General features: G+C 42.0%; 3 protein-coding genes, 1 long non-coding RNA gene and 1 other non-coding gene across 8 annotated transcripts; 2 read left to right on the top strand and 3 right to left on the bottom strand.

Moving 5' to 3' along the window:
• Window positions 1-39602: 39602 nt before the first annotated feature.
• On the bottom strand, window positions 39603-87190 carry VXN (vexin). Of its 4 annotated transcripts, XM_063726375.1 has the most exons (9): window positions 87023-87190; window positions 86823-86887; window positions 84669-84835; window positions 68548-68650; window positions 61744-61799; window positions 52567-52720; window positions 47978-48039; window positions 44483-44580; window positions 39603-42234 (listed from the first exon to the last, which is right to left on the bottom strand). In XM_063726375.1, the coding sequence occupies exons 3-9, from the start codon at window positions 84690-84692 to the stop codon at window positions 42051-42053; spliced, it is 681 nt and encodes a 226-aa protein (XP_063582445.1). In that variant the 5' UTR covers window positions 84693-84835; window positions 86823-86887; window positions 87023-87190; the 3' UTR covers window positions 39603-42050.
• LOC112134734 (U6 spliceosomal RNA) lies at window positions 56786-56892 on the top strand. The gene has a single exon (XR_002916097.1). It is a non-coding gene; the product is annotated as a U6 spliceosomal RNA (small nuclear RNA).
• A 2602-nt stretch (window positions 87191-89792) lies between the features above and the next one.
• Window positions 89793-126376, bottom strand: ADHFE1 (alcohol dehydrogenase iron containing 1; the record flags this gene model as incomplete). Its single annotated transcript, NM_001135416.1, is given in 14 exon segments — window positions 89793-90333; window positions 98168-98325; window positions 101480-101576; window positions 101751-101829; window positions 104750-104848; window positions 106803-106955; window positions 109868-109973; window positions 111489-111566; window positions 113417-113613; window positions 114075-114229; window positions 114404-114457; window positions 115960-116006; window positions 118695-118732; window positions 126311-126376. Coding segments are annotated over 14 exon segments (1404 nt in total). The 3' UTR covers window positions 89793-90249.
• A 112-nt stretch (window positions 126377-126488) lies between these two features.
• LOC134761942 (uncharacterized) lies at window positions 126489-163129 on the top strand. The gene is made up of 2 exons (XR_010141170.1): window positions 126489-126602; window positions 161839-163129. It is a non-coding gene; the product is annotated as an uncharacterized LOC134761942 (long non-coding RNA).
• Window positions 128167-130063, bottom strand: RRS1 (ribosome biogenesis regulator 1 homolog). The gene has a single exon (XM_009243841.4). It carries the CDS (start codon window positions 129769-129771, stop codon window positions 128674-128676), a length of 1098 nt encoding a protein of 365 aa, XP_009242116.2. The 5' UTR covers window positions 129772-130063; the 3' UTR covers window positions 128167-128673.
• Window positions 163130-242733: the final 79604 nt, after the last annotated feature.

Genomic DNA, 242733 nt, shown 5'->3' with positions numbered 1-242733 from the left:
CCAAAGTGTTGGGATTACAGGCATGAGCCACCACACCTGGCCAATGAATCATTTTCTGTATTCTTCCATTTATATGCTTACTTGTAAGAGTCTACAAAGCTAGCACTCAGAACTTTTCATTATTCTCCAGCATGTGTTAGGCCCATTTCTCCTGGTAAAATAAATTTATACTTAATTTTTACATGAATTTTTCCTTGAGCTACATATACTAAATTTTTATGTGTATGACCAAACTCTTTTTATTTCCTTGGTTTTTTGTTTGTTTGTTTTTTGGAGATGGGCTCTCACTCTGTCGCCCAGGCTGAAGTGCAGTGGTGAGATTTCAACTCACTGCAACCTCTGCTTCCTGGGCTCAAGTGATCCTCCTACCTCAGCCTCCTGGGTAGCTGGGACTACAGGCCCGAGTCATCATGCCTGGCTAACTTTTGTATTTTTGGTAGAGGCGGAGTTTCAGCATGTTGCCCAGGCTGGTCTTGAACTCCTAAGCTCAAGTGATCCACCTGAGCCTCCCAAAGTGCTGGGATTACAGGCATGAGCCACCTTGCCTGGCCTGTAAGTGCTAACTCTACCCCATTGCATGAATCCTTTACTCAAGCCAAGCTACACACTTGCAGTTCTCCATAAATATTCACAATTACCTATCTCTGATTCTCCACCTCAAAGTTCATACTTTCACTCCCGCCCCCACCAAAATATCCATATTCACCAAATCACTTGTCACGAGATAGGCATCTGTCTAATGTGGTCCACTAGTTACTTTGTACCTTATCAACTGCACTTCTTTATAACAGATATAAAGAAGAAACCTGGGTTGAATCTTTGGGAAGAACAATTATAAGTATTAGTGTAAATTTCTCATGCCTTTGGACTGTGGAATAAATAGATGGGCCATATTATATTGAGAGGTGGGATCATGAGGTTTGCCATAGAACCAAAATAATTGTGAATTAATTCACTTCCTCTATGCACATCTACAATCTGTTTCTATAACTATATTGAATCTAGAAAAATCAAATACTATTTCAATAAACTCTAGAGTCCTTTAAGTAAACGTTAAAATCAAACCCAGTATACAGTCAGGGCCATTATTATAATTGTCAACATATTTACCTCCTGGGCTCAAGCAATCCTTCTACCTCAGCCCCTACAAGTAGCTGAGACTACAGGTGCTCGCCACCATGCCTGGCTAATTTTTTTCTATTTTAATAAATTTAATTGAAAATTTGAGGTCAATTCTATCTCTTACAGAATGCGTAATTGCTAGACATAATATTTAAGGAAATTTGCTTATATGTATTGAACTATCTCCATGTATTTTAAACATACACTCTTTTATATGTGAAAGAGAAAATTAAAATTTAGAGAAATCTTGGGAAGTAACAGCTGCTTTTTACCAACAACAACAACAGCTTCTTCTTACTCTTTAAAATTAGCTAATTGGTAGCTGGGCGTTGTGGTGCGTGCCTGTAGTCCCAGCTACTGGGGAGGCTGAGGCACGAGAATCACTTGAACCTGGGAGGCAGAAGTTGCAGTGAGCGCCACTGCACTCCAGCCTGGGCAACAGAGTGAGACCCTGTCTCAAAAAAATAATAATAATTAAAATAAAAGTAAAAATATAAATAAATAAATAAAATTAGCTAATTGGTAACTTATTTCCTCTTTCCAGTACTCCCAGGTTAATATATGGCCCATTTTCCTGTCCCCTAGGCCCAGATCTGCTTATGAGATGGTGCCAAGCCTCCATTTCTGCCCATGTTGCAGTTCTCTCCACCCTTTCCTTCTTCCAGTATTATATAAAGTGAGGTAGCTCTCAGCTGAGGTGGGAGTAGTTGTAATTGCAGAAGCATTTCTTTCACAGTTGTTTAAAATGGAATGAGACAAGTTGGCATCTCTCGCCTGTTGGGGTATTATCACCTTTTCCAAGGTTGTGTATTATTTTTCAGAGCTGGGAGAATATCAGGTAAAATTCAGCCACCTGCAAATCGTCCTTTGAGGGAATTATGTTGTAAACCATGGAATAATGACTTAGGAACAACTTTCAATGATCACTCTCAGGGTTTCCACAGCATTTTGAAAAAGTCACTGCAGGAAAGGGTGCCTTTCCTTGGTGAGGAAGCCGTAACAGGAAATAGTCAATAGAAACCTTTGTCGGTTACTTAAACAATAAAAGGACTGTGGCAGCTTCCCAGTGGTATGAAGGAAAGCGTTTATGTGTTGCCTAGGCTGGATTTCCTGTAGTGATTTGTAAAAGCCAAATAATTGAGGGTGGCAAGTCCCTCTGATGACTGCAGGCCACCAGAGAGGCCAGCCCTGAGTAGTGAGGCGTGAAACACACACGTCGCCAGCCTTTTGTTCCATAAGCAGACCAGCTTGGGCAGGAGGTTCATCGGAGGCTGCTCTGAATGAGAAACTACAAAGTTATGAATGGCCCGTCTGCTCACAGGCCAGAGCCGTTGGATCTCTTGAGTCCTCTAACCTCTTTCCTAGTTTCTTTAATCCATTTCCTCCAAAATCAGATGTTATTAGGCATTGTTTTCTGAAGAAATAACCAAAGGATAGCACTCAGATAGAGTTGCTTTACTTAATTCCCATTTTAGCCATAAATTGCTACAGAAGGATTTGTAAAAACGAACAGCATTTACTAGTCTAAAAATCCCTTAAAAGTGGCATAAGAAAGGAAGGCATAGATTGTTTGTTGAAAAATGACAATAATATAATGGAAAGAAGCTGGTCTCCATAAGGAGCCAGAGCACTGCAGGGCTGGCATTAGGGGAATGATAAACGGCCTGGGTGATGCTCCGTGCTTTCCAGCACTAGTTTCTGCATAGTTTCATTTGGTCTTCACTGTAACTTCTGCAGGTAGCTATTAATATAATGATTCCATTTTACAGAGGAACAAACTGAAGACCAGAGAAGTTATTTGACCTGCCCAAGATCATACTGGCAGAGGTGGATTTATTGTAAAGCAAATGAAGCTTAAACATCAAGGCTTGTATGGACTCCTGTGAGCGCAGGGAGTCACACAGTGTGAGATATAGTAGGGGAAACCAGATTGCAATTGGAAAGCATTTCTATATAAGCATTTCTGGTAAATTGCCTAAAGAGCTCTTAGAATTAAAGATCGAAATCTCCACATCTCCAGAAATGTGTTGTGATTTCCTTTTTAATTACAAAGAAACAGTCAATTCTTCTAATTTTGTATTCTTAAAGAAAGGATCCCCAAATTGTAAAAGCTTTGAGCCCTGTAAAACCTGCATGTGCTTTTGCACACAGGTGGTAAGTCATAGAGCTGGGTTTTGAATTTCAGTCTTCTGATTCCAAGACCTATTCTATTTTCAGACTATGTCGAAACACAGAAAAGTATAAATAGGACATCAGAAAAGGCAGGGCATGAGAATTATAATTGTAATAATGTAAAACCTTATATCTGATAAAAGACTGAAAGGAAACACTTTCAGGCTAAGAACTATGTGTTAAAATGTGTAGATTAGTGATTTATCTTCTTTTTTTCCCTAAATTTTCTGAAATGCTATTTCAATAGTGTAAGACAAAACTGGACATAGAGAAGAATTTAAAATTTTTACTGATTTAACAGATTATAATACTAGTTGTTCAAATTTTAAATGTTTATAAAGCAAGGCCAAGTTACCAACAATCAAACTTATAAATTCAGATAAATTCTGGCAAATAGTTTATTTTCTCTGAAGGCATTGATATCTCATTTATATTTTCTTGATGGAAGAAGTAAGATGGAATTTTATTTCCAAATACCACTAGCTTGCATTTATTTTGCAGTAGATCCTTGACGTCCACTGTGCTTATATATTGTTTTTGTTTGTTTGTTTGTTTGGAGACACAGTCTCACTCTGTTCCCCGGGCTGTAGCGCAGTGGTATGATCTCGGCTCACTGCAACCTCCGCCTCCCAGGGTTCAAGCAATTCCACTGCCTCAGCCTCTCGACTAGCTGGGATTACGGGTGGGCACCACCATGCCTGGCTAATTTTTGTATTTTTAGTAGAGACAGGGTTTCACCATGTTGGCTAGTGTGGTCTTGAACTCCTGACTTCAAGTGATCTGCCCGCCTGGGCCTCTTAGAGTGCTGGGATTACAGGCGTGAACCACTGTGCCCAGCCAGTTTTTACATATAAAGTAGAACTAATGTTGCTTATCCCTTCTCTAACACCTAGTTTCATTTGTATATAAAGGAGGTGTTGATATTGCACAAAGGGTCAGAAAGAAGGCCAGGATTCTCATCCTAGAGAGAGATCTCTAGAGGAATGATAGATCTGACTGTAGCCTATGTTGGCTACCTTAACCTCTCCGAATTTCAGTCTTCTCTTCTATAGAATGGGAACAGGTATATCTTTGTTACTAACCTCTGAGTTAGGATGAAATGAGCTAATGAGTGTGTATGTGCCTATCAACTACAGAATTGTCTGCAAAGATGAGGCATTTGTATTGGCCAAATGACCAACTACTGTATTATTATATCAGGAAAACAAGTCATTGTAAATAGAAACCCTGCCTCAAATTTGCAGAAGAGACTGCCCAATTAGCAAAGGTATGGATGATCAAGAGGGCAGCAAATCATTTCTATCTCATTCAATACTGTAATTCAAGCACATAGTACAGTGCCTGGCATATAGTAGATGCTCAATAATTATTTGTGGAATAAATGTATACATGCATATATGCAAGAATGATTGAAATTTTGCCCTACTCCAATATTGGGCTCCAATATTAGAGGGTAATTTTAATCAATGGAGATGGAAGAATTGAATTTTAGGCAGAGAGAACAAAAATGAGTAAAAGGCTGGAGAATGGAAAATTAAGGACGTACTTAAGGAATGCCAAGTGGCTCCACTTTGGTTGAAGAAATCATGTGGTAAAAATGCACACTGAGGCCAGACCCTAAGGAGTCTTTAAAATCCTGGTAAGAGGTTGAACTTTTATACTGAAGGAGTTTGGGAGCCTATGAGTATGTGTTACAAACAGGAAAGTTTGTGCTGGCAATAGGCAAGACGGGCTACCAAGAAATGGCTCACATAGTGATCATTGGCCCCAAGCTTTAATACAGCTAGTGATTATAACTTATTCCCATCCAATCAATCAACAAGTATTTTACTGAGTGCCTCTGTGTGCAAGAGCCTGTGTGGACCATGTGTGGCAATCACAGAAGTACAAGACAAAAGTGAAGATTAGCATTGTTCACAGCTCCCCCAGAAAGATGGACATGTGCATGTGAAAAGTTTACCAAAAACACATGGCAGTTCCTGCTGTGGACCAAAGGAAGGGATAGAGACGGAGCACTTTAAGAGTTTGGGGGAAGATCAGATGCTAGGCCAGAGCAAAAAGTTGCCATAAAGGACATTATTGGGACCATGCTTGGGCTGCCATAATAAAATATTATGAACTGCGTAGCTTAAACAACAGACATTTATTTCTCACAGATCTGGAGGCTGGGAGTCCAAGATCAGGGTGCTGGCAAACTTGGTTTCTGGAGAGAATTCTCTTCCTGCCTTGCAAACAGCCATCTTCTTGATGTGTCCTCACATGGCCTTTCTTCTATGCATGTGTGGACAGGCAGGAGAGAGCTCTGGTGTCTCTTCTTATAAGGATACCAGTCCTGTCAGATCAGGACCCCATGCTCAGGACCTCATTTAACCTTAATTACTTCTTTAGAGGCCCCATCTCCAAATACAGCCATGCTAGGGGTTAGGGTTTCAACATGTGAATTGTAGAAAGACAGATTCAGTCCATGCAATTAGCAACACTTAAATAAAATTAATATATTAGATAATGGTATTGTATCAGAATTAACTTTCATGATTTTGATCTTTGTAGTATGATTATTTAAATGAATATTTTTGTTTCTAGTAAAGGAGCAGTATTTAGGGATAAAGGAGTAACTCTCAGTTCAAGGGAAATGTGTGTGCCTGTGCATATGCATGTACGTGTGCACACGCGTATGCATGTAAACATACAGAGAGAGAGGGAAAGAGGATAATAAAGCAAACATGGCTAAAACGTCAACAACTGGTGGACCTGGTTTGAAGAATGATTCAGAAATTTCTTGTATTGGTCAGGCACGGTGGCTCACACCTATAAACTCAGCATTTTGGGAGGCCAAGGTGGGTGTATCACCTGAGGTCAGTTCAAGACCAGCCTGGCCGACATGGTGAAACCCCAACTCTACTAAAAATACAAAATTAGCCAGGTGTGGTGGCATGTGCCTGTAATCCCAGCTACTCAGGAGGCTGAGGCAGGAGAATCGCTTGAACCCGGGAAGTGGAGGTTGCAGTGAGCCGAGATCACACCACTGCACTCCAGCCTGGGCAACAAGAGTGAAACTCCGTCTCAAAAAAAAAAAAAAAAAAAATGAAATTTCTTGTACTATTCTTGTTACATGTAGTGTTGAATCATTTCAAAATGAAAAGTTAAACAGGACATGTTTGAAGAAGCAAAAGAAGTCTGGAGTTCTGGAGGAGGTGGGAATAAGACTTTCCTCCGTTCTTCCTGGACATTGTGCCTCTAGCCTGGCCCCGCTACCCATGTCTTTGAAGGCTGCTCTTTGCGTCTGACCTCCCTTCTTTGAGACTAGCCAGTGGGTGATAAACCTCTGAAGTATTTAACCAATTTGAAGTAGTAAATGTAATTTATATATTTATTATTTTGTTTGCTGTTCACTTTCCAAAGAAGAAACTATATGAATGGCACCAGGGAGTCATAGTGAGTCTGGGGAATAGATGTGATGGTAACATCAAAATTTACCACAATTTCTGAGCACTTTAGATTTAGTGGTAGCTTCTTTGTGTAGTTTGGGTCCTTTATTTATTGCAATTACCTTTGCACCAACCTAATAGTTTTTCTCACTGTAACTTTTAATGATACGGTTTTTATTTTTTAAGACAGGGTCTTGCTATGTCACCCAGACTGGAGTGTGTGGTGAAATCATGGCTCACTGCAGCCTTGACCTCCCAGGCTCATGAGATTCTCCCACCTCAGCCTCCTGAGTAGCTAGAACCACAATGCACACCACCAAGCCTGGCTAATTTTTCTCTCTCTCTTTTTTTTTTTTTTTTTTCAGAGACAGGGTCTTGCTATGATGTGGTTTTAAAGGTAAATCTTTTCTCAAGCTTGCTGGTGGAGAAAGAATAGCATTGTTTCTCTAGAAAGAATAGTGTGTTTCCCTAGACCATAATACAAATTAAGGGTTGGGAGGCGGGTGGGATAGAAACATAGAGTGAGTGGAATTCATTAGATCTTTGCAATACCAAATATTGCCTGAATTTTAGAATTCAGTTTGAGATTTTTAAAAATCAATCTTTCAATCTGGGCAAATAATTAGAAATAAATGTTTTTCTTTGTTAAACAATAAATTGTATTGTATATATTTGAGGCTTAAAACATGATATTGGCTCGGCATGGTGGCTCATGCCTGTAATCCCAGCACTTTGGGAGGCCGAGGTGGCCGGATTGCTTGAGTCCAGGAGTTTGAGACTAGCCTGGGCAACATGGCGAAATCCTGTCTCTACTAAAAATACAAAAAAATTAGCTGGGTGCCTGTAGTCCCAGCTACTCAGGAGACTGAGGTAGGAGGATCACCTGAGCCTAGGTGGTTGAGACTACAGAGAGCTGAGATTGCGCCACACCACTGCTCTCCAGCGGGGGCTACAGGAGTGAGATCCTGTCTCAAAACAAAACAAAACAAAACAAAACAAAAAACAAAACAAAGCAAAACAAAACAAACTGTGATATTAAGGGATATGTATAGATAGTAAAATTGATACTATAGTAAAGCAAATTAACATGTACATTATCTCACATAGTTCCTTTTTTTGTGCGTGACAAGAGCAGCTAAAAATCTTATTTAACAAAAATTCCCAATACAGTACAATTTGATTAACTTTGGTCCTCACATTGTACTTGCTACATCTCCCTATTTTCTCTCTCTTCCCCTCCTCACTTGTCCCTGTTCTCTATCTTTGTATATTTGGGTTTTTTTTTTTTTAAGATTCCACATGTAAGTAAGATCATGCAGTATTTTTTCTTTCTGTGTCTGACTTATTTCACTTAGCATGATGTCCTCCAGGTCCTTTATATCCATGTTGTGGGAAATGGCAGGATCTCTCTCTCTCTCTCTTTTTTAAAGATGGAGTTTTGCTGGAGTGCAGTGGTGTGATCATAGCTCACTGCAGCCTCAAACTCCTGGGCTCAAGTGATTTTTGAACTTTAGCCTCCTGAGTAGCTGGGACTACAGTCATGCACCACCACACTCAGCTAATTTTTGTATTTTATTTTATTTTTTGTAAATATGAGGATCTCGCTATGTTGCCCAGGCTGGTCTCAAACTCCTGGCTTAAAGTGTCTTCTTACCTTGGCCTCCCAAAGCGCTGGAATTATAGGCATGTGTCACCATGCCCATCCAGGATCTCCTTTCTGTAGCTGAGTACAAACAAGTATTTCAAAAATTTCGTTGTCTATATGAAAGGCAATTATATTTTGGGTGAAGCTATACTTTTATTTGAGAAAAGTTGGTGGGCATAAGTTTTTTAAGTAAAACAAAAGTTAATTAACTTATAGAATGGTCATTCATTCTGAGAACACATTCTTTCTATTTTTGGGGTGTCTGCATAATAATCTTTCTTTCTGAAACAATGAGGATAGTCCTAATTTGGCAATATATGCCAAACCCCAAACCTACTACTTCTCCAAACCCCTAATATTTTTGAAATCTTACAGGCACATGAAATCCAGAATTTGGGGAACCACTCCTGGGGTTCTTGAATAAGAAACCCCCATCCCTAGAAAGATCTCTTTCACTCTCTTCCAGCATTTCCTTGTACTGTTCATGTTCTTGAATATGTTCGGGGGCCAGTGAACTATGACACGAAGCTTGGTGGGAAGTAAGATTTAGCTCTCATTCCATCGTTTTGTTGGCATGTTGATATCAGAAACTCTAGTCACAGTAGTTGACTGGAGTAGTTGATTTTATATTAAATGGATAAGAGCACGGTTAATGGTACGTTTCAGTTAAACTGGGCATTGCACCCATGATGGGGTCTCTTTGGGTTCTGTGATGAAAGACAGTGAATTAGCAGTTTCAAGCCTGGAATCCTCACACAGAATGTCAAGCCGTGGTAAAGAACAAAGGGGCCCACGGGAAAACAAGCCACTGCATTCTTAGCAGCTGCCTGGATTTTCTTCTCTTATTATAACCCAGTGGCAATGGTTTTAAATGACAACACAGGATGTCTATTTAGTAATAACCACAAAAAGAAAGTAGCTGAGGAGGTAGAATGCTTGGCTGGGTGATAGTGATGAGAGGAACCCTGGAGGCGGAATGTCTGCGGGCCATGTAATTAAATCATCAGATGTCAGCTATCGACTTTCTCCTACATTGTAAGGAGAGAGCTATCTTCTCACTTATGGTGATTTCTCCTCATTTTCATGAAAACATAAAATGCAGTGTGTTCTGGAAAAAAAAATACTAAAGTACTATTACAGTGGATAGCTAGTCAGACACGAGCAGGGCAGGAAAGGCCCCCCGCCAACCCCGTGTTCATCAGAAATGTTAGGCAACCATCAGGTGATGGTCAGGTGGTTATTAAACTGGCTCTCTAAAATAATAATTGTGGCCAGGGGCAGTGGCTCACTCCTGTAATCCCAGCATTTTGAGAGGCCGAGGTGGGAGGATCACTGAGACCAGCCTGGGCAATATAGTGAGACCTCGTCTCTATAAAAAAAAATTACGTAAAAAAAAATTTGGTCACAACCAGCACCAGGCAAAGGCAGTCTCCCAATAGATAGAAACACCTGAAACTGGTGATTAGCAGCTTCCCAATAAGATCTTAGGAGTTGGGTGAGCAGGCTCCAGCATGAGCACTAAGAGGCAAAATGACAGAGTGTAAGTGCTATATGACCTTCCTCCAGGAACACTTGACTGGTAAGGCAAAAATGCTTCAAGTGAGCATGTACAACACCAGTAAACACTGCTCCTGGGGCTCCTCCCAAGTGATGGGAGTCCACTGAGCATGCGGACAGCCCACCCCAGGGGAAGAATCAGGGGAGAAGAGAGCAAAACCCCAGAAACATGCCAAGGTATAAGACCCCAAGTCAAACTTCAAACAGGGCACTTGAATCTGTTAAGTCACCACTTGGCCCTCTTCCAAGTGTACTTTACTTTCTTTCCTTCCTACTCCAACATTTCTTAAAAAATCTTTCACTCCTGCTCTAAAACTTGCCTGGGTCTCTCACTCTGCCTTATGCCACTTGGTTGAATTCTTCTGAGGAGGCAAGAATTGAGGTTGCTGCAGACCCTTATGGATTTGAGGCTGCTAACAGTACTATTATGCTCAAGAATATGGTCATTATTTATTTTATAATCCCCACTTATTTTCCTAAGGCTTGAGAGGAAGTCATTTCCTGAGACAGATATAAGTTATTACAAAATTGAATTGTTGAGAAAAAGAAAGAGAGTTAGAGAATATATGTTTGGGGTTTTGTACATTAAATAACTCATATAATAGCTCAAGATATGCATGATATCCATTATATAAGTAAAAATAATCCAATTACTGTGGTATTGGTTACACAACTCTGTGAGTTTATAAAAAATTTTTTTTTTTTTTTGAGGCAGGGTCTCACTCTGTCTCCCAGGCTGGAGTGCAGTGGCACAATCACAGCTCATTGCAGCCTCGACCTCCTGAGCTCAAGTGTTCCTCCTGCCTCAGCCTCCCGAGCAGCTGGGACTATAGGCATACCACCATGCCTAGCTAATTTTTGTATTTTTTTTTATAGCAATGAGGTTTTGCCATGTCATCCAGGCTGGTCTTGAACTCCTGGGCTCAAGCAATTCACCGGCCTCCTAAAATGCTGGGATTATAGGCATGAGCCAGCATGTCCAGCCTATCAAAAATTATTGAATTGAATACTTGAAATGAGTGAATTTAATGGTATGTAAATTATGCCTCAATGAAGCTGTTAAAAATTAACTGGTTTGTTTGGCCTGTATAACCAATAAAATGTAACAAAAGAAGATAGGAGCAAAACATTTTTAAAAAGCCATAACTTAGTTCACATCCATGTGTAATATTGTAGGCTATAGAGGGATGATCAAAAGTGAGAATCTGATATTGAATCACATGAGAAATATGAAAAAATTTGCATTTTTAGTTTGAAGAGTGCTCTGAAAGCTTTGACCCGTGTAACCACCCCAGTTCTGTATTCAGTGTTCAGCAATGACTCCAACAGGTTCTGAGGTGCTAACAGGAACCATGGACAAGAAAGAGTTTATAGGGGAGGGTGACTCAGAGGGTTTTTGTTGACTTAAGAGTAGCTGTGGCCAGTAATCTCAGCACTTCAGGAGGCTTAGGCAGGAGGATTGCTTGAACACAGGAGTTTGAGACCAGCATGGGCAAAAATGTGAGACACTTTCTCTACAGAAATGTTTAAAAATCAGCCAGGTGTGGTGGTGCACACCTGTAGTCCCAGCTACTTGGGAGGCTGAGGTGGGAGGATTGCTTGAACCCAGGAGGTAGATGCTGCTGTGAGCCACGATTGCACCACTGCACTCCAGCCTGGGTGACGGAGTAAGAACCTATCTCAAAACAAAAACAAACAAACAAACAAAAAACAAAGAGAAAGAGTAGCTGTAACTGGAATGGTCATATAATTTATTATGTAAACTAAGGACAGTTTGGAAGTTGAAATGTGATGCTATTCATAATCATACAGGAAAAATAAACATTAGCAAGTCATATGCAAAGTCACTCTACCTCTAATCTTGTGTCTGATAATATAACAAATATTTGGCCCCAGAGAGTGGCTCATGCCTGTAGTCTCAGCACTTTGAGAGACTGAGGAAGGAAGGTCACTTGAGTCCAGGAGTTCAAGGCCAGACTGGGCAACAAGTGAGACTCTGTCTCTACAAAAAATAGAATAAATTACTAGGTGTGGTGGTGTGCACCTGTAGTCCCAGCTACTTAGCTGAGGTGGGAGGATCACTTGAGCCCAAGAGGTTGAGGCTGCAGTAAGCCACAACTACAAGAGGTTGAGGTATGCAGTAAGCACACCACTGCACTCCAGCCTAGGCTACAAAGCAAGACTTTGCCTCAAAAAAAAAAAAAAAAAAATTCTATGTAACTCTTGATCGGTTTTACAGGTAGGATTTGGAATTGGGAGGCTTATACAGAAGACTTTCGGGGCTTTGATTTCCTCAATTCTAAAATAGAGAATCTTATTCCTTTTCCCTTCCTTCCTTCTTTCCTTCTCTCCCTCCCTCCCTCCCTCCCTCCCTCTTTCCTTCCTTCCCTCCTTCCTTCCTTCCATCCTTTCCTCCCTTCTTCCCTCTCTCCCTCCCTCCTTCCTTCCCTCCCTCCCACCCTCCCTCCTTCCTTCCTTCCTTCCTTCCTTCCTTCCTTCCTTCCCTCCTTCCTTCCTTCCTTCCCTCCCTCCCTCCCTCCCTCCCTCCTTCCCTCTATCCCTCTTCTCCTTCCTTCCCTCCCTCACCTCCTTCCTCCAACATGTATTTATTGAGCTCCTACTATATATTTTTAAAGTTCTGTGCTAGGGATTCAGGAGATAGAAATAATCATTTCTAGCCCCAGTAACTCCTAGTCTACTTTCAGAAACAGAGTCACTGGCTGAGTGCAGTGGCTCACACCTGTAATCCTAGCACTTTGAGAGGCTGAGGCAGGCGGCTCACATGAGGCCAGGAGTTTGAGACCAGCCTGGCCAACATGGGGAAACCCTGTCTCTACTAAAAATACAAAAATCAGCCAGGTGTGATGGCGTGCACCTGTAGTCCCAGCTACTTGAGTGGCTAAGGCAAGAGAATTGTTTGAACCAGGGAGGTGGAGGTTGCAGTGAGCTGAGATCTCACCGTTGCATTTCAGTCCAGGTGACAGAGCAAGACCTTGTTAAAAAAAAAAAAAAAAAAAAAGGAAGAAGAATAAACAGAGTCAAAGATATAATTATAATTCATGTGCTCAGTGACAGCCCCATCTTTAGCTTTTACAGGGTGTAACCCCTAAGTTAAGTCTTAAACTCAGAATAAGGCTAGGCGTGGTGGCTCACACCTGTAATCCCAGCACTTTGAGAGGCTGAGGCTGGTGGATTTCTTGAGGCCAGGAGTTCGAAACCAGCCTGGCCAACATGGTGTTACTCTGTCTCCACTAAAAATATGAAAATCAGCCTGGCTTGGTGGCATACACCAGTAATCCCAGCTACTCGGGAGGCTGAGGCACAAGAGTAGCTTGAATCGGGGAGGTGGAGGTTGCAGTCAACCGAGATCACACCACTGCACTCCAGCCTGGATGACAGAGCAAGATTCTATCTCAAAAATAAAATAAATAAAAATAAAGAGTCAGAATAGGCTTAGGCTTTAAGCTGGGGTTGGACAAGCTCTCTCCGGCAAGAGGCTGAAGAACATCACAATCCAATGTTCCAAGGTGACAAACTCTCTGCAGGGCAGCCATCCCCAGTGCCCCTTGTCATCTCTGACATCACCCTGGGCAGGTTTCCTCCATAGGGCTCACCATTCTCTCAGGAGCACCTGCAGGTCGCAAAAGCAAAATGCACAATGGTGCTGACTGGACTTCTATGAAATGAATTTCATGCCCACAGACCTAAAGCAGTCCCTCAGCATGGCTGCACGATCCTGCCCTGTGCCCGTGGGCGGTCAGTTCCTTCCCTCTTAGGAGGGACCTTTCCATCTTCTCCTCTCTCTTCAGATTTGCATTCCCTCTTGGTCTCTGCTTTGTGTTTTAGACAAAATAGTGACAACCAGCCAGAAATACCTCGTCACCCCTGCCTGCCAGCACAACCCCCCACTTCCCGCTGGGTCTACACCCATCAAATTCCCTGCAGAGGTGCCCACCTATACTCTCTACTCTGCTTCCTGAGGGTGCACCATCCTTTGCTCTGCGGCCCACCCACCCTGTGAGCTGGACCCTGTCACCCACCCTGACTTGTTGCCCCTGCATGCCTTCCTTCTCTCTCCAGCATCCCACACTAGCAGACTATTTCCCCCTCTTTACCTGATTGCGGTTATCATCTAAAATAGTGTGGAAATATCTCTCACTTTGAATAAATAACCCTCCCGTGACCCAAGCCCACTCTGTATCTCCCATTTATTACCCTGCTGCTCTTCACAGCAAAACTCCACTTTTTCACCTTCCCTCTTACTCTGATAAAATCACCTCTTGCCAAACCAGTGCCCAGTTTGCAGTCCTTCTCTTATCTGATCTCTTAGGGGCTCATGGCAGAGCCCACTTGACCCTTTCCTTCATTTGGCCTCTGGGATCTTTCTAGCTCTTCTCCTGTTCTCTGGCTACCCTCTTGGTTTCCTTTCCTATCTCCTCCTCGTTGGGTGCCTAACTTCTAAATACTGGAGTCTCCAGGGCTGAGCCAGGGCCCCCTTTTCTTCTCTGTGTGTTTGTCCCCTCACGTGACTTCATCCAGTCCATGGCTTTCAATAACATCTACATGTAAAAAGAGAGCTGTCTCCAGTGTTCATTTTTTTAATTTCTTTTTTATTATACAAGTGACACATTTAGTTATAGAAAATATGTAAAAGTCAGAAAACGCAGATGATCAAAAATAGGAAGATATAATCAGCCATAAACACACAACCCAGAAATAATCACTATTATCATCTAGGTGTACATACATTTTCTTCATCCATTCACACATATGTAAGTATATATGTATATATATATATACACACACACATAGTAACAAAATAGAACCATACTGTACATATTATTTTGTAACTTGCTTTTTCAATTTAAGAATGTTTGTGTGGATGTCCTTTGATAGTAATATAAACCTGTCTTCAGCACCTTTAATCTTTTTTAAAACATTTATTTTTTATTTTTTTTAAATAAAAAAACTCTGTGGGTACATAGTAGGTGTATATATTTATGGGGTACATGAGGTGTTTTGATACAGGCATGCAATGTGTAATAATCACATCATGGAGATGGGTTATTCATCCCCTCAAGGGTCTATCCTTTTGTTACAAACAATCCAATTACACTCTTAGTTATTTTAAAATGTACAATGAAGTTATTTTGACTATAGTCACCCCTGCTGTGCTATCAAATAGTAGGTCTTATTCTTAGCATCTTTAAATTGCTACATAATATTTTTATAGTATGTATGTTTCCACAATTTATGTAACCTAACTCTTTCTTATCAGAGTTGTTTCTAAATGTTTGCTATTACACAAAAAATAGTGGTGCTGGCACTTGGCTTGTCTTTGGATCATTCTGAGTGACACCCCAGGATGTACTTCTAGGAGAGGCGACTTGCTGAGTCGGGGGCGCACACTTTAATGTGCACTGTCAAGGCTTGCTGGGGTCCCAGTGCTCACGCATCCCTTTCTCTCGCTGAGGGCCAGTCCACCCACATCAGCCGTCAGTCCTGGTGCCAGCCCGGAGCGAGAGGGGGCCCAAGCCCGCAGCACCCGGCGCCCTTTGTGTGGCCCGAGCCCCGGAGAGGCTGAGGGTGCGGCGGGCATGTAGCCTGCGGATGGCCCTGGCCCGCACCTGCCAGAAGTGTGTCGCGTCGGCCTGGTGCGGGGCGGCCGCTGCGCTGCATAAATGCACAACCCGCCGGAGCGGGCGGCCTTTGTGCATGCCAGACACCAGATGGGACGCGATTAGGGATGTGACAAGCAGGGCCGAGGGCAGGCTCCCCGTGGACCTGCTGCTGCTGCTACTACTATCGACATTTTGGCGGGAAGAGAAAATTATTTAAAAACAAAATAAATAAAATAACGTCTTCTCTGTGACGGGCCCTTCGGACAAACGTCTTTTTGACTTTGTGTGTGCTCGGGGGCGGGGTTGCCGCTCAGAACCGGCTCTTTCCTCTGGGATAAAAGGCTTTTGCTCTGTCAGATCTGAGCCAACAAATGAAGGGGAGTTTCCATCTGGCCTTTGTGGGCAGAGACTAGAGCGATGTTTGCACTTGGGTGAGCGCGGCTGGTCCCGGGCCATTGTTAGGACTCTTCAATGTAGAGTGTCAGCCAGGATGGATCTACGCTGCATCCCTCTGTCCAGGGCCCGCCCCAGGAGTGCCCAGGGTGTGTGCATCTGCAGACAGACAGGACACCGGGACCCCCAGAGAGAGTCTCCCAAGGTATCTCTTGGCCTAGTGTTCCTGGCCAGAGAAAGACCTGGCAACTGGGGGACGTGGGCCGACCCCTGACCAGGTGTGGATGTGTGGTGTGTGTAGGGGAGGCGGGTAGGACACAGGCAAGCAGAGCCATGCTCCCGCTGTAGCCGCATGTCCCCTGACCTCTGCCACCCCTGGTGGCCATTTCTTCAGATCTGGCAGCAGAACTGATGATAGTAAGCATGATTTATCTAGGGCTGCAGCTTGACCACCGTTTACACAGATTGGGAAATGCCCCGTTTGGATGTGAATGGGGTGTTCTGTTCTAGAACACCACTGTCCTGGGCCAATAGACGTGAGGGAAGCTGTATGAAGGCCCCTTCTATGTTCTAAGCATCTGCTCCACTGACTTGTCCTCTTCAGGTCTAGGTGCTCTCTCCAGAAGGCCCTGGTTACATCTGTGGTGGTGACCTGAGTCTATTAGCTCACCTCATCCCTTTAGCAGGGACCAGTCATTACATGCAGGCAATGACTCTTGGCCCAAAAGTACACTGAGGCATGAGAACTGGGAGACGTCTGCAGTAAGGATGAGAGAGAGAGAGGACAGGCAGACCTGGGTGAAAGCTCAGCAGAGGGTCCCTGCTGTGGGGGGTGGGGCAAAGAGAGAAGACTCCACAGGGAAACGCCAAAAGCCACTTCTGACATATTTGCCCACAGCCAGCCTGTTTGGATCTCACCTTCCCAACCAATTCTGCATTTCTAACACATCATCCTGGGTAGTATGCACAGATGTCCATCTGTGTTTGCATGGTGTGTTGTTGCTGTTCTAAAAAGAGAGTGATGGCTAGGTGCAGTGTTGAGCGTCTGTGGTCCCAGCTATTCAGGAGGCTGAGGCTGGTGGATTGCTTGAGCCCAGGAGTTCCAGGCTGCAGTGAGCTATGATCATACCACTGCACTCCAGCCAGGGTGACAAAGTGAGATTCTGTCTCAAAAAAAAAAGGAAACAAAGTAAATCTGCCAATGACCTTTATGCCTTATTTAACTGGCATTTCCTTTTTTCCTTTATATCAAAGCATAAAATAGTTGAGGCCTTAGGAGATATTTTGACATTGTGAGACCTGTGGCCACACCTTGGAGAAAGAGACATCCTTCTTTCCCTCTTGAGCAAAGGTAAGCCCCAAATATTTCATTAGGAAGGATTTTACTGCCCTATACAGTGATTCTCCACCAGCATTCTGCAAAGAGAAGAATAACTCCTTCTCATGTCCCTGGGAAGCAACTGAGCATGTCTCACTTAGCTCTATTCCTCCCAAGAGAAGGCCATTTCACACCAATCTCTTTGTACTTTGGTGTAGGCCAAGCAGAAGAAGTTGCATTTTCTTAACACAAAGTTCTCTTCTGAACAGTTTAAAGTCCTGTTGCATTTCGGTTTTTATGAGTGAAAACAGGCATCTCAGAACACAGGATGGGAATCAGGATGGGGTGGGGACATTCAGGCTGGGTTGTGCAGGCAGGCAGCCTACTTGTGGTCAGAGGCACTCTCCCCCACCCCCGGTACCCTGTGTGGAGGCCCTTTACCCCTGGCCTGCAGCCCAGAATGAGGCTGGAAATGGCCTTCCCCAGCTTGCAGCAGTCTAGAGGGCATGTGTGACAGAGAAGCCCCCACTTTCAAGAATGGGAGGATGCCAGAGACGCTCCTCCAGCTTCACGTTTGATATTTTTTTTATTTTTATTTTTCACAAAGGCCCTACTCTAGGCTTGGCCAACTGCAGAGCTAGACAAGTCATTTGGCCTCTCCATTAAATAGGGAAGATGTGAGCAAAATGGATCCTATAGTTCCATCTAATTCCCAAATCTGTGTCTACTATGAGAAAGAAGAAGCAGCAGTGTCAGAGGAATCAGATTCCCAGAAAAGGGAACTGAATATTTCTTCCTAGAACAACACATACCCAGAAACAAACACAGGTACAAGGACACATTTGACTGTCAAATGAGGTTTCTTATCTGATCATCCTCTCCTTTTTGACGACTATGCCCAATGATAACCATTAAAACCCTGGACTTGAGTAAATCAGTGGCTTTCATACTTACCATCTTTCATACTTACCATCCCAGCTTCCCCGGTCTCCTTTGACTGTCTTCCTGGGAACCAAGCTCGGGTCACTTCCCAAGCCTCAGACAAAGCCTTAGTAGGGGCTGGACTCAACTCCAGCCCCTGGTAACTGGGATGCTGCGTACTTGCTGATTGCATGGCTGGCAGGAAGGTGGAGGTTAGTGGGCTAGAAGAGAATAATAACTATGTCTTCAACTGGGAGTGGTTGGGGAGGATAGGAGAATTTTTTTTTTTTTTTTTTTGAGATGGAATCTCACTCTGTCACCCAGGCTGGAGTGCAGTGGCATGATCTCGGCTCACTGCAACCTTCACCTCCAGGGTTCAAGTGATTCTCCTGCCTTAGCTTCCTGAGTAGCTGGGATTACAGACATGTGCCACCATGCCTAGCTAATTTTTGTATTTTTAGTAGATACGGGGTTTCACCCTGTTGACCAGGCTGGTCTCGAATACCTGATCTCCGGTGATCACCCGCCTTGGCCTCCCAAAGTGCTGGAATTACAGGTGTGAGCCACTGTGCCCAGCCAGAGGAGAATTCTTAACCATCCCACTTAATCCCTTACCTGCCAAGAACTCCTGGCATACAAGAGCTCCAAAGTCCAGAGAAGATCATGTCACTCCACTCAAACCCTTCGGTGACTCCTGCTACTCACATTTGGGCACTTGGGGCCACTGTGAACTAATCCCAAGCCTTCCTTTTTGGCTTGCTTCCTCACATTCCCCAATCAGATCCTTTCATCTCCTCAGAAAAACCCTTTATCTTCTCACCTCCATTCTTTTTCTGAGCTAGATGCCCTTATAAAAATGCCCTAACCCCATAGCTCCCTCTTCAAATCCTAATCATCATGCAAGGCTCAAGGTTCAACTGGTTTTGCTGCCTCCTTCATGAAGTCTTCTTGGATCTCCTGAGCCAGAATTTTCTCTCCCTTATCTCAACATTCACAGTCCTTGGTTTGTACCTCTCTTTTGATACTACTTACTTCCTACCTATTCTTATCATTATTTCTACTCATCTTTGATTATGCCTTTATGTACCTTGGAACATTTAGCTCATGCAATGTATTTAGTAAGTAACTGAACAAGTGTCCCTTGACTGACATATGAAATGAAGCTGGCACAAACATGCCTGCCCTGATGTTGATGAAGCATGCAGCAGGACAGCTGTGAGGCAGGTGAAATGGAGATCTAAGAGCAAATGACTCCCCAACCACCTCAAAGCACATGGGCTTTATTTTCCAGAACTGAATCTGCTGCTAACTTGCCAATCCTGTCTGCTTTCCAGAAAGGACCTATTTTCTTTCCTCTTCTCTTTCTTTTTCCTTCTTATTTGAGGCCCACACACCTGCATACCTCTCAGGTGGAATAACAGAAGAGTTGGAAATACTAGATGTATTTAAGGAAAAGAGGTATTAATTTTGAAAGATTATATTGTGGTTAGGTTAATCTCACAATACAAAGAGTGTAGTTTTGATCACTTTCTGCTTATCATTTATTTTTTTTCTTAGACTATTTAAAGCAAACTTGGAGGCCTCATGGGCTGCAAACCAGTGCTTCTCAAACTTGAATGTGCATACACACCACCAGGGGATCTTATTAAAATGCAGATCCACATTCAACGTCTGTAATTTTGCATTTCTAATGAGCTTCGGGGTGGTGACTTTGCTTTGGTTCCATGGGCCATACCTCAAAAAGCAAGGATCTAGAGATAATTTTCCAATTATGTATAGTAGCTAAGGTTCTCAAATCACCTTTCTCACTTTGAATTCTCTTAATATCTTGTTTGTGTTGTTCTAAAGGCCCATGTAGCAGATTTCATTTTATTATAGCCATGCCATACATTAGAAGTAACCTCCTTGAAGACAGGAGCCATCCCTTTCTTATGTCTCCATATTTCTCCTTATAGCCTTCATACTGCTGGCACAGAGCAGGTCTTCACAAATGTTTGTTAAATGAATGAACAAATGGGTGAATTAATGGGCAAAACAAAACTATAAGACTATATTCCAAGCTGGGCGCAGTGACTCATGCCTGTAATCTCAGCACTTTGGGAGGCTGAGGCAGGAGGATTGCTTGGGCCCAGGAATTTGAGACCAGCCTAGGCAACATACTGAGATCCTGTCTCTATAAAAATTTAAGAAGTTAGGCTGGACACAGTGGCTCACGTCTGTAATCCCAGCACTTTGGGAGGCTGAGGCGAGCGGATCACCTGAGGTCAGGAGTTTGAGACCAGCCTGGCCAACATGGTGAAACCCTGTCTCTACTAAAAATACAAAAAAATTAGCTGGGCATGATGGCATGTGCCTGCAGTTCCAGCTACTCAGGAGGCTGAGGCAGGAGAATTGCTTGAACCTGGGAAGCCGAGGTTGCAGTGAGCCGAGATGGTGCCACCGAACTCCAGCCTGGGTGACAGAGTGAGACTCTATCTCAGAAAAAAAAAAAAAAAAATTAAGAAATTAGCTGGGTGCGATGGTGTGCATCAGTAATCCCAGCTACTTAGGAGGCTGAGGCAGGAGGATTGCTTGAGTCCAGGAGGTTGAGGCTGCAATGAATTGTGACTATGCCACTGCACTCCAGCCTGGGTGACAGAGTAAGACCCTATCTCTAAAAAAAAAAAAAAAAAAAAAAAAGAAAGAAAAGACTGTATTCTTTATTCCAGGGCATGATTGTGCCCTTCAGAGAAAGCTAAGTCCAGGAAAAGAAAACAAGATGTTCTATGGAAGCCTCTCTCCCTCAGGAGCTGACTTCACTGCCTAGGAAGAGAGTCCATTCTGGATGGACTGCACTGAATGCCCGTTTGGATGCTTTAGGTTCCTGGTCACACTTTGGAATGTGCCACCGGGGAGGACACATGAATTAGCATATGGCAGTCACCATATATAAGGGGCTCTGGAGGCTTCTCCCTGTAATCCCTGTACATGGATTCATGTAATTATTCAAGTGCTAATTATAGAACCTATGGAGCATCCAGGCTCTTAGCATTTCTTTTGTTTTTCTCCCTCCTTGTTTTTTTCGGTCACTCTCAACATGTTGGCACTATCCATTATGTCATTCTCAGAGCTGCCAGTGAGAGCTTTTCTGAGAGATCTCCTCAGAGCACCTCACTTTTCTTGTGAGCTTCCTATGACACCCCACTGCCAGCCAGAGTCAAAATCATGGGCTTCGCATGGCATTCCAAGCCCCTCCCCTTCTCAGGCTCGTCATCCACCCATCCCCATCATGCACTTTTCTCCTGTCAAATGGACCATTTTCCAATCCCCGAACACATTCTCTGTCCTCTGTGGTTTTGTTCATGCTCTTTGCTTCACCTAAAACACCTTTTCTTTGTCCACCTAGTGACCTCTTACTCCTGGCCCCGCCCAAGCCCAGCTCCCCCGGGTCCTTCTGATGCCCCAGGCAGAACTCATTAGTTCTCCTCCCAGCCCTGCCTCTTTGCTCCTCTTGGGTTTCTGCACTGATCACATTGCATCATCTCGGGAGCTCAATCCGTCTGCCCACCTGCCTTCTCCTTTGTGTCTTCGGCATCCAGTGAGCGCTCAACTTATGTTTGTTGAAGAAATGAAGTCAAGAGGAGAGCACTTTAACTGACTGCTGTTTATTATGCTTCTTCCTTTCTCCTGGCAATCAGGAGTTCCCGTCGTTCCAGTACCTACTGTGTGCCAATGCCATTACCTCCCTATCTTATTTTGTGCCTCACAATTTCTCTGTGCAGTAGGTGTTATCTTCATTTTACACAAAGACACCAAGAGTTAGGGAAGTTAAAGCACTTGCCCCAGAGGTTTCTGAAATGTTTGACTGCAGACTTGGGGCCCAGAAATCAACCGTCGTCTAGAAGCTGGTGCTCTGGAAGCCCAAGTTCCATTAAGCGTGCCCTGATTGCCTGTGGCTTCTTCATAAGGGCCGGGAGCTGTCAGTGGCCTCTGAGTCACTCATTCCTGAAACAAGACTTCAGATGTTTAATGGAATTTCCCCTTCCTTTCCTGTCGCTGTCATATTCATGACTCAAGTGGAGGGCACAGTTAGTAGGGAGCTTGCTGACTTGATAGGTACAGCATTGAGGGTGGGGCAATGTTTCTAAACCACAAGCAGCCAAATTATTTCCCCTTTCAAGAGAGGTTTTTGCTGGCCATGCTCATGTAGTCATCTGGTGCAAACATTTTCAAAAGGTTTTTTTTTTTTTTTGCTTTTTCTATTAATTTTAAATACAAGTGATTTCAAGCTTTCTTGTTTAGAGTTTCAGATAGGTTGCAGCTGTATGGTATTGGACCGATACGGGATCAAAGCAGACAGAAACACACTTAGTGTCTGTGTGACCTTGAGCAAATTATTGAACCTCTCTAAGCCTCCAATTTCTCATTTAGAAAATGAGGTTGCTGGAAGGACTACATGAGAATGCGTATTTGTGAAAACAGGGGATGAGCCGATACCAGCCACTCACAAATGTAAGGTTCCCGATCTTCTAGTTTTCCCTAATACGTATCTCTCATTGCAATCCTGCTCAAGCATTGACTACTTCAACAATTCCAGAAACAGGCAAGATATAAATTACAGGTAAATATTCAATGATGTGTCTCACTATTTAAATAAGGCTGCCCTTTAGGATTCAGCTTCTTCTCCAGAAAAACATGGGCCATTGTGAGATGAAATGAAAGTGTGAGATGAAATGAAAGTGTGAAAAAGGAAGGCAAGTGAAACTCACTCACTCACTGACAATTTAGGGCCAATTGGACCGATAGCATCTGGATTCCCTGTGTTTTTTTTTTCTCTCCACCCTAACCTATGATAATCTGAGATAGGGACCCAGGAATTTGTATTTCTATAAACTCATCAGGTGATTCTTGTAAAGATTAAGGCTTTAGGGTGACTCAATTGCTTTTCCTAATCCTGAAAAACTCACTAACAAAAGGTGCTATATAGGCTGGGCATGATGGCTCACATCTGTAATCCCAACACTTTGGGGGGCTGAGGTGGGAGGATTGCTTGAGCCCAGGAGTTTGAGACCAGCTTAGGCAACGTGGTGAGACCTGGCCTCAACAACAACAACATTAACACAAAATTAGCCGATTGTGATGGTTTGTGACTGTATTTCAAGTTACTTGGGAGGCTGAGTTGAAAGTATTCCTTGAGCCCGAGAGTTCAGGGCTGCAGTGAGCTATGATTGCATCACTGCACTCCAGCCTGGGCAACAGAGCAAAACCGAGTCACACACACACACACACACACAGGAACTATTCCAGAGAGCCAATCTCCTTGCTCTGGTCATGTCACAGCCCTTTCTTTAGGAGACCCCAGACCCACATTTGGCACTTGTCATACCCCTTGCAGGTTTCTGGAGACAAATCTTTCAGTCCTGAAGGGAGTTAACTGACATGTGTTTTGATGGGAAGATCATGGAGCTGTAGAACTGATCTGTAATCACCACGGCTGCCTACAGCACCAGGGTTTTAAAGCACAACATATAAGTAAAAGCAAGAAAAAGATTGAGTTTGATAATTCTGGTATTGATATCTGGCATTGATTTTGATAATTCAGAAATTCTGATAGTCTCTAGAGGGAATGCATAATGAGTGAATCTGCTCTGTTGAGGTGAGCATTTAATCCTGTGTGTGTGTAAAATACGACACATATTATGGGGCCACAGTATACCTGAATGTTTGATCCCCTCTGCTGCACGGTGGCTTCCCCCTGCGAAAGGTCCTTCCCCCTGTGCATGCCTCTGTTCCTTCTCCTTGGAGTGACAGGTGGGCTAGCATCTCATTAAGTCTGGGAGGGCACCTGGCATTTTGACATTATCATTTTGGCAAAAGCATATTTGATACAGCCTTTTAAAAGAAGCCTAAAAAAGTCATTAAAAAACCTCACACAACACTGATTTTTTCTACTGACTTTATTATCAATAAAGGAAGAGCTTCATCCATCCCAAGCTCCATTTGGTCGCTGAACCTCCCTTCCATGCCAGTGCCCTGGATGCCTCTGAGACAGGGATCGGGGAAGGCGGGGACCAGGGCTGTGTCAGGTCCCCGGAGCAGGCAGTAGCTGATGGAAAACCACGAGTAACAACACCATGATTGTGTTTACCACATGTGTGCCCTCAGGAAGTGCATCATTATGCTTGGTGAGGGTTGCTTCTTTTCTGAGAATCTGCTTGAGTCCTGAGAATTCTACATCTCACGTCCTCTGATTTTGCTCTTTGAGTTGCAACACCCATATTTTATGACAGATTTGCAAATCTGTCTGTTTTTTCTAAGTTTCTTGAATATGTCAGTGGAATTATTTTTCAGACGCTAGAGGGGGCAGGGGGTAGGAGGCGAGGATACTGAAGACAATGTGATCCTTTTTCCTTAGCAACAGGCTGCCCAGAGAATGCTCAATTACATTTCTAACAGTTTTCTCAACATATTTTATATTGGCATTAGTTAATAGGTTATATTCCTTTATGATGACGGTTTGGAGAAGGGGCACCCTCTGAAAAGCTAACCTAGTTTGAATGGACTTTTAAAAAATATTCTTAAGATTAAAACAATTTTTTTAAATAAGTAAAGATGCACATGGTTAAAACAAAAATCAAAGGCAAAACTATGGTGACGATAAAAAGACCAGTTGTTACCAGGGGTCCAGTAGAGAGAGAGAGGAAGGGAGAGATGAACAGGCAGAGAGAGCACAGAGGGTATTTATGGCAGTGAAACTAGTCTGTCTGATCCTGAAATGGCAGATACATGTCATTACACATTTGTCGAAACCCATAGAATGTACAGTATCAAAGGTGACATAATGTAAATTATGGACTTTGTTTGTTTGTTTGTTTTTTGAGACAGGACCTTGCTCTGTTCTCCAGGATGGAGTGTAGTGGTGCTATCATGGCTCACTGCAGCCTCGACCTCTTGGGCTCAAGTGATCCCCCTACCTCAGCCTCCCCAGTAGCTGGGGCTACGGGATTGCGCCACCACACCTGGCTAATTTTTTGGGTATTTTTTGGTAAATGTACATGTTGCCCAGGCTGTCCTCAAATCCCTCTGCCTGTCTTGGCCTTCCAAAGTGTTGGGATTACAGGGGTGAGCCACCTGGCCTAGAGGACTTTAGTTATTAATGTATCAATATTGGCTCATCAATTGTAACACATGTACTACACGAATATGCAAGATATTAATAATAGGGTGTGGAGGGGTGAGGGAGTATGTGAGAGCTCTGTGTTCTGCCCATTTTTTCTGTAAATCTAAAACTGCTCACAAATAAATTTTAAAACAAGATTAAAAATCAGATGCATTTGATACAAAAAATATTCAGAGTTCAAAAGGGTGTATCTTGAGCAATACTGTTCTCACTATTCCTGTTCCCAAGTCCGTAAGATCCCACCCTAGAGGCAATGAATACTGCCAGTTTAGAAAACACCCGTCTGGGCCGGCCTGTAATCCCAGCATTTGGGAGGCCAAGGGGGGTGGATCACCTGAGGTCAGCCTGGCCAACATGTTGAAACCCTGTCTCTACTAAAAGTACAAAAATTAGCCAGGCATGGTGGCACATGCCTGTAATCCCAGGCAGGCTGAGGCAGGAGAATTGCTTAAACCTGGGATGCAGAGGTTGCAGTGAGCCGAGATTGCGCCATTGCAGTCTGGGTGACAAGAGTAAAACTCTGTCAAAAAAAAAAAAAAAAAAAAAAAGAAAGAAAGAAAATATCCATCTAGGGAGTTTCTCTAAGTACACATCAACGTGATAGCCTACCTTTTTTTCACACGAATGTTGCATGTTATTTATACATTTCATTAAGAATAAATAAATTAGATGACTAATTCGGAACCAAAAGCAATAGAAGGAGCAAAAATCCCCTATAAACCATGGTGGCCAGAGGCAGAGCAAGCATCAGGGATGCTTACAGGGTTCTGTGATACCAGACAGAAGGAGGCTAAATTTCATGGAGCGGTTTCCATGAGGCTCTGCCAAAATAGCTGTCCTGTCAAAATAACTGCACCACAAACACTGTAAACAGCCTGCTCCGTCTCTGATTAGAGAGTCGTATGGGGACTGTATGAAACCTGTGGGGTCTAATGAGGGCTGTTCTCTTTAAAATCGTGGCAAGCAGTCCATTCATTCTGGTGACGTCATCTCCCAAATGTCTTTGGAACCTCTCCTTTGTAATCGCCCTTCAGAGTCTGCAGAACAATTTGTTTTCTTGCAGTTTTTTAAATAGCAAAGCCCTTTTAGACCCTAAGAACGCAAGCCCTGAGACACCTGGTAGATCTGCTTGTGCACCTGAATTTGCCAATGTGGTCATTCTGTTATTTGCTTTTCTTGTTACATAAAAAGCAAACAAATCAACCATCCTAGCCTACTCCCACCACCTGCAATGTGGTATGAAAAATGTAGATTCAGAGGGTTGCTTTGCATTTGAGAAAATGAATACAAATATGTCAGCCTGATTTACTTGTGACATTTTTTCCAAATTACATTAAATGAAATCCAGGGAATGAAGACATTAGACCTGTGCTGTCCAATACTATCGCTACCAGTCATGTGAAGCTGCTGAATACACTTAGACAATAAACAATGTACTTATTTATTTGTTTATTATTCATTATCTGTCTCTCCTTACCCCTACCTCAGCCCCCTATCCCACCCACTAAAATATAAGCTCCAAGAAGTCAGAGATCTTTGTTTTGTTTACTTATGTACTTAGAATAGCATCGGCACATAGTAAATTCTCAATAAATACTAGTTGAATAAATGAATGAAAGGCCTCACCTCTGTGCATGAAGAGCTTTCATTTTGGTTGGGAAGGGAGCAAAAGTACATCCATGAAACGTGCAGGGAAAAACTTGGAACATAAATAAAATTAGGCCGGGTGCGGTGGCTCACGCCTATAATCCCAGCACTTTGGGAGGCCAAGGCGGGTGGATCACTTGAGGTCAGGAGTTGGAGACCAGCCTGGGCAACATGGTGAAACCCTGTCTCTACTAAAAATACAAAAATTAGTTGGGCATGGTGGCGGGTGTCTGTAATCCCAGCTACTCCGGAGGCTGAGGCAGGAGAATCGCTTGAACCCAGGAGGCGGAGGTTGCAGTGAGCCGAGATTGCACCATCGCACTCCAGCCTGGAAGACAGAGTGAGACCCCATCTCAAAAAACTAAACAAACAAATAAAATTAAATTTCAGATTGTGTGGTGTAGATTATAAATGTTATTAGAATTCATAGGAGGGAAATAGCGGTAAGGTCTGGAGACACACTTGAGCTGAAACTTGAAGAAAGTGTAAGACTTGAGTCTGAAGTTTGGGTGGGTGTCAAGAAAGGAGACGAAACTTGAGTTAGATAGAGGAAAGGTAGTGGTACAAGGGTTAATTCTCCAAGAGGGTGATTGTAATGCAGGAGAAACAGAGGGCTGAGGCCTCAGTTTTAGGGGGCACCTACAGTCACAGCCTGGAAGCAGGAAGAAACACCAGCCAAGGAGCCAGGAAAGAGGTCAAGGAGATGAGGGGGACCCAGGAGTGCCCCGCAGCAAGAAGCATGGGAAGAAGAGTTTGAAGAAAGGGAATGTGTGTTCTCAATGGTCCCATGCAGGAGCAGTGCTGGAGTACAGACACTGACTTGAGGGGCAATTTTGACCAGAAGGGAATTCCTATTTGTTATCACTTCATAGATTTTGGGTTGCCAGGCTGTTTCTTGGTGTAGCGATTACGATTTGGGTAGTGGCCAGTATAGGTGCTGCCTTGCTTAGGTTTGATTGATGTATGAATAAAAGAGATCACAGATCACCCTACAATTCAGACTCATAACGTTTTCTTCTAAAAATATATCTCTTTTATAAAATAGGCTATTTATGTTTGGGTGCGGTGGCTCACGTCTGTAATCCCAGCACTTTGGAAGGCCGAGGCAGGCAGATCATTTGAGGTCATGAGTTCAAAACCAGCCTGGCCAACATGGTGAAACCCCGTCTCTGCTAAAAATACAAAAATTAGCCAGGTATGATGGTGGGCGCCTGTAATCCCAGCTACTCAGGAGGCTTAGGCAGGAGTATTGCTTGAACCCGGGAGGTGAAGTTTGCAGTGAGGCGAGGTGGCGCCACTGCACTCCAGCCTGGGCGACAGAGCAAGACTCCATCTCAAAATAAATAAAATAAAATAAAATAAAATAAAATAGGCTATTTATGATTAATTTCTGCTTATAAACAAATACTACATAATTTAAAGTAACTCAACATTAGTTAAAATCCCATTGTTGTTAAACTCAATTATTAGTCACTGCTTAGCTAAATTTTGGCTTTCTTTCTAATTTAAAGGAAATGTTAAAATTTCTTTCACTTATTAAGGTAAGATTTTAGGTCCTGGTTTGCTTGGGACAGTCCCTGCTCTGCCTTTTATTCTAACATCCCGTCCAGATTAGCCTTTGTCCCAGATTTTCTTTTTAAAAGATGTGTTCTTATTACTGGCACAGAGATAAGCAGGGATGGGTTTGGTAGGTCCCTACTTCCAGCTGGTCTTGGCAAACAGTGTGTGAGATGGCATAGCAGCCAGAGCTCTCCCTTCAACGCATGGCTACATCTGAAAGGCAGCTGGGCTTACCTGTCCCTTTTCTTTTCTTTCTTTCTTTTTTCTTTTCCTTTTTACTCACCAAGCTTGCTCCATCTTTATTTATTTTTTAAAATTTGAGACAGGATCTTGCTCTGTTGCTAAGGCTGGAGTGCAGTGGTACGATCACGGCTTACTACAGCCTCCAATTCTGGAGCTCAAACAATCCTCCTGCCTCAGCCTCCTCAGTAGCCAGGACTATAGGCATGTATCACCATGGCTGGCTGACTTTTTTTTTTTTTTTAGTAGAGATGGGGTCTCACTTTGTTGTCCAGGCTTGTCTTGAACCCCTGGGCTCAAGCGATCCTTCCACCTCAGCCTCCTGAAGTGCTGGGATTACAGGTGTGATCCACCACGCCCAGCCTGCGTCCCCCACCTTTTGCTTTTTTTTAAGCTTTCCAGATGCAGCATAAGTAGCACCTCCTTTTCAAGGACAGCATGCAGGGTGTTTGTTGATGAAATAAAGTGCATTTGGACAGGAGCTGGTAGGGACAACTAATTCCCTCTGGTCACAGGCAGTGGTAGTGGATGCAGTGCTAGTGGATGCTGTGGTACTGGCTGTTGATTGCTGTTGGTGACTCAGTGTACCAGTCAGTTGTGCTGTGACCCATATTTTGGCCTGTGTGATGCCATATGCTCAAAGTGCCAGGCTGCTAGTCAATGGGGTCAATGTGAAATCTGGAAAAATACAGGCTACGTGTACTTTCAATACGTTTGGGAAATAGAGGCCAAGCAGTTCTAGCTCAGAGTGTATAAGCAGTAGTTGGAAATCTGCTACATTGGTTGTGTCACTTATTGTATCATGTAAAACTACATCTAGTTTTTATACTGCTTATTGTGGTCAGCTGACTAATGCCCCACCACCTCCAATACCCAAAGATGTCCATGTCCTAATCCCTGGAACTTGTGAATACATTACCACACATGGCAAAAAGAATTTGCAGATGTGACCAAATTAAGGATCTTGAGATGAGTAGATTATTGTGGATTATCCATGTGGGCTTGATGTAATCAAGGGTCTTTATAAGAGGGAGACTACTGGAGCTCAGAGTCAGTGGTAGATGTTACAATCAAAGCAAGGGGTTGGAATGATGTGAAGAAGAAGCCATGAATCTAGGAATGCACATGGACTCCAGAAACTAAAAGTGGCAAAGGAACAGATTCTTCGCTTAGAGTCTCCGAAAGGAACCAGGTTGGCCAGCACCTTGACTTTAGCCTAGTAAGACTGATTTGGGGCTTCTGACCTCCAGAACTGTAACTGTACGATAATAATTTTGCATTTTTTTTTTCCCACAGAGCTTCATTCTTGTTGCCCAGGCTAGAGTGCAATGACAGTCTGGGCTCACTGCAACCTCTGCCTCCTGGGTTCAGGTGATTCTCCTGCGTCAGCCTCCCAAGTAGCCAGGATTACAGGCACCACCATGCCTGGCTAATTTTTTTTTGTATTTTCAGTAGAGACGGGGTTTCACCATGGTGGCCAGGCTGGTCTCGAATGGCTGACCTCAGGTGATCCACCCACTTCGGCCTCCCAAGGTGCTGGGATTACAGGCATGAGCCACTGCACCCAGCCTGCATTGTTTTAAGCTACTAAATTGGTGGTAATTTGTTATAGCAGCAATGGGAAATGAATACACTCAATGCTTTTTAAATTTTGCACTAAGCCTTTCTGCCAACGACCAGCTAAAAAAATAGAAAGTTCTTGTTTAACGAAAAATTAGATACCAGTTTCCATGTCTCCAGATTGTTGGCAATGGACATGTAACTTGCACATTTTGTCAGCATTTATTGCCTGTCCACCACAGGGGAGGGTGGCATAGTGACATCACTGACCAGGAAAAGCAGACAACACCCATCAGCATCTACTTCAAAATTTGTCATAATTTTAAGAAGACTGAGCAGAAAGATGATGCAGCTGCAGGAGTTGCATTTCCATGTGACTTAGTAAAGCATGACTTTTCATTTAGATCAAGTATTATTTCTTCTAAATTAATCTCACTCATTTTTATTTCTAAGTTTTGTTGTTTATATACAAAAAGTAAAACAATTGGTGTTAATGTGATGGTTTCATTCTAAGCACAAGAGACTTTTTTTTAAAAACAAGTTTTCAGGCTGCATTTAGGTTAAAATTAGTTGTAAATGTTCTCAGCCTCAGCCTCCCAAAGTTCTGGGATTACAGTCATGAGTCACCATGCCTGGCCAAGTATTTTCATTTTGTTGTGCAAAAGACCTCTAGAACTTTTTCATCTGGTAAAACTTAAACTCTATACCCATTGAACAACAACTCTCCATTTCCCCACCTCCCCAGCCCCTGGCTACCACCATTCTATTTTCTGTTTCTGTGAGTTTGACTGCTTAAGATACCTCAACCATATGTATATTCTTACTCTAACTTTGCAGAAGGGCAATTATTATCCACATTTTATGGGTAAGTAATCTAAGATGAGAGCCTATATGCAAAGTACAGTCAAAACCATTCTCTTTCTCTTCCCTGGCCCACATGCCCTTGAGTTCTTGCTGCCCTGTATTGCCATTTCACAAGCCCCTTGACAAAGGGCCCAGGCATTTTGCCCAGGGATGCTCCCTGTTCTCACAGTAAGAGAAATCTTCCCAAACTGGGTTGTTGTCGCCTTTTCTTCTAGTGCTTTCTTTCTTTCTTTTTTTTTTTTTTTTGGTTGAGATGGAGTCTCGCTGTGTCACCCAGGCTGGAGGGCAGTGGTGCGATCTCGGCTCACTGCAAGCTCCGCTTCCCGGGTTCACGCCGTTCTCCTGCCTCAGCCTCCCGAGTAGCTGGGACTATAGGTGCCTGCCACTGCGCCTGGCTAACTTTTTGTATTCTTAGTAGAGATGGGGTTTCACCGTGTTAGCCAGGATGGTCTCGATCTCCTGACCTCGTGATCCTCCCACCTCAGCCTCCCAAAGTGCTGGGATTACAGGCGTGAGCCACTGTGCCCGGCCTCTTCTAGTGCTTTCTAAGTGACTTGTCTTTGGAATGCCCTTAGGCCCTTGCCCTTTCATTTCTTGGCAAAACTTTTACTTAACTTTCAATACCTAGCTCAAATGTCCCTGAATTTCCCAGTCAGATACTTACTGTATTTTCCCTTTGCAAGGTAAACATGTCTAACACAGATCACATGGTTTTCTTGTTTGTTTCTGTCAGTATCTTCCATTAGACTGTTACACTGGCCAGGAGCAGGAGCATTGCATGTTTACATTCCCAGTGTGCAGCATGGTTTACTGAATAATGAGTTAATTGTATCTGAAATCATCTAAGCTGCTTCAAGCTCTTCCCTTTTCTCTTCTTCTTTCTGATCGCCAACTCAAATTCCCACATCTAACTCCCAGCTCACTTCTTCTAGTATGTAACCTCCTCTTCCTTTTGCCTGCCCCATAAGTCCAACTTAGGCACTGCTGAATTCTGTGTTTCCTGAGGATGACGTTTGCTTTTTGTTGTAGGAAACACAGGGTTTGCATTTCAAAACACAATATTAAGTTGTGGAGGAGGGTGTGTTTCTTAAATCCTTGTCATAAATCTAGGTTTCATGGTGGGGGAGAGGACCTCTCATTCTGGAGGTTCCCAGCACTAAAATAATCACTTGAGTGGGAATTAGGCTCATGGTTTTATTGACTGCACTTTCAGGCAGAGGAAAGAGACTAGAAATGCCCCCAGGCTGAAGAAAGTTTCTCACATCAAGAAGCCTACCTGCTTTTTTGACCTGTGCCCTGCCCCTCCCACTGCACAGGCTTGGGAGATTTTATGTTGGGGAGGCCAGGGCGCTGACCTGTATGGCTGCGCACTGTTGTGCTGTTGCCCTGGACACTGGGATGACAAGTGAGCTACTGTCTTTCGCAAGCAGCTCACCTGCCGAGTAAGGGGCTGGCTGAGGGCCTGGCTGGTCCTCCTGCCTCCCTAAAGCCACAGGCAGCATTTCCTCCTTCTGAACATGAGCTGTGGTTCTGGTCAGGAACACTGAAGTCTCCACCCTTCTTTTGGTCCTTAGAATGAAAAATTGTGCAATAGTAACAGATCATTGAAAATGGGGAAAATATCTGTGGCCTTTGTCCTGAGTCAAGAGAGACCTAAAACAATTCAAGAGCAGGTAGGCACAATCTTCATGATGTGGAAGTTGTGCAGGGACCACACTCTGATAGCCTGGACATTCTTGGGCTGGGGATGCCGCTGTTGGACTTGGCACGTTCTCACCCCTCTATCCCTGCCACATTTCTCCATCACTATTAACCAGGGCCAGAAAAGCCCCTGCGTTAAGGACAGGGAAGCCAGAGTACAGAATCAGTTCTTTTTTAGAGTGGTTTTCTATTGCAATCAATAAAATGTGATGAGACCCTGGCAGGCATTATTGCCTGGGGGATGGTGTGTGGGTGCAGGGCAGTGAGTGTCTAGGAGGTAGAGAATCTGTAGTTGGAACTTCAAGGTGCAGGGCTGGGGGAGGAAGGAGACCTGGGTGTGGACCCCACCACTCCCGGGGAGCTCAGAGCATAAATAGGGATTGGAGCATTTCCAGGCAGCTTGGCTTGGGCACACTTCCCACACGTTTTTACTTTAGTGCCTCTAACAGCAGAGAAGATATACCCTGGGGGGGTCAACCTAGAAGCAACTTTTCTTTGAAGACTTTTTTTTTTTTCTGATTTGTTTTCTTGTTAACTCCAAAAAAAAAAGCTAACTTTGAAGCAATCCTAAGCTTACGGATAAATTGAAAGTATAGTTCAAATAACTTTTCCCCATCTGAACCATTTGAAAGTCAATCATATACGTGTTTGTATTCTATAAAAATACCAGTTTGATAGTAGCGGTGACCTTTGAGAAAGGGGCTGAAATTGAAGGCATTAACACAAAAACTTTGGACAAATTAAATTAGACAGAGTTTAATTGAGCAAAAAACTGTTTGTGAATCAGGCAGTCCTCTACACCAGAATAGGTTTGGAGAGACTCTATTGGTATTGCCGTGTGGTCGGAGGGCATTTATGGAGAGAAAAAAGGAAAATGATGTACAGAAAATGTACAGTATCCAGACACAGCTGGATTCTTGCCTGGTACAGCTGCACAGGGTACAGCCGGGCCTTTGCCTTACTTGAACACAGTACGAATGGTTGGCTGTCTGTAATTGGCTGAAACAAGAGTAGGTTACAGTCTGTTTATACGTCCAGTTTAGGATATAGTTCACTGTGTAGGGAGAAACCTTTAGGAAGATGTAAGGAGGCAGCTTTAGGCTAAACTCAATTTAACTCAATTTAACAGAATATTAAATTAGTACCAAAACACCAATAACTATATGTAATTATATGACTGCATAACAGTTACATATAGTTATAGAGTGTATGAATATAACTAGTTATATAGTATATGTATATAACTAGTTATATAGTATATGTATATAACTATATGTAACTATGTAACTACATAACAGTTACATATAGTTATATAGTTACATATAGCTATTAGTGTTTTGGTACTAACACTGCCAAAGAGAACTCAATCTTTAACTGAAATATTCAAGTAAATTTTGCCACTTTAGGAAGGTGACCCCTCGAAGCAAGTGGACAGTGCTGTCTTTGAGTGAAGGCAGTGCCCATGCACACAGCACTTGTTGCTAGTAGGGCACCTTCGGGCAGTGTACAAATTGGACATCTATCTGCAGTGGGCTCTGCAGTCCAACTGCCTGAGTCCATCTCTGGGCCACCACCCATAGCTATGTGACCTCAAGCAACCTCATGAACTCTCTAAGCCTCTGTAAACCAATAGGGTAAATGAAAGAGCCATCCCGTGGCGTTGTTTGGAGGATTGCATGAGCTAAGGCACTTGATGCACTTAGCACAGTGTCCGGCACATGTAAAGCATAAATGTTAGCTTCTGTTAATACAGTTGTATTTGTCTTAATGTGATAAAGTCCACTGCGGGCCAACTGGAGGGCCCAGGAAGATGTGTGGGTTTAACCTGTAGCTTCAAGTAGCCTCCAGCACACAGGTGGGTACCTGGGGGTGCATTTGCCCAGTTTCAGAGACAGGGTGGCTTTCTGCCCTCTCTCTTCTCAGGGTGGAGGATCAGGGAATAAACATCCAGGACTTCCAGGCCTCTCTTCTTCCTACTTCCTTAACCAGTCTCCACCTCTCACCACCTCTCACCACATCCTGAGGAAGAACAAAGCAGCAGATGGGGGAAATGAAACAGGACCAGGCTGAGTGGTTTCGCAACAGGGCCCAGCACTTAGCTCCCAGCTCCCAGCTCCCAGCTCCAGCTCCAGCTCCCAGGGGCTGCCGAGGCAGCATGCTGTCACAGAGCCTGGCCGGACCCGAAAGAGCCAAAATGACAAATAGTTTCGGCTTTGTTCTGCTTTCTTTCTGTGGTGGCAAGAGGGCAGGATCCACAGAGGGCAGAGACCCTCTGCACTGCCCGCTCCTTGCTCCTGGGATGGTGGTATCTCTAGGCAGCTGGAAAAAAGCTCCCTCCCTGCTCCCAGCCTGCTTCTCAACTGGCTACCTGCTCCCTTTACAGGGGAGTGCCTCTTGGGGATTTTTCATGACACACTGAGTCTGGGATATATAGGGATGTGGGATTTGTGTGTGAGACGGAGGAGCCTGCTTTCCTGGTGAGGTCACTGTTCCTTGAGTTATTACCTTGCTTTCCTTGGCCTGAGCTAGCAGCAGAAATGCCTTGAAGGAATGTTTGTTTATGAAACATCAAGTCTCTGCCTAGTTACACCCACACAGGCCAGCTTGCCCCGGACCTTTATGGCTCAGTAGTGCTTAGTCCTGTAGGTACCGGCCCTGTTACCTGCCTCAAAATAGGAGGGCTGGGGCTCAGCTAAGGCAGGATGGGCAGGGGACACTTCCCTCGTGGGGCTGCAGCATGCAGGCAGGGCCTGTGGTCTCCTGGGCCAATGTGCTTTGTAGGTTTCATCCGTGGGCTAATTTTGCTGGTAGGAATGCAGGCAAGAAGCCAAGAGCCGCATTTGGCAGCAGGCAGGCGGCTCCAGGAGAGAGAGTCATTTGAATTCAAAAAACTGGTCATCATCCTCCACTTCTTGCTTGTGAGCAGAGGTCGCTGGACTGCACTGACCAGGCGGGGCGTCTGGCCACCTCGGGCTGCAGCACTGGGGAGCAGGTAGCTGGGGCCTGGCCAGCCTGGAGCCCCTGCCTGCCAGCCGCTGGCGAGCCTGGTCCCGGGAACCTGGCACGGGAGCTCTGAAAACGGTTCTATTTTCAGTACCCGCCTAGCTTTTCAGCCCTCACTCCTGTCTTGAGCTGCCTGAGTCACTTCTCCCCACGCCCAGCTCTGCTTCTTTCTGAATGGAGTGGATTAGCATAACACCATATGTTAGAAGTGCAATTCACAATTTACAAAGTCCTTTTATATACCAGCTCTCTTCTGATCTTTCATCAGCCTGTGAGGTTGGCTGGGCAGGTAATTTAACCACATTTCACAGATGAGGGGAAATAGAGACTCAGAGAAACTCAGGCAGCTTGACCAACGACACACACACACACACACACACACTCTCTCTCTCTCTCTCTGTTTCTCTCTCTCTCTCCAGTAAGTGTGGGGCTGAGTCTTGGGGCCAGGCATTCTGCCTTGAATCTGGTGCTCCTTCACCATCCAGGGTCCAATGTCCCACCCGTCTACACTGTCCTGGGTGTCCATGGTGTCTGTGGCTGGCGAGTGGGACTCTGCAGCACCACCTGTGGGGCCCATTTCCCTTCTTCTTCATGGAGGACATCTGCTTCCAGGGAGTATTGCACCTTGAATCCAAGGAATTTAAAATGCTGGTGGGGAACAAGTAGGGCTTGGAGGATAAGTAGGGCTCTAGGCAATGAGGAGAAATAGCCTGAAGTTGTTTCCCCATTTGGGCTCCTAACCCTTCCTTCCCTTGGTATTACACCTCCTTCCTTTCACCTTACCTGCCAGTCCCTACAAAAACCTCCTCTCCATTCCTTCATTCACTTACTCTAAGGTATAAATGACTGATGACAGTTTAAGGGGTGATGCCTCTCTACCTTAGCCTGCCTGATACTTACGTGGTCTATAATTCAACTTACAAGACAGGTGCACCCAAATTCATTGCTTCCAGAGGACAGTCCAAATTTTTAACAGGAAGAGCATGGACAAATGACCAATGAGGACAAATGCCAGCCACCATGCTGGGCAGGTCCTGAAACCACCCTCACCCTGCTGCGGCCCACCCCCCCCAACATTGTGCCAGGTATTACCCACAGCTGCTGATCCCTGGGGAGGTCAGCGAGAGTCCTGGGGAGGGCCTGGGTAATCAGGCCAACAGGGCACAGGGGATGCTTCAGGGAGCTCTGGGATTGGCTGGTACCAGTCAGTGTTGAGGCATGCAGACATTTTCACACATGTGCAGTCATCCTGGTGCGTACCAGCTGCATGTCAGCATTGATTATTTTATTTAATCTTTCCTAGGACATTTGGAGAAAGATAAAACATTTTCTTTTCAACTCCTGAGGGCTGGGTGTGGTGGCTCACACCTGTAATCCCAGCATTTTGGGAGGCCAAGGCGGACGGATCACTTGAAGCCAGGAGTTCAAGACCAGCCTGGCCAACATGGCGAAACCCCGTCTCTACTAAAAATATAAAAATTAACTGGGCATGGTGGTGGGCACCTATAATTCCAGCTACTCGGGAGGCTGGAGCAGGAGAATCGCTTGAACCTGGGAGGTGGAGGTTGCAGCGAGCTGAGATAACGCCATTGCACTCCAGCATGGGTGACAGAGTGAGACACTGTCTCAAAAAAAAAAAAAAAAAAAAAAATCATTCTTTTCAACTACTGAGGAAACTGGGTTTCCGTGAGGTTCAACAGCATCTGAACCTCTCAGAGCCAGTGAGTGTTTCTGGCAGTTGGAAGAAAGGTCAGAGCCTGGGGCACCCAGGACGGAGGCCCCGAGTGGGAAGGAGGAGGTGGGAGCCCTGGCAGGCAGAGGACATGGTGAGGGCTCAGGCCCTGCCAGAGGTCAAGGAGCAGAATGTGGGGGAAACCAGGGAAAGGAACAGAAAGAAAAGGGGTGTGTGTGTGTGTTTTGAACAGGGAAGATGGGGGACTGTGGGGTGTGGGTGAAGACACTGAGAAACTGAGAGCAAGCCTACCCTCAGCAGGGTTTGTTGTGGCCAAACTAGTCCTGGCGAGGCAATAAAACCATTCCCACTGTTTGCTTTCCTGCTCGCCTTTATCTGAATGTTGTCAGCTGGGAAGTGTGGTCACACTTGGAGCAGTCACTGGGGCATTTGTGATTTTAGAAATAGCTGTGTCTTATCCACTGGGGGCTGCTGATTAACTCCTGATGTCCCCAGACCCTGTGCCAATCATTCAATTGCCTGGCTGAGGTGAATCCTGAGCTCGGAGGAGTCTGGTTGAAGACAAAGTGGGGCCTCTCTCTGAAGAATGCCCAGGGCTCAGGCATCTGAATAGAAAACTCAGTGTGCTTCTCTGTGGATCCAGTCCAAAGCATTGGTCAGCATTTGCTCAGAACTCTGGGTACTCCTGCCTAATTGGGGCCAGGCAGGGTCCAGATCCTGGTCCTTCCTGGAAAAGTGAGGCCCCTCCTATCCCCCTTTGGGCTCCTCTGGGCAACTTTTCTGGGGAAGGCAGATGAGCCTTATGGCAACTGTGCTCCAAGGGGCCAGCCCAGGCCTGGGGAGATGGCACTTGGCTCTCCAGAACTTCCCAGGTCCTGAGAAGTCTGAGGGGTGTGGGAAGGGCCCATAATGGGGGCAGTGGGATCCTCTTGGCTTGGCTCCCCTATGAGGACATAGGGACGTGGCTGGTGCAGCTCAGCCACCCAACTGATGACCTGCTGCATGTCAGGCTCCTTCTGCTGCCATTTCTCACCCTCCCTGCTCCCTCCCAACCAAGGGTATTAAAAGGTATGAATCTTGTCCCAGGTCCAAAGTAACAAAAAATTTAAATAAATTTCTAGGCATGTGGCTTGGTCTGCAGAACGAGAGCCTTCTTGCTGTGCATTTTGGTGATGGATTCAATCACAAAGCTCTCAGTGGTTTGCAAAACTCAATTCAAATTCTAATCCTTAGGAGAGTCATCTTTCTGCCTGTGTTTTTTCCTTGCTTGTCCTTCAGTCTCTGCCAATTTCAAGGAGACAACGTGTCACATGATTCCTTTTAAAGTCAGGCTCTGGCTGGTGCTGCTTTTCCTACCCACTGCCCATCTGCCAGCTCAAAAGACAACCTGAGTGCCGGGTGGGGTGGGGGAACCGCCACAGTGAGTGCTCAAGTAAGAACAGAAATATTTGACTGGACTGGGTCCTAACAGAGGCGATTTTATTACCCTAAATGTCCTGGAAACCCTGTTGCCTCTGGCTCGAGAAGACTCCAGCCTTGGTCATTCCCGGACGGCCTGCTGCAGCGAGCCTTGGCGTCCTTCTGCAAGTGGCTGTGACATGAGTCACGGGGGCAGTCTCTAGCGAGGCTGAACAAGAGGTGGGCACACAGCAGGAAGGTTGCATCTTCCTCCCATCAAGGGTAAGAGACTAGCAGGCTGGCAATAGCCACTGGACCCCCTGGGGCTTATGGTGGGGACCAAGGAGTCAGCATCAGCAGGAGGAGGTTGAGCCCAGGGAGGACAGGTCAGGCCAGTCCAGGCCCTGACAGAAGTGACCCTGCTGTTAACTGCTGAGCAGTGCCTGTAATATCAAAACCAGACATTGCCTTAGGATGGAAAGAACACGCTGGGTTCTTTCTTACAATCCCTCTCATTTAAAGGAGCAGTGAGGTACAGGCTCCTAATTATTTCTCTTGGTGAAAGTCGCCTCTTTTATTCAACGAGCCTCAGGCATGCTCTTACGGTGGTGCATTAATGTCACAAACAAAGCCGACTTTATTTTTATTTGAATTGACCAAGTAAAATGTTCTATACAAGGCAAACAGTTCAACATGAAATATTTAAATTAAAAATAAATTACTTCCATCCTATATAAATCTCTAGCTGCCACATACAAATGAAAGATACCAGTTATAAATGAAATAAGTTAAAATAAATGGTTGTAAGGAGCTAGTTGTGGTGGCATGTGCCTGTCACCCCAGCTTTCAGGAGACTGAGATGGGAGGATGGATCCCTTGAACCCAAGAGTTTGAGACCCATCTGGGCAACATAGGAAAATACTGTCTTAAAAACAAACATAATTGTAGGATCCTCTGTTACGACCAGCATAGGTTACTGGTTTGCTCCCTAACTTTGGTCTGGACTCCAACATCTCTATTGAATAAGACTTTTGAACAGTCCTCTGGGATAGCCCCTTCTTAAAAGAGCACTTGATGCCCAGGTCTCCAAATCACTTTCAGATATGAGGATCTGGTGTTCAGAGTCTAAAACAATGATTGAAGAGCAGAGATAACAAGGTGGAATCCCAGAAGCCCAGGCCTCTCAGCCACCCTCTGCCTTCTTATGGTTAACCTGGAGATGTTGAAACAGGGAACTCAGCAAAAAAGCAAGACATAGGCACAGAGCGGCAGTCACACATAGCAGTTGAGTCTGAGACCTGCAATGTGGCCAAACACTTCTTTGTACCAACGTATGGCAATTTCCAGCATTGTCTTAGGCTAAATTTCCCATAGGATCTCTGGTTTCATTAAGTGGGATAGATTAATTTAAACCTCTGAATTAGAAAACAAACCTTCAGGGGCAGAGTTTAGGCCACAGATGACAAATATACAAGGCATGTGTCACTAATCCCTCCATGGGCAAGCATTACTAATTGACCACCGCATTCTTCTATCTCAGATTCCATCTTTACACAGTACTTCGGGCAGCCTCTACCCATCAATCATGTTTAGTGTTTGGGATGAAAATCGTTTATTAACTTTGGTCCTTCTCTATGTTCTGAACTATTTTGTGTGAAGGAGTAGCTCTAACACAGGCACTGAAGCCTGACACTCACATAAGTTAGGTGCCTTAGTCTAATCATTTAACCTCTTTGAATTGGCATCTATTAAATGGATAAGGCCACCTAATAGAGTTGTTAGAAAGATTAGGATGATATATGTAAATTGCCTAGTATCATGCCTGAAACATAGGCATTTAATAGATGATAGCCATAACTATCATTATCATCATTATTATTATGTTATTGTTTTAAGGCTACTAATGCTGATGGTGGAATTGATGATGACATTTTCATTGATAGAAGAAAAGCATAGTATCATATATGAGGCTGAACCATATGAAATTGAAGCTCAATTGTTTTTGACCTACAAAAATGTCAACTTTTTCTGGTTCAAGCTAACATATAAGATATAATAGTGTATTTCATTCAAATCCCTTACTTGTTCCAACATTATCAGAGTCTTCTTTTCAACTGTTGCCCCCAGAGACACACTCTCACCATTTAAAAACTTCCCCAAATCAGTTGCTAGAGAGTAGGCAAAGCAGGGAGTCCACTGGAGAGAAGATAAGGACCTGCTGTCTGGTTCCACTACCTGGTATCTGGTCCTGTAACCTCCGAAGGCCTCCATTTCCCCCTCTGCAGATTGGGAATAATTGTGCTTTCTTCCATAGGGGTTTTGTGAAGATAAAAGATAATGGATGAGAAAGCACTTTCAAAAGTTCAAATTATTATACCAAAGCAAGGGATTATTGATTCCACTAGACTATGCCACTTCAGAAAACATTAGCAGTCAACATTTAACTTTTAATGTTTTTCTATAGAAAAACTGCACGTAAAAGAATAGAGAATTCATGCAATCATGCCAAATGGCCATGAAAATCAATCTTGAGTATACTCTCAAGTGGATATTAGAACTACTAACTTTATATATAGTGCTTTGTCCTTGAAAATTGTACCTTGTCAAGGTGAAGTAAATGCAATAATGGAAACAGTAAGAACCATTGTGTTTACAAGTGCCTCAAAGTCAATTTACACTAGAAAATCACACACTTTAGAGCAACTCACAAGGAAGACAGAGGAATTGCTTTTTTCCTTCCTTGGAGGTCTTTAAAATGAGCTGGGAAAGTTTAATTTTTTGCTTAAAGATAGAGATACAAACTTTATGACCTCCCAAAGTCACTTTCAGACCAATGGCTTTAGCAATTCTAAGAAGGGGCAGTTTTATATTGCCTTCGAGGGACATTTCTTTCCTGTGCCCTATCCCAGGGTGATCAATGAGTGAGGGAGGATGATGGGTTTGGACCAGCTACTAGCAGAGGTGCGTGTGGCTCAGTTTCAATCCTGAAGGTTTTTCCTCTTGTCCGGGGAACCTCGGCCAACACAGGGCACCTGAAGAGGGTCACCTTTAGTCGGCCTCAAAGGCGCTGTTGGTGGCTCCCACATATTCAGACTTCTTCTTGTGCCTTGTCCACATTTTCCGGAGGATGCCGGGGACGCCACAGGAAGCACTGCCCGTCAGTGGTAGAGAGGCTTCCGCTCCTTGGGGAAGGGCTGGATACTCTTCAGTCATCTTCTTGAGATGTCTGGATCTAAAGAAAAGCCAGGAGTGGGTGGGGAGGGTGGTCCACTCACAAGCCAAACTTCATTTTTGCCCTCGAGAAGAGTGGCCAGAGCTCTCTCTCCTCTGCTCCTCCTCCGTGACCAGGATCCACATAGCTGTAAGGTCACTGTCGGGACCCTCACAGGAACGGCTTCCCTTGGGGAAAGCTTCCCATGGCAGAATGGAGGAGGTGGCCCTGAACACACTGGTTCATGGGATTTCAAGTTCTGCTCCTGTCCTCCTGCTCTGGGTCCGGTCTTGCCAAAGGCTCTGCATCCCTACCCCTTCAGCCTCTATGTGAACAAACTTGCAAGAAAGGACAGGTCCCCAAGCAGTAGCTATTGAAAGAGCATGAGGTCTGGGATGGAATCCTGCTTCCCATCTGCTGTGTGACCTCAGGCAAGTGACTTAACCTTTACCAGCCTCAGTTTCTTCATGTGCGAAATGAGGATAATCTCATCTAACTCATGGGGCTTTTTGGAGGAGGAAAATGAGAGTGAAGCTTCTGGCACATTGTGGGCCTCAACATGTGTTCATTCCTTACCCCCTGCTCCCCTTAGGTGAAAGAAATGGTGGCCTTACTTTTCTTTTCTATAACTAGGGTCCAGGAACAAATTGAAATGACAATGACTGAGTTTAGAGAGAAGGGAGCCATTTAGAATCCTTTACAACGCAGCCACATGGACTGAAAGGTTGGCCTCTGTCACGGCACAGTGAAGTTTTTGCTGGTTTACACCGGCAGCCAGCAACAGCTATTGCCACTTAAAAATTGTACCTCATTAAGGTAAAATAAATATGATCCAATCTTTTTGGATATTTATTGGATATAATAGAATCAAAGAAAATTTTTTTTGTTTGTTTTCTTCAGTTAAGTCCCCATACATTGAGTAACACATGACTTGGTTTTTATAATTCTTTCTAGCCAATCTTCTGTCATTCAGAAGTGCTCCCCACTAGCCTGTTCTTGCTCTGACCTCCCAGTGCTTTCAAAGTGTGCAGCGCTCAGGCTGACAGTGTAGTCTGGAGCCCCGCCTGCTTGCATCCAGCATGTTCCCAAGTGCATAGCTTCCCAACTACTAGATAAGTTTCCTGAAACACATTGACAACAGCTTGTGCTAAGCTCTCCACATATTATCTCTTTCAATTCTCAGGCCAGGTGTGGAGGCTCATGCCTGTAATCCCAGCACTTTGGGAGGTCAAGGCGGGCAGATCACTTGAGGTCAGGAGTTTGAGACCAGCCTGTCCAACATGGCGAAAACCCATCTCTACTAAAAATACAAAAATTGGCTGGGCGTGGTGGCGGGCGCCTATAGCCCCAGCTACTTGGGAGGCTGAAGAATTGCTTGAACCCCGGAGGTAGAGGTTGCAGTGAGCCAAAATTGTGCCACTGCACTCCAGCCTGGCGACAGAGTGAGACTCCCTCTCAAAACAAAACAAAAACCAAAAAATTAATTCTCACCACAACCCCCTAAGATGGGTACCCCCTGTGACTCCTGTTTTATCTTTTTGTTTTTGAACAGATGGGGACAGGAAGGCTGAATAACTTGCTTGAAGTCATGGTGGGTTGGTGGCAGTTCCAGGCTAGAAAGTAGATCTGAGAAAATAACCCAACCCTTCGCCACCCTGAAACGCTTTTTCTGCTGCCTGCGGTGTGCAGGATGTAGTCCGGGGCATACAGGTATGTGCTGAATTGAGTTGAAGACTCACTGTCTTGGTGCAAGGCAGAAGGCAGTGTCACTGAGGGGTGTCGGGGGTTATCCGCTCCTGCCTCCCTAGCTGCCAGTTCTCGATGAAAGCGAGCAGTCACACTGCAGTTGCAAGTGTGGTTTGAAACCTTTGTACTTGACACACTTCTTAACCGGTGGGCAAGGGATCCTGAACTTACTCATGAGACATTTCTGACGCCTGCATGCCTATGGGAGGTTCTGAATATGGCTCATGATTACATTCATCTAATTAACCAAAAAACCTCCCAAATGACTTCTCCAAGCCTAAAGAGTGGCGTTAATGAAGTGGAAACCATGAAAAACCCACCCGCTTAATCCTAGGGAAACAGTTGATGAGGCGCTGCAGAGACCCAGGATTATTGGCCTCATTAAAAGGTAATTTGCAGCTGGCATGGGTTTGTGTCAGCCTCTCGAGGGTCTGTCAACCAGGCGGCCTGGTGCTCTTCTGGGCAAGGAAGGATCAGGACAGTCGGAGGCCACAGGTGGTGGGGCCAGAGACGCAGCACTTACCCTCTCATCAGAACAGCTCCCTTCTCTGTGCCCATGGCTGTCGCCTCCAACGAGGCAGAGGCCGAAGTTTTCACTGAGATCCGGGGCACTGGCGGAATCTGTCATGAGGAAGCGGGAGGGAGTGTGAGGATGCATCTGCCTTCCCACTCTGGCCCTGACTGAGGCTGTCTGCAAGTGGGGCTGACTGAATGGAACCACCACCGCCTGGGCATAGTCCTCATCATTCAGCAGGTGTGGGACTGCGTGGAGGGCTTGATAAACAATGTCGGGCCCCACCCCAGCTTCTGAGTCCACGGGTCTGCTGTGGGCCTGAGAATCTGCATTGCTAACAATTCCCCAGGTGCGCTGGTGCTGCTAGTCCTGGGACTCCACTTTGAGCCACTGACCTAGAGAAACTCAGGAGAGAGAAACGAGAAACTGGAGACCGCGCAGCTCAGTCTTATATGGCAACTGCCACCCTCACACCTCCATCATCACTGGTGTCCAGTTTGTTACTAAATCCTGCAGATTCTTGCTTTGATTAGGCTGCGTAGGGTAGGGCCAGCCCAGCCTCTCCGTTTCCTCCGCTGCAGCCTTCAAGGGACAGTGACCTCGGACCTCCTTGCTTCCGACCAGATCCACCACATTCCTCATGCCCCTCCTTGGACTCTAGAAGCATAAGGCACTCCAACCCCGCCCACCCACCTTGCAGGGCAGATCGACTCTGCAGCTGCTCCTCCAGGCTCCTCAGCACAGGACGCCCTCTATCTAAGCAGCGCGGCCTCCCATTGGTCCCCGTGTGTGTCGGTAGCTCCGCCCCCAGCAGCGGGTGCTCCCTTCTCTGATGCTGGCACAGCAACATCTCCTCCTTCACCCTCTGACTTGAGGCCTCATTTGTCTCCCCTTCAAGGCTGTTTCCTCTAGGAAGACTTCCCTGAGGCTGGTGGCCCAAGTTGACCCTTCTCTGTCCTCAGGTCCCCACAGCACTGAGTGTCTATGTGGGTAACAGGGTCTGGGACTGGACCCCTTGGCAGCCCTCCTCAGCCCTCCCAAAGGAGTGACAAGTACTCAGGAACATGGAGAGTTAACTGAAAATTAACCAATGGCCTAAACAGGGCTAAGTCCAGAGGCCGCTTAGACAATAGACACACTCTGTGCTGTGTTCTTCCCCCTAAGCCCTATCCAACGCTTCAAGTCACCACATTCCTAAAATTGCTGGAAATTCCTGGTCAAGGGCACTTTCTTCACCCCTCCTCCCACCCCGAGCTGGCCAACTGTGGGCAGATCTGCTGTGCCACCTTGTGGTCCGTCCAAACGCTTCCTTCCCATTATGCCATGGGCTGGTGAACTCCTGCACCCCTTTATCTCTGGGTGAGAGGACTTGTTCCCACTCTTTTCCCCTTTCCTTAGGCCAATCTCACCCAGCACACTTTGCACTGACTTGGATTTAGCTGTGTGGGCCCTGGATTGCTCTCCCATACTGGGGTCACAGATTTCTGATAAGCTGTGGGACCCTAGCCCCACTGTCTCCAGGCCTGAGGAAGGGTCTGTTGTGCTGCCTCCTCTTCCTCTTCATTCGTTTTTTTTTTTTTTTTTTGAAACTGAGTTTTGCTCTTGTTGCCCAGGCTGGAGTACAGTGGCAGATTTTGGCTCACTGCAAACTCTGCCTCCTGTGTTCAAGTGATTCTCTTGCCTCAGCCTCCTGAGTAGCTGGGATCACAGGCATGGCTCACCACGCCTGGCTAATTTTTGTATTTTTAGTAGAGACAGGGTTTCGCCATGTTGGCCAGGCTGGTCTCAAACTCTTGACCTCAGGTGACCACCTGCCTCCGCCTCCCAAAGTGCAGGGATTACAGCTGTGAGCCACTGTGCCTGGCCTCTTCCTCTTCATTCTTATTCCCTCCCTTTGTAACTACATCCCCATCACCACCCCATCCCCTCCCAGCTTCCTCTGGACTACTGCTGTCACTGCCTCTCTGCCAAGGGCACTGTCTGAGGTCAGCTTAAGGGCTGGGGCCAGGCAGTCCAAGATCATAAGCTACCTGCCTCCTCTTGACCTTGCTTTTTCTCTGGCTCAGGTGAGGGCAGCTGTTGGAGCTGTCATAGCCTGATAATCTTCCCTCGACATTAACTGCCCAGACCTCCTGGTTTCCCCTAAGTACCAGGTTGGGGAAGGGGAAACAGCCCTATGTGTGGTTTTCCTAGAATAGTGATGACCTAAATGAGATTCCCTGGATTAGGTCTCCTGCCCAGACCAGGAGTGAAGCACCCATATCTCTGTCCAATCTGTTTGTGACGATGAGGGCCTGGCACAATAACTTGGGTCTCTTCTGGTTCTCACATTGCACCACCTATGGATCTTGACAGCGGATACTCAAAGAGTCTAGGATGCCTGAGCTGACCTCACCTCCAGCCACTGCTGACTGTGCTAACCGAGAGGGAACCCGACATTCATGCCCAGAGATGAGGGAGAGGTACTGATAGGCCTGAAGATGTGCCACCCCATCCCCTTCAAGGAAGGACAGCTGCCCAGCTGTGGGAGGGAGGACAGCAGGATGGGTAGCAGAAAGCTCTTAGTTCCTTCAGGTGGGCTTGGCTGTAGAGGGCCACCTTGTCAAGGTCACACCTTTCCTGGGACAGCCCACATGCCTTGATGGAGTGAGAAGGGAACATAAAAGCTTGGTCATTTCGGCCTGACTCAGACCAGTCTGAGTGGGTAATGCTTGTCCCAGAGCCCCCTACAAAGTGTTGAAGCCCTAGTCCTGGATGTATGGTATTAGGAGCAGGGCCTTTGGGAGATGATTAGGTTTAGATGAGGTCATGATGGTAGAGACTTTATGATAGGATCAGTGCCCTTATAAGAAAAGGAGGAGATGCCAGGGATCTCCCTCTCCCCACATGCACAGAGGGAATGGCATGTGAACCCACAGTGAGAAGGTGGTCATCTGCAAGCCAGAAGGAGAGCCGTCGCCAGACACTGAGTCTGCTGGCACCTTCATCTTGGACTTCCCAGCCTCCAGAACTGTGAGAAATTGTTGTTTTAGCCACCCAGTCTATGGTATTTTCTTACAGCAGCCTGTGCTAACTAAGACACTGGTGTTTTGTGTTTCATAGTGCTTGAGAACCTCACATCTCTTTTCCCCTGTGGCTGTGCCTGGGAATTAGTCAGGCATTTCTACCTGGCAGGGTCCTGTGATAGAAACCAGTCCATCCTGTCCCCAGCGCCCCCCCCCCCCACCCCATGTATAAGATGTCTATTGGATAATAGCTTCTTTTGTTTGCCTAAGAGCGGAATTTCTCACAAGAAAAAGAGAAGCAGCCAGGGATATTCCACAAGGGTACAAATTAGGGCCAACTGAGAGCTTTTGGGAGCAAAGAACTGCCAGTTATGCTTTTCTAATAATCCCCAGGCCTGGAACAAAGAACACTGAGTCTCTCTTCGTGGCACAGGAGAATCAGACATGACCAGAAGTTTAATGCACAACAGATACAACTAAGCAGGCTTATTTTACTTACCAGAGATTTTCCATATGCTCGATTCCCACACAGATTTGATGTTTTGGGTTCAGAAATCCCCACTGCAATGTTGAACAGAGGAGATATTACTCAGTGGTACTCTGTGTTCTGCCTCCCGCTGGCCCTGCATCAATTACCTTGTTAGACAATCAACCATGGCAGGGAATTTCTAAAGGCCTTTGTACCAAGCAGCAAAACCAGGCAGGAGGGTAAGGCCACAAGGCAACTGTCACTCTTCTAGGGGAGCTGGAACTAAGGCCTAAATAAGATCAGTGTGTCTATGTAGGTTCATTGACTATAACAAACATATCCCTCTGGTGGGGGATGTTGATGGGGGGAAGCTGTGCCTGTGTGTGGGGGCAGGAGGTATACGAGAAACCTCTGTACCTTCAGCTCAGTTTTGCTGTATACCTAAAACTGCTCTAAAAATAAAGTCTATTTAAAAATAAGATCACACGTGTGGATCATTTAGCACTGTGTCTGCATGCAGTAGGTGCTCAGAACGTGCCTTCAGCTCTTCCTTCCTTCCCAAGGCCTCAGATCACAAGAGGTTAAACAGGTTCTTGGAATTAAGTCTTTATAGCTGGGATCAGTTATTTAACATGGTGCTCTGGACACCCCTCTAAAAATGAGCAGAGAAGTCATGCCTGTGCTGGGAAGGAAGTGCAGCCCCATAACATGGAAGGACTGGAGTGTATCAGATCAGAATCCTGGGACACTGGCTTTACGAGATGTATGGGTGGAGAACCTTAGAGAACCTTCTTTCTAGTGCCTTTATTCCTGATGCCCCAACCTAATTCTGAGTGGTTTTTACCCTGAAGCTTCTAAGGATTCAGGTGTTGAGCTGAGGTAGCTGACAAAACGTAGGGGAAAGCTGGCTTTCAGCACAGGTCTCTCTGGGGGCAGATGTCCCAGGACAAGCCCCATCTGATTGTACTACAGCATCTAGAAATAACTCCCCTTCCACAAGAAAACACCTCAATGCAAATAAAATCAAGTATTACAAGACTACCAAGATTAAACTATAATGAATGGAGCCCTGGCATAACTAATAATAATAGCAGCTCACATTTTTGTCTGTATATCAGGCACTGTGCTGAGCAAAAACCATAAAGGTATTATCTCATTTAATCCTCACCACAATCTTTCTTTTCTTTTCTTTTGAGACAGGGTCTCATTCTGTCATTCAGGCTGGAGTGCAGTGGCATGCGTAATCTCTGGCTCACTGCAGCCTTGACCTCCTGAGCTCAATCAATTCTCCTACCTCAGCTTCCAGAGTAGCTGGGACCACAGGTGCGCACCATCACGCCTGGCTAATTTTGTTTGTGGAGATAGGGTTTCGCCATGTTGCCCAGGCTGGTTTGGAATAGTCTGCACTTTCTAGTCAAGGAAATGAGGCTTTAAAGATACATAACAGTTATGATGAAGCCAGGTAAGGGTGATTTAGGGAGTAGTGAACTGACTTTGGGGGGTCTTGTAGGGTTGAGGAGGCTTGACTGAGTAACCCTCTACCCTGGCTAGGAGAAGGTGGAGTTTGCCAGGTGGAGAGACACAGGGAAGGCAATCTGCTGAGAGAACAGTGTCAGGGAAAGTCCTGGGAAGCAGGATATAATGGAGCTGTCACAGAACTACCCCCAGCTCAGAACGGTGGGGACAGGAGTGTCATAGGAGGTAGCCTTGGAGAGGTCAGTGTGGTCTGGAGGGCAGGGGCCAGGAGTGGACACAGCACTTAAAGCTGAGGGAGCACAGGGGCAGATTTCTGCTCCAAGTGGACCTCTCTGGTAGCCTGGTGGGAGGGGCTGGAGGCTGGGCTCTTCACTGACAATGTTCTCTACACAGCTGAGACGAAGGGAGTGGGAGCCAGGGTGGCTCGAGGTAGGTACCAAGAGGGCTAGGAGAGAAATACCTAGGAGTTGATGCTGTCAGTGTTTCACGTTGAAGGTGTGGGGAGGACAAGGAGGCATTAGGGGAAACATCCCGGGGACTTGCTGGGACAGTGGATAATGGCCCCCACTGAGAAAAGAGGAAAGGCTTGAACAAGTTGGTTCTGAGGTGCCTGAGGACATCTCTGAAGTCCTGGAGGCAGCCAATTCTCCCAGGCCCAGGACTGGGGACTGCGCCATTTCCAGGCATCTGAGAGTTTCTCAGTCAGGTCTCTGCATTTAGAGTTCCTACAATTCCCAAGATTCCCCAGAGCATCTTTCTCCCAGGTGAGACGGCTACTGCGTCCAGGTGCCATCTATGGCTCAGGAAAAAAGCAGTTCCAAAATCTGAGCTCCCTGGAGACAGGCACCTTTCTTGACAGGAGGATGGTCTGGCTTTGACTCAGAAACATTCCCTCCCTCCCACCCACTCTGGAATCTATCAGATTGGAGGAGGTGAAGGAATTGAACCAATCCCCAGCTCAGTCTCTCTCTCTCTCTTTTTTTGAAACCTTGCTGGCATATTTCCTGCATGAGCTGACTGTCACGTGCTGGGCAGATTCTCTCCATATCATAACTTATTGCTCTTGTCTTTCAGAATAAAACACTGACTCAGGCAGCCCAAGCTTCCACAAACTACTTAGAAAGGAATGAAAGTGATCCTTAAAACTAGACAGTTGGAAAGACATTCCCTGTGGGGAAGAGGCACTAGCTAGGGAATCAAAAGACCTGAGATTTAATCTTGGCTCTGTTGCTCACAAGCAGTGCGACCTTGGGTAGGTCAGTTTCTACGGTTTTGGTTTCTTCTGGAAATTGGCAGAGGGGCAGTTACAGTAAATCAGAGGCTCTCTACATTCAGGGTGCATTAGAATCACGTGGGGCGGAGGCAGTGAGGGGTGGTGGGGAGAGGGTTGTCAAAATACAGATTAATGTTCCCTAAACCTGGAATTTCTAATTCAATAAAATTTGCATTTCCAACAATTTTCCAGAGACTGCTGCTGCTCCTCCTGGGACTCCACTTTGAGAACCACCACATTAGATCCTCTCTAAATCCTTGCTGCTCAATATGTTGTGCCCAGAGCAGCAGCATCTGGAAACTTGTTAGAAACATAAAATCTTGGGGCCTACCCAGTCCTACTAAATTTGAATCTGCATAAAAACAAGATTCCTAGGTGATTCTTTTGCATATTAAAATTTGAGAAACATGGCTCTAAACTCACTTTATGATTTTATAGAAAAGATAAATATTCTGAAATATTCTGTCTCTTCTTCTTTCCACACACACATGCACCCACCCACCCACCCACCCACCCACCTATATATAGACACAGAGAAAAATCTATCTCATCTTAATTTGCAAGGCAGATTGTGGTTTTCCTAATGCTTTCAAACTCTGCATACATATACGTGTATGTAACCACTTAATAGAGAATATAGCTTGATGTATGAGTTCTTATGCAAAGGATCAGAGGAGCAGGATTAGGTTCTTAGCAATCAAAGAAATCTTGGTGGCCTGGTCTAGCATCTACAAACGGAAAACTCAAAGATGCATGGAGGAAGGGACTATACTCAGTAGAGTCTTATTTCAGTTCTTGTAATAAAAGCAAAATTGCCAACGCCCGAAGACTTTCAGAAGGACACCTTGGACTTTCTATTGTGTATTTTTGGAGTTAAAATATGAATAACTTTAGGTTGTGAGCATAACAGAAATAACCTAAACCAGCAATTAAAGGCAAAATACCACCATAGACTTGGGTGGGCTAGAGGGAGATTCCTGGTTAGCTGCTTGGGGTGGAAGCCATTAAAAAAAAATAGCATCCAAGGTAAAACTATAATGTTTCCAGTTTTCAAGACAAACTTACTCCTACATTCTTGTTATAGATTGTTGTTTAGGTTATTCAAATTTAGAACGGTAAGATTTTATGATGGCAGTTTATGAAGAACCTGTACAATTTTACACACACACACACACACACACACACTGACTCTCTCTCTGTTAAATAAATTATGTGAGCCTCCTTTGCTTCATGGGTCATGATTTTCTCTCCTCCAGAGCATTCTGATTTACATTCTCTCTAGAATACAGTAGGGCCTCCTGTGGAGCAAGATAGTAGATAAGGGCCCATCTCAGTGGGTCATGCCTGTAATCCCAGCACTTTGGGAGGCCTTAGCCAGTGGATCACTTGCACTCAGGAGTTCGAGACCAGCCTGGGCAACATAGCAAGACCCCGTCTTTTAAAGATAAAAAAAATTAGTTGGCCAGGGTGGCTGTGCACCTGTAGTTCCAGGGCGGCTGAGGTGGGAGGATGGCTTCAGCCCAGGGCAGTGAGCCCTGATTGCTGCCACTGCACTCCAGCCTGGGCAACACAATGAGACCCCGTCTCAACGAAAAAAAGAAAAGATTAGATAAGAGCATCTTTACTCATTACGCACACCTAGGAGTGACTGTTTTATAGGTAGATGTTGTGTGGGGCTAAGGTGAGGCCTGAGAGCAGGTGCTTTTGTGGTGGAAACAGCATTTACTTGGGAAAGCACAGGTGCTTGGTCACCTGGCGCGACTGAGGCCGCAGCCACCGCCAACGCTGCCCTGACCTGGGCGTGTGTGTGGCCCTGAGTGAGTCCCCGCGCCCAGGAAGGTGCGGGGAACTGGGGCCGGGACTCACGTACCGGGTCTGGCAGAGGCTTTGGCGGGGTGGGCTGTGGGCGGCCGCGCGGTCTGGAGCCGCCCGAACCTGCGGCCGTCGCCAGGGTCCCTGCGGTCTCCGCGGTGGGGCAGCAGCTCCAGGGGCTGGTGCGTGTACAGGTCCGATTCGATCACCACCTGCCGGGCGGGGGAAGCGCGGTTAGCCCACTCCTCTGCTCGGGCCTCGAGACCCACAGACCCCCAGGGCGGGAGCTTTGCAGACGGAGCTCGCGTCCAGGGAGTTTCTGGATCCTTCGTGATTCCAGTGAATTCTAGGAGCAGCGACAAAATCTGGGCAGGAAACAGGCCAGAAGTGACTATTTTATTTGACTTCAGACTGCTAAATGGTGCCATGGGGCAAGCAAATGAGGGTTCTGGAGGGGGCAGGGGTGTTCCTCAACAGCAGGCCCTTCACAGGGTCAGAAGCCTGGGCCATCAGGTCAGAGATACGGGCAGGCCAGCTGCCGGGTCGCCTGACGTGTTTTGACAACAGGACAGACTATGAAACAGGACAGTTCTGGAGATTGAGGTCTTACAGTCTTTGTAGCTGAGTGGACAACACCCTTGTTCATGCAGAGGACAACTTTTTGGATGCTCTAGGTGAGTGAAGACCTAGGGAGAGGGCTCAGGCCCAATTTAGTCTCAGATTTTTAAAAATAAAGAAGCTGCTGGCAAAATGGAGCAGGGGGCACGGGGTGCTCTCCTACCCGCGTCCCCACTTCCCAGTGCAGAGTGCCTGGGTCAGGGTGGAGCTGGAAGATGAATTTCCACTGTGTGTGGTTCTGTGCACGGAAATCTTGATAAGCCGGAACAAAGGGCCCAATGCCGAAATGTTTTCAGTCATCACCACCTGCTGAGCAGTTATATTGGGAAGTTACTCTGTTAGAGTCCACCAAAATGGGCCTTAAAAATGGTATGTTTTTTGGAAAAAATTATAATAAAAATACTTAAATCATTGAGATAAGTGTAAAAACTTGAGACAAATAGTAGCCATTTTATCTTACTATGGCGAGTCATGAAGGAGAATCTTGGTAGTTTGGGCTCTGATCCTGCATGTTTACACATAGGCAGGACACTGGGTCATTCATTTTGGGGGTGGGGGGGTGGGGCAGCCCTTTCATCACAGCTGTTCCTGATTTTATTTTCATTCTCTCAGCATCGCTCTCGGAGAGGAGGAGTGAGGGCTGCTGTGGAGTTTTCAGACCCACTTTGTAGAAGAAGGAAGTAAGGCAGGATGTGAAGCCTGGAGTCCACAGGAAGACTGCCGCTGCCTTCCAATATTTCCTCCTCTGAAAGGGAGACAAATGTTCCCTTTCAGGAACAAGAACCACCATCTCCCCATCTCTTCTCTGCACAGTGGGGAGGGAGAGTGGGGAGGGAGAATGGGGAGGGAGAGAGTGGAGTGGCATTAGCTGCTCAGCCCAGCAGCCAGATGGATGTAGGAGGTTTCCTGGGGGTGGCAAGGAGGCCAGTTATTTCCCAGGTCGTGACTGGGGACAGTGCCTCCTCTTCTCCAGCCCACCAAAGGATGCCAGTAGCAGGAAATGAAAGAGGAGAAGGGCCCAGCTCTGAGCCTTCCTGTTTCTTTGCTGGGCCTAATACTTGGTTCTCATTTTCCACAATAATGGAGGCTCTGAGATGGTTGCAGCTCAGTGTGTTAGGCCCATCCCAGGGAACAGATGGCTGAATGGATGGATATGGCCTCCTGAGAGGCTCCTGACAGCCTGGTTTATTTTCTGGTCTACAGGACACAGTCTGGGCTTGCTGCTGATGGTCTTAGAACACACTGGTCTGAGTGGAGGCTCTTTAGCATCCTGAGTATAGGAGCAAGATTAGAGAATTAGGATGGTGGTATGGGATGTTAATGAGCAGGGAGGAGGAGAGATAAGGGTTGAATGCTGGAATTTTCCTTTCCTAGGTCAGCAAACTGCCAACTGAAGTTGGGGAATGTACTAGAGTAACAAGCATCACCACAATAAAGTAATACTCCCTTGCTGGTCATAGACAGGACAAGATAGGAAAAGCAGAAGACACGGGCTAACACACAAGCCTCAGGATCCCATCCACTGACGTCTTTGATTCACACTTCTCCTTATTTGTCGCCTAGATCACTGATAGGCAGTTAGAAAGACAGTCAAGAAGACGGAGATAATAGAGAATCACAATGCTTTGGGGCTGAGGGGATCCACAGAAATGTTGTAGCCCAATTCTAGCCTAATTTTATACATAGGGAAACTGAGGCCAAGAGAGGCCATGTGTCTTACTCAAGACCACAGAACTGTAAGGGACAGAGCCAGGATGAGAACCATGGTTTCATGCCTCCTAAGTGGGTGCTCTTGGTAAACCCATAGAAGTGCCTATATTCAGGCTGGGCACAGTGGCTCATGCCTGTAATCCCAGCACTTTGGGAGGATGAGGTGGCGGATCGCTTGAATCCAGGAGTTCAAGACCAGCCTGGGCAACATGGCAAAACCCTGTCTCTACAAAAAAATACAAAAACTAGCTGGGTGTGGTGCCACATGCCTGTAGTCCCACCTACTTGGGAGGCTGAAATGGGAGGATTGCCTGAGCCCAGGAGGTGGGGCTGTAGTGAGCTTTGATCATGCCACTGCACTCCAGCCTAGGAGACAGAGTGAGACCCTGTCTTAAAAAAAAAAAAAAAAAAAAAAGAAGGGCCTACATCCAGACAGGAATTTTCAAGTGCAAGTGCAATTGGTTGCTCTGTGCATTTCTTTTCTTTTTCTTTTTTTCTTTTTTTTTATTTTGAGATGGAGTCTCACTCTGTTGCCCAGGCTAGAGTGCAGTGTGGCATGATCTTGGCTCACCACAACCTCTGCCTCCTGGGTTCAAGCAATTCTCCTGCCTCAGCCTCTCAAGTAGCTGGGACTACAGGCGCCCGCCACCATGCCTGGCTAATTTTTGTATTTTTAGTAGAGACGGGGTTTCACCATGTTGGTCAGGCTGATCTCGAACTCTGACCTCAGGTAATCCACCTGCCTCGGCCTCCCAAAGTACTAGGATTACAGGTGCGAGCCACCATGCCCGGCGCTCTGTGCATTTCAAAAAATCAGGAGAACCCCACATATATTCCTCCTCACAAGCTTGAAATCTGAGAAGAATATGACCTTTGCAATCTCATTTATCCATCTTTTTTGATGGCTGACCACCTGCTTATTCTGAAGGGGCCACGAATCTTCATTGTCGTGGCTCCATGCCAGAAGGCTTAACTGACCCACACCTTTGTGTAAGTTTATCCCCTTGAGTTACTCCTGTGATAGTGGGCATCAGGATGATCAAAATGTCAATAAAATTGTCTAAGAATTAAAAAAATTAAAGACTGGAGAGGCCGTCTAGAGAAGGAACAGTGTGAGGCTTTGCCTTGAATTTGGAAGAAATACAATTCAAGAGGAGTCAGAGAGGAAGGAAAGCTGACATTAAGGATTGCTCGGGGAGGAAAGACGTATTTGAGAAGAAGCAACCTGACATCCATTCACATGGTAGTCTAAGGGATAAGAAGAGATACAAATGCAAATTTGAGGACATAGGAAGTTGTAAATATGGGTACAGTTGCAAAATAAGAATTATTTTCCTCACCAAGATAATCAATCACAATTGCTTTTAGATCACCAAGTTGGAGAAGACAAAGACTCAAAGGGAAGCCAAGGGTCAGTTGGTTGGGGACACAAGAGACCAGAGACAATTCTTTCCTTTTTGGGACTCACTTTTCCCATCTGCAAAAGTAGGAGGTGGACTAAGAGACCTTGCCTCTCTTCTAATTTGAATGGTCTGTGTGGCTGGGGCTGAGTTTTACAAGCAGAGGCTGGGCTAAGCTAAACTGTTAGGGGAAATTAGAAATTCAGAGGAAAGTGCAAAAGGCCAGAGAGCACTCCTGTGCTGTCCACCTGGAGGAAGACTGAATATGGGAAGACAAGAGCCAAACTTCTTGACCAAAAGACTGAAAGATCTGTGGTGAAACTTTCTTAAACTCCAAATTACCCACAGACAACCCCTTCTCTTTCCATTTTTGAGAACACCTCACCCATTGCTCCTTGAAAGTTGGGAGCATTTTCCTTCTAGACTTTGAGATTGAGTTTTCAGGGACCATGAGAAGGATCAGAATCAGTTGCCCTACAATCAAATTTTCCATCCATTAAAAACCCTTCTCTTTCTTAACATACAAAAGGTTCTCGAAAAAGGCATACAGTGCTCGCTTCAGCAACACATACACTAAAATTGAAATGATACAGAGAAGATTAGCATGGCCACTGTGCAAGGGTAACACGCAAATTCATGAAGTATTCTGTATTTTTACTACACGGCCATAAAAAAGAACAAAATTGGCTGGGTGTGGTGGCTTACACCTGTAATACCAGCACTTTGGGAGGTCGAGGCGGGCAGATCATTTGAGGTCAGGAGTTTGGGACCAGCCAGACCAACATGGTGAAACCCCGTCTCTACTAAAAATACAAAAAAATTAGCCGGGTAAGATGGCGGGCACCTGTAGTCCTAGCTACTCAGAGGCTGAGGCAGGAGAATCTTTTGAACCTAGGAGGCGGAGGTTGCAGTGAGCTGAGATCACGCCATTGCACTCCAGCCTGGGCAATGAAGTGAGGCTCTGTCTCAAAAAAAAAAAAAAAAAAAAAAATCGTGTCCTTTGCATCAACATGGATGCAATGCAGCTGGAAGATATTATCCTAAGCAAAATAACACAGAACAGAAACTGAAAACTATATACTACATGCTCTCACTTATAAGTGGGAGCTAAATATTGGGTACAGGCAGACACAAAGATGGGACTAATAGACACTGGGAACTCCGAAAAGGAGGAGGAAGGGAAGAGGGAAAGGGTGGAAACACTAACTATTGGGTATTATGTTCACTACTTAGGTGATGCTATAATTAGAAGCCCAAACCTCAGCATCATGCAATATACTCATGTAAAAAACCTGCACACATACCCCCTAAATCTAAAATTAAAAAAAGGCATTTAACTGAGAGAAATATAGGCAAAAGACATGAGTAAGAAACCGTAGGAAAAAAAATGTTCAAATGATCAATACATCTATGAAAAGATGAAGAATCACATCAATAATTACAGAAGTAAAAATTAAACAGGATATATTTACCTGATTGTCAAAGACTAACAACACTGATGCCACACAGTATAGGCTCAGCTGTTCTGGAAAAGGTATTTTAAAATGTAATTGCTAGGAATTTGTCAGTGGCTATAAAATTGTTTCAATGTTTATCTCCTTTGGCCTAGGATTTTCACATCTATGAATTTATCCTCAGACTCATTTAAGAACATAAAAATATGTTCAAGAATTTGTTGTGGCATTGTTTAATAGAAAAAATGGGGAACCCTATTTATTGATAATTTGGTTAAATAATGAATCTAGAAAACTTCAGGTTTGGTTTGGGTAAAAAAAATATAGAGCATTCATACAATGTTGTATTATACAGCCGCTATAAAGAATGAAGTAGGCCAGGTACAGTGGCTCAGGCCTGTAATCTCAGCACTTTGGGAGGCTGAGACAGTAGGTTTGCTTGAGCCCAAGAGTTCAACACCAGCCTGGGCAACATGACAAAACCCTATCAAAAATAATAATAATAATAATATTAATAATAATAATAAATAAAGATTAAAAATGTTTGTGTATATAAAAGAAGAATAAGGTAGAGCTATACAGATGAATTGGCATAGAAAGGTATTCAAGATTTATTAAGAGAAAAAAGCAAATTGCAAAGCAGTACATTATCAGACAATAAAGCATAATATAGGTTAATATATGGAAATTTTTCACTTAAAAAAAAAAAACAAAAAAACCTGGGCCGGGAGCCGTGGCTCACGCCTGTAATCCCAGCACTTTGAGAGGCTGAGGTGGGCGGATCACCTGAAGTCAGGAGTTCGAGACCAGCCTGGCCAACATGGTGAAACTCCGTCTCTACTAAAAATATTTTAAAAAATAGCTGGGCATGGTGGTGGGTGCCTGTAATCCCAGCTACTCGAGAGGCTGAGGCAGAAGAATTGCTTGAACCCAGGAGATGGAGGTTGCAGTGAGCCGACATGGTGCCACTGCACTCCAGCCTGGGCGACAGAGTGAGACTCTGTCTCAAACAAACAAACAAACAAAAAACAAAACTGGCTGGGCACCGTGGCTCACACCTGTAAATTCCAGCACTTTGGGAGGAGGCAGGGGCAGGTGGATCACTTGAGTCCAAGAGTTTGAGACTAGCCTGGGTGACATAGTGAAACCCTGTCTCTACTAAAAGTACAAAAATTAGCTGGGTGTGGTGGCTCGTGCCTGTAGTCCCAGATACTTGGGAGGCTAAGAAGGGAGGATCACTTGAGCCCAGGGGATCGAGACTGTGGTGAGCCGAGACCACGCCACTGCACTCCAGTCTGGGTGACAGAGTGAGACCCTGTCCCCCCCCAGAAAAAAAAAACCCAATACTTATTGAATGCTTATATGTGTCAGGCTCTGGACTAAACGTTTTATATGCATTAAATCATTCGCCAAAAAAAAAGAGAAAAAAATTAAAAAACAATGTGCCTTTTGTTGCAGAAGAAAAAAAATCATTTGCTCCTTCCCATGGTTCTTGAGATATGTTCTCTTATTATCCTAATTTTAATGCTAAGGAAGTTGAGTTCCACAATAGCTAAGCAACTTGCTCAAGGTCACATAGCTAGAAATGGATAGAACTGGGATTTAAACCCAGGCCATTTGACTCTGAAGTCTACATACCTAACCCCTCTCTTCTGCAGCTTCTCAGGATTTGCTGATAGTATACAGTAGTCCCCTTTCATCTATGGTTTCAGTTACCCTTGGTCAAGTAGAGTCTGAAAATATTAACTGGAAAATTCCAGAAATATTTCATACGTTTTAAATTTTGCACCATTCTGAGCAGCGAGATGAAATCTCACACCAATCTGCATGGCCCCTCCTGGGGCATGAATCATCCCTTTGTCCAGGGTCTCCATTCTGTGGACAACCCCCACCTGTTAGTCACTTAGTAGCCATCCTGGTTATTAGATTTAAAGGACATAGTGATACAGGGTTCAGTACTATCCATGGTTTCAGGCATCCGCTTGAGGTTTTGGAACATATTTCCTGCAGATAAGAGGGGGGGACTACTGTATTGTATAAAATTTTATATAGCATATACTGCTTTTGGAAATAAAAAGGTAATACATTTATATACATGTATACATTTACATGTATAGTATTTGTACATGTTATATACAAACAACGACTAGTAAAACTCCATCTCATTCAAAGGACATTAATTTTTTTTTTATTTGAGGCAGGGTCTCACTGTTTGCCCAGGCTGGAGTACAGTAGCATGACCATGGCTCACTGTAGCCTCGAACTCCCTGGCTCACATGATCCTTCCACTTCAGCCTCCCAAGTAGCTAGGACAACAGGAGCATAGCACCATGCCTGGCTAATTTTTTTTTTTTTTTTTTTTTTTGAGACAGAGTCTTGCTCTGTTGCCCAGGCTGGAATGCAGTGGCGTGATCTTGGCTCACTGCAACCTCTGCCTCTCAGGTTCAAGCGATTCTCTTGCCTCAGCCTCCTGAGTAGCTGGGATTACAGGTATGCACCACCATGCCCAACTAATTTTTGTATTTTTAGTAGAGATGGGGTTTCTCCATGTTGGCCAGGCTGATCTTGAACTCCTGACCTCGGGTGATCTGCCCACCTCAGTTTCCCAAAGTGCTAGGATTACAGGTGTGAGCCACTGTGCCTGGCCGCCTGGCTAATTTTTTGACTTTTTTGTAGAGTCGGGGTCTCATGTTGCCCAGGCTGGCCTCGAATTCTCGGGCTCTAACTAACGTCCTGCTTCAACCTCCCAAAGTGCTGGGATTATAGGTGTAAGCCATAGTGCCCAGTCGAAAAAAATTTTTAATGGAGAATAGACTTTTGAAAATTGAGATACTTCAAAAATTAAAATGCTATCCTATGAAAAATTGTCATAGAAATAGAAACTCCAGTACAACCAAGAGGAGACAATTCAGTTTCAACTTTTTTGCAATTCAAAGTGCAAAGATGTATTGACAGTTTTATGTAAAGAAATTTGTATATAAAATGGGAATTGCACAGCATTATTAGGCTCTAAAGACATGTAAGCTAATTTTAGAGTAATGCATATGCATGTTAATGCAGCAAAACATAATACAAAAAGAGGAAAGCCAGTGCTGGTGATGTTGGTGGTAAATGGACAAGCATTACTGGAAGCCCCCAAATTGTTCAGAATTCCTGACAGTATGTGACAAAACTGTAAAAAGAACTAGTTTGAGCAAATCACAATTCTCTACATCTAGCACAATGTTTGTCACACACAGTAGGAATGCAAATATTTGATGAAGGAGTGGATGGATGGATGAAATTGTTCTTATCCTTTTACCTGTTTATTCTACTTTGAGGCCTATGCTCTGAGGAATTAATCCAAAAGAATAGTATTTTGGCCAGGTGCAGTGGCTCATGCCTGTAATCCCAGCATTTTAGGAGGCCAAGGCAGATGGATCATGAGGTCAGGAGATCGAGACCATCCTAGCCAACATGGTGAAACCCCGTCTCTACTAAAATACAAAAAATTAGCCAAGCGTGCTGGCATGCGCCTGTAGTCCCAGCTACTTGGGAGGCTGAGACAGGGGAATCCCTTGAACCCTGGAGGCGGAGGTTGCAGTGAGCAGAGATTGTGCCATTGCACTCCCGCCTGGCGACAGAGAGAGACTCCATCTCAAAAAAAAAAAAAAGTATTTTATATAAATACATTCATTGCTGTGCTATTAATAATAGTAAAAAAATGGAACATTACAAATGCCAACAATAGGAAAACACCTAGATCAGGAATGCTATATCCACATCATGGACTCTGTTTAAACAAGAAAAAAAAATGTGTGCATAAAACAAGGCTTACTCTCTGTGCCTGGAGAACATGGCAGAATAAGGGGTCCAGTTCAGGGTCACTTGGTGTCTGGTTGACATTTGTCAATTATTTTGGTTAATTGGAGAACAGAGAGTGCAGCACCCACCACACGGAACATTGAAACCCTCCTGGCCACTGAGAGCTGGGGAGGGAGAGTGAAGAAGAAGCCTGACATTGCTTTTTAAATGAAAGTCAACCAAAGAACATCAAAACTAAAGTTTCCTTACATTCTTGGTCAAGAGGTGTTGAGAGCTTTTGGCTCTTCTTCTGGCTGGACTGGATACTGCAAAGACAGAGAGAAAGAAATGGTTTTAGACAACACCAGTGAGGCTGACGTAGCTACAGTAACAACACTGAGAAGGTCTGAATCTGTGGCAAGGCAGGGGCATAGAGGAGGGGATGGGAAAAAGAGACAGGATCATTGCGATTGAAGATGTTACTTGGCTTGAGTACAAAGTTCATAGCTGCATTACTCATAAGAGCTGAAGTTTAGGAACAACCCAAATGTCCACCAACAGATGAATGAATAAACAAAATATGGTGTCTGTATGTGATGGAATATTACTCAGCCTTGAAAAGGAATGGAATTCTGATACATGCTACACATGGATGAACCTTGAAAACATGGTACTAAGTGAAATAAGCCAGACACAAAAGGTCACATAGTCTACAATTCCTCTTAATATGGGGTTCCTAGAGTAGTCAAATTTATAGAGACAGAAAAACAAACAAACAAAAGGACAAAAAAACAAATTTGTAGAGACAGAAAGTAGAATGGTGGTTACTGGTGGCTGGAAGAGTCGGGGAATGAGTTAGTGTTCAATGGATTCAGAGTTTTAGTTTGGGATAATGAAGAAGTGCTAGGATGGATGGGGGTGATGGTTGCACAACAATGTGAATAGACTTAATGCCACTGACGTGTACACTTAAAAATAGTTTTTAAAATGGTACATTTTGTTATGCATATTTTACCACAATTATAAAAAAGCTTAAAGAAATTAACCATTAAAAATGTTACTTGGTTGGGAAAAGATTTTACAGCAGCTTCACAAGGTAGCTACTCTTGTACCACAAGGAGGTGGCCATGAATGAAAATGGGAAGGAAAAAAAGATAAGATTAAATATTTATCTTTGACTGATCATGTTGATTATTCTAAATACAAAATAAAATTGGAAATCACTTTGTAAGTGATGTATTTAATGGTGCTTACTACATGCCAGCTACTGTTCTAGATGCTTTATATATTTACTTATTTATTCCCCATATGATCCTGGAAGATAAGTTGTTTCTCCCATTTACAGCAATGGAAACTCAGGCCCAGAGAGGTTAAGTAGCTTGCCCAAGGTCACACAGTGCAGAAGTGGCAGCAGTACTTTAACCACTTCGTTTTGACTTTTTCTTCCTTTAAAAATTTTGTGAATGGAAATAAATGACAGAAAATAAACACATGTAACATTTTCACGTTTCCTTCTACTTTGTTTTCTTCTCATATACAAGAAATACAAAATCAGAGGCAATGTTTTGGTTCTCTTTCTACCCTTCCCTAATTCTCCTTCCCTACCTTCCCAAGACTACTGAGATCACTAATTTTATCTGTATCTTTCTGGTCTATGTTTTTGTATTTTTCTCTAGATACATAGCCATAAACAATATATAGTATTGGTTTATATTTTCAAATTTACAGAAATGCTATCTTACATATATAATTTTTCAGCCTGCTTGTTTGGCACTCAGCATTATGCTTAGATCTACCTGTGTTCATACGGATACATCTAGTTTATTCCTGTTGACATTGTATAGTATTCCACAGCATGACAGCACCACATTTTAACCATTCCCCTCTCCATAGACACTCAGGTTATTTTCAGTTGTGCCCTCTTAGAATCAATGCCACCGTGAACATCCAGGGGTAACAGGAGTTCCACCCAAAAGCGAAACTGCTGATTCCGAGGGTCAACTTGGACTTTCAGAGTTTCCAGAGGGAATTCCAACTCCTGCACGTGGGCAGCAGACTCCCAGCTCTTTTCCCTCTCTCTGGATCTGGCAGTAAATGTCTAAAGCTTAATTTATGTCCTGCAGGCTGTCTCTTTGTGGCCAAACGGAATCTCTCCCTCCCCCGCTGTGCAATGGCCCTGTCAGCGGCTGACACAGGGGAAGAAAGGAATTGTTTGAATGTGGACTCACAACACCAGCAAACACCCAGCCTACTTCATTCAAGGCTGACAATGAGACCAGGGGCTAAGCCTGAGTCATGGAGGTGGATGGGAGGGGGCAAGACAGGAGCGCAGGCAGAGAGCAGAGGCAGCAGGAGAGGGGGCCATGCTTAGGAGGGGGTGAGGGGACTGACCAGGAACCAGACACTTGGAGTCATCAGAACCCTCACATAAAGCCCTTAACATCGTTCTCTGAGGACCACAAGAGCTTATAAAGTCAAGATTCTCGTGTCGCATTCTCTGGCAGCATTAGTTCCACGTTAAGTTTGCAAGGTGGCCCTGGGTTCTGTGGAGAAGCCAGCCCAGGGTCAGGGCGCTCTTTGACTGCTTCACTGGACTTCAACCAGCCACCGGGAGTATTTCTCCGCACTTTGCATGGCACAGTTAGAAATCATACTTTTAAGCCAGCTGTTCTCTTTTCAGAACCCACTTGCTCACTGGAAAAAATGAAAGTCTCTATCTAGCTACCCTGGGATTTTGTTTTCACCTGTGTCTGTAGCAATGGCTTGCTGTCACTTCCATTGGTGTACTGGACTGTTGGTACTGAATTAAATGAGACAGAGAGTATTTAGCTGCTCTAGCCTTCCCCTTGATGGATTGTTTCTTAGTGATAGATGTTTATCCTTGTGCCTCTTTCCCCCCTCCAAAAAATCAAATACCATCAAAACCGAGAGTCCATCAGACCCCAGAGACGTGAGGATAAACCGTAGTAAGGCAGCATGTGACTGTCCTTCCCCTCCTGCCTAAGATGCCACGTTAAGGAAACAGTCAAGGGCAATTTCACTCACCCTTGGAAGGAATCACGGTGGTGAAAACTTCTATGTTCTCGTCACTGCAGCTGTAAATCTGATGCATCATTTCAGCCTCTCTTCCCGAGGTGCCTGGGAACTGGAGGCCTCTGTCTCTGGACCCCTAGTCGAGAGGCATCCTAATCCAGTCTGGCTCAGGGATCATTGTGCGGGTCCACAAAAGACAGGCTGGTGCTATGAGCTCATCTCGTTCCAGTCTTCACTGCAACATTTTCTAAACCCATCTGTCCTTTTTTTTTTTTTTTTAAATGAATCCTATTATTGCAAACCTTTGATTGAGCCTGGAGGTTTCAATCCCCTCCCAGCTAGGATGCATTTAACATTTTTATTTTGCGGTGTCTGCCGCAGTGAATTTGGAAGCCTTTTGTGAGGTGACGATGAAGTGAAATCGCCTACTCCGTTAGCGCCAAGCTTGGCTGGAGAATTTCCACCAAAAAGGAAACGTGAATTTTGGTACCAGCAATTCCCTTTCTCATTTCAGAAATGTAGGGGCTTTTTTTTTTTTTTTTTTTCTCCCCTCCAGGAGAACGGGATATTCAGTAATTTGTCATGTGCTAACTTGGCTCTCTTAGAAGTTTCTATTTTAAACAAAAGGACTGTTTCTCCAGAGTGTTTTCCCCTCATTCCATTACATGACAAGGCTGACATTTCTCAAGGGTCCTGTGTTTGGTACCTCTGCGTATAACCCTTAGGTGCTCACAGAGACATGGCAACAGGCAGTGCCCCATGTTCAAGGAGCAAATTATAGAAAGTTATATTTGTATTACCCTGTATATCATAATATATTATATAAACCCTATTATGCTACATATACAGGTTACAGGTTATATACTGTCCCATATATCATATTTATTATATATGTGTGTATATCATATGTATATATGTATGTGTATATATATCTTATATATTTGTGTATGTGTATATATATCATATATATTTGTATATATGTATACATAGCATATGTATATGTTTGTATTACCCTATATATATTTGTATTACCCTATATATCCTAATATATTTATCCTATATATTTATTATCTTATAAATCCTATTATGCTACATATACAGGTTACAGGTTATATACTGTTCCATATATCATATATATATCATGTGTATATATGAGATATCATATATCTCATGTGTATATAATATCATATATATCATGAGTATATTATATCATATATATCATGTGTATATATATCATATATCTCATGTGTATATAATATATATATCATGAGTATATTATATCATATATATCATGTGTATATGTATCATATATATCATGTGTTTATATGATATCATATATATCATCTGTGTTTATATGATATCATATATATCATCTGTATATATATGATATCGTATATGTGATATATGTATAATGATCCCTGAGCCAGACTGGATTAGGATGCCTCTCAACTAGGGGTCCAGAGACAGAGGCCTCCAGTTCCCAGGCACTTCAGAAAGAGAGGCTGAAATGATGCATCAGATTTACAGCTGCAGTGACGAGAACATAGAAGTTTTCACCACCGTGACTCCTTCCAAGGGTGAGTGAAATTGCGCTTGACTGTTTCCTTAACGTGGCATCTTAGGCAGGAGGGGAAGGACAGTCACATGCTGCCTTACTACGGTTTATCCTCACGTCTCTGGGGTCTGATGGACTCTCGGTTTTGATGGTATTTGATTTTTTGGAGGGGGGAAAGAGGCACAAGAATAAACATCAATCACTGAGAAACAATCCATAGGGGGAAGGGGAGAGCAGCTAAATACTCCCTGTTTCATTTAATTCAGTACCAACAGTCCAGTACACCAATGGAAGTGACAGCAAGCCATTGCTACAGACACAGGTGAAAACAAAATCTCAGGGCAGCTAGATATACGATATCATATGCATATGATATCCTATGTATGCCCTGTATTTTATATATTCTCTATATATATACGCACAAATAAGGTTATGGTTGAAACATATGTATCATGCCAAACCCACTGCATTTTATTACACTGTTACAGCTTCATTTCTTCATACTAATACTGATGGTGATGAAATAATAATAATGAAAGTTGCCACTTATTAAATGCTTGCTATAAGTTAGGTAGCCTGATATATAATTTCATTTAATATCTACAACTACCCAATGAGACCAGCTATTATATTTGCCATCTTATAGGTGAGAAAACTGAGGCATAAAGCCACTGAGTAACTCTTGTGAGATGAAAATATCTAGTTTGTGGTAGAATTAGGATTTAATCCCTAGTTTGACTCCAAAGTCAAATGTATTTAACCGGGCCAGGCGCAGTGGCTCACGCCTGTAATCCCAATACTTTGGGAGGCCAGGGCAGGAGGATCACTTGAGCTCAGGAGTTTGAGAGCAGCCTGGGCCACATGGCGAAACCCCATCTCTACCAAAAATACAAAAAATTAGCCGGGCGTGGTGGTGTGTGCCTGTGGTCCCAGCTACTTGGGAGGCTGGGGTGGGAGGACTCCTTGAGCCCAGGAGGCAGAGGTTGCAAAGAGCCAAGATTGCACCACAGCACTCCAGCCTGGGCGGCAGAGCCAGACCCCATCTCAAAAAGAAAAAGTACTTAACCACTAAATTGTACTCTATTCTTTATCTCCTGTCAACCCAAATAACAGAGAGAAGCTCTCTAAAAATATGTAGTTTAATTGGGAATTGCAGGACACAGATGCTATGACGAATCATAGGCACATCCAGGGAGGCTGAGGTAAGGGGAAGTTTTAAAGGCAAAAGAGTACATATAGATTGTTTTGAAACAAACAGAACATTGGTTACAAGGGTTTATGACAGGAGTTGTTGTCAGTTCTTTAGTGGAGACAGTGTGTCAGGCAAGTGTTCTTGTGCAAGCCGCTAGCTGTCTTTGTGTGACTCATGTAGCAGACTATTGTTTGATAACATTTCCTGTGATAAGTTCCTTTTATCAGGCAAATCATGCCTGAGAGCCTCCCCCTACCTCCATGACCTCTTGGCTCTATTTTGTTAAGGCTGACATAAGTGACCCCATTTTGATTCTGACAACTTTCCCACTGCAAAGCCTTCCATTACTTTGAACTTGGGTGGACCTGATCCATATATCTTAGACTTGGAGTTGGCATCCATTGGTATCTCTATAGTAAACAAATTGAGGCATTTACTCATCAGGTAGGCGTCAACATTATATACCTCTTTCTTTGAGAATTGCACCCAGTCACAGAGGATGGCTCTGAGAAGCCATGTTTATTCTCCTTGAACTTGTCCTCTTGTCACCTTTGCCGGACCACGGTGGACATCTAACCCAAACTACTGCCTTGTGGAAACAGAAATTGGGCTTTGGTCTGGGGCCAGAGGAAAGGTGTAAACTCTGGATATCTGGGATGTTTCTCAGGGCCCAGGGGGTAAAATTGAAGGGAAGTCAGTATAAACAAGTGAAACTGGTGGTCTGGCAGAGGCCTGGGGCCTGAATGCACATCCAGTGTAAAGAGTTTTAGGTGGGAGCGGGCACAAGTGCTTTTACCATGGTCCACACTTGGTGGGTCTGTGGTCATGTACACATGCCAGTAAGGGTCAGTGGGACGGGAGGGTGGACTGGGGGTGAAGGGAGTGTTGGGAGAGTGAGAAGGGGTGTTGGGGATTGAGATAGAGAATAAAGAGGCCCAGCTCAGGAGGGAGGGAGGATTGCATGTCTCCCGCCTTGCCTCTCTCAGGCCAACGCCATGCCTATCTTGGAGTCAGTGAGATAGTGAGATAGCTCAGTCTCCATCTGATAAAGTTCCTGTTGGCTTAAGTGTACTTAGGTTTTGGTCATTTTCAACTAAAAAGGAGGGCTGGGTGTGGTGGCTCACATCTGTTACCCCAGCACTTTGGGAGGCTGAGGTGGGAGGATCGCTTGAGGCCAAGAGTTTGAGACCAGCCTGGGCAACACATCAAGACCTCTCTACAAAATAAAATAAAATAAAATGAAATGAAATAAAATAATATAAAATAAAGATTAGCTGGGTGTAGTGGCACATACCTGTAATCTCAACACTTTGGGAGGCTGAGGTGGGAGGATCCCTTGAGCTCATGAGTTCGAGGCTGCAGTGAGCTATTATATGATTGTGCCACTGGACTCCAGCCTGGGACACAGAGTGAAACACTGTCTCTAAGACAATAATAACAATAAATAAAAAGGATAGCATCTAAAAGTCTTCTTTGTGCCTGCTGTCTATAAATTTTATGATCTCTGCAGTGATACATTTTTAGATAATGTAAAGTTTAGACGAGTACCTACTGCAATAGAAGTGGAGATCTAAAATTTTTTAACAGACTGGACTGTTGTACCAACATCTACAAGATGAAATTGAACAAAACTAAATGTAGTCATCTATCTTTACATTAACACAAATAATTGATTTGGTACAGAATGGGGGTGACATGCTTTAGCAGCAAATTAATAAAAAGGTATCTAGGGTTTTGGTTAACCACATGCTTAATAGAACCAATATTAAAGAGCAGGGCCTAAAAGACAGAACGTTTCAAGGACATGATGCTAAACTGAAATTAAGAACACTCAGGGAAACCCAAAAGCCAATCGGGATTACTTGGACTTAATCCCAAGGGATCCAGACTGGATTAGGTGTTAGCTAAGAAAACCCAAATTTAATCAATCACAGTTATTGAGCCTGAAACACATAGGTAAATGGTTAATGTGAAGAAGCATGTCCAGAGCAAAACAGTTCTTGGCAGGTTGCAGTGGCTCACACCTGTAATCCCAACACTTTAGGAGGCTGAAGTGGGTGGATCACTTGAACCCAGGAGTTCGAGACCAGCTGGGCAACACTGCAAAACTTTGTTTGTACTAAAAATACAAAAATTAGCTGAGCATGGTGGCACATGCCTGTGGTCCCAGCTACTTGGGAGGCTGAGATGGGAGAATCGCTTGAGCCTGGGAGGTCAAGGCTGCAATGGGGATTGAGACAGAGCATAAAGTGATTGTGCCACTGCCCTCCAGCCTCAGCAACAACAACAACAAAAAAAAAAAAAAAAAGAAAAGAAAAGAAAAAAAAGAGAAACAGTTCTCAAGAGATCATTTTTACCTGTTTGAAATATTTTTTAAATAGTAAAAATAGTACACACTTATTATAACAAACTCAAAAATTATACAGGAGTATACAGAAAAAGTGAAACCCACTTCCCCCAACCTAGTATCACTTCCTAAAAGCAATCATTGTTTACAGATTGGAGGTTTTTTTGCAGGTATTTTTCATGCTTAGTCACACATGTATTTACATATACATGAATGAGATTTTTAAACAATAGAAATGGAGTCACACTATGCACACACACGTGTGTGGACATTTATAGTTCTTTTAGCAGATATGTAGGAGACCACTGTGTTATAGAAATTTATCCACTCTTCTTGATAGATCCATGGCTTACTTCCATTATTTAAAATTAGACACAATGCAGCAAAGTACATCCTTGTGATGTATCTTTATACATGTCTTCTAATATTTTTATAGGCTACATTACTAGCTGCAGAAATGCAGGTCATAGCATATGCATGTTTTAAATTTTGAGGGTTTTTGTTTTTTTCCAAATTGCCTTCCAAAATTTCTTCATCTGTTGACACTTTCAGTAATAGGCCACGAGGGGCTTATTCCTCACACCCTTGGCAATACTTGATATTATCAGTGTTAATTTTTTGCTGAAATGATCTTGTTTGGCTTTTGTGCTCAGAGCCCAGAATCTTGATCGTATTTGACAGTTAGGGTCCTCCTAGCCCAGGTGCTTTGCAGTTCGTGGAGAGGTGGATGGCTGAGGCCTCATTTTGGAATGCAAACAGTGTAACCCATATGCAGCAGTAAGTATATGCTACACCTGTGAGCGCTGGTGACAGCTCCTGTCCAGGATGAGGCTAAGCTTAAGGTCAACTCTGTTCTGATCTGGGTTCCTCTTTTCCCAGGTCCAGGGAACTCACTGCTGAGGGTTCCATGCTGACTGCACACCAGTTCTCACTTACTGCTGTTTTTACATTTACATTTGGCTTCTACATTTACGGAAAGGACAGTCAATTGATGTCAATGGAAGACTTTATTTTTTTTAAATTTTTAAAATTTTTATTTTTAGAGACAGGTCTTGTTCTGTTGCCTAGGCTGGAGTACAGTGGTTTGGTAACAGCTCACTGCAGCCTTGAACTCCTGTACACAAGTGATTCTCCTGCCTCAGCTGGAAGCTGGAGCCACAGGCACATGACGCCATACTTGGCTGATTAAAAAAAAAAAAAAAATTTTTTTTTTTTTTGGTAGAAACAGGGTCCTGCTATGTTACCCAGGCTAGGCTTGAACTCCTGGCCTCAAGTGATCCTCCCACCTTGGCCTCCCAAAGTGCTGGGATTACAGGTGTGAGCTACCATGCCTGGCCACAGTGGGAGACTCTTTCTTTCCAGGATTCTCTGTAAAATGTTTGCCACTTGCTTGACCAGTGAGTGGCTGTGTTTCCTTCTCCAGCCTGAGAGCTCTGAAGATCTAGCCCACCAAAAGCACTAGAAGAAGCCCTGTCTGGGCTGGGTGCAGTTGCTCATGCCTGTAATCCCAGCACTTTGGGAGGCTGAGGTGGGTGGATCACTTGAAGTCAGGAGTTCGAGACCAGCCTGGCCAACATGGCAAAACCCTGTCTCTACTAAAAATAGGAAAATTAGCTGGGTGCGTGCCTGTGATCCCAGCTACTCGGGAGGCTGAGGCATGAGAATCCCTTGGACTCAGGAGGTGGAGGTTGCAGTCAGCCAATATCATGCCACTGCACTCCAGCCTGGGCGACAGAGTGAGACAAAAAAAAAAAAAAGCCCTGTCTGAGGAAACTACCTTTAGGCTGAAACCTAAGCAGCGCTCAGACTCTAGCATGGGTGCGAATCACGGGGGGATCTTGTCAAAATGCAGATTCTGGTTCTGAAGGTCTGGGATGGAGTGTGGCTGGTCCTGGGCACACTGTTGAGTTAGAGCAGAATTGCCTTAAGGAGAGCAGAAGTTCCTGACCAGGATACATTAGAATTATAAGCAGCTCAGATCCTTCCCTAGACTATTTAAATCCAATTACTAAGGGCCCAGGCACAGGTATTTAAAAACACCTTTGGTGGTTAAAATATGCTAGGGTTGCGGGAGGTTGAGGCTGCAGTGAGCTGTGATCACACCATGGCACTCCAGCCTGGGCAACATAGCAAGACTCTGTCTCAAAAAAAAAAAAAAAAAAAGAATGCTAGGGTTGAGAGTCTTGGATGTGGCACAGTAATTCTCAAATTGTCCCCAGAGAGCAGCATCAGCATCACCTGGGAACTTGTTAGACATGTGAGTTCTTGGCCCCATCCTGTCTGCCAAATCAGGAACTGTGGGATAGGGCCCAGTGTCTGTTTGAACAAGCTCTTTAGGGGATGCTTACCCTTACCACTGGTGAATGGAGCATCTTGATAAACATTCACAAGCCTGGATCCCAGCCTCATTCTTTCTAATTCCAAAATCTTGGAGTGGCTCCCAGAAGTATGTGGCTTTAAAAGCACCCATAGGGTGCTGATTCAGTGGCTGAGCAGAGGGGTGGCAGCTCTCAACATGAGTGGTGGCCTATGTATGGCCTCCTGGCTCATGCTGTACAATGTTCATCATCACCTCACAGGGGTCAAACCCAGACAAGATGCTGATGATGTTACTGTCGAACACTTGCTATGTACCAGGCACTTTATACATGAGCCCTACAACAACCCTGCAAGGTGCTCCTATCATGGTTTTACGAAAGTGAGTCTCTAACCCAGGTCAGTCATGACTCCAAAACCTGGGCTCTCCACCATCTCAGAGTACCAGTTTTGGCAGATTAGGGGGGCACCAGGCTGTGGGCCTCTGAGAAGCCTCTGTTGTGTAATCTTCAGTGGCTTATTTTGTGAAACTGGAGATCTATTTGTAATTTTAGCAAGTATAACATTCTCCTTTCAGTTCCTCTGAGGGAAAGAGAGGTGGTTTCAATCTTTAATTTATGCAAAGTGATGTTCTTTGTCTGTGAAGAGAACTCCTTTAATCAGAAAGCAGGTGCTTGGTATGTCAGGTTGTTAGAAAAAATACAGGATATCCAGTTAAATTTGACTTTACAATAAATAGAAAATAGGTTTAAAAAATTATAAGTATGTCCCAAATACTGCATGAGGCATATTTATACTAAAAATTATTTTTTTACTAACAGAGATTCAAATCTAACTGAGCATCCTGTATTTTTATTTGCTAAATCAGGCAAGCCTATTGCAGTGAGTTTTCTGGCTCTGGTTATGAACCTGCCTCATTCTTCTACAACCAGGGATGCTCATGTGTTAGAAGATGCGTCCAAGGCTTGAGAAGGAGCAGAATTAAAACTTACTTGTTAGGCTCTGCAATGACTGAGACAATTAGACACAGCCTGAACTTAATAATCCTTTAAAAAAAATAGCATTTATGTGCCAAGCACTATGCTATGAGTCTTTCATTCACTATTTTTTTTTTTTTTTTGAGACGGAGTCTTGCTCTGTTGCCCAGGCTGGAGTGCAGTGGCACAATCTCCGCTCACTGCCAGCTCTGCCTCTCGGGTTCATGCCATTCTCCTGCCTCAGCCTCCTGGATAGCTGGGACTACAGGTGCCCACCACCACGCCCGGCTAATTTTTTGTATTTTTAGTAGAGACAGGGTTTCACCGTGTTAGCCAGGATGGTTTCGATCTCCTGACCTCGTGATTTGCCTGCCTCGGCCTCCCAAAGTGCTGGGATTACAGGTGTGAGCCACCGCGCCTGGCTTCTTTCACTATTTTATTTAATTCGCATAGTCCTATGACTAGGCCCAGTAGTAGTATCACTATTTTACAGATGGGAAAAGTGAGGCCAAGAAAAGCTTAGTGATTGGCCTAAGGCAGGATTTCTCAGTTGCAGCACTATCAGCATTTGGGGCCAAATAATTCCTTAAGCAACTTATTTTAATTTTATTTTTTTGAGACAGAGTCTCACTCTGTCACCCAGGCTGGAGTGCAGTGGCACGATCATGACTCACTGGTTAATTTTTGTGTTTTTTGTAGAGATGGAGTTTCACCATGCTGCCCAGGCTGGTCTCGAACTCATGGGCTCAAGTGTGATCTGCCCGCCTCGGCCTCCCAAAATGCCAGGAAAACAGAGTGAGCCACTGTGCCTGGCTAATTCTTTGCTGTGAGGTCTGTCCTGTGCATTTTAGGATGTGTAGCAGCATCCCTGGCCTTTATCTTGAGGGAGACAGGTGATAAACAAGATAAGTAAGTAGAATATAAAGCGTATTAGAGAGTGATAAGGGTAAAAAAAAAAAAAAAAAAAGGAGAAAAAATAAAGCAAGGAGGAGAGAATATGAGGGGTTGGCATGGATACTTGAAGTTTTAAATGGGGTGGCCTGGAAAATAAACCTAATTAAAAAGGTGATCTTGGGCGGGGCGTGGTGGCTCATGCCTGTAATCCCAGGACTTTGGGAGGCCGAGGCGGGCAGATCACGAGGTCAGGAGATCGAGACCATCCTGGCTGACACGGTGAAACCCTGTCTCTACTAAAAATACAAAAAAATTAGCCAGGCGTGGTGGTGGGCGCCTGCAGTCCCAGCTACTCGGGAGGCTGAGGCAGGAGAATGGCGTGAACCCCAGAGGCGGAGCTTGCAGTGAGTCGAGATCGCACCACTGCACTCCAGCCTGGGTGACAGAGAGAGATTTCGTCTCAAAAAAACAAACAAACAAAAAATAAACAAACAAACAAAAGGCTGAGGCAGGAGAATGGCATGAACCCGGGAGGCAGAGCTGGCAGTGAGCGCAGATCGCGCCACTGCACTCCAGCCTGGGCAACAGAGCAAGACTCGGTCTCAAAAAAAAAAAAAATAGTGAATGAAAGACTCATAGCATAGTGCTTGGCACATAAATGCTATTTTTTTTTAAAGGATTATTAAGTTCAGGCTGTGTCTGATTGTCTCAGTCATTGCAGAGCCTAACAAGTAAGTTTTAATTCTGCTCCTTCTTGGCGTGAGGGAGCTGCAGGTATCTTGGGGAAGCGCATCTCAGGCAAGGAAACAGCTGGCACAAAAGCCTGGAGGCAGGGATTTTTCTGTCTTTTTGAGGACTATTCTGGAGTCACTGGAATGGAGTGAGTGGGGATGGGGATGGTAGTAGGAGGTGATTTCCAAGAGGTAGCAGGAGGTAGGGTGACCACATAATTTGTAATCCAAATGGGGCTAAATGGTCACTGTTAAAATTATGCTGGGACAACAGATATAAACTAGGATTATCCCAGGCATGCTGGGTTAGTAAGGATTTAGTCATTACTCTGAGTGACTTGGCTTTGGGCAGAGCTGCAACATGACCTGACTCGAGACCTCTGTTTTGATTACTGTGTTGAAAGGGACTCAAGGGCAGCAAGGCTGAAGCAGGGAGAGTAGCTGGGGGGGCCACCACAACACCCAAAGTGAGAGAGGATGGAGGCACAGATCGGGGGCAATGGCAAAGGGGCCCTGAAAACTGGTCAAATTATGGATATAATTTGAAGGTAGAACCAACAGGATTTCTGACCCGTACTAGGCTATGGGTGTGAGAGAAAGACAGGGGTAAAGATGGCACCAGCGGAAAATGGAAAGAGGAAAAGATTTGGGAGGAAGATCACGTTGCAGGTTTAGTTCACAGGAAGCAAACCCAGATGAAATGAGCATGCAGGAGGATTGCTGACCAGTGCTCTTGTGATCAATACTTGAGAGAGAAGCGGAACAAGAAGGATGTGGTGGAGGAAGTTGCTGGGTAGCCACTTGGTCCAAACAAGGGACTTAACCAACCCCTTGGGGCAACTCTGAAGTTGGGCAGGCCCTTCAGAATTACTCCAGTGGGGCAAGTCAGCCAGGTCTCATACTTGACCTTCTAACTGACTGTCGCTGAGTGGAGGCAGTTCTGGGAAGGGTTAGACCTCAGGCAAGGTGGCTCTCCTCCATGGAAATCAAGCTATGGAGTGGGGTTGGGTTGTCAGTCACCAACACTCTCAGCAGCTGGGGAAAGGGTGCCTTGGTTCCAGAGAATCTGGGTAGTGACTACGGCATCCATTACAGATCAGGTGCTCAGTTTTGTACCCAGGAAGTTTGAGATGGCCCCTAGATAGTCAAGGGGGGATGCTAAGTGACTCTTGTCCCTTTTCTGCTGACTCCAGGGGCCAGCACAGCCTCTGAGTTCCTTCAAGGTGGCTTGCAACCCTTACTCTTTCCTAGCTCATGCTGAACTTCCAGAGCAGCATATTCCATAGAAATACAGTCCCAGACACATGGCTAACTTATTGTTATTATTATTATTATTATTATCATCATCATCATCACTGAGCAACTCTTGCTCTGTCATCCATGCTGAGTGCAGTGGGATGATCACAGCTCACTGCAACCTCAAACTCCTGGGCTCAAGGGATTCTCCCACCTCAGCCTCCCAAGTAGCTGAGACCACAGGCATGTGCCACCATGCCTGACTAATTTTTTTATCTTATTTTTTGTAGAAATGGGGGTCTTGCTATGTTGCCCAGGCTGGTTTTGAACTCTTGGTCTCAAGGGATCCTGCAGCCTTGGTTTCCCAAAGTGCTAGGATTGCAGGTATGAGCTACCATGCCCAGCCATACATATCTAACTTAAAGTGGTATTGTATTCACACTTTAAAAGTTCAAAGAAATGGGTGAAATTTAATAATGCATTTTTTTGAAACAAGCATTAAATGTTTGAACTGTTATATAAGCATTTTTTTCATTTTCTTTGAAAAAAAGATAAAATTAGGCAAAAATGCTTATGCTAAACAATAGGCTGGACACAATGGTTCACACCTGTAATCCCAGCACTTCGAGAGGCCAAGGCAGGTGGATTGCTTAGACCTAGGAGTTCAAGACCAGCCTGGGCAACATGGTGAAACTCTGTCTCTACAAAAAATACAAAAATTAGCCAGATGTGGTGGCAGGCACCTGTAGGTAGTCCCAGCTACTCAAGAGGCTGAGGTGGGAGGATTGCCTGAGCCCAGGAGATCAAGGCTGCAGTGAGCTGAGATCACGCCACTGCACTCCAGCCTGGGTGACAGAACAAGCCCCTGTCTCAAAAAAAAAAAAAAAAAAAAAAAGAAGCTACCATTTTCCAGTTATCTTTGAATGTTATCTTTTATGCTTTACTTTTCATTGTGAATCATTGTGAATATATACAAAGGTGAAAAGTGGAGCATATAGTACAATGAACCCTCAGTTACTTATCACTGAACTTTAACAATTATCAACTCACCGCCAAACTTAAAAAAAACTTTTGTCTTTAGATTTATTTATTTATTTATTTTTGAGATGGGGGTCTCACTTTGTCACCCAGGCTAGAGTGCAGTGGTGTGATCTTGGCTCCCTGCAGCCTCCACCTCCTGGGCACAAGAGATCCTCTCACCTCAGCCTCCTGAGTAGCTGGGACCACCTTTATACTATCTACTGGTTAGCCCTGCAACATGATTTTAATAAAGTGTTACTTATTCTTGAACAATTTCTATGATGTCAGCAAAGAGATATCAACAAGAGTGATTGTAAAGTGGCTAGTCTTATAAGTCAAGAGTTAGGATCTTTGGTCCATTGCTCAATCCATTTCAGTATCTGATCTATATTATTTTCTAGCTCTTATGGTTTATTGCTTGGCAGCTGATGCACAATTTCTTCCTTGCAGGATGCTGTGACTTATTAATAAAGAACTTGAAAAATCTTACAATGAGTATTGTCTATTAGTTTCTTCTCAGTATAACCCCTTGCTTCAAGTCTTTCATATAGTACATTGGTATTTGTTCTCAGCACAAAAACTATAATATATGAAGCCAGTGTTCAGGGAAGAAGTCACCAACATGGTAATAAACAATAACTCTACATTCTGTCATTTGGTTATCTAACTCATCAACTACTCTTTATCTAAAATGGGACAATCGTACTCTTCATCATAGCCATCATACAATTGCTCTTCTTGAGCTGAATCACCCACATTAATGTTGTATTTCAGTCCTGAATTTTTTTTTTTTTTTTTGAGATGGAGTCTCACTCCTTCACTCAGGCCGGAGTGCAGTGGCGCCATGTTGGCTCACTGCAACCTCTGCCTCCCAGGTTCAAGCAATTGTCCTGCCTCAGCTTCCTGAGTGGCTGAGACTACAGGCATGTGCCACCACACCTGGCAAATTTTTGTATTTTTAGTAGAGATGGGGTTTCTCCATATTGGCCAGGCTGGTCTTGAACTCCTGACCTCAAGTGATCTGCCTGCCTCAGCCTCCCAAAATGCTGGAATTATAGGTGTGAGCCACCATGCTTGGCCTCACTCCTGATTTTGATGGTTTTTTGCCTAGCGTGTTTTTCCAGTCTCTGGTTTACTGGTGAGCAGGATGTTTGGAAGCAACATGGTTCCTTGCTGTGATGGCTTTGAGTGCCTTACTCACGCACCCTACCCTACACACTACCCAAGCCTTTTCATCTATCTGTCCACCCACTCCCTCATCCTATTTTATTTTGTAACCAATTCCAGACATCGTATGATTACATCTGTAAGTATTTTAGTGTGGATCTGAACATATATATATATATTTTTTTTTACTTATGCTTTTTTGGCTTTCTTTACTACTTCTGGTTTTTTGGTGATATCAGGATTGCAAGTCAGGTCTCTAGGCTGAATGTTATGGCAAACTCTTATGTATTTAAACGGATGGCTTGTTAATGACAGGAGCAACCAGAGTTGCTATTAGCTCTTGATTTATGAAGCCACATGTTCAGCTTGTATGACGGATGTCATTAACATCAGGCGTGGCGGGCTCATTCATCTGTCTCTGCCCAGCGCTCTGCAGTCCTGAACACGCTCAACAGATGGGAAATTTCATGGCCACAAATGGAATTGTTTATCCTCTCATTGTTCCCGTGTCAGCAATCAGACTAAATCCATTACCCACCAATAAAAAGATCAGCCTGCTGCCAGTTCAGCTGTGGAAGGGGCCAAAGCTATGTTGAAGGGATTTAGAGTTTTAGAAGGGATAAAAAAGTAATAAGAAGCCACATAAAAATTAAGATCCCAGAGAAGAGTTTGAGTCTTTCATTCTAAAGCTGAAGGCTTTAAGGGATTTAAAAGGAAAGGCCTAGTAATTCAATATTTTCTTTAACATAAAATATACTCTGGAGACCCCTGATTATAGATAGCGCATAGCTTTTATTGTGTGTTGATGGCTTTATTATCTCATTTCAAAAAAATCACAAGCACTCAAACTAGGCTTTGAAGAAGGAGGAAATGTCAGATTCATAATGGAAAAGCTGCTGAGATGTTAATAGCGTTACTACTGGTAGGAAGATTTTCTTTTGTGTGGATAAATAGCTGTCTGTTCTTATAAAGTTGTTCCTCTTTGGTTTAGCTAGTGGGTTCTCTGTATACTGATTTGTAAAAGGAGGTTCCTCAGTTCTGTGGATCCCCCAGGCTGCCCTCCCAACATTCTCAATGAACTATGGACTGTAAATTTTTATTTATTTATTTATTTATTTATTTATTTATTTAAGACAGGGTCTCGCTCTGTTACGCAGGCCGAAGAGTAGTGGCACAATTATGGCTCACCGCAGCCTCAACCTCCCAGGCTTAAGCAATACTCCCGCCTGGGCTCCCTAAGTAACTGGGACTACAGGTATGTGCCACCATGTCTAGCTAATTTTTAAATTTTTTTGTAGAGACGGGGTCTCACTACATTTCCCAGGCTGATCTTGAACTCCTGGCCTCAAGGCATCCTCCTGCCTTGACCTCCCAAAGTACTGGGATTACAGGCTTGAGCCCCTGTACCTGGCCTGACCATGACTTTGAAAAGTGGACCTTGGACGCTTTTTTCTTTTTGCCAGATTGGTTTTATATCAGGATGTAACAGGCAAGAGACCTGGTGTCATCATTCATTGGTTATAGCTGAGTATCTGGGGCATGCAGGCTTCACATTTATTTCCTCAAAAAAGTTAGAGACTTTAGCCAATGAAAAATCAGGTTATCTGTAAGAAAAAAAAAAAAGACTGGTCGTGTTGCTCTCTTTTTCATTCTATTCTGCAAATACTTAATGTACTGCTGTATATGGCAGCTATTATGCTAGATGATAAGGATCTGAGATGATTAAGACAGTCTCCCCCTCTTAATAGATTAGATGGGGAGATAGACAAAAACACAAATGCTTGTAAGATGTGTTTACAGCACGGAGTGGTAAATGGAGGCCTGCAGAGGATGTTCTGAGAGCTCAGAGGAGACCTCAAATTAGGGTTCCTTGACTTCCCTGGAGAGAAGGGTGGTGAAGAGGTGACAGGGCTAAGGAGTGAAGAATGGGCAGGAGTTTGCCATGAGATTTAGAAGGTTATTTCAGGCACAGGTAAGAGCCTGAACAAAGCTGTGGAGGCCTGAGATGGTTCCTGAGGGCATATGTAGCTGGGGAGACAGGAGGCTGAAAATGGGGGAAGAGGCTAAACTATGCTGGCCCTGCCTGTCTGATGGGGCCATGTACCTTCTCTTGAAGTCAATGAGAAGCCACTGAAGGATTTTTCAGTAAGGAAAAGCTATGGTCAGACAATTTATCTTTTATCAAAACCCTCCTGGATGCAGGGTGGAGAACGGATTGCAAGGGGTTAAGAAGTGGAAGCAGCAGGCCGGGCACGGTGGCTCATGCCTGTAATCCTAACACTTTGGGAGGCCGAGGTGGGCGGATCACCTGAGGTTAGGAGTTCGAGACCAGCCTGGTCAACATGGAGAAACCCCGTCTCTACTAAAAAAAATACAAAATTAGCCAGGCGTGGTGGCACATGCCTGTAATCCCAGCTGCTTGGGAGGCTGAGGCAGGAGAATCACTTGAACCTGGGAGGCAGAGGTTGCGGTGAGCCGAGATCACGCCATTACACTCCAGCCTGAGCAACAAGAGAGAAACTCCGTCTCAAAAAAAAAAAAAGGAAGCAGTGAAAACGTTAGGAAGCCAATTGCAGTAATCCAGGTGAGAAGTGGAGGGCCTGAATCAAGGGGCATGCGAGTGTGTCTGTGTGTTTGGGGTGAAGAGGAAGGTGTGATAATAACTCATAAGGTTGTTGAAATGACAACATTGAAAAATATGTAAAGTGCTTAGAATAGAACTTGTGTAATCTACATTGAATCAATGTTAACTCATATTTCTCTTTTTCCTCTTTGGGACTGTCTTAGTTAGCTTGGACTGCTATAACCCATAACCTGGGTTGTTTACTATCCATTTCTTACAGTTTTGGAGGCTGGGAATTCCAAAACTAAGCTCCCAGATGATTCAGTTCCTGGTGAAGGCTCTCTTCCCTGTTGGCAGGCAGCCAACTTCTTACTGTGTGTTCATGTGGTAGAGACAGAGTGCTCTGGTCCCTTAACTCCATTGTAAGGGCACTAATCCCGCCATGGGGGCCCCACCTTCATAACCTCATCTAAAACTAATCACCCCCCAAAGGCCCCACTTCCTAATACCATCACATTAAGGGTTGGGGCTTCAACATATGATTTTTTGGATGACACAGACATGCAGTTCATAGCAGGGACTGAGTAAATCCCAGCGGTAATAGCATAGCAGAATGGAAAAACAGGAAGAGGGGTAAATGGAGGCCTATGAGGAGCCAGAAAAGAAGAAGGTCATAAGTGGGAGGGGAGAGCATCCCTCCACAACATCTCCTGGAGTCTCTGCCCTGTGGGAAGAAGGGGAGGTGAGCTTGGTGTTGGAGGTCTTGTGAGACGGTGGGAGTTTTAGGAACATTGAGATCACAGCTGCCCTGGGCAGCAGCTGTAGCTGAACTTGACTATTTCATGGAGCTGTGAGTGAACAGTTTGCTGTTCTTTCTGGATGACCAGTTCATGCCATCTTTTCTCTTTTGATATTCCATGATATGGCAGTCTCTTTCTTTATATTTAAGAGTTCTTAGTTATTATTGCCTGGCACAGTTGTGCAAACTGATCAGGATAACTGGAGGCAGGTGGATGATTGGGTTTAAGGAACTCTTTCTACTTTCTGCTAGAAATAATTATCTTTTACATAAGGTATGACAAACATTAGATCTGTCCAAGAAGCCAGCCATTCCACTTAGCCATTCAGTCAACAAATATTACTGAGTGCCTCTAATATTGGTAAGGTATCTTACAACCTGGGGTTGCTGCTGCTTCAGGAATCAAGCTATGAATATGATTGTTTCCCCTGATGGATTGTGTGCTCCTTAAGGGATGGGACTGAGTCTTATTCATTTTTGTAGCCACAGAACCTGGCACAGGAGTTGACACTAGGTGGTTGTCAAGAGCAAGATCTATGTCTAGGTCCAAATCACTTGCTACCACTTGCTAGTAGTGTGACCTTGGTCAAGTTACACAGCCTCTCTAAGGTTTGGTATAATCATTTGTAAAACAAAGATAATAGTAACATCTGCCCCATCATAATATTATACCATCGCATTAGGGGTTAGGGCTTCAACTTATGAATTTCGGGAGGACACAAACATGCAGTCCATAACAGGGACTGAGCAAATCTCTATGGCAACAGCATAGCTATGTTTTGATCATTAAATAACACAAACATGTAAAGCAGCTATAGTGCCTGCCTGGCATATAGGGGTGTTCAATCATATTATGAGTATTGGGTTTACAATAAATGTAATTGAACTGATGCCCTAGGACCTAGTCTGACAATGCTCCTCTGTATATAAATTTGGGCAAGACATTTTACCTCTTGGAGTCTCTGTTTTTAAAATGTTTATCTGTCAAACAGAAATACCTGCACGGGTACCTAACAGAATTATAATGAAAATGGAAAAGATTGCTCTGTTTCTTGATTACAAAAATAACCTAAATCCAGTAAATTATCTAAGCATAAATATCAGAGAGTAAGAAAAGCTACCATGCTACTATGACACCTTTAAAAGATGACACAAATTCCTTAACTTGATAAAGAGAATCTATGAAAGACCTATAGCTAACATCATACTCAGTGTGAAAGTCTGAATGTTTTCCCCCTAGGATAGGGGACAGGACAAGGATATCTGCTCTCACCACTCATATTCAACACAGTAGTGGAATAGTATGCCAGGGCAAAAATGCCAGGAAAGGAAATAAAAGGCATACTTATTGGATATGAAGAAATAAAACTGTCCCTATTCACAGGTGGATAATTATAGAAAATCACAAGAAATCCACAATGAAACTTCTAGGATTAAGAAGTGGTGCAACAAGTTGGCAGGATACAAGATCAACATATAAAAATCAATCACATTTCTGTATACTAACAATGAACGTGTGAAAACCAAAATTCAAAGCACAATACCGTTTACAATTGCTCCAAAGAAAATGAAATACTTAGGAAGAAATGTAACAGAATGTGTAGAGGATCTGTGTCCTGAAAATTTTTAAATGTTGATTAATTAAATCAAAGAAGACCTAAATAAATGCAGAGATATACTGGATTTGTGGATTGGAAGAATCAACATACTAAAAATGTCAGCTATCGCCAAATTATCAATAGGATTAATGCAGTTCCTATAAAATCTCAGCAAGAATATTTTGTCAACATAGATAAGGTTATCCTAAAATTTATATTGAAATGTGCAGGACTAGAATAGCTACAACAGTTTTGAAAAAGAAGGATAGGCCAGGCTGCCTCGGAGGCTGAGGCAGGAGAATCACTTGAACTCGGGAGGTGGAGGTTGCAATGAGCCAAGATCACGCCATTGCACTCCAGCCTGGGCAACAAGAGTGAAACTCCATCTCAAAAAAAAAAAAAAAAAAAAGAAAAGAAAAAGAAGGGTAAAGGAGAGGAATCACTCTACCCATGTCCCATGTTAAGGATTACTATTTAGCTGTAGTAATCAAAACAGGGTGATATTGGTGGAGACAGACACACGGAGCACTGGAACAAAACAGGGAACCTAGAAGCAGACCCAAACAAATATGCCCAACTGATTTTTGACAAAGGTATAAAAACAATTTAATGAAGGAAAGAGTATCTTTGCAACAAATGAACACATGATACTAGAGATAGCCTAGGTGTGCTCATGTGTGCATGCACACACACACACACCCCTAAGTCTCACACCTTATACAAAAATTAACTCAAAGTAGATCACAGACTTACATGTGAAACTAAAATTTTTAGGAAAACACTTAGGAGAAAACCTTAGAGATTTATGGGTAGGCAGAGTTCTTTGACTTGACATCAAAAGCATGATGAATAAAAGGGAAAAGGTGATAAACTGAACTTCATCAAATTAAGAACCTTTCATCTGTGAAAGACCCTGTAAGAGAATAAAAAGACAAGCCACAGACTGGGGGAAAAGATTCGCAAACCACATATCTAAGAAAAAACTTGTATTTAGAATATATAAAGCATCATCAAAATTTGACAGTAAAAAACAAAACAAAACAATCCTATTAGGAGATGGGCAAAAGACATGAACAGACATTTCAACAAAAAGGAGATACAGATAGCAAATCACCATGTGAAAAGATGTTCAGCATCACATGCCATTAGAGAAATACAAATTAAAACCACAATGAGGCAGAGCGCAGTGGCTCCTGCCTGTAATGCCAGCACTTTCAGGGGCTGAGGTGGGGGGATCCCTTGAGGCCAGGAGTTTGCGACCAGCTTGGCCAACATGGTGAAACTCTGTCTCTACTAAAAATGCAAAAATTAACTGGGCGTAGAGGCAACACGCCTGTAATTTCAGCTACTGGGGAGGCTGAGGCAGGAGAATCACTTGAACCCAGGAGGCAGAGGTTGTGGTGAGCCAAGATCGCGTCATTGCACTCCAGCCTGGAAGATAGAGTGAAACCTTGTCCAAAACAACAATAACAACAACAACAACAACAAAAAAAACCACACACACACACACACACACTGAGAGCTCACTACACACCTACCAGCAACACTAAAATAAAATAAAATATAGTGGTTTGTTTGACAAACATTCTTTTCTTTTCTCATATGCAATACATGGTATGAAGTTTACCCTGGTCCCAGGTAAATGTTGCCAAAGCCATCATGGGACCTATGTGCACAGTCGCAAAGGTTTGAGAGGTTTCTGATTAGAGAAGCAACTTAGACCCTTGGAAGGGATCTTGGTGGGTGTAGTTCCTTGGTCTCACTCACCTCCCTTGCAGTGCAGCAAATCATTTCACTCACAGGCCTGAGTGGTTTTAGAACATCTTTGTAGAAAATAATATGTTACTCCTTTGGGTCTTTTTTCTTGGCCAGCAAAACTGAAAACCATGAGAGTAATAACACAGACCGATAGGCTTAGGGGCCCATAGAGGGCTCTAGAAGAAAAAAAAAAGTAAGTAAAAAAGAGATTTGGGGTCTTAAAAGTTTCACTTAAGAGGCAAGGATATAACACCAAATTTTCCTAAGTTTATTTGAAAATTTTAATCCCTGTGAACTGTTAAGCTGTACTGACATGGAAAAAAAAACACCATTGACTTGCAGGTTGGCACAGATAGTCTTGTCTGGTCCATACTTGCAAATGAACTTTGTTGCATTTCTTGTTGCTTTGCACTAGTATTTATTTTGAAGAGAAGATTGAATGAGAGGGGAAGCAACATTTAAGGCAATTCTGAGTTCTATGTAATGTTACACTGTGAACAAAGAGTCATAAAAATGTCTATATTAGGCCAGGTGTGGTGACTCATGCCTGTAATTCCAGCACTTTGGGAGGCCAAGGTGGGAGGATCACTTGAGGCCAGGAGTTTGAGATCAGCTTGGGCAACATAGCGAGACCCCATCTCTACAAAAAAATTTTAAAAATTAGTCAGGTGTGATGGTGCTTGCATATACTCCCAGCTGCTGGGGAGGCTGAGGCACAGGAGAATCTCTTGAGCCCATGAGTTTGAGGTTACAGTGAGCTATGATCACGTACTGCACTTCACTGTGGGTGACAGAATGAGATCTTATCTCTTAAAAAAAGAAAAAGAAAAAGGAAAAAAATCTATATTGTAATGTTAAAATTGACTTTAGGGGAACCTAACCTATGAAATTAATTTAGAATGTGAAAGATGCCATATAAACATTATTCATCTATTCATTGCTAAGTTATTGGTAGGAATAAAAATTTGGAAGCAATTTGATGACCTATAATAAGAATAAATTATTAAATTCTTATTTAATAAACTATTGCACACATTTGCATATGATTATGAAGATTATGCAACAACATAGAAAATCCTTAAAATGTTATGTGTTAAGAGAAAAGAGCTGAAGATTACACCACCCAAATGGAAAGGATGAAAAGGAAATATATCAAATGTTAACAGCTGTGTTTGGGTAATAGGATGATTAGTTGTTTTTTTCTTCCTTTTCTCTCATGATTATTTTAATCAGTTTCCAATTTTATAAATTGGAAAATCAATTTAAAGCACCCAACTGAAAAAGACAAAAACTTAAAGCCAGAAAGAATGAAGTGGGGTTACTTCGAAGTTAGCTGTTGTGCGCATAGCTTCATGAGGCATTTCACAGGGGACGAAATCTCAAAACAGTTATTGCAATTTGTTAGGCGATTGCATTTATTCTGAGAGTGATTGGAGTGGTTGGAAAAACAGTGGAATAATAGCACGAGAAACTAGACCCTCCCACCCCCAGCTGCCAGTAATTCAACCTAGGGCTTTAAGAACCAATTTCTGTCCATTCAAAGTGCGCTTGGCCCTGGAGACTGCCTCCCCCAGGCCATTGTGATGGTGATGGCCTGGTCCCCTCAACAGCTCCCGGAGGACCAGGCACTTACTGGTAGAGCCTGGGCAGCTGTCTGGCATGGTGTTGCTGGTCGTCGGAGACTCGCAGCCTGTGCAACGATGACCTGGAGGCGAACAGTCCCCTTTCTCATACCTACTCCCCAGAGGCAACAGCCCCCTCATTAGGGTACAGTTTCTAATCCAAACAACCATTAATCTTTCTCAGGGTTAAAAGGCCAGGAAAGCAATTTTTGTGCGTTCGCGCTATTTTGATACTGTACTTGTCTGTATTTTACAAGAGCAGACTTACTTCACTGACCACTTGAAAACACCCCACAGCCGTGTCCACAGCTACTCAAACAATGCCATAGAGAGGGACAGGAGTGCAAAACGAGCCAGCTATTTATTGTGGCACTCAACAATAAATAGAAACATGACCTATTTGGAACAAATCAGTATTCTGTATCAGAAAATAAATTAGGGATATGCATGTATTTTAAGTGAAAATGACACCATATTATGATAGTTTTATGAACATAGTATTTTCCAAACTCTTGAATACCATTCTATTAAATGTCCTTACCTTGGTAAGTATTTTAATCCATATAAACAGAGCTGTGACTCTTAAGAATTTTTCTTAAAGGACATCTATAGAAAAATAGAATACAGAATTAGAAAAAATACACTTAATTATTGTCTCTGAAACATGAAAGTGTTTGATTTACAGAAATGGGCCTAATCTAGCTTATCCTCTTTTAGTAACTAGTAAGTCACAAAACTCACCTTTTCCATATTCTCTAATTGTAATGGTCAGAATGATGGGTATCCAGATAAAAACACCAAGGCTTCCTAAATCTGTTTCTTCATGCTTGACCTTTAAATTCTTCCTCTACAGAGTCATCATCAATATGAATACCAAACACTCCTCTTGGTGAGTCACATTCAGACGTCTGGCTACTGTTAGCAAAGGCATTGAACATTTAAGGGGGGCGGGGAGAATGCATATTTGCATCTCAAATTATTTTCCATCAAATTTTCCCAATTCAAATATCTCACATTAAGGACCAGGTAATACATAAAACCTAGTCATAGCATTTTTTTCTTTCTTTTTTTTTTTTTTTTGAGACAGAGTTTTGCTCTGTTGCCTAGGATAGAGTGCAGTGATGCGGTCTCAGCTCACTGCAACCTCCACCCTCCAGGTTCAAGTGATTCTCATGCCTCAGCCTCCTGAGTAGCTAGGACTACAGGTATGCACCACCACACCCAGCTAATTTTTGTATTTTTTGTAGAGATGGTGTTTCACTATGCCATGTTGCCCAGGCTGGTCTCAAAACTCCTGGACTCAAGCAATCCTCCTGCCTCAGCCTCCACTGTGCCTGGCCTCATAGCATTTTCAAGCTGGAAGAGGCCTTAGTTGAATGAACTAAGACTCCGACAAAACTGAAGCAAAATCCAGGGCCCTTGAACCCTAGCCTAATGCTCTTCTAATAATGTCATATCACATTGCATAATATATTATAAGTGTTCTCAAACTCACCTAGACTGCTTCTGAGGTGGGGGTGGTGAAGGAAAAATATATGTGTATGTGTATACATATAAGTTTTTGCCATGCTAAATATATTTTGAGACTCTCATTAACAACTTTTACTAAAGTTTCCTGAAGGATCTCAGATTGGCAGAGTTTAGCTGTTCTCTGCCTCATTCATGCCCAGCTTCTGCCCTCATCTCCAGGATTCTCCTGAAGAGCTGGAAGAAATTTTAGCTAGCTATGATCTGCAAGGTGTAGCTGAAATTCTACTGGCACCATCTTAAGCCTACATTTGGGGCACTTGGTATAAAAAAATTTGAATGTTCTGTAGAAATTAAAATTACACCTTAATAATACCATTTCTAAGTAAAAAATGTACACATATGTAGCTAGTTATACAACATATATTTATGCATACAAAATTACTGGAATAACATATACAAAATTTTTACATAGCTATCTTTTGGATGGTGCAGTATGAACAATGATTTTCTTTTGTGTTTATCTTTGTATTAACAGTTTTTGGTACTGAATATATTTTATGTTTGTAGTTAGAGAAAACCCCCAATAAACTTTATTTTAAAATCTCAACAAAATAAAGACCTTTATGGAGATTAAGTGGCCTAGGCAAGTTGAATGGCACAGTAATGCTTTTCTCATCTGTTTGAAAAAATCCTGAAGTAATTATATTACTCATTTATAAGATTAAAATTTTATTCAATTTAAAATGTGAGTAAATCTGCAAGTACTCTGAGATGTATACTGCCAAAGCTTGGGTAAGAAAACCTCAGTGGATTAACTTTTGAAAGGAAAAATGAGCTATCCAGGTTTCTGTAGCCTGGGAATAAAAGGGAGGAAGAGTATCACACTAGTCAGATTCTACTTGCATGCTGTAATCTGTAACCTACAAAACTGCTTCCTTTCGAATTAATGTATTCAGAGCACCAGAAACATTTTTTCAGAGGGAATAACCATGTAGGATGTTACTGTTTTTGCTTTTTGTTTTTGTTTTTGTTGTTTTTTTAAAAAAATTAAAAAAACAACTTATTCACCAGAGGATTGGTCTTTAATATTTTACCCTTGTGGATTTGTTTTTACCTTTTAAATATGTTAATAGTATTTTTATAAAATAAAATGAATCTGACCTAAAACATTAAAATGACATTTTTCTTTCCTTTCCCTTCCCTTTTGTAAAAGTTAGAAAAGTAATATATGCTTGTTGTAACAAATCCAAACAATACAGAAGTTTGTAAAATAAAAAATGAGGCTGGGAGTGGTGGCTCATGCCTGTAATCCCAGGACTTTGGGAGGCCAAGGCGAGAGCATCACTGGAGCTCAGGAGTTTGAGACCAGCCTGGGCAACATGGCGACACCCCGTGTCTACAAAAAACACAAAAATAAATAAATAAATAAGCCAGGCATGGTGGTGCATGCCTGTAGTCCCAGCTACTCAGCAGGTTGAGGTGGGAGGATCACCTGAGCCCGGGAAGTGGAGGCTGCAGCAAGTCATGATTGCCCACTCCAGCCTGGGCAATAGGAGTGAGACCCTGTCTCAAAAAATAAATAAATAGCTACTCAGGAAGCTGAGGCAGGAGAATTACTTGAACCCAGGAGGTGGAGGTTGCAGTGAGCTGAGAACGTACCACTGCACTCCAGCCTGGGAGACAGAGCGAGACTCCATTTCAAAAAAATAAATAAAAATAAATGAATAAATAAATAAAATAAAGTGAACATTTTATCTTAGTTCTCCACACCCCAAATTCCATTTCTCCAGTAATAACTTTTAAGTTTTGATGTGTATCTTTCTTTTGTATGTATATGTAGATATATGTTTATGTATAATTGAAAAAGCAAAAATCAGATCATACTAATATATAATTATTTGGTAGCTTGCTTTCTGCCAACTTCCCAGTATATTATGGAAACATTTCCAAGAGATTTACTTCATCTTTATTAACAGTACCATAGTATTCCACTGTCTAGTATACTATAAATGATCTATATACCAATAATGAATACTTAAGGTTGTTTCAAATATTTTATTATTAGAAAAGTGCTGCCAGAAACATCCTTGCCATGCTTCTGTATGTACTGGTGCTAGTGTTTCTATCAGATAAATTTTTAGACATGCAGTGAATTACTAGGCATAGGAAATATAATTTACACTTTCGATAGATACTGAGTTTTTACTCATTTGCTACATGAAGCAGAGGCAGAGTATTCTGTGTGGGGTTTGGGACAGGAACACTGACCCCTGAAGTGGAGCCTGGGGGTCTAACGTAGTGGTCATTTGTCCAGCCTGTTTTATGGAAGGAACTGGACTCTGAGCTTTGGGGAATTTCCTGCAAGATAAATGTATATCCCACCTATACTGGTAACAGGTAATTTATGAGCAAAGATGAAAAGACAAAGCCCTAGCTAGATCAGCTCTTGCTCTCAGCACTACAATGGCCAGTGGTAATTCTTTCAGTTAAAATGACAATTAATACAGTTTCATTGAAGCTTCAAACAGAGCAGCCAGATCCTCTTCTGACTGGGGACGGGGTGCAAGCTTGGTGACTCTTTCCTGAAACAGTAAATGAAAGAAGTTACCCAGGGCTTTGAAAAGGCAGTTTGTAAAAGCTACAAAGTTATGGAAATTTACTTGGTCATAAGAATCAATGACTTGATAAACGCCATTATCTTTAAAAATGGTATTTCTTGTACACTTCATATAAGTTGATCCCCAACTCAGAGGTTTATCACATCATACCTCTTTCCCCATAGAGCTTTCGAAAGCCACTGCCCCTTGCCTTATGCCCTGGCAACAGCCTTCTGCCCAAACCAACCCTGGGGAAAACACCCCTATCATGACAAAACTAGGTCAGTCAACAACCTCTGCCAGGTTCTCTGTACGCACAGAGCTCTGAGAGAGAACTGGGTCATCCCCGACGTCTAAGACCATGTATTTTGCAACTTGGACTTAAGGCATATTCAAAAGGACTTCAGTAGAACATTAACTTCCATGCTATGTGCAACAAGTGACTCCGTTGCACACAGCACGAAATTAAGATTTCATGAGATTAATTAAGGTTTTATCTCTACGTTCCCAAGCAAATCCAGTGATTTGTTAATTTCTCCAGTGATTATTGAGTCGATTCAGTGAAGACATCCAGCACATCCTACTTCTATTTATACTCTGGTCAGTAGCTTCTCAGGGACAGGGGCTAAAAGGTACAGCGATGACTCCCCTGGCGCCTGCAAGAAACTGAGGAATGTCCATTTTGAGGTTCCATTTTCATGGGTCTCTGGGCATGTTTTCTATTGCTGGCATGTGTTTGGGAGTGTAGCTGGTGGAAGGGAAGCTTGTGAGGCCAGGGGCTCAGCTGTGTGCACTGCTCTCTGCCTTGCGCCTACCGGAGGGCTTGACATAGTAAGTAGATGCTCAACAGTTATCTGCTGAATTAGTGAAGATGGTGGGGAGGGGGATACTGGCATCTCAAAGTTCACATATACAAGATAGAACTCTGACTCTCCCACCCCACCGCTCCTCCCATTTTCTCATCTCAGAAATGACACCCAGTAACTCAGGCAAAACCCAGGAGCCAGACTTGATTCCCCTCTCCCTTGCTCTGCAAATTCAAATCATCAGCAAGAGTGTCAGTCCTACTTCCAAAATGAAGCCCCAGTCAGAGTGCTTCTCACCTCCTGTGGTACCACAACCGGAATCCAGGGCACTGCTATCACTCGCCTGTCCAGCTTGAGAAGCTTCCTAAAAGGTCTGTTTCCACTTTTGCTCCATTCTTGCCCCCCAGAGGTCATTCTCCCTACAGCAGCCAAAGTGATTTTTTTCCAGTATAAACTGAATCCTACCATCCCTGTGTTTAATGCTGGCAGATAAATTCCCATGGCAATTACAACAGAACCATGGCCTCTAAGGCTACCCTGATCTGGCTCTGTTTCCTGCCCCAGCTCTAACACCTCACTTAGTCCCACCATCCCTTTTAAGTTCCTTGAACATGCTAAGCTTAACCCTGCCTCAGGGCCCTTCCCATCTGCCTGGAAAGCATTGCCCTATCATCATGCACCTTCCCAACACCCTGGCTGGAGATCTCTCCACACTTTCCCCGTGAGATCACTCTCTATCTCATTATGCAGGCTTTCCTTCATACACTAATCATTATCTGAAATGATTTCATTTATATCTTATTTATAGATATTCACTGTCTCCCCTCACTAGAAGGAAAGCTTCACAAAGGAGAAAAGGGACTTTATTTTCCTTCTTTTAGTGTACCATACAATGCATGGTATACAGTAGGGGCTCAGTCAGTATTTGTCTGGTAAAAGGAATGAAAAGAAGGATGGATGTATTAAAAAAATTCACTCAAAATGCATCAAAAACCTAAATGTAAGAGCTAGAACCCTAAAACTCTTAGAAGAATAATTAGGGAAAAATCTTCATGATATCGGATTTGGCAATGACTTCTTGGATGTAACACCAGAAGCATAGGGAGTCCAGTGCGGTGGTCCCAGCACTTCGGGAGGCCGAGGAAGGCGGATCACTTGAGGTCAGGAGTTAGAGACCAGCCTGGCCAACATGGTGAAACCCTGTCTCTACTAAAAATACAAAAAAAAAAAAAAAAAAAAAAAAATTCCGCTGGGTGTGGTGGTGGGCAGCTGTAATCCCACCTACTCAGGAGGCTGAGGCAGGAGAATTGCTTGAGCCTGGGAGGCGGAGGTTGCAGTGAGCCGAGATTGCGCCACTGCACTCCAGCCTGGCCAACAGAGCAAGACTCTGTCTCTAAAAAAAAAAAAAAAGAAAAAGCACAGGTAAAAAAGAAAAAAAAACCAGATAAACTAGGCTGAATAAAAATTTAAAACTTTTGTGCATCAAAGGACACGGTCAAGAGAGTGAAAAGACAACAAAATTAAAAAAAATTGCAAATCATATATCTGATGAGGGATTAATACTCAGGATACAAAAATTATTCTAGTTGGGCACAGTGGCTCACACCTGTAATCCCAGCACTTTCGGAGGCTGAGGTGGGTGGATCATGAGGTCAAGAGATCGAGACCATCCTGGCCAACACAGTGAAACCCCATCTCTACTAAAAATACAAAAATTAGCTGGGTGTGGTGGTGGACGCCTGTAGTCCCAGCTACTCAGGAGGCTAAGGCAGGAGAACTGCTTGACTCAGGAGGTGGAGGTTGCAGTGAGTCAAGATTGCACCACTGCACTCCAGCCTGATAACAGAGCAAGAATCCGTCTCAAAAAAAAAAAAAAATTGTTATTGCAACTCACCAACAAAAAATCTCAAACAGCTCAATTCAAAAATGGGCATAGGACTTGATTAGTTATTTCTCCAAAGAATATATATATAAATAGCCAATAAGCACATGAAAAGATGCTCACCATCCTTAGTCATTTGGGAAATGCAAATCAAAACAATAAGATACCACTTCACACCATTAGAATGGCTATTACACACACACAAAAGAAAAATAACAAGTGTTGTTGAGGATGTGAAGAAACTGAAGCCCTGGTGCACTGTTAATGGAAATGTAAAATGGTGCAGCCACTATAGAAAACAGTTTAGCAGTTCCTCAGAAAGTTAAACATAGAGTGACTATATGATACAACAATTCTACTCCTAGGTATGTACCCCAAAGAATTGAAAGCAGGGACTCAAATAGATACTTGTACACCAATATTCATCGCAGCATTATTCATAATAGTCAAAAGGTGGAAACAACCCAACTGTCTATCAATAGGTAAATGCATAACCAAAATGTAGTATATCCATACAATGGAATATTATTCAGCTATAAAAAAGGAATAAAATTCTGACACATGCTACAACGTGGATGAACACTAAAGGCACTGTGCTGGGTGAAATAAGCCAGTCACAAAAGGACAAATATTGTAAGATTTCACTTACATGAGGTACCTAGGATAGGCAAATTCATAGAGACAGAAAGTAGGACAGAGGTTCCCAGGGGCTGTGAGAAGGGGAGAATGCGGAATTCGTGTTTAACGGACATACCACTTGTTTGGCATGATTAAAAAAAAAGTTCTGAAAATGGATAGTGGTGATGGTTGCACAACATTGTGCATATACTTAATGGCATGGAATTGTACACTTAAAAATGGTTAAAATGGTAAATTTTATGTTATACATATTTTATCACAATTTAAAAGATAGGTTAAAGAAGGAAGAAAGGATAGAAGGACAGATGAGAGAGGAGTGGGGGACAAGGCCTATGAGTATGGGTGAGGCAAAGACAAAGTTTCACATCCCAGCAGATTTTTAAGAGACCCTAAGGAATTTTGGAAATCCATAGCAAGGCAGAGGGTCTCATTATGTATGTGTTTGTGCAGGGTCAAGAACTGAAGTTCAGTGTTTGCTGTAACTGCAGATGATGGCAAGTTACTTTGTTCATAATGGGAGAGTCTTATCTGATGAGCTCAAAGGCCCTTGACATGATCCTGTTTATCTTTGGTGGAGCAGTGCAGGACTCTTAGAAGTACTTGAAGCCAAGCCTGAGCTGAGTTTCTGTTTCGCGTTTCTGGCCCCCAGTGATTGGTTAAACAGGAAAAGGACATAAAGTTTGTGATATGTCCCTATACATATCAGCTCTGCCATATAAAAGCTAAACTCTCTCAGAATTAAGATATGTTAAGCAATGATGTGCTATTATTTATAGGCATGTAAGACTGAAGGACAACTCATTAACACGGGCATGAAATAAATTCAGACATCTACTTTTAGCACATTCATGAAACAACAACATTTCAGCTGGCCTGTCTACCAGGGAGTGGAAGTGCTCATTTGGGTAGACAGCGCTCCTCAGTAATGAAATGTTTTGATTTGAAATGTAAATTTTTTTTCCAGGGGTTTCAGAAATCCAGCTTGGAAGATTAATATATTCTTACTTGCTCCCCTTGCAGCCTGGCTATGGCAGTTGAAAGCCTCTGTACACAGGGCTTCTATTAGCTGCCACCAGTATGGGCTGTGTTTGGTCAAGAATACTGGCCTGGTTGTTCCTTCCAGAGAAAACCAATCCTTCACTGCTGAACAGAAAAGAACCTTCATCAAATGTCAACTACATTGAATAATCTTTCTGGTGACATTCTTTGGAGGAGCCAGTATATTCTTCTCACTACCTTAAATCCTGGAGATATTAATAAGTGAAGATTAGTCTATTGCATGTGTAAAACTCTGAAGTGGCCACAGCATTCCTGTAAAACAGTCACTGCCATCAAACAAACAAACAAAATTCCATGGTAGTTATTCATCTGCAAAATGGACAAGCTTATTTCTAAGATTCCTACCAAAGTCCTATCAATCTGTGAATATACACGTCAATCATGTAGACTCCAAATGAACCTAGGGCTAGTTAATTAAAATTAACTATATTTCTCTGAATCATGAAAACATGATCAGAGGTAAAAAGGCAGCAGATGCCTTGGGGCGCTTTATGAATACAGCTTGAGGAAAATCTGGCTTCCCACTTTAAGACAGAACTTATATCTAAAAGATTCCATTTACCTCCCATTTTTGTAAAACTAAGAAATTGGTTTTGTCCAATTAAGGTTTTGCTATCTGTGATTTCCCAGTATTGCATGTGCACTGAGGCATTCAGAATAATTCAGAATAACTAATTAACTTGCTATTTTAGTGTTAATTTAGTGCTATTTTAGTGGTCTCAAATGTTAGGCTGGATCTGCTGCTATGTGGAATAGCTTTTGAAAGTGACAGTCTGGGCTGGTTGTGGTGGCTCATGCCTGTAATCCCAGCACTTTGGGAGGCTGGGGTGGGCGGATCACCTGAGGTCAGGAGTTTGAGACGAGCCTGGCCAACATGGTGAAACCCCGTCTCTACTAAAAATACAAAAATTAGCTGGGCATGGTGGTGTGTGCCTGTAATATCAGCTACTCGGGAGGCTGAGGCAGGAGAATCACTTGAACCCGGCAGGCAGAGGTTGCAGTGAGCCAAGATTGCACCACTGCCCTCCAGCCTGGGCAATGAGAGCGAAACTCTGTCTCAAAAACAAAAAACAAAACAAACAAAAGAAAGTGACAGTCTGACCACAGTAGAATTAGAACAGTAAACACCTGTCAGTGTGTACTGATGGCCAGCAATCAAATGGCCAAGGGTATCAGACAGTTTCATCTGAAAATCATGGATACCATTCTTGGAGGTGGACCCACACATTTTCCTGAACACTTTCCTGGGCTAAACAAATAGAACCTTTTGGAGGGCCCCTTGCAGGGTGGACAGTGTCACTGGGACCATGCCATAAAGCCAGAAGCTACATTAAAATTGCAGTGAATGCCAGGCACTGTGGCTCATATCTATAATCCTAGGACTTTGGGAAGCCAAGGCAGGAGGATTGCTTGAGCTCAGGAATTCAAGACCAGCCTGGGTAACACAGTGAGACCTATTGTGTACAAAAAAGTTAAAAAAATTAGCCTGGTATGATGGCATACACCCATAGTGCTGGCTACTCAGGAGGCTGAGGACAGAGGATCACTTGAGCCTGGGAGGTCAAGGCTGTGGTGAGCTATGATTATGCCGCTGCACTCCAGCCCTGTCCTTCCCCCCGGAAACAATCACTATGACCACTCAGTCTAGGGTGTCCCTGAGCTTTCATGGCTCCCCTGTGTTTGGTTGAGTCATAGTCAGTCTAAGGAAACTTTTCAAAAAGTTATCCTCAGTCAGCCATTAAAGCTTATCTAGACAGAGGACTTAGGAGGAGAGGAATGGAGGTATGTGTTCATTTAACATGTTTACTAGCCTGTGCTAGGTGCAATGGAAAATGGATGAGTCAAGCAGACAGATTCCTGCCCTCACAGAACTTACAGGCTGGTAGGCTTGGATAAAATAACTGTGAGGGCCTTAGAGAGTCTGATTTTTTTAGTGATTTGGTCCCTTGGACGTATGGGTTAGAATTAAGGGTGTGTGGGTTAGCCCAGGGTCTCTGCTATACTTTGAGACTCCTTTGTTTCTTGTTCATTTCTATTTGTAGATGCAATTGAATTCACTGAGCCTGAATTCAAATCAGGGAAACTGGTGGTTCATGGACTACATTTGATTTGTGCATTGGAAACCAGGGAATTCAACACAAACATCCAGATTGCTGATTTTTCTTGAGAGTTGGAAGTTCTACTAACACTGGGACCTGATTTTCTGCTTGGTGATGATAAACTGTAGCTGAGCTGCTCACCCTATTAGATGGGTCATGTGCTTTCTGGCTTACCAAAGTCCCCACCACTCCCTAAGGCCTTACATGACATTGTTCACTGCTATTCTCTACCTGGCTCCTGTGGACACATAAGTCTATGAACACAATCTATACAAATATTATCTTAAGTGAGTGGTGAGTCTGTCAACATTCTAAGTACTAGCGAAGTGGGGAGGAAGAAGCTAGTTTGAGGCCCTTGCCTACTTGGAGTGGGGTGAGGGAAAAGCACCAGCACTTGCGGCAAGCAGGCTGCTGTGTGAGTGGATATTTCAGCTGCTAACTCTGTTCCATGGTCAGGGAATGCCTTAGCCTGTGGCAGAAGATCCTTATCCTCATACCCTCATAGCATTGAGGTGACCTCTGCCTTTCCCATATTGGCCAGGAGGACTAAAGGAGTATTTTGGGCATGGTGACTATGGTGTGGTCCACCAATCAAGTGCTCATGCTCTGAGCTCTCTGCTTTATCATGAATTGCAAAGAACAGGACCTTGGCCTATTCGGATCTGATGTGCTAGCTCAAGAGAGGTCCACTGAGGGTATCAGAGCTCTTCATGAGAACCTCGGAAGAGCAAACTTTACACCTAGTATGATTCTACCGAATTAGGGATGCAGCTCCATTTACATTCTTCACAAAAATTTAAGAAATGAAATCAGACCCATAGTGACACAGATATGTATCAAGTACACAATCTCCCACATTCATCGAAAGCAATTTGGTGATAGTGTTAATTGAAAGGCCATGCCTATTCTTCACAAAATAGCAGAGACCTGGAACTCTTTTACAATGGAAAATAATATTGGTGGTCCTTTTGGAACAGCTTCACATAGTTATTTATAGGAGCCCTTCAAAGAACAGAAATAGGGAAAAGAGAAATTTTGCCATAGTTCAAGATCAGTTTGGTTGTTTTTGCCTTGAATTTTCATAAAGGATCCATCCCTTCATGAAAATTTTCACAAAAGCCTCACCTCAGCTACGGCTGTATGGATGAACAGAAAGGCGAGGGCCTGGCCCCGTTGCACCGGGAAAGGACAGAACTGCTGTCTGCTGTGGAGGAGACCAAAGAACCACCAGGGAGCCCTGGTTTCCAGCCCCGCTAGCCCGCCACCAATGGAGCATGTCTTTCTGGAGGCGCTAGGCTCCTTCGTCGGGAGTGAGGAGCATGCCCGTCTCTTACCTGGGGCAGCGTTCCTTTCACTAGTGCGGGGATATCAGCTTTGGAGTAACCAACGGCTGCTAGGCCATCATCAACATCCAGATCGAATAAGAATTTCCGGAGCGTGTCTGCCAACACCAGCCCTGCATCTTGGATCCTGGCAGTGCGGGTGTCAGCTCCTAGAAGACATAAAGCACTGACTGTAGGGAGAGAGGAAGAAACGGGCTCTGGGTGGAGTTCAGTCACAAGATCAGTGAATACACCATGCACACCCATGGGGTCTCCCTAACGCCCAGCACGGGGCCATCGTGTGCCTCCCCAGGAGGGCCCAAGTTGGCTGGGGGAGCTCACTTAGCTCTGACATTTCGGAGGGGCTGCCAAGTCCTACATGCTCGCCCCTTGTGTGGTAGGAAGAAGCGAAACAAAGACAAGAAGAGAGGTGCAGGACAAGGCAAGAAAGTCGGCTGGTGCTGGGATGGAGGAATGAATATTTGAAGAACACACAGCTTATGTAATTTCAAGGCTGGGAATTTGCTGACATCTAGAGGTATATGATGTGTTCAACGTCTTTTCCCACAGCAACATCTTAGAAAAAGACAAATCCTTTGCAAACACCCTGCGAGACAAGCTTACAGAAGTACAAAAGCTCCAAAATTAACCACCAAAAAGAAAATAAGCACGACAAAAATGGATTATGTGTGAACAGGGAAGAAAACTTTTGTCCTCTATAGCTATAAAACTTTTAATTTTAGATTCTGTTGCCAAAGGGCAGGGTAGGTTCCTCTAAATAAATATTATAGAACCAGCTGGGCAGGACCAAGAACATGAAGGCTCTCAGAAAACAGCATTTCATATGCAGATAATAATGGTATTGATGAAAGAAGATTCATAAAGGCAGAATTTTTACATGATTAGTAATTAAGAGGCCAGGCCTGCTGGCTTACATCTGTAATCCCAGCACTTTGGAAGGCTGAGGCAGGAGAATCACTTGAGTCCTGGAGGTCAAGACCAACCTGAGCAGTGAGACCCTGTCTCTGTTAATATATATATATATATAAAATAAAAATTAAAAAATAATGCACATAATCATGGAAATGGCAATCTGGAAGAGCCATGCAGGAGGTTCTGCCCTCAGGCAGGGTGACAGAGAAAGTTCCCAGAGGAAGGGAACTGATTTCACAACCCTTAGCACCCTGCATTCTCATGTATTCTAGCCAAACACATTCACTGCCAAGAAGTAAAGCCCTCTATAGAGTGTAGCATTATATGAAGTCTATGCAAAATGCCTCCCACAGTAGTCTAAGTCCACTTTCTCTTGTATTGTTCAAAAGGAGATCGTGACTGCTTTCACTTCCATATTGAAGCACATTATTAAATTGGTTTTTAGCTTTCTCTTCCATGACAGTGAGAACTCTTAGGAATCCAGGAAAAGGTATGAATAGAACCAGATACAGGGCTGGCTGGGAGAGCAGCCGGACGAAAGGTAAACCTTGCCTGACAAGACCAGTTTGTATTACCCAGCGGCAGCTAAAATATGGATTAGGTGGAGCGGTGACATATGATACGAAGTTTATGAAGTTTTAATGTTCCTGGGAATGCTACCATAAAACACACCATCGAAACCTCTGCATTTTCCTATGAAGTGTTACAGAAAAAAAGAGATGGTAGGAAAAAGAATACATCAGTTTAAAGCTAAGAAATCTAAGATGACATGGAGAATCAAAATATTTCATCATGTGGGATAGCTAAGTATAGATAACATTAAAACTTCCCATTCAAGAAGGAAGAATCAGTGGGTTCTTCCAGCCTGGAATTTGTCTAACAGAAGAACTCCCTTTTCAGTAGTGTTGCTAGTTGCCTGGAGTGTTAACTTTAAGTGCTCTAAGATTTTCCCATTTATCATAAATGTAGCCTATGATTTGTGCTCTCTCTTCTTATTTACATGGTTTGAATATTTACAAAGGCAGCTGAGTCCCAACATATGGCTGAACAACATCTCCAGTCCGAAAGAGAAAAGGGACACAGATCCTTGGCAAAGTTGCACTGTTTCCCCTCAGCACCCTCTGGGAAATGGTGCCCCTGGCCCCTCTCTGCCCTGGGCTTGTGTTATTGACATTCCCAGCACAGCACCTGGGACTCAGCGGGAGCTCTTGCAGGAGGATGTCTGCGGTCCTTCCTACCTCCCTGGAAATAATCTCTCCAACGGCTGGGCTAGGAGAGCATAATGAAGTTTTCTTTTTAGCCTTTCCCTTCTTGCCCTAACTAAACACAAGTGGCGGAATAAGATGTTTTGCAAGTTAATAAAATATTCAAGTCTACTTAAAAGAGTTCTTGTATTAGTAAAACACCAACATTTTACTTACCATTAAAGCTATCCTGAATATCATTTTATTTCTGGTAAGATTCAAAAGGTACTGTGGATATCTTATTATTGACATTATTTATTCTACAGTATGGCAAACAGACTCCTCTTTCAGGATATTTTTATAAAGTTTCTAATTGATCAGGAGCTTTTCAGGCTTTGGTGAAAAAAAGTTTCCAGTTGTTTTGATTCTCTATAATTAGGAATTTACTCCTGCTTCCTGATACAGATTCATTTTATTATCGAACATAGCAAAAGTCATTTATAACTTTATAACATCAAAAATATAAAAATAATTATACTTTCCCTTGAGATAAAAACAGGAAACAGTATTACTACAAACGTAACAGACTCAATACTCTCAGAAACATAAAAATGACAGAATTTTAGTGCTAGATAGGGCTTTGGTCAGGTCACTGACATTTTTAATCATATATTTATATTTTAAAAATGTTTTTAAGGAAACACGGTCTCACTATGTTGCCCAGGCTGGTCTCAAACGTCTGGGCTTAAGCTATCCTCCCACCTCAGCCTCCCAAAGTGTTAGGATTACAGGTATGAACCACTGTGCCCAGCCTGATATTTCATTATTAAGCTATCGCAAAGCAATATTTTTTTGGTATTGTCCTTTATGGTTCTTTTTTTTTTTTTTTGAGAGAGAGAGAGAGTCTCACTCTGTCTCCCAGGCTGCAGTGCAGTGGCATGATAACAGCTCACTGCAGCCTCAACTTCCTGGGCTCAGGTGATTCTCCCACTTCAGCCTCCCAAGTAGCTGGGACTATAGTCTTGCACTACCATACCTGGCTAATTTTTTTTTTTTTTGTAGAGATGGGGTTTTGCCATGTTGCCCAGGCTGGTCTTGAACTCCTGGGCTCAAGTGATCCACCCAACTCAGCCTCCCAAAATGCTGGGATTACAGGTGGGAGCCACCGTGCCTGGCCGGTCACAGAATTTTGAGTAATGGTTCATACCTAGTATTTCTGCCGTCTCCAGGTGTCGCTCTGGAAACATCTGGGCCGTGAAAGTGAACACTGCTGGGGACGTGAGCACCACAGAAAGGCCATGGGGCTGGGGAGAAATGAAATGCGGTGACCGGCAGATGACAAAGCTGTTCTTCCCTGCATATTCTAGATATTAAGTTACTTTACCCCATACTCTAAGCAGACGAGAATTGGCAAATATATTTATGGAAATTGGGGGGATTATAATATTTAATTAAATAATTTATTCTTATGATTTTACCACCAGTGGGTGATCCACATTGTAATCCTTTGCTTTATACGTCTTCACTAAACCTGAAATTGGGTAAGACATTCCATGGCTAGAAAAGAAAAAAAATCCTTATGTTCATACACAGTTATCGAAATTCAAGTCAACAATAGAAAGATACTCTTAAGGGGATGCCTGTCACAGTCTCTAGACAGTATCATTACCTGAAAAAGTGATATGTTCTGTTTTCTTGGATATAAGGATATATTATGATGTCTAGGACATGTAGTGCATTCATTAACAAAACCTCTGAAAATGCTCAAATTCAAATGCTTATAGAATTGTATGACATTAAAAAGTATTGATCCAGAAGTAGCTCCCTGAAGCCATTAGTTAACATTACGATCTCAAAGACTCGGGAATTCACTTTGAAGTTTCTGTAATAAGCTCTGGGCATGTGTTTTCTGTTTTTCCCTGGCAGTTCCTTGGCAGTGTGCTCCCAGATGATGTCAGGGGAATTTTGTGAGTCAGGATGTGCTGTATTTGATGACGTGCAAGCTTGACCCACCAGTGATCTGTCTCGCCAGTAACTGACAGATCCCTTCAAATTTACATACTCACAGAGTCCAGTCAGAAATGATTATTCTAGCCTGACAGGCTATGTTAATCAGTTCTGGTTTGACTGATTTCTCTTGCCTGAATTCTACCTCAAGGATTTGTTTAGATTTAGTTGACATCAAGAAAAGGCATCAATGGTCTTTGTTTTTACGGAAAAATTTTTTTTTTTTTAGAGACGGTATCTCACTCTGCCACCCAGGCTAAAGTGCAGTGGTGTGATCATAGCTCAATGCAGCCTCGACTTCCTGGGCTCAAGTGAGGAAGGATCCAGCCACCACGCTCAGTGAAAAATTTTTTATATCCTCTTGAACTATTGATGAACAAATAGGAAAATATTATAGTTTTTTTGTTGTTGTTGTTTATTTGGGTTTTTTTGAGACAGGGTCCTGCTCTGTTGCCTGGGCTGGAATGGTGCAATTCTGGCTCACTGCTGCCTCGACCTCCCTGGCTTAGGCGATCCTCCTGCCTCAGGGTGGCTGAGACTACAGGTGTTTGAGTGGCTGAGACTACAGGTGTTTGAGTGGCTGGGACTACAGGTGTTTGAGTGGCTGGGACTACAGGTGTTTGAGTGGCTGAGACTACAGGTGTTTGAGTGGCTGAGACTACAGGTGTTTGAGTAGCTGGGACTACAGGTGTTTGAGTGGCTGGGACTACAGGTGTTTGAGTGGCTGGGACTACAGGTGTTTGAGTAGCTGGGACTACAGGTGTTTGAGTGGCTGAGACTACAGGTGTTTGAGTGGCTGGGACTACAGGTGTTTGAGTAGCTGGGACTACAGGCACGCACCACCACACTTGGCTAATTTTTGTATTTTCTTTTGTAGAGACGGGGTTTCACCATGTTGTCCAAGTTGGTCTTGAACTCTTGGGCTCAGCTCAAGGGATCCGTCCAACTTGGCCTCCCAGGGTTGGGATTAGAGGTGTGAGCCACCACGCCCAGCCATGGGTATTTATTCAGGCTAGATTCCTAGAAGTGAATTGGTGGGCCCAGGGGCATAAATATTTTTCAGGCTCTGGGTACATTTGCTCACTTGCTTTTTGGAAAGATGTTGCCAATTTATGTTCCCATCAGTGGTAGATCATCAGAGGCTGATCATTCCTTGCGTTCGCCCTAGCAAAGTCCTATTCTTAATTTTTAAAGTTCAATGGTTTTCAAATTTAAAGCAACATACCAATAAAGTTTCAATCAAAGAGATTAATTCTGGGCTATTGACAAGCATTCTGATCCCTTTCTTTTGTGAGAGATTGGGGGAAAAATCCTACATTTAAGTTTAAAAAATTCACAACACATGGTGAGTATGTGGAGAAATCAGAACCTTCACCCACTGCAGGTGGGAATGTAAAACAGCGCAGATGCCATGGAAAACAGTCTGTCAGTATCTTAAAATTTAAACACAGAATTACCATATGATCCAGCAATTCTGCTCCTACATATATAACAAGAGAAAGGAAAACCTATGTCCATAGAGAAGAAAAAAGCTAGACACAAAAGACCACATATTCTATGATTCCATTTACATGAAATGTCTAGAATGGGAAAGTCTACAGAGACAGAAAGTAGGCTGGGCGCAGTGGCTCATGCCTGTAATTCCAGCACTTTAGGGGGTGGAGGCGGGTGGATAACTAAGGTCAGGAGTTTGAGACCAGCCAGGCCAACATGGTGAAACCCCGTCTCTACTTAAGAAATATAAAAAATTAGCTGGGCGTGGTGGTGCACGTCTGTAATCCCAGCTAATCAGGAGGCTGAGGCAGGAGAATTGCTTGAACCTGGGAGGTGGAGGTTGCAGTGAGCCAAGACTGCGCCATTGCACTCCAGCCTGGACAACAGAGTGAGACTCCAGCTCAAAAAAAAAAAAAAAAAAGAAAGAAAAAGAGAGTAAATTGGTAGTTGCTAAGTATTAGGGAAGGTGGGGGGGATTGGTGGATGACAGCTAGGAGGTATGGGATTTCTTTTTGGGGTGATAAGATGTTCTAAAATTGATGATGGTGGCATAACTTTGTGAATATATTAGAAACTAATGTTCTGTACATTTTAAATGGGTGAATTGTATAGTATGTGAATTATACCTTAAAAATATGTTATTAAAAAACCCAGTAAACCACATTCAATTTAAGAATACATTTAGGTTTCTACTTTATAGGTGGTGGTGGAAAAAAGAAAAAAAGGAAAAGAATACATTTAAGAACATAAAAGAATACATTTAGGAACCACATTCAATTTAAGAATACATTTAGGTTTCTACTTTAGCTGGTGGTGAAAAAAGGAAAAAAAGAAAAAAGAATACATTTAGGAACATAAAGTTAAATTTCTTCCTTCTATAGCATATTTAAATTTTACCACCTGTCCTGAATTATAAACATTAAAAATTTTTAAAGCAATAGCTTGAGTAAAGAAATGAAATCTCAGACTTGCTCACCACAGATGAACACCAGCATTTCCAAAGCCGATGCCAGCAAAAGCACTTGCCAAATGCATATGAGACCTTGCTTCAAGATCATCGGGATTTCTGACAGCCCTGTGAATGATATAAATACCTAACAATAACACATCAACATTGGCAATTCCTACAGAATAAGGAGCTGCCTTAGGGAAAGATATGGGGAAAAAAAAGAAATGCTACTCGGTAGGAAGAAAAATTCGGCAAGTTATTCAAACGACGTCTTGTCTTCTAAATGAAAACTGAAGGGAAACATATTTTCTTATCAACTGTTTCAGCAAAGGCATAATAAATATGCTGTCAGCTGCTCATGTGATGTGAAAGTGCCGGGGGAGGCAACGCGCTGGTCCCTGGATGGCGAGGGCCACTCCAGGAAGGTGCCCTGAGACTCATTCTTCTTCTTCATTTGTCAGTGCTGTTGACGGCCCTGTGAAGGGATGTAAACATTCTCAGATGCCCGGGGCTACCTGCTGGCCAGCGCTCTTTCTCTCTGAGACACTGCCTCCCATTGGACTCACTGGGGGCCTCTTTATATCTGTGGTTGCTGCACCTCTATGCCAACATTATTGAGGAAGTGGATGTGATTGTCGAATGAGCTTTAGCTTGCTCTGGGTGTCCCCAATGCCACTTTGGAAAAGTAAATTCTCAAAAGCCCCTTTCTGATGGTGCACAGCCTTCCTGCAGTCACTGCTAACACCTTGCCCCAGGGAAGAAGCCTGACGACTGTCAAGGGAACCTACTTTTCATGGGCTTTTTTGCAATTTTGCCTTGTGTAAGAGTTCCTGTGGTGAAATAAAAAAGCACAGCCTTTTTTTTCCCTTTCATTTGAAATGTTCCTTTCATGTGGAATGGTTGGGTGTTCCTGCCTCCTTTCTGAAACCCCATGTTAGCTCCTTATTCCCCCAATGACAAGGCGAAGTAGCAGGTGATGGAGCTTTCAGCCTTTCCTCTGTCCGTCTCTCCTTATCTACCACCACTGTGCCACTGCCAAGCCTCTGTCCCTGTCAAACAAACTGGCTCCCCATGATGCGTGTCTGTTTGGACCTAGTCAAGTGCTGCTGTGCTGTCCTGGGAGTCCCCCACAAACCTGAAATAGTATTGGGATCCTTCCTGCTGCTCTGCTACAAATGCAATTCCAAGGCTCCTTTGTCACTGGAGCTTCTAGCTCAAGGCCAGAGGAAGCACCGTGCTCATGTCTAGGCCTAGCCTACCTGTGGCCATTCTGTCCATTACGTATAAATACAAAAGTGAGTCTGACTTTGAGTATGTCCTAATATCTCAGGTATCAGCTTTCATCCTAAGTATATCTTTGCTGTCTCAGGACCTGATTGCTATTTGCTCTCCTGTAGCCTATGGCTATACATGTATGTATATACTTGTATTCATAAATCTTTCACAACCTCTTAGGAATCTTTTTACATTTTCTGCCTTTTACATCTCCTGGGACAGCAATCTCTACTCTTTTCTTTTCTTTTTTAAATTGAGACAGGGTCTTGTTCTGTCACCCAGGCTGGAGTGCAGTGGTGCAATCATAGCTAACTGCAACCTCGAACTCCTGGCTTCAAGCCATCCTCCTGCCTTGGCCTCCCAAAGTGCTGGGATTACTGGTGTGAGCCACTGTGCCCAGTCCACATTTATTTCTTAAGTTTAGTTCATTTGAGTTAACTCAATGGATGGATTCTGTGTGTCTTCGGACAGGGCCTGGATGGGCATAGCCAACATCTGCCAGTGTGGGTCTCATTTCTGCCCTGGGGAGCCAAATCTCAAAGGACACCGCCCCTCATCCTAGCTTGGCTCCTAGTTTGTCCCCTGGCTGCCTTTGCCTTTTAGGGACTGAAGGACCCAGTTTTCATCTGCCTGTCCCTTGGGTCCCTCCAGAGGCTGCTGGTGTCTGGGGCTTCTGCGCATCCACTGACTGCTTTTCTGGCGAACAGACCTGCTCAGGATATTTCAGGCTCAGGCATGTCATGTTTCACGTGCCGGCAGAATGTGGGCCTCGTGTTCTATTTCTATCCCCTTCGGGGTGACATACCTCTTCAGATACTTAGCCACGATCCGCAGCGCGTGGATAGCCCAAATGTCGCTGATTGGGTTGCTGCCCTGGTACGCAGGCCGTGTGATGGGATTTGAAGGGCAGGGGCTCCGAAGGTGGTAGGGCAGGGTAGTGTATGACTCCAGGGCATGGCTAACAAGAAATATTGAAAGCACACAGATGGAAAGCGTCGTCTTCCTCCTTCCCTCCATTTAGATCACAACCTGTCTTGGAGCTGTTTGGCACTCAACCCACGGTGGATATATTACCTAACACTGATGATCACAGTATATTCTACCAGCCCACCTCTTGCCTACAACAGTCATTACTTATAATATAAATTAATACAGTTGAGTTTACATTAACAGCATTACAGTATTTTTGAGTAGTATGTATAAGATTATATATGGACCTTTTCTAGTGTGAATGCATTTTTATGGTGTCGAATTATATATTTGAGCAACAAAAAAGCACTGAATCTAAAAAATGACTTCCTTGTGGAAGATATTTACCATTTTATACCTTGCATTGATCAAATACCATATTACCAAAAGTGGGTCATAGCTACACCAGACTCCTATGAAAATTACAGTAATGAGTGAGAATATAGACTTTGAGGTCAGCTGCCCAGATGTCAATCCTGGAACAAGATATTCCTGCTGTGGACCTGGTGTGAGGCACTATCCTTCTTGTGACTCTAAGACAGGGATAAATAATAGTACTGGTTCATGATGTGACTGTGAAAATTTGATGAGTTGACACATGTAAAGTATTTAGAAGAGTACCTGGCACATTGTACATCTTAGTATTCACTATTATTATTAATTCTTGGCCTGAAGAAAAAGCAGATCTTTTTCTCTTATGTACCCTAAACTCAGAGTTTGCTCCTTCAAGAACTAAGCTTCATAGCTGCCTCCACCTGCTGGCCTGCCATGACTTCTAGCTCATCAGCTGCAGAAGAGAACAGACATCACCATCTAGATCAGTGATGCACTGGAAACACAGTGTAACATGAACTATGTTTTGCATGAATTATAGTTTTCAGTATAATTCCCCATGGGGGCCTCTGTAGTGTTTCTGGGACACTCTCGTTTCACGTGACTGTGAAGGGAGATGACCCCATGTTTTGCATGAATTACAGTTTTCATTTTCCCTAGAATGGAGGAATTACTCTCTTCTACATATGAGAAGCAGATAATATTTTTTGGACAAATCATTAGAAAATTGTTTTGGAAATTAGTTTGTAGATGGATATGAAGGCTTTGTGGTTCTAAGCAAGGAATGTGTGAATAATGCAAGAATGAGGTGTCCACATGGGGAAGTTGGGGTGGCCGGTGAGGCCACTGTAGTCAGAGTGTGACCTCGGCCTTGCAGCACATCTAGACTGCATCAGATCCCAAATCCAAGTGCAGATTTGTTTCTCAGGGGCGGACTCACTGAGCTAAGCTCACAGAAACTATGTGTAAAGCCTGGAAGTCAGCTTAATGCTTTATGACAAGAAACATAACTACTGAGCAGACATCAGAGTCTTCCAGATGGCACCTTCTCTCCCCACAGTCAAGCCTTAGGATGGCCACTTTATGATCAGAAGTCCATGGAGTCCTAATGAGCAGAGTTACCTCGAAGATTCAATACATGGCTTGTCCACCTTCAGAACAGGCCACTGGGCCTTACGGGCAGATTCCTCAGGCCAGGGGTTCTTTCCCTTGGGCAGTACTTGAAAGAGCAACTGCCATTATTCTCCTGCCTTCTGAGCCCACTCCCCACTTTGATTGACAGTGAAGTCTTTGGGCCTGTGAGTTACCCACTTAAGGGTGGCTGCTTTGGGTCATGATGTATTTATTATGTACTTTACAGTTAGGAAGGATAATCTTCTTCCCCTCATTTCCAGGTTATTAGGGGACAGCTCATCAAAGTTCTGACAATATTGACCAGAATGGAGTTAGACACAATTTTCTACAGTCTCTTGGCAGGCAGCATAACATAGTGAGGGAAGCAGATTGTGGCCCTACGGGACCTCTGGGTGTCAGTTCTAACTCTGTCACCTCCTGCTTGTGTGAACTAGCAGTATACAAGTACCTAGGATGTGACAGTCACTGTACAGGGATGTGCAGGCATGTGCCACCATGCTTGACTAATTTGTAAAACTTTTTTTCTTGTGGAGACGAGGTGTCACTTTGTTGCCCAGGCTGGTCTCAAACTCCTGGCCTCAAGTGATCCTCCTACCTTGGCCTCCCAAAGTGCTGGGAATACAGGCGTGAGCCACTGTGCCAAGCCTGCACCGTTTTAAAAATAGGCACCACTGAGAATGAAAACATACTGTGACGCCACAGATTTTAAGTTATGTCCTGATTTCAGAGGTGTTAAAATGTGAAAAAAATGTGCATGTGCACATAGATGAACAAGGGTCATTTGGCACATGCTGAATGTGAAGTGCCTGTGGGGTCTCCATGAGGCCTGGAGCTCAGGAGCAAGGTCTGTGATAGAAATACTGATTAGGCGGCCATCGGCACAATGCAGCTGAAGCCGAGGGAACATACAGTAAGACTATGGGCAAGTCACTAAACATCTCAAACCCAGTTTTCTTGTTTAATAAAACAAAGGTCCTGTATCACACAGAGCTGCAGTGAAGTAGTGATGTATGTGAGGTGCTGACACAATGTACACAGTCTGGGGGTGCTCTGGAGGTGTTAGCTCTGTTCCCTGCCCTCTTCCACGACATGAAGCCTTGGGCATTGCCTAGTTAGTGAGACCATAAAGGTAGCTGGTGTGTCCCTGAGATGCTGCACACCAGCTCCAACTGCCCCTTTAGCGGCATCCCTATGGCCCTGGCTGTGGCTGGGGGGGTCCATCCTGAAGAGCAGGTTTGTGGCCCACACCAGATGTCACCTAGTCACCAACCTCTAAAGCTTGAATGTTTGATTTAGGACAGGGGGTAATGACAGCCAAAGCTAGGGATGTTGTGGGGTGCTAGTCAATGAATACTTAGCATGTGCGTTGAGCAACAAAATACTATCCATAGACCCAGTACTAAAAAAGCCCCTCCAGGCAGCACCAGCACTTACCAAAGCACATCAAAGCCACTGTTGGCGACCACTCGGGCAGGCATGTGGAGGGTGTGCAGGGGATCAATCAGTCCCAGTGTGGGTTTGATGGCTCTGGAAGCGATGCCTAAAACATAAGGATTTTCAGTAGAGGCTAAAGCCATGGGCATCATTTTAAGAAGGCAAATGACTTCAGGATAATAAATCACCCTAAAAATAAAAATATGAGAAAAGGTTGATTTTCATGTAGTGAGGCAGCAAGGAGCAATGGAAAGTGATTTAGAGTCAGAAACCTGGGGTTTTCAGTGGTTTGCTGGAGCTGGCTCCTACTGGTTTCCAAGGGCCATGTGTATGCATCTCTTTCCAACTCCTGGATGAGTGATGTCATTGGCCACGGTGAGAGTATTTACACCACAGAAATGGGTCAACACTACAAGTCAGGGCTTACTTGTTTATTATTAAATTCCAGAGAGCCAGTTTACTAGCACATCACTGGTCCTCACTCTACAACTTACTTTGTGTCTTTGGGCAAGTCAGTTAGCCTCTCTGAGTTCTCTATAAGATTAGACTATAATAGCACAGGGCCTCCAGCTCTCATTGAGCTGTTGTAGGGATCAAATGAGAGAATATTAGGTAAAAGTCTTTAGAATGTAAGGTAGAATGTAAGTGTTGGCCATTATTATCATCAACTTAAGAAATGTCAAAGGATAGTGCAACTTAATTTTAAAAAGAAAAGTTACTAAAAGTGTGCAGTTAAATGTCAATTTATTCTGCTACGGAGATCTGAAAGCAGGATATTGAGCCAGACTAAAAAGAGAGACATTTCTACCACATTAGCCAAGAGTCTGCGACAGAGAAGACGGCATAAAAATGACTAAGAAGACAGAAAGCAGAACAGAGGTTACCTGGGAAAAGGACTGGAGAGATTGGCTGGGACGGAGCATGAGGAAACTTTCTGGAGTGATGGGAATGTTTTGTATCTTGATTGGGGTGGTGGTTACATGAGCATATATGTTTGTCAAGGCTCATCAAACCAGATTCTTAAAATGTGTGCATTTTATTATACAAAAATCACATCTCAATACAATTGATTTAAAATGTAAAAAATACGTCAGAGAAAGGAAACAGCCATTTATCATTGGTATACAGTCACTAACTTGGGCAGAGAATAGCCAATTAAGATTCACGGCATTTCAATATGCTTTCAGCAGTAATTCTCAAGAAGTTTATTACATTGTTTCATATTTTTATATGTACTTGGAAAAGGAAAGAAAATGTGTATATATACACACCCTTTCCTTGGCTCCTTGATTTTTTTCCTTTCTTTTTAAACTTGATACAAAATATGTAACATATTTATAGGGTACATGTGAGTATTGGTTACATACATAGAAAGATGATCAAGTCAGGCTCTGTGGGGTATCCATCACTCTGAGTACTTTTTGGGAACATTTCAAGTCCTCTCTTCTAGCTACTCTGAAATATACAATACTTTGTTGCTGACTTTCGTCACCTTACTCTTCCATAGAATATTGGGGCTTATTCTAACTGTATTGTAACTGCTTGATTTTTAAATATTAGGATTTAAAGAAGAGTGTGGAGTTGAAAGGTAAGGGAGATAATTCAAAAGTATGGTTCTTACCAATTTTTACTTTCAAGTGTTCATAGTCAAAAATGGCAACCCCAGTAGTTTCACTCCCGGTTCCTGAGGTAGTTGGCACTTGAACAAAATAATATTAATTTTAATAAAGCATCTAAATAAAGGTGAGTGGAGATACCTAATTCAGCCTTAGGACTGAGGAACAAAATTAGAGAAGGAAACTTTGCTGACCCTCTTGTTTGCATGATGTATATGAATTAACATGTATGGAAGCCTAACATGTATGATGTCTATGTCTGCATTAACATGTATGTAAATCTAACATGGAGGATGTCAGTGTCTGTGTTATCATGCATGTAAGTCCAATGTGTATGATGTCTGTATCTGCATTAACAGGCATGCATGAGGTCTGTATCTCTATTGGCATGCATGTATGTTTAGCATGTACATTGATGTCTATGTGTGCATTAATGCACTTGCATGTTTGACATGTATCATGATTGCTGGATGAATGTTTATGTTGTTTAATATGCGTAATGTCTGTGTCTGTATTAATATGTATGCATATTTAATATGTATGTGTGACCTCTGTGTCTGTGTTAGCATGCATGTATGATGTCCGTGTCTGCATTAACATATGTGCATGTTCAGCATGCATGTGTGTTTAATATGCATGTCTGTGTCTGCATTAACATGGTCATGTTTAATATGCATATTGCCTGCTTCTGCATAAATATGAGTGTTAATATGTATGGTGTCTGTCTGTATTAACATACATGTGTGTTTAATGTGCGTGTGATCTGTATCTGTGTTAACATGCATGTATGATTTCTGTGTCTTTGTTAACATGTATGTATGTTAATCATGCACATGTGTGATGACTGTGCTGTATTAATAGCAGTGAGCTCTGGGAACCTCAGGCTCCTCGGAGGCCAGAGCTTAAGCAGCTGCAGCTGGGTCAATGCAGGCTGCCCGGCACCTCTGGTAACAAAACTCATATTTGCTGTCTCTAAAAGACATCTTTATTCCCTCTTGGCAGCAAGCACAGTGACGCTCTGCCTTTGCTGGGCTCCGTGGTTTTGTGGTTCTGTCAAGTTTCTAAACTTTACTAATCACCCCTCTGTGTGATGCTGACACAGTTTCACCAGAGGGTTCCATTTGCCAGACACCAATTATGCTGCTCCCTGCTGATCCCTCATTCACAACACAGCAGTTCATCTGCCATCGACTCACTCACATCCCATCACAAGGCCTCTTCACAATAGGGCAGGAGAGGGGAAAAGAAAGGGCAAAACTTTAAACTGAGGATATGTCCCAGTTACCAGTTAGTGCATGTTAGCTGTAAAACTTTAAATAGTAATATGCTAGCAGCCATAAAAATGGCAGAGAAGAAAAGACTAGAAAATCTCAAGGTTCCCTGTGGAACAAATGAGCTATTCTGATTTGGATTTGTATGTCTGTGCCCTGGGGAGCCACAGAGCAGATGTCACCCAGCATGATGGGCCATGCTGGCCACATGTCCCAGGGAAGAGACAAAGCCTGAGGTCAGCTGAAGAGCCATTATGTAGAAGAAAGGGTTGAGTCAACACCAGAAAAATAACAGCTAATGTTCTCCTTAAACTCTACAGTGGCTGGCAAAATGGGACAAAACAGAGAGCAGTTTAGAGGACAAAGCTGCTGACAGAGGGATCTCATCATATGTCAGTGATGACCTTCCCCCTTTTCAACATGGTGACGCCATAGCTTAAATCTGCAAACTTTACTTCCACTGACCCCAATTGTCTTTATCTATACAATAATGAAGATCAGAATTTGTAAATGAATGATTTGTCTCCAAACAAGGCATTGATTTGAAATGAACAAACCAGAAAGCTTTAGAAATGTATATTCTAAAAGGACTGGCTTGCATCTTTCTTAAGACCTTTTGCTAATTGCAAAATAAAACAAAGAAAGAAATAAACAGTCTTTACCTGCGATCAGAGGCTTAAGAGGCACAGACACAGGCTTTCCCTTGCCAATGGGGGCACTGACATAATCTAGGAAATCAGAATGAGGGCTGGATGCATACAGATTAGCAGCCTTACAGGTGTCCATGGTAGAGCCGCCACCGACAGCAACATAGGCATCAAAAGCTCCCTTTTGGGCAAACTCAATAGCTTCCATGAAGCTTGGAGAAGGGAAAATAAAAACCAGTTATGTTATATTTTTCAGAAATAAATTGCCATGCCATTAACTAAGGCTTGGGGTAAGTTCTGTGTTTTTTTTTTTTTTTTTGAGACAGAGTCTCACTCTGTCGCCCAGGCTGCAGTGCAGTAGCACAATCTCGACTCACTGCAACCTATGCCTCCTGGGTTCAAGCGATTCTCCCACCTCACTTTCCCGAGTAGCTGGGATTACAGGTGTACCTGCCACCACGCCTGGCTAATTTTTGTATTTTTAGTAGAGACAGTGTTTCACCATGTTGGCTAGACTGGTCTCGAACTCCTGACCTCAAGCAATCTGCCCCCCTCGGCCTCCCAAAGTGCTGGGATTACAGGGGTGAGCCACCACGCCTGGTTGGGGGCAAGTTTTAATCAACAGTTAGCTTCTGCTTAAAGTAAAGAAACAATAACAACAATACAAGAATACCTTGCATCCGTTGGTTCCACCCTCACATTATCATAAACCGTAAAGGGGATGCCATTCTTCACTAGGGAATCCATAGCTACTTGCACAGGAGGGAGCTTGGAGAGGTTCTTGTCTGTCATCAAGCACACATTTTTAGCACCCATGTTTTGTAGGTCCTACAAGAAAACCTATAAGTTAGGTTCAGCTGCACTAGAACTGCAACAGACTCTTCTGGCAAACTCACATTGTACATTTTTAAAAATAGAGGATGTGATTGTTGTCATTTAGCATGTGTTTTATGAGATATGTAACATTCACAGTAGGAGACTGTAGACATCTCGAATACTTGCCATTCCCACTTCCTTTGTAACTCCTGCTCCATATCTAATATTTGAAACAGCCATCTGAAAAAAATAAAAAGGTTTAGGTGTAGGGAGTATTTGAGAGTTGGCCGGTCCATTTCTAAAAACCTGAAATGGTTTCTTGTTGCCTAGAGCATAAAGTATACACTCCTTAGCATGGTCTTCCAGGTCATCTCCCACCTGGTCTCACTTAAAGAAGTGTGGACGCACCACATTTCCTTAAGCAAACTTCAGCTCCTGTCACATTTGAATGACTTGTCTTTTCCCAAACACATCATAAACTCTCAACTGTTCCCTTAGCTTCAAATGCCTGCCTTCCTCCATCTCCACCTGTAAAATAACTCTCAAATGTCTTATTTTCCATTCATCCACCCACCCTTGCATACCTGCCACCCAGTCAATGCTACTGTCTTCTATGTTTGAGGCACTGTGTAGGCTCTGGTAACTCAACTATGAATAAGAGACGCATGGCCTCATAAAGTTTACAGGTGAGAGAAAGGCTTTTACACTGATGGATGATGGGTCATGTTTGGCCTGAAATATATTTTATTTGATCTGTGTTATGTTTAAATTTCTTTTTTTTTGAATTGACTAATAATGCTTAAAAATCAGGATAAAAAATTTAATAAGACCATCTGAATTTCGCTTTCTCTTGAATAATCCAGCAAACTGGGAATGCATTCCCATATGGCAGTGATCTGATAAGGTTGAGTGGAGTCACACCTTAGATGGGGCCTGTGCCTTCAGTGAGCTCAGCATGGCATCACCCAGCCTGGTCATCTGTTGGTTAACTGTCAGGCCCCCGGTTAGTAATTCCCGAAGGCAGGCGCAGTGGCTTATGCCTCTAATCCTGGCACTTTGGGAGGCTGAGGTGGTCAGATCACCTGAGGTCAGGAGTTCGAGACCAGCCTGGCCAACATGGCAAAACCCTGTCTCTACTAAAAATACAAAAATTAGCTGGGTGTGGTGGTGTGCACCTGTAATCCCAGCTACTCAGAAGGCTGAGGCAGGAGAATCACTTGAACCCAGGAGGCGGAGGTTGTAGTGAGCTGAGATCACACCACTGCACTCCAGTCTGGGTGACAGAGTGAGACTGTCTCCAAAAAAAAAAAAAAGAAAAAAAAATTCCTGGACTAGGAGGAGACAGGGACTTAAACAAATAATTATACGTAATTATGTAATTACAGTGTGATAAAAATGCACCAGAATTGTTACTTTACTTTGACCTCTTTTGGGATTGTTATAATTATAAAACAAAAGATTTAACATATAACATATATATATTGGAGAATTTGTAGAATTGGGAATTTATCCTATTTTAGTGACTGTACAAAGACAGCACTCTAGACATTAGTCATGATCTCAGAAGGTTTATATTCCATTATACCAACCAGATACTTTGCTAAATATGGTCCGATCAAATAGAGATTATGGAATGTGAATTAGTAACAGATTTAAAATAAAATAATAATTCATTAGCAAAACATTCTAGTTTTATTTTTTCTAGTCATTCATAAAAGAAATAATGGATTGAGTGAATATACCTCAAAGGCATAATCTGTTGTTTTCCCAGAAGGTGAAAGTCCAGGGGCTAGAAATGTAAAAGTTAGCATCAAAGTGGGTCTTAAAAAAAAAGCATAAATGTTATTTGACAGTAAAATCCAGCAGTGAACATAAGTATTTCCTTTGAAGTCTTACCAAAAATATATTTTTTCCAGGTTTCACTGTTGCACATCAAATTAAAATCAATACCTGCATTTTAAGATAGAATGTAATACGGCCAGGCGCAGTGGCTCACGCCTGTAATCCCTGCACTTTGGGAGGCTGAGGCGGGTGGATCACGAGGTCAGGAGATCGAGACCATCCTGGCTAACATGGTGGAACCCCGTCTCTACTAAAAATACAAAAAATTAGCCAGGCGTGGTCATGGGCACCTGTAGTCCAAGCTACTCGGGAGGCTAAGGCAGGAGAATGGTGTGAACCCGGGAGGTGGAGCTTGCAGTGAGCCGAGACCACGCCACTGCACTCCAGCCTGGACAACAGAGTGAGACCCTGTCTCAAAAAAAAAAAAAAAAAGATAGAATGTAATGCTAACTTGAGCCTAATTTGTGAAAATAATAAAAAATTTCTTCCATTATATTTAAAATATGTGTTTGAAAATATAATGTGTAACAATCCTCTAGGAAAAAAATAGCCTAGTTTAGAGGTGGGTTACTATTACAGAACAAGTATTAGTAAGTTCATGAATTAGAGGCTTGCTTACACTTCTTATAGCAACTGTGATAACTTGTTTGAATTAAGTTTTTTTTAATTCATAGGGATAACTTATCACAGTAAGATATTTACATTTCTCAAGCTTATGCATATAAAAAAGTATTTATCTTGGTGAAATTTAATAAACTTTTTTTTTTGAGATGGAGTTTCGCTCTGTCACCCAGGCTAGAGTGCAGTGGTGGGATCTTGGCTCACTGCAACCTCCGCCTCCCAGGTTCAAGCTACTTTTTCTTTTTCTTTTTTTTTTTTTGAGATGGAGTTTCACTCCATCACCCAGGCTGGAGTGCAGTGGCGGGATCTCAGCTCACTGCAACCTCTGCCTCCCAGGTTCAAGGGATTCTTCTGCCTCAGCCTTCCTAGCAGCTGGGACTACAGGCGTGTACCACCATGCCTGGCTAATTTTTGTATTTTTAGTAAAGACAGGGTTTCACCATGCTGACCTTGTGATCCACCCACCCCGGCCTCTGAAAGTCCTAGGATTACAGGTGTGAGCCACCGTGCCCGGCCTAATAAACATTTTTATAAGGTGCTATTTCCTTGATTAGGTTTTAATTATGGTAAAAATGATTTTCTGTCATATTGGAACAATGAAAGGGACCTAATTAAAGATTTTTATCCTTGTTTTTATCTACTTATTTATATCAATACTGGTCAGTCATATAGTCTACAGAACAATTTTCACTATGCTTTTTCTTTTTTAAGGAAAATAGATCAGAACTAGACAACAACCTACCTTCAGCTACCTGAGTGCAAAGGCACTCTTAACCAAAACTCAAACTTATTGGATTCCTCTAGGCTTAAAAAAAATAATCGGTCCGGGTGCAGGGGCTCAAGCCTATAATCCCAACATCGTGGGAGGCTGAGGTGGTAGGATAGCCCAGGAGTTTGAGGGTACAGTGAGCTACGACTGTACCGCTGTACTCCAGCCTGGGTGACAGAGGGTGACCCTGTCTCTCTCTCTCTATATATAAAAATCTAATATTTCTGTTACTAAATTTTAAAGACACAAATATGATCCTGGAAAACAATGAGAATATCTTTCTGTAAATTATTAATTTTATTCCTTCAAATAGGAAATTAACTAATTGTTGAAACCAACTAAGAATTAGAGAAAATCAGCTGAAGACAAAATTCTGTATATGTTCAGAAGGGCCTTAAAGGTTGGACATGTTTCTGCCTCATAGATGGCAGTTAATGATGGACAGGGAGGTCCCTTGGCTTGTCCTGAAGGGTGAGTCACTCCTTGGGCAAGAGAAAGCCCTTGGTGAGTTGCTCTCTCTGTTCTAACTCCCCAACGGGCTTCTCTGTGGGTTTCTGCTTAGGATCCTGGATGGTCAGCCTCTTTCCTTTCCAACTCTTGCCTTAATGTTTAGATCTGACCTTAGAAGAGACAAAATCAGTGGTTGTGTCAGTGATCCATGTGACATTCTTAGGACATGCTGAAACTATGTTGAGTTTCCTGCTGCTCTGTGGACCACAGTGTTTGGTGTTTGGTAATGACTAAGATGTTGTGGTAACTGAAGCTTTGTTATTATTTTTAAGTATTAGGAAATACAATATTATTTTAAATACAATATTATTTTAAAGATTGATACAAACAAGTTTTGTTTTTCTTTCTAGGAACCACCTTGTTCTTGTTCTTTAGCTTCCAGTTTTTAGAGATGTCTTAGAACCTTCCAAAGACTTCATCTTGATTAATTGTTTGACAAACTCAGACATTCTTAAAATCCTATCTGTGCATTTTTAGACTTGGCAAATAATTAAAAGAGAAAAGCGTTATAAGTAGCATTAAATAGATATTTGAGACAAACACGTGATTAGTAGTATACATTCAGCTAACTTTGTATAGAGTTACGTGTTATCAATTTCACAGTGAAATGGTAACTGTTTTCATGGACCTTGCTCTCACATGCCTTGGTTTTCTTTACATACACTATCCAAATGTATTATAATGCCAAATGCAGAAACCAAAATTGTGGCTAGTTTAAAAATACAGAAGTATTACCTTGGGAGTAAGTATGAGAATGAGTTGGGCACTGGCACCTAGGGAAAATAAAAACGACAGCAAAAAAAAAACCTAAGGTGAAAATAGAGACCAAAAAATGAAAAGCCTTAAGCTAACTCACATTGCAGTCTAGCGCTAAGATGCTATCAAATTGGTAGTTCTTGGCAGACACTGTACAATAGAAAAAATATATATAGACCCAGAAATCACGATGGACAAAAAGTTGACTCAGCGTCTTCCCAGTGCTGTAGCATCATTCTTTCACGAATTCATTTACTCTAGCAATTCCTATCAAATGCCTGCGGGCAGCTGAGATAAACACTCTGGGGGTACATACAAGTTTAAGATGGGGGTCCCTGGTCTCCATGAAGCCCCAGCTCTTACTGGGTTAGGAGCGTTGACCAAATCGGCCCAAGGTTAACTCTACCTGTGTGCCTCTTCTTACTTACTACCCTATGCTGGGAACTTGCCTTGTGTATTTCCCAGTGTCTTCAAGATGTCTGATTTTTCTTCAAGCAGGCTCTAGACCCGAGCCTCCAGGAAAACTTCCTGGACCCAAAGACCTCCCTGGTCCCCATCTTTCTCTGCCCAGTTGCAGCCCCGGGCTCCGAGCTCTCCTCCGTCCCCGCCGCGCCGCTCCCCAGCGGCCCCAGCAGCGCGCACACTCGGCGCATCCCGCGCTCCGAGGCCGCCACCGCATCTCACTTCTCGGTCGACTTCTCTACAGATTTCCCACGTCCTCCTTTTTGGAAACCCTCCCTCCCCTGGCTGTGGTCCCTCTTCCTGTCCTGGTCGTCTCCTATTTCTTGGACAGTCCCAGTCCCTCCTCTGGCTTCTCTTTCTCCTGCTCGCTCTCTGATCCAGGCTGGGAAGACGGTTTTATGTTTCGTTGGGTTGCCCAGAAGACCTTGTCCAGTGGTTGGGTCTCGGTAGACACTTGAGTGCATCACTTCCTTCTCCCCGCCAAAAATTCAAATCTGGAATTAAAACACCCGAGAGGGAAGGTTGGGGAGGAAGGAAAAGGGTTGATCTCAGTGGCCGTCCAGATCTCAAAAATTCGAACTGTGAAGTCAAAGCAGACGCGGGGGCGAGTGAGAGCTGGCGCGAGTCGCGGCTGCCACCTAGTGGTTCCCGACGCGCGCGCCGGGGGAGAGGACGCGGGCCACGCCAGGATTGTCCCTTCACAGTGGGCTTTGGTTGGAGGACTTTCCCTGCTTTACGCCCTCCAAGGACAAGAAAAGTGAGGCAGAAGGAAGGAAAAAAAAAATCCAAACTCAAAGCTTTCCAACGTGAACGCTCCTGGGAGCCCTTGCTTCCTCCCTACACACTCACCCCCCCCCCCTTTTTTTTCTTCCCCAAGCTCTGAGGCTATCTCAACTCATTATTTCTACTTCTTACTTGTGGTTTGTATCCTGTCCCCTCTTGCTTTCTCGGGACCTCTACCTGTCCTGTATTTCCTAGTCCTCCCCCTCACTCAATCTTTTTCAGCCTATTGAAGAGTTTTGCGCCTGAAACTTTTCCACCTCCTACCCCCTCTGGCGGGCTCACTCTCCCTCTCCCTCCTCCCGACCTACATTTGCTGGCTTCGTTTCTGGGTCTCGGACACATTCTTTGGCCCCTGAAATCAGGCTGCTGTGTCTGCAAGTCCAGCTGTCCGGCTGTGTCCTCACTTCTCAGACCTCGTAGCACCTCGCTCTAGCAGCATGAAACGCGTGGCCACACCTTTTTGGGCAGGTGGAACTTTTTCCTGGCTTCCAGGAGCCCTACTTGTCTGGGCTTCCTCTAATTGTTCTTTTGCTGGCTCCTTTTCCACTCTGCCCATTCCTTAAATGTTCGTTTCTGTCCTGGGCTGACTTCAGCCATTCGGACCCTTCCTCCTCCCTGACCCTTTAGAGCTCATTGTGCACCAAGGCCTCAAACATGTCTCCACCCAAGCCCACCCAGTTTTCCTGGGACCCTGCTACGCTCTGGTTCCAGTATCACCTCTCATGTGGATGACTACCAAATTCCCAACTGGCTTCTCGTGGCGCCACCTCTGCCACCTCTATTCCCCACACTGTAGTCGGGGCATATTTCCAATGATGTCACTCCCTTGTTGAAAGCTGCTTCAATGGCTCCCCATGGCTCTCACATAAAGTTCAGGCCTGCCCCTGCCTGACTGGCCTCTCAACTCACTCCATCTCTGGGTTTGGGCTCCTGGAAAAATTAACTTCTTTCTTTTCCTTGAATGAGCCACAGTCTCTCTCTCTCCTCCAGAACTTTGCCCTTATTATTTCTTCTGCCTGTAACATACTTTCCCTGCCTGTTCTTCTGGATAACTTTTGTTCTTTCCTGTCAGTTCCCCTGGGCAGCCTTCCCTGAGGCCCAAGGCTGCAGAGAGACACCCTTTCTGGAGCCTCCCTTCGCGTTAAAACGTACCACACTGGTGCTGTTTTTCTGCTTCTTTCTGCCTGTGGATTGTGAATTTAGTGATGCCCAGGCAGGATCTACTGTTTCTCACAACTTTGTCCCCTGTGGCTAGCACCAAGTAAGTGCCAGGCACAAAGTAAGCCTTTTGTACTGATTAAATGAGCAAGTAAATGAATAAATAAGTGAATGTAGACATTTTCATTCCCCTAACCCTCTCCTCTCTTTTCCTGGCATGCCAAGACAGAGGGCCTGGGGGTGTGGGGGCAGGCTGTGGGTTCCCGCCTTCTTAGGATGGCCTGAAGGCACTGATGGGCTTCTTTGGACTCCTTCAGAGAAGCAGAGTGAGGCTTGGGGAGAGCAGGACCTCATCTACCTGCCCTCCTGGCTCTGGCCCCATTATTCTGGCTTCCCTGCTGATATCACTGATTACCTCTTAGCCACACTCTCAGCAAAACCCAATCTGTCTCCCATTCCCTAAATCGCAGCCCCTGTCATCTACTCAAGGATTGCCAGCAGCTCTACCTTCTCTCCCCTAAATCATCAAAATCCCCCTCCCTATTAGACATTATCCATCAGCCACCAGCATTTTTTTAGCTTATTAATAAGCACATTTCCTCCATCTTACATAACAAAACCAGAAACCTCTTGTTCCTCTTTCCTCTCCCACTCCCACTTCTACCTCTCTCCTTCCCTTCAGCGGGGCTATAGCCATTCTTCCGATTTATCTTCTCCCATTCCCTCTGGAACCTCCTGCCATCAGCTTTTACCCCGACTCAACTGACTAGCTTCCCAGCTCACTAATGCCCTCCACCTAGCTAACCACCCTGCTCAGTTCAGTTCTGTCTTCATGGTACCCGATGTGTCAGCGGCATCCTCCTGTTCACTCCCTCCTTCCTGGAAACATGTTCTTCCCTGGCTTCCAGGGCACCACTCAGTTTTCTTCTCGTCGCACTGGCTGCTCTTGGCTTCATTTCTTTTCATGATTTTGACTCCTAACCCTGGAGGGCTCAGGGGTCAGTGCTGGAACTTTTTCTTTTCTTTCCGCACTCAGTCCCTTAGTGACCTCCCCTGGTCTCATGGTCTCAAATACCTTTGATGCTGATGACCTTCACATTTATCTTTCTGGCTTGGGCATCTCCCCCGAAGTTCAGGTTCACCTGCCCACTTGGCATCTCTGCTTGGATGTCTATGAAGTGGCAACATTTTCCCTATGGAAGACTGAGCTCCTGGTGTTCTTTCAAGCCTGCTCTTCCCACAGCCTTTCCCATCCCCTTCTAATGGCAATTTCATCCTTCCAGTTGTTCGTGCCAGAAAATCTTGGGGTCACCCTTGGCCCCACACTCCCATCTCCCCCTTATTCACTCTGCTCCATACCCAGGTATGCTTCACCTCTGCATACCTTCCCTGAAGGCCACAGGGTTTGCTCTCTGCATCCACTGGTCTTTCTGCAACCATTGCCTTCTCAGTGAGTGTGGTCAGCTGAGTAATCGCTCCTGAAGATAAGGTTCTAATCCTGGGAATCTGTGAATGTTACCCTATATGGTAAGAGGAACTTTGCAGATATGATTAAGAATCCTGGCTGGGCACAGTGGTTCACACCTGTAATCCCAGCACTTTGGGGAGGCTGAGGCGGGTGGATCACCTGAGGTAAGGAGTTCAAGAACAGCCTGGCTAACATGGGAAAACCCAGTCTCTACTAAAAATACAAAAATTAGCCAGGTGTGGTGGTGTGTACCTGTAATCCCAGCTACTCAGCAGGCTGAGGCAGGAAAATCGCTCCAACCCAGGAAGTGGAGGTTGCAGTGAGCCAAGATCACACCACTGTACTCCAGCCTGGGCGACAGAGCGAGACTCCATCTCAAAAAAAAAAAAAAAAAGACTCTTGCTAGGTGTTGTGGCGCATACCTATAATCCTAGCACTTTGGGAGGCCGAGGTGGGAGGACTGCTTGAGGCCAGGAGTTCAAGAACAGCTGGGGCAACATAGTGAGACTCCATCTCTACAAAAAATAAAATCAGCTGCGCATGATGGTGTGCACTGTAGTCCCAGCTACTTGGGACGCTAAGGTGGGAGGATCTTTGAGGAGGCCGGAAATTCGAGATTGCAGTGAGCCGTGATCACATCACTGCACTCCAGCCTAAGTGACAGCAAGACTGTCTCAAAAAAAAAAAAAAAAAAAAAAAATCTTGAGATGAGGAGATTATCCTGGATGATCTGTGTGGGCCCTAAATGCAATCGTTCATATCCTTATAAAAGGGAGGCAGAGGGAGATTTGACCCAAAAGACAGAAATGTGAGCACTGAAGCAAGATGGGTGCCAGCTGTGAAGATGGAGGAAGGGGCCACAAGCTAAGGAACCGAAGGTAGAGCTCTAGAAGCTGGAAAAAAGCAAGTAAGTGGATTCTGCAGCACCTCTGAGCCTTACTCAAGAGGGAGTGTGGACCTGCTCACACCTTGGCTTCAGCCTAGTAAAACTCATTTCAGACTTTCGACCTCTGGAACTGTTAAGAAGACAAATGTGTGTTAAGCCGCCAGGTTCATGGTAGTTTGTTACAACAGCTGTAGGAAACTAACATAGTGAGGGCTGCTCTGAACACCTCAAAAATTGCATCCCTTCCTTCAACATCCCAGCCTCCTTTATGTTCTCTGTAATAACTTTCAACAGCTAATGTACTCTCAATTTTACTAACTAGTTTGTCATCTATCCCCTGTGCCCCATGCATGGTGTCATTAGGTTGTTTTGTTCCCTGCTGTACCCCAGAGATAACACAGTCAAAGCAGGGCTGCATTGCACATCTTTTTTTTTTTTTTGAGACACAGTCTTGCTCTGTAGCCCAGGCTGGAGTGAAGTGGCCTGATCTCTGCTCACTGCAAACTACGCCTCCCAGGTTCAAGTGATTCTCCTGCCTCAGCCTCCTGAGTAGCTGGGACTATGGGCACCCGCCACCCTGTACAGGACTGCACATCTGGAGACAGAATGTGACTCTTGCCCTTCAGGGCTTTCCCACAACCTCTCTGGCCAGTGCACGCCTTCCCTCTGTCTCCTTCAGTGCTGGTTCTTTCCCCTCCATTCAGTTGTCAGCACAGCTGCTCTATGGAATGTGCTGGGCAGAAGCCCAGAGTGCATGCTCTGTCCAATAGAAGTGGCCACACATCACCCCGTGCCCTAGCCCACTTTGCCCAGATGAAACATGGGCCCAATGATGCCATTTTCCAATTTTCCAAGATTTTCATCGGAAATCTCCCAGTTTTAAAATGTTTACCCTATTAGAAAAATAAGCATGTGCAGAAGAAAGCACCATCTTGCTACTCCTGCTGTGGCAGTGCTGCTCCCCAGGAATTCACCCTCAGCTGTTTCCTTCTAGGTTAGAGTTTTGTTAAGGCTTCAACTGTCCTCCATACACATGGATGCATGTGTTCCCAACTCACTCTTGAGCCCCAGAACAATACATTCAATCACCTACTGGGTCTCCATCTGAATGTACCAGAAGCATGCTCAACTCAAAATGCCCTAGACTGAAGTTGCCATTTTCCTCCTAACACTAACTCTGCTACAATCCCTGCGTTGGTAAATGAGCCCACTGTTTACTTGATGCCCAAGCCAGAAATCTCCACTCTTCACTATTCAGATACAAAATCCTGTGGATTCTAACCAACCTCTCAACATTTCGATCTACCCAAGGAACTGCCTCTCCGTGCATGAAGCCATTATCTTTAGGCTGGAGCAGGACAATGACCTCTAGTCCTTCCTCTTCACTCCACATTTCCACCAGAATGCGCTAACACAATTCTGATTATGCCATACTCCCTTCTCATGCAACCATTCCAAAAACATTCTGTGTGTGACACTGATTCCATGGGATATGTATGGTGTTGTGTGACAAAGAGTTCTATGATGACACAGGTTTAGAACCAAAAATTTGAACACAGCTTTAGTTTTTTTTGTAGCTTCTCGGAGCCTTGCACGTCTAACGTATATTTTGATTCTCTAAGAGGGCAATACAGCAGTAAGGAGCTTCTCAAACTTATTTGGCCATAGAATTCTTTTGTCATGGGACATTTTAAGGTATCAGTGTTTCATGGTGAGAAATATTATTCAATGGCTTTCCATTATCTACAGCACACAATTCAAATTCCTTACTACAGGCCTGAGAACAAGGACTGTGAAGCCAGAGTATCTGAGTTCAAATTATGACTGTGCCATTTGCTTAGCTGTGTGACACTGGACAAATTCTTCTCCATGCCTTTATTTCCGTATCTATGAGGATGACAATACCGTGTGTCATAGGGTCAGTGAAAGGATTAGAGTTACTATTATACTGATAATCCATTCAAAGTGTGTAAGACACTGCCGGGCTTATGGTATTGGCTATATTCTTATTTATGGTCTTTTATCAGCCGTTTTCTCCATCTTTACCTCCTCTTATAAAGGTAGGTCTACTTGTCTTTTGTGTTCTGGGACTGCGTCTCCATCGCTGGTGTTGCTCTTCTCTCTGCCTGACGTTCCTCTCCAGTCCCTCGCCTTTCCTCCTACGGATCTCCACCTGTGAGCTCAAACTTTTCCATGTTTCCCAGGCAGACTTGTGCACTTGCACAGTCAGCAAGTATTTATCAGGTGACCAGGATGTACCTCACATTTCTGCTGGGAGTCAGGCGTGTCATGACATTGAATACCCTGACTCCCTGTACATGCCAGGGAGTGTGACTCTGCGACTTCTCACATCCATCCTTCCCTTCTACACCCAGTCTGCTATAGCCGGTTTTAGCCTCGTCCCCTCATCCCATTCCCCACTAGACCTCAAACTGCTCCAGAGCCTTTCATCTTTGTATCCCCAGAACCTAGAATAGTTTTTGGCACATAATATATGCCCAATAAATATGTCAATTGCATACATGAATTTGTTTTGGCCACAGTGCCAAGCTCTCCACTGCCTGCTACGATGTGGGACCAGGTCCTCTCTGGGCCTCGGTTTCCTTAACGGTAGACAAGCAGAGTAAAGGCTGCCTCACTGCGCCCTGCGAGGCTGTATCGCGCACTCTGTGACCTCGCTGTTCCGCCTGGCGCGCGGTGGGAGCTCAGGGCGGTATCCAAATTCCCCGAATTCTTGAAAGTAAGCGGAGAAGACTGCGCAGGATCCGAGCGGGTCACACCCAGGGGGCTGCGTGGGCATCCTGCGGTCCCCTGCCCGCCCGCCGGCCCCGCACTCACGCTGCGCGTTGCAGTTGCCTCAGCAAGTACGCGACCCGGGCCCGAGAGGCAGCGGCCATGGCGCTTGAAGTCCTCTTCCCTCCTTGGGTCCCTACACCGCCCCCTCCGCCGGCCAATCACGGAGGCTGCCCGCCTCCCGCCCCTCGGCCGCGCCTGCCCACCCGCTCCGCGGGGGTCACCTGTCTAGCCCCAGCCCAGTCGGGCTCAGGGCCATTTTCCCACGGAGTAAGAACCAGAACCCCAGCTGCCCCAGCGGCACTTGCACCATCCACCCTTGAAATTGCCGTAGAAGGTAACTGCTCCGTAGGCCTCGGGTCCTGCCTTAAATCTCTTTACTTATCAACTCTATTTTTCACATGTTGAGGACTTGGGGGAAGGAAGAGCAACAGGGATATTCTTTTTCCACTGTGAATCCTTTAAAATGTTACTTTCCCTTCTAACAGTATTTTAAGTGATCAAGACCCTGCCTTTAAACTGTTTTAACAGTAAACAAGAACCTGGCAGAGCCCGAGGGTTTTTGTTAAATACTGTGTGAATGGCTTTGCTTTTGATGAAAGCAAAATGGTTTCATCAATAGTTAAAACTTGCCATGATTAGACTATGCTCCGGGAGGGCTTGGCAGTGTCATATCTGCCATGTCCCAGTGGAAAAGTTGATTAACGATAAAGCTCAACTTTATCAGAAAGTATCCAAAGACAGTAACAACTAAACATCTGCCTTTTTAGTAATCTGTTATTATGAAATCTGAATCCTTTACGGGAGATATTAAGTTTTACAGAAATGAATTTACTGAGATCAAACTGGAAGAGATTGATGGACAGGAAGACCAAGGACAGCTATATAAACATTTCATCTCCTAATCAAACCAGCTCAGGCCAACTTGACAAATGAATCAAAAGATAGTAATGTTCTATGAAAACACATGTACACAGGGAGGGGAACAACACACATTGGGGCCTGGGGGCAGGGGATGGAAGGGGGCAGAGGGGCTTAATACTTAGGCGATGGGTTGATAGGTGCAGCAAGCTACCATAGCACACGTTTACCTATGCAACAAACGTGCACATCCTGCACATCTACTCCGGAACTTAAAAAAAGATAATAATGTCCTAATTAAGGATCTTATGGGTCTGTTTCTGTCTTCCCCAAACAAAACTATACCTGACGTCAAGCTTAAACACACACACACACACACACACACACACACACACACACACAACTGGGGATATAAACGTAGAGAAAGATTTAAGTGTTTTCTGGATTAATGAGGATTATTACCATTAGTCAATGAAGCCCAAATTGATCATTTACAGGAAATCCATGTGTTCAGTGTTGAAAGGCATAAAATCCTTTAAAAAAAGTCATCAGTTTTACTACTTTGAATATTATATTTGATACCAAAAGAAGTATAAGTTTAAAAGTGGTAACACTGAAACCATTATAATTGAACTGCCTTTTTTTTTTTTTTTTTTTGAGATGGACCCTCTCTCTGTTGCCCAGGCTGGAGTGGAGTGCAGTGGCATGATCTGGGCTCACTGCAACCTCCGCCTCCCAGGTTCAAACGATACTCCTGCCTCAGCTTCCCAAGTAGCTGGGACTACAGGTACCAGCCACCATGTCTGGCTAATTTTTTTATTTTTAGTAGTGATGGGGTTTCACTGTGTTGGCCAGGCTGGTTGCGAACTCCTGACCTCAGGTGATCCGCCCGCCCCGGCCTCCCAAAGTACTGGGACTCTACAGGAGTGGGCCACTGCGCACGGCCTGCTTTGTGTTTTTCAGAAAGTAAACAAAAATAATCTGTACCAGGTATCCAGGTAACTGGCTTCAAGTACAATTTCTACTCAGTAGTCAGAAACTTAAAAGTCACACTAGATAAGACATCTTTATTACTTAATCTTTATAACAGTCACTTGCCTATCCAATTCTGAAACTAGTTTGTTTTCTTTCCCTCCCCCGCACTCCCACTCTGATACACAAACTTGTAAAAATAATGCAGAAACATATAAGTCAATCTAAGTCTCTGAAATATGGCCAACTCTACCTCACCGTATATCCAACATTAAAAAGAAAAAAAAAAAAAAGGCTGTTTAAGAATAGAACTCATTCCTGGTTTCCACCAAATTATTTCCCTAATTCTTAAATCCTCAAATAAGCTCTTCATCTCCAAAGTCTCGGTTGTGGGAAAAACATTAATTTGTGCAGTCCAACACTTACATACTCTCTTGAGGGAAGGGCAATCCTGTCCCTTTAAACTCAATGAAGGCAGCGGCCAGGTCCTTCTGAGTCCCCGTACAATTACCTAGAACTTAACATTTAGTATTTATAATCCTTGGTTTACCGACGGATCCGACAGTTAGAAAATATTACTTCCTCCTCTTTCCTCCTGGGCGCTGTCCTCCTTTTCTCTTGCCACCCAAGCCAGGCGGCCCGGAATTCATCTTGCCTCCCAAGCCTCCTTTCCTTTTCCCTCCCTGGCTGGGCGGGCCCCCTTTCCTCTTGCCCCCAGGCCCCTGCCGGCCTCCCTTTCTCTTGCCCTTCTGGCTCATTTTCCTCCTCTTGGCGGCCTCCTCCTGGTCCTCCTCCCTCATCTGCTTATTGGTGGCCCTCGTCACATCCAGCTGAGGCTTCTTGCTGTTCATGACACGAAGCAGCTCCAACTGGTTCTTTTTCTCAGCTGCAAAGTCCCCGAAAAGGGGTTGAAACTTCCTTTTCTTGCCGGAGCCCCGGGGCGCCTTCTCCTTGGGGAGGCGCTCCTGAAAGCGCCCCACAGAGGCGGTGGAGACCTTGGCCACTTGCATGGCGCGGCCCAGCTCCTCTTTACTCTGGTGTCCGGTAGGGTGCAAGCCGGCCGCGCTGGGCAGCTGCATCTTGTGCGCGCGGGCCAGGTTACGCAGCCGGTTCAGCTCGTTCTTGGCCACCCGTTCCTTCTTGGCCTGAATCCGCTTGGCGAACTGGTCCTCCAAGGGATCGGCATTGCCGGGCACCTCAATCAACCATTCTTTGGTGTCGTCCCGGGCGCGCTGGTAGCCCCAGCGTCGCCGCCACTGGCCACTCACCTCGTCCCACACCAGGTTGGTCTTCTTTTTGGGACGGATGCCCTTGAGGCGCGCGAACTGCTGCCAGCGTGTAAGTGGCCGCGGTCGGGGCAGAGGCTTCTCTCGCGGCAGGCGTGTGGTGGGCTCCGGCAGCCGCGCCACTATCGCCTCTTCCACGCGCTCCGTGGGCAGCTGCCACAGCTGGTTGATGAGCAGTTGCGTGTTGTCCCGCGCCAGGGCCCGCAGCTCGGCCTCCGGCGTGGGTTCGGCGCACCGCAGCCGGGTCGGGGGGTTCCGGTCCGACGCCAGCAGGTTACCCAGGTCAAACTCCAGCTCCAGCTCCTTGTGCACCGTGATGCGTTGCAACTTCTCTGCTTCGTCCTGCTCTGCCTTTGCGAGCAGCTCCTCCACGCTCTGGCCCTCCATGGCTCCGGCTCGGCTCACTCGCTTTGGGGCTGCAGCTGAAGTTACTTTTCCTACAGTGGCGGCCCAAACTCCGGCAACACAACCACGTGCAGATGCCGGGATGCCCAATCCGGAAAAGAAAGGTTCGCTTCCGGAGCGCCCGGAAGCGGCTCCCAATCCGGGCGACCAGAGGAAAGGCCGGCAGAGGGCGGTATGGAGAGATGATGGAATTAGAAGCGGGACCTTTAGGCTGGCGCCAGATAGAGGCGGAGCTGGCGCGAGCAGTCCGCACTACTAGTTCCAGAGCAGGATTGGGACTACGATTCCCAGGATGCAGCGGGGCGGGAGGCGGTCTAGAGGGCGGTCCAGGGACAGCTCGGGGGGCCGCCTAGGGGGCGATCCAGGGACAGTCTCGCAGGCGGTCTAGAGAGGGCGGTCCCTGGGGGGCGATCTAGGGGGCGGTCCTAGGGGGGGCAGTTCAGGGAGTGGTCTTAGGATGGTGGTCCGGGGACAGTCTTGGGGCTCAATCCGGAGGGGCGGAGCGGAGGGTTTGTCCAGGGGCGCGGTCCGGGACCGGGGCGGGTACAAATTCCTGGGACTGCCTGTGGTGTGGGGTTCCAATCAAGTGCGTGTTACAATTTCAGTGTAAATCCGTTGTGAAGATGTTTAAACAATCACCCTTCTTAGGGCCAAATTGTTTCACTGGAGTAATAATCGGCTTTCAGGGTTCCTAGTTGTGGCACATAGAGCTAATTGTAGAAGATTGGTTTTGTTTTGGGAGTCAGTGGCTCCGGCAATGAAGCCACCCCGAGTGGGCGCGGGTGTGCACCGACCCTAGTGAGCTAGCTGACTTGGAGCTCCGGGATTCTGCAGTTACAGAACCTAGTCTAGTTCAGTTAATCTAGTACAATGCTGAAACTAAGCCACGCTCTGCAGTTACACTGCCTAGGTTCCAATCCTGACTGTGCCACTGTTGGTCCTTCAGCAATTTTACTTGTTGAGGCCATTTTAAGGCCTGTGAGATAATGATAATAATACTTCCTAGGGTGGTTATAAGATAAATGAGTTAATATCGTCCAAGGGAGGGTTAAACGAGGGCCTGGAGCATATGAGTACTCAGTACAAATTAGCCAAATACCGATTATTATTTCATTTTCATAGGCTCTGGGAGGTAAGTGCTACATGGTGTTAAGTATGAGTCAAACCGCCTACAATCAGGTATCAGGTCACCATTACTTGGAGAGGATGTTTGATCTAAGCCTTATTTATAAATTGACAAACATAAAACATTAGTTCCTGCTACATGGTAAGAACTCAGTATGTGTTAGCTGTTAGTATTAACTATGTTATTAATTATTGTATTAACTATATTATTTTCACAGATAAAACAAAGAGGGCTCAGAGAGGTGAAATGACTTATCTAAAGTTATGCAGCTAGGAAATATAAGAACAAGAGATATCTTAACTCTGGTTTTAAGTCTGTAGATCTATTCTCTGCAATGTCGTCCAAGCACTTGATACTCATTAAAGTGTGGTCTGCATACCAGCAGCATAATATCCCCTGGGAGCTTGTTGGAAATGCAGAATGCCAGGCCTCACTCTAGATGTAATTTATCAGAACCTTTATTTTAATAAGATCTGTAGGTGACTAGGATATACATTTGAGTATCAGAGGCACTGTTGATTGCGTGGTTTACAGGGTTTATCTTCCTTTCACTGAGGGCAAGGTTTATCCTAGAGGGGGTTATGCTGGAGAATTAACCAATGAAATTAACTTAATAGCAATTAGCAAATAGACTCAGTTTAGTTTCAGCATTGTGCTAGCCTTTCTCTTATCCAGAAGCATTTTAGAATGTGCTGGGTTTTTTTTTTTTTTTTTTTTTTTTTTTCCCCTGAACCTACTTTAACATTCAGCATCAAGGCTTTAACATCAGTCATCCCATGTAGCCAAGGCTAGGTCAAAGACCATATTAGCTAACTGCCTTGAGCCTTAAACCTTTGGGATTTGCCATAGGAGACAGTTGAGTGTATTGATATGACTGCTATGGGCTTGGCTTGTTTTCTCATTCATTCATTCACTTGACAAACATTTAATTGAATGGCTACCATGTGCCAGACACTAGGTGCAAAGATAACTGAGACCTTACGGAATACTGGGGAAGAAAGGTAAAAAGAAATTGACTATATAATGTAACGTCATTGGACCTTTAATAGGAAGTACCAGTTATGTAGGAGTTAGCTTCTCTGTCAATCTTCTGAATTGGGAAAAAAAGAGCAGAGGTTGACAAGTGTTAAATGGTATGATCTGGATCATACAGGTCAGCTCTTAATTGAACTCTGTTTTATGTTCAGTGTTTTTTTTTTTTTAGACGGAGTCTCACTTTGTCACCCAGGCCGGAGTGCAGTGGCATGATCTCGGCTTACTGCAGCCTCAACCTCCTGGGTTCAAGTGGACCTCCTGCCTCAGCCCCCTAAGTAGCTGGGACTACAGGCACGTGCCACTACACCTGGCTGTTTGTGTGCATGTGTGTGTATGTATTTTTTGTAGAGCCGGGTTTTGCCGTGTAACCCAGGCTGGTCTCAAACTCCTGAGCTCAAGTGATCCACCTACCTTGGCCTTTCAAAGTGGTAGGATTACAGGCCCAGCCATTTTCAGTATTTTTTTATAGTCTAAATTGATTTTAATTTCCTTGAAGACTAGAGACGGATTTTTACTTCCACATAGTGCTGGGCACATATTAGGCATTCAATAAAATGATTGTTTAAAAGCATAAACATTATAGGGTTATCTAATTAAAGGTTATTACTATTGATTGTGTTAGATTCAAGGTGAGCAAAAACAGTAAGATTGGGATTTCAGGCTTAAAAAAAATCTTACTGAGGTAAGTGGGTAAGTTGTGGTCTCCAGGTTGCATTTGTATCATTCTTATTTTAGGCAAGAGTATACAGTGTCCAGAAAAAGCAGGCCCTGGCCAGGCATGGTGGCTCACACCTGTAATCTCAGAACATTGGGAGGCCAAGGCGGGAAGATCCCTTGAGACCAGGAGTTTGAGACCAGCGTGAATAAGATGGTGAGACCCTGTCTCTACAAAAAATAAAAAATTTAGCTGGCTGTAGTGGCATGCGTTTGTAGTCCCAGCTACTCAGGAGGCTGAGGAAGGCTCCCTTGAGCCCAGGAGTTTGAAGTTACACTGAGCTGTGATGGTGCCACTGTACTGCAGCCTGGGCAACAGAGTGAGACCCTGATTCTGAAATAAATAAATAAAAGCCTCCTTCATTAAAAAAAGAAAAAGGAGGCCCACCAGAGATGTATAAATATATATTAATATATATTAATAGTACAGCAAACGGTGGTATATATTGTCTTTATCTTTTGTTGGTTTCTCTTCCTCCTTATATCCCATAAATACAGAGAGATCCTAAGTTTGGTCATCAGATCCCACTTTTTCTCTCTATGTGCTCCCTATGACGTGTCATCCACCTGCATGGTGCCAGCTACCACTTTTGTGCAGCTGGTTCTTACAGGTACATTTTTCTTTGTTTCTTTTTCAGAGCTCTAGGATTAAATCTTCAACTACCTACTGGGCTTTTCCACCATATTCTAAACTCAATATGGCTAAAACGACATAACACATCATCATCTCCCAGATTTGCTTCTCCTTCATCCATCCATCCATCTATCCATCCATCCATCCATCCATCCATCCATCCCCTCTTTTTCTCCCAGGAAATGTTTATAGAAGGCCTTTGATGCCTGAGGCACTATGCTGGCATTGAGTTGATGTTATCATCATTCTAGTCTAGAGTTTGGGCTTGAAACTATGACATCATCCTTGACTTTTCTCTTCCTATCTCCAAATCCAATCAATGTAAAAGTCTTGTTTGGCTTATCTCTATATTGTACCTTTTCCATTCCCACTGCCATGACCTTGCCACTATTTTCCTAGACTGGATCTCTTTCATCTGCTTCTCCATATTCTTTCTCTACTCTGTCCCTGGCTTCCAACTGGGTTTGGCCAGCAGGGGCAGTGACAGAAGATCAGAAGACGTGAAGAGAGTGAGGGCACATATGCAGATTGCCATCAAAAGTCCATCAAAAGGCCACAGCTCCCATCAGTTAGCCCTGTCCACGCAGCCATCCTCCTCCTGCTCCTCTAGCTGCTCCCTTGGTTGCTGCAGGCCTAGGAGTGATTATAGTTCTCTGCTAATGCAGCACTACCGTTATTTGTCAGTTTCCTTAAACTGCCCACATCTCTGCAAGTATTCTTTGTTTATCTTTCTTAATTACCCAGCTTGACCACTGCCTGTTTGCTGCCCTGACTGATATCCTGGGAACCATCCTAGGAGCATCCCAACGTTTCCTGCTTCCGTACTCTTTTCAGGGCAGTCCTGAAGCTTTACCTTTTGTGCATCTGGCCAAATCACTCTTCTCAAAGACTCTCCTTTCTCCTTAATGAAATAATGACTATTCTTGGTCTTGGATGTTACTGATCTGGCCCCAAGCAACTGTTTTTTAGTCACATGTCATGATAGTCCTCCTTATGCTTGTTTTCCAAGTATTTCTTTCCCACTCTTATTTTCTATCTTAGCTCTCTCTAGAGCCTTAAGAACATTCCTCAAGAAAGGGAAAAGTGAGGTGAGGTGCAGGGCAGAAAAAGCAGCAATTATTGTAAAGTGAACCTGGAAGGGAGAGTTTTTCCCAAAACAGGAATAAGAAGGTTAAAGCCATGAAAGCAATACCTTTCATGTTCCCTCAAAACATAACTACTTTGGTCAGTAAAACATTTTTGTAAGAAATTTCTTTTTCATTCTTTGATGCCACATTAACTTGGATTTACTTTCTAAATGTCTCTTTTTTCAGTTGCCTCTTTTTGGTAGCGGAAATTGTTAGGGATGATTCAACCATTCTTTAATCCTGCTGTGAACATAGTGTATAAAAGTATTTTTGTCTAGGAAATTCAGTGTGCCAGTAATTTGATAAAATAGGAGAAAAGGGCCCTTGAAATGCTTACATTATTTCCACATGGCTCGTTTTTACTGATTTGTAATTTTAATTTGGAAGTACTTAAAGGAAAAAAATTTCTTAATCATAGACAAAACTTGTATTTATGTATTTCAGTCTTAGTGAGAAACCTGTACTAAAAGTTTATTATTTTATTTTAAAGAGGAACAAAGAAGATACAGCATTTTGTATAGTTAATGTAGAAGCAGATAGAAAAACAACCAAATATTGTACATTCACCTATAAAGAACTTTGGATTTTAGGATAGTAAAATTGATGGTAGACTTTTGGAACTGATTTAAGTTGTTTTGGTCTCTGTTGCAGGGTGAAAATGCTGTGATACCCTTCCTCAGCCCTCAAAAGGGACATGGGTGTCGGGAGTGGTGGCTCATGCCTATAATCCCAGCACTTTGGGAGGCCGAGGTGGGCAGATCACCTGAGGTCAGGAGTTTGAGACCAGCCTGGCTAACATGGCAAAACCCCGTCTCTACTAAAAATACAAAAATTAGCCAGTCGTGGTGGCGGGCGCCTGTAATCCCAGCTACTTAGGAAACTGAGGCAGGAAAATCGCTTGAACCTGGGAGGTTGGAGGTTGCAGTGAGCCGAGATTGGGCCACTGCACTGCAGCCTGGCTGATGGAGAAGAAAGAAAGAAAGAAAGGAAGGAAGGAAGGAAGGAAGGAAGGAGAGAGGAGGGGGGTTGTCATGGTTGACACACCTATAATGAAAGACAGGTTAACAAGACAAAAGCACGGCAAATTTATTCAGTCAGAATTTTGCGTGACACGGAAGCCTTCACAATGAAGACTCAAAGACCCAAGGGAAAACTGTCCATTTTTGTGCTTAGATTCAATGAAGAGTGGACAACCATGTAAAAATGGGATTGGACAAAAAGGAAATAATCTAATGTAACAGGTTGAAGGGGAACGACCCAGCAAGGCCTGTCTATTTGGATTCTTCTTGGCCTCTCTGTGTGGCATTCCTTCCTCCTGGGTATAGAGCAGGACCCCTTCTGGAATAAGAGTTTTATGATCTACTATCAGACAAGGTAGACCAGAGAATTTCTTTATGGCCAGCTCATATGCAGAAAGGCAGTGGAAGTTGAGAGAAATATGTTTAGTTTCTATGACCCACCGTGGGGCAGAGGAATTCTGATTTCTATGGCCTGCCTTAGGGTGGAAGGGGGACCAGGAGACAGGAGGGCAGGAGAAGACCAGAGAGAGACTATGTTTCTAGGGTCCTTCCAGTATCCTTCAGCATACCAAAGTACCTTACTTTGGGGCGTTGTTTTTCTGAGCTCCAATGCTGTAAAAGACACAATGGTTTTTATTTTCCAAAAATCGCTAGATGCAGTTTTTTTGCATTTGCCACAATCTTATTACTGCCTATAAGTAAGCACCGCTAGCTGATAGTTTTTATTCATAAAACATCATCATTGTATCCTAAGAGAATGAGATTGGTATTAGTCTTTAGATTTTACTTCTATATGGAGATCAGCTACATGGATGAAAGACTGATATAAAATGGAAAGCTGAATTTCCAGAATTTTAGGGATATTTGCACTCAAAGAATCTAATAACAGAATATTTAGATCTGCTTATTAATCTATCATTTTAATTACATTTTAATTTATGAATTTAAAGTGACAATGAGTAAAAAATCCTTTTGGGTTTTTATTAATCAGTGACACTGAACAGTTTTTGTAAATTGCTTTAGAGTAGATTTACTCCAGATGAGGCAGCTGAGTCTTTCCCCTAAGGAAAACAACCTTGTTGCCATGCAGCCTTCAATTTGTCTTTGTAGTCATAGACCATGTATGAAATATCAATCCTTTCTAAATGAAGTGACTGCCAATCAAATCTTTCTTTTAAACTTCCCACTAGAGCAATATTAAGAATAAACAGGGAAGTTATGAAGTTGTGATTATGCCTAATAAACACGAATTCCTGGCCCTTCTTAACCATGAATTATTTCTAAACATTATTAACTCCTTATTTTTTAGAACACATCTGTGAAAAGTGAAAACAATGGATAGAAAAACCAGAACTCTGACCACATATGTGGTCAGTTCTGTAACCTACACTTTTCTTTTTTGAAGTGTTTTTATTTGCCAAAGGAAGACAGCAAAGGAAAGAACCTCTTAGTGGCAAGTAGGTGTCACTGTGTACTTGTTAGCTTCTGAGAGTGCACCAGTCTTGTCAGCTCCCTGGGCCGCTTGGGGATGCAGAAGATCCAGTTGCTTGTAGCGTAGGTGCTTTCCCCCAGGCCTAAATAGGACTTATTTAGAATGTATAAATAATGTTCCTGGCATTTCCTAATGTTTATTTCTCTTGCCTCATTATCCAAAATACTGTGAATTTTTAGCTGGGGAAGCTGACTTCTTATGGTGTATCCCGGGTTTTCTTCCCTGGAAAGCCTGTGAATTTCAAAGGAAACAAAGTTTAGGTCTCAGGCTTCCCCTTATTTATCCTGAAAATGAGGGTTTTGAAGAGGTGGCCTTTACAATTCATCTCTATGATCCTTTTCTTTTGTTTCAAACCTACATCCTTCAGGTGCTCCAGTGTTGTTTTCTTATAAAGTGCTTTCTTTCCTAGTTGTTGATTAAAGTTTTTTCCAGTATATCTCATTTTACAAACCTCCTCCTCTTTCTGAGTCATTTATCTCATTTCCTAGGCTGATTGTATGATTTCACTTAGTGAAACAGCTTCCTGTGTGCACAAGGAGTCTGTGACTATACAGATGTCAATCAGTTTTTAATTATGTGGAGGCTGATTACTGTGTTTTATAGCTTATTTGTAATTCTTTTCTTTTTTCTTTGCTTGCCCTTAAAGAGAGAATGGGCAGCGTATAGTCCATTTTATTGTTTGTTACTTGTTCTGGAAAAATGTCATAGAGAAGAAGATAGAGGAGATAGTTATAAAATATTTATGTTTATAAAGTTGAGTCTGAGAATGGAAAGATTGTGGATTGACTATCTCTTTTCTAGCTCAAGATTTAGAACTGACGATGTCCTTTGATTATTGCAGTTACAGACAAGTTTTAAAGACAGCTTCAAAATTACCTTTCCCAAACAATAACATTGGGACAGGTTTGTGCTTCCTAGTTTGATATTGCTTCAGAGAAAGTTAGTGAGGAAATTTTAATACAAGGAAGTAAAGTAAACAAAAATGAAAACAAAAACAAAACATTACTAGTATGTTTAGTAATTATTATTCTGAGTATGAGTCTTGGGATTTTTGGCCTGATTACCTGGAGACAAATTCCCTAAGGGATCATCACCCCACCTGAAAAATGGGCTAACATGATTTCTCAGTTTTAGAGTTCTGTGAATTGGAGATTAGTTCATCAAGCACACTTTTGCAAAGAACTCTACAGGGGTAGTCAGGAGACAGCCTCCAGCTCCATCTCTGTCACTCCATAGTTGTATATGGCTTTGGCCAGTCACTTTATCTGTCTGTGAATTTCCTTACGTATGAAGTGAGCTTCACCAGCTTCTCTCTGTGCCTCTTCCAGCTCCTTGTAGCTGTCTGTGCTTTTGTTAAGATGGCCTCAGGAGAACAGGGTAGGTGATGGTGAAGCATAGACTTGAAGTCAGATGTTCGTAATTGGGGTTCCATGGGTGAGCTTCAGAGGGACATGAATCCCTTGATGTTTTATGCAAATGTGTGTATGCATGTGCATTTTTATGAATAGAAGATTTTTTCCCATCAGCTTCTCAATGGCATCTGTGACTCTCTATCCCTCTTTCACAATGTTAAGAACTACTGTATTGTAGGAGAGGGAGATAAATGAAGGCTGGAGGGAGTAACTGGTGAAGGCTTTATGAAAGAGAAAGTTCCTGAGTTGGCTTTGGAGCCTGAGTTCTAATAGATAGGAGAAGGAAAGGAGCATTCCAGTAGATGGTAACAATATGAATAAAGGCATGTAGCTAATTCTTATGGCAAGTATAATATGTCAGGCACTGATTGTCTTTATAAATCCTCACAATAGGCCTAAGAGGTAGATGTTATCAATATCCTCATCTTATAGATGAGAAGACTGAGGGTCATAAAGATTAAGTTATTAAGTTACTATGCAGTTAATAGTTTGTAGAATCAGGATTTGAACCTTTGCAGTCCAATCTCAGAGTTCATGCACATAAACACTGCATCATAAAGCTTCTTCTTTCTGGTTCACTAGCAATTTGATTTGCCTAGAATAGATGATTTGTATTGGGGACAGGTAAGAAATAAGCTTGGCAAATGGTCAGGGTGGTGCCAACTGTGGTGCAACTTTAGGATCAAGAAGAAGAATTTCAATTTGATACTATAGGCAATAGGGAGTCATGGAAGGTTTTAGACCAGTGAAGACATAACCACAATGGTATTTTCTTAACTTTATTATTTAAATCTTCCATGTTCTTACTAATTTTGTGTTTTCTTCATCTATCAGTTACTGAAAGATGTGTTGAAACTTTCTACTTTGATTATAAATTCCCATTCTGTATTTGATGCTCTAATATTAAAAGCGTAACATTTTGAATTGCTGAATCTTCCTGGTGATGTTTTCCTTTTATCTTTTTATTATAACATAGCGAACATCTTTATTCCTGAAAATGCTTTCGATGACACTATAGCTATATTGTTCTTCGTTAGTGTGTACCTGGTACATCTTTTTTCATTTTTTGTTTCCAACCTCTTTGCATCCTTTTGCTTTAGCTATATGTCTCTTTAAGCAATATATCTCTGAATTTTGTTGTTGATTTGTTGTTTATATAAAATCTGCCAATATCTGACTTTTAATTAATACAGTTAGATTATATTTATTGTAATTACTGATGTATTGAATTTATTTCTATCTTATTTTGTGCTATGTGTCTACCTGGACTTTTCTATTTCTATTTTTTCCTCTGCTCCTGCATTTTAATAGCTTGCATGAGTTTTCTTTTACATTTTGACCTTAACTTCCTACTGGTTTGGAAATTGAACACTCTATTTCTGTCCTTCTGGGGTGATCCTTTAAGTGTTGACAGCATAATTGACTTAAATCTAAAGTTAAACAACTTTACCCTTCTCCTATCAAATACATGAATTTTTGAATGCTTTAACTCTGACGACACTCTTTTTCATACACACTACTATTTTCCTGAGTTTTAGTTGTTTTTAGGCACTACAGATTAATCATCTTCAAAACACTATTTTATATAGTGAAATTTGGACATATGGTTATATATTTCTTTGCTCATCACTCCTTACATTTTGGCCCTTCCTTTTTGGTTCATTTTCTTTCTTCCTGAAACACATCTTTTGGTAGTTTTGTTGGTGAGGGTCAATTAGTAGTAAACACTTGTAGTCTTTGTTCCTGTGGCTTTATTTCATCCTCACTGTTGAATGGTAAGTTGGCTGGATTTGAAATCCAGGCTGCCAGTTTTTGTTTTTTGTTTTTTTTTTTCAGTTCTTTGAGGATATTATCCCATTATCTTTTGTTTTATTTTGTTTTGTTTTCTTGCTGCTGCTAAAAAATCTGTCAGTTGAATTGTCATTCCATGTAGATTACTCCTATGTTAGATGCAGAGATGTGCCTCCCAGCTCCCTCTTCCAGGAGGCACTTCCTGTCCAGATGGGGAGGGACTGTGACTATCACACAGCCTCTACCTGTCAGCTCTTTTCAGGTCTGTCTCAGCTGCAGAGAGCTGCTTCCCCTGAAATCATGTTCTATGGAATACCTGCCTTCTGCAACTGAACATGGCAGGGATAGACAGACCTGGCTACCCGTTTCAGCCCAGTGCAGGACACTCTGAAAGGTTACTCTTTCCTCTGAGCTCCCTGCTGGGTTGGCTGAGGCCTTGTCAGGCCACATCACAGTGTGATTTCTCCCTCTGCTCAGTCCTCCTTCCACCCTTTTTCTCTCCTGGGAGTTGATCCCTAATAAACATTTTGCATCCAAAACTCTATCTCATTGTCTACTTACTTCTCTTTTCTCTGTGGCTTCATCCAAGGTCTTCGCAGTGTCTTCGGGTTCTGTGGTTTCACCAAAATAGTTCTAACTGTGGATTTCTTTGGATTTACCATACTCAGGATTTCTCTTTCCTGAACTGGAGGGTTTATGTCTTTCATTAACATTATTAGTCTTTCTCATTTTGAGTATTTGCCCTGCCATTTCTTTTTTCTTTTTCGGGAATATAAATAAATACATTAGGCCTTTGTTTTGCTTTGTTTCTGTGTGCTGTCTTCAGGGTACTCCCTCAGGTCGGTTTCCCAGTTCACTAATTTTCCCTTCATATTTATATTAACTGCTTTGTAAACTATCTATTGAGAGCCAGGTGCAGTGGCTCGCACCTGTAATCCCAGTGCTTTGGGAGACTGAGATGGGAGGATAGCTTGAGGCCAGGAGTTTGAGACCAGCCTAGGCAGCATAGTGAGACATCATTTCTTAAAAAAAAAAAAAAAAAAAAAAAAGGTCGGTCCAAAAGTAATTGCGGTTTTAATTTAATTTATAAAAATTAGCCAGGTGTGGTGGCATGTGCCTGTAGTCCTAGCTACTCAGGAGGCTGAGGCAGGAGGATTGCTTGAGCCCAGGAGTTCAAGTCTGCAGTGAGCTATGATTCTCTAAGTTGGGCGACAGAGTTTGACCCTGCCTCTAAAATAAATAAATACATAAATAAATAATCAATTGAACTTTTAATGAGCACGCTACACTTTTGATTTGTAAAAATTCTAATTGTTTTGTTTTCAGGTCTGTTCTTTTCACATAGTATCTTGGGCTTTTTTCATATTTAAAGTTTGTCTTTTAGGTCTTTACTTAGAACATGTATTATGGTCTCCATCTGTTAGCTCTATTATCTAAAGACTCTGAGGGCCTAATACTGCTTTTGTTGTGTATGTTGATTGATTTTCCATGTGTTTGGTAATTTTGAATTATGCTTTTGTTTTTGGCAAGGCTTTATCTGTGGGAATCCTATGTAATCTGGATTGAGGGCATGTCCTCTCAGAGAAGATTTGAATTTGCTTCATCGTTAGCTGGAAACCTTTTTTAAAAATTAATAACTTGGTTTAGGAGCTCCTAGATCATTTGGGTTATATAAATCTAAATCCCAAACCCACATAAGAAGGAGCCCATAGCAAAATTGAGTTAAAATATTTTCAAAATTAATTTTTATGGGTTATGTGAGGTATTTTGATATAGGCATGCAATGTGTAGTAATCACATCAGGGTAAATGGGGTATCCATCATCTCAAGCGCAGGTAAAATATTTTTTTCACACCGATCCAGGTTATGCCATTCAAGCTTCTTTATTATAATTTCCTTCCATTACTGGTTGGATTTTTAATTTTTTTAGTTTACCCTTTCATCTAGGCCTATTTGGGGATCTTGTTTCTAATTTTCCACCTCATGTTGCCCAAGGTCTTTTCCCATGAGCAGTAAAATCCAAATCCCTAGGTGTTGGAGATCAGCACCCATCCTTTCCACCCTCCCAGGGCTGCTGTAACATTCTCTCTAGTTTTTAGTTCTCTCTTTGCTTTTGGTCTCTGAAACTATCTTTTCCTTTCATGAAAGCTCAACTATGAATTCAAAATTATGTTTGTCCTATTTCATGCAACATTTTTGACATTTGCCATTGCATTCCAGCCTGGGCAACAGAGTAAGACCCCATCTCTAAAAAAAAAAAAAAAAAAATAATAATAATAATAATAATAATAATTTTTAAAACCCAAACAAAATAAAAAAAGAAAGAAGAAGAGGAACTTTGAATGTGCACACTTAAGAAGGAAGATGATGTGAAGACATGGAGAAGACAAACAACCATCTATAAGTCAAGGAATGAGGCCTGGAGCAAATCCTTCCTTCATGGTCCTTATAAGGAACAAACCCTGCTGACAGCTTGATTTTGGACTTCTAGACTCTAGAATATGAGAAAGTTCCTTTCCTTCCTTCCTTCCTTCCTTCCTTCCTTCCTTCCTTCCTTCCTTTCTTTTTTTGAGACTGAGTCTTATTCTGTCACCCAGGCTGGAGTGCAATGGTGCTATTTTGGCTCACTGCAACCTTCACCTCCTGAGTTCAAGTGATTCTCCTGCCTCAGTCTCCCAAATAACTGGGATTACAGGCGCATGCCACCATGCCCAGCTAATTTTTGTATTTTTAGTAGAGACGGGGTTTCATCATGTTGGTCAGGCTGGCCTCGAACTCCTGACCTCAGGTGATCTGCCCGCCTCAGCCTCCTGAAGTGTGGGATTACAGGCATGAGCCACCGCGCCTGGCCTAATTTCTATTGTTTAAGCCACTCAGTTTGTGTTACTTTGTTAGGGCAGCCCTAGCAAACTACTACACTGACCAACGTATTTAAATTGTATAGACTTCATTTTTCTCATCTGTAAACTGAAGAAAAATTACAATATCTTCTTCATCCTATTGTGAGGATTAAATATGATAATGTATGCACCATATCTGGCACATAGAAAGTATTTGTTACATGTTAGCTTTTATTAGTAGTATTGAACTTGGTATTGAATGTGGTTGTTACATCCTTTAAATAGATTGGTTTATCTGCTATTTTACTATTTTGTGGGTGTCTTCAGGCATTCACATTTCCTTCATTTTGAGTTATCAAAATCTCAGCTTAATAGAACTGGAGTTTTAAAATTTATGGTTCAAACTATTCTCTAAAAATATCTCATATGCAAATAATCCCAGCCAGATTGTAGTATTCAAAAATAGTCAAAAGACCATTAGCTTAACTCCATGGAAGTCCATATAAAGACAAATACCTAAAATAGAATGTGAATTATTGTTGAAGTCTTTCAGAAGGAACTTAAAAAAGGTAAAGATGGTTGTAGATGATTTGAATAAAATACATTAGTAAACTACATATCCCATAAAATATACTACATTCTTATGTAGGAAAAATATTAAAACTGCTTAGCCAAATAACCTTTTAAAGATAAAAAGACTTCTCCATTTACTTTGGCCAAAGTTTCCTTTGCAATAGCTGATAATGTCACAGACCTCTTAGTGGGAAGATAGGAAAATAGCAGAAAACCTAGGGGAAGAGTACTTTAGAATAAAGTGTTAAAAGGATCAGTGGGAAGGATTGGCATCTCTAGAAATGGATGCTTTAGGAAAGAATCATATGCACTTTCCCCCAATTTACTCTAATTGTGCAAGGCATCATTCATTAGAGAGTGACTTAGACTTTAATCATGAATGTTGAAGGTTGGCCTAGAAGAATCTTTCCTGATAGTGGGATATAATTATGCTTGTAACAAAACAAGAATGGATTCTAATTCTGAGTCTAATTAATTTGCTAATTCTAGGCATTGTCAGAAAAGTGACGCAAACTGTAAACTTTCTGTTAGGTAATAATGCTAACTTGTTTCCCACACAGCATCATTGAAAAGGCTATCAGTTGGGGTTCTGAGTCGTTTATATTGAAGAGCCAGCCTCTTACTTAGTCTGGAGTTTTCCACTCTCCAGTTTGAGGAAGAGAGGAGAGTAGAAAGGAGATGTTAATGGGGATGGTACATGTGAAACGTTGGAAGATTTGGAAGCAATCCTAGATTATATTTAAGAAACAATCTAGCTTTTTTCTTTAGAAAATATTCAACTATACAAGCAATGCGTAAAATATGCTTTTGAAAAATTCAGGCAGTACAGAAGCATGGAATTCTTATCATTTTATCTCTTCTCTTCCTAAGATTTTGACTTCCCCTTCTCAGAGATAAAAATTGTTAACCTTTGATAATTTACATTCATATATAAGAAAGTACGCACACATATAGTTTAGGAAACATTTATAGGATAATACTTTTTAATTTTTTTCCTGTGGTTTGCTTTCCCCCACCGCTTAACAATAAATATTAATTAGGTTTGGCTAGGTTGTATTACAGTAACAAATTGATGACAAAGTTCCAGTGGTTTTAACACAATTACAATTTATTTTTTATTCATATTTTATGGATTGGTCAGGGGGCATCTCTGCTTCACAGAGTTATTCAGGGTCCTAGGCTTTTTGAGTTTTCGCTTTAAAAAACTGCACCCTGTTTGGTTGCTGTCATAGTAGAGGTGCAACTGCAGAGAAGGATATGAGCTTTTTGCTGTTTCGGCCCAGAAATGACATATGTTACCTTTTTTCTAAGCCTGTTGGCCAGAACTAATCATGTGGACTTGCTTAAATGCAAGAGGTGTTAGAAACAGGAGTAAATATAACATTTGGTGAGCATTATGGTCTCTGGGAATGTCTTACAGCTATTTCAGTATCAGTATGTTTAAATCTACTAAATTTTAAAATAACTGCATTGCATTCCATAATGTGAATGCATTGTAATTTAGTTAACTATCTCTATTGATTGACATTAGAGTCATTCTCATTCTTACACTGTTGCAATGAACGTATTTGCATATACTGTATATCTTTGTATATCTTTGGGATAGATACGTGAGTAATAGAATAGTGGGATCAAAGGGTACTCCATATTTAGTTTTGATGAACACTCCAAAATTATTATCCAAAAGGACCCTATCATGCAATACCACCTTACTCCTGCAAGAATGGACATAATCAAGAAATTAAAAAAAAATAGATGTAAGCGTGGATGTGGTGAAAAGTGAACACTTTTACACTGTTGATGGAAATGTAAACTAGTGCAATCACTATGGAAAACAGTGTGGAGATCCCTAAAGAATTAAAAGTAAGTCTGTCATTTGATCCAGCAATCCCACTCCTGGGTATCTACCCAGAGGAAGAGAAGTCATACGAAAAAGATGCTTGCATACGCATGTTTATTGCAGCGCAGTTTGCAATTGCAAAAATATGGAACCAGCTCAAATGCCATCAATCAACAAGTAGATAAAGAAAATGCAGTATATATATATGCCATGGAATACTACTCAGCCATAAAAATGAACAAAATAATGGCATTTGCAGCAACCTGGATGGCATTGGAGACCATTATTCTAAGTGAAGTAACTCATGGAATGGAAAACCAAACATTGTATGTTCTCACTCATAAGTGGGAACTAAGCTATGAGGATGCAAAGGCATAAGAATGATACAATGGACTTTGGGGATTCGGGGGAAAGGGTGGGAGGGGGGTGAGGGATAAAAGACTGCACATTGGGTACAGGTTACACTGCTCGGGTGATGGGTGCAGCAAAATCACAGAAATAACCACTAAAGGACTTATTAATGAAGCCAAACACCACCTGTTCCCCCCAAACCTATTGAAAGAAAAAATAAAATACAATGAAATAAAAAATAAAATAAAATAAAATAAAACGCCAAGAAAAACCCAAAAGGACTGTATCAATTTACACTCTTGCCACCTTCGAATAGTATCAATGTTTTAATTTTTTTGCCTGTGCTGTGGATTAAAAAAATGGCATCTTGGCTGGGCAGCATGGCTCATGCCTGTAATTCTGGCACTTTGTGAGGCCAAGGCAGAAGGATCGCTTGGGCCCAGGAGTCGGAGACCAGCCTGAGCAACATAGGGAGACCCTGTCTATACAAAAAAATTTTTAAAAATTAACTGGACATGGTGGCACATGCCTGTGGTCTCGGCTACTTGGGAGGCTGAGGTGGGAGGATCACCTGAGCCCAGGAGGTTGAGGCTGCAGTGAGCCATGATTGTGCCATTGTACTCCAGACTGGGCAACAGAAAGAGACCCTGTGTCGAAAAAAAAACAAAACTCATTTGTTTTTCATTGCATTTTTCTGATTACTAGTGAAATTAACATCTCGTGATATATTTATTTTCTATAGTTCTGTATCCTTTGACTATTTTTCATTTTCCTCCTCTTTTGCTGTTAGTTTATAGGAGCTCTATAGTACACACACACACACACACACACGGATTTTCAGTTTGTGGATTACTTTTTAACTTTATAGTAATCTTTTATGGACAGCAGTTCTTAATTATAATATAGTCTGGCTGGGCATGGTGGCTCATACCTGTAATCCCAGCACTTTGGGAGGCCAAGGCGGGTGTATCATTTGAGGTCAGGAGTTCGAGACCAGCCTGGCCAACATGGTGAAACCCTGTCTCTACTAAAAATACAAAAAGTAGCCAGGCGTGGTGGCACACGCCTGTAATCCCAGTTACTTGGGAGGCTGAAGCAGGAGAATCGCTTGAACCCGGGAGGTGGAGGTTGCAGTGAACCGAGATCATGCCATCGCACTCCAGCCTGGGGACAGAGCAAGACTCTGTCTTAAAAAAAAAAATTATAGTCACATTTGTGTAAAGTAACTTTTTACTGGTGATTTCTCTGTCTTATACAATAAATATTCTCTACTCTGAGATCATAAATATATTATCCTTTTTTCTTAGAAAATGTCTTAAGTTTTATCTTTTACGCACGAATATATCTAGAATTGATTTTTGTATTTGGTGTAAAATAGGGATCCAATTTTTATATTTCCTTATACACAGTCATTGCAGTATTATTTATTTAAAAGTCCATTCTTTCCTCCAATAACTTGCAATGCCATCTCTGTCATATATCATTTTAACATATACAAAGTTCTGTTTCTTAGTTTTCTATGTGGTTTCATTATTTTCTATTTCTGCATCAATGCCAATACAGTCTTAATTAGTATAACTTCCTAATAAGTCTCGCTATCCAGTAGGGAAAATGCTGTTTCATTCTTCTTATTAGAAATGCCTTTTCTAATCTTAGACTTTTGTTCTTTGATACACATTTTAGAGTTGGTTTAAGTTCCTGAAAAAGCACTGTTGAGATTTTTATTGGGATATCTGCATCAGTCTGGGGAGAAGTTATGACATCTCAACATTATTGAATCTTTCTATATATTAACATGACATATTTCTCCATTTATTTAGGCTTTCTTTAATGTCTCAATAATTCTCCATAAAGGTATTGCATGGCTTTTCTCAGATTTGCTTCTAGGCACCCCAGATATTTGCTTCTATTATAAATTCTATCTTTTAATAGGCTATGTTTTTAACTGTTAATGGTGTAAAAAAGTACAATTGATTTTGAATAATGATTTTGAATATTGATTTTATATTCATCTACCTTGCTAAACTCTCTTATTAAGTCTAATAATTTATTTGTATGTATTTGGTACAAAAATAATATCATCTGCCAATAATGGTATTTTTGGTTTTTATTTTCCAAACCTTATACCTTTTAATTTTTGTATCTTACCACAGTTGTTAGAACCAACAGTGTAAAGTTCAATGGATGGGTAATGGCAGGTGTCCTTTTCTTATTTCTGATTTTCAGAGGAATCCTTAAAAAGGAATCCTTCTTTAATGTTTCACCATGGAGAATGATGTTTACTATAGGTTTGTAGTAGATGCCCTGTATAGGGTGAGGAAATTCTACTCAACTCCTAGTTTGCAGAGATTTTTTTATAATAAATAAGTGTTGAATACTATCAAAATTTTTCTGTATAAATGAAAATTACCATATGGGTTTCTCTCTTAATCTGTTAATGCAGTAAATTATGTTTATACATTTCATAAATTTTGCATCCTGGGATAAACCCAGCTTAATCACAATGTATTATCTTTTTAAAATGCTGCTTGATTTGGTTTGCTAACATTTGGTTTGCATCTCTGCATCTATGTTCATGGGTAAGGTGGACCTGTAATTTTTTCTTTTTGTATTATCCTTATCTAGATTGGATATAAGTGTTACAGTAACTGCATTGGATATGTAGGGGAGTATGCCTCTTTTTTCTGAAAGAGGTGAAATTTGTGTCATGTTGGAACATCTGGTTACTTGAAAGTTTGATAGAATTCACATACAAAATCTGGGATTGGTATTTATTGTGAATAGATTTTAATGTTCTGATGCTATTTTAAAAGATGAAGTCATTTGACTTCTTTTCAAAACAACTTAGGTAAGATATATTTTTCTAGGAATTTTTTTATTTCTTCTTCTTTTTTTTTCTTTCTGTGACAGAGTCTCACTCTGTCGCCCAGACTGGAGTGCAGTGGTGCGATCTTGGCTCACTGCAACCTCCACCTCCTGGGTTCATGCCATTCTCCTGCCTCAGCCTCCCGAGTAGCTGGGACTACAGGCGCCCACCACCACGTCCTGCTAATTTTTTTTTGTATTTTTAGTAGAGACAGGGTTTCACCGTGTTAGCCAGGATGGTCTCGATCTCCTGACCTTGTGATCTGCCCGCCTCAGCCTCCCAAAGTGCTGGGATTACAGGCGTGAGCCACTGTGCCTGGCAATTTCTTCTAACTTTTCAAATTAGTTGGCATAAAAGTTTTATAATAGTCTCTTTTAAAAAAAACTTCTCTTTACCTATAGTTATAGCCACCATTTCATTCCTTATATCATTTTTCCATTTGTGTTTTCTTCTTGATCAGTCTTACCAGAGGGTTTTCTGTCTTATTAGTTGCAAAAAAACACTTTTTGGCGTAATTGATACTCTCCATTATATCTTTCTTTTCTATCGTATTTATGCTCTTTTATTAATCTTCTCTCAACTTAGATGTTTTGGTTATTCTTTGTTTTAAACTTCTACATGTTTGACTTCACTAATTTTCAGACTTTTTTTTTTTTAAAATATGTAAGTATTTAAGGCTATACCTTCCTTTCCAGTACTACTTTCACCACTTCCTACGTATCTTGATTTGTGGTACTCAGTTCTCTGTATATTCCTGGAATATATTTTTTCTATTTATTTATTTAGAGACAGGGTCTTCCTCTGTCACTCAGGCTGGAGTGCAGTGGCACAATCATAGCTTACTGCAGCCTTGATTTCCCAGGCTCAAATGATCCTCCCACCTCAGCCTCCCGAGTAGCTGGGATAGGTGTGCATCACCACACTCAACTAATTTTTTGTTTTTGTTTAACGTGGAGATGGGATCTCACTTTGTTGCCTAGGCTGGTCTTGAACTCCTGGGCTCAAGTGATCCTCCTGCTTTGGTCTCTCAAAGTGCTGGGATTACAGGCCTGAGCCACTGCACCCGGCCTATTTTTTCTTTTTTAATTTAACTTCTCTGTCTTTATATTTTAGGTATGTTTCTTGTAAGTAGCATGTAGCTGGATTTTTAAAAATTCACCTGACAGTCTCTATCTTTTAAGCAGAAAGTTTAACCCCTCAATATTCATTGGAATTTAGGATATATGTGAATTTGAACTTAATGCTTTTTATTTGTCCTTCTTGTCTCCTTTATGTCTTTATTTATTTTGAATGATAGTTAATTCGTGTTTATTCTCCCATTTATTTCTCTCTAATTGTTTAGAAGTTAGACACTGTTTTTATTTTCTTTTTAAAGTTTTCTGGATTTTTTTTTTTTTTTCCTGAGACAGGGTCTCACTCTGTCACCCAGGCTGGAGTGCAGTGGCGCGATCTCAGCTCACTGCAACCTCCGTCTTCCGGGTTCAAGCAATTCTCCTGCCTCAGCCTCCTGAGTACCTGGGATTACAGGCGTGCACCATGGTGCCAAACTAATTTTTGTATTTTTAGTGGAGAGAGGGTTTCACCGTGTTGGCCAGGCTGGTCTTGAACTCCTCCTGACCTCAGGTGATCCGCCCACCTTGGCCTCCCAAAGTGCTGGGATTACAGGCGTGAGCCATCGCGCCCGGCCAGGATTGTTTCCACTTATATTTAACTTAATGAAGTTTAAGGTTAGTCAATATCCTAACACTGCCTATCGAATATTGGAAGATACTGAACTTTGATTATCCTCCTTCAAATTATTTACTTTTGTTGACCAGTATTTTAGTTTTATCTTTTTTTCTCCAAATTAGACATCATTATGATTACAGATAATATGTTTCAATTTATCAGTTTGTTTAGATATTTACCAATATCTTTGCTGATTTTTCCTTCTTGTCTTTTAAAAATTCTTTTGCTCAGAAGCTACATGAATAAAAAAAAATTATTTTGGGTTTGTTTTCTTTCTTTCTGAAGTACATTCTTATAAAATTCCTTCGTTAAGTTCTGCTGATGGCAAACTCTTGCAGTTTTTGTTTATCTGAAGATGTCTCTAGTTTACTCCAGGTAAAGAAAGATAGTTTAGTTGAAACTGCAAGTCTAGACTACAGTTCTCTTCTCTCAGCACTTTGAAGAGTGTTTTGTCCTGTATTTTTGTTTCTATTTCTGCTCTTGAGAAGTGTGCTGTTTTTCTCACATTACATAAATATAATATCACTATGCATTTAGGTATAACTGCATATTTTACTAGATTCATTGATCTCTATTGTTTCTGTATACTTTATCTTCTTTTACAATGAATTTATTATTTGGATTTAATTTTCTCTGGAAGTGTTCTGCCTTGAGTGATTTCCCCAGAAAAAGGTGTATGGTTGGTGTAAACTCTGAGTCCTTTTATGTTTGAAAATGCTCTTCTTTGACTTCTTTTGTGGTTTGACCCTGCCACTGCTGAGCTTGTTGTTTTCTCTCTTTGAATGTATGCCTGTCAAGGCACCACACCAGAGCCATGACTGCAAGATGTTCAAAGCTTATTACTTTCTCAGGCACAGGCAAAGTGAGAGAAGTTGGTGGGGGTGGGGCCCACCAATGAGAGGGCTCTTTGTCTTCCCTATAAATTATATTCTGTCCAGGCATACACTTCTTGGATCATAATTTTCTTCTTTCAAAAATCCCTAAATAGTATTTTTTTTCCTTTGGGATTCTAATACTATCAATGAGAAATATGATACCAGTTCTGATTCTCTTTCCTTTTTAAGTAACTTGAAACCTGGTCTCTCTCTAGAAGTTTGTATGACTTTTTTTTCATATGTGGAGTTCAGAAATTTCACCAGAATTTCCCTAAAGAACTGTAATTTTTCATTAATCCTGTCTGGCACTTCGTATGCCCCTGCTGTTTGAAATGTCAAGTCTTTATTTCAGCTTGGAGAAGGAAAAGAAAAGAAAGGGAAACTTATTTTTTCTTTTTCTCTTATTGTGGTGTCTTCTCTCTGAAATGCCTTTATTTTCATTTGCATATTTGGCTTCTTGAAACTGTCTTCTATATTTCTTTTTACTAATGATTTCCTTCTTTTTTTTTTTTTTGAGACAGAGTCTCACTGAGGCTGGAGTGCAGTGGCTTTATCTAGGCCCACTGCAACCTCTACCTTCCAGTGACCTCATCTCAGCCTTCTGAGCAGCTGGGACTACAGGCATGAGCCACCAATGTGGGCTAATTTTTGTATTTTTTTGTAGAGATAGGATTTTGCCATGTTGCCCAAGCTGGTCTCAAACTCCTGGGCTCAAGAGATCTGCCCACCTTGGCCTTCCAAAGTGCTGGGATTCAGGCATGGGCCACCACACCTGAGCTAATTTACTTTTATTTGTATTTTTCTCTCTGCTGTAAGATATTTTCTCCATTTCATCTTGTTGATCTTCTAGCTCGCTACTCCTGCTCACTAGTTTTCAGCAGCAGTAGTATTTTTTTTTGGCAGGGCTGGGGTAGGTATTCTGTTTTGTTTTTAAATTCAGAAGTAATATTTATTTTTTATTTTGCCAAAACATGTTTCATCACTTTAAATGAATCTACTCAAGAATTGCCATTACATTTTTATTAAAATTCTCCCCACGTTTTCTCCCTCATCAAATTTGCCTCAGCAGGAGCCACCTGTTCGTTATGTTCTACAAACTTTCTTTGCTTGCTCATGTCAGCTGGTAGGGGCTGGATCCCATCTGGAGTGGGATTTGGGGCATTTTTGAGCAGCATGGTCCTTCCTCAGTGCTGTGGAGGTTCAGTGGTCTGTTTTCTGGTTCTCCCTCAGGCTATCCCAGCGTTACCCCAGGCTTGGGCAGAGAAGCTGGTTTTCTCTGCAGTAGCCAAGTCCTCCTGGAGTTGTAAACAAGGTAGCAGAAGCATTCATCACTGGCTGCTCTGCTCAATTTTCTTAGGAACTAAATATCTCAGATATGGGTAGGATTGCTTCTACCATGGCGTCACACACACACACACACACACACACACACACACACACACACACACACACTCTCTCTCTCTCTCTCTCTCTTCTCCCATTGGCTGTTTATTTTGCTTGTTAAATGATGTTGAATGAAACATGATATATGCAAGCGTTCATAATCCAGCCCAAACCTACATTTCTGAAGCTGGAAAGGGGCCACCCTTTTTAGCTTTTCCTCCATACACAGAGTGTTTTATAAGTTCTGAATTATTCTTCTGTTCCCTGAATATATATTTTCTCATTTTCAGGTTTTTAAAATTTTTTTAGTTTTATCTTTTTTCTCCAAATTAGACATCATTATTATTATAGATAATATGTTTCAATTTATCAGTTTGTTTAGATATTTACCAATATCTAAATCAATTTTTTAGATATTTACCAGTATCTAAAAAAAAGGAAATCATGAGTAAAAAGATATATAGAAGACAGTTTCAAGAAGCCTAAGAATGAGAGTATTACAAATGTGGACCCAGATGATGTCACCCCATAATCTGTCTCCCAACTACATTTTTTTAAACAAATAAGGAAACTGAGCCTTGTTTAGGATCACAGAGGTAGTTTTAGTTAAAATTAGAATATGGTGGAATACAAACCTTGACAGGAAGAAGTAAGACTGGGAGAATTGTGTTGACAGGGAAGTCTCCTCAGTGAGATACAGGAATAGAGGCAGGTACTTCAGGAGAATTGTTCATTCATTCATTCATTCATTCATCAGATTTGTGAGTCTGAACTTTACAAGATCAATTGGGAGGTAATAGAATAGAAATGAATGAGGGGTATTTTAATCAGAGAGTATCTTCATCAAATATTAGAAATATGAACGTGTATCCTGTGTTTGAAAAACAGAATAATTCAGAGCTGCTAGGTCATTTGGAGGGATAGCTGGAAATGAGGTTATGATTAAGTGGGGCCAGATTGTGAAGGGGTTTGCATGTCATGCTTTGCTCTATATTTATTCAGCCGACAGGTACTGAGGGCCTGCTGTGTACCAACCAGCCATGCCAGGCACTGGGGATATAGGAGTGAGAAAGGCAGCATTCTTGCTCTCCAGGAGCAGCAGGCACTTAAGGAATTCTTAGAATGCAGTAAGTAAGCCTATAGCTGGATGGACATTTCACTCAAGTGGCAGTCCAGAGGAAGGAGCCTGGAAGCAGGAGTCCAGAGAGGAGCCGGCTGCCTTAGTGCAAGGGAGGAATGATGTGAGCCTGAACTATAGGAGAAGGATGGTAGTTGGCAGAGAAGATGTAATCGAGACACATGAATGGGCCACGGAGGAGGTCGAGGAGGCTGGACCTAGAGAGGGAGGTCAGCCAGCAGCCTCTAGCTGCATCCATCTTACTCTGGCCTAAAGATGGTGGTGGTGATGCTGTGGGTCAGCCCTTGTTTCGGCTTCTTCTGAGTTCTTGGAAAGACAGAGAGTCTAACTGCCCATCTTGTTCCCCATGGCTCGAAGCATCACGTTGGTATTTCTAGTAAACATGGCTGTGCCTGGAGGCTGTTGTCTCATGCTTGGCCAGGTTAGAGTTCATCCAAATTGACTTATTGGAAATGCTCCTGTATGGAAATTAAATTATTTTCTAAATTTTTATTAAAGTGGTTAGAGATCCCTTTGAGGCAATTCTGTGAATTATCTTTAGGAGCTACAGGCATTAAAGAGCTGATAGAATGCAGTAAGTAAGCCTGTAGATGGATGGACATTTCACCGAAGTGGCAGTCAAGGGAAGGAGCCTGGAGGCAGAAGTCCAGAGAGGAGCCAGCTGCCTTAGTGCAAAGGCGCTGTTGTAAAAAGAATTGCTAAATAAGGCAATAGTGCACCCTTGAATTAAATATATGTTTAATATATATGTACACAATAGTTTGAAATATTTAAAGACTATTACTTTTTGTTTTCTTCATTGTCTTTTTTTGAGATGGAGTCTCACTCACTCTGTTGCCCAGGCTGGAGTGCAATGGTGCGATCTTGGCTCACTGCAACCTCCACCTTCCGGGTTCAAGTGATTCTCCTGCCTCAGTCTCCTGGGTAGCTGGGATTACAGGCATGCACCACCATGCCCGACTAATTTTGTATTTTCAGTAGAGATGGACTTTCACCATGTTGGCAGGCTGGTCTCGAACTCCTGACTTCTAGTGATTCGCCTGCCTCAGCCTCCCAAAGTGCTGGGATTACAGGCATGAGCCACCTCACCCGGCTGTCCTCATTGTCTTTTAACAGCTATAATAATAAACGGGAAATGGCAACTTCCATTTTAACAAAGAGTATTTTGCCAAATATCCATTCTCCTCTCTTTCCCTCCTCTTGGTATCTTGTTTAAAGCTGTTTTCTACAATATGCATCAAAAGGGTTTATTCCCTTGACAATATATTTAATAATAGACAATTTAGCAGACACTGTCAGTACCTTCTGAATCTCAATTTCTCAGTTTCTTCTAAGAAAATAAATGTTAAGAACATTTTGTTACATTATATTTTTCTCCCTGTTTACAGCTCCCAGGTTAGCTATAGATGTAAACTGCACACTGCAGTTTTTCTGCTAAGCCTCCATGACAGCATCTCATGCTATTTGCAGCCTTGAAAATGGATATATGATGGGATATCTTAATTTTTTCCCTTTTTGAGCTTGTATCAGTCATGAGCCAACAAATACTTGGTAAATGCCTAATGGAATAGAGCACAGGTGCCATAGGGAGACAACAAGATGATTGCATTGCAGGGACTGTTAATCTAACTAGAAAGACAAAATGCTACCTTGGGAAGGCATCGATTATAAGAAGTGTGGCAGAACTTTCCAGATGTTGTAATATACACTGACATATGTATTTAATCCCTTCCTGTCATACTCCCGTATTGGTCCCAATGTTCTTCTTTGGCCACATATGGCCTACTTATCACGTGTAGAAAAAGAAGAGCAACCATATGCCTCAAAATTTTGGGAATAAGACCCAGTGCCTCCCAGGAGGAAACAAGATCTGATGAAGTATCATCAAAATAAAGTGGAAGGCAGAAATTGCAAAGGATACCTCAATCCTTATGCAGTCCTTTCTGATACACTTAGTAGTAATCAGTGGGAAATAAAAAGTGATATAATTTGCAAGCTTTCTGCCTGCCAAGAAAGAGTTGTAAGCTCAGGAGTTTAATTAGAAAATGCCAGTATTTCCTTACTTGGCAATGCTGCTGCCTTCTGGTTTGCAGGCAGAGGAGAGGATGGGCCCCTTGGAAACCTCCTCCTCTGACTACAGTATTTGGTCAGCCTCAGCAGTGCTCTTTGTCCACAGCACCAGAAGCAAGGCCAAAGCCTGGGCCTAGAAAGTTCTCAGGAAGTCATCAGAGCCTGCGTTTTTTGATTCTGCACCATTTGCCCTCTCCCTTCCTGGCTGCTGTCTTCTTTGGGTTACAAAAGTCAGATGAGAGCCCATTTTAGAGATGCTCGGGGCCAGCGACCTCAGGCTCGGGCTCTCTCAAAACCCGATGGTGCCTTATGATCTCTAATTGCTGCTCTGGACTCTCAGTCCCTATGCTCTTTTGTGAAATTTTGTTGCAGCCCATGTATCAAATTGATTAATGTTTTCTACGATTAAGTTATAAAAGTATAATGTGGTATCATTTTAAAATTTGAGACACATGACAAATTACTACTATAATTTAAAATGTAAATCTTTTGTTCGGTAGAGCTAAAGTCAAAAATAATTAAAATTTTGGGAAAAAAAGCCCTAGAGATACCACAGTTTGGCTTTATGATTTAAAAAATGGAGCAAATGCTTTCTAAAGATTCTCTTCTACCAGAGTCTCCATGGCATGGCATGCTGAGTCAAGTGGCTTTTCTTTTCTTTCTTTCTTTTTTCATGATATAGGAGATTGGAAATGTAGTTCCAGGGTCTAAACCTATAAGAACAATGGATCTAGGTAGGAATGGTTAAGTGCAATACCAAAAGGTCCAGGCAAGAAATGTACCTGAACAAAGCCAGAAGAGGCACAGCTAACAAGAGCATGGGGGAGACCCCACCATGACTACCCCACGCTGACATAACTGGTAACTGCCATGCAGGAGCACTAGCCACAACGGCCACACCTTCTGAGTGTTTGCAGAGATCTTTGGGTTTATGGCTTCTCTGAAATTTTGAAAATATTATTTAGTAACTATAGGCTAATCTGAGCCTAAAAATAATTAACTAAGGAACCCGTTAAGTGTGTTTGTGCAATCTCCTGGAATTAGCATTTTCTTGAAAGGGAAACTGTATAATCCTTTCAAGTGTCTGGTGTGTTTCTCTGAGTAACCAGTTATACTTTGTGAGGACTTTCCAATTCATCAGACTATAGTATAGTTTCAAGTGCTCTTAAACATCATCAGCAAGCAAAAAATAGTAAAAGAAAAAAAAAAGTCAAGATTAGAAGGAACTGGAAAACTCTCATGGGAATGCAGGTTTCTAAATGTTAAGACCAGATAATTACATATGGTTGAGAAACAGCAGCATCTTTTCTGAAACATTATGCTCATCCAAACCAAAGTTGTTATAGCTCAGAGCAAGAGAAATATAACTTAAAGGTGAATGATCAGAGTTGCTATGGAGATGATGCAGGAAATGATTCAGAAGGTTGCTCAGAAAAATATTTCTTTGAATATTGATAAATCTTATTAACATCTGTTAGTCTATGGCTATTATAAAATGAATAGGATATCAGGGATTCCTAGTGACTCTGCCCTTAGGCTGTGCCCATCATTTGTGACCTACAGTTAGTGGCCACAACAGGTATGAAAATGGGAACTGCCAAATGACACTGTATGCCACAGAGTTACACATGCAGAGTGGGTAGTTTTCAGATTTGAGCATGCGTGAGAATCATAATGGTACTTATTACAAAAGGTGATCTTATTCCGATTCAGACATGTTTTGTGAAACATTACTTTAAAATGAAAGAATGGGAAGCATCATAGGGTGAGGTTTTGACTGGTTTCTTTTATAAATGGTCTTATTCATACTCTTCGGAAGCCATTCCTTCAGCTACAAAACGTTAAGCTTCCTTGAAGAAGGAAATTTGGTAAATAATTTTTCAGGTGATGATAAAAAGAGCCCTTTATTCAACTGCTCATGATGACTCCAAAGTTTATACTCTTAGTTTGAGCTCTAGGTGTATATATACAACTGCTCTGCTGGAACGTCTGATAGAAGTCTCCCCGTTCACGCAGCCATACTGTAATCCTCCCTCCGGGTACGCTCCATCTGTGATTTTCCCTGTTTCGTCAATGGCAATATCATTTTTCCAGGGAGCCAAGCCAAAAAACTTGGAGTCATCCTGGATTCTTTCTTCTTTCATTCCCTATATCTAATTGGCCAGCAAATTCCTTTGCTTCTATATTCAAATATATCTAGAATCTGAACATTTCACCCACCTTTTGCGATATCCTGGTCCATGCTTTTAGCCGTCTTTCACCTGGGTTATTGCAGTTTTCCTAATTTTGTGCTTCCATTTTTGTTCCTTTATAGTGTGTTCCCAACACAGCAGCTAGAGTATCCTTCTAAAGTTAAAGTCACATCCTATCTCTCTTCTCTTCTGCCCTAAGCCCTGCCATGGCTCCTCATGTCACTCAGAGTGACAGCCAAAGAACAGAGATTGACCTACAAGGTTCAAGATCTCTGACTTTTCCGGGCGTGGTGGTGGGCGCCTGTAGTCCCAGCTACTTGGAAGGCTGAGGCAGGAGAATGGCGTGAACCAGGGAGGCGGAGCTTGCAGTGAGCTGAGATCGTGCCACTGCACTCCAGCCTGGGCAACAGAGTGACTCCGTTCAAAAAAAAAAAAAAAAACAAAAAAACTGACTTTTTTTTTTTCTTTTCAGAAACAGGGTTTCATTCTGTTGCCCAGGCCAGCCTCAGCCTTGTGAGTAGCTAGGACTACAGGTACACACCACCACAAAACACCTGGATTTTTTTTTTTAAATTTTCTTGGAGACAGGTTCTCATTCTGTGGCCCAGGTTGGGCTCAAACTCCTGCCTCAAGCAATCCTCCCGCCTCAGCCTCCTAAAGCGCTGGGATTATAGGCATGAGCCACCATGCCTGGCCACTCTCTGACCTTTTCTTACACCTCCCTCCCACCTACTCACTCTCCTCTAGGCACAGTATCCTCCTCACTATTACCTGAAGCCACAGGCCCTATGCACAGGCTGTTCCCTCATGGTCCTAGCTGCCAGGAATGCTTGTTTCTGGGATATCGGAATGGCTCCCTTTCCCAACACCTTCAAGTGCTGGCTTAAACACTGTCTTCTCTAAGGGCCAACTCTTACTCCTTTAATTAAAATTTGACCCCCTCCCTACTTGCCCCTCTTCTGCACTGTGAGACTGCCAATCCCCTCTGCCCTGTTTGATTTTCCATAGCACCTCTCCCTGCTAACATGCTGGATTATTAATGTAATTTTTTCATTGATGGATTGGTTTAATGTTATTTATTTTTATTTCTCCCACAGTAGAATATAAGTGCCACAGGAAAGCATTTTTTATCTATTTTGTTCATTGATGTGTCCCTAGTGCTTAGAACGGTACTTGGCACATACTAGGTGCTCAACAAACATTTGCTGAGTAAATGGGATGAAATATTTATGAAGTGGTTACTAAAAGTCAAGCACTGTTCAAAGTTCTAGGAATACAGCCATGGACTAGACTGTCCCTTCCTTCTGGGAGCTGACATTCCTAGTGGGAACTAATTGCAAATGACAGAACTGCAGAGTGGATAGCACTTTGTGTTGAGAATGCAGCATGATGGAGCTGGTAAAGCAGCCACAGCAGCCAGGGATACAGGAGAGCACTTAGTAGTGGCCCTAAGCAAGAGACAGAGTGGATTGCAGAGGGTAGGGTGTGCAGGAAAGCTAAAGCTTCCAGAAAACAGAGCACTTCACAGTGTTCAAAAGTACAGGAATTACAGAAAAGAAAAGTGAGCATGAGGAGTAAAGAATGTGCAGGAGAAAGAGAAAGAAAACTTACATAAATAGCATATAATAAAAACTCTGAATAACAGTGGCTCAACCACACAATTATTTATTCTTGCACATAAAAGAAATCCATAGGAAGGAGCCAAGTCTTGGATGGAAGCTTCATGATTCTGTCCCATCATCCTCAGTGTATACCTTCTATCCTCAAAATCACTTCCGAGGAGACAAAGGAAAGGCAAAAGATGAGCATCGCCTCACTGAGGCATCTTCCAGAACGTGACACAGCAGTTCTCACTGAGTAGAGCTCAGTCACATGGCCACACCTGGCTGCAAAGGAATATAAGAAAAGTAGTCTTTTCATCTGAGGCATTGCCACTACAAATATCTCTGCCTTAGGAATGTATGAATAAATTACAATTCATTTAGAAGAGGACCCAAGATTAAAACACAGTGTAAAAGAGCTGGACCAAGACCCTGAATTAATCATACCAGGGAGGAAGGATTGATGGTTAAAATTTTACTATCTGCATAATTTATCATTAGCTCTTTCTATAAAAATAAATTTTATTGTGTATATTTTAGATATATGTATACAAATGTGTACACATATGTATATATATACACATATATATGGTAGAATAAATTAACATATTCATTATCTGATATACTTACGCATTTTTCCCCTGTGGCAAGAGCAGCTATCATCTACTCATTTAGCAAAACTCCTGAATACAATACACTACTATTAACTACAGTCCTCATCTTGTACACTGGATCTTTTGGCTTGTTCATCTTACTTGCTACTTTGTATCCTTTGACCTACATCTCCCCATTTCCTCCCTCATTAGTTCTTTATATTTAACTGACTGTTTAATATGTATATTTATAATTTCATCCCTAGTATGGCTGTTTTTCAGTATCTTTTTTGTTTCAAGCCTCAGTATAAGAACATCAATCATGTATTATCTGAAATAGAAATACCCAAATCTGGTCCTCTGACTGATGGGAAACAAGGATATGGGTGTTGAGTGGTGATTAGCAGGGAGGGAGATTTCATAGTTACAAAACTGATGACTCCCAGGAGGGACAGTTAGAGTTAAAAATGAAATAATGCTTTGGTAGTTATCTGATGAAAGCTTCTGATATGGAACATCGGCTTTATGAAACTAAGACAATTTTGTTGTATCTTTCAGACCAAATTTTGAGAATCTTTTTTTTGTTTTTTTTTTTGAGATGGAGTTTCATTCTCATCACCCTGGCTGGAGTGCAAAGGCACGATCTTGGCTCACTGCAACCTCTGCCTCCCGGGTTCAAGCGATTCTCCTGTCTCAGCCTCCCAAGTAGCTGGGATAACAGTCTCCCAGCACCACACCCAGCAAATTTTCGTATTTTTAGTAGAGACGAGATTTCACCATGTTGGCCAGGCTGGTCTTGAATTCCTGACCTCAGGTGATCTGCCCACCTTGGCCTCCCAAAGTGCTGGGATTATAGGCATGAGCCACGGTGCCCAGTCAAGAATCTTTTAAAAGAGGATCAGGAGTCATTTAAGTTTTAAAAAAAAATTTGTATTTTTAAAAAATTTTTTATTATTATTTTTTATTTCTATAGGTTATTGGGGAACAGGTAGTGTTTGGTTGCATGAGTAAGTTCTTTGGTGATGATTTGTGAGATTTTGATGCACCCATCACCCAAGCAGTATGCACTTCACCTAATTTGTGGTCTTTTATCCCTCACCTCCTGAGTCCCCCAAATCCACATGTTTTTCTTATGCCTTTGCATCCTCATAGCTTAGCTCCCACATATGAGTGAGAACATATGGTGCTTGGTTTTCCATTCCTAAGTTACTTCACTTAAAATAATAGTCTCTAATCTCATCCAGGTCGCTGTGAATGCCATTAATTCATTCTTTTTTATGGCTGAGTAGTATTCCATCTGAGTAGTATTCCACAGTTACTACTGAGTAGTATTCCACAGTTTCTTTATCCACTCATTGATTGATGGGTATTTGGGTTAGTTCCACGTTTTTGCAATTGCAAATTGTGCTGCTATAAACGTGTGTGCAAGTATCTTTTTCATATAATGACTTCATTTCCTCTGGGTAGATACCCACTGGTGGTACTGCTGGATCAAATGGTAGTTTTACTTTTAGTTCTTTAAGGAATCTCCACACTGTTTTCCATAATGGTTGTACTAGTTTACATTCCAGCAGCAGTGTAAAAGTGTTCCCTGTTCACCACATCCATGCCAACATCAATTTTTTTGTTTATTTTGGCCATTCTTACAGCCAGCTGATCTTCAACAAAGCAAACAAAAACATAAAGTGGGGAAAGGACACCCTATTCAACAAATGGTGCTGGGATAATTGACAAGCCACATGTAGGAGAATGAAACTGGATCCTTATCTCTCACCTTATATAAAAATCAACTCAAGATGGATCGAGGACTTAAATCTAAGACCTGAAACTATAAAAATTCTAGAAGACAACATTGGAAAAGCCCTTCTAGACATTGGCTTAGGCAAGGATTTCATGACCAAGAACTCAAAAGCAAATTTCATAAAAACAAAAATAAATAGCTGGGACTTAATTAAACTAAAGAGCTTTTGCACTGCAAAAGGAACAGTCTGCAGAGTAGACAGACAACCCACAGAGTGGGAGAAAGTCTTCACAATCTGTATATCTGACAAAGGACTAATATCCAGAATCTACAACAAACTCAAACAAATTAGCAAGAAAAAACAAACAATCCCATCAAAAACTGGGCTTAAGGACATGAATAGACAATTCTCAAAAGAGGGCATACAAATGGCCAACAAACATATGAAAAAATGCTCAACATCACTAATGATCAGGGAAATGCAAATATTTGTATTTTAAACAAAAAGGAATACATGCATAGTGAAAAGTAAGTCTTTTTCTACCCCAGGCCATCAAATCCCTAAACCTCTAGACTTCTAGAGCCTCTTCCCAGAGCAACCTGTCTTACTAGTTTCTTGTATAAGGAATCATATAAAGCTGATGAACCACATGAAAATGAATGCTTGCTTCTTATTGTCCACAGTATGAACTTTGATTTGCAGGCATTAACAGGAAGAGCAAGCGCAAATGGGACCATCTCTAGAAAACCCCTCCTTGGTTATCCCAGGCAGATGTTCTCAGTGCCTCCCAAGCTCCTTCACGGCTTAAAAAAGTTGTACTGAAATCCATAACATAAAAGTTAATATTTTAATTGTTTTTAAAATGTACAGTTTAGTGGCATTATGTATGTTCACACTGCATAGCCACCACCACCATCCATTTCCAGAATGTTTTCGTCATCTGAAACAGAAATCCTTTACTCATGAAACAATAGCTCCATATCCCCTGTCCCTCATAGCCCCTGCTAATGATTCTTCTACTTTATTTCTCCATAAATGTGACTATTCTAGGGATCTCATGTAAGTGGAATAATACAATATTTGTCCTTTTGGGCCTAGCTTAATTAACTTGGCATAATGTCCACAAGCTTCATCTATGTTGTAACATGTGTCAGAATTTCCTTCTGGCTGAATAAAATTTATTGTTATGTATACACCACATTTTGTTGATCCATTCATCTATCAATGGACATTTGAATTGTTTCCACCTTTTGGCTATTGTGAATAAAGCTGCTATGAACATTGGTGTACAAGTATCTGTTAGAGTTTCTGCTTTAAATTCTTTTGTTTCCTTTGTGTCTTTTTATAACATACTATTATTTATTGTAGTTGATGAGTGGATGCACACATGCTTTAAATTCCCTATTAAATTTTAACCCCTTGAGAGCAGGGCCCTTGATTGTTTTTTTCACTCCCACAGTCATACATTTGTCCATTCAACAACTCTTTATTGAGCATTGCTGAGTACGAGGCACTATGCTAGACTTTGGGGATACAGGGTGTAATGATGAATGTGACCTGTATCCTCTAGCAGCATAGGTCTAGTGAGGTACATTTTTATTTATCATTGTATCTGGTACAATGTCTTGTACATTGTAAATAGTCAACAAATGTTTGTTGACTTGTTGGTTGACTTATTGACTTCATGTATCTTCAGTGGTTCCTGAAGGTGTGATATCAATTATTGGATAGCAGTACAAATCTTTTGAACAAATGTAACAAATGTTAGAGTATGACTTTCTTGTTCCTTACTTTATTTATAGCAGATAGGATGGTGTCTATCATACAGTATGGGCTCAATAGTTTAAATAGTTTTAAAATGAAAGATGATGACATAATTTGCCATAGAGAATTCTGACAAGGGCCAGACATTAATGCTCATATATTATGAATGGAAAAACTGAGGCATTTAAGAAAATCCAGAAAAGTAGTGACCAAGTCAGGAATAAACCTGGGTTTATTAGCTTGCGACCTAATGCCTTGTGCCCTCCATCACACCAGTGCATAAAATTAGAACTGATATCCCACCTTTCTGCGAAAGATGTGAACTTTAATTAGGTGTAATCACACACAGTATGGAGAAGGTTTAAGGCCTTTAAATTTCCTAAAAATGAAAATGAATCAGATTCTAAAATAAGCTTGTTAAATGGTATTCTTAAATAAAAAAGATAGTAGCATATTGGTGAATTGCTTTTTCTGCTGTGAGAGGTGAAGTGTTGCTGTGCCGCCTGCTTGGGAAGACGAAGCTGTGTATAACTTTATACATCATTTCTCTGCTCATTCAGCTCAACCTCATTCCTGACTGTCCATGAATTGTTGAGGCTTTTTGTATCTTTTTGAGCAATCTGATTTAGAAATATTTAATCCTATGTTATATGAGCTAGAGTTTAAATCACTTTATTTCATTAAGAATTCTGACTAAATTTTTCATGAAGGAGAAGGTTGAGGTTTTAATTATTTATAAGTTTTTGGATTATTTGTGAATCTGAAGGCCAAGTTTTTCTTATAAATTTAAGGTATTTCAGTTTCAAAAACTATCCTGTATTTGAAATACATAAACTCATTTAATAAGCCTAAGTACATTGGGAAAGTGAGACAGTGGGGAAAAAAAGAAAAAAGAAAAAACAAAACCTAAGTACACCACAGATTGGAAACCCCAGGAGAGCATAGACTGAATTCACACTCAAGCTTAGCTGCTCAAATCCTGAAACTGTCATTGGTCCACTGAAGGTACAGGAGTCAGAGGACCTTAATTCATAAGGCAAAGGATTGTGTATATAGATATAAGGAGTTTGACATTTTAAGAAGAGTGAATTGAGTAGAAATTCTCCAGAGGAACTTAAAGAGAACAGAGTGGACTCTCCCATTCTACCAGTTCTGGCCCCAAAGTTATAAAGGGCTTGGATACAAAGGTCAGACTTGTTATCTTGTTGATGATCAGATTTTCTAAATAATGAAATATGTTTTTGCCTTTATGACAACAGGAAATGCTCAGAAGCCTTCAGACTTGGCGTAATTTGTCATAAGAATGTAGCTATTACATTGATTTTGTTGTTGTCAAATTTGTGCATCCTCCATTGTACCTTTTTTTAGAGTCAGGAGGAGGAAGGTTACCTGGCCAAGTGGTGGCCCATGGTGTTACTTCTTTGTTACCAGCCTTACGTGATTTGGGTGAAATATGTGTAAGTGCGCATTGTGGTGGGAAGGGTCAGAGCAATCAGCAGGGGTCATATGGTGAAATCAAAGACAGGAAAATGGGTTTTGGCCAAAAGTTGTATTGGTGACTGACTCAGAATGTGTTGACTCCCCCTCTATGTTCTGGAGAATGACTGGAGCTCTCCCTCCAGTGGGCCATACTTTCTCCCTATCCAACCGTATGTAATGACAAAAAACCCTCCCTCTTAATAAGCTCCCCCTTGATCCAGCCAGGCAACTGTCAGTGCCCGTGAGAGTAAAGATTAGCAGTTCTTACTGTTTTGGTCACTTACATGTGTTCTTTGGCAGAGAGTTTGCTGTTTTGCAATACAGATGGAGAGAGGCAGTCAGAGGAGGAACTGAGGTTGGAGTCAGGAGAAAGATGCAGGCTGGCAAATCTAGGGTCAAATATTCTCTCCTGAATCTAAGACAGTGAACAAAAAGCAGACACCTTTGGTAGTTCTGGCCTCTAATAACATAAACAACTTATTTGCCCAGGTACTATGCCAAATGCTTTATAAGTAGCACCTCATTAAATTCTTACAATATGGCCGGGCGTGGTGGCTCACGCCTGTAATCCCAGCACTTTAGGAGGCTGAGGCAGGCAGATCGCTTGAGCTCAGGAGTTCAAGACCAGCTTGATCAACATGGCGAGCCTTGATTCTACAAAAAATCCAAAATTAGCCTGGTGTGGTGTTGCCTGCCTGTAGTCCCAGCTACTTGGGAGGCTGTAGTGGGAGGATCGCTTGAGCCCAGGAGGTTGAGGCTGCACTCCAGCCTGGGTGGCAGAGTAAGATCCTATAGCACCCCCCACAAAAAAAAATTTAAAAAATTCTTACAATACCCCATGAAGTAGGCATTATTCTTTATCTCCATGTTACAGATAAGAAAACCAAGATCTATGCTGTCTCAAATTCACAGAAAAAGAAAGTAAAAATATTTTTTAAAAAAGAAAACCAAGATCGACAAAGAGTAAGTAACTTTTCTAAGAATATGGAGCAAGAAAGGGGAGAAACCCAGGCTGCAGGCCCTGGACACTCCAGGCTGGTCCACTGTGATGGGCCTTGATTCAGCAGGCTCCATACTGCCCTCAGGAGCAGCACTGAAAAAATCACTCCCTTTTTCGAATACATGAAGCCAGCCATCACATCAGATGATGCCCTGCCTGAGGGCTCCCCTTGGCCTAACTCCTATTAGTAATACCCGTCTTAAATACTCCTCTTTTCCAGTAATGGTACCTTCTCTCACAATGAGCTTCAGTATTCATCAGAATGCTGCTTCCATCCTCCTCTACAATCTTCCGGTTAACAATGCTAGTCTAGACTATCCTTCTAGGAGAAGGAAGGGGAAGGAGGCAGGCAGAGGCTGTGGAGTCCCATGAAAGCTCCTGGAACACATGTGCCACACGAGGAAGATGCTGCCATCTGGACAACCTCATTAGCTTTCCAGCTGCCTCTGTGTGTATCTTTCTACGGACAGCAACTATGCAAATGTGATCTTTGTTTTAATGAGTGCATCAGGTGTATTTTGCTGTAACATATATGATTCACTGTGGTATTAAAGTAACAACTTGGGCCAGACAGCTCATGCCTGTAATCCCAGCACTTTGGAAGGGAGAGGCAGGTGGATCACTTGAGGTCAGGAGTTTGAGACCAGCCTGGCCAACGTGATGAAACCCCGTCTCTACTAAAAATACAAAAATTAGCCAGACGTGGTAGTGCACACCTGTAATCCCAGGACCAAGCAGAGGGGTGGGATGGGGACCATTATAACACCACTGTTCTGCAACGAAGGTGCTGCCTTATAAAACAGGCGGAATGAATGCAGGGGCTGCAGTAGAGGGGAGCCCTGTGTTGAGGAGGTAGGAGGAGATTAGATGGCACCAGAGGTCCCTTCCAAATTGCAGCATGTATAATTCTAAAAATAAAGTGCTGCTGGTATGATCTCCCTTCTTTATCAGTGGGTTGATACACTTCAACACCCAACCCCACCCCAACCTTTCCTTGGCTCCTCAGAGGCTCCCTCACTTCTTCAAACAGTTTGTAGCTGAATGACTAGAAAGTGATGAATTAATCAATGAACGAGTAATAAGCACAGTTGCCAAAAAAGACTTGGGAGAGGAAGGTGGCATTATCACCAGGATCATTTTATCCTATTCAAGGAGCTGTTTGAACCAAGATCTAATACTTTCAAAAACCATAATCATCTCCCATTTGGCCGAGGTTGTGAACTGGGAGAGAGTAAGCATGCTGTCATACCCAGGAAAGGCTCTGGTGAGTCTCTCCTTAGTTTTGAACGGATCTGCAGATCTTTTCTTTGAGCTGTGGCACCAAGCATAGTCTCTTGGACATAGAATGTGCTCTACAAATGTCTGTGATGATGAATAAGTACCCCAGGTCCTTGCAGGAAGGCAGTGTCCTGAATTCTGTGGTTTCCTAGCACAGAATCTAAGAACATAGTATAATAAAGCTCTAAGATTTGTTGGGCTTGTGAATCATGAAGGCTTGCCCTATACTCAACTGAAGTCTCCACCCAGGGGTGCTGCCCCTGAGATCCTGAGATGTAGAAATGCACTGGAGCTTTTTTTTTTAAGTGAAGTAGTTTGGGTCTTTATCAGAATCCTGCTCAGGCAGTCTTTCTTTTTGAGACGTAATTCATTCAAATGTTATTTCTGTGACTCTCCTTTATCTGAGATTCTTTTAGGGTAAAATGCTATATGCACATTTGGGTTAATTTTAAAAAATTTAAAAACTTCATTCTAATCTTGCTTTTGACTTCATTACTCCACTGAAAAAGTTAAGATCATCAGTGACCTCCAGTCACTTAATTCATTGTTGAACTCTCCGTCCAAAAAAAAAACTTCTCCTTAGCTTCTGTAACACTACATTTTGGTTTTCCTCTCACTTATGTGGCCTTTCCCTTCTCAGTTCCCTTTAAAGCTCGTGCTGCTATACTCAGTTGTTAATTGATGGAGCTCCTGAGAGCTTGGCTCCAGGGCCTCTTTTTTCCTAACTCCATACTTGCTCCATACCAGTGGCCTCAGTTTTCTTCCATATACCGATGACTGTTAAATTAACTCCAGCTCAGATTCCTTCTCTAAACTCCAGACCCATTTATTGCCTTGACATGACCATTTGAACATTTTAGAAGCACCTCTAGCTCAATTTGTCTAAAATTGAACCTGCAATCTTTCTCCTAAAACTCTCCTAAACTGGTTCTTTCCCAGTGTTTTCTATTCCAGCCAATGGCATGAGCAACCTGCCAGTTACTTGGGCCATCAACTTTGGAGGCATTCTTTTTTTTTTTTTTTTGAGATGGTGTCTCGCTGTCACCCAGGCTGGATGGAGTGCAGTGGCTCCACCACTGCAGAAGCTCCGCCTCCTGGGTTCATGCCATTCTCCTGCCTCAGCCTCCCGAGTAGCTGGGACTGCAGGCGCCCGCCACCACGCCTGACTAATTTTTTGTATTTTTAGTAGAGAGGTGGTTTCACCGTGTTAGCCAGGATGGTCTCAATCTCCTGACCTCGTGATCTGCCTGCCTCCGAGGTTGGAGTCAGGAGAAAGATGCAGGCAGGCAAATCTAGGGTCAAATATTCTCTTCAGCATTTAAGACATTTAAGGCCCGATATTCTCATCCCGGCCTCCCAAAGTGCTGGGATTACAGTCGTGAGCCATCACACCCAGCCTGGAGGCATTCTTGACAAATCCCTCTCCGTACCCTCCATTGCTAAGTCCTGCTGATTTTACCACCTTCTATGGTTTGAATGATGGTTGGTTGTCCCCACTCCAAATTCATGTGGAAACTTAATTCCCAGTGGAAGACTGTTAAGAGGTGTGGCTTTAAGGAGATGATTGAATCATGAGGGCTCTGCCCACATGAATAGAATTAGATGCCCTTATGAAAGGACTTGACAGAGGGAGTTTGCCTCTCTCTTGCCCTTCCATCCCTTCCACCCTGTGAGGACACAATATTCCTCCCCTGTGGAGGATACAGCAACAAAGCACCAACTTGGAAGTGGAGACCAGGCCATTGCCATACACTGAATCTGCTGGTGCCTAGATCTTGGACTCTCAGCTTCCAGAACTTTGAGAAATTTCTGTTTTTTATGAACCACCCAGACTCAGGTATTTTGTTATCACAGCACAAATGGACTAAGATGCCACCTAAATAAAATCCACCCTCTTATTTCCATCTTCATTGCCATCACCCTAGTCTAAGCACTTACCATTCATTACCTGGGCTACTGAAGTAGTGTACTGACTGGTCTCCATGTCTCTGCTCTGGTCTTCAATCCAAAGTGTTGGAGATCATAGCATATTACTTCCTTGCTTAAGTCATTCAGTGGGTTAAATCCTACTTCTCTTAGAGCAAATATCAGAATCTTTGACGAGACCTGCAGGGCATGGTCTTGCCCCTGCCTACTTGTCCAAAACTCATCTTGCTCATATTGCACTTCTTCCTCTGCTCCAGCTACACTGACCGGAGCCACACGCCCTCCTTTTTAGTTCAATCCTCACATATTACAGATGAAGCAATAGACAAAGGGATATGAAACGGTCTGCTGAAGGTCAAAGCAGACTCTTGTCTTCCAGGTAAGGGCTTTTTCTCTCATGCGGCCTGTGCTGCTTCAGTTTGTGTTATCGTATTTTGATGTGGCCAAGAGAGCCTCTACAAAAAGAAGGAAACAAATAGTGCGTGACTGCTTATTCAACTCTAATGAAATCATTAATTTGATTTAATTGAGACCTTTTAAGAAATCCAGGATATAGTCAGAGTCTGGTGAAGCTAATAATAATAGTGTCTTTCTTTGGGTGAAAAGTCTTTAGAAAATCTTCAGTCCATGAAATCATATTTGAAAAATGCTCATGTATTATCCTTGGCTAATGATAGGATGATAATGTGAAATAAAGATTAAAGGTCAGTTGTCAAATGTAGCTGTTAGCCAAAAAGTCTTCCTGACAGTGTTTCCTGAAACCTTTTGAGCCCTGACATGGCTGATGAACAGAGTGAGAGCTGTGAATCATCAGAGCCTCTCAGCCGACAATGGCTTTCTTGGGTAGCAGCCTGAATGTGTTCAAGTCCCGAGTTGTCTGCTGTTCCTTTGTTAAACTGCTTCAGAGTGTACTTTGTCACTCTGTTATTGATGGTAGGCCCAAATGACAGTGTTCAATTGTGAAAAGCTTTGGGGGCTATTATGGGAAAGTGCTTATTTCATACATTAATTCCCTTCACTGCCATGGAGTCCCAAGTTAGTGTTTTCACTGAATAGGGAAGATAGGAATAACGTATAAGCCTATCTTGAGGTGGGAAGTGATGGAGTGATCATTGTCAGGAGCGTAATGGCTGTCATATTGTGAAGAGCTGTGCTACATTTGCTGAGTCCACAGTTAGGCATTAAAGAGAAAAGCCTTTTCAGTCTCTTTATCCTCCAGGACTTAAAAAAGTTCTAGAGTTTTAGAAACAAGCATTAGAAATGGCCCATCCAAAGTATTTTTCAAGTTTACCCAAGATTACCGTGGCAACTAAATTACTGCATGACTACAGGAAGTGCATTTAATGACATTTTTTCAGCTTGCGAACAAATTGCTCTTATTAAAGAGGAAATGCTAGGGGCTGAGACCATCGTGCTTTTTGTAAAGGAAGAGAATGAACCTTCTCTGGAGGTGGTGTATACTCTTAACAATATGAAGGAAGTGTGTTAAGAGCCTCTCCACGCATCTCACGTAAGTGCCTCGTGACACTGCAAGATTAAGATTGTTCCATGGGACACAACTGCTCCCTGCACAAGAAAGTCAGAAAGGCAGAGTTTTACTACAGGTCCAGTTTTGGGATGATCTGGTGATAGCTTCCTTTTTACATACGTTTTTGTGTCCACCTACATTGTGGGCATTAAATTTCATGTCCTACATGAACAGACACTTCTCAAAAGAAGACATTTATGCAGCCAAAAAACACATGAAAAAATGCTCAACATCACTGGCCATCAGAGAAATGCAAATCAAAACCACAATGAGATACCATCTCACACCAGTTAGAATGGCAATCATTAAAAAGTCAGGAAACAACAGGTGCTGGAGAGGATGTGGAGAAATAGGAACACTTTTACACTGTTGGTGGGACTGTAAACTAGTTCAACCCTTGTGGAAGTCAGTGTGGCGATTCCTCAGGGATCTAGAACTAGAAATTCCATTTGACCCAGCCATCCCATTACTGGGTATATACCCAAAGGACGATAAATCATGCTGCTATAAAGACACATGCACACATATGTTTATTGCAGCATTATTCACAATAGCAAAGACTTGGAACCAACCCAAATGTCCAACAATGATAGACTGGATTAAGAAAATGTGGCACATATACACCATGGAATACTATGCAGCCATAAAAAATGATGAGTTCGTGTCCTTTGTAGGGACATGGATGAAATTGGAAATCATCATTCTCAGTAAACTATCGCAAGAACAAAAAACCAAACACCGCATATTCTCACTCATAGGTGGGAACTGAACAATGAAAACACATGGACACAGGAAGGGGAACATCAGACTTCAGGGACTGTTGTGGGGTGGGGGGAGGGGGGAGGGATAGCATTGGGAGATATACCTAATGCTAGATGACGAGTTGGTGGGTGCAGCACACCAGCATGGCACATGTATACATATGTAACTTACCTGCACGTTGCGCACATGTACCATAGAGCCTAAAGTATAATAATAATAATAGTAATAATAATAATAAAAAAAAACACACCAAAAAAAAAAATAAATAAATTTCATGTCCTACTGGGTGATTCTTTTCGTGATTTGAGAATGAAAGCAGGAACCACAGTCAAGCCTTATTATACCTTTTTAGGAGGATGATATTGATCTTCCAGGATTTCACATGAAGTTTTATAAAAGAAGCTTTTTCTTTGTCATTTATGTATGTATTAGTTAATTTAATTTTATTATTTTTGAGGCAGTATCTCACTCTGTCACCCAGGCTGGAGTGCAGTGGTGTGATCTTGGTTCACTGCAACCTCTGCCTCTAGGGCTCAGGCCATACTCCCACCTCAGCCCCCTGAGTAGCTGGGACTTTAGGAACATGCCATGTGTGCCACAATGCTCAGCTGATCTCTTTTGTATTTTCTCATAGAGATGGAGTTTTGCCATGTTGCCCAGGTTGGTCTTGAATTACTGGGCTCAGGTGATCCACTGGCCTTGGCCTCCCAAAGTGTTGAGATTACAGGCATGAACCACTGCACCCAGCCCGTGTGTGTGTTCTTAGAAAACAGCTGTTTCCTTATGATGTACAGATAACATTTATTATTACAGCACACTAATCCTTGGTGAAGAAAATAGGAACAACACTATTTGAAGTTAAGGTTTTGCTTGAGGCCAAGAGTTTGAGACCAGCCTGGGCAACATAGCTACAAGAAAATAGAAAAAATTAGCTGGGCATTGTGGTGCACACCTGTAGTCCTAGCTACTTGGGAGGCTGAGGCGGGAGGATCACTTGAGCCTAGGAGTTCAAGGCTGCAGTGAGCTATGATTATGCCACTGTACTCCAGCCTGGGCAATAGAGTGAGAACCTGTTTCAAAAAAAAAAAAAAATCTAGGTTTTGTTTTAGTTTCTAAATTAAAGTGTTTATAGCAGGTGCAGGTGTATATCATTTCAACCTAGATCACCGTTTCTACTAAAAATACAAAAACTAGCTGGGCATGGTGCCACATGCCTGTAATTCCAGCTACTCAGGAGGCTGAGGCAGGAAAATCACTTGAACTCAGGAGGCAGAGGTTACAGTGAGCTGAGATCGCACCATTGCACTCCAGCCTGGGCGATATAGCGAGACAGTTCCCCCCAACCCCCACCAAAAAAAAGTTATTTCTTTTATTAAATGAAAAGCTGCTACCATAAAACTTTTACCCATAGATCCTGGCTTCACTCTCTGGATCAACAAGAGTACAATATGCCAACAATGGCAAAAATAATAGTCTTCCAATTGACAATGTAAGTGCCACTGGGTTAGAAGTGAAAGACTTGCACAGAATGGGGTCAGATTAATCCAGAAGGGATTTGGGCTTTGTTTGGGCTATATGCTGAAGTAGCTGAGGACCTTGCTATGGGCTGATGACATCCTCTCAATTTTTCCCCAAATGAGAACCATCTTTGGCTCGTTTAGTTTGTAAGAGAAAAGAGCATTTTGCCTAGGGAACATTGGACAGGGTTTGGGACTGGGAGATACAGATTTTGGTTTTCAGATTTTCCAACCTTGAAGTGAATGTTAAATTGATGGACACATCCTCAGAGAGACTTCACGGGGTGGAGGAGCATTGGAGGATCTCAGGGTAGTTATGGAAGTCCCCACTGCTATGAAACTCACTACCTCCTGTGGCAGCAAGTTAGATTTTGAGCTCCTCATTGAACAATTCTTCCTATGGTGAGTTTAAAAAAAAAAAAAACTGTCTCCCTGATAGTAGTTCTTTCATCTGTGTAACAACCTTCAAATATTTGAGCATGGCAACCCCATGTGATTTTTAAGGTGACTCTTCTCACCGCTAATTCTTCTGAGTTCTATTACTTTTTATATGAAATAAAAAAAATTCATTGTTCTTTGTACTTAAAGATATCCACTGTACTTAAAAATGCTTAGACTATTTTTTGAAAACCTTACTACCTTTGCTAGACATTGTGTTTAGCACTCTACCTTTAGAGTACAGTAAATATCACTAGGAATTTTTTATTTAATTCTCACAACAATAGCAGGAGATATGCATTATTAATATCTCTGCTTGGCAGACATGAAAGCTCAGGCTTGGAGTGGTGAACCAACATGCTGAATTGCTGGAGCTGATATTCCGATTTCCATCTTTCAAACTCTGAATTCCATGGTTTTAATCACCATAATATATTTGTTCTAAATTGTCTATGAGCTTATTAAAGGGCCTTATCTGGAGCCAAATACATGACTCTAAGTATGATTCCATCTGCATGGAGCAGAGTAGAACTCCCTTTGTTTTGGAGACTGTGTTTCTGTCAGTGTATCCAAGATCTCATTAGTTTTTTGGCAAGTACATCGTACTATTGACAATCAAACAATCCCTGGGTCCTTAAAATACGTGCTCTTATCAGGATATGTCTTCCCAACTATATTTATATGGTTTATTTTTAGGACATAAGTGTAGGAGTTTGCAGTTATATTTATGAATTTTTATCTTACTATGGTTGGCATGTAATTTAGGATCTCAATTCTGGCACCCAGCCCAATTAGTTTTCTTCTGGGCTTCCTATCATAGGTCAGTGATCCTTGAAGTTTTGGTGGTAAATTTTTGATTGTGTTTTCATTTTAATGACAATCGAAGAAATATGATATAAACATTTGTAATTTTGACTAATTTGTATGGCTATTTTATTACCAAATACAGATGCACAATTTCAGAGCCTCCCTTTGTGCTAATACTTTGTTATAACCTGATTAGGGTAGAATAGATGAAAACAATGCACCAGTGATGAATTTCACTCCAGAAAAAGGTCATATGCAATCATGGTGTACTGAGCAAATGCAGTTTTCCCAGTAGTAGGAATACAGTGTGTAAACTGAATCATCATACAGATGGTAGTACAGGTTGAGCATCCCAAATTTGAAAGTCTAAAATCTGAAATGCTCCAAAATCTGAAACGTTTAGAACACTGGCATAATGCTCAAGGATAATGGTCATTGGAGCTTTTAGATTTTGAATTTTTGGATTTGGGATGCTCAACTCGTGTAATGCAAATATCCCCAAATCCAGAAAACTCTGAAATCCAGAACAGTTCTGGTCCCAAGCATTTTGGATAAGGGATACACAACCTGTATAAATATAGACCTTGTGTCATAGCTCAGTATCATATTCATATTAGCTATTTGGTTTCAGCAAAATGTCATGTATTACATTACACTAATTCAATTTGCATTTTATTGGGTTTGGTAATAATAAAAGTAACAAACTCTGTGGCTTACATTAACTGAGTACTCAATACTTTACATGTATTATTTAATCTCGAAGGAATCTGTGTGATAGGAATTATTATAATTTCTGTTTCACAGATGGGGAAACCAAGACCTGGGAGTTTAAGTAACATTCAAAAAGACACAATTAATAAATTGTAGCAGTAGAGTCTGAACTCAGACATTCTGATTTTAGTGCCCAATTTCTTACCTATTGTGTTTTATTTATTTTGTAAATTTATTTTGTTTTTATACTTTTACAATAGCCAGAAACATAAGCTACATAAAGCTAGTTTTGCATTTGTATATATTTAATTAATGTATGATAAAAACTATTTTAGTTTTGGCGTTAACAATTTTTTTTCAAAAGAAGTCATTACATATATTTGATAAACTCTGTCAAGGACAAATTTAATCAAAATCCCTCTGTGACAAACAGAGCTCAATGCATGAGACTTGGGTGGGGTTGGGAATTGGGGTCGTGTGCTGGGGAGAAGGGGCACTGGCTGTGGTTGCAGGCTATGTTTATTAACTGAGCTATGACCTGCCTAAGGCCAGAACTGTGACCAAGAATATATATGTCATAATCCATATGACAAATGCTTAGCAATAATCTTTTCCAAAAATCTTCAACATATCAGACAATATGTTAGTTCCATTCTCCTCCCTTGCCTCCCCAAGGCCTCTCTCCGATGTTCTGTGTCCTCCTGCTATATAGTAGAGAATGGAAGCTGAGAATCAGCCAGTCCGTCCAGGGTTTAAATATACCTGCCTGTTTTCAGCCTCATTCCTCATTCTGGCTTTAAAGTGCTGTGTTTCTCAGGGGCTGTGCAACGCACAAAGTTCTTTTCTGGGCTGAATTCCCTTTTTACAGGCACGAAGGCTTGAACATTGTCCACTCACTTAAGACAGTTATCTTCTACCTGATTTCCATATTTCCAAAATATGTTGAAACCTCTCATCTGCTACTGTCTTCTCTCCCATTCTCTTTCCATCTGGTTGGATACCATTTTAATACTTCTAAAAAATTTATGTCATCCATGTTTTGTATTGTGGTGCATTATCTCTAGTGTTAATATTTGATTCTTGACCCTCAAGGTCAAGCCATGAAGCATTACCCTGTTTCTCATGAAAGAATCTCTGTGGGTATGAACTCCTGATGGCGAACAGAGCCAGCTGTGGGCTCCTTGACAGAGAGGAGAGAGAAATAAGAAGTGACTTGTGGAAATACTCCTGGTGAGCCATCAAGAATAGATACCAGCCCTTTCAGCAGTTATTTCCCTATTTGCATTATTAGTATAAATATTAGAAATGTGGAATCCAAAAGATGCATGTGTATGAAAGGATACGAATTTTTGAGGTTGCGTTAATGTACATAGATCAATGCCCAAGTATCAGATTGATTAGAATTTGGGAGGCCCTGTTGGTGCTTACCTAGGAGCTTGTGATATTAGGGAAACTCTCTGGGAACTTCTGGGGCTCCCCTCCTCTTTATAGCTTTCGTTTGTGAGGTGTTTATATTGTAAGAAAGAAGAGTGAGATAAATTCACTGTTGTTTCCTATGTGTACTAGCATTTTTCCACAGAAAAGTTAAAAGTTTCAAGTTACTTGAGTAAAGACATTCAGTATGCAATCAGCCATTTAGAGTGAGCAGAAACATTACAACTTGTCAGCCAGCCTACATTTAGTCCACGCTTTAAGCTGTGGGTAGCATAAGATGAACAGAAGAAGAGAAAAGCAAATGGATTGGTGTGTCATTTATGGATTTAAGAATAATGGGTAGGTATATTTCAGGATATTCAAAATGCAGAAAACTATATTTTTGGGGTTGATATTGGTGTAGAGATTAGCCAAGATTTCAGGTATTTTTTTCCTCCTTCCAGAATTTGGCCAAATCATGCCACAAGTTGCTTATGCTAACGGTTCTAATACATGCCTGGTATAAGCAGAGGCAGAAAATTATCGGCTAAGATGAGGCTTTAGAGCAGAGGTGTCCAGTCTTTTGGCTTCCCTGGGCCACATCGGAAGAATTTTCTTGGGCCACACATCATATACACTAACATTAACGATAGCTGATGAGCTAAAAAAAAATCGCAAAAAAAAATCTCATAATGTTTTAAGAAAGTCTATGAATTTGTGTTGGGCCGCATTCAAAGCCGTCCTGGGCCGCATTCAAAGCCGTCCTGGGCCGCTTGTGGCCCGCAGGCTGTGGAATGGACAAGCTTGCTTTAGAATGATTTGTGGATTTCTTTCTGTCTGTTCTATCTGGGAAGACATTACAGAGCTCAGAGTGAGGGCTGTGAAGTCAGATGACTGGTTCCAATTCTGATGTTGTGGGCTGGGGTCTCCGGATGGAGTTCATTCTGCAGGGTATTATAAGGATCAACCTTTGTGGACAGGAGAGGAAAGAAGCAGATTTGGACAGAGAGAGGAGCAGAAGATTCAGCAAAGCTTCAGGTCACTCCGTGGGGAGTGTAAAACCCATTTTAACTGTTCTCCAGAGAGCCCCAAAGGTCAGACCTTTATATCTCTGCTGTAATCAGCCATCTGTTTGGGCTGTCCTGGGAATGGTGTGCTCTTGGGCAAGTCTCTCTGCATCTGAGGGAGACCCTGAATGAGCTGACAGCTGGAGGCTGTTGCTGCCAGAACTCCCCAAAGATGGCACAAGTCCTTCCTCCAAGTGGGGGCTGGGTGGTGCATTTCCATGTCTACCACATCTGGGTCCCTTTTTAGAAGCTATGTAACCTTGGGCACGGTGGGGTCTCAGTGTCCTCATCTATAAAATGGGAATAATAAGCCTATCTCATAAAGTTTTGTCAGGATTTTGTGAATTATTACAAAGTTCTTAGAACTATGCCAGGCACATAGTAAGCATACAGTAAATGTTAGCTATTATTCTATTTAGGTAATTTCCCCTTCAGCCCACAGTAGCCAGGCTAATGGAGAAAGTTTGTAGCATTGTCAGACTTTGCAAGATACAGTTCACACTCTGAGGAGAAGGTCATGACAGCCCTTTTTAAAAGAAATAATAATTGGGATACTTCACATTCTCCCCTTGTCACTTTCTGTTCTGTGATCTATACTGCCAGCAGAATGTGTTCAAGACCTCTGAGCAATAGAATATTAACAACCTCTAACAAGCTGAAATCATAGAGAACTATTCAGAAGTGATTTGTAAATTACACGATTCTGTTCTTAATGCTTGTGCATTCCCCTCATAAAATCATATTTAGCAATGGATAATTAAGGGACCTTGGTCTTTAACCCTCAGATAATTCATAAATGCACATTTCTACCGTTTTGTAAGAGTCTCAATGAAAGTTTAGGGCCTATTGGAGTTTTTCAGTTTCTATGGCTTTGAATTTTTCAAGTTTTCTTTGAAAACCACTGAATATATCAAAATAAAGCCCTCCAAACTCCATTCATGGCTGAATTTGAAAGGATTATGCTGTCATCTGAGAAGTGGCAAATTACCAATGCTGCTGCTGCTATTGAATAATCAACTAGGGAGGAATGTTGCAGAAAATGGATGGGGGATGAGGAGATGAGAAGAGGAGAACCTATTAGAAATGAAGATCGATTATTCCTTTCCACACATTTGTTCACTGAAAAGATATTAATGTAGCACCCACTGTGCCCTAGTCAGGATACTGGGTGCTGAGATGAATAGAACATGAACCCTTCACTGGAGGAGCTTATGGTCTATTAAGGGTCATGGCGGTGGAGGGGTAGATGTGGGGTGTAGTGGAGAGTGCACCCAAGTACACTATTATAGACACTGTAATAAAGTCCTGCATTCAGAAGCTGGCCTTGGAAATGGCAAATAAGGAAGTGACGTAAGATACTGTGAATGAAGAACAAGAAGTACTTCACCACCAGTTTACTGAGGCAGCAGGATGGAGGGTAACTCAACAAGAATGAGAGTTTCACTCAAAACAGAAAATCAAATTCTGCACATTCTCACTTGTAAGGGAGCTAAACACTGGTACACATGGACGTAAAGGTGGAAATAATAGACACTGGAGACTCCAAAAGTGGGGAGAGTGGAAGGGGAGTGAAGGTTGAAAAATTACCTATTGGGTACAGTGTTCACTATTTTGATGATGGGTTCATAGAAGCCCAGAACTCACCATTATATAATATATCCATGTAGCAAACCTGCACATGTATCCCCTGAACCTAAAATAACAAATAAAAATGAAATTACAAAAAAAAAAAAAAGAATGAGAGTTTGAAGCTCAGCTGGTGGGTAGAATGGGAATGTCCTTAGAAGACACAGGGAGAGATATGTTAGTTTTGAGTCCATGGGAACATCCAGGTGGCAATACCTATCAGGCAGGTACGCAGGCTTGTGAGGGGATTTGTAGATCAGAAAGTAGAATAAAACTAAGGTTGCCTTAATAAAGTTGAAAACCAAGTATATATTAAGTTAAACAGTTTGAGATGAAATGGGGACTGAAAATCCCAAAGTAAGTTCTTCATAATTCTGTTATTTATGACACTAAATTTTATTCAGTTGAAAGGGCTGAAATGAAACACATAATTATAAACTTAAAGCTTCATTTGCTAATGTGTCTGTGTCTGATTTTCTTAATTTTTCTCTAAGAATAGCTGATCTCAAAAGTATGAGGCCTACTAGTCCTTTAAAAATTTTAAAATATCACCTGCTTGTCAAAATTCTACTTATGGAGAGCTGCATAAAATGAAGAGTGAAAGGCAGTTCTTCCCCAGTCCCAGCCCCATTCCACTCTTCAGAATTAATAACTGTGGGCAGTCTGGTGGATATCTTTCTGGTCTTTTGAATGCAAATATTAATATGTAGCTGTATATTTTGCATAAATGGGATTGTGTCATATATATGGCCTTGCACCCAACTTTTTTGCATAGAATAATATTTGCAGCCCTTTTTCCTTGTTGAAACACGTGTATCTTATCCCTTTTACTCACTGAACAATATATACCATTGTATAATATACATAATTCATTTAAACATGCTTGTATTGATGCACATTTACTTTGCGGTTTTTCAGATTACAAATGTCAAAGTGTGTCTGCCGTCTCCTTGCATATGCATACATACACATGGTCTAGTAATTGTCCTAGAAGTGGAATCACGAGGTCAGAAGGAATCCATATTTAAATTTTGGTGCATTTCACAAATTTCATCCAAAGAGGTTTTACCTATTTATACTCCTTTACAAGCTTCTTTTAAATCAGATTGTCATTTCTTTGTGTCCAGTGCATCTTGTCTTGTGGTTGTTTGAGAGAAGCCTTGTCAAAGACCCTTTATGGAATCACTTCCCTAAAGAAAGAAGTTCCTGCGGGGGCAGGAGCTCAGGCCATTGTTGGCGGTGCTCCTGCCACTGCGACATCTGCTACGGGCACAGCTTGTGTTCATTATACTGATGTGACAGGTTATCTGGGCAGGGGGAGCAGAGCAGAGGAACAGGGCAGAGACCTGATGGCTCGCCTTGTGAATATTTAAAAGCCATTTAAATAGATTTCTTTTTATCCCCTAATTTCCTATTGATGACAGCCCTGAAACTACTTATCTCATTTTTCAAATCAAAGCTTCCTAAAGCAAAATGGCTTGGAGACTGAACAGCTCTTGAAGCTCTGTTAATGACGGGATGGGGGTGAGAAGACCAATAAATTGTTTAGGGAGTGGAAAAGTACTTCAAACTTCAAACCCCCTCTCCCTTCAGCCAACCTCTTCGCAGGCTGCGGCTCTGAGAGGTGGCAGTCTGGAGCCTTGGTGCGTGTCATCGCCCTCAGCTTCAGGAACCAGAGAGATGTGGGCTGGAATCTGGCCTCAGCTGTTGTTACCTGCATGACCTTGGGCAAGCAGCTTCACTTCTCTCTGTTTGCTGTCTGTAAAGCCTTTGGTGTCCCCTTTGGGTTAATCATATATGTCTGCCAGAGTCGTCTTTGGGATGCATGATAATTCTTTGTTTGTCACTGGCAAATCATGTACCAGTTTTATTCTTCATCTATTGTGGTAGATGCTGAGTTTCCACAGAGTAGCACTGGGGCGCTCACTTTCACAAGTGGCGTCTGGGTGATCACTTCCACAGAGTGGCGTCTGAGTGATCACTTCCACAGAGCGGTGTCTGGTTGATCACTTCCACAGAGCGGTGTCTGGGCGATCACTTCCACAGAGCGGTGTCTGGGACGCTCACTTCCACAGAGTGGTGTCTGGGCGATCACTTCCACAGAGTGGTGTCTGGGTGATCACTTCCACAGAGCGGTGTCTGGGACGCTCACTTCCACAGAGCGGTGTCTGGGGTGCCAACTTCCACAGAGCGGTGTCTGGAGTGCCCACTTCCACAGAGCGGTGTCTGGGCGATCACTTCCACAGAGCGGTGTCTGGCGTGCTCATTTCCACAGAGCGGTGGCTGGAATGATTGTGTGGTGATGTTGTGTTGGCATGGTAGGTGTTGGAGCTTTGAGGCTGTGCCCCAGGGCTGTTTACACAAGACTGAAAAAACATCAATTACTCATTTCAAAGTCTGGGGGTGAGGTGGTGATGGACATTGAATGGGGGCTCTAAAGCCTCCAGAGGTCCCCTTAGTGCATCCATTACTCATCTACTTTAGTTCCATGAAGCTTGGACAAGTTACTTAATCTCTCTTTCCTTCAATTGTTTTTTTCTAAATTTCTGAAACGAAGGTAATAGTAGTCTCTACTGCATACAGTCCCTATAAGGGTTCATGAGCATGTCATGTCCCCTTTGCCTGCTCTATTTTTCCTTTTGGTGCCTTTCAGAATCTTGCTCATTTTACAGTTTCCTTGTTTCTCTTTGTAATTGATTCCCGTTCTCTGATGGAATTTTGTTTGTTTTTCTCACCGCTCTTTATCACCTAGCACCATGCCTGGCACATAGCAGGTTCTAAATATTTGTTGAATGAATGAATGTGGGATGCATAGAACAGTGCCTGAAACATAGTAAGCACTCTATAAATGTCAGCTACCTTTAAAAAAATTATTAACTATTATCTATAAATTGGGGATAATAAAATATCCCTCATAAAATAGGAGATCATATAAATAGCATAGCTGGCATAGTACACAGAAGGCTCTCAGTAAATGGTAACTGAATTATGTATGAGTGTCAGTCACTTTCAGCTGAAGTATTTTGCGAAAAAAGCACTTGTAGTAGTTATGTTCTCTCCAATTCTGTGTTTGAGCTCATGGCTTCAAAAAAATGTGGCTTCCTCCTTGGGTGGGAATTGAGGAAGGAGGGGTACTGGGAGAGGTTTCAACAGGGAGTGAGTGGTAGGAAATTTTAGCTATTTTAAAGTGAACTTGGCTAACACATCCAAAAAGTATTTTGTCAATTCTTAATTATGTTATTAACACTGTGCTGGGCATGGAGATAATGACAAAGAAGGAGGAAAATGGTTTCTTCTCACAGCCAGTCAGGAGTCAGTAGCTTTTCAAAACTAAAGAGCCAGTTCTCATGAGGGCTTGAAAAGACCTAGCAATTCTCATCTAGGAATTTATGCTCTAGATATCATCAGTGATAAATACAAATAAAAGCACACAGATATTCATCACAGCATTAAAAAAATTTTACACCAATCTAAATGTCCTGCAAAAATGAATTGTTTAATGTTGTGTTCAAATAATGGAATACTATTGTACAAGTAAAAGGTAATATGTAGAACGTTTGTTGTATGGAGAGATATTCACAACATATTTCTTTAAAAAAGGTTATAGATCTAAATTTGAGAGAGCATATTGATAAATGATTGATAAACGTAGGTGTTAATTTAAGCATATAGAAATTTGTAATGACATACATCCAAACATGAACAATGTGAGAGGGATGAGTCTATTGTCTTCTTAGTGGTTATTTGCATTTTCTAATATTTCTAAAGTAAACACTGATTTATATGTAATAAAATTAAAAAATTCTTTCTTTTACAATTTGTGTCTAGAAGGTTACACAAGAAACTGGTAACATTTGTTTTCTAGAGAAGGGGAGCTGGGTGTTTGGGAAACAAGGGTGGTGTGAGAAGAAGTTTTCACTATCTATCTGTTGTATTTTTGAATTTTAAAATATGTGTATATAATACATGTTAAGACATACAAAATAAAAAATTATAAATGGTGATCTGAGAAATGGCAGTGGGCACCCTGACTGGACTCTCACAGGTAGAGGACAGAGGCTGGGACTGCAGCAACTGACTTGGGGAGGACGTGCATACTCCTTGTAGGGAGGGGAGACCAGCAAACTGGACAGATCCGCTGCCTTGAGTCAGACCACACAGCTGCCTGTGCCAGTCTCTTCCTTCTTGAAGAATCACACAAAACGTGGGTGTGGCTGAGAGCTGAGATATTTATCCAATAAGTTTATTTGTTAAATTTACTAATAAATACTAACGAAAAATTTATTAGTTTTTTCTTAATACAAAAATGGCATATTAATTGTAGAAAATTTATAAAGTGCATACAGTGAAAAAATTAATTATAATCCAATTATCAAGATACTGACATTTACATTTTAATAGCAGTCCTCAATTATTTAAAAATATGTATAAAGTGTGTGTGTGTGCGTGTGCACACACATGCATGAGCGTGTGTATGTTTTCAGGTTACTCAATGCGTACTGCTTTGCAACCTACCTTTTTCCAGGGAAGATTTCTTTTTTGAGAGGGCTGGATAGAGAACAGTGACAAAAAATGTTCTAAGATTTCTTCCTTTAGTGTTGCTTCTGAAAGATGTCAAGATTAGGGTTGAGAACTGTGGTCATCGAACAGACTCATCCTCTCTTTCATGCATGTATAACCCAGTGTTCCCTCCATCCTGACTGGCCGAAGTCTATGGTCTAAGGTTCCATGAACTTAATGACACTTAGTCCCTAAGTGCCCAGGTTGGCAGGTAGCCCAGACTTTGCAACTCTGGGGCCCACTAAAGATTGATTCCTTCTTTACCCTGTATCTTCGCTTGCCTTCTCTCCAATGGCTGATTTCCATCAGCATTCAAACATGCTCAACTGTTTCTATTCATCACTCATTACCTTGGTTCTTTCTTCAACATATTCTATTCAGTAAATGGCATCCACGGAGTTGCTCAAGTCAGAAAGCTAGGACTCAATCTTAATTCCTGTTTTCCTTTCTCCTACGTTCAATCCATGAACAAATTCTGCGGGCTTTATCTCTAGAGGGTACCTCTGATTCCTCTACTTTTCTGCATCTTCAGTGTTACCACTCTAGAGCAAGCCACCACTGATATTTGCCTAGATATGGGAATAGTCTGCTTAACTAGTTTCTCTACAGCCTCTTCTCCACATAGCAGCCAGTGACGCCTCTGACAAACCCAAGCCCAATATGTCTTTCCTCTGTAGAAAGCCCATCAATGGTTTCCCTCACATTGAGAAGAATACTACATTCTTTAACATGACCTACAAGGCCCCCTCATAGGCAGGTTCTGTGGACATCTCTGAATCTGTCTCATTTACTTTCTCCTTCATTTTCTCTGGTTTTTTTTTACAGTTTTTTGAAAATTCCCATTTCTTTTGCTGTAAAGGAAGCTTCATCAGGGAAGAGACTGTGACTGTCTTCTTCATTGCTGAAGCATCATTGTCTATCCCAGTTCCTTGAGCATAATAAGTACTCTATGCATGTTTTTTAACAAGTAGATGAATTTATGACCTAGTGAGGATGATCAAAATAAGTGCATAATCTTTAAAAATGCAAAGGCAAATGTGGTAAGTTTCTTAAGAGAGACTTGATTTAAGTAGTCTGGGAATTTATGGAGGGGTGCTGTGGTTTGAATTTTATGTCTCTTCAAAATTCATGTTGAAACCAAATCCCCAATTTGGTGACATTAAGAGGTGGGCCTTTAGGAAGTGATTAGGTCATAAGGGTTCCACACTCATGAATGGGATTAGTGCATTTATAAAAGAGGCTTGGGCCGGGCATGGTGGCTCGTGCCTGTAATACCAGCACTTTGGGAGGGCGAGGTAGACAGATCACTTGAGGCCAGGAGTTTGAGACCAGGCTGGCCAATGTGGTGAAACTCCGTCTTTACTAAAAATACAAAAATTAGCGGACATGTTGGTGCACACCTATACTCCCAGCTACTTGGGAGGCTGAGGCACGAGAATCTCTTGAATCTGGGAGGTGGAGGTTGCAGTGAGCCGAGATCACGCCACTGCATCCAGCAGCTTGGTCGACAGCGAGACTCTGTCTCAAAAAAAAAAAAAAAAAAAAAAGGGGCTTGAAAGAGCCTGTTTCCCCTTCTATGTGAGGACACATCTATGAGGAACAGGCCTTCACCAGACACTGAATCTGCTGGCACCTTGATCTTGGACTTCCAGTCTCCAGAACTGTGGACAATAAATTTCTGTTGTTTATAAATTACCCAGTTTAAGGCATTTTGTTATAGCAGCTTGAGCAGATTAAGACAAGGGGGTGCTTACTCTGGATGGCAGTCACTGAGGACTTATGGATGAGGAAATATTTAAGCTGGACGTCAAGGGCACATAAGACTCTCCAGGCTCCAGTAAAGCAGCAGAGTCTGGAGAGGGTGACAACTAATCCAGATGAATCAGGAAATAAAGTCTATGTAACATACCTGTACAGGTTAGGGCTGGAAAGGTAATTCTGGATCTGCTCATGTGGTGTCTGTTCTGGTCATGCTGAACATGCCAGGCTAAAATGTTTAGACAGTTCATCTCATGAAGGAAGCACCTCCCTATGCCCCAGGGAGCAAAATGATCACAGACATAGGGAGAAACATTGGTTCACGTTCTTAGATGGTCAACAGTGGAATGAATGAAAAAAGAAGGAACGGATGTGAGGATTACCCTTTAAAAACCATCAATAGGAATTGGTAACTGATAGAAAGTGACTAAGTATGAGATGAAAAACCAAATGCAGACTTGAGCTTGGGTGACTTAGAAAATTGATAGAAAATCATGAAAAAAGGATTTTTTCTTTCTTTCTTTTTTTCTTTTTTGGTGACGGAGTCTCACTCTGTCACCCAGGCTGGAGTGCAGTGGTGCGATCTTGGCTCACTGCAACCTCCACTTTTCTAGGTTCAAGTAATTCTCCTGCCTCAGCATCCTGAGTAGCTGGAATTACAGGCATGAACCACCATGCCTGGCTAGTTTCTGTATTTTTAGTAGAGACGGGGTTTTGCCATGTTGGCCAGGCTGGTCTCAAACTCCTGATCTCAGGTGATCCACACGCCTTGGCCTCCCAAAGTGTTAGGATTACAGCTGTGAGCCACCGTGCCTGGCCTGGGTTGAATCTTGTTGAGTTTAAGGTAGCAATGAACCATCCAGTTTGTGATGGGATTTGGGAGTAGAGGAAAGATAGAGATATAATTTTCACTAATTAATTCATTTGTCCAGTGATTATTTCTTGAGCATCTAGCGTATGCCAAATATGGTATCAGGCATTGAGAATATAAAGATGAAAAGCATAAATCTTGACCCTAGGAGTTCCCTTTTTCTATGTCTAGCTTTTTGACCCAGGAAGACGTGCCTCTGTTGATACAGAATTTCAAATGATCAAGATCAACAATATAATTATTTGAATGTGCATGGATGTTTATATTTCTCAGTTCTGCTATGATTATAGGCTTGTATTCATAGTTTCATTATGCATATATAATTGCTCATGATTTGCAACTTAAGTTAACAGAAATCCTAATTTGATGATTAGAAGAAACAATTTGAGGATCTACATGTGTCCTTCACTTTTTTTTTTTTTTTTGAGACAGAGTCTCACTCTGTTGCCCAGTCTGGAGTGCAGTGGCATGATCTCGGTTTACTGCAAACTCTCCTTCTGGGTTCAAGCAATTTTCCTGCCCGAGCCTTCTGAGTAGCTGGGACTACAGGTGTGCTCCACTAGGTCTGGCTAATTTTTATATTTGTTTTTTTTGGGGTAGAGTTGGGGTTTCACCATGTTGGCCAGGCTGATCTCAGACTCTTGACCTCAGGTGATCTGCCTGCCTCGGCCTCCCAAAGTGCTGGGATTACAGGTGTGATGTCTGTGATTTTTAACCCATAATTAGGCCATCTCATTTACATATTTAATACAGTGAAATGACACTGAAAGAAAAGCCCAAAATACCAATTCCATTGTCCTGGAATTTGGAAGGCTTTTGTTTCTCACTGGAGCTTATCAGAGGGTATAAGTTCTGTGGATAATTTTAGCTAGGGTGTCAATCTGGAGACATCTTCAAAAGGGAAATAATACCTCCTGCACTCAGCCTCAGAAGATGCAGGGATGGCTATTTAATGTTATTTAATATTATTATTTTTCTATTAGAGGAGGATGGGATATTGAAGACAAGGTGAGGAAAACTGTGGGAACAAATTGGAAGGCAGAAACACAGGGTAACTGGGGAAAATGGTCTTGAGAAAAGGAAAAATGAGTTTAATTGTAATCATGAACTTCAGCTTCTTTGTTATCCTATTTTACTTGCACAACTGCATGCAGATTTGAACGGTAATTATCTTTCCCAATCTACAGAAGGAAACTGAAGCTCAGAAAAGTTAAGTGATGAAGGTTACAGGTCTAAAAGCTAGCAAAGCTGGGGCTTGACCCAAAGCTTTGATTCTAAGCCTGGGACCCTTGGAGCCTGCTGAACTGTCGGGGGATGCTCTCTGCTCCAGGGCCCTGCCCCACAGCTGTGCCTTTGCTCAGGCCTGCAGCTCAGCTTAAACGCCCTTCTCTCCCTCTCCAATGTTCACACCCTGTTTGTTCTCAAGCACCTCCTTCTCTATGAAATGTCTCAGATCCCACTGGCTGGCACTCAGCAGCTGTCTTTCTCTCTCTAGGGAAGCTCTCTGGTTTTTTTTTTGTTTTTTTTTTGAGACAGAGTCTCATTCCATCGCCTAGGCTGGAGTGCAGTTGGCATGATCTCAGCTCACTGCAACCTCTGCCTCCTGGGTTCAAGCGATTCTCCTGCCTCAGCCTCTTGAGTAGCTGGGATTACAGGTACATGCCACCATGCCTGGCTAATTTTTGTGTTTTTAGTAGAGACATGTTGCCCAGGCTGGTCTTGAACTCCTAGCCTTAAGTGACCCACCCACCTTGACTTCCCAAAGTGCTGGGATTACAGGCATGAGCCACCTTGCCCAGCCAAGGCTCTCTTTCGCTATGGATTGTGTCACCCTCTCTCCTGGCATTATGGTAGCTGTTTATACATGTTTAATAGCTACTGGTAGACAGTAAACCTATTTAGGATAAACCCTTGTTCTGAATCATCTTTATTTCCTCACAGTACTTAGCATAATACCTTGTAGATGTTTAATAAATGAAGATTGAATGAGTCAGTGAATGAATGAGTCTTCAGGTTCCCTGATCTGAACCAGCTAAAAAGCTGCCAGGAGCCACCTTGCCTCTCCAATTCAGGGTAGGGCTGATGTTGCCTGGGTGATATGGAGGGGGATAGTCAGATTAAAAACAAGAGAACAAGGTTTGTTTACTTTATGTAGACAAAGATAGGAAGATGTAGCATAGTGAATGGATAGGCTTAGAGCTGAGATGCAATGTGTGTGATTGTCCAAAGGTCTTAGGGAAAAAGCTCCAGTCTCTTAGCTCAAGTGAATTGGAATAATTAGCACTCCAGGCTGTGTAGTAGTGTTATTTGGCACAAAGAGAACAAAAATGTATTGAGTCAAGTGTTATAGAGAGGTCACAAAAGGCCAAAGATAAATTGAGACTGTGGCCTTTTCCAGTCATTTTCCCTTTGGGCACACATCATAATGGGCTGATATCCTGAATTAGCCATTTTGCAGTCACGTGATTTTGTCTGCTGCCAGACTACCAGGCGTGCTGGGAGCAATGGCAATTAATTCAGTGGCTCCGTGGCTCACTTCCCACAGTCTGTGCTGAAGAAGTTCAGCATAGCAGTGCAAGAGAATTGAAGATTAAGGATGAGGAAGCAAGGGGGACTGTTGCCAGGTCCCTGGATGAAGTCATCCCTGTGCCAAAGGTATTAATCACTCTCTCAACCATCAGGGGAGCAACTAACTCTACAGAGAGTTACCCTCTATAACTGCCTCCAAGAGGAATTAAAAATGGCTCAACTTTAAAGTTTGAAACTAAGTAATGTGGGTTTAAAGTACGAGAACATGGGACCCATGCGTCTGAGGAATCTGTATGTGTGCTGTGCAATAGCTGTTTTGGCATTCCTTCACTGACAGTATCCCAAAGAACTAATAATTATTTCCCTTATTGCAATGAACGCAAACAGTGGAAATCAGGAAATTCGGATTAAAGTGCGTTAACACTATTTTGAGCCAAGCAAAAGAAAATCAATAGGGGTTTAGTATTTAAAAAACTGGCCATTTGAAGGCAGTTATTATTTTTTGGTAGCAAAGCATTCTTGAAAATGGCATTGTAAGCAGGTTGTGGTCAATCAGAGGATATTTTCCATTAGGAAAATGTTGTACTTCGGGTTTTTATGACAGTATCATAGAAGCAAAGGTAATACTAAATTTAATTCCTCTATAATAACTAAATATAGAAAAATTGTGGTTTATGCTAGAGTGATCTAGCATAATAGCATAAATAGTGGTTTATGCTAGTGTGGTTTATCACCTAGAGTGATCAAGTGGAGTTATATATTTGAAAATATTTTATAAAATATTACATTAAAGCTAGCTATTCTTCTTAAAAATGGAAATAGGAGTGTATTAGTTTATATTCAAGAGGATTACTTCAAACTGTCCATAAAGCTTATGCAAAATAGAGCTTTATTATCTTGAACATTTGACCTACAGTTAATATGTTACTTACAAGAAATAATCATTAAATAACTAATTAGGGACTTTTTTTTGGCTTCCTAGAAATTCTAAGCTTCTTTTTCTTTTCTTTTTTTAAAGGGGTGATAATTTGAATGATTCACGACACTTCCAAAATTTAGAATTGCTGTTTTCTTTCTTAACATATTTCTGATGAGAAATTCAATAACTTTAAAATAATTCTAGCAGAGCTATAATTCAAGTAATGTATGCTCAATTTATATGGCTTCTTCTAAAGATGGTTCCCTCCACTTTAATAAGAAAAGGGCTGAGTCACCTTCTATGACCCACAGTTTATTCAAATTTATAGATGTTATCTAGGCTAGTGTGTTAGGAAGGCATTCATTTATTAAACAAGTATTTTACTGAACATCTACTATATGCCAAGCACTGTTACAGGTAATGGGAATACGAAAGTGAACAGGATGGACAAGGTGCCTGTCTTAATAGAGCTTATGTGTCAAAAAGGAAAAAAACAAGGAAATGAGATAGTGGCTGGGTCAGGGGGACGTGTGTGTCGGGAGCCATATAGATTGGGTGAGTAGAGAATGCTTTTCTGAGGAGGTGATATTTGCTCTGTGATTTGGATGACAAAGAAAGCTCAGTCAAATGACAATGATCTGGGAGCAGAGAGCCCCGGAAAAAGGGATAGCAGCAAGTGCAAAGGGATAAGGCAGGGATGAGACTTGCCTGGTAAAATACAGGATGCCCAGTTAAATGTGGATTTCATATTAATAACGAGTACTCCTTTTTTAGTATAAACATGTCCCAAATATTTTATAGGTTATACTTACACTAAAAAAGTATTCCTTTTAATCTGAAATTCAGATTTAACTCATCATCCTGTATTTTTATTTGCCAAATCTGACAACTCTACCCTGAGGTGTTGAAGCAACAGAAAGGAAGCCAGTTTTGCTGGAAACTGTAAGGAAGGTGAGGGTGGCAGGGGATGTGCTTAGAGATATTGGTAGGGACCGGATTGTTTAGAGCCTTATGAGCCAAAGTGAAAAGTTCGGATTTATCCTAACTGCAACAAGAAGCCACTGGAGGAGATTTTTAATTAATTAATTTTTTTTTTTAGAGATGGGGTCTCATTCTATCGCCTAGGCTGGAGTGCAGTGGTGAGGTCATGGCTCACGGGAGCCTGAACTCCTGGGCTCAAGCAATCCTCCTGCCTCAGCCTCTTGAGTAGGGACTACAGATGCATACCACCACACAAAGCTAATTTTAAAATATTTTGGTAGAGACAGGAGTCTCACTGTGTTGCCCAGGCTGGCCTCAAACTCCGGGGCTCAAGCTACCCTCTCACCTTGGCCTCCCAAAACACTGGGATTATAGGTGTGAACCACTGCACCTGACCAACTGGAGAATTTTAAGCAGAGGAGTAACATGGTCTGATCCCCATTTTAACAGCATCACTTTTGCTCCTGCATGAAGAGTGAATCACAGAGAGTTAGAGTGGAAGCAGTTAGACAGGTAGGCAGTTCTCACAGGACTCTGGTGAAGGAATGATGGTGCCTTGAACTGAGATGGTAGTTATGGAGACAGAGATAGTACATGGACTTGGGAGAGAAGTAAACCTGTCAGGATTTGCTGTTGGAATGAATATGAAAGGTGAGGGGAAGAGAAGAATTGAGGATGATTCATTGTTTTGGTTTGAGCAACCAGGTGGAAAGGATTGACATTTAAAGATTTGGGGAAGACTGGGAGAAAAGAGGTTTGTGGGAAGGAAAAAAAAATCAAAATTCTGTTTTGAGCCTGTTAAGTTTGAGATGCTTATTACATATCTAAGTAATGTATCAAAAGGTAATTGCATAAGTGTGCCTGCTCTTCAGGGCATTTTTAAAACTCAAGATATAAATTTTGGAGTTTTCCCATATGTATGGTATAAGATGGTTGATTCTTGCTCTCTGTGGTACTTATATTCTATAAAGCTGCTGCAAACACTGAATTAGGAAATACTGAACTATTGCTCTTACAGGAAATACTGAGTTAGGTTCCTGTGAGCCACTGTTCACAATTTTCATTAAGCAATCTATACAAAACCTTGTTTTATGTGTGTTTCTGTTTAAAGACATCTTTTGTAATGTATAGTGTTGACTCATTAATATTGCCCTCATGGCAACAGTACTATATCTCATGCATGAACAAAGCTTCTTTGACACATGTATTTTCCCTGTAGGGTGCATCATAACCCCCTTGCACTTAGGAACACTACACAGCACTTCTGCAGTTTTCTTGGAGGCCATTTTAAATGGTTAAATCAATTAAAAAAAAGCCTAACAATTAAAAAATATGGCACTAAATAGAGCACTAAAAGGACACTTGTTTGTAGTATGACAGCTGAAACAAGAAGGCAGAGATTGCTTTGTTTGCCTCAACTGGGAACATATATGTTAGGGGACTCAAAGTTTTGCTGCTCTGCACATGTTCATGAATGACCATGAAAGTGCTTGGAATATTTATTTCGGAGTTACGAGTAATTTTAGTGAGTAGGCAAATTTGCAAATATGGAGTCTGTGAATAGTGAGGATTGCCTGAATACAGAGAGGAACAAAGGGCTTAGGCTTCCCTTTGTTGGATGTAAACCAAACAAAACTGATACACCTGTTGACCCCCTCATCTCCCACTACCTGCAATGTTTGCTCTTCTATAATATACTCTTCTAGATAAGCAGGACAGCTGTTAGTACATAAAACAATATCATTCAGTGTCTCAGTGAAATTCATTCCTTCAGTGAATATTTACTGAGTACCTCTTCTATATCAGATGTAGAGTATATACATTTTAGACATAGTTCCTGCCCTCTAAGGGCACCCACTGTAGTGAGAGAAACAGACACATAACAAATGATGGGAGGAGTCCCAGTTAAAGATGGTGGAATTGAGTAATGTTTACTCCCCTCGTCCTCTTGAAGTAATCTATCATAAAGAATAGAAAATATTATGAAAATATCATCTATAATGAAACTAGGAAAGAATGCCAAACAGGTTATGAAGTATTTCTGTTAAACAGAGTGAAACCTCTAACCAACGGAGGAAGATTCTGGAAAGTGAATACATTGCTCTTTATGTTTCCTAACCTGGGGAAACTATGTGGAGAGAGGCAGGGGGAGCAGCAGTCAGCTTCATGGCTCTGGCCATAGTCCACCGAGTAGCCCAGTCACGGATCATTGGGCGGATGAGCAGCTAGGCTTCATCAACCTTGCTCCAGAGCAGAGTGTCCGCACTGAAGGAACAAGCCTCAAACTTGAAAGGATCTCCTTCCCAGGATAACTGATTGGAAAGTGTTAAGACAAAATGTATGAAAATTAAATTTGCCAACTGCCCAAGATCACTCATTCATATACTATTTTATTAAAGATCATTGATGAGAATTATACTGATTCAATATTGAATAATAATCAGAAAGGATTCAGCATAAGATCTATTCACAGCCACCATAAAAGAGAAGAAAGTAATAAAACACAGAAAAGGTCAATACAGATTATACTTCAGCTAAATTATCCCAGTAAAGAGAAGATTTCAGGCAAACACCTTCTCCATGCTTTCAGAGAAATTAATGGGAAAATGGACTGTTAAAAAAAAAAAGGAGCTCAAGGAAGTGATAATTACTCAAACACGTAACAAATGAGCTGACAGAACTCTGCAAAGAATTTTTTTAAACAATCCACTGCAAAAATTAAAACTACCTTGGAAGCAGCAAGAAATAGGATACTGATGGAAAAAAAATTGTCAAGGATTTATGGAACAGTCCTAAGAAAATCTAACAAAACAAAACAAAAACCACCAAAGAAATAACATTAATTAGACAGATGATGATAGCTATGGAAGACAGAAAAATGATTCAATAGAAGCATAGCATAATTTATTTCAGTAAATAAAACAAGAAAGGAAAATATTAAAATATACAGTAGAAGAAAAATTTCCTGAAATTTAGAAAGCATCTGATCGACATAAAAAGGAATACGTAATGATTAAGACAGCATATCTTGATGAAGTTGTTAAATTTCAAGATCAAGAAAAGTCTCCAATAGCCAGTGAAACTAAGAAAGAACTACAATGGAGAAAATGTCAATCTGACCTCAGATTTTTTCACAGCAACATTAAATGCCAGAAAAGAATGAAATTATTTTTATAAAGAATTCAAAGGTAAGAATTTTATACCCAGTCAAGTTATCCTCCCAAATAAGTATAACAGAAAGACATTTCTAATATGTATAATCTCAGCATATTAATGAGCCCTGCTTGGAAAAATACATTTGATGGTGAGATATAGACGATTAAATAATACATTGCACTTAAAAAATTAGGAATGGAAAAGCTGTGGTATGAACTGACTAGTGGTGAGCATTGTGTACATTTACATAATGTAATAAGGTTTTAAAGGTAACCCTTTAAATGAGGGTAGCAATTGTAATTTGACTTCTTTCAAAAGAGAATTAAGTAGCGCCTATAATTATTTAAACAAGGAGTAGATGAGATCACCCAGTGAGTTAACATAGTATGAGGTTCCTAACACCACTAATAGTGTTGGGTTTAAAAAAAAAATTAAAGGCTGGGTGTCATGGCTCATGCCTGTAATCCCAGCACTTTGGGAGGCCGAGGCGGGCGGGTCACAGGGTCAAGAGATCGAGACCAACCTGGCCAACATGGTGAAACCCCGTCTTTACTGAAAATACAAAAATTAGCTGGGCGTGGTGGCACGCACCTGCAGTCCCAGCTACTCGGGAGGCTGAGGCTGGAGAATCACTTGAACTCTGGAGGTGGAGGTTGCAGTGAGCCAAGATTGCGCCACTGTACTCCAGCCTGGCAACAGAGCGAGAGACTCCATCTCATTAAAAAAAAAAAAAAAAAAAAATTAAAAAAGATAGTATGAAGGACTTCATTTAACTTATGATAACAGATTCACAAGAATTTTTAAACATATAGATTAAAAAAAATGGTCACATATTACATCTTGTGTCTTTAATTACCTAGCATAATTCTAGTTCTATTCTGAGCTTTATATACTAATTTTTGAAAATTTTGAAAAATATTTTGAAAGAAAATATAACAAAAAGAAAGAGAAACAGAGGATAATGAAAGTACCTGCTTGCCAAAAATTCCAGAAAGAATTATTTTGAACGTATCTTTATGAAGCCAACTCTTAGAAGGTCACACTGGAAGCATGTATGTTTTCATACAACTATTTTTCTCAATCTTTCCCTCCCCTGATATAGTGACACAAGCCCCAGTCAAGTTTGTATCCAGGACAAAGACCCATGTGCCTATCCAGGGTTGTGTACAATTTGTGACTAAGGGCCATAAATCTGTCCCTTCCTCCACTTCTCAAGAAAGGCTCTCACAATGAAGTGAGTGCATCAATTAGGGAGCTTTCAGCTGCAAGCCACACTCAAAATCAGTCAAATAATAAGGGGCTTGATTATGTCACAAAATGAAATCAGGATTTAGAGTGATTCAGAGTTGGTTAATTTAGCAAATCCACAGCATCAAGACCGGGTTGTTTGCATCCTTCAACTCTGTCATCTTCAGCAGTGTGTTTGCTTTTATTTTCAGATTTGTTCCCTCATGGCGTCAAGGTGGCTGCAGTAGTGCTAGACTAAATCCTCACTTACGAAGCCTAAAGCTTAGAAGACAGAACATCCCTTCCTTGTGACTCTTTTTGAAAGTGAAGAAGAATCTGTTAGAACCTCCTGAAAAGACTTACTCTCATGTCTCATTAGTCTGAATTCTGTCACAGGACAAGTCCTAAACCAAACATTGCAAAGGAAATGGCAGACAGGATTAGCTCTTCTGAAGCTAAAGATCTGTTTGCAGTCAGAAAACAGGTAGGCAACTGACACTGTTTGTTGGAGCGAAAGTGACATTACACAAGTAACTTTCAATTGCTATACCATTTATATAAAATAAATAAATGAAAAGGTGTTCTTGGTACCACAGTAGTTACTACAGGCAAAATCCATTGATGAATACTACTCTTAGTAGGTGAGACTTTAAGGAGAAGCAGGGTATTTGCATAGCTGGAAAGGAATTTCCCAAATACATTTATTAGTTACTATTAATGGTGGGTTTTGACATACACTCCCAAATTCTTCTACCAGGAGGTGGAGTTTAATTTCTGTCTCCTTTATTATGAGTTTGACTTAGAAACTTGCTTCTAAGGACTAGAGTGTGGAAAGGAAAAAAATACCTTTACAGCACAGAAACCGGCAGATACTACCTTAACTGAACAATCAATGTTAACATCACCCGTAATAAGTCGTATTGACGTGATGTATCCCTTATATGATGTGATGAGAAGGGCACCTCACCTCTGTGGTATATGGTATTATTCCTCCAAATCTATAAGCTCAGTCTAATAATGAGAAAGCACCAGACAAATCCAAATGGAGCCAATATCATGAAAAGCAAATGAGGAAAGGCTGGCAAATTGTCAGAGTTGAGTTTATAAGGAGACAGGATGACTTAATGCAACATGGTATCCTGAATCGAATCCTGGAACAGGAAAAGGACATCAGTGGAAAAACCAGTAAAATCTGAATAATTCTATAGTTTATAGTATTGTTAATTTTAATTTCTTAGTTTTATAAATGCACCATGATCATGTAACATGTTAGCATTAGGGGAAATGGGATGAAGGGTACATAGGAACTGTCTGTGCTATCTTTGCAACTCTTCCATTAATCTAAAAATAAGTCAAGATTAAAACTTTTAAAACAATTCGGTTATTAGGGCAAAAAGTTTTATTTATCATTAGGTCTAATTACTTTCAACATATCTCTCAATAGATCATGACACTGCAGTGTCTCATGGCGTCCCCTTTGGTTGAGAATGGCTGCTACTATGTTCATTTAATATGCATTAACAGACACCTACTATGTGCCAGGCACGATGCTACCAATGATGAACTGAGAAGATACTGCTCTAGCCCTCCTGCAACTCACATTCAATTGACCTAAACTGGGAAGCAAAGTTTTTTCCTATCCAATACAATAGTGATTTGCAGAAAATGCCCAACTCTGAGGGTTTTGAAATGAGTTACAGATTTTTGGTTTTTAAAATTTGACACAAATTGTATTGAATGTGGAAAATTGATGCTACTCATTTTTGAATACCAGCAAGTGAAATTAGTCCTTTCAGTTTTTTTTTTTTTTTTTTTTTTACGAAAGGAGATATGAGTTAAGGGTTTTACTTATGCTGGAACATAATGTTTTTACTCCTTTTGTCCAAGAGTAAACATGGACCATTTCAGCTAAAGTAAGGAATTTGTTCAGTTACTATCAGGTTCAGGAAAACAATAAACAAACAAACAAACAAACAAATAGAACGTATTAGATTTACCAATGACTGAAGACAGGATTGGGAGACTTTGATGACAAACCTTGTACTGTTTGATTTAGCACATTGGCAAATCTGATTGTAATATATGTCAGATGAGTTCTAAAAAGGTGAATACAGAATTTAATAAAGAGGGAATAGAAAAAGACAAGGTATTAGAATGTAAAATAGAAACAACACTTAGGCTTAGAGACCCAGGAATTCACAGCTTTTTAATAGTGCTTTGCCTCATGCTTGCTGAATCTTTCCTATAATTACCTGAATGAAAAATGGTCTTAAAATAAATGAACAGAACATTGTACCTTTCCCAAGACAATGCTGCAGCTATGTCAGGATATCTGCAGGAGGTTGTAATAAGGCTGCTGGGTGAATTTTAATTCAAAATTTATTTAAAACAATCATGTTAATTATTCATAAACAACAACCAGAGTAACATAAAGTCATTTTCAGGTTTATTTTTGATTATTTAGAAATGATTATTGTATTCATTTTGGTTATTTAACTGTCATATACATACACAAAAAAGAAAATAAAAATCACTAAAGACCAGTTTGTTTCAAAAAATCAATTTTGGTCAAGATTCATCCTATAGGATTCAGCAAATATTTTCTGCAGCTAAATAAAATGGAAAAGCTTCATTTCAGTCAAGCTCAATGAACATTGTTTTCATCAGTGAGATGTGTGATTTCTGTACCTACTTTGATTCTCTTGATCACTGCGTTTTTTCCCCACAGTGAACTTTTACAGCTTTTACTCGACAATATCTCTTCCTCCTCTTAATGATATCACCCCAATATTTTTTACTGAGGTGATTTTACGAGCAGTGATATGTACAGATCTTAAGTGCACAATTAAATGAGTTTAGACAAATGCATATGCTTGTATAATACCATCTTAATTAAGATACAGAACACTGGGCTGGGCACAGTGGCTCATGCCTGTAATCCCAGCACTTTGGGGAGGCCAAGGCGGGAGGATTGCTTGAGCTCAGGAGTTTGAGACCAGTCTGGGTAACATGGAGAAACCATGTCTCCAAAAAAGAAAAGAAAAGAAAGAAAAAAGATACAGAACATTTCCATTGCCCCAGAAAGTTCCTTCATGCACCAGGCAGTCAACTCTTAACCCCCATACAGAAAAATGTTATAATTCCATCACCATAGATTAATTGCCTGTCTTTGAACTTCACATACATGGAATTGTTCAGAATGTATTTCAGTGTGTCTGGCTTCTTTTGCTCAACATATTTTTGAGATTCACTCCGTTGCTGTATGCATCAAAAGTTTATTCCTTTTCACTGCTAAGTAATATTCTATTATGTGACTAAACTACAACTTGCTTATGAACTCTTCTGTTGATGGGCATAACATTGCAATAAATATTCTTGTAGTAGTTTTTTGGTGGACATATGTTTTAATTGTCTTGGGTAAAACCTAAGAATGAAATTGCTGAGTCATAGGGTACGTGTATATTTATAAGAAACTGACAGTTTTGCAAAATGCATCATTTTACAATTCTACTAGCAATATACGATACTTCAATTGTTCTGTGTCTGTCAACATTTGCTGTTGTCATTTAATTTTAGCCATCCTAGTGCACGAAATGGTAACTCATTGGGGTTTTAATTTATATTGTTATAATGATTAAAGAGATTGAGAACATTTCCATGTCTTATTGGCCATTTGTATATATAGCTCCATGATGTGTCAATTCAAATCTTTTGCTGTTATATAGTTTTTGGTTGTTTTGTTATTAATTCATGAGTTATTTAGATATTCGGGACATTAGTCCTTTGTTGAATATATGTTATAAACCTTTCCTTTTTTTTTTTGAGACAGAGTCTCACCCAGGCTGGAGTGCAGTGGCGGGATCTTGGCTCACTGCAACCTCCGCCTTCTGGGTTCAAGAAATTCTCCTGCTTCAGCCTCCCAAGTAGCTGGGATTACATGTGCCCACCACCAAGCCCAGCTAATTTTTGTATTTTTAGTAGAGATGGGGTTTCACCATGTTGGCCAGGCTGGTCTTGAACTCCTGACCTCAGGTGATCCATCTGCCTCAGCCTCCCAAAGTGCTGGGATTACAGATGTCAGCCACTGCGCCGGCCACATTTTGATTTTTTATATCTTTTAATGAGCAGAATTTCTAAATTTTTATGAAACACAACTTTTCTTTTTCTTTCTTTCTTTTTTTTTTTGAGACAGAGTCTCGCTCTGTTGCTCAGGCTAGAGTGCAATGGCGCAATCTCAGCTCACTGCAACCTTCACCTCCTGGGTTCAAGCAATTCTCCTGCCTCAGCCTCTTGAGTAGCTGGGATTACAGGTGGGTGCTACCACGCCTGGCTAATTTTTGTATTTTTAGTAGAGATGGGGTTTCACCATGTTAGGCAGGCTGGTCTCAAACTCCTGACCTCAGGTGATCCGCCTGCCTGGGCCTCCCAAAGTACTGGGATTTCAGGTGTGAGCCACTGAGACTGGCTTGAAGCACAATTTTTCAATATTTTCTTTAACAGTTAGTGATTCCTGTGTCCTAAAAATCTATGCCTTGACAACAACAAATGCTGACAAGGATTTTTAGGGCAGTGAAACTACTTTGTATGACACTATAATGGTGAATACATGTCATTATACATTCGTGAAAATGCATAGAATGTACAACACCAAGAGTGAACCCTAATGTAAAACCCTAATGGATTTGGGGTGATGAGGTTAATGTATGTTCACTGATAATAACAAATATACCACTCTAGTGTGGGATATTGATGGGGGAGAGGTTGTGCATGTGCCAGGATAGGTAGTGTATGGGAAATCTCTGTACTTCCTACTCAATTTTGCTGTGAACCTAAAACTCTAAAAAATAAAGTCTATGCAAAAAATCTATTATTTCCCCCAATAACCTGCAATGCTATCTCTGTAGCTTATTATTTTTTAGCGGGGAGGAAATATATACATGTATACATATATAAATACATATACACATGTATGTATTTATGTATCTAATTGTGGTAAAATACATTGAACACGAGATTTCCTATTTTAACCATTTTTAAGTATATAGTTGAGTAGTGTTAAGTATATTCACATTGTTGTGCAGCCAATCTATGGAACTTTTTCATCTTGCAAAAGGGAGAGTCTATTCATTATACAATACCTCTTCATTCCGCACTCCCTCCAGCCCCTGGCAACCACCATTCTACTTCCTGTCTCAACAAAGTTGACTTGTCTAGATACCTTATATAAGCAGAATTATACAGTGTTTGTCTTTTGTGACTAGCTTATTTCACTGAACAGAATGTCCTCAAAGTTTATCCATGTTGTAGCATGTGTCCTAATTTCCTTCCTTTCTGAGGCCAAATAATATTCCATTGTGTAATAAATACCACATTTTGTTTATCCATTCAACCATTGATGGATACTTGAGTTACTTCTACCTCTTGGTTAATGTAAACAATGCTGCTATGAACATGGGTGGACAAATATATTTTCAAGACTCTGAGATTAAGTTTTTTGAATACATACTCTCAAATGTTTTAAAAGCTGATTTAGTTGATCATATGCCTTTTTCCTCCCTAATCTGTAATGTGATGAATTACACAGATAGATTCCTTTGTATCCCTGTGTAGGGGAGGAAAAATATCTTTTTCTTTATTCACCCTAGGTTTATGGCAGAGGTCCCTATAACAAAAGACAGATTAATACATGAAAAGCTTACAAATTTATTTAGTATAAGTTTTATGTGACACGGGAAACTTCAAAAGGAAATGAGGATGCAGAAACAGGTGAACCGATGCATTTTAATGCTAGATTTGATGAGAGTGGATAGTCATGGAGAAATAGGATAGAGCTAAAAGAGTATGATCTAATTTAATGGTAATAAACTGGGGGAAACTTAGTAAGGCCTGTTCAGGTTCTTCTCTGTGACTCTGTGTCTTCAGAGATAGGATGTTCCTTTCCTCCAGGAACAGAAAAGGCACCTCTCACATGAGGGTCTTATGACCTGCTTCAGGAAAGAAGGTCAGGGGAAGGTCAGAGAGAACTTACTGCATATGCTTTCTTTTTTTCTTTCTTTCTTTCTTTTTTTTTTTGAGATGGAGTCTCGCTCTGTCGCCCAGGCTGGAGGGCAGTGGCGCAATCTTGGCTCACTGCAAGCTCCGCCTCCTGGATTCACACCATTCTCCTGCCTCAGCCTCCCGAGTAGCTGGGACTACAGGCACCCGCCACCATGCCCAGCTATTTTTTTGTAATTTTAGTAGAGACGGGGGTTTCACCGTGTTAGCCAGGATGGTCTCGATCTCCTGACCTCGTGATCCACCTGTCTCGGCCTCCCAAAGTGCTGGGATTACAGGCTTGAGCCACCGTGCCTGGCCCTGCATATGCTTTCTCTCAAACTTTTTCAGCTGAAATATTCAGTATGCCAAGCTGTCGTATTTTCAGGTAGCATATCATGAAGTCCATCAACTAAGATATGATTTACTTGATTATTATGCGTTTAAAAAATACACTGTCGAGTTCAGTTAGCTAATATTTAGGATATTTGCAACTATGTTTATAAATGAAACTGGCCTATAATTTCTCTTTTTTCCATTGTTCTTATCTAGTTTTGAGTAAAAGATTACACTAGTACTATAAAATGAGCTGGGCATCTTTTACTCATTTTCTATTTTCTGTACCAACTTGTAGAAGATAGTTTTTTTGTTTGTCTGTTTTTTGTTTTTTTTTTGAGATGGAGTCTCACTCCGTTGCCCAGGCTGGAGTTCAATGGCATGATCTTGGCTACTTCCGCCTCCTGGGTTCAAGCAAGTCTCCTGCCTCAGCCTCCCAAGTAGCTGGGATTACAGGTGCTCACCACCACACCTGGCTAATTTTTTGTATTTTTTAGTAGAGACGGGGTTCATCATGTTGGCCAGGCTGATCTCGACCTCCTGACCTCAAGTAATCTGCCCGTCTTGGCCTCCCAAAGTCCTGGGATTACAGGCGTGAGCCACTGCGTCCAGCCTACAAGACAGTTTTTATAAGACAGTTTGTTGGAACTTAGCTGTAAAGCTATCTGGGACTGGGATTTTTTTGGATTCAATTTCTTTTATACTTATTCAGATATTCAAGTTCATTATTTCTTCCTGTACCAAGTTTGGCCATTTACATTTTTCTAGGTATTTTTCCATTTTATCTAGATTTTCAACTTTGTCAATGTACAGCTGCTTAAGTAATCCTCTGTTGGGTCTAGATATTTTCTTTCTTTATGTATTTTGTTTATTTTCATTTTCTCTTGATTAGTATTGCCAAGACTCTATTTTATTAATCTTACAAAAATTAACTTTTTATTTGTCTATTTTTAATTTTTAAAAGTCTTTTCTTTTATCTTTATTATTTGCTTCTTTCTTGTCTCTTTGGGTTTGCTCTGTAACTCGCAACTTTTTGAGTTAAATCCTTAACTCACCTATTTTAGATATTTGTTTCCCGGTAAATATATTTAGAGCTATAACTTTTCCCCAAGTACAGCTTTAGCTGCATACCTCAAAATTTTGTCTTGTAGTATTGTTATCATTCAGTTCTAACTATTTCTTTCTGCTTTAACCAAAGACTTATTTGGTAATACATTACTTTTTAATCATGTGAGATTTTTTGAAAAAGTTATTCTTCTGTTACGATTTAACATTTTATTGGATTATGATCAGAGAGCCAAGTCTGTAAGGTATTAATTATTTGAAATTTATTGTTATTTTAATAGCCTGACACATGTTCAATTTTTGTTAATATTCTAAGTATGCAAGAAAAGAATAGTCACTCTTTTGTAAATCTGTTTCCTTTTTTTTTCCTTTAGAGTTGATTTTGTGGTAGGGAGCCAGTAGCTCATGCAAATTCAACATTTTGAAACAGGTTACTTTCATTTTTAAACATTTAAATTACTGTTCATCTAGTAAAATGAGACTTTGGACCATTACACGAAGATGCGCTTAGTGAAGTCAACATATAGATTTAGACATCTCTGTATTGTCATAGAAATAGTATATTTTGTTTTCTCAGTTTTCCTAAGGGGATTTGTCTTTAGAAAACTTAAAACTAAAATTCCCGAGACAACTCAGAAATAAGTACAATATTTAGTTTATTGGGCCCATTTTTGGGGGAAGGACTTTACCTTCTCCCCATCTCGCCATTCTGCCTCTCAGCTCTCCTCACCAGCCACACACAGCAGAAACTCGGTGATATCCAGATGGCTTCTTTTGTTTTAACCTGAAGCACTTGTGCAAGTAATGAAAAATGGTGAGCAATTACGTTTCATGGGGGGAGGTTCTGTTAACTGGAAGACCATTGGTTCAGCAGAACCCGAGATGAATTGGGGTATGTGAACTTGGTGATAGAAACTGGAGTGCAGCAAAATTGTTTTCATAATTGTGGAGGAAGATGCCAGGATCAGAGAGAAATGCCCTAGGGGTAGTTAGCTGGAAGAGAGACTTGGGGGAAACTGAAATATCAAATGGGTAATTTTAAAAAGTTTCTATTTTTAAAATTATATTATTTTAAATTGACAAATCATAATTGTATACATTTATGGGGGTACAATGTGATGTTTTGATATATGTAAACAATGTGAAATGATTAAATCAAGCTAATTAACATATCTATCTTGTCACTTACTTATTTTTTGTTGTGAGACATTTGACATTTACTCTCTTAGTTATTTTGAAACATATTAATGGCTATAGTTACCTGCTGTGCAATACATCTCGAAACTTATTCCTCCTGTTTATTTGAAACTTTGTATCTTCTGCCCAACAACTCCCCATTCCATCCCTCCATTCCCCTTAGCCCCAAGCCTCTGGTAACCACCATTCTACTCTCTACTTCTATGAGTTCCACTTTTTTAGATTAATAGATAAGTGAGATCACTTATCTGGCTTGTTTCACTTAGTATAATGCTTTACAGGTCCATCCATGTTGTTGCAAATGACAGAATTTTCTTTCTTTTTTTTTTAAGGCTGACTAATATTCCATTTTGTATATATACCACATTTTCTTTATCCTCAAGTTGAATATTTCTAAGTTGAATCCTGTAGGCTATATAATGTAACCTCCTTTCTCAGTTTCCTCTATGAAATCTTAAGTAAACTACATCAAAGAGGAAGCAAGAGTCAGAGGGGACAAATGACATCTATTACCCCATGGATACATTTTACAATCATTAAGTCTCTGCACATCTTGCATGTGTTCTCTTGGCAAGAGTCCCTTGGAGTTTTAGATCCTTGTCTTTTTAAAGTTCAAGGCAATCTACTGCTTGAGGCTGTCCCAATCCCTCTATTCCCTCCCCATCCATACCAGTTCTCCTAAGGAGTCAGTATTAAAAGCAAAAAATAAAGTTATCAGAAAGGATTTCACTAGTTGGGGGAACCTAATGATATAAATTCAATTTGTCTTTTGGGAAAATTACTGAATCATCTCAAATGATTTAAAAGTCAGTTTGTAAGTCAAAACCACATTCACTGCCCATCATCACCCTCTCCCCTCCTCCATGCTTCCCTATTTGATCAGATTCCAGCAGAGGCACTGAGGCAGGACACCATTCATACAGCCTTAGCTCCTGCTGCGCACTCCAAGTTGATTGACTGCATCAGAAAAGCCGTGGTTCCCTGTGACCTAAAAGAGGCATTTTGAGTCCCTGAGCTCTTGCATCAAATAACTATCAGCAAAGGATACCAGGAAGGCAACACAGTTCATTGGTTCATTAACTCACGTTCCCCAGGGCTTTGAGGCAGATGGGGAAAGCTGGACCAAAGGCTGAGACTCTAGGAAGTCTTCTCTGTCAGTCATAAGCTGGAGCGGCAATGACAATCGGGACCAAGACCACTCAGTGGCACCTGGGCTGAGCTGCTGTCCTTAACAAAGAGAGGTTTGGAGGCCTCCCCACCATGCAGGAAGAAGGCAGAGCCCAGCAGCTACATCCCTACCTTTCTGTCCTTAAAATTTGGTTCAGCATTTCTTTGTGATACATACATCACTTCTCCTACCAGCTGCGAGGGCAGGAGGAAAAGCAATTAAAGGCATTATTAATCACCAAGTTCCTGCTGGGAAGGGTCAAACTGCAGCAGGATTTGAAAAGCAACAACAATTCTATCACCAAGGGAGTTATAAAAGTAGATAGCTCAACATCTTAGAGCTATATTTGGGCTTTTTCTTTCTTAGCCCTAAATATCTTTACTGAAAGTGAACATCCCAGAGGTGATTAAAAACTGGCCTTCCTGTCAGCTTTGGAATTGTTCGAGTTCTAACAATATTTGAGTTTGGCAACTTTGAGTCTCCTTTGGGAAGTTGCAGCAAAAATGAATTGGAAAATATATCTTTGCCTTTATAGAAGAGAAGAGAAGGGGCTCATTGTGTTTTATTATAACATCTATACTAGAATTCCCTCTTCACTGAACTCCATGGAAAATCAGAAAAACTTTTTACATAATTGATTATGTGTGGCATTAAAATACCTATTGAACTTATGTTCATTTAATAGGATTGCTTTAATTCAAAAATTATGAAGTGGGCTGTGTTTCTTCTGGTGACTAAAACTCTTCATCCTGTTACCGGAAAGGGGTCCCGATCCAGACCCCAAGAGAGGGTTCTTGGATCTCGCACAAGAAAGAATTCAGGGCGAGTCCTCAGTGCGAAGTAAAAGCAAGTTTATTAAGAAAGTAAAGTGGTGAAAGGACAGGTACTCTATAGACAGAGTAGGACGTTCCTGAAAGTAAGAGGAGGAACGCATCCACCCTAGGTACAATGCTTGTATATATGGGGAGATGTGTTCTGCTACAAAGGTTTGTGATAAAGGATTAATTTTCTTCATTACTATATTTTGCAAGAATCGATAATATTATCTTTAAAGCAAAACTAGGAATGCCTTTGTTCCCCAGATATTGGGATATCTGGACGCTCCCAAATCTGAGTTTGTTATAGTAAACATTATTAATTTGTTCCCTTAACCATAAATGTCTAAGGGCTAGGAATGCCTAATTTTCTGGGAATGCAGCCCAGCAAGTCCCAACCTCATTTTCCTAGCCCTCACTCAAAATGGAGTCGCTCTGGTTCAAATGCCTCTGACAATCCCAAACCTGTCCTCATGCAAGGGCTGAATGATTACAGCCCCTGAGTGGTCTCACTCTGTTTGTGCTGCACTTCTCTTTACGTATTTTTTTTTTAAAGCGAAACAGCAAAAGGTTGATTAAGCACAGTAACACTCTCGGAGAGGGGAGAACGGGCTGACCGGTGAGTGGTGTCAGCCTCTTTATGGTTCTTGTATACTAATTCACTTGCATAATCAGTCAAGAAATATTTACTGAGCATCTATTATGGGCCAGGGATATAGTAGAGAATAAAGCAGACATGTTGTTTGCCCCTGTGAATTTACAAGCTAGCAGGGAAGACAAATACGGAATAATTAGAGTAAAATAAATGTTACAAAAAGAGTGCATTGTGCTATCAGAATACGTAACTAGTTCTCCCATGAAGACTCCTATACTGTATTCCTTTCTTAGATCACCAGCTTCCTTTTATTACCACTACCAGATGATCATGATGATGATCATAATAGTAACCACTGATATTTATTGAGGGCTTTTGATGTGCTAGACACTGTTCTAAGTAACTTTAGAAAACTTGTTAGTAAGTGGTAGAGTCAGGATTTGAAGCTAAGACATTCAGAGCCCATGCCTAAACACTCCACTGTAACACCTGCTATATTTTGTCTATATTAGTATGTGGTACATTTAGTGGGTTCTCAGAAAACATTTGTTAAATGGATAAATGAGTGGATGAATGAATAAAATGGTGCAATGAGGCGACAGTTACATCATTGAATTGCTATGGTATTGGTAGCTGACAATTATTTAAGATTCTATTTTTCCCTAATTACACTTGCATTCCTCTAGAAATCTTGAATTCAAAGTGCATCATCTGGTAGATGCTTTAATGCTCTTGGCTTTTTACATTTCTATTTGTTATCTGCTGTAGTGAACTGTTGGTATCCTACTGACCTGAGCCAGGGATCCAAATACATAGTGTTTGGCACTTTCCCCCATCCCTGTATCCATGGCAAATTCACAAATTAGTTATGTCACTCCTTTCCAAGTCCTGATAGGAGTCTCAAAATCCTCCTCCCCTTCGAGTCATGACTACTGACATCATGTCAGCCTCCAAGAGGAAACCTATTCATACACCTGGCCCTAACTTCCATGCAAAGTTGCTGTACAATGACAATCTTGCCTTGCCTACCATCATTGTATTGCTCCCCTCTAGATGAAAGTTCAAGGGCTCTTTAGCTGGCGGTCAACAGTTAGATTTGGGCAATCCAACCATAGTCACTAAGTGGGGAGTGACCACTGCTGCCTTGTCCACAAGTGAGAGTAAACTTGGCTACAGTGCGGAAACTCAGATGGACAGGTAGTGTTTTGGATTTATTAAAGATTGAAGTATATTAACTTGGTTGAGTATTGAAAGATAGGATTTGGAAATTGAGAAAAGGATAGAGAGTATCCAGTGTAACAGAACAGCTTGAACAAAAGAAGGTGGTGAGAATAGACATGGACAGTGTGAAGAACAGCCTAGCAGGGTGCCAGCAGCCTTTGCCAGGTGCCATGAAATGCTCGCAGTTGTGGCTGTCTGACCCTACCTGGACCTGTTAGGCAAATGCACAGGTGAGAGGCTCAGGGGCACACATAAGACTCTGCCTTGGAGTGCTGCAGTTTGCAATTTTGGGGCTGTAATTGATTGAGGATCTGCAAGAGGCAACTGAAGAGGGAATCTGAGAGTTTGCAGGCCCTGCCAAGTGTAATGAGCAGACAGAAGGTTGCAAGCTTTAGTGTTGTTGAGGTAATGAAGCCTTTGGAAATAAACACCAACAAGCTGAAGGTGTAGAACTCAAGGTATAGGCTTGACGGGAACCATATGTTGCAGGACATTAGAAATAGTCCTCTACCACAGTATTTTTCTTTTTTCCTCTTTAATTTTCTTTATTCTTTAAAAAAACTTTATTAAAAAATTCAAATACTCCAAGTAGGAGAGAAAATAGTATAATAAACGTGTAATATACACATCTAGATTTTTAATTAACATTGTCATATTTGCTTCATCTATTTTTGCTGAGTTGTTTAAACATAACTTACAGACATCATATCATTTCACCTTTAAATCTATGAGTACGTACATCTAAAAAATAATCTACTCATATTTTCTTACCTATGCTGCTAATTATATTATCTGTGATGCAGGCAGGAGGTGGTTGGCTTAGATACAAAGGACCAATTACCCACCAAATTATATGACAGACTCAGCTATGTTGCCTCATCTGGGGGAAAAGCTTTGGTTAAGATATTTCCAGAGTAGTTTTGCAGGGACGGTGTTTGCAGAGATGGTGGAATGAGGAGTAGGGAAAGGAAGAAAACTAAGTGTAAAGGACTTTAATTTCATAGTCTCGCCCAAATACCCTGACGATCTTACAGGAGTATTAAGAAACACAAGAAGAAGAAAGGAAATCACAGGGGAGCCCAGACAAACTGGCACTGGAAGGGCAGCTACAAAGACACAGCCTCAGGCTGGGAGGAAGGGGCTCAAACCTCCCGTTCCTATGACATGTTCTCTCATTTACACCTCAAATGACTCTTCCCTGGTCTCAGAGGGGGCTTCCTTCATGAGGGACTACGAGAAGTAATTAGTGTTTAAATAGCCTCTTGAGATCTAGCCAGGGAAAGTGCAAAGTAGAAAGCAATGGCTTAGGGATGAGATCAACCAACAACCCAGCTGGGTTCACTGGGGCAGCCACTGAAAAGCAAGATAACCAATTACCCAGCAAGGAAATGGTGTTAGCAGAATTCCTAGGGAGAAACTCAAAGGAGAGAGGATTAAATGGATACCTTCAAGTCCTAGGTCTATGTCTGGATTAATATTTCCTTTCCATAGCTTCTCAAACCACTTCCTTCTTTGCACAATATCCTGGGCCTATAGAGCCAAGAAGAATAACTCATCTGAAAAGTACTTCTCATGTTCCTCCTGAAATAATATTAAAAGGTATGTTAGAGAGAAATATCTTTTCTTCTAACCATCCTAGGTTCCTGGCTGAGATCCCTATAACAAAAGACAGATCATCAAGAGAAAAGCACACAAAGTTACTTAATATAAGTTTTATGTGACACAAGAAACTTTATAAAAAGTGAAGACCCCGAGGAACTGTTAAACCTGAGTGTGTTTTTATAGTAGGCTTGATGAATAGTCGACGGTCATGGAGAAACGATAGGGCAAAGATTGTGGTCAGTGGTAATAAACAGGGGGAAACTTAGCAGGGCCTGTTTGTTCAGATTCTTCTGTGTCTTCAGGGAAAAGGATGCTCCTTTCACCTGGGTATAGGGCGGGCACCTCTCACATGAGAGTCTTATGACCTGCTTCAGGGGAAGTTTAGAAAATTCTTTCTAGGTTTTATGACCTGCTGCAGGGGAGAGGGGAGGGAAATTCAGACACCTTCCTGCATATGTTATCTCCCAAATTCCTTCAGCATAAAATATTCAATATGCCAAGGTGCCATATTTTGGGTAGCATATCCTGAACCTCATCAGCACATAGACGGTCCCCAACTTACCATGGTCTGACTTAGAGTTTTTGGCTTTATGATGAGTTTATATTAAATACACTTTTCACTTACAGTGATTTCAACTTACAATGGATTTATTGGTATACAACCCCATTGTAAGTCAAGGAGCATCTGTGTTAGTTTTGTTCAAAAATTTCAAACACTGCTTAACACTCAACAGAAGTAATTAAGTAAGGTCAGTTAAACCTGTCCCACATTGTAGTATTGAAAAGTTGACAGGAAATCTTTGACCTTTTGAGAAGGTAGGCTCCTTTAAGTCATTAATAACCAATTAATACTTGTCTCTTTCTTGGTGAGGAGATCAGTACGTAATAAGTGCGATTTATCACTCTTTCTATTGCATATTATGGCTTAATCTAGAGATAGTATGTTTCAGTGACTAAAGACATGGATTTCTGAGCAGACTGACTGGGTTTGTGCCCTGGCTCCACCACTTCCCACCTGTGTGATTGTGGGCAATTTGCTAACCTCTCTGCACTGTGCTTTACTCCAGATCTGTAAGGCAGAGCCACATGGCCAGTCCCCAGTGTATTAGTCCATTTTCGTGCTGCCGATAAAGACATACCTGACACTGGGTAATTTATAAAGAAAAAGAAGTTTAATACACTCACCGTTCCATGTGGCTGGGGAGACCTCACAATCATGGCGGAAGGTGAAAGGCACATCTCACATGGCAGCAGACAAGACAGAATAAAAGTCAAGTGAAAGAGGAAACCCCTTATAAAATCATCAGATTTTGTGAGACTTATTCACTACTAGGAGAATAGTATGGGGGAAACTGCCTCCATGATTCAGTTATCTCCCACGGGGTCCCTCCCACAACACGTGGGAATTATGGGAGCTACAATTCAAGATGAGATTTAGGTGGGGACACAGCTAATCCCCATATTACCCAGTAAGCATTAAATGTTATTCTTTGAGTTGTTGAGGATAAATTTTGCTCTTGGGAATAGCCATGATCCAACTTTAATTTGGCTGGCAGCTGTGACTTGCTCCGTCAGCTGCACTGATGGGAGAAGCACAAACACCTGGAAGAATCTTTCCTTAAGGATCATTTGCCTGGGTTATAATGACGTAAATGTAACTCTTGGGCCCCTTGAAAGACCTACCCAGGCTCCATGATAATAAAAACACTTATTAGGGACTTAAGATGTGCCAAGTACTTGATATGCATCATTTATTAAATCTTTATGAGGATTCCATGAGGAAGTCCTAATTATTCCCACTGTTAAATATGAGAAGACCTCCCCTGGGTCCTCTGGGAAGCCAAGAGCAAGGCCTCCACTTGCAAACAAAATGTTTACAATGTCACAAAAATAACTTTTGCCATTTGATGGAGGAGAATCAAGCAGATGCAAGGACTAGATGATTCATAAGGTAAGCTCAATACTTAATGAAGACCTAGGCCAGGCGCAGTGGCTCATGCCTGTAATCCCAGCTCTTTGGGAGGGCCAAGGTGGAAGAATCGCTTGAGCCCAGGAGTTTGAGGCCAGCCTGGGCAACATAGCAAAACCCTGTCTCTACAAAAAAATATAAAAAATTAGCCAGGCGTGGTGGTGCATGCCTGTAGTTCTAGCCTCTTGAGAAGCTAAAGTGGGAGAATTGCTTGAGCCAGGGAGGTTAAGGTTGAGGCTGCAGTGAGCTGTGATCGCACCACTGCATTCTAGCCTGAGTAACAGAATAAGACCCTGTCTCAAGAAAAAGAAAAAAATAATGAAGACTTGAGCGTGTATGCAACAGAGGTCAATAATCTTTCACATACTCTTCAGCGTCACTTGCTCCTGGGCCTGGGGGTGACCAGCCACAGGGCTCCCTGCCACATTTCCTGCAGTGTCTCTTGCTGATGGGATCCCAGCATTCAGCCGCTCCAGAGATGTCCATTCACCTGGGCTCAGCTGGTCCCTTCTGGTTACTTCCACACACAATTCTCAAACAGAGTTTAGGAATTCGCTTTGAGCAAGGCAAGGCACTGATTGGTAATTGTATTTGTTGTTTTTTTTTTTTTTTGGTAATTGTATTTGTTTTCTAGTGTTGCTGTGACAATTTAACACAAACTTAACAGCTTAAACAATACAAATTTATTATCTTACAGTTCTGGGATGTCAGAAGTTCCAATGTGGGTCCCACAGGGCTAAAATCAAGGTGTTGGCAGAACTACTTTCAGTTCTGAAGGCCCCAGGCGAGAATCTGTTTCTATCCCTTTTCCAGTGTCCTTGGCCCATGGCCCCTTCCTCCGTGTGGCTGGTGGAGCCTTCCTCTCATTGCCTCTCTCTGCACCTCCTTCTGTCATCCTGTCTCTCTCTCACCGCAGTGGGAAAGGGTCTCTACTTTTAAGGGTCTGCCAAGATAGTCTTATTGGTTTAGGAGCTTCAAACTTAGTCACATTTGCAAAGTCCCTTTGTCATGTAAGGTGACATATTCACAGATTCCAGGGATTAGGATGTGGACATTTTCTGGGGAAGGGGGAGATTGTTCTGGCTACCACAGGAATGAAGCTGAAAATGAGATGTCTGATGTCATCAGTTTAGAGTGCAAACAATGTCACCCATAGAGACTCAGATGTCACCCCTAACTGGTACACCTGAGGCCCGATCTGCCTTTTGAGTAGGAGGTTCTGGGTCTGAGGTGAGGGTGGGAGGCAAGCCTTCCTGTGACCCGTTCCTGATTCCCAGGGATTTAATTCAGGCTGTGAGCCTTGGTTCATTTTGCCTTGGAGATAAGTGTTCAGTACCTTAAGCACACTGTCACTACCCTGGCGTGGGCATCTGGTAGGGTCATTCAAGGGCTGTCTGCTGCAAGTGAGGTGGTGTGGAGGTTGCCACATACAAAGCCTGCTGGCACTGCCACTGCTGCTTTGGCAGTACTGACTCAGGCAGGGTGGGGACAGTAGTGCCTCCTTCACCCAAGGAAGCCTCATGCCTAAGTAGCCCGAGGATCTCAATGAGAACTTCCTTTAATGACGTGGCTTTTTTAGTCTGTTCATGGATCAACAGGCACTTCCCTGTGGTTAGCTGCCTCTACGGCCTGATGAGATTCCCTTTGACCATCTGAGCCCTAACGCCAGGGTGACCCTGAGGGTACTGCTTCCCTAACTTTCATAACTTCCATAACTGTGGTAACTTCAAAGCAGGAAGCAAATGAGATGGATTTCCCAATTCCTTCTTTTTCACAAAGCCCCTGGGCTTCTTATGCAAACTTATCCACCCCTCAGGCAACCTACAAGCTTAATCCATTAATGGAATGTGTGTGGGGACAGGGAGTGGGGCCCTGGTGCTAGCATTTTTGTTGAGTGACTCAAGGGGCCATTTTGGTGACTTGTCCGGAAACAAGCAAGGCTTCAGGGCAACTCAGTGTCACTACTATCAAAAACCAAACAACAACTGGCAATTTCCAAATGATGATTCTTTCCATAAAGAATATTTAAAATTCCATTTTGCTGGGCATTACACTAGGGCAGCAGTCTTCAAACTTTTTGTCTTAAGATCTTAGTCCACTCTTACAAACTATTGAGTCTCTCTGCTTTTGTTGATGTGAGTTATATCTATTGATATTTATAATATTGAAATTAAAATTGAGAAATTTAAAAAGTTACACATGCATTCATCTTAATAATAAAAAAGCTCATTTTGTGTTAATATAGTTAACCCATTTCTATGAAATCTAACTATATTTGTCCAAATACAAATTTGTGAGAGGAGTCGCCTTGTTTTACATTTTTGCCAATTTGCTTTGTCAGCTGAAGAATAAGAGTCATAAATTTGAAAAGGAGAGCTTATTTCTTATAAAGCACTGCAACCTGCAGGGGGGCCATTCTGACAGGCTGGGAAGCATAGCCTTCAGTAAGAAGCTGGACAGACACTTCAAGGGAGGAGCAAAGGAAGCAGGAAGTTATGCTGAGGGGAATGGCTTAATATACATAAGATATATAAGACAGAGGAGGAGTCATGAATATATATGAAAGGAGAAATGTGCACATGTGCAATTGAGCTTCATGCCTCATTCATGGGTCCCATGTACAAAAAATGTTAGGTGTTAGGATGATCTGATGGTGGAATTTTTGGCCCTCTGATGTCAAAAGGAGAGGCAGAGGACACAAAAACCTTTACTATGCATTCTCTATAGGCTGGCCAGAACCGCTCTGTGGTCAGTGGTCTCTTAGCAGGAAGAAATGCTGTTGGTTGTTGGTTGTTATGCCAAAACAACAAAAGGAGGGGCAGCGTCAGGCAGTTGGTTAAAGCAGTGGTGGAGTCCTTTTTTTTTTTTTTTTTTTTTTTTTAGACAGGGTCTTGCTCTGTCACCAGGCTGGCATGATCATAGCTCCCTGCAGCGTCTGCCTCTGGGGCTGAAGCTATCCTCCTACATCAGCCTCCTGAGTAGCTGGGATTACAGGTATGTGCCACCATGCTCAGCTAGGTTTTTGTAGAGACAGAGTTCACCATGTCGCCCAGGCTGGTCTTGAACTCCTGGGGGCAAGCAATCCTCCCTCCTTGGCCTCCCAAATTTCTGGGATTACAGATGTTTGCCACTGTGCCAGTGGAATCTTTTGAAAGGGTTGGCTTCTGTTTAGCCCTTAGGGAAGAAAGTATAATTCTAGTTAGTGAGGGAGGGGGTATAACAAGAGGCTTGTCTGACCTCCTATCCTATCATGGCCAAGAACTCAGTTTTCCAGGTTACTCTGGGCCAAGAAGAGTTGGTTGGGGAGCTTACGATTTTATTTTTATTTCTCAGCTTTGTGTTTGGCATTGAAGGAAACCAGAGAACTTCATCGCCAAATATGCCTCTTTGACATAAACATTTTTGCGCTAGAGACAATTTGGAAGCAGCAATTATAAAAAAGGACTCTCTGAACTTTCCTTTCTCACATGTGTCAGGCCATAAAAATTCTTGTGAAAAATATGCAGGGGGCGCTTCTTTCACCCCTTTCTGCCTGATTAGCTCAGAGACTGATGCCACTCGAGGCAGAAAAATCTGGGAGCAGACTTTACCACATTCCCATTGTTTTCCCACCTTTTGGGAGCCTGAAGCTGTTTATGCCTTTGTCTTCTCACTTCTAAATGTATTGTTGTTTGTTAGAGATACTGTATAAGCTGGGACCCTGACTCACCATTTTGTGAGATACTTTTGAACTGAAGTTTCTCCTGTGTTATGAGCATAGCACATGTAAATAGAAACACTTGTTTTGTTTTTTTTTTTTTTCTTGTTATTCTGCTGTTTATTAACAGGAAACTGTCCCAGTGTAATTGCCCGACGGGTTCTTCTTGCCTGCTGCACAGACAAAGCCAATGTACCAAGAAAACAGTGTTGCAGTAGAGAAAGAGTTTAATTATCACAGGGCCTGCCAAACAGGAGGACGAGAGCTTATTACTCAAATCAGCCTCTCTGAAAGCTCAAAAGCTTGGAGGCTAGGGTTTTTAAGGATAATCTAGTGGTCAGGGTCTAGGAAATGGGCACTGCTGATGGGTTGGGGATAAAATCATAGGAGTGTTGGAACTATTTTCATGCTCTGAGTCAGTTTCTGGGGGGAGATTATGGGACCGATTGAGTCACAGGTCTTGGAGGGTTTGGGTGGCATCAGTTGGTCTGTCTAAATGCAAAAGTCTGAAAAATATCTCAAAGCTAGTCTTAGGTTTTACAATGAGAATGTTTTCTATTGGGGTGATTAGGAGAGTTACAGCAGCAAACAATGACTAGTTATCATTTAACCATGCATAGATTTTAGCAGAATTCAGGTCCCTCCCATAATCCTAATCTTGTGGCCTTTCATTAGTTTCACAAAGGAGGTTTCAGTCCCTGAGCAAGGAAGGGGTTAGTTTTGGGGAGGGACTATTATTATCCTTGATTGAAAGTTAAACTATAAACTGAATTCCTCCCATGGTTAGCTTGGGTTATTGGAATGAGTAAGGACAGCCAGCCTGTGAGGCTAGAAGCAGGACGGGGTCAGCCATGCTAAACTCTCTCACTGTCATAATCTTTGCAAAGGCAGTTTTGCCCACTACAGACTTACAAGTTTTGTGAAAATTATTGCTTTCTCCCCTTCAGCTTAATAGAAGACAGTTGGGTTTTTCATATTTACTTCTGTCTTCAATCTTTTGTGCTATCACACTTTGGAACAGATACCCTGGGGTAACTTCAAATCATGGGCGTCAAAGTACTTTGGACAAAATAAAGCACCATCAAAATGCTAGGTGTTTGCTGTTTCTACAAGGGCTGCTAAAACATGAAGTAACAGGAAATTCCTCCTGAGGCTCATCACCTCTCAGACTCAAACAGACCCAGAACTATTCCCACCCAGAAATGAGATGTTTCTTTCCTCCAAGAATTTCAGACAGAAATCACATTTTCACGGACATTTGCATGAAAAGGGTCCATAATTTCACCAAATACCAAAACAAATCTGACTCCATGCAAGACAAACTTCTGTTGTTCTACATAGAATTCTATGAGATACAGTTTGGAAAATTGCATATAATCTACACTGCATTAAAAAAAGTTTTTACACACATTCTTTCAACTAATCTGTATACCTTTGAGAGTTAGGTATTCTGAAGGTCAGAGAGGTTAATGGACAAATGACTTGCCAAATGTTGCATAGTTTTGATAAGTGGTGAAATGCAGGTTTTTCTGATTCTAATGCAATCACTTTGTTTATTACATTACTATGCCTCTGGGTGGTTTACCTCATGCTCATGGGGCTCTAAAGAAGACAGCAGAGGAAAGACGTGTCTGATATGTTGCAGAGGTATATTGGGAAAAGTTTTAATGTGACTGCCAGCCCACACAGCTGTGGGAACTATTGCCTTTAGGGATTGTGGTGACTTGGGAGATGAAATGTAGGACACTAGAGTGCTAGCAGGAGGTGGAAGTTAAGGATCCGTAAGTCAAACTTTCTCCTTTGCGATTTTATCCAACTCTGTCCCTGACTATAATGTGGTTTCTTCAGAAACTGCTGACAAAGAACCCAAAGATAGAAAATTAGTTCAACATTAGAAACTATTACATGAATGCCTCCAAATAAAGTTGAAGATGTGTTCCTGTGCTGCAAGTGTCACCCAGAGGTCTTGAGTGACTCATCCATCCAATTACCAGCCAGGTCCAGAACAGTGAAGGACCAGAAACCATTGCTTATTGAGTTTTTCATTTCTCTTCAGATGACTTTCTCTTGTTTTCCTAAACCCTCAGAAACAAGAATGTTTCTTTACCAGTGTGGCTTACTTTGGTGGGTACTTCCCAGTTATTGTCTTAATTGACCTGTTGTCTGGAGCCCAAACACTGTGAAAGCATTCCTTTCACTTCCCTTGGGTTCCATGATATCAACTTGCCTGGGCTCCTTCCTACCTCTCTGAGTGACCCTGCTAAATCCACTCTGTAGGCTCCTCTTCTTGGCCAGCCCTTAAATGATGTGTCCACTGAGACCCTCTTCTCTTTTCCTTAGTTCACTCTTCCTGATCATGAATCCACTTTCTTGGTTTCTATATCCACCTGTTTGCTGCTAACTCTAAATATTCATCTCAGCTCCAGATTTATGTCTAGCTCAGACCCATCTATCCATTTGCCTTTTGGAGGTCCTACAGGCTCTTGAAACCAAACACATCCAAAGTGGAACCCATTTTTACTGCTGTGCCCCAACTTGTTTCTCTTTTGGTGTTCCCCAGCTAGCAAATGGCACCATTATTTACATAATTGTTCCAACCAGAGACTCAGGAATCACATTGGACATTTCTCTCTCTTTCACCTCCTGTAGATAAACAATCAGTGAATTTAATGCTGGCCACCATTCTATTAAGCTCTTTACAACAGTGACTCTCAGGAGTGGGAAGCATCTCTCTGTCTTTAATCTTCCTCCCACCAACCCATGCTCTTGTCTTTCTGAACTGTAGGCCTACTCATATTACTCTACCTCCTAACTCAGTGGTCCTCATTGCTCTTAGGGTGTAACACTATTTTTTCACCTCACACCTCACCATTCCATTTCCTTGCATTCCACACACCAAGCCGTATCAAAAGTCTTTCAGCTCCTGGAATGAACTGTTTTTCTTGGCCTGGCTTCCTGATTTTACAAGTCAGTTTCCTCCCTTGGAACAGTGTCCCCTTTTCTCTACTTCTGTGTCTACCTAAGTCAATCTTCAGATTTAAGCCAAAATATCAGACCTCAAGGAAATCATTTCAAGATCACAAGGGAAAGTGAATGGCTGCCTCCCCATGCGCCTGAAGAAAGGATTTTAGACCATGAAACTACAACCACGGGGCAATACAGAGTTTGGACTAGACTTGTGTTATAGGTTGAATTGTGTCCCCTGCTAAAGAAAAAATTATTCAATACTTGTCAAAACATGGTAAACAAGACTCTGTTCAGAACCGGTGAGACAGGCATAGGGACCACTGCAATATTTGGAGAGAGACTGGGCTCAGCTCTGAATACAGCATGGGCAAGTGGGAATTTATAGCCAAGAGCAGGGTTGGAGTCGGTGAATAGAAAATTACTAAGAGGAGACATCAGGGGTAAGGGGGGATTCTGGCTAAACTGACCCAATAGGATTCTTGCTGAAGATCAGGCCAGGGTGGTCAACAGAGGTATGGTAGAGGTATGATAGGGTGATCAGATATTGAGGATAGGGGGCTGTTACTAAACTGACTTAGTAGAGTTCTTGCTAAAACTGGATTTTACAAGGAAGTGCACAGATGGGCCTAGGGGAGGGTTCAGGAGATTGATTAAAATTTAGCCAAGCAGAGAATCTTTGTCATCCCCCAAAAAGATATACTGGAGTCCTAACCCTCAGTACTTTGAAATGGGACCTTATTTGAAGAGAGGGTCTTTTTAGATGTAATCAAATTAAAATGAGGTTATTAGAATTGGCCCTCATCCAATATGACTGATGTACTTATAAAAGGGGAAATTTGGACACAGAGACAGACATAGAGGAAATGCTATGTGAAGAGATACAGGAAGAAGATGGCCATATGTAAGCCAATGAGAGAGCCCTAAAACATCTTCCCCTCTCAACCTTCAGAAGGAACCAACCCTGCCAACACCTTGTTCTTAGACTTCTACCCTCCAGAACTTTGAGACAGCACATTTCTGTTGTTTAAGCCACTCAGTTTGTAGAACTTTGTTACAGTTTGCTAACTTTGTTAGCCCTAGGAAATTAATGCACCTTGGATTTAGATTTCTAGTTAGGTGTCTATTGCCCCTGTTACCACTGTTACCATGTGTCTACCTGAATTTCCCCAGTTAGTTTCCTGGGTGAAGATAATGGGTGTGAGTAAAAACAGCGATATTTTGTTCCAGCCTCTGTCAGCAGAATTTCTAGACTTGTCTTCTTGTCTTTGTCTTCAGTAGTCATTAAAGAGCTCTTGCTGTAACATTGGGTGCTCATTTTCATTCTGACCTGTGGCCTTAGCCATCGCTATTGACCTAGCCAGTTTCAAAGAAGTCCTGTACAAAAAGAACCTATCCCTGTTTGACCAAACTTTTCTAAAACTTATTTGACCTCAGAACAATTTTGTCATATAACACATAGAGCAGCTTTTGGGAATTACTGCTCGCAGTATTTTAGATCTCCTGGGAATGACTAAGATGATTTTTCAAAGAGAAATTGGGATCAGATGCTGGATTGGGAGACAGGTCTTAGAATTCTCTTGAGGTAGAAATTATATTAATCAATAAGGCCAGTAATATTTTGGACCAGATGATTCTTTGCTGTGGAAGTCTGTTCTGTGCATTGTAGGGCATTTAACAGCACCACTAGATGCTTCTACCCACTAGATGCCAGTAGCACCCACCTCCAACTTGTGACAATTTAAATGTGTCCATGCATTGCCAAATGTCCCTCGGGGACAAAATTGCTCTGGTTGAGAATCACTAATTTAAGATCACTTAAAAAGTGCACAAACTGACATTGATTTTCCAAATGAAAAGTGTCAAGATAGGAGAGTGAGCTGGAAGACTGAAGTGTGTGTGTGTGTGTGTGTGTGTGTGTGTGTGTGTGTGCATGCACGCACGCGCCTTGGGGAGGGGTAGGGTAGAAAGGTAGCACCCTCTATGGAGTTATTTACAAAGAGATGCAGGGAAGAGGCACAAGATGTATTCATGCCCCATTGATTCTGAGACTTCTGTAGGTTTACCGGTTCTCAGTAACTTCCCCATTTTTTGCTGATTTTGTTATTGCATGGGTATTTCTCCATACAGCAAGTGTTAGTAAAACTCATATGGAAAAAGGAATCTGTATTTTAGGGAGCAAAAGCTATGAGGAAATGTGCATATATGAATGAGTTAGATTTGGCAGACGACTTGAACCAACCAAGCTCTTTTCTGCCTCAGAATCTTTGCACAGTTACTCATTCTACCTCGAAATCATTTTCTTATGATCTTCTCAGACACCACCTTCAAGGAGAGACCTTACTAACTCCTCTCTCTACAGTAATCACCTGACCCAGAAGCTTATATTTTTAAGCTCACTGGTTAATTTTATTCCAATAAAGGGACAAAAGGTTTTTTTGAATTTTATTTTTATATATTTTCAAGAAAAATGTTATCTTGTGTGTGGTATATATGTGGGATATCTTGGCTATTATATCAGGAAGTATTGGATCTTATTTAAATATTTATTTTGACAGGCAGTCACTCTGTTTAGGTTTAGCATGCAAGTCCTGGTCTACTTTTGTGGGCTATGGTTTTTTTTTTCCTTTCATTTTGTGACCAAGCAATGGTTATGGATGGGCTATGGTTTTAATAGCAACTTAATTTTCAGAGACTTAGTGGTGCCATTTCTGTCTGCTTGGATTATCTGGTGCCCTTGTGGCTTTAGCTGATCTCTGGTGGTGCTGCCTGAGGTGGTGGAAATAGCTTCCCCAGGCCTGCATGATGGGCTGCTAGCTCTAGGTGAAGGAGAGGTCTTAGGCCTGGTAGGGACAAAGGACGCCTCTAGGGCCACGTCTCCTGTGCCAGTTGTGTTTCAGAGAGGGTTCTTAGGCCTTGTTAGGAAAGCCCTTTCTTGGCCACTTATTGTCAGCATAGCACAGATAGATTCTTCTTGCTGGTTCTACTGGGCTTGCTCAACCCATAAATGTTATATCCCAACGTCTTCATTATTTCTTTCATTGTACTTGTTATTTGCAGTAATATTTAGGTATTGATTTTCTTTTTACTGTCTGTTTTCCACACTAGAATATAGCTCTTTGAGGGTGGAGATTATTATTATCATTTAAAAAAATTTACTGCTGCATCTCAGCACTTAGACAAAGTAGGTTCTTAGTACAAATTTGCTGAAGGAAAGAAGAAATTCCAAGAGATAGAAAAGATGGTGACAGCTGTTAAGGAGGACATGAGAGCAGATTGAATTCTTAAGATATGTTGCCTATCTGGGCAACAGGACTAAAATTCATTAACTATTTTCCTTCCTAAACACTTAGTGAGTTCCTCTTCTGAGCCAGACATTGTGTGTCACGTGTGAATTTGAAGTGAGCAGGATGCAGTTTTGGCCCCAGGGGCCTGTGGTCTAGTTGAGAAGACAGAACTATTGAACTGTGTGTTCTCCAACACTGGCAAAGGCCAAGGGGTTGTTATATGAAACATCAAAAAGACCTGATTTGGGGCAGTCTGTCCCACCTCCTTAGCTTTGGATTAATTAGATAGTTCTTAACCAAATTTAAGTAAAGATTCCTCTTCTCTGACTATTCCCAAAAGTTCTAATGACCTTAAGGTTTTTTGCTTGAGTGAAAGAAATGATGACCAGTACATCTGGTATTTTCAGGACAAGGGGTGGGTGGATTTCTTCCTCCTTGCCATATTTTCACAAATACTGCTGGGTATTGATCATGTACACTAGGCTAGAGATACAAAATAAGAGAAGACAAGGTCCTTGCTCAGAGTCTATTGTGGAGAGACTTGTGGAAATTGTTACAAAAGAGTAAGACAGTCACTCCAATGGAGAGAGGGAGAAGGTGCTGGGGGAATGGGAAGAAGAAACTCCTTCATGTGCAGTGGAGTCAGGGAAGGCTTTCCAGAGAAGCTGGGCTTCTGGTTGGGCCCTAAAGAATGACAACTTTCCTGATGGCCAACCAGGAGGAGGCCAGCCCTCCTGGAAGGACGAGCTGCTGTAAATTGGCAAGTTCCCATGCAGATCTATAAGAATTTTAGCATTGTTGGCACAAAAAAGCAAAAGAAACGAGATGAAAAAAGAAGTGGAAAGTAAAGTCAAGTACCAGACTGAAGGATCTGCTATGCAAGCAAAGGTGTTTGCCTTTTATTGCCTGGGGTGCTGGGATTTTTAGACTGCAATTAGAATTACCTGGGGAAGGCCAGGTGCAGTGGCTCATGCCTGTAATCCCAGCACTTTAGGAGGCTGAGGCAGGCAAATCGCTCAAGTCCAGGAGTTCAAGGCCAGCCTGGGCGACATAATGAAACCCCGTCTCTACTAAAAATACAAAAATTAGCTGAGTGTCGTGGCACACAACTGTAGTCCCAGCTACTCAGGAGGCTGAGGTGGGAGGATCACCTGAGCCTGGGAGGCGGAGTTTGCAGTGAGCTGAGATCAGGCCATTGCACTCTAGTCTGGGCAACAGAGAAAGACCCTGTCTCAAAAAAAAAAGAATTACCTGGGGGAACTTCTGATTCAATAGGTGTGGGGTTAGGCCTGAGCACTAGAATTGTTTTAAACTTTTTATTGAGATATAATATACATTCATGTTCAACTTCTACTCCCTTCACGCCTGCCACTGGCTAGTCTCCAAATGTGCTGTTTTAAAAGTTTTCTGTCTTTTCTTTTGTGCATGCTTTTCGTAGAATGTCCTTATGTTTGACCCTGTTTCTCTAACTCTTAATTGGCTATCATGACTCACTTCTAGCATTGCTTCTTCTAGGAGGCCATCCCTGGCATTTCCTGGCAGTTATGAATCCCTCCCCTGCATTTCCGTAGAACCTTGTACGTGATTCTTCGTGACTGGTATCTAGTTGACTGAGTTTGGGTCTTGGGCAGAATACCATGAGTTACTCATTCTACCCAGACTGAATTCATTGGGGAAGTCAAAATTTGAAATGAACACTGGGCATCAAAACAGCAAGTATACTTTTCAAAGTTTTATGGACCCATATTGTTCCTAAAGATATTTAAGGTGCCCGTCTTTCTACTAGACTGTGAGTTCCTTAAGGGCAAATATTGTGTGGTATTAATCTTTGAATCCTTAGGTCCGAGACAAGCGCTTGGCTCAGTAAATGTGAAGTGAGGCGTTCCTGCCCTTAGTCTTAAAGCTATGGGTTTATTTTGAGGTCTATCTTGAGTGACATTTATCCTTTCTAAAGTGTCTGCACTTTATTCTGTCAGGCTCCCCAGGGCTTCAAGGATGAGAAAAAAAATGCATGATAGCTTTTGAAATTGTCATTCACCAGAAGAAGTCTTTGAGAATCTCTAAATCAGCTCCTTTTCACTTGGCATCCTGAAGAAGGGATGCCAGAATGTAAGGGTCAGTGATGGGAGGACGGTGGAGCATGCAGCTGGAATACAAATGCCATGAACCCATGGAAAAACATCCTCTCTGTCTGCCAGAATTCAGATTGGTGATAAGGAAGACAGGAGAGGTTTTTGGACTTAGGGTGAGAGGTGCCCAACAAAAAGTGAATGAGCTGGGTGAACAGGCCAGTGTGGAGGCGGGGAATATTGCTTTAATTCTACCATATCTGGTGAAGTTTCTCAAAGGATTGCTTTTTACTTATATTTAAAAACTGGAGGGAAAAGAAAAGCTGATCATCAGGGAAGTTGACACCTAAGTGCTAGCTTATAAGCACATTTTCTAGATCCTGGGTCATTTCATAGTATTTCTCTGGAGACAGGAGTGTTTTTCCACCAAACTCACTACTTCTTCAGGGGCAGACTTGGATTTGGTTTTATGAACAGTAACGATTTTTTTAATAAGGTGTGCTTTACTTTCACGCAGGATGGTATGATTCATAAAATAAAGCTATTATGCCTTAATTATCCTTTCCAGGAATAAACCCTGTTTCCTGTAGCAATCATTCCTATCGTAAACCAGCTAGGTCCTTGTATAATTGATTGTTGTCTTGTCTAGCCACATTAAATGTCACAAAATACTTCAGAGTGAGAGATGAAAGACAAGAAAGAAAGCAAGAGGAGAGAAAAATGGCAGAGTGACACCTGGTGGACCCCCCAACAGAGAATGTCTCAACACAACACATACCTATTGGAGCTCTGGGGAGGAAGATGGAGGAGATGGCAGAACATTTTCATTGAACTGATCATCTCTGTAGAAATTTGCTTGAGTAATCAAGGCTGTCTTTCCAGTGCTAAGATGAATGGACTTACCTGTCCTCTCCCCTTCCCTCCCCACCTCCCCTACCTATCTGGGCAGCTTGGACTACAGAATTCCTTAATCAGCTCAATGGAAATAATGAGTGCTGTAGTGACCTGCCTGGCCTCTGTTCCCCCTTCCCCTGGTGGTATAAGCACCTTTATTTTCCTCTGGAGTGGGGGTGCAGGTGAACACCAGTCTTGCCTATGTAAACTTCTTCCATCTGAGACCTGAGGCTGGCTTACAGAAAACAGTCCAAATTCTTTGGCATGGGAAACAAATAAGCAGCATAATGAAAGAGATATTTTGGGAATAATAATATAGCAGTAGAAACTAAAGGCAGGGAGTAAATTAGCAGCCAATTAGAGTAGTTTGGTATGATATTGGCCTCAACCAGGAAGGCATTGTGCCAGAACTATTATTTAGAAATAATTTGAACAAAGAATGTACACTGAAAGCCTATCAGGAGCCAAGCCCTGGGCTAAGTACTTTACATTCAGGATCTCATTTATGACAAAAGTAATTCCCCTTCCAGGAGGCTTTTATAGCAGCCATACTTGTCTGCTATAGCACTTTTCACAACTGGTAACTACATATCCATTTATGTGGTTACTTGTTTTAATGTTTGCCTCTACTCACTATATTTTCAACTATGTGCCTGGCACATAACATATGTTCAAAATGTTTGTTCAATGAATAAATGACTACGTTTTAGTTAGGATTCTTGAGCTTAGATTATTGAGAAGAAAACTCATGGAATTCTAGAAAACCCGAATAACCAGAATGCAGGAAGGGGCTAAGCAAGGCAGCTCTGGAAACCTCAGCAACTCTATCCTCACTCCAGAACTTGGCCTTTAATGTGAATCAATTCTCAATGCTCTGGGGCTATGGCTCTCTGTTTAAATTGTTGAGAGAGATTCTGATTGGCGCAGCTTGTTTGGGTGTCCACTCATGACCCACTCAGCTATGAGCCAAAGGGTAGAGTCAATGGGAGGGACACAGGAATACCCCCGTTGTGGGTGGTGAGGAGACAGTTCTTGGAGAAAGGGAATTTCTAAAGGCTGAGAAGGTAACCCAAATCATGTTTGCTATAATACAGGACTGGAAGCAAGAATGTTACACTATAGGTAGAGATGTTTTGAAAAGATGTGCACCGTGACATGGTGTCTGGATGCCAGGGCTCCAGTCCCAGACTCAACACTTCCTTCCTATGTGATCCTGGGCAGATAACTTAATCTCTTTGTGCTTCAGTGTCCTCATCTGCAAAGTGAGGATTCACAATAGTATCAACCACTTGGACTTGTTACAAGTTTTACATGAGAGAATGCATGTAAAACACTATGTGCCTGGCATTGTAAGCACTCAGTGGTTGTTAGCTAGCATCATTCTTGCAATCGAAGCTAAGGAATTTCCATCCAAAATATCTTTTCTCTTTAGTAAAATAAAGAATCCCATCAGGACTTTCTTAGGATAGGTAACTTCTGGAAGGGAGTAGGGCTTAGTGTGATGAAGAATTTCAAATTTGAGGAGGTATGATCTCAAGTCCAAAGCATTCATGAAATCATTTGATCTTCAATTCTAACAGTTTATTAAAACAGCAAAGTAGATTTAACATCAATCTCCACACAGGCCCTTAAAAAATCACTTCTTCTGTACTTGCTAGTTCCACTAGGCTGTGAAGGTTGGAGATTCCATTTCAGGGTCAGTTTCTCTTCACCTAGACCCAATGTTGTGGCACAGAACCCACAGGCCAGGGCTAACAGGAAATTGATGCAGTAAGCCATTAGCTGTTGAGGCTTCTGACCTAATCACTCTACTAATGCTTTTGAAGGAGTAAGGTGAAACTTGTAATCTGTAACTGTTGTGGTAGCAGACCAGGCAACTGGATATGCTTATGGATCTACTTAAATCAAAGGTCATTGATTTTATTTCTTCACTTTTAGCATTATAATCGGAAACACGGATTACAAATGTCAACCTGTACTTCTGGAAGCCAAATGAATTCCTCTGCCAAGTGTCAGAGGGGACATCGAGAAGCAGGTTGGAAAAAAGACCCTTCAGAAACTTTGTGAAAAGTGATTATACATCAAATGTGAGGTTTTCTTTCAACTTAATCATATCTCCCTTTTGGTCCCCTGAGGTCTGGGTTTCTGCTTTCCATGCGGAGGGATATATGGATAACAACCTCCATTTAAAGTCAGTTTACATAAGGTGATATTATATATAATTAGAATAATTTCTTTGAGATTCCGATTGCTTTTTGATCCTAAAATTTCCTTTGGTTGTCAGGTCATGTATCACTTAAATGCAGATGCATCTGCAGGTGGAGTCAAGGAGAAGGGATCTCCTTCTTTAAAAACACATGGGTCTAGGTTTCAGAGAATCTCAGCACTGGAAAGGAATGTAGAGATCTGCTGGCCTGAACCCTCTATGATGTCAACTGAAGAAAGATGAAATTCAAATTTAGAAAGGAAAGCTTTATTTCTTATAAAGGGTTGCAGCCCGCAGGGCAGCCATTCTGACAGGCTAGGAAGCTTAACCTCCAATCTCTAGCAGGAAACAGACACCTTGAGGGTTGGAAGAGTAAGACAGGGATTTATGCAGGACAGGGTGGCCAAATATACATATTCAATAAGCTGTAGGAGGAGTGATGAATATTTATTTATTTATTTATATTTATTTTTGAGACAGAGTATTGCTGTGTCGCCCAGACTGGAGCGCAGTGGTGCCATCTTGGCTCACCACAACCTCCGCCTCCTGAGTTGCAGTGATTCTTCTGCCTCAGCCACCCAAGTAGCTGGGATTACAGGCATGTGCCTCTATGCCCGGCTAATTTTTGTATTTTTAGTAGAGATGGGGCTTCACCAAGTTGGCCAGGCTGGCCTTGAGCTCCTGACCTTAGGTGATCTGCCCCCTTCAGCCTCCGAAAGTGTTGGGATTATAGGCATGATCCAAGGAGTCAAGAATATTTATGAAGGGAGAAACATGCACATGCGCAATGGAACTTTGTGCCTTTCCGTGGGTTCTAGGTTAAAAAAAATTGCGGCCTTAGTATGATCCAGAGATGGAGTTTTTGGTGCTCTGACATCAAAGGGTGAAGCAGAGGACACAAAAACCCTCAATGCACGTCCTCTGTAGACTGCCCAGGAACAGTGTGGTTGGTGGTCTCTCATCAGGAAGGAATGCTGGTGGATTGTGGTGTGGAGAATGCAAGAGGAAGGGGCAGCATCAGGCAGTTGGTTGATATAGGCAGTGGAGACAGTCTTTCAAAAGGGCTGGTTTCTATTTAACTTTTAGAGAAGAAAGCCTAAGGGCCATTAGCAAGAGGGGTATGTAAGAGGTGTGTTCAATATCTCATTTTCTCAGGGCTGGGAACTCAGTTTTAAGATCCTCCGGGGTCTTCTTGGCCAAGAGGGTTGGAGGATTCATTATTCATTCAAGAGGGCTGGGGGATTTAGGATTTTATTGTTTCTCAGTATCATATATGAGAAAACTAGAGACAAGGGAAGTTACATGTTTAGTTCAAGGACACTCATCTCTAGAGGGGCAGAGGTAAACCTCTGGATGAATAGATGAAAGTCCTCTTTACTGAATATGATGAGCAAAAACCAAGTCAGACTCCTGTCACTTACCCTAAAGACAAGTTGGTTACTGTGAGGATTATGTTGTTTTACCCTTTGGGGCTTTGACATTGTTGTTCAGACAGCTCTACTTTTGATGTTTGTTATCTAGGGTGCTTAGATCTCTCAGTAGTATGCTTCTAGATAAAAGGTTCTAGATAATTCTGTCAGATGCAATTTCATGCATTAACTTTTGGAGCTGAGATTACGGTTTTAATGACTGCTGTGATTCCCATGTGTGAGCTTAAGCCAAAAGGCTCTTAGACTGACCAATATAACCTCATTTGGTAACTTCCATTTTCATGGATGGGTGTAGATATGCTCTATTCATCAATTCTTTTCTTCTAGCAATGTGATAAAGCCCTCCTAACCCAAGTATAATATTAGGAAAAGTCTAGTGAATTGATGTATGCTCTTAGGTGGTAATCTTTTAAACATTAGGAAAGGCTTTTGAAGTCTCTCTGTAGGTAGATCTTGTCCCATCTATTAGGTTTTGAAGGGAAGGCGAGGGTTAAAGAAAGACACACACATACACACACACACACACGGTGGCTCAACAATAACACAGGTATATCGCAGACACCTGTGGAAGTGGGGGACCAGGTTAATGCCAGAGCCCACCACTGCTTACAGGCTGGGGTATTTATCGGTATGGGTGGGAGGGGTCTAGGCAGTACGGATTGCTGCCCGGCAAGATATTGATAAGATGTTCCTATGATCAAGTGGTTTGGCCCCTTTTCAGGTGGGATGTGATAGGATGTTCCTCGGACCTCTGCCCGGTAGGGTATGATAAGAATGTTTTTTCAGTTGGGGCTTTGTCCGGCTTGTGGTCAGGTGGTTAGGCAGGGTGTTTCCCACGGCCCGAACCCCTGTGGGATGTTTCACTTTGACCAAGGTCTGAGGAATGGCAGGGGGCTTACAAAATGGTACAGTTTGGACTAACATTCTAGCCTGCTACTTTAGTATAAAAGGAAGAGGGGAATTGTTGATTATCTGGCTGCTTCCTGCTGAATAGGGGCTCTGTAATCAAGGTTTGGGTTTTGAAGCAGTGGGTGTCCGACTTCAGAGTTCTTTTCCTGGAGGCGCTGATACTGGACTTGGTGGAAGAGAAGGATGGTATCACTGTGTTTCTGGGTGGCTGTCTGGACAAGGGAGTTCAGCCTTGGGAGATAAAGCAGGATATGAAGGTGAGTATACATTGGCTAATTATTAGTATTAGGAGGAGGAAGATTAGGGGCTCTAAGAAAGGGGCAACCTGCTGTCCCAATGCTGAGTGCAGCAGAGATGTTTAGTCCTGCCAACAGGGGAGTGAAGTGTATGGTTTGCTTGGTGTGTGTGGAGAAGGAGCAAATAGGGATTACTAAAGGAGCCTGAATGGTCTAATGTTTACAGATTGAAACACCAGGGTGTATGTTTTTGACCCACCTGCTGGCAGGCCAAGATAAAAGTGTTTGTTTCACACAGAAAAGACTGGGGCAAAATTTGACAATGAAGGTAGCAAGCCTTGAGAAAATGGGGGTTGAATCCTGGACAAACTTTTTGTTCCAACTTTTTGTCTTTCCAAGTTGAATAGCTGCTACCAAGGGTAGCCCCTGGGAGGGCCTGATAGGGAATGCTGGTGAGGGAGGAGGCAAAGGTGTTTGGTTTTGGAGAGAGAGGAAAATGGGTTTTTGTTAAATAACAGCCATTGCAGTCCTGACAGGGCAGAGGGATAAAGGTTGCAGTTGAGGGAATTGTGTGCTGTGATAGTTAATACTGAGTGTCAACTTGATTGGATTGAAGGCTACATGGTGAAACCCCGTCTCTACTAAAAATACAAAAAAGATTAGCTGGGCTTGGTAGCGGGTGCCTGTAATCCCAGCTACTTGGGAGGTTTAGAAATCAACAATATATATTAAATAAGGTGTCTTTAAACAGAAAATCACATAAAACAAGGGTATAAGTTGATTGATTGATGAACATGTGATTAGAGCCTCTGAGAAATCTAACCCTGTGTTTCCCCTAAGAGCAATGGTTTAATATTGATTAATTCAGTGTTTGTGGCAACTTCACAGAATCTAACAATTGTAAATAAAAAGAATGAACTGTAGTTAGAGATTTATATGCCTAAGAACAATGTAGGAAATTTCCTAATGAACCATATTCCTGAAAAACCTATATAATGTCAGATTTTGATGGTGGATATGCAGTAATATTCCATAATTGCTTTAATTTGCATTTTCTTATTACTAATGAAATTGAGTAACAAGAAAATTGAATATTTTCATAGGTTTGTTGGCTATTTGAATATTCTTTTGAATTGCCCACTCAAAGTCTTTGGGACATTTTCAATGGATTGCCTTTTTAAGTGATTTTCAGAAGTTAAAAAAATTGCAATTTAGATAGTAGTCCTTTGTCAATTATATGTGCTCTAAATACCTTCTCTTTGTGATTTTTTTTTTCACTTTCTTTACGGTGGCTTTTGATAAGTATAGACTTTCAACTTGTCACTTAACGTAATATAATTTATTCATCATTCTCTTTATGTTCATGCTTAGTGTGTCTTGTTTAAGAAATTCTTTCCTATCAAAACACTGTGAAGATATTTTTCTACATTTTACCTTTCCTATTTAGATCAACAATTTATTTTTGTTTAAGGTCAAGATTCTCCCCTCCTCTTGCCCCCATATGAGTAATCAGTTGACACAGCAACTGAAAAGATTGTTTCCTTTACTGTTGTACAGTGTTATCTTTGTCATAAATCAAATGTCCATATGTGTCTTGGCTTGTTTTGGGACTCTATTATATCCCATTGGTCTATTTGTCTATCCTTGCCCTGATACCACGTGGTCTTAATTACTGTAGCTTTATAATAAATATTGTATATAAGATTTCCAACTTTGTTCTTTTTCTGAAAAATTATTTTGGCTATTTTGGGTCCTTTGCACCTTTGCATTTCTATAAAAATTTTAGATCTCTTTATAGATTTTGGCAAAAATAACCTCTTGGGATTGTGATTGTGATTTCACTTGTGAATTTCAGATTAAAACCGAGAGTAGCTGAAGTCTTTATTTAGTTTTTAAATCCATGGCATATGCCTTCATTTATATGGGTCTTCTTTAGTGTTCTTCGGTAAAATTTGTAATTTCCTTTATAAAGGTCTTGCATAACTTAGGACAGACTTAATGACTTCATACATTTGATGCTATTGTACATGATTTTTTATGCTTACATTTTGTAATTTTTTTGGTTGGAATGTAGAAATGCAATTGCTTATTTATTTTATATCCAGCAACCCTGCTATTAATTCTCTGATTATTATAAATCTAATTAAGTTATTATGGATTTTCCACAAAACCAATTATATCATCCAGTAATGACAGTTTTGTTCTTCTGGGACTCTGATTAAATATCTGCTAGACTTTCCTACTATAGCGTCTATGTCTTTTAGTCTTTCTTATTTTCCTTGTCTTTCTCCTCATTCTGGGTAATTTCTTCTGCTCTATCTTCCAGTTTCCTAATTATTCTTCAGCTCTCTGTACTCTAATTTTAAACCCATCCCTTTAGTTTTGAAATTCAATTGCTACAATTTTCTAGAAGTTTCATTCTGTTCTTTTTCACATTTGCTTGGTACCTTTTAATATATTTTCCTATTTCTTGCAAATATTTTCAAGTTTGACTTCCATTTCTTTAAACAAAACATGCAGAGTTTTTTTAAGTTCTTCAGATAATTCCTTTATCTGAAGTGTTTGTAGATCTGTTTTTTAATGTCTACATTTTCTGCTGAATTTCGATTATTTTTTTCCCTCTGTGCTTTGCGTTTTTCAGTTGTAATCTGTATATGTATGTATGTGTGTATATAAGTATGAATATATTTATTTTTTAAAACAATTCTTTGGGTCTAAGATAAAGTTATATTTCTCTAGATAAGATTTATTTTTGCTTTTGCTAGGTGCCTGATTCATAAATCTAATAGAGAATACAATTTCCTGACTTGTAGAATGTTAAGTACAGTTACCAAGTGAGGTGGTAAAAATTTTAAAATATTAAAATTTTCCCTCACTTCGTAACTGCATATGTAGATTTATGTGATCAGCACCATAGTCAAGTGAGTGCTTTACTTCCAACTATGTGGTCATTTTTGGAATAGGTGTGGTGTGGTGCTGAAAAGAATGTATATTCTGTTGATTTGGGGTGGAGAGGTCTGTAGATGTCTATTAGGTCCGCTTTGTGCAGAGCTGAGTTCAATTCCTGGATATCTTGTTAACTTTCTGTCTCGTTGATCTGTCTAATGTTGACAGTGGGGTGTTAAAGTCTCCCGTTATTATTGTGTGGGAGTCTAAGTCTCTTTGTAGGTCATTCAGGACTTGCTTTATGAATCTGGGTGCTCCTGTATTGGGTGCATATATATTTAGGATAGTTAGCTCTTCTTGTTGAATTGATCCCTTTACCATTATGTAATGGCCTTCTTTGTCTCTTTTGATCTTTGTTGGTTTAAATTCTGTTTTATCAGAGACTAGGATTGCAACCCCTGCCTTTTTTTGTTTTCCATTTCCTTGGTAGATCTTCCTCCATCCTTTTATTTTGAGCCTATGTATGTCCCTGCACGTGAGATGGGTTTCCTGAATACAGCACACTGATGGGTCTTGACTCTTTATCCAATTTGCCAGTCTGTGTTTTTTAATTGGAGCATTTAGCCCATTTACATTTAAGGTTAATATTGTTATGTGTGAATTTGATCCTGTCATTATGATATTAGCTGGTTATTTTGCTCATTTGTTGATGCAGTTTCTTCCTAGCCTCGATGGTCTTTACAATTTGGCATGTTTTTGTAGTGGCTGGTACTGGTTGTTCCTTTCCATCTTTAGTGCTTCCTTCAGGAGCTCTTGTAAGGCAGGCCTGGTGGTGACAAAATCTCTCAGCATTTTCTTGTCTGTAAAGGATTTTATTTCTCCTTCACTTATGAAGTTTAGTTTGGCTGGATATGAAATTCTGGGTTGAAAATTCTTTTCTTTAAGAATGTTGTATATTGGCCCCCACTCTCTTCTGGCTTGTAGAGTTTCTGCTGAGAGATAGCTATTAGTCTGATGGGCTTCCCTTTGTGGGTAACCCGACCTTTCTCTCTGGCTGCCCTTAACATTTTTTCCTTCATTTCAACTTTGGTGAATCTGACAATTATGTGTCTTGGAGTTGCTCTTCTCGAGGAGTATCTTTGTGGAGTTCTCTGTATTTCCTGAATTTGAATGTTGGCCTGCCTTGCTAGATTGGGGAAGTTCTCCTGTATAATATCCTGCAGAGTGTTTTCCAACTTGGTTCCATTCTCCCTGTCACTTTCAGGTACACTAATCAGATGTAGATTTGGTCTTTTCACATAGTCCCATATTTCTTGGAGGCTTTGTTCATTTCTTCTTATTCTTTTTTCTCTAAACTTCTCTTCTCACTTCATTTCATTCATTTGATTTTCCATCACTGATACCCTTCCAGTTGATCGAATCGGCTACTGAGGCTTGTGCATTAGTCACGTAGTTCTCGTGCCATGGTTTTCAGCTCCATCAGGTCCTTTAAGGACTTCTCTGCATTGGTTATTCTAGTTAGCCATTTGTCTAATTTTTTTTAAAGGTTTTTAACTTCTTTGCCATGGGTTCAAACTTCCTCCTTTAGCTTGGAGTAGTTTGATCGTCTGAAGCCTTCTTCTCTCAACTTGTCAAAGTCATTCTCCGTCCAGCTTTGTTCCATTGCTGGTGAGGAGTGCATTCCTTTGGAGGAGAGGCGCTCTGATTTTTAGAGTTTCCAGTTTTTCTCCTCTGTTTTTCCCCCATCTTTGTGGTTTTATCTACCTTTGATCTTTGATGATGGTGACATACAGATGGGGTTTTGGTGTGGATGTCCTTTCTGTTTGTTAGTTTTCCTTCTAACAGTCAGGACCCTCAGCTGCAGGTCTGTTGGAGTTTGCTGGAGATCCACTCCAGACCCTGTTTGTCTGGGTATCAGCAGCAGAGGCTGCAGAACAGCAGATATTGGTGAACAGCAAATGTTGCTGCCTGATCATTCCTCTGGAAGTTTTGTCTCAGAGGAGTACCCGGCTGTGTGAGGTGTCAGTCTTTCCCTACTAGGGGGTGCCTCCCAGTTAGTCTACTCGGGGGTCAGGGACTCACTTGAGGAGGCAGTCTGTCCATTCTCAGATCTCCAGCTGTGTGCTGGGAGAAACACTACTCTCTTCAAAGCTGTCATACAGGGACATTTAAGTCTGCAGAGGTTTCTGCTGCCTTTTGTTTGGCTATGCCCTGCCCCCAGAGGTGGGGTCTACAGAGGCAGGCAGGCCTCTTTGAGCTGCCTTGGGCTCCACCCAGTTGGAACTTCTGGCCACTTTGTTTACCTACTCAAGCCTCGGCAATGGCAGGCACCCCTCCCCTAGCCTCGCTGCCGCCTTGCAGTTTGATCTCAGACTGCTGTGCTAGCAATGAGTGAGGCTCCATGGGCGCAGGACCCTCCGAGCCAGGCAAGGGATATAATCTCCTGGTGTGCCATTTGCTAAGACCATTGGAAAAGTGCAGTATTAGGGTGGGAGTGACCTGATTTTCCAGGTGCCGTCTGTCACCCCTTTCTTTGACTAGGAAAGAGAATTCCCTGACCCCTTGCGCTTCCCAGGTGAGGCGATGCCTCACCCTGCTTCGGCTCACGCTCAGTGCGCTGCACCCACTGTCCTGCACCCACTGTCTGACACTTCCTAGTGAGATGAACCTGGTACCTCAGTTGGAAATGCAGAAATCACCCGTCTTCTGCGTCGCTCACACTGGGAGCTGTAGACTGCAGCTGCTCCTATTCAGCCATCTTGGCTCCTCTCCCCCTACCTTTTTTTTTAAAATAATTTTTATTTTTTTGAGACAAAGTTTTGCTCTTATCGCCCAGGCTGGAGTGCAATGGCATAATCTCGGCTCACTGCAACCTCCGCCTCCTAGGTTCAAGTGATTCTCCTGCCTCAGCCTCCCAAATAGCTGGAATTACAGGTGCCTGCCACCACCATGCCTGGCTAATTTTTGAATTTTTAGTAGAGACGGGGTTTCACCATGTTGGCCAGGCTGGTTGTGAACTCCTGACCTCAGGTGATCCACCTGCCTCAGCCTCCCAAAGTGCTGGGATTACAGGTCTGAGCCAACGCACCCGGCCTGTATTACCCTTTAATAGACACAGCCACTTCCCTCCTTCCCCCACAACCCTTGGCAACCATGAATCTTTTCTCCATCTCTATAATTTTGCTATTTGAGAATGTTATGTAAATGAGATCATACAGAATTTAACCTTCTGGGACTGGCTTTTCTCACTCAGCATAATTCTCTAGAGGTTGTTCCAGGACGTTGTGTGTATTAGTAGTTCTTTATTGCTGAGTAGTATTCCATGGTGTGTTTGTACTACTTTGTTTAAACAACTCACCCTTTGAAAGACATTTCGGTTGTTTCCAGTTTGGGGCTATTATGAGTATAGCTGCAATGAATAGTCATATACACGTTTTTGTGTGAATGTAGGTTTTCATTTCTCTGGGATAAATACCCAAGTGTTAAATTGATAGGTCATATGGTAGGGAGATATTTAGTTTTGTTTGTTTGTTTCTTTTGTTTTACATTTTTGTATTATGATAAAATATTACATTTGCCATTTAAACCTTTTTTTTTTTTTTTTTTCAAGATGGAGTCTCGCACTGTCTCCTGGGCTGGAGTGCAGTGGCGCTATCTCGGCTCACCGCAACCTCTGCCTCCCAGGTTCAAGCAATTCTCCTTGTATCAGCCTCCCAAGTAGCTGGGATTGCAGGCACCCACTAACATGCCCAGCTAATCTTTTTTGTATTTTTAGTAGAGACGGGGTTTCACCATGTTGGCCAAGCTGGTCTCGAACTCCTGACTTCGTGATCCGCCTGCCTCAGCCTCCCAAAGTGCTAGGATTACAGGCGTGAGCCACCGTACCAGGCCTATTTAAACCATTTTTAAGTGTACAATTTAATGGCACTAATTATATTTACAATCTGTGCAACCATCGCCACTATCTATTTCAAAACTTTTTCATCACCCCAATACAAACTCTGTAATTATTAAGCAATAACTTTCTACTTTTCCCTCCCCACTGTACCTGGTAACTTCTAATCTTGCTGTCTTTTTGAATTTGCCTATTCTAGATATTTCTTATAAGTGAAATCATACAATATTTGTTCTTTTGTGTCTAGCTTATTTCACTTAGCATATTTTCAAGATTCACCCATGTTGTAGCATTTATCAGAACTTTATTCCTTTTTATGACTAAAATTCCATTTATGTACATTCCACATTTTGTTTAGCCATTCATCTGTTGATGGAAATGTAGGTTTTCACCTTTTGGCTATTATGAATAATGTTCCAATGAACATTGTTGTACAAGTATCTGTTTGAATTCCTGTTTTCAATTCTTTTGGGTATATACCTCGAAGTGGAATTTCTAGGTCATATGGTAATTCCATATTTAGCTTTTTGAAGATGTGTACAGATTTTTATGTGAATATTAGCTTTCATCTCTCTGGAATAAATGTCCAAGAGTGAAACTGCTGAGTCATATTGTAGGCACTTGTTTGGTTATGTAAGCAGCTACCAAACCGTTTTTCAGAGCAGCTGTACCATTTTACCTTCCCATCAGCAATGTATCAGTGATCCTGCTTCTCTGCATTCTTGCTATCACTTAGGGTTATTACTGTTAAAAATGAATTCTGGTAGATGTGTAGTGACATCTCATTGTAGTTTTAACTTGTATTTGCCTAGGGCCTAATGATGTTGAACATTTTTCCTGTGCTTATTTGCCATCTGAATATTCTCTTTGGTGAAATATGTCTCTTAATGTCTTTTCAAATTGGCTTTTAAAAAAGCTGTTGTCTTTTGAGAGCTCTTATGCACTCTAGGTACAAGTCCTTTGTTGGTTACGTGGTTTGCAAATATTTTCTCCCAGTCTGTGCATTTTCAATCCTCTTTACAGGGTCTTTTACAGAGCAAACTTAAAAAAAAATAGCTTTATTAAGATACAGTTCACATACCACATGGTTCACTTATTTAAAGTGTACAATTCAATGGTTTTTTGTACATCCACTCATATATGCAACCATCACCACGGTCAACTGTAGAACGTTTTCATCAACCCAGAAAAACTTTGTACCCTTAGCTATTCCCTCTGCATATGTAGACTTTTGTGACTGGCTTCTTCCAGAATGCTAGTTGTGAATAATGCAGGAAATTGATATTACTAAATGAGTAAGATTTGGGTCATCTTGTACACTAACAAATCTGTTTTTAAAATTATTATTTTATAATAGTTTACCTTGTGTAGGGACAGAGTCTCACTATGTTGCCCTGGCTGATCTCAAACTCCTGGCCTCAAGTGATCCTCTCACCTTTGGCCTCCCCAAGTGTTGGGATTACATGCTTGAGCCACCATGCATGGCTAACAAAGTCTCTTATAAAAGAAAGATTATTGTCCTAATCTTAACCTGTAATATTAATACAAAACATGTAGCAACATAATCTGGCTATTGTTATTTTAATAACTTGTATTTCTATATACCATATGACTATGTAAAACTGAAAGTTCTTATAAAATACCATTTATAATTATTCCACAGAAAACGAAATAGTTACGTATAAATCTAAAAAAAAGGCCACATCTGTATACTGAAAATTATAAAATGCTGATGAATAAAGAAAAATCAAAGATGACCTAAATAAATATTTTAAAAATACGTTTTCTAGTATTGTAAGGGAATTTATTAACATTTTATTTTTAAAAATATACTTTTTCAAATGATAGCAATTATTATCTCCTGTAAGACCATCATAAAACAGAAAATGGAAGTTATGGAATCAGAGGTTGTACATAATTCACTTTCTGTAGGTTTCCATAGTCTTTGAAAATTAAGATTCTTACTAAGTCACATGTGTACTTTAAAGACAATACATTCAAATTACATATAAGAGTGATACTGCCCTATATAGCCTCATAGGTTTTTATTTGAACCACTCAAGGGCCAGGCACAGATCTCTGTTAAATTTGATAGTCAGCATTTTCATTTTTGGATTCATCACTCTCTATGTGTGATCTTTTTATTCACAGACGATGCTTCTGACCGGTTGTCAGTAGCGCGTGTGCTCTAAGTTATTTTTATGACCCATCAACCAGATAGTAATTGAAAACCTGCTGTGTGGCCTGTTCTGGGTGACATGGGAGCAGATAAAAGATGTGGAGGATATGGATTCTGCCCTCTGAAATCTCACAGTCTACTTGGGCAGACAGGTTCTTGTAAGATACTACAGAATATCAAAGTGCATTGTGCAGACACTTAGAGGAGAGTTCAGGTTTTAAAAGACAGCAACCATGATACACCCACAGTAAACACACAATAAGTTAGGAAAGGGAGATTCTTATTCTTTCCTTAGAGATGGCATTACCCTCTTTTATTTTCCTCATAGCTCTAAGTGTGCATTTAAATATTTATTTGCTGTTACTTACTTACATTCTTGTTTGTCTCCTCACAAGAATGTAAGTTCCATGAGGTTTCAGGTTAAATATGAGAAGTGGACCTTCTAAACAAATGAAATACTTCCACACTGTGAGATAAATGATACCCAAAAGCAATGCTCTGTGTGCTTCAGAGAGCAGAGAGGACTTCCCTGGGGCAGTAACGTTTGCTCTGTGCCAGAAGAAAATACAAAGGATACATTTGTAGAAGTGGAGCTGCTGCTGGGTCTAAGGGAATGCATGTTTCACATTTTGTTAGATACTTTCAAATTGCTACATTGCAGAGCAATGTCTAACTTGTCTTCCTGCCTTTCCACATTTATGGAACACCTATTCTGTACCAGACACTGTTCTAGAATTTGAAGAATGAGCTGGAGTTTATTTGGAAGGGAAAGGTGTGAAGAGGGATGATATTCCAGGCACAGGGAGCACCAGGAGCACAGGCATGGACAGCTGGAATGGCATATGCAAGCAATTGTGTATTTTGGTGGGGAACGGCCAGACATAAAGAGGTAAAGGAATTTAGGGCCAGTTCCAGAATTAGGTGAGCTGAAGACAGGGCAGATCTCTCAGTGGAAGTAATACACATCAAACTTTGGAATGGCAAGAGGATCTAAGGTAAAGATGAGTAGGACATGAATCAATTTCTGTGGATTATCTCCTCCCTACCCCTCTTACTTCTTTCCTGTGGTGTCTAATTTGTCTTCCTGCCTTTCCACATTTATTGAGCACCTATTCTGTGCCAGACACTGTTCTAGGTGCTGAGGAGAACAAGGCAAAGTCCTGCTCTCATAGAGCTTGCATTCTAGTAGGGGAGACATACAATAAACAAAGAAAGTAGGAGAGGAATGAAGGAGGGAAGAAAGGAAAAAAGAAAGTCTAGAGGGTAATACAGGCATACCTTGTCGAGATGATGGTTTCTGTTCCAGATCACCACAAAAAAATGAATATCACAATAAAGTGAGTCACATGAATTGTTTGGTTTGCCAGTGCATATAAAAGCTATGTTTACACTATACTGTATTGTAGTCTATTAAGTGTGCAATAGCATTATGACTAAAAAAATACATCCTTAATTAAAAAAATATATTCTTGCTAAAAAATACTAACAGATGAGCACACGTTGTTGGAGAAATGGTGCCTGTAGACTTGCTCAATACAGGGTTGGCACAAACCTTCAATTTGCAAAAAACACAGTTAACTGCAAAATGCATGAAAGAAAAGCACAATAAAATGAGGTGTGCCTGTAAGTGCTATGATAGAAATAACTAAGTCGAGGAGAGTTTGGTGTGAGAGTTATATAATTGATGGCTGTGGTGGAGGGAGCAGGCAACCTGGAGAGCAGATGCTGTACCCTCACCTCCTGCTGAAGTCTTGCCCTGCTCCATTTGCAGCAGCTGTCACTGATCACACAGGGTGATGGGATTTCTCTCCTCTCTGAACTCAACTCACTCTGATTTTGTGGCACCTCTCTCCTTCTGGCTTCTATTTTCATTTTTTATCTTCCCTGTTCAACTGCAAGTTCCTTGATGTGGTTAGGCTTTGTGTCCCCACCCAAATCTCATCTTGATTTATAGTCCCCATAATCCCCATGTGTCAAGGGAGAGACCAGGTGGAGGTAATTGGATCATGGGGGCAGTTTCCCCCATGCTGTTCTCATGATAGTGAGTGAGATCTCACGATATCCGATGGTTTTATAAGTGTTTGGAATTTCCTCCTGCATTCATTCTCCTTCCTGCTGCCTTGTGAAGAAGGTGCCTTACTTCCCTTTTGCCTTTCACCATGACTGTAAGTTTTCTAAGGCCTCCCCAGCCATGCTGAACTGTGAGTTAATGAAACCTCTTCCCTTTATATATTACCCAGTCTTGGGAAGTTCTTTATAGCACTGTGAAAATGGACTAATACCCTCCTTGAGGACAAGGGCTGAGTTTTTTCATGTTTAGATCCCACCCTGGAGCACAGTCCCTTGAAGCACATAATCCTTATTTTTAAAATGAATACCATTGTTGAAAACTTAGCCAGTCACATTTTCTGTTTTTCTTTTCCCTTGTGTCTCAAAACATTTGCATGAAACATAGTCTCTGCTGCTGAGGAGTCCTTTTGCTCCTGCTGAGTAGTTCTTGCCTGCATCTTTAATCCTATGGAGGTGACGGCCTTTGTTCCATTCAGGGTAAGATGAAGGGCCTCTAGTATTGTGCTCCTGACCTCATAATGAGAATTACCAGCAGGACTGGATGGATTCCTAAGGAATGTGAGCCTGCTGTCTTGTAAATGTTTTTAATAATAAATGATAAGAAAGGCAAAGGCACAATGTATTTATTTCTTTATTATGGAAAGTCCTTGTAGATGTTCAGTGCCCAAATTTAAACTAAAAAAGAAAGAAAAGCATCATTTTGGACCTTTGGTTTCATATCATGAAACAATTTGTCTGGAGTGAGATAATTCTTCCTTTGGGGTCAGAGAGGTTTCTGGAAATTATGAATACACCTTGTTTTTTGGCTTAATTGCAGAAAGTTTTGATAAGGGTGATTGTATTAGCAAGAGCTTTCCAGAGAAATAGAAATAATAGGCAATATAACTCTGCCTCTATCTCTAATCTCTGTCTCTATTATCTTCATCTCCATCTCTTGATCTGTCCCTCTATTATAAGGAATTGGCTCATGTGGTTATGGAGGTGGAGAAGTTCAAAGATCTACAGCTTGCAAGCTGAAAACCCAGGAGACCTGGGTTCCAGTTCGAGTCTGAAGGCCTGAGAACCAGTAGAGTCAATGGTATAAGTTTTAGTCTGAAGTCAGGAGAAGACAAATATCCTTGCTGGGAGACAGGAATAGAGAGGAAATTCTTTCTTCCTTCAACTTTGTTCCATTGAGGCCTCCAACAAACGGGGTAAGGCCCATCCACACTGGGGAAGGCAATCTACTTTACTCAGTCTACCAGTTTAAATGTCAATCTCATCCAGAAACACCCTCACAGACACATCCAGAATAATGCCAAACCAAATATCTGGACATCCCCTGGCTTAGTGAAGTCAAGACATTAAAATTAGTCATCACAATGATGTTAGATTGTGACCAGTAGGTTTAAGTGGGAAATGGGTTATGATTAGAAATGTGAGTTAGCTTTGTCCTGAAAACCTTCAGAAAATCATAACTTTAGGTCCTTGTAGGAGAAGTCACCTTTTGATAGGTGGCAGGAACATGGCAGGAAAAGCTCTTTAGTATCAGATTCTAGAAATATGGAGTGTTAGCGCTAGAAGGAGAATTAGTGAGGCAGTCTCTTCATCACATACTGATAGAAGTGAGGACCAGAGCCATGAAGGACTTACACAGTCAGGCAGTGGTTCAGACATGTTTACAACCTAGGTCTTTTGATTTTTTTACATTCCTCTATGTTGTTGAAATATGATAAGTGAAGGAGCTTGGTGACTGTAAAATATTACACATATGTGAACTACTATTATCCCATCATCTCATTGTTCTGTCTCTTATCCTAACTTACTATTAGTATGACATTGACCTAGTCATTTGATCTCCCTGGGCCTTAGCTTACTTACTCTTCCATAGCTCATTTTCAAGATAATAGAGGTAGTGGTTGAAAGAACCTTAGAATTCACTGAAAGCCTCTTGTCCTTTGCCTGCATTGACTCTCCTTTTGTCTCATCTCTTGCCACTTTCTGCCCATTCTATTTCCTGACCTACTGGCTGAACTGAAAGCACAATTCCCCAAATACCCCAGGTTCTTTTTCTTTGTCTCAGATCATCTGCACATGATGTGCTCTCTGCTGTCTTTACCCTGATAACTCCTATTATTTTTAAGGCTCAATTTGAGCATCAACTCCTCAAGATTTTCTTGGATACCGTCTTATAAGCTTCCCCAGCACTCAATGCCTCCTGCTATCCCAGTGTATATTGCACTGTATTGTAACTGTCTACTTAGAGCTCTCTTTTTCCAGGCTGTGAGCTCCTCAACTCTTAATACCAGTGCTTGCACTGTATCTGAAACATGGAAGAGGCTCAATAGTTGTTTGTTTAATGGTATGTAGATAGATTGCTGATTGGTTATTTCCAAGAGATGACACTGTCTTTTCTTTCACAGCCCCTGGGAAGCCCCTCAGTGCTACTTTCCTAATGGAAAGAGCTCAAAGGGAATGGCTTCTGAGCCTTCACCACTTAGGACAGCATGAAGCTAGCCACTTGCCACCTGGTTATATCTGAATATGCTAAACCACGTTTAAAGAAGGGAGCTCCAGAAAGATATATTGCAAGCCCCCAAGAAGGCATGACTCCTTGTGAGTTTGCAAGATCTAGCATACACAGGCAGCCTCTTTATTCTGGGGAGGGAGGATGGGAAGAGGTAAGCCATTCTCTAAATCTCAGAATTCTCTCTGAGTTTGTGGAGTGGTTTCTAATGTAAGTGCTAACTTAGGCTGCTGCTAATTGCTGCTGATTGCTGGTA

Source organism: Pongo abelii, chromosome 7 (genome assembly GCF_028885655.2).
Source record: "Pongo abelii isolate AG06213 chromosome 7, NHGRI_mPonAbe1-v2.0_pri, whole genome shotgun sequence".
NCBI lineage: Eukaryota > Metazoa > Chordata > Mammalia > Primates > Hominidae > Pongo > Pongo abelii.
Note: the sequence above shows the minus strand (reverse complement) of the source record. Positions and strands in the feature narration are given on the sequence as shown.

What these genes read in the sequence shown, in the direction of transcription:
- VXN (XM_063726375.1), bottom strand. Translation starts at nt 84,692, where the DNA reads ATGATTTGCTGCACTGCAAGGGAG. An exon ending in TTTGCTGCACTGCAAGGGAG is followed by an intron (nt 68,651 to 84,668) that starts GTGAGTGAGACC and finishes TCTGTGTCCCAG; the next exon opens with GCTGGAGTCCAGTGGCACAA. An exon ending in AACACCTCTTGACCAAGAAT is followed by an intron (nt 52,721 to 61,743) that starts GTAAGGAAACTT and finishes CCCGCCCGGCAG; the next exon opens with GTGGTGATCGAATCGGACCT.
- RRS1 (XM_009243841.4), bottom strand. Translation starts at nt 129,771, where the DNA reads ATGGAGGGCCAGAGCGTGGAGGAGCTGCTCGCAAAGGCAGAGCAGGAC.